Here is a 288,358-nt window from a genome sequence, read left to right on the forward strand (position 1 = left end):
GGCATACTTTCCTAATTTTGGCTACACCCTACACTTTTATTTTATATTTTCTCTTTAGGAGTATTTGCACACTTGATGTTAGTATTTTAATCATATTTATAAAACCTTGTAAGACTTTTTAGTTTAAAACCTGACTTACTTTAAAAAGCTCTTTTGGACAGTTTTATTTTTCAGCCCCTATTGAAAGCTGAGTTCCCCTTTAGTGAGTTATTTTTATCAATTTATTTATATCTGAAATCAGAAATATATATATATCTTTAAGTACTTATGTTTAAGAAGTTTTTTTAAAATTTTTGTTTTAAGCCCTGTTGTTGATAGTAATTAAGTTTTAATTGAGTTATTGCCTGACATCCTTATAATCACCATCTTAATTAATCTGCACAGTAAACCTGTGAGGTAGATAGTGTTAGGAAGAAGCACAGATAAGTAGATTGCCAAAGTCACAAAGACAGAAGATGGCAGAGTTCAGTTTCATATCTCAGTTTTAAACCTTGAAAGCCCATGTTCTTAACCACACGACTATTATACTGTACACGATTGACTATGGATGTCTCTGTTCTGTTGTCACACAGGCAGGCTACTTTGCTAGGTGAGTGTGAGCATTGGGGGAAAGGTGTAACTTTTACAGATTGACATATTTCACTAAGTAATATGAATTTAAGATTCTTCCATGTTGTGTTATGGCTTGCAATTTCTTTTTAGGGCAAATAATATTCCAGCATCTGGATGTACCACAGTTTACTTATCCATTCACTTACTGAGGGACATCTTGGTTCCTTCCAATTTTTGGCAATCACGCAAACACCTGCTATATTTGGGTAGCAGGCGCACATTTGTGTGCAAGTTTTTGTGTGAACATAACTTTTCATCTCCTCTAGGTAAATATCAAGGAACACAATTGCTGGGTCATATGGTAAGAGTCTGTTTAGCTTTATAAGTAACTGCAGAACTCTGTTTCAAAGTGGCTACACCATTTTGTGCTTTTACCAGCAATGGAACTAAAGTTCCTGTTGCTCTACATCCTTGGCAGTATTTGGTGTTCTCAGTGTTCTGAATCAGATTGTTTTTCACATTACGAGATTTAACTTCTCTTTCTAAATGTATGTGAAGGTGTTAATCAATTATCCTTTATTTACATGGATGTAATTATTCCTCAGATCCCCGTATCTCTTTATTTTTCCTTTGTTTTATATTTTCTATCCAATGTCCAAGAATATTTTGCTTATAATTTTGCTTAATTTATTCATCTTTGAACAAAATAGTATTGATCTAGAACACAGGGATTTTATTTTATAAGGTCATTAAAAATGCAATAGTATTTTACTGACTTAATATACAAATCCATGAGAAAGGGAGAGATATTAATCTCCTAACTGTTAATATCCTGAGGTCCCTAAGTCAAAAGACAAATGGTGAAGTGGATCGTCTTGTTTAAAAAGCCCACTGGAAGTATTAAAATCTTTAAAAAGTTTTCTTTTTAATCTGACTGGGTGTACATTAAATTTATTATTAATTCTATCCAGATTTTAACTTTCTCATAGTTTTGTGGATACTTATGAGATCTGTTTTCTATTTTTTATGTATTTATGATTATTTTTTGTGAGCCTCTGAAAGACTGCTTTGAAGGTTCCTAATCTCACAGAGTTTTGTAGTGTGGGGTATTTTTTAAATTTTACATATACTAATATGTTTAGCACTGGCTGAGAACTTTGCCATTCATTTTCTGTTGTATTTTTTCCTTAAGACTCTCCTAAAACCAAAAACTCACAACAAATTCCTCAATTTTTTTTTGAAGACTCTGGTAATTTTTATGACAATATCAACAACTTTTGAAACAAATAGAAAAATGACAATATTATTTTCCATAAATAATAATAGACAAACAATATAACTAAGTTTTTATCTTACATCCTGGTGTTCCTATAATCATATTGGCAAAGTTTAATTTTTTAAACAAATACATATCTATTATTGACTAATAAGTATGTGCAATTTTATGAGATATTTGATATTGATTTGCTTTATTTGAATTTTGAAATGTTGTTTTATGAAATGATATATTCCTACATAACATGGGATTTGAACCAATATTTTGTCTTGTTTTCACTTAACCTTAAGAACTCACAGTAGTCATCATTCTGTGACTTAAACTTTTGAGGAGTCATAAATTTGGATTTTTTGCATTTCAAAAGATCGTTGATTGATTAAGCCATTTAACTCCTAGGTGATGCAAGTCGCTTTGACACAACATAAAATAACTAATTGAAAATAAAAACTCACTGTAATCACACTATCTTTTCCTAAATCCAACCTGTTTTCAGTAGTAAAGAGCCTCATGAAAATTCAGAGTATAATATGTGAACTTAGGTAAACATTTCCATGACATGCATAAAAGCATAAGAGTTATTCTTAAATGTTTGAATTTCAATAATTTTTTAATGGGATTACAAAAGATTATCTATGTTTTATCCAAACATGTTATTCAGTCTTTTTTTTTTAGGTACGCCTAATTTATCTTTTTATAAAAGGTCTAGATCCAACATATAGAATGGGATCTCCCAGCCTATGTAGAGACATATTTTTGGCAAACAATGCCTTCTACGAGAATAAGCAGATGTTTTAGCTCACAGAATCTGTGTTTTCAAATGAACTTGTGAAGTTTCTATCTTAGAGTTCAGCAACGATGCATATATAAACATGTCTTTTTATTACTTTGTCTTTCTAAATATCAATGCCCTGATGTTTAAATGCTGATAACACTTATGGGAGCCCATAAATTTATTTTCAATTAAATTGTCTCAATCAAAAATATTAATGTGGTTACTTTTTCAATTTTTTTTTTTGATAGAGTTGTCAACTCTTTTTCATATTAATTTTAAAGAACTGATAGTCAAAGACATTTCAAATTATTTTAATTGATCTTTAATACACATGGTTGTTTAATTTTTTTTTTCTATGTGGGAAGACTGTCTTTACTAGGCTAAAGAATTTTAAGTCAGTGTTGATAGCTAGAGGAAAGGAAGATGGAAATAGTCCACCTGATGAGTGCTGCCTAATCAGGACTGAAATAATAATGTGAAGATGTTTGCAGCCATGTAACCCTCCTGTCTTGCTGATGTAAGTTCATATCTTTAGTTTACCAAACAAATGATAAGCTGTATAATATAGGTTGATTGAGAGAATCATCTTTACATAGATAGTATGAGGTTTAATAATGTACCAAATGGTTTTGAAATAGTCAGTAGAAATGTCAAGTCGAATGTAGTGTAATGTTAACATTTCACTATTTCCTCATTTATTTCAGATATACATGCTATCACATATTTAATATAATCACTATTCTCAGCTTATATTCTATCGTTTTGATTTGTATTTGGAATTCAATCTCTTCTGTGTTCTCTCCATGGTTCTTAAATTCACTAAGATTCAGTAATAGATATGAAATTAAACACTACATGTTTTTTCTCTTTTGACATGTGAAAATTAATCTGTGTAAGATTCTTCTATATTCCCACTTGAAAAAAATGACTCAGGCTATTTGATTTCTTTGTCATTTTTTTTACAGAATCAAAGTTATCAATGTCTTGGTCTAAAAGATAAATCGAACAGTAGACTCTCTTCATCTTTTCAAACAGTGACAAAATTGCCCATTCATCAACTACCAGAATATTTTTTCAAGTTATTGTTCTATGGGAGAAAATAAAGAAAGCAAATTATTATTCTTATTATTTTTACCAAATTTTGATGAGAACCAGTTGTAAATAAAAGAAAAACTAGCAAAACATTTATCTAGATATTTTTTGTCTTAGAAAGTGACTTCAGCTTCAGATATCCTTACACTAGTTTTAAAGCATAAAATGTGCAGTATTGGTCTCTGATTATTAGGAATAAAAGGTAAGGCAAGCAATAAATTATAATTATCAGTAGTTATTAAATGGATGTATAATTTAATATATAATGTATCAACTTCAGTAAAATCCTTAGCTCAAGTTGTAGATAAAACATTTGTTTATCTAATATTTGTGATATGACAGCAAAATAAATTGATAATAGAATGTCTGAAGTCAGAAATGAATCTGGCTTCTTCAATTTTTCAATTGGTAATTGGGCTCTGGAGGATTTACTGCACAGAGTTATTCTCCTTACCTGGGGTATCTGTCTCTTACATCTTTTTCTCTTAGCTATTTCATAGTCAGGATTTTTGACAGGAGCCCTGAGGACAAACACCTAAAAAAAGAAAATAAAGCTAGCTTTTGGGGTCAAATTAAAATGATCTGGCTTCATTCAGTTAAGCGATCCTCTCAGGAATTGAATCATGGTATGAAATAAATTTCCATTTTTGTTTGAAGGAATTTCAATTTGAACTATAGTCACTCATCCTCTATAACCACCATTTTGTTTTTGTTCCTCTCTAGAAAATATTTTAATACTTTCTCTTAATATTCTGCTGAAATTCTACCATGATCAATAACCTGACTATCTTCATGAATTTATTGTGATTTAAAATCTGTTCACAGAAATCAGAATGGTTCTGAACACCATATATAATAAGCACATAGAATCCTGTGGTTAAGAGCTGTATGTCAGAAAATGAGGATACTCCTTCAGACCCCTGAGAATGGCTAAAATTAAAAAAGACTGAAAACACCAAAAGTTGAAGGGATGTGGAATGGGCTGACCTGGTGGCTCAGGTGGTTGGAGCGCTTTGTGCCTAAAGCCAAGGTCACCAGTTTGATTCCCACATGGGCCAGTGAGCTGCCCCCTCTACAGCTAACATTGTAAACAACAGCTCTCCCTGGAGCTGGGCTGCCATGAACAGGGAAAGGTTGGCTTAAGCTGCTATGGGCTACTGTGTACTGTCATGAGTGGTGGTGAGACGCTGTGAGCAGCCAATTGATGACTGGCGACCGACTGCCTCAGCCAAGGGGGAGCACAAGGCTCATAATACCAGCATGGGACAGGGAGCTGTGTCCTACACAACTAGACTGAGAAACAATGGGTTCAAACTGGAGTGGAGGGGGAGGAGGAAGAAAAGGGTGGGGGGAAGAAACATATTGCTAATGGGAATGTAAATGGGATAAATACTTAGTAGAACTGTTTGGCAGAACTTGAAATTTAGCATCTACTTTCTGACTCAGCAATTCTGCTCTGTGCTATTTATCTTAGAGAAAGGAAAAAATAAGTCCACAAAAATTTTTGTATAAGAATGTTCACAGTAGCCTTATTTATAACAGGGCCCTCTCCCCCCTACCTTCCACCACAAAACAACTTGGAAACCACCCACGTGTCCATTAATGCAAGAATAGATAAATAATCTGTGGTATATTGTAGAGTGGAATTCTTGTTACAAATAAATAATAATGATTATAATAATAATAAATTGAATGGCAACAACACAAATGAAACTTAAATACATTACGTTGAGTTAAAGAAGCCAGGAAAAAATAATAAATATGACATTTTCATTGATATAAAGATCATGAACATGAAAAATTAAGTAATTACAGTGGTTAGTTCCTTAAAAATAGAAATTTACTGTAGAGTCATGAGGCACTGCTGAGATATTAGAGGTGTTCTGAAATGTGTCTTCACTAGTGTATACAACTGTCAATACTTATTAAATAGAACACTTAAGATCTGTGCATTTTAGTGCATGTAACTTACATCTCTACATTAAAAGTTTAGGAGAAAAAAAGCTACAGTTATGAAGTCCACTTGTCTGGAACAGAACACATTCTCCACACTTTACTAGTTGTATGCCCATGATCAGGCTCTTTCATTTATGTGTGTCTCTATCAGGGAGGTGTAAGGATAATAGTACTTATCTTAGAGGGTTATTGGAAAAAGTTAGTGTCCTGAAATACAGTAAATTCAACACATTTTAGCCATTGTATAAACATATACATATGGAGAGAGAGAATTTAATATATTCAGAATTAAATATACATAGCTATAGATAAAGAAACTTCACTGGAAGAGCTTAAATTACTTGGCAACAATCACAAAACTAGATTTGTTAAAGTGATTATTGTAACTTAACTCCAATCTGCATGACTCCTAAACCTAGGATCTTTGACAGCCATTCTGGAGAGGAAAAGAATGCATAAGATAGGACTTCAAAGCTTAATGACTAAATAAATGGCTGGTTGTTTCATTTGAAAACTTTGTACAATTTCTATGCTGTATAGATTACTATTCCTCTGTTTCAAGAATTAAAGAGAACTTATTCAGCACACTCTGATTACAATAATTCTGCGGAATCTTTGTTTATTTTCCATCATCCATGGTTTTAATATGGCCTCACTTTGATGCTTAAATTTGGCCTATTTTGAGGTAATTTTGTTTCTTTATACTTAACATAATCATATCTTATTATAAACTATTTGAGAAATACATCTAATTATGAAATCTGATCTACATCAATTATTTTATAATTACTAATAAGATAATTATATTAAAAGTTTTCCTATATAAATAAAGATTAATTGGACACAACTTGTTCACATTCTCTATCTCTGCCCTTGGTTCAACATTGTTGTCAAAACTTGGTTATTAGGTTCTGTGCATAAATGATTGACTTTTCCTTAGAAACCACATTTCAGATGCTCTTTTGATTATAAGGTATAAAAAGCAACAATAGTGAATAAAATCAATAGAACAATATTGTACTTTCTTTGCTTAATTTACAGATGAGCAAAAGGCTTGGGTAAAATAAGAGTAAGACAAAGACCTTCTGTGGGATGATTTCTATGCATCTTTCACAATTTAAAAAATACTTATTTCAATTATTTTTAGCCCACCTGAAATACTCAACTGAATAAATGTTTAGTAACCAGAACTAGAGGGACAGGGAATAAAATAATAATAAAAAAATATATCTCTAACTGTTTCTTGGGAATTGGGAATTAAATAAAAAGTAATAACACCATTTAGAGATCCTCCAAATTTTCTAAACTGAGCCCTAACATAAAACAAACAAACAAACAAACAAACAAAAACAAAAAACACCTGGGTTTTCCTCAGGTTGAAGGCTTTTGTTGGAGATTCTGATTCAGTCTCAAAGCATAAACCGAACATCCAAGGCTTGTTCTGCAACACCCTTATCCCATCTGGTCTTTCCCTTTTAGTGCTAATAAGTCGGGGATAATCAGTGTTGTATTGGAAAGGTGGTGCAATACAGAGATATTGAAGGTTAGCAATAACAGTTAGGGACCAGTGGAAATTAACATTTATGTTTTATTGCCTAATGTGTTCCAAAGATTCAGCCAAAGAAATGTGAGACTCATCTTTAGCTAAACTACATTGCTTTAAGAAGACAATATTTTGCAAAAATAGTTAAAAAGAAATTTTACCTGTCCACAGTATAATGATCAATACAAAAATATCCCTTATCCTTGTACATTTAAATCAAAAATATTTGAACTATGCAAACCATAAATCTGTGAGTATACCCTGTGTCTCTTTTTTATCAATGGAAAAAAAAAAAAAAAAAAGATTCACAGAGAAACATGAAAACGTTCAGGATAATGCCTCATCTATGTTTTTATTCTAGATTAAAATTTATCCAATATTATACATCACAACAAATTGTAAAGAGTAATCTCTGTAGACTCTTCAAAACATTGTGTTCCCTAATCATTTTTTTAATTGAACTTCAATTTCTCAATAGCATTTGACTATATCCATTTCTCTATTATCTCAGATTGAGAGTTACTCCAAAATATCCCAAATCCATTTAAGAATGTTAGTAAATAAAATCAACTGGCATCAGAAATAAAAATAATCATGATAAATATTACAGTTGAGTATTATACAGAAATTTTATACCAGCCCATGTAATCTTGAGAATATTATTTGACTCTCTAAAAATGACTAGCACATTCACAAATAAAATCCCTGTGCTAGAATTGCTGATGAGTTTACCCATTCTTTATTATATAGTTTATATCTGTTGAATTCATAGTCAATAATGAATTTAGACTTTCAACTGCCCCCCAAAACAACACACACACACACACACACACACACACACACATACACACACACACTCAGACACACAAAGAGTGGGTCCCAGGTGATACTAATATACACATTAAATTTCATCTCATCCTTCTAAAACTTCTCCTTGGATTTTCACCTTCCCCGTGGTATGTTTTTCTTTGCTTGTAGTTTTTTCATTTTATGACTAAATGAGGAGGGTTTAATTTTGGTTTGTGGCAATATCTTGAGAACGTTGAGGTATCGTTTTCCCATCAAGCACTTGAACTGTAGTTGAATTGAATGAATAGTGTAGAAAAAGCCAGAAACTAATAAATCTATTAATCATTTTCAAGAATAACTTGATGGAAATTCAATCAAATTGTACTCACTGGAGGTCACATCAATGTTAAAATGCGACTTTGTAACACTCCTGGGAAAAGAAAAGCTTGTTTGAAATTCAGATGATGTAGCTTGATATAGATTTTGGGAGGGGAAATTATTACTATTTATGCCAATAACACAGTAATACTCTGGCACTACTGCATTGGAAATACGGACATTCAGAAAGAACACCCTTTCTATGTCAGAGACATTTTTCTCATTGCTAGTGGCAGCAGTATAACTTGTCTGAGTGGTATTGATCATGGTAGACAGTGAATCCAATGGCAAGTTGAAGCTGGGACAATTCAGAAAGGACATGGTGACATCAATCAATTTGTATTCATAAAAGCAAATACTTACAGTTCAAGAAATGGGAAAGAAATTCATCTCTGTGAAATATTAACATATTCAATAATGTTATTATTAATATATATAAAAGAGTATGAGAAGTGCTCAAGTTCCATTCACTAATGAGCCAAATAGTATTAAAAGCGTAGAAGCAGATCCATGTATTTAAAATTGTAGTCATCAAAATGGCGGTGTGAGGTGAGCCTCTGTAAATCTCCCCAGGAATTTACAACAAATGGAACAACTATAACTCTACAAAGGACTCCCTGCACAGCAGACAGGCAAGATGAAGAGTCTCACTACTGAATTCACCTAAAGGTGAGCTACTTGCATGGTGGGGGGGGCGGGGAGGGAAGGATGGAGCTGCTCGGGAGCATGACACACACCTAGTTCAGTGCTGCGAGCTCATTGCATCCCAGAACTACCGCAGCTGCAAGAGAGGGAAGAACTCGGACTGCTAGGGCTCCATTTATGGCCCACAGGGCTGAGGGAACAGCATATAACATGGCTGGAATCAATGCTCACGGCAGAGACCTTGGAGCAAAGACTGAGGGAAGAGGCTGAAAACAGTGGTTTCAGGCCTCACTGCCTCAGAGAACAGAAGCCTTAGGCACTGAGACTACCCGCCCTCTCCCACCCTCACAGAGGTCGCCCTGCCCCACCAGCCCAGTGCTAAAAGCGGAACAGTAGCAGTGTCAGATCAAAAGAACAGAATATTTGCAGTTCTTAGAACTGTGGTCCACAGACACAGATTCACAGCCCAACTAGTTCTGACAAAAGGGAGGGAAGTAGGAAACAGGACTGGCTATGGTGGTGGTCGCCGCCATTGCTCTGGGCCACCTCTCACAACTCACCCCGCCCCTGCCCCCATATCTGAGCAGATCCCTGCAAGAGTAAACAGAACTGCTGAAACATATGGGCTCTGAATCTGGTGCACGAAGAGCTTTGTAACTTCAAAAGCTCTCCGCATACCCACACGGACACCACACCCTGTGAACCAGGAGAACTATTAACAGAGAAGAAGCCCATCTCCCAGGGAATCCCCCCATTGTGTGAGAAGCTGGAATAGTGCAGAAGAAACATAGCACTACCATGTGAGAGAGAAAAAAAAGGCTGCAGTCGGAGAGAAAATAAAACATTCTACCAACAAGTACTGGAAAACAAAAGAAAGACCTCTTCCTATCAACCTGTTGCAGAAGCCACTCCTGTAGATGTCTAGGAAGAGAAATAATAAATCAGTAATTGCCATGAATAACCAAGGCAACAAGACATCTCAGAAAGAAAATGAAAAGTCTCCAGAAAAAGAACTTAAAGATATGGAAATATGTGACTGAAATGACAGAGAATTCAAGATTGCAGTTCTGAAAAAACTCAACGAGATGCAAGAAAACACAGAAAGGCAGTTTAATGAACTCAGAAACACTATCAAAGAACAACAGGAGCATTTTATGAAAGGGACTGAAATTTTAAAAAAGAACCAAATAGAATTTCTGGAGATTAAGAACTCAATAGAAGAAATTAACAATGAAATACACAGCTTAGGTAGAAGAGTTGACTGGATGTAGGAAAGAATCAGTGACATCGAAGATAGAAACCTTGAAATGACACAGATGGAAGAAGAAAGAGACTTGAGACTTAAAAGAAATGAAAGAACTCTACAAGAACTTTCTGACTTCATCAGAAAGAGCAATATAAGAATAATGGGCATACCAGAAGGAGCAGAAAGAGAGAAGGGAACAGAGAATATATTCAAATAAATTGTTGATGAGAATTTCCAAAACCTGTGGACAGAACTGGATCCTCGAATCTAAGAAGCAAATAGAACACCTAAATACCTCAATCTCCAAGGCACATTGTATTGAAGCTGTCTAAAATCAATGACAAAGAAAGAATCCACAAGGCAGCCAGGGAAAAGAAGACGGTAACCTACAAAGGAAAGCCCATTAGATTATCATCAGATTTTTCAGCAGAAACTCTACAAGCCAGGAAGGAGTGGAACCAAATATTCAAACTATTGAAAGAGAGAAATTATGAGCCAAGAATAATATACCCAGCAAAGATATCCTTTAGATATGAAGGAGGAATAAAGACCTTTCCAGACATACAGAAGCTGAGGGAATTTTCTAATACATGACCTGCACTACAAGAAATACTAAAGGAGACTATTCGACCACCATCAACAGGGACAATTTGTGGCAACCAAAACATAAAAAGGGGGAGAGTAAAGGCCTGAACCAGAATATGGAAATGGAGAAAGTAAGCATGCTGAAGAAAATGGAATACTCTAAATATCAAACTTTCTTTTACATAAACTTAAGGGTAACCACTCAAAAAAACAAAAAAACAAACAAACAAAAAAAAACAAACTGAAATATATACTGTAATAGAAGAAGAAACAGAGGGAAACATCATAGAATACCACCACACAGAAATAATAGACAACGACAAAAAGGCAAAGAAACAATGGAGACACAGCCTTACCAGAAAACTAAAGACAGAATGAGAGGAAATTCTCACATATCAATAATCACCCTAAATGTAAATGGACTGAACTCACCAATAAAAAGGCACAGAGTAGCACAGTGGATCAAAAACCTAAAACCAACCATATGCTGTATCCAAAAGACACATCTCAGCTACAAGGACAAGCATAGACTCAAAGTGAAAGGGTTGAAATTGACATTCCAAGCAAATGGTATCCAGAGAAAATCAGGTGTATCCATAGTAATATCAGATGAAAGAGACTTCAGGGTGAAAAGGTTAACAAGAGACAAAGATGTACATTTCATAATGGTAAAGGGGACTATACAACAAGGAGACATAACAGTCATCAATATTTATGCCCCCAATCAGGGAGCACTGAAATATACCAAGCAACTACTAACAGAACTAAAGGGAGAAATTGACCAAAACACAATTATGCTAGGGACTTAAATACATATTGTCAGCTATGGATAGATAATTCAAACAGAAAATAAATAACAAAATAGCAGCCATAAATGACACATTAGACAAAATGGACATAATTGACATTTATAGAGCACTTCATCCTAAAACATCAGACTATACATTCTTTTCTAGTGTACATGGAACATTCTCAAGGATAAACCATATATTGGGACATAAAATCAGCCTCAGCAAATTTAAGAAGATTGAAATCACACCAAGCATATTCTCTGATCACAAGGTTTTGAAATTGGATGTCAACTGCAAAAAGAAGGCAGGAAAAAACACAAATACATGAAGATTAAACAACACACTTTTAAAGAACGACCGGCTCAAAGAAGAAATTAGAGTAGAGATCAAAAGATACATAGAAACAAATGACAATGAAAATACATCTACAAAAAGTTTTGGGATGCAGCGAAAGCAGTTTTAAGAGTGAGATTTATATCATTACAGGCCTACCTCAAGAAACAAGAACAATTTCAAATAAATAACCTCATGTTACACCTTAAAGAACTAAAAAAAAAAGAACAAATGAAACCCAAGGTCAGCAGAAGAAAGGAAATAAGAAAAATCAGAGCAGAACTAAATGAAATAGAGAACAAAAAGACTATAGAAAAAATGAATGTGACAAAGAGCTGGTTCTTTGAAAAGATTAACAAAATTGACAAACCCTTGGCTAGACACACTAAGATAAAAAGAGAGAAAACACTAATTAACAAAATCAGAAATAAAAAAGGGGAAGTTATCACGGATGCCACAGAAATACAAAGGATCCTCCAAGAATACTATGAAGGACTACATGCCACTAAATTTAATAACCTAGAAGAAATGGACAAGTTCTTAGAAACATATTGCCTTCCTAGGCTGAACCATGAAGAACCGGAAAATCTAAACAGACCGATCACCAGTAATGAAATTGAATCAGTCATCGAAAACCTTCCCAAAAGCAAAAGTCCGGGACCAGATGTCTTCACTAGTGAATTCTACCAAACCTTCAAAGAGGATCTAATACCAATCCTGCTCAAACTCTTCCAAAAAATTGAAGAAGAGACAGTACTCCCTAACTCATTTTATGAGGCCAACATTACCCTGATACCAAAACCTGGTAAGGACGACACATAAAAAGAAAACTACAGACCAATATCTCTGATGAATACAGATGCAAAAATCCTAAACAAAATTTTAGCAAATTGAATACAACAATGCATTAAAAAGATTATTCATCACGACCAAGTGGGGTTCATCCCCGGGACACAAGGATGGTTCAACATCAGCAAATCCATCAATGTGATACATCACATAAACAAAATAAAGGACAAAAATCATATGATTATATCAATTGATGCAGAAAAAGCATTTGACAAGATACAACATCCATTTATGATTAAAACACTTAATAAAATAGGTAAAGAAGGAGAATACCTTAACATAATAAAGGCCATATATGACAAACCCTCAGCTAATCTCATAATTAATGGTGAAAAACTGAAGCCCTTTGCTCTACGTTCAGGAACACGACAGGGATGTCCCCTATCACCTCTGCTTTTCAACATAGTGTTGGAAGCCCTCGCCAGAGCATTCAGGCAAGAGAAAGAAATAAAAGGCATCCAAATTGGGAATGAAGAAGTTAAATTATCACTCTTTGAGATGACACGATGCTATATATAGAAAACCCTGAAGACTACACCAAAAAGCTATTAGAAACAATCAACGAATACAATAAAGTTGCTGGCTACAAAATCAACGTACAAAAGTCCATTGCTTTCCTATATACTAACAATGAAATCCCAGAAAAAGAAATACAAAAAGCAATTCCTTTTGCAATTGCAGCAAAAAGAATAAAATACCTAGGAATAAACTTAACCAAGGATGTGAAAGACCTATATGCTGAAAACTATAAGACATTTTTGAAGAAATTGAAGAAGACACAAAGAAATGGAAAGACATTCCGTGCTCATGGATTGGAAGAATCAACATAGTTAAAATGGCCATATTACCCAAAGCAATATACAGATTCAATGCAATCCCCATCAAAATCCCAATGGCATTTTTTAAAGAAGTAGAACAAAAAAATCATCAGATTTGTTTGGAACCACAAAAGACCCCGAATAGCCAAAGCAATCTTAAGAAAAAAGAACAATACTGGAGGTATCACACTCCCTAACTTTAGCTTGTGCTACAGGGCTACAATAATCAAAACAGCATGGTATTGGCAGAAAAACAGACACATAGACCAATGGAATAGAATTGAGAACCCAGTGATAAAACCACATAAATATGGACAGATAATTTTTGACAAAGAAGCAAAAAACATACAAAGGAGAAAAGACAGCCTCTTCAATAAACGGTGCTGGCAGAATTGGATAGCCACATGCAAAAGAATGAAACTGGACTCCTATCTGTCACCATGTACCAAAATTACTTCAAAATGGATCAAAGACTTAAGCATAAGACATGAAACAATAAACTGCATAGAAGAAAACATAGGTACTAAACTTATGGACCTTGGGTTCAAAGAGCATTATATGAATTTGACTCCAAAGGCAAGGGAAGTAAAAGCTAAAATAAATGAATGGGACTATATGAAACTTAAAAGCTTCTGCACAGCAAAAGAAACCATCAACAAAATAAAGAGACAACCAACTGAATGGGAGAAGATTTTTGCAAACAGTGCCTCTGATAAGGGGCTAATATCCAAAATATACAAGGAACTCATGCAACTCAACAACAAAAAAACAAACAACCCAATTGAAAAATGGGCAGAGGACCTGAAGAGACATTTCTCCAAAGAGGACATACAAATGGCAAATAGACATATGAAAAAATGCTCAACATCACTAATCATCAGAGAAATGCAAATAAAAACCACAATGAGATATCACCTCACCCCAGTCAGAATGGCTGTCATCAACAAGACAAATAGTAACAAGTGTTGGAGAGGCTGTGGAGAAAAAGTAACCCTCATACACTATTGGTGGGAATGCAGACTGGTGCAGCTGCTATGGAAGGCAGTGTGGAGGTTCCTGAAAAAATTACGAATAGAATTTCCATATGACCCAGCAATCCTTCTTCTGGGTACCTACCCAAAAAATCTGAAAACATTTATACATAAAGACACGTGTGCTCCAATGTTCATTGCAGCTTTATTTACAGTGGCCAAGACATGGGAACAACCAAAATGTCCTTCTATAGATGAATGGATAAAGAAGTTGTGGTATACATACACCATGGAATACTATTCAGTGGTAAGAAAAGATGAAATAGGACCATTTGTGACAACATGGATGGATCTTGAGAGTAAAATGCTAAGCGAAATAAGTCAGACAGAAAAAGCAGAGAGCCATATTATTTCGCTGATATGTGGTATATAAACAAAAACAACAAAAGAACAAGACAAACAAATGAGAAACAAAAACTCAGAGACACAGACAATAGTTTAGTGGTTATCAGAGGAGAAGGGGGAAGGGATATGGGAGATGAGGGTAAGGGGAATCAAATATATGGTGATGGAAGGAGAACTGACTCTGGGTGGTGAACACAGAATGGGATATATAGATGATGTAATACAGAATTGTACACCTGAAATCTATGTAATTTTACTAACAATTGTCACCACAATAAACTTAAAAAGAAAAATTGTACTCCCTTTGCTTAATTTAGGAATGAGCAAGAAGCTTATGTAAAATAAGAGTGAGACTAAGACCATTTGTAGGATGATTTTGGTTCATCTTTTGCTATTTAAATATTAAATATTTATATCTTTTTAGCCCACTTGGAATAGTCAATCCAGTGATGTTCGGTAATCAGAACAGAAGGAATGGGAAGAATAGAAAAAAAAAAAAAAAAAAAAAACCCAGTTACTGTTTTTTCGGGAAGGGAGATTAAAGAAAAATTTAATCACTTGATAAGTATGGCAGTTAAAATCTGCCACAAACAAAAATTATTCAACAATAATCCAATTTTGTGACAACAGGTATTAAATAATAATAATAATAATAAAATTACTTTCTATCACTGTAATTGTAAAATATATTTTAGCAGGTTTATACAAGATTTGTAAAAACAATAAAACCATAGAAGTAAAAGCATACACAAATATTTATCTAAATTTATGATAAAGGTCCATTAATTAATTTATATATATTATACAGTAATGCATCCAAATATTCCTATAAAATGTATAAATATGTTAATATACATTGGGTAAAATATAAATATTTTCATTTGTGTTAATCACAGAACTAATCATTGTCAAAACTTTGGTTGCAAATATCCATCACTTTTTTTATGTTTATATATCTGTATCTATACTTACATATAGATACAGTTATAAACACACACAAATACACATAAATATATATACATGTTTTTACCTTTTGTACATAAAGTGGATTGTACTTTTGGTATTTTAAAATATTTTCTTAATAAGCATTCTAAGCTTCAATGCAGTTATAAACTATATTGGAAAATATTTACATTTGCATAAAATATAAAAATTTATATGAAAAATAATAAACATCATGTGAGAGTGCACTTACAGACACCTGGATAGTACAGCATATTACAGGAATTGTATGTGCTCTACTTTTATACAACTGTCAATGCAGTACGTGTGTTACACCAGAATCACCATAAACATGTAAGTAATGCATTGTACTACAGCATTGTGATGGCTACAACATCACTAGGTGATAGGAATTTTTCAGCTTCATTATAACCTTATGGGGCGACTGTCTTACATGCAATCCATTATTGACCTCAATGTAATTATGTAGTGTATGACTGTACATGAAGGCTGAGATAAATGGGAATTGTGATGGATTTACGTAGACATAAAAATTTTATACTGAGTCTGTTTGCTTGGGTATTTTTTAGGTCCTAAAGTCATGATGAATTTCCAGCTTACAAAGAACAGTTTCTGTCAATGATGAAATAACATCTTGTGAGTCCACATAGCCTCACTTGATCTATCACTGATGTGCTTGATCTGTCATTGATAACTCTGTTGCATGGAAGAAATCCACACTTCAACAATAACAAAGCAAAACAAAACTGGGTAAGCAAGTTAACTATTAGTTTTCTGAAAATATTAGTTATTAAAATATAGCTAACATACAATATTATATTAGTTTCAGGAGTATAATTAGTCTTGATTAAAATAACATTCTTTGATGGAATTGCCTCAGGATTCTCATTTTTAAACGAAAAAATTTGTTGAGGACTAAATGTGTTTTTCATACCTATTTTAATATTTCATTTTTTACAAGGTGATTGATGATCACTATGGTAAGTTGAATATTCCCATCTGTAATGCGTTTTTTTAAAAAAATAAATCAATTAATCAATGTAGTGTTTATTAGATTTTCTTATACTCTTAGCTCCACAACAAGAGGTATAAATCTAGTATAAATGAAGAAAATGTCTTTATCTGTAAGGAGGGGAAATGAAATGGAAACGATAAGATCATTATATTATAAATGTATATGTCATATATACCATGATGCTTATAGTATATATGTAGCAGAAAATATATGATATAAATATGTGATTTCAACAAGAATGAGTTAGTTCAGTAGTATTTTAAGAAATATGGAATTTGATATATATTCAGTAGGAATAAAAGAATCGCTGAAGAGACATAAGGGGAATATTGGGTAAATTTTGGTTAAGCAAATAGGGCAAAGAGATAATTTCAACAACACAAATAATATACATGAAGGTAGGGGGAAGAATAATATGTTCATGAATATGTGAGAAGACTTGGTGAACTAATGAGCTTCTTGATCATAATGAGTCAACCTGAAGAATAACGAGTGAGCAGAATAGGCGTCATATCCCCAAACATCTTGCATACGTTGTCATTTATAAGATATAGGTGTTAATTATTTACATATCCAGAAAGAATAATTTTGAAAGAATGCAAAAGTTGACTCATGTATATTAGCTAAATCAGTAGGGTTCCCAAATAAATATAATTCCATAGTCATTTTTAGACTTAGACTCCAAAAAATAAGATGACATGATACCATCATAACATTTAGTGAACTGAATAACACTAAAAATGATAAACTTCAGATATTGTAATAATGTTCTAAAAATCTGTTACATTGATTTAAAAAATCCAGCATCTAAAGCATTATAAATGATAAGAATAATTTCATCACACAGTTGGTTTTACAAGTATACTTTTGTCACCTATGATTACAGAAAACAATTGTCTATTTTGATAAGATTAGCAGGAAATGTAGTATGTGACCAAAAAACAAAACAGCTTGTCCACTTATGACATATTTCTGGTAAGCAGAAAGTTTACAGGTACAATAGCATACAAGAATGAAGTTGAAACTTTTACTTTATAGATGGGAATACCTACTAGTGCATGTTAAGATTGTTCTAAGTTCTGGAATGGAATGATATAAACCTACACAATATTGAATGATAAAACCCCTGAAATAGGAGGAGAGATCCAAGATGGCGATGTAGATAAACACTGTGTCTGCATTCTTCTCTGAATACATTAAAATTACAATGATGTAATATAACAATCAACTTGGAGAACCATCTGAAATCTAGCCATACAGAAGTCCTATAACTAAAACTATAAAGAAGCCACATCAAGACTGGTAGGAGGGACAGAGGAGCAGAACCGGCCCCACACTTGCGTGTGGTAATTGAGAATCAGGAGGGATATCTCAGCTGCATTGATTCCCGCTGGAGGAACAAGAGAACCCAGCCCCCTACACCAGGCTCCCCAGCCCAAAGTACTGGTGCTGAGAAGAGGGGCCCCCACAACATCTGATTATGAGAAACAGTGGGAATTCTTATAGTTCGGGTTGCTGGAAACCCAGACGTCTTATTAAACAGAGTCCTATTAAACAGCTCGCGCACAGACTCACTCGCTCCCAGGCACTCACCTTGGGCTCCAGCGAAGGAATGGTGACTCAGGGGGACTAGGAGACACGCAGTGGAGCAGACTGAGGTGTGTTGCTGCTGGGGAGGACTGGAGAACAGCTGGCATTTTCCTAGTGAAGCGTCCACCTTGTATGCAGCTGGCAGGCAGGCGCCATTTTTCCCATGTTGAACCCACCCCCTCCGCCCAACTCTGAATCTGATTGGCTTGTTGAGCTCCCCTGCTCTGCTCTGCTGACTCACTGGGATCCTGCCCACCCAACTCATGAACCAAGGGAGGCACTTTCTCTGCTCATTTTGCACTCATTCTTGGGAGTCTATTGGAGTCCATCAGGCTTCAGACAGGCAGCAACAGATCTTGTTGTGCTCTGAGACTTTTGCTGACTGCTCCAGGCTCAGCACTGGCACCAAACCAGAATTTACATTAACCTGGTGACCATAATTCTTCCCACTATAGTGACTCCCTGAGACCCTGCCTCACCTAACTTGCATATCATGTAAGGCTCTATCAGTGGCTGAACCTTGAGGGAGCTGGAAGGTGGCAGCAGGTCTTGGGGTGTCCTAACATTTTGCAGAGCTACCCGAGGCCTGGTACTGGTGGTAGATGTCCTCGGTTTGCAGCGTGGCTTCTCCAACGCGCATCCAGGTTTAGCACAGGCAGCAGACAATTGTGGATTTCTTTGTAGCTCTTACCTAGTAGTCCCTGGCCAGTCACAGTAAGTGGGTAATCTGGGCCTACATTGAAACCCCTCCCAAGAGGCCCTAGAACCAACATACTTGGAGGTTGGCCTCAATCCACAACAGAGCACTGGCTCAATTAGCCCTACAAGTGGCACACACAAAGAAAACAAAACCTACATATGCTGCCTTAAAGAGGCTCACTTCATATCGAAAGACACAAACAGACAGAAAGTAAAGGAATGGAAAAAGCTATTTCATGAAAATGGAAATTAAAAAAAAAAAAAGAGAGAAAAAAAGCTGAGGTAGCAATACTTACACCAGACAAAATAGACTTTAAAACAAAGACTATAGGAAGAGACAATGAAGGACCCAGTCATTCCACTTCAGGGTATTTATCCAAAGAAACCCAAAATACTACGTAGAGGGGATATGTGCATCCATATGCTAATTTCAGCATATTTACAATGGCCAAGATGTGAAGGTAGCCTGGGTGTCTGTCAATGGATATATGGATAAAGAGGAGGTGGCACATACTGGTATATACAATGGAATATTGCTCGGCCATAGAAGAGAATGGGTTCTTGCCATCTACAGCAGCATGGATGGACCTGGAGGATTTTCTGCTTAGTGGAGTATATCAGACAGAGAAACACAGATGCAATGTGATTTCACTTACATATGGAATCTAAGAACAAAATTAACAAACAAAACAGAAACAAATACATAGATATAGAGAACATTTTGATGTTTGTCAGATGACAAGGAGGTTGGGAGTGTGCTTGAGAAAAGGGGAAGGGATTAAGAAGTATACATTGGTTGTTACAAAATAGTTATGGGGATGTAGGGTATAGCTAAGGAACATGGCCAATAATATTGCAATAACTATGTGTGGTGTTGGATCGGTACTAGATTTGTTGGGGTGATAAACGGGGGGGGGGGAATTTGGGAGCAGGGTGAAAAAGGTGAAGGTATTAAGAAGTATAAATTGGTAGTTACAAAATAGTCATGATGAGGTAAAGCATAGGGGACTATACATGGTAATGACTATGTATTGTGCCAAGTGGGTACTAGACTAGTCAGGCAATCATTTCTTAAATTATACAAGTGTCTAACCACTATGCAATACACCTGAAAGTAATGTAAAATAATATTGAATGTCAACTGTAAGGGGAAGGGGAAGGAGATAAGAGGTTCAAATTTCCAGGTGTAAAACAAATCAGGCATGGGGATATAATGTAGAGCATAGGGAATATAATCAATAATATTGTAATAGTATAGTACAGTGTCAGATGGTTACGGACTTATCATGGTGATCACCTCTTAAGGTACATAAACGTTGAATAACTATGGTGTACCCCTGAAAGTAATATAATATTGTATGCTAGATATATTTTTAATAAAAATCTTTTTAAAAAACCCTGAAATAAAACACGTGTGACTGAATTTTGAATAGAAGTTTCCTCATAAAATAGAGAATGTGGAAAGGAGCTTGAGAGAAAAGAGAGAGAATAGAGGCTATTCTGGGAAGTGTCAATGGGCCAGGATTGGAAGGAAGAGAGATTATGTGGAGGAATGCATGAAAACTATTATTATGGTCCAGATGTCCATCACTTTATAATATTGGCATACTAGTGTCTAAAATACGAAGATGCCTGGAAAATATAGTCCAGCATTTTGACCAGGAGGAACAGAGACTGGGTTTGGTAATGTGCAGCAGTTTTCGTCCCTCTTCTTATGACCAGAAGTACCTGGGAAGTTGTCAAAAAATGAATTACAGAGTATGTCTCATGCCAGTTTGCTTTGGGTAAAATCTCAAAGTTATGTGTCCTAATAGTCACTGCATTAAAAATATCCAAGTTTGAGAATGATTCAATATGAAGAACAACTCTTTAATATACAAATATAAGTTAATGTAGGAAACAGACCTTTGGCATAAATTAACCATATGTTTCTAGTGATTATAGTCATACACCAAATCTTCAGAAGTAGTCATTTGGTTTCCCTTGACATGGACTCTTTTAAATTAAGGTATAAATTATTATTAACTTTAAACTACCTGACAGATACTTCTTTCAGAAGGTTGCATATAAATATAAAATTAAAAGAAAGATACAAACTTAAATATCCAATTGTGTAGACTAGGTAAATCCAGGAGCAGTTGTTTACATTGCAACAGATTTATAGTAGACATCTGCTCTCCATGACTCTTTTCATCCAAATGTATTAAATGTGATTTGTTTATAACACACAATTTTAATAGTTCGAACTTCTGCACCCCCTTATGAAAAAAATGAGATTCAGTACCACAAGTTTAATTCTCGAAGTGTCAATTATCTCAGCTTTACTATCATACAAATAACAACAAAGTGAAACCAGGTAAACACAGTAAAGAATGTTAAACTATAGGCAAAATTGACTTGCACAAATGATTTTTGAAATTCTAAACAAAATATTAACACACTGAATCATATATATATAAATATATAATAATAAATATATAATATATAATAATAAATATATAATAATATTGGATTATTCCAAGAATGCAAGGTACTTTGCCTATATAAAATAAATCAATATAGTACAGCACATTAATAGATGACAAAACTACAGGAGAAGTAAATGATCATTTCAGAAGACACAGAGAATGCATGTGATAAAATTAGATACTATTCCTGATAAAAGCTCTTAAGAGATAATGAATAGAAAACAACTTCTCTATCCTGATAAAGGATATCTAAAAAAAAAAATTCCCAAATAAATGTTATTGTGATCAATACAGAAATATAAAAATATTACCTTTAAAATCAGAAACCAGATAAGGATATTCACCATGACCTCTTCAATTCTTCATTGTAAAAGGGCCTAAGGAGCTTAGCAAGAAAGAAAATCAAATGTGATATCGATGAGAACAGAAAATAAATAAACTGTTAGTTAATAAGATAAAAAGAAAGGGATAAAAAAAAGCAGTGTCCGCATATTCAAATATCAGTTGTATTTCTATGCTTAGAAACAAAGTGCTAGAAAAGGAAAAGGCAATAAAAATTTAAAAATTTAACCACACATAAATAAGAAAACAAGAAATTCTCCAAATAAATCATTGTGTACTTGTATTTTATTGGAAAAATTATATAAATTAATTATAGAAGACAAATGAATGGAGAAATATAACTTCTTCGTGGATATGGAAAGACAATATTCTAACAATGCAAAATCTCATCAAAATGATCCACTGATTTAATACTCTGTTATTAGGGTATAGATGAGGATAAATGGGGTGGCATTCAGCAGAGAACCTCGCAGAACACTCACACAAATATGGAACTACAGAAATCACAGATAATATGGGAGGACACAAGAAGAAAATAAATGACTATTTAATATAATTATGATATAATTTGTTTTTCATATGGAAATAATGTAAAAAAAAAGATTTATGCCCCTCATCATACACAAAAAACTTCCAAACAGATAAATAATACTTGTTTACAGGAAAATGTAGAACACTATTAGTTAATTGAGGATATAAAATATATTTTTTAATTAGACACAAAATAGGATAAACAAAATGAAAACTACATTTGATAACAATATAATAAAAACTTCAAGTTTATTGAAAGATACCATAAGGAAACACAGAAGTTATGACACAAGGAGTGGATAACTGCCACACCAGTAATCATCAATGTGTTATTACTTAAAAAATACAAACATGTCCCTACATGCATACATACATATAATCTTCTGCAAAAACAAAACATAATACAATCTAAGAGAAATGTAGGCAGAAATACAAAAATAGTCATTTAAGAAAATAGGAACTACCCATGATGAGTAAACACATCAAATGATAATCAACATTAGTGAAAGTTTATCTGACAACGTTGATAATCAGGTAAACATAAATCACAAATAATGTTATTTTGCATTATTAAAATAACAAAAAATTAAATCTAGAATTCTAAATAATTGAATACTATAAAAGTAAAAACTCTTCTTGCTTGGAGTATAAATGGAAAGGATTAACTTGGAAAAAAATTATCACATTCTCAAAAATTAAAGGTGAACAAACACAGAACACTAGCAATTTCTCCCCTAGGGTATCTTTGGCTTTCTCATTTCAGCATTCTGCGTTCACCAGATCCATATACAAGTATATTTATAACATCATTATTTGTAATAATCAAGAATTGTAAATAACTCAAATATACATTCTTTGGAAAACAAGTAAATGAGGTGTTTTTTTAAATTGCATACTAATATAATTTTTTATACAAAATAATAATAATTCTTAAAATCAAAAGATTGTAATAAAAAGAAATTTTCAGAGAAAATTGTACTGAAAGATAATATTTATACATATAAGTAACAACTAAAAGTAAACAATATAGTTTTATTGATACGTGCATGTACTGAAGACATTATAAGGAACAGCAAAGGAATAAATTTTAAATTTTAAGATACTTCTCTACTGAGGAGGAAGAGGTGAATAGGATCAGAATTAAAGAATATTATGGGCCTTGATAATAATTGAAATGTTATGTTTACGTTTTAAAAAGAATGTTCCTAAATTTCAATTAGCTCAGGAATTGGCCATATTTGTTGTTTATTTTTAATCTTAATGAGGATGTTACAATTTCTACATCATAAAATGTGTTGAGATTGTTTTTGTGATTTACTACACAGTTAATGTTTGTAACTGTTATATGTGTATTTAAAAATGTATGTTCTGTGAGGGGTACACATTGTTAGACAAAGGTTGCAAATTCAGTTAGAAAATCCTTTGTGTAATATCTTATTTTTCGTCTAATCCACCTGAAAAGTTTTTGTTTGTTGAATCCTCTCATGTGCATGGTGAGGCTTTCAATCTCCAAATATTCATTTTTGTATCAGTCTTTTATATATATGGTGCCAAAAAATGTATACACATTTTAAGAAAGGAAAACTGCATCAAAATTATAATACTCAATATATACCAAGAACAAAAGATGATTACAAGTCAGGTTTGACTTCTGCAATTATAAGAGGTGCTCAAAGTGGTTATCATCAACATCCAGATACTTCTGATTACGGCGAACTATTGCTTGAGTAACGTAGACCAAAAGTCCACTTGTATACATTTTTTGGCACCCCTGGTATGTGTGTATACACACACACACACACACACACACACACACACACGTATGTTCACCTTTTAGCAACACTATAAATTGTTGTCTCAGCATTTAGATAATTCCAAGCACGCTTAGATTGAGAGGCTAAATTTGGTGTTTACTCATAACTACGGTCTCATCATACTGGTTTTTGATATTTTGGTTGTTAACCGTGAAATTGAAAAAAAGAGGAAAAATATCCTAGAATCTAATCTCTAGTGGTATAGCAAATCTGCATAATTTTATTGTTAGGTGATATACAGTGATTGAGGGGAGAAAAGGCACTACTGGATTTAGGATGATATCCTAACTCAGGAGGGCAAGAGAAATATAATCATTTTGAAATATTTTTTGAATGTGTCAGGAATTCACATGTGTAACTTCTTCCTCCCCATTCATTGCTCCATTTACCCTTGCCATATTCTTGGAAATCAATCATGCATATATATACAGAGAAGCAAAAAATAAATAAATAAATAAATAAAATAAAATAAATAAGAAGAAGACAGTGAGAACAATTTTGAGAAACAGAACAATTATGCATTTAGGGTTTAGACAGTTGAAAGGTTAGTTATGTTACAAAAATATTCATTTCAAGACTGGAAAGTTTCGTAGCCTGGAAAAATTCCCTGTTGAAATGAATAGCCATATTCTTCAGAACAGCAGCCTGTCAAAAGAGAAGGACAATTTACAACTGTATGCCATACAAGCTTTGGGAGGAGGGAACACTCCTTGACAACTTGTAACTGAAAAATGAACCAAAGGAATTCAAATTGGTTTTGGGTGTCCACTTCTTTTAAAGACACTTGGGGAATTGATATATATTTGTTATTCTGAAACAAATTTTTAAACATCTTGGGAACAAATGTCCAAATAATAAATAGGCTGGCAATTCAGAGACAACAGAAACCTATGGACACACTATCTATAGAATTATTATTTTGTTTATGTTTAAAACTGTCAGTAAAAGTTTAATGACTTTCCTGCTTTCCTCTATATTAATCCAAATTCAGACTATGAAAAGGAAACAACTGTTCTATTCATACATCTTACTGAATTCATCAGAGCATTTTGGATGAATATATATATCACAATCCAAACACAGCTTTAAACTTAATGTTGTTTACATGCTTTACACAAAGAACTATTCATTTTTAATATTCATAATTGATTAAATGGAATAAAATGAAATGTAAACCCATCAATACCCTTGACATGCCAGTAACTATTATTTGTCTACTGTGAACTAATAAAATCAGAATAAGTAGGAACATAGATTTGACTTTTACTTTTTTGAATAATTTAACAGAAAAGTTTCTAAGTTTAATGATTGTTATACATTTTTAAAATCAAATACCAGTATAGATAAAAATTATAATATCTTTTTTTACAGTTCTTTTTAGTTGAAATATATTTTTTACTGAGTATGCTTACATTCGTTTCTTAATAGAGATCTTTTTTTTAAATTTTCCATATCTTAAATATATATTAATGCTAGATATTGGTGTCTCTTTCTTTTGTAATTCAATGACTCCTCTAAATTATTCATAAAAGACTAGGAATGTTTTATATCTAAGTATACTTACTTTTTAATTTCCTTTTGAATTTGTAATCAATATAATATTAAAGATTATGCAATTACGTAAATCACCAGTGTTTCAGTTTTCCAGCTTATGACACCTGTCCAGAAGCATCAATATTCAGGAGTGATAGGCAAGGCACTTTACTCAAGAGTCCCGAATTTCGACAGTGATTCTCCTTAGCATCACCCAGAGTAAATAAAAGCAGATGGAAGACGTGTTCTAGAGCTTTCATGCCACAATATCACTGAACATATTTTCCCAAATAATCCTTTGAGTTCAATACAATTCTGGTCTGACTCATAAATTATTCTTTTTTCCCTCACTCATCACTTCTGTAAATCCATTTGTTTTAATGACTTTTTTTGGTACTTAAATGAAGAGAAATTGCCTGAAAAAAATCCTAACATTACACAAGAGATATGAATACTTCTGCTTTCCCTAGTACTACAGAATGCTTCATCTTACTCTTAAGTAAGTGATTTTCAAATAGCTCAAGAAACACTTATAAAATTAACAAATTAAGTGCCTGATTATTGAACATGTTTGAATTTTGTTAATAAGGTCACATAACATATAGTTGGTATTTTTGTAATAAAAACCAGTGTGTTGTCCCCCAGAGGATTTGAAGTTGCTCAACTATGGCACATTTAAAGTGGTATAGAAGCTTATTAATTTTCTGTTCATTTTTGAGATAGATTATAGTTTGTGATGATTAACAAACGACCTATATTTTTAGAATTTTGTAAATATCTTGTTAAATCGTTCTCCACAAGAATCATTTGCTCTAAATTGCCAAAGAAAGTGAAACTAAGGGTGTGAAATTTGAGTTGTGTTATGCATAATTCACCTACTATCCATGAATATAAAGCATGTCATACATGATACAGCTTGAATTATGATAAAACTTGGATCCTGAGAGTTTCCGTCCTTGTTCTACTTCAGTAGATTCATGGCTGTAGTCAGCTGCGGTATCATAAACATTCCCTAATCTCCACAATCATGTACGCTAGGTGAGGATAAACACTTACATTCTTTTGGAGCTACACTGTTCAAAAGGCAGGAGAGGGATACCTGGCCTGATTAAGAAAACAAATAATAAGGAAGGCAGAACTCTGCATTGGGGGTGCGGAGTTAAAGGTCACTGAAGGCACCGGATATGTTTATGACCACAGCCTTAAATCAAAGTTTAGAGACTGGGTAATGGCAAATGCAGATGGGAGTTATCCAATAGATACAGCCATGCAAAGAGACACTCCACTGATAAAACTGTAACTTCGAAGTATTTCATTATTTTTTATTGTATAACTTCGGTATGATGGCAAAAATGTTATGAAACTTTTTGAAAAGGTAAAGAAAATTACACGTTAGTCATCGTCCAAATAAAATTATTATTTCATATTTTCCGATCTCCTTTTATATCTTTCCATCCCCTTTTTTGCAACATTAATTACAGAAAATCTCTCAGTATGTGTTTTACATTTTCAATGAGCAAGACATAATGGCCACTTTCATGCTTCTACAGGTTTTTTATTTATAATGTTAATACCACAAAATATGTTTAGTTAGGCTACCCCAGCATTTATCTATTACATTATGATTTACATTTTATTGATATAAATGCTGTTCTTAAATTTAGTTATTTCAAAATACTATCCGCCAGCCCTTATTTTAATGTGTAATAAATGTGCATATCATTAGCAAAACAAATTCAAATAGCAAATAATTAATAAATACTGTTCTTAGCATGTATAATTATATTATGCTAGTATTACTGTTATATCTTATTTAAAAAAAAAAGAAATTTTACCCTGTTTCTAAATTGAGTGGTCCTATTTGATGAGCCATTTGTCCTGGCTTATTATACACAACAGAAAAGTCTGAGAAGAAGGAAAAAGGTTATATAACGAGAAAATCTGGATTCCATTGTTCAGCGGTTACTCACTAACTTGGCAATTTTGGATAATTGTGGAGACCATTTTCTCAATTGTACTGCAAAATTTTAAGGAGAAAGGAATTAGTAAAGGCTTTGTGAGGTAAGGAAATCTAAGTCATTCATAATTGACATATAGATATTTTGTTTAAAATCCATGTAGAAGTATTAGCTATTATTTTCATTATGCATCTATTTTGACTTTTTTTTTTTATTTTGCTGCTCATACACGCTTTTAGAAATTTGTGCCTTAACTTGAAGAGAATACTTCCTGATTACATCCCCTGTGACTTCTTTGACACTCTCCCTGCTTTATATACTCATCTGCATTCGGGTTTGCAATCTCCTAGTCTAATTTGGTTCCTCTCTCCTCTCCAACCGAACATCGCTTCCAGTGTACCTCTAGCACACATTTTCAGTCATCAGTACAATCTCTTATATTTTCAAGTTCTTCTCCGAAAGTGCTCTATAGTGAAATTTGTTTTCTGTGTTTGCTTTTGGTTTACATTATTTCCAATAGTTTGTTTTTAATATTTGTAATATTCCATAAACCTGGAGGTACAGTATTCTCCTTACTCTTCATTGATACTTGCATTTTCAACTCTCTATTTTTATATCCTAAATGTCCCATTCATTCAAAGCTCATGCTTCTCCTTTCCATTTTAGTATTTTTTCAGGCATTTGGGTGTTTTCAACCTCATTTCTTGAAGGTTTTATCTCTTACCTCACTTTTTCTTCTCCAGAAATATGCTAATAACACATATTCTTTAACCAATTTCAACTATTTGTGTCTGCATTCTACATTTAGCACTTTTTTTTCTTTTTGGAAACAATTATTTGCACATCTCTAGTACAACCACTCTGCCCACACTTTCAGTGAAGCATTAAAGAAAAACAAAGTTCCGATTGTAATATTTTATCCATTGATAATTCAGAGGCAGAAAGGAAAAGATGATGAATAAAAATATTATAATCACTATAATCAATACAAATTTGGTGGCTTGCTAAGCTTGGCAAAAAAAGGAAAAATAAATTATAGTCATCTATGTCCAGTTAAATATGGAATCCTTTTACTATACTTCATATGGAAGGGAAGTTCCTGGAATTTTATAATTGAATTCAAAATTCTTTAAAGTTAAGCTTTAAAGAATTAATGAACTGAACTAATTTGAGTTAAAACTGTTATTATAATAGGAAAGAATACGCTGCTAGAGTAGTATTCTTTATGCCAGTAATAGATATACCTTCATCTTTTAAGCCAGGCGGATGCTCCTTCTTTTAATTTGCTCATTCAATAGAATGTTTTACCCATTTTACAATATGAGCAAGTAACATTACTCAGAAAACTCCTTATAACAATATAGCCATAAAGTGAGGGAAACTAGTCATGATTCATTTCTGTGTGATACAAAATAAAATATAGAGAATGAATGGATACTAATCTTTTAATCTGATACTTTGTATTTTATTTAATACATATTAATTCCAATATCCATTTGCTAATTCAAAATAAATACACTAAGATTTAAATATATATTTACACAATATAGTACACATATATGCACATTGGAGAAAAGGAGATACATAGAGGCAGAGAGAGACACACTGAAGTAAAAGTAATGTACAGTTTAATAAACGCTTAAGGTGTTAAGTATCCGTTAAAGTCACCAAAGTGTCAGTATTAGAACACAGAATTGAGGCCATGTTTTTGGTTTCATCACTGGAGGTCTATACAGTATATCACAGTCTGTCAATCTAGAATATTTTGCTATTTTTTTACAATTTTCTTTTCTCTGCATATGAGTCAGCTGATTGGCCCCAAGATAGCTTTAATTCTGCAACAGTAAGTGTAAACTTATAACATTCTCAGGAGAAATAATGAGTCAGATTCACCATCATATTTGTGTCTACATTTAATAAAGTCCACTAAGCTGAGTTTATAACTGGAATGGCAGAGATAAATCCTGAGGCTCTCAATGGCCTTCAAGCAATCAGACACTTTTAATTACTAACTCTCTTAACAGGACTTCTCTTCCAGAATTGATTTTAGCATCTGCATCACTACTTAAATATTTTAATAAGATTGAGTTGGAACTTTGTTCTAGCATTTTTAGAGTAATAAAAAGGAAGCAAATTTCATGATCGTCATATTTCTTTTTCTCTCTCATGAAAAAACATATATAGCCATCACCACCAAGTCTAAAATAAAAGGAACAAATATTACACAATTATTAATATTCAGAGTTATCCCTCCATAAATCACTACTATGATGAAACTACTCCTAAAACGTCATTGCTATTCTAGGCTGCAAACTTTAAAATATGTTGTTCAGAATGATAGGTGTGTTATTTTCTGATATGACAAAATACAACCTAGTTTGATTTCTTCAAATGTGGAAGATAACACACTTTGAAAGTAGAATTAAGACTACCACTGATAAAGAAAAACAAATCTATAAAATAAATTAGTCTATAGAAGGGGAGTTCTGTTCAGATGCATGACAATTTTTTTTCATTATTATTTTATTTTATTTTTCTAATTAAAATTTATTGGAGTGAAAGTGGTTAGTAAATTTACACAGGCTTCAAGTGTACAATTCTATAATATATCATGTATATATCACATTGTGTGTTCACCACCCAGAGTCAGTTTTTCCATCACTATATATTTGACCCCATTTACCCTCTTCTACCACTCCCATTCCCCTTTACCCTCTGGTAACCACTAAACTATTGTTTATGTCTATGAGTTTTTGTTTCTTTATTTTTTTATCTGTTCCTTTGTTGCTTTCAGTTTTATATCCCACATACCAGTGACATCATATGGTTCTCGACATTTTCTATCTGACTTGTTTCGCTTAGCATAATAATCTCAACAGCCAACCATGTTGTCACAAATGGCACTACTTCATCTTTTCTTAGAATAGTATTCATTGTGTATATATAACACAACTTATTTATTCAGTCATCTATCGAAGGACACTATGCTTGTTTCCATGTCTTGGCCACTGTAAATAAAGCTGCAAAGAACAACGGAGCGCATATATCTTTACAGATAAATGTTTTCAGATTTTTGGGGTATATAACCTGGAGTGGGATTGCTGGGTCTTATGGTAATTCTATTCTTAATTTTTTGAGGAACCCCCACACTGCCTTCCATGGAAGCTGCACTAATCTGCATTCCCACCAACAGATGCATTTTTAATCTTCAACAATCAATCATTATTTCATAGAAGTATAAGGATTTTTGCACTGATTATTACAGAAAAATAAATGTATAAATCCACATTGCATGTACATTTTAGACTTGATGCAGAAAACAATGAAAAAAATACATGTCCTCACACATAAGGCCTACATGTATACATGCCTTCTACACATAAGTCACCACCCTACGCCATCTCTCACAGTAAACAGGGTTTATATTCTGGGTGATGAGGTAATAAGTTAAATTTTTATTATTATTTTCCAGGTTTTCTATAGAGATTGGTCCTTTTCACTTAGCAGTACATTGTGAACATGTCAATGTTCATAATTTCCTCCATGACACAAATTTTAATGCGTTATTGCTTTGCATATTACATCATAAACTAAATAGGAGTATTTTGTTTAAAAGATTATAAATGAAAAACAGATCAGTGTAGACTGCTATTCAAACAATTCTGTTCACATTTATGATTTTTATCTTAAACACACATATTCAGTAGTGAAATGGTTATATGATGAAACATGTACACACATTCACACACACACACACACACGCACACACTTATACACATATGCATATATTGATATAGTTTTATAGAAACATATGTAAATGTAGATACTATCTTACATTTCTACCAGATGTGAATAGTGAAATGGCTCACTACTCTGAGCACCAAGAACATTGTATTTTTAAAACAACCAAAGTATGAGTATTTTCATCTGAGTTATGGACCAAAACCTAACTCATTAGGGTGTAATTAGCCTTCGCATTCATCACTCTTAGTGTTGTTTTGTTAGTTTTTTGTTTTTTGTTTTCAACACATCTATTGACGTTTAATTTTTTTTTTCTGTGCATGTTAACTTACATATTATTTTCTTACCTAATTTTTTCTTGGGAAATTTTTCTATATCTTAGTGATTTGGGAATATTCTTAATTTTTTACCTTTTACTTATATATTTATAAGATTCACAGATATGTTTGCTGTTTTTGTAGCATTTTAAATTTTTAAAATTATTTCTTAAATGATTTATTTAATTTAAATCATAGTTTATATAAAGAATTATTCAAATATTTTAATTTTTTAAATGATTTTATACATGTAAATCTTTGATCCAGTTGGAGTTTATGTTAGTGTGAATAAGTTTCCAAACATATGGTTTTTCTAGATGCTACAAAATTATTCCATCTCTGTTTATTAAAACATATCTTTTCACCACAGAATTGAAATGGCACATCCTTGTATATTAATTTTCTTTTCCGGATTTTCTTTATTATTCACATTGGGTTTCTACTTATCTACCACACCATTTTTAAAGTATTGTAACTTTTGATCGCCAATAAGACAAGTTAGCCCACATCAATCTTCTCTTAAGTGCTTTCTTACTGCCTTTATGTGGTCTTTTTCTGTTGAATTATGTCCAGGCTGTCCATCTCTACTATCGACAAAAAACAAACATACAGACAAACAAAAAACAGTTGCTATTTTTATTAGTGATCCCTAAATATGCTATGCTAACTGAATTGTCTACGCTTTTACCATAAATTCTAACTGGTTGTTTGTATAAAAATAAATTTCATAATAATTTATTAGTCCATGTTATTATTGTAAATGGAATTTTACTCTTGTGGTTGTTGGGGTTAGCTATAAATGCATACTAGTTATTTCTGGTAGCAATAGTTGTAATTTTAGTGTCATCAATTGTCTTATTTTTTAAATATATGATATGCATCAGATTATATAACATGAACATTATCTGTTTAAAAATATCTGAAATGATTGTCCTTAAAATATTCTGGGCTTATTGCCTTTTTGTAATTTTCATAGGCCCTCCAGTATCTTCTTAGTTTATCAATATGGTTACATTTTTCTTTCTTTTGAGATAATGTTGTTATTGAATATTGTTGTACCAATCATCCATATGGTATTTTTTCCAATGGATTTTCGTTATGCTATATTTCATTTTGCTATGAATTTTCTCTCTTTTTTGTATAATATCCCCAGTTATGGTGTATGTGCAATGAAACTGGCTTAATTCTTGCATTTCAAAGGAACTGTTGTTTCTACATACCACTTTATTAAAGCTGTTCACCAGTAAGCATCTGAAACCATAAACACATTTCATATTATTTGAAAAAATAATACCATTTCTGGGAAGTGATCCCAAAGTAATAAACCAATGTTGATTCAACAACCTTAGAAGTGGAGATGTTCATTTCTCCATTATATATTATAGTATTAATAAAATGTTAGAAACAATATAAAGCATCACTGACAGTCATGAAATATGCAACATTTTTTTTATCAATTAAATGCTATAGCTATAGTAAAATAAATCATTCCAGAAAGAGTAACTAGACAAAACACCCTATCCCCAGGAAGTGCCATAGTCATTAGATGAGAGATGTGAGCTTGATTAGAGCAAAGTATTTGTTTTTTGTCGATATCTCTCAGCTGAGTCACTATTGGACACCAACCTAAGTCACTACACTAAAAGATATTCATTAGAAACTCTTTTCAACTTTGCATGGAAGACAGGTCCTTTTAAGTATGTTTTCTTTTTCTTAATTTAAAAAAATATATATTTTTTCAATTTCCATTGACATACAATATTATATTAGTTTCAGGTGTACAAAACAACATAGTGAGTGGACATTTATATACCTCACAAAGTGATCACCCAAATGCCTTTAATACCCTCTGACACTGTACATAGTTATTATAGTATTATTAACTATATTCCCTATGCTGTACTTTACATCCCCATGACTTTTTTCTTTTTTTTTTCAATTTTAGGTACATTTTCAATGGAATGTACACAAAGACCATGTTGTATTTCATTTGCTAAACTTCACCAAACAACTTAATCAGCTTTGGGTTTCCACTGCCTCATTTAAAGCAGGATGGATGGAGTTCAGTGGAAAGTGTTACCAAGGTATGCATAGAAGGTGTCAATAGGACCATCTTATTAGCATCTAAGCTATATGGTGTGGGCACTCCTTCAGTTCCCTTTATAGGATAATTGTGGGACCTAATTAAGTGCAATATCAAGCTAATACTGTAAAATATATTGAAAGCTAGAGAAACATATTTTCATAGTTAAAATAACTCGCCCAATGTCACAGACCAAGAAAAAGTTAAAAAAAAATATTTGAATCCATGTTCTCTGCTTAGGTGATAGCTGTTTATACATCACTCTGAAGTTTCTCCAAACAAGCCAGGATGATTTCTCTGCTCACTGAAGCCCCACAGTGGCTATGGTGTGGGGGTGCAGAAAGCTAACAGAGCTAGTGAGCTTGCATTTGTATATTTACATCCTATTTGAGAGTGGGGAAATATTAGAGAAAGACACGTACCTTTACCTTAATAATTTTCTTAGTACTCATAGACATTCAATAAATTCATGTTAACAGTTGATTGACTCTTTGTCACTGAATTTCAAAGTTTTATCTCCTTGGGTAGCAAAGGAAAGGTTACATTTCCTGTTATACTCATCTTGGTTCCATATATATATATATCTTCTTTTCCATTTCATTTGATGTCTTTTTCAAATTACATCTGATTTTATGTTGTTATTTTCTTGATTTTGCACCTGCAAGACCAAGCAATATCCTTAGATTACTTGACGGTTCGAATTTCTGTTTTGTTTGGCATAGTCGTTTCTCTTTCAACTACATGAGCATTTCTCTCTGTAGCCAGATGAATTTCTCCTTTTCTATGAATATTTCTATCAAACTCATTTTCAAACAACATTGACTTTATCAATATGTTGAGATTTGTAATGTATCTTTAACATACACATATGTGTGTATTTGTGTGTATATGTGTGTATGTTTGTGTGTGTATGAGAGATTGGTAACTAGTGATTGTAGTCATATTACACTCACTAAAAATAGTTTAACTATATTCAAACTGCAGTAAATTTATTAATATATAAATATAAAACTTAGGAAACAATAAGCTTTCCAATTAATAATTATGTATGTTGTAATGATGGAAAACTTAAGATCGAAGCTTTCTGATGGCATTTACATTTTGTCTGTATTAAAAACCTCTTATCTTGATATAATATCTCCTCTGGATATAGAGTCTCCTCTATTATTTTCAGGAAATAACTTATTGACTGCTCAAATGCTTTTTGAATTCTTAAGCATTTAGTAAGTACTGTGCCTTGTACTTTATATCACATATCATATAGTCTACATACACAGAGCATAGGTGATAAATGAATATTTATTTTTATAGTATATAATTAATCAGAAAACTGCATTTACCAACCATGTTGAACACTTGGGATAATATTTTATGTAATACTATCTTCCACTTGAGTTGGTTATAACTTCTACCTTTGTTGAAAGTATATTCTCATTTATAACATCATTATAATAAAGCATATTATTTAGGTATGTTTAAGAAATGTAAGATGTGCAGTGAGCATGTTACCTCTAATTCAGCATTGTTTAATGAAAGATTATAATTAAGTAGCTTATCTAGTATTTTGCATTAGGTAGTACTCAACATTTCATCTATAGAATATATTATTTGAATAATAATGAGGATACATACAGTGGGATATGCATTACATCACTTTTTCACATTTACTTACTTTTTCTACAGCTTCCTTCATAAATATGTATTTTTTTATGGTGAAGAATAGGAAATATTTATGCATTTTAATCTATTTCAATAATAATTTAATGCCTTCTCGATATTAAGTAATAGATTATTTTACCTTTTAAATAATCAAGATGGGATGATTTCTAAAACATTTACTGATGAAAACAATTTGCAAAGTATCTGAAAACAAAGGAATGCAAAAGCAATCTGGAAAATTATCTACTGGGGAGCATGGAAATAATACAAATAATTCTAATGGAAATGAAAACTCCTAAAATAAATTCTTAGTGATATGCAGCTTGAAAGTGAGGAGTCCTAAACAATCAGTTGGAGTAATCAAGTTACATGTGGCTTAAGAAAGTAGATAAAACTGTAAAGAGGTTAAAGTTTTTAGACTAGGTGGTAAGTACATAGAATGAGCTGCTGTCTGTGTTGTCAAAAATAAGCTGAGGAAAATTACAGAAATTATAGGAGATATTGGATGTGAGAAATGACATAAATTTTTTGAAAATGCCTAGACAGAATAATGACTCTTACAGTGTTTTCCCCAAAATAATACCAGGTCTTACATTAATTTTTGCTAAAAAAAATGCATTAGGGCTTATGTTCAGGGATGTCATCCTGAAAAAAAACATGCTAGGGCATATTTTCCAATTAGGTCGTATTTTCCAGGAAACATGGTATAAAGTCATGGAGGAAAGGTGATATTGCCTTGGGAGGAGAATACATTGAGGGGGATATTTAAGTTCTACTGTCATCACACCCTTAAATCATTTGGGGAAACCTTTCAGTGACGAGCACAACAGAAATGACCAGCATCAGCCCAGGCTGTTCAGTGTGAATGGGATAGTAATGCAGGGTTGGCACAAAACTCTGTTGGGATGAGAAGCTGTAAAAAAGAGGTGTGACTGACCATTTGATGTGAGGCATTGACAGCTCCCTCTGCTCTTGCTCTGCATCCCTTGCAGTGGTACATCAAGCTATGGAGATTAGAGAGATGTTTTCCAACTCGTGTTCCTTTGTGTTTAAAGGTGCACTCATTAGCAGAATGGTGGCCTGGTGAAGTAGTAAGAACTAGAGGTGATCATCAGCAGTTTCATGTTACTCTTCCTAAAACCATTGAAAGGCCCCAAACTTTCATATAACATTTAGCTTTTCCATTACACATTAACAGACATGTAAGCTGATACTGTCAGCAATTCAGCTTGTTTGCAAAAATTACTACTGCCCTTATAATTTCAACTACTATAAAAGAAAGACACCAAGTAAGTTACAGGTATAACATGAACCATAATTATTAAACAGAGAAATCTGGAAATTAAAATAATTACAATAAATACATTCCAAAAAAAAGAAATGTATAACATTAATAATATGAAGCAGCAACAGAAAGTATTAAAAATAACAATACAGAAGAATACAGAATGAAGATTACAAATAAGATAAAGAATACAACAACAAAAAAAATAACAGAAGAGATAAAGAACAACTTAGTGAGACAGAAGTTCACTCTAGACAAAACAGAAAAATCTATGAAAACAGCGAGGCAGGACAATGTGATAGAAAATAGAAAAGGGCAGAGCTAATAGATGGAGGATAGAAATAGAAGAGCTGACATCAGAAACAGGTAGCATTCTCTTATGGACTTATTAGGCACACTGTGTATTACACAGCTTGCATGACTGTCATTTACATCTATACTCATCACAATTTGTATATTTATTATAACTATGTCCTTGTAGCTAGAAGTATATTGTTTTGCAGTAAAGATTTTTTTCTTTCTAATTTTTAAAAATGCACCATTTATTTTCCTGTGCCATCCAAGATGGAATAGGCCCACTAAAGGCAATTACCTCACAGATTACAGATAAAATTCTGGAGAGACTACAAAATGGAATTACCTTAGGACTCTGGAAAATAATCAACGTCAGACAGATTGGGCAGAAATAAAAACTTGTAGAGCTACCAGTACAACAGTGATTTTCCTATTTTGTTTGCTGCTTTATCCTTTATCTACATTTTTTACCTGAATGTGCCCATTTGAAGGACTGCACTGCAGGCATGGACAACAAAAACTCATAAGAAACTACTTCTTTCTGGCGAGAGGATTCAAAAAACAGAGTTTCTATGAGGTAGAAAATGGTAAGAAATTCACTTTTCTTTTTTTCCTTTTATGTTCTTCCTTTTCTCCTGACTGTCCTAGAAGATAAAACCCAGTTGTGAAGATGTACTACTATTGAAGAAGCAACATATGCACCCAAAATCCCAAGAAAGTTCTATCCCACTAGTCAAAAAAGCCAAGAATAAGAACTATTGCAGTTCTAGAGTTTGACAAGAATCCTTATTAATTGTTTTTTTCTCCCCTTTCCCATAATTTGCCTAGAGGCCCAAATTACAATGAATTGTACAAAAATAAAGATTTTAAGAATGAAACTACTATATAAATTGTTATCCAAGTGTAAACCACTGAGTTGCACAAGTGTATGGCAAACCTAAAATATATAGGAAAGGCTTTGAAAACTATACTGGATACCCTGGACAAAAAAAAAAGCAACAAAAACTAACGTTTTCTGAACCTAACTGGGTCAATATTTTGCTTAAGCAAAACAAAGAATATTTTCCAAAGGATTTTAACAGGAACCAGATTCTCACAACAGTTAAAAAATACTTGACATACAAAAGAAATGGAAAGAAAAAAACAAAAAGAGCCATAAAAATATGACCTATTTTCAAAGAAAAAGAAATTCAACAGGTATGAAATGTGAGATGACACAGATGCTGGAATTATCAGACAGAAACTTTAAATCAACTATTATAACCATGCCCCACGAATTAATAATGAACATTCTTGAAATTAATGGAAAGACTAGAAATTATTTGAAGAGAAATAAGAACTATAAAACAGATGAAATTTATATTTTAGAAATGAAAAATAAATACCGGAATAAAAAATTCAATAGATGGGTTAATAAAGAATGGAGATAAAAAAGGAAAGGGTCAGTGAACTTGAGGATAGATAAATAGTAATCACTCAATTTTAGAAGATCAAAAGATTGACAGAAAATTAACAGAGCTGTATGGTCTTGTGGGACAATATCTAAGTATTTCTGTCACTGGAGTTAGAGAAGATGTGAAAGAGTTTAGTGCTTAGAAAATATGTGAAGAAATAATGGCTAGAAAATTCTCCAATTTGATGAAGGCATGAACTTGTAGAATCAAGAAACCTAGCAAACTCCTAACAGAATATATTTAATAAAGAATACCACACAGAGAAAGATTATAATAAAATTGCTATAAAACAAAGATAAATGAAACAAATCTTGAACACAGCAAGAAAACATTGACAGGTTACATGGGGAGAACAATTCAAATAACTGAAGATTTTTCATCAGAAATTATGGAAGTCAGAGGACAGTGCAAGAATATCTTTTAAAGTGATGAAATAAAGGAAGCATCAAGTCAGTATTGTATATCCAGTGAAAATATAACAACAAAATTTAGACATTCTTATATATATAGAAAACTAAAAGAATTCATCACTAGCAGACGTGCTCTAAATGAAATAACGAAGAGATTTCTACAGGTTGAAGGAAATGACCCAGGAGGAAAGTTGAAACTTCAGGAATAAATGAAGAGGAACAGAAATGGTAAAAATTTGGGACAATAGGAATAGATTATTTCCTCTTAACTTCATGGTATATGTATGACTATTGAAAGCAAAAATTTTAACAATATTTTATGAGGTTTTCAATGTATGTAGATATAAAATATACAATGACTACAACATGAAGGGGGGAAGGAAAAGAGAGCTGTATGTGACTAATGTTTCTAAATGTTATCTGAAGTGGTAGACTGTTAACTTTATGTAGATTATGAGAGGTTAGGTATGTATACTTAAGCCCCTAGAACTATTAAACATATTTAATGATATATAATACAAATATCCAATAAAGAAACTAAAATGAAATACTAAAAAAAAAAAATTAAAAAAAAATCTAAAAAATTGGAGGAAATTTGGAATAGACAAAATAAAAAGTAGAAAATTTAAAATAAATAACAAAAATTTAGGTCTAAACCTAGCCATGTCAATAATTGCATAAATGTCAATGGTCTAAACAAATGAATTAAAAACTTAGATTATCAGATTGACTATAAGGACCCCAAATCTATAATACTAATAAAAATCCATTTTAAATATTATTATATTGACAGGAGTAAAAGCAAAAGGATAGAAAGACATACTATGCATATACTTTTAAAAAACGATGTTAATATTAAAAATAAGTAATTTTTGGAACAAGGAAAATTATCAGTGAAAAGAAGTATTTATGATAAAAACGGTCAATAAACCAAGAAAATTAATGATTGTAAATAACTGCACTTAACAAAATAACTTTGATATAAATGAATAAATGACAGTGTGAAATAAAACAATAAAAATACAAGTCAAAATACACTTGATCATTTGACTTCCCTCACTTTAACTGATAGAATGAGTAGATAGAAAATCAACAAGGATGTAAAAATACATACACAATATGATTGACCCACTTAATCTAATTGCCATTTGTAGAACATCTTATCCAACAGTAGCAGAATATACATTAGTAGGTTTTTATTTCTCATTTTTATAGAAAGTCCTATTGGGGCTACATTGGGGCTAATGACAGATCATCCACAAAGAGATTTTTCAAAATTAAAGCAGGGATATAGTTGCCAAAATAACGATAAATTCCCCATTCTTAAAGAAAAATGAAAAATAGAATTAAATTCTAAATAAAATGAAAACATGATATCCCCAGACATGTTATAGCATTACTTATGAAAAGGTGGAATATGACAGAAAGAGAAAATCATACACATAGGAAGAGGAATAATATTACTTATAATTCTTAACAGCAAAATTGAATATAAAACATGTGAGACCAATGCAAGAATCTTTCTCTTTAATATTCTTGAGTATTGCTGGAAGAAAAATATTTAAACATGGATTTGTAAGTCCAACCACAATTTTGTAATAATAAAATATACATAGGTATAGAACGCTGTGGAATGCAATGTCCAACACAGGTTATGCAGTTGTCTGTCTGAGATGTCTTGTAAAGTAAACCAGAGGAAGTGATTGAAAGTAGCCATTATGTAAGTGGGTGTCAGTAATTATATTAGCTACATTTCTTAAATGATAGAAAATAAACTATAGAACTGTGTGCTTTGGAGACCTGGGAAAGCTGAGTGCTCCTGGACCCCAAATAGCAAGTAATTTGACTTTAAAAAAAAATAGGCAAATTCCCTTCAGTATTTCTCAAATAATGACATAAATTTAGCCCATCAATAAAAATCAGGTTAAGGGTTTGTCTTCCCACACAAGCCAATTGTTTCAACTAGCGATCATTAAGTTGAGGACTATGGGCAAAGAAGAAATAAGTCAGGTTTAACAATAGCTTGGAAGTATTTAGCTAGTTACTGACTCATAAGCAAATCGTTCAGCAATCTATTTCATTTTTGAGGGACTATGCTGATAAATCAATAATTAACCTGATCTGAAGATATTTTAAATATTTAAATATCAAAAAGATATCCAGGCCCTCTAAATTTCCCTAGCAGGATTGAATTAACAATGCAAGCCCTCAAGAAGAACACATTTCTCAGTGTTTATTTCCTATGTGGTCCTGAAAGACAATGAACAAAGAATACTATCTCAAAAGTAGGAGCCAGACAATATGGAGGACAGGGCCTGTTTCAAGGGTGTTCAAGCTGTGCAGTTACCTGAGGTCCTATGATTGGTTTAATGCTCTTCTTTCACAATTTTGAAATTTATAATTTTATCTTCATACCTGTGTTTTATAATGATGTCTGATGGGACATGCACATAAGCAGAGTAGTTATGCATGATATGTGGTCTGCATTCCCTAGGATATAGTATTTGAAATGCTCCATGAACACAGAATTCCAGTGGACTCACAATTTGTGGGACTTCTGTGAAACCAAAAAAGGCCAATTATACAATTTGCTGGACCCAGTGCAAAATGAAAGGCTAAGCTCTTTATTCAAAATAAGCATTTTAACATTTATTACTGAGTTAACAGGGACACTTATAGTCCCAAGTCTTGATTTCCATTTAAACCAGAGTTTGTTTTCAAATACAGAAATAAAGCAAAAGCATTTTAAGAAACACGAATGACTAAGGGATCCCCTGGTCTTCTTCCTGGCTCTTGTTAATTCTATTAGCCAAGTATGTACACGGCAAACAATGACATGAAAAGAAGAGAAACAAAGGAAAATGATATTTTATTATACTACATTATGAAAAATACTCCACTGTATCCCAAGTACTGTTTTATTTAATAAAATAGAAACATGTTCTATAACCGAGATCCTTCCAATAAAGCCATATTCCACTATGGCTATATCAAACAAATATGCTGAATTTTTCTATTGTTCTTTCTGAAAAGTTATATTTTTAAAGTTATACTAAATTTTGTGCTATTTATAATAACCTCTTATTATCTGGGAGAGAAAACTGAGGCCCAAGAGGTTACCTTAATAAAAAAATGATCAGAGCAAATTTGTAGACAAAATCAAGTCCTGCGATTATCACTTCAGCCTTTTTCCATACAAGATAAGTTTTCATATCATATCATAAAGAATTTATTTGGAAATTATTGTGCATTCCTAGGATATGGTAGTCTTTGTCAGGTGAGTATATAGAGTAGGTCTCAGAGAGACAATGACAGCAAAGAGACAATGACAAGAGAGAAGAAAGAGAACCAATTGATTATACTATATTTATCAGTATTATTAAAATATTTGGCAATGTGTATACAAAATTAAAATAAAGGAAAATCATTTTCCTCTGTCATATTACTTAAGTGGATAATGAAATTCATTCAAATACTATGTGAAAAATAACATTTCAATTTAAGGAAATAAAAGATAGACCTGACTTGACATGTTTATATACTGTCCAGGAATAGTTCATGAAGAAAAAGATAAAATGCATAATTTTACTTACACACTAAGACATGATTCTAATTTTAGCTAATTATTTTCAGTGGACTACAATTCTTCTGGGTAAATAATGTCTTGAAATGATATGATTTGATTTCTTTTAACTTTAGTAAGAAGACTGGTTTGCAACTGAAAATGTGATACATAGTTTTGTGTATTTGTGCATCATTTGTACTTACTCCTTTTTTCAAACTAAATTTTGATTGTATAAATATAGATGAAAATAGTATCTTTTACAGTAAAACAAAATACTCAGATATTGCTAAAGTACACTTTAGCTAACACTCTCAGTCTCCTTGACCCAACTCTTCTTCCCAAGTTACTCATTGTTGTTACCTGTGTCATATATGTATAGGTAATTTTCTACCTTTAAAACAAATCTGTGAAGACCTCTTATCTTCTACTTTGATGATTAATTGAAATATTTCATTAATTCTTGGAATTACAATATGAATCATGCATACCTTAATTATTTTACAATAACTCACGTTGAACCACATAATATACACATTTTTATATCACGAGTATTGTTACCTGACTGGAGTCCTTCATTTTTCCATGAGACCATTTATAATTGTTTCTAGTTTTCATGTCTTTAAAGTGGATGAAAAATCTTAAATAATTATGAAGCAATTTGAAAACTCCAAAGTTTTTACAAAGTTTGTCCTCAGGCTTTTCTTTTCTTTTCCTTTTTTTTGGGGGGGGGGTATTTAAATTGTGTTTATAGAAACATTTTCTTTTGCACTCATATTTCATTGATCTGTAAATTTTTATTAAATTACATAAATCCAGTAAAAAGTAAAACTTAACCAACTAAAATGATTTTGTACAAACAGGCTGGGAAACCATAAGCAAAACTCAAGTGGTAAGAAAAGAAGTACACATTCATATGAGAAACTACCTTTCTCATAGTGAGTTTTTAATAAGCCATGAATGACTGTCAGTTGTTTAAAGAAGGAATGGAGAGCACACTTTTATTTGTTTATTGGCTCCCTGGATCATATGAAGGAGCTTTTAAAGTATGTTACAAAATAATTTCTGATGTAAGTTACAGAATTGAATGTTTTATATATATTATAAATGTATGTACATATATGTAAACATACTGAGTGGATGTGAATAAATATGTAAGTGTTCATGTGGGTATGGGAGGGTTATACGTACAGGAAAGTTCTGAGAGTAGCAATGCGTTATAGACATTAGTAGTAAATTATAGTATACATCATATGATTCTTCTTAAACAATGTATTTGGGATATTTTTCATATTGGTGTGTATAGATCTAACATATACCGTCTAACAACTGCTTTGTATATCACAATATAAAATGCTATTTTTGTGGAACCATTCCTTTATAGATGGATATTTAACTTGTTACTTATTTCTGACTACTAAAGGAAGCATTTAAATTAGCTTATTGCCTGACCCTTGTGAACATAACGAGTGTCCTTTTTTATAACTGCACAATTTGATGTCTGAAAATATAATTAATTATCTTAATTGGGATTTATTTCTTTCAAGAAAAGAGGATATTTCAACATTTATTTGAGTAGATATTAAAAGCGATCCATCATTTCCAAGTGTTTAATAATACTTGTTTGCACTACTAAAATCTATTTCTTCTTGTGCTAATTTTGGAAATATGTGAATATGTCTAGTAATATATCAATTTTACCTAGGTTTTTATTATTGGCTTATTTTATAACTTGATTCATTACTTTTATCTAGGTTTTATAATTATATTTTGTTTTTTATTTTTATTTTGTTTGATTTTTAATCATTATACTACAGTAGTATTTCTGAACAATATACTTGTTAGCTTTGTAAGATTTGAACTTTATATAAAAGAAAACATACAGTATCTACTCTATAATTATGTGTTTGCTTAGTATGTTAACTACTTATGTTGATGAATGGAGCTATCGTTCATTCTTTTTTACTACAATAGATTTTTTTTTTTTTAACTACAGTAGATATATCACACTTTGCTTCTTAATTCCCTTGGTAACACATATTTCTGTTAGGCCCTGGTTTTGTTAGTACTGAAAAATATTATCATGAGCATCTTTCCTATTGAGTAATTAGAGTGCATATCCAGAAGTGGGATTTCTACATTGTTTTATCTATGTAACGTCAATTTATTCATGTAAATCAAATTGTTTTCAAGTGTAGTTATAAAAATTCCTATTCCACCAGCAAATATACAAGACCTGTGACTACATATATCTTTGAAAGCATATGTATTTATTTTTTTCATTTTGATGTATGTCTAAACTAATGTTGCAAACTTGTTTTAGTGTACACTTCCTGATACTTTTTAATTTTAATAATTTTTGATGTTAATTAACCATTTTTGCTTGTTTTTCTTCTAAAATGGCAGTTCAAGAGTTGTGCAAATTTTCTGTTGGCTTACATGTCATTTTATTATTGATTTATCAATGTATATAGAACACTCTTTGATATAATAACAGATAAAAAACTTACGACATAATTCTGTATGCTTTTCTCATATTTCTACATATCCTCTGATCAGATGTACTAACAATCTTTTTCCTTACTATATTTCCAAGAATTTCCTTTTTATAGAAAATAGCCTTAAGAGACAGATATATATATAGTGTGATCCACCGCCAAGGAAGATGAAAGTTTTTTTGTTGTTGCTGTTGTTAACGCCTCCCTCACAGGGATCGAAAGTTGGACACGTTAGCTAGCAACCAACCCCCTTTAAAAGCCTAAGGTTCCTCAGCCATGACAAAGATTATTGAGTGTGCAGCATCCTACATGGGCTCTCCCATGTCACTCTGGTGAAATTTGTCAGTAAGGGGCACAGATATAATCCTTAATCTCATGTTGTCTATTGTGCCTTGAGTAAAAAGTATTTTGTCTTTGACCCAGAAGTCTCATATCTTCTGCTAGTATCTGTGAAACTGTGACAGCCTAAATTATTAGTTTGCCCATAAGATAAAATGCCAGATCTTTCACACAGTTCTTGTGACTAAGTACTTATCAGAAAACAGATGATAATTAGAAAAGAATATACTTCTATCACCCTTTTCAAGCTAAACAAATTTAAAAGGCCAAAGAACAAAAACATTAAATTAGCAGGAAGCTCATATATCTTGATACAAAATGTTCGATGGTAATTGTGTACAACATCTTAATCTCTAATCAATATGTCATGAAAATTACACACTAATCCAAATCATGGAATCATCTGATTGGGTTACCAATGCTACCTACACAAATATCAACATTTCAAAATAGTGACTTGACCAGTAAATTATTCTCACCCCCCATATAGATTTATTCTCTCAAATTTACAACCACAAAATGATTATATACATGTTTTGCATGTGCTGTTCTACTTCACCTCTTATTTTCCTTCTCAGACATATGCCTTTTCAGTTTGTGTATTAACAAGAAGATATTGAAACCCAATAAACTGCACAGTGCCAAAGTGGTTGGAGAAGAGTCTACAAGAATAGATGTACATAAAAACAAAAAAGAGGTTGAAAAATAAGTACATAGGCATGACACAGTATAGAAACACAATGAATTTTAAAGGTAAATATAAAACCGACTAACAAAAATGACCAACAAAATATGACAATTAACTATCATCTTCTAAAAGGACATATTTTGCATGTGTAGATTAAAAAAAAAAACTCATTCCTTTATAATCAGAATACTTCTGACACAAATTGTGGGTTTTTTTCCTATACCATGCAATTCTCCAACTCTCCAGACATGAACCTGATATCCTATAATTCAATCATGATGTTAATTACCCAGAATTAACACAGACCCTACAGGTTAAGAGCTTAGTCCTGCAAGACTACCTCCCACCCCCACTTTAGACACCAGTCACAAGTACAAGGTTGTCACCTGTACTTCTACAACCAGGTATAAATTGGGGATTCTCAAAACCCCTTCAGGTTCAACATTTGCTGTAGCAACACACAGAACTCAGGGAAACATTTATTTACATTTACCAGTTCATTACAAAAAGATTTGATAAAGGATACAAATGAATGATGAAAAGAGACATAGGACAAGGTCTGAAAGTGCCCTGTGCAGGTGGGGTGAATCATTCTCCCATGTGCACTAACCCGGAAGTTCTCAAACACTGTTGGTCAAGGACTTGTATGGAGGTTTCATCACATAGTCACGATAGATTATTAACTTGATTTCTGGCTGCTCTCCCCTCCTTGGATGATGGAGGTGGGGCAGAAATTTCCAAGCTTCTAGTCATGGCTTGGTCTTTCTGGTGACCAGCTGCCATCCAGGATCTCATCAAGAGTTGCTTCATGAGAGCAAAAGACATTACTATAATATTACCAGGAATTTGCAAGGGATTTAGACACTCTGTATCAGAAATGGGCTTCAATGACAAATATTAGAGTAAAAGATGCCCCTAGCTCCCCTATCACTTAGGAAATTACAAGTTTTTTTGAAGCTGTGTCAGGTACTAGGGGCAGAGATTAAGTAGATAGATAGATAGATAGATAGATAGATAGATAGATAGATAGATAGATAGATATTCAAGATAAGGAAATACGTCTTTTATGTAATAATTTAAATGATATGACTTTAATGAGTATTTTACCTATATTATAGTATTCAATTACTATAATCACTCATTTGGAAGGTACTATTATTATTCTTACATTTACAAATAAGGAAATTAAGACATAAAGGCTTTAAGCTGCTTGTTCATATCTAGAAAGTGCCTGAGCCAGAATTCCAGTCCATGCAATTCAACTCTAGATTTGACAGTTCTTAACATTATATGAACATTAATGTAGTGATAACTGCAATGTTTTAGATAAAAATAATTCTGGAATATTTTATATGTAACACATTGATTCTATAGCCAAGTGGGTTTTCATGGTTCTACTCCACATCATCATATAGAGATGGCCGAGTTTACCCACTTGAACAAAGAGAATGATAATTTTTAATAGGAAGTTTGTTGGAAGTATTAATAATTCCTGTAAGTGATATAAAACTTGACTCTAAAGAAATTGTTTTGATCTATGTGTTGTGTTTATTACTTTACAAAGAACAAGCCCTTCTGAGAACATCAGGGAACATTAATTTAATTTGCATATACTACAAAGATATAAATGAGTTTGTATATTGAAACAAATTTATATCTGGAAGACTCATTAAAAGTAATTTGTTATTTTTTCCTCTTAATGAATTGTATTAATACCAATAATTATATATCCTACAGTACTGTGATCAATGATAATTCATTTTTCTATCTAATTTAAGAGAAAGTAGCAGATCAAAATGTTCATATTGATAACAAATGTGTTTTTAATACATTAATGTTTATATGCATATAAATATAAAGGCTTACCTGATATCAAGTAAGGAGTAAAAATGTTAGAGTATATTTTTCCACCCACTGGCTTAGTCTTTCTAATTTCAAATGAAATCATCAAGAAATATAAGTAAAAATCTCTAACAGCAAAATAAACTAAATTCCACCTACAAATTTAACATTAAAAAAAATCACTCCAACTTATAAAACAGGCAAAACCAACTTGAAAAATTAACCAACTGAAAATGTGTGAAGCAGAATTGCATACATACCATAGGCTCTAAGAATGACCACACCTGTTACCTCTAGTATTACACTAGATGAAAGGGCTGACTAGTCAGACTTAATCAGACAAAAATCCCAGTCTTGTAGGAATCCCTGCCAGGTACATGAAGAAATAGTGCATTCAGGACATGAATCTCATTGAATTGATGTCTAGTCTTCCATTTGCTTATGTGACTGCATAGGGCACAATGGGAGCATTTTCATGGGTTTTTGATAATTTGAGCAACTGTGCTGTGAAATCCACCTGGTGTGGCTTTGCTCTAGCTAACTTCAACAGCTTTGTCCTTTGGGGAAAGAAACTCTTAATGCAGAATAAATTCACTTGCCATGGCTACATCAGTATGCAGTGCTTGCCTTGCTATCCACGGCCATTAGCCTCATCTGAGGGAAAGACAAATAAAACACATTCAGAAAGGCAGAGAAGAAAGATGAAAAGAACTGGGGCTTTGTTGACATTATTGGGTGTCAACAAATACCTTTTCAGTTAAAAACTAAACTTTCTAAATTTGGTGATGTCCTGTCTTTAAATACCTTATATGCAATTATTATATACATACTGTTTAATGCAAATTATGTTGGGCTTTTCTGTTATTTCAATTCAGAACATCTGACTATATGTACTGGCCTCTCATGCTTGCTTCTCTAGAAAATTTCCTGATGACCTGATTACATTGACAATATTATTTCTGGGATGTTTCTTCTATATTACTGTCATCCCAGTATTATTTCCCAGCTGTGTCTTTGATTGAGCAATAATATTACCTTCAATATACTGATCCAGAACTTTTAATTTTGGGCAAAATATGGGAGACTTATTGGATCAAGGCATTTAGGAAAAGGGTTGTCTACTTATTAGTTAACCACTAAACTAAACAAGAGACTTCAGTGGCAACACATGACCCAGAATACAGACTTTACAGATTAGTTCAGAAAATTTACAAAAAAAGTAATAAGGTAACAAGAACAAAAAAACAGCAAACCCTGTAAAGAGGGGGAGTCTTATTTCCACGTTTGTCACATTATATTATTTTCAATGTCCACTTTTTTTTCTTTTTTTTTTAATTAAAGTTTATCGGGGTGACAGTTAGTAAAGTTACATAGATATCAAGTGTAAAATTCTGTATTACATCATGTATAAATCCCATTGTGTGCTCACCACCCAGAGTCAGTTCTCCTTCTATCACCATATATTTGATCCCCTTTAACCTCATCTGCCACCCCCCTCTCCCCTTACCTTCTGGTAACCACTAAACTATTGTCTGTGTTTATGAGTTTTGGTTTCTTATTTGTGTATCTTGTTTTTTTGTTGTTTTTGGTTTATATACTACATATCAATGAAATCATACAGTCCTCTGCTTTTTCTGTCTGACTTATTTAACTTAGCATTATAAACTCAAGATCCATCCATGTTGTCACAAATGGCCCTGTATGGATAAGTATTATCGATTGCTGTGCACAGACTTAATTTCAAGGCCCGAGACGCAAGACACACCACCACAAGCCGGGAGGGATGAAGGGGTTAAAGAGTTTTCTTACAAAGTGAAAGTAAGTAAGACAAGACAGTATTAGGGGAATATATCATCATACCACTAACAAGCAAGGAGTCAATTCATCATACTACCAGGGCCCAGTCTATTAGCGTCTTAGAAACAGCAACAGCCTTTCATCAGCACGGGCAAAACATGCGCAGAAAACAGCAACGGCCCTTCATCAGCATAGGCAAAATCCCAGTCAAGTAAAGTCATCAGCACAGACGGAATATCTTGCAGCAGCCAAGGCGGCCAGGGAACAACAACAACTACTGCTGTGCCTCCCTCGGCTTTCTGGGGTTTTGAGGACTTCACTAACAACAGCGGCAAGGAGCCAATAAGCATACGTGTTAACAACACAAGGAACTAGACTTGGATCTGGCTAGGAGCCTGGGCCAGTCCTTGGTACGAGATTAGATGTATTGGAGCTCGGCCCAACTGCGCCAAGGCAAAGACCAGGCTCCACATCCTGTAAATATTTTCTTGGTCCTTGGGAGGGTAGCCAATCCTTCCAAGGCCAATCACGTACCCCAGCCACTGTGAGTTTACATCCCCAAATGTTCCCAGGCAGGCCTTCATATTTTCTATTCCTTACAGGTCCTATTTCATCTTTTCTTACCGCCGAATAGTATTCCATTGTGTATATATACCACAACTTCTTTATCCATTCATCTATCGAAGGACATTTGGTTGTTTCCATGTCTTGGCCACCGTAAATAAAGCTACAATGAACATTGGAGCACATGTGTCTTTATCTCTAAATGTTTTCAGATTTTTTGGGTAGATACCCAGGAGAGGGATTGCTGGGTCATCTGGTAATTCTATTCATAATTTTCTGAGGAACCTCCACACTGCCTTCCATAGCGGCTGCACCAATCTGCATTCCGACCAACGGTGTATGAGGGTTCCTTTTTCTCTACAGCCTCTTCAACACTTGTTACTATTTGTCTTGTTGATGAAAGCCATTCAAACTGGGGTCAGGTAATATCTCATTGTGGTTTTTATTTGCATTTCTCTGATGATTAGTGATGTCGAGCATTTTTTCATATGTTTGCTTGCCATTTGTATGCCCTCTTTGGAAAAAATGTCTCTTCAGGTCGTCTGTCCATTTTTCAGTTGGGTTGTTTGTTTTTTGTTGTTGAATTGCATGAGTTCCTTGTATATTTTGGATATTTGCCTTTTATCTGAGGCATTGTTTGCAAAAATCTTCCCCATTCAGTTGGTTGTCTCTTTATTTTGTCGATGGTTTCATTTGCTGTGCAAAAGCTTTTAAGTTTGATATAGTATCATTCATTTATTTTAGTTTTTACTTCCCTTGCCTTTGGAGTCAAATTCATAAACTGCTCTTTGAATCCAAAGTCCATAATGTTAGTACGTATGTTTTCTTCTATGCAATTTATTGTTTCAGGTCTTATGCTTAAGTCTTTGATCCATTTTGAATTAATTTTGGTACATGGTGACACATAGCAGTCCAGTTTCATTCTTTTGTATGTGGCTATCCAATTCTCCCAGCACCATTTATTGAAGAGGCTGTCTTTCCTCCATTGTATGTTTTTAGCTTCTTTGTCAAAAATTATCTGTGCATATTTATGGGGTTTTATTTCTGGGTTCTCAATTCTATTCCATTGGTATATGTGTCTGTTTTTCTGCCAATACCATGCTGTTTTGATTACTGTTGCCCTGTAGTACAAGCTAAAGTGAGGGAGTGTGATACCACCAGCATTGTTCTATTTTCTTAAGATTGCTTTGGCTATTCGGGGTCTTTTATGGTTCAAAACAAATCCAATGACTTTTTGTTCTATTTCTTTAAAAAATGCCATTGGGATTTTGATGGGGATTGCATTGAATCTGTATATTGCTTTGGGTAACATGGTCATTTTAACTATGTTGATTCTTCCAATCCATGGGCACGGAATATCTTTCCATTTCTTTGTGTCTTCTTCAGTTTCTTTTAAAAATATCTTATAGTTTTCAGCATATAGGTCTTTCACATACTTGGTTAAGTTTATTCCTACGTATTTTATTCTTTTTGCTGCAATTGCAAAAGGAATTGTATTTTGTACTTTTTTTTTTTTTTTTCTGAGATTTCATAGTTAATATATAGGAATGCAATGGACTTTTGTACGTTGATTTTGTAGCCGGCAACTTTACTGTAATTTGTTGATTGTTTCTAACAGCTTTTTGGTGGAGTCCAGGGTTTTCTATATATAGCATCATGTCATCTGCAAAGAGTGACAATTTAACTTCTTCATTCCCAATTTGGATGCCTTTTATTTCTTTCTCTTGCCTGATTTCTCTGGCAAGGACTTCCAACACGATGTTGAAAAGCAGAGGTGATAGGGGACAGCCTGTCGTGTTCCTGAATGTAGAGCAAAGGGCTTCAGTTTTTCACTGTTAATTATGAGATTAGCTGAGGGTTTGTCATATATGGCCTTTATTGTGTTAAGGTATTTTCCTTCTATACCTATTTTATTAAGTGTTTTAATCATAAATGGATGTTGTATCTTGTCAAATGCTTTTTCTGCATCAATTGATATAATCATATGATTTTTGTCCTTTATTTTGTTTATGTGATGTATCACATTGATGGATTTGCGGATGTTGAACCATCCTTGTGCCCCTGGGATGAACCCCACTTGGTCGTGATGAGTAATCTTTTTAATGCATTGTTGCATTTGATTTGCTAGAATTTTGTTTAGGATTTTTGCATCTGTATTCATCAGAGATATTGGTCTGTAGTTCTCTTTTTTTGTGTTGTCCTTACCAGGTTTTGGTATCAGGGTAATGTTGGCCTCATAAAATGAGTTAAGGAGTACTGTCTCTTCTTCAATTTTTTGGAAGAGTTTGAGCAGGATTGGTATTAGATCCTCTTTGAAGGTTTGGTAGAATTCACTAGTGAAGCCATCTGGTCCCAGACTTTTGCTTTTGGGAAGGTTTTGGATGACTGATTCAATTTTGTTACTGGTGATCGGTCTGTTTAGATTTTCCAGTTCTTCATGGTTCAGCCTAGGAAGGCTATATGTTTCTAAGAACTTGTCCATTTCTTCTAGGTTATTGAATTTGGTGGCATATAGTCCTTCATAGTATTCTTGGATGATCCTTTGTATTTCTGTGGCATCCGTGATAACTTCCCTTTTTCATTTCTGATTTTGTTAATTAGTGTCTTCTCTCTTTTTATCTTAGTGAGTCTAGCCAAGGGTTTGTCAATTTTGTTAATCTTTTCAAAGAACCAGCTCTTTGTCACATTAATTTTTTCTATTGTCTTTTTGTTCTCTATTTCATTTAGTTCTGCTCTGATTTTTATTATTTCCTTTCTTCTGCTGACCTTGGGTTTCATTTGTTCTTCTTTTTCTAGTTCTTGAGGTGTAACGTGAGGTTATTTATTTGAGATTTTTCTTGTTTCTTGAGATAGGCCTGTAATGATATAAATTTCCCTCTTAAAACTGCTTTCGCTGCATCCCAGAAATTTTTGTAGGATGTATTTTCATTGTCATTTGTTTCTATGTATCTTTTAATCTCTCCTCTAATTTCTTCTTTGACCCAGTCGTTCTTTAAAAGTATGTTGTTTAATCTCCATGTATTTGTGGTTTTCCCCGCTTTCTTTTTGCAGTTGATATCCAATTTCAAAGCCGTGTGATCAGAGAATATGCTTGGTATGATTTCAATCTTCTCAAATTTGCTGAGATTAGTTTTATGTCCCAATATATGGTCTATCCTTGAGAATGTTCCATGAACACTAGAAAAAAACACACGTATAATCTGATGTTTTAGGATGAAGTGCTCTGTAAATGTCAATTACGTCCATTTCATCTAATGTGTCATTTAGGGCTGCTATGTCATTATTTATTTTCTGTTTGGATGATCTATCTCTAGCTGTCAATGATGTGTTTAGGTCCCCTAGTATAATTGTGTTTTGGTCAATCTCTCCCTTTAGTTCTGTTAGTAGTTGGTTGGTATATTTTGGTGCTACCTGATTGGGGGCATAAATATTGATTACTGTTATGTCTTCTTGTTGTATAGTCCCCTTTACCATTATGAAATGTCCATCTTTGTCTCTTGTTATCTTTTTCACCCTGAAGTCTGTTTCATCTGATATCATTTTGGCTACACCTGATTTTCTCTAGATACCATTTGCTTGTAGTGTCAATTTCCATGCTTTCACTTTGAGTCTATGCTTGTCCTTGTAGCTGAGATGTGTCTCTTGGAGACAGCATATGGTTGGGTTAGTTTTTTGATCCAATCTGCTACTCTGTGCCTTTTTATTGGTGATTTCAGTCTATTTACATTTAGGGTGATTATTGATATGTGAGGATTTCCTATCATTCTATCTTTAGTTTGCTGGTAAGATTGTATCTCCATGGTTCCTTTGCCTTTTTGTTGATGTCTGTTATTTCTGTGTGGTGGTATTCTATGATGTTTCCCTCTGTTTCTTCTTTTATTACAGTATATATTTCAGCACTAGATTTATTTTTTTCTTCTTTTTTTGAGTGGTTACCGTCAAGTTTATGTAAAAGAAAGTTTGATATTTAGAGTATTCAATTTTCTTCAGCATGCCTACTTTCTCCATTCCCATATTTCGGTTCAGGCCTTTACTCTCCCCCTTTTTATGTTTTGGTTGCCACAGATTGTCCCTGTTGATGGTGGTTGAATAGCCCCCTTTAGTATTTCTTGTAGTGAGGGATGTGTATTAGAAAATTCCCTCAGCTTCTGTATGGCTGGAAAGGTCTTTATTCCTCCTTCATATTCTAAAGGATATCTTTGCTGGGTATATTATTCTTTGCTCATAATTTCTTAATTTCTCTCTTTCAATAGTTTGAATATTTGGTTCCACTCTCTCCTGGCTTGCAGAGTCTGCTGAAAAAATCTGATGATAATCTAATGCTCTTTCCTTTGTAGGTTACCGTCTTCTTTTCCCTGGCTGCCTTGAGGATTCTTTCTTTGTTGCTGATTTTTGACAGCTTCAATACAATGTGCTTTGGAGAAAGCTTGTTTGGATTGAGGTAATTAGGTGTTCTATTTGTTTCTTGGGTTCGAGGATCCAGTTCTGTCCACAAGTTTGGGAAGTTCTCATCGACAATTTGTTTGAATATACTCTCTGTTCCCTTCTCTCTTTCTTCTCCTTCTGGTATGCCCATTATTCTTATATTGCTCTTTCTGATGGAGTCAGAAAGTTCTTGTAGAGTTCTTTCATTTCTTTTAAGTCTCAAGTCTCTTTCTTCTTCCATCCGTGTCATTTCCAGGTTTCTATCTTCGATGTCACTGATTCTTTCCTCCATCTGGTCAACTCTACTACCTAAGCTGGCTATTTCATTCTTAATTTCTTCTATTGAGTTCTTAATCTCCAGAAATTCTATTTGGTTCTCTTTTAAAATTTCAATCTCTTTCGTAAAATGTTTATGTTGTTCTTTAATTGTGTTTCTGAGTTCATTAAACTGCTTTTCTGTGTTTTCTTGCATCTCATTAATTTTTTTCAGAACTGCAATCTTGAATTCTGTGTCATGTAAGTCACATATTTCCATATCTTTAAGTTCCTTTTCTGGAGACTTTTCATTTTCTTTCTGATCTGTCTTGTTGCCTTGGTTATTCATGGCAATTACTGATTTATTATTTCTCTTCCTAGACATCTACAGGAGTGGCTTCTGCAACAGGTTGATAGGAAGAGGTCTTTCTTTTGTTTTCCAGTACTTGTTGGTAGAATGTTTTATTTTCTCTCTGACTGTAGCTTTTTTTCTCTCTCTCTCACTGTAGTGTTATGTTTTCTTTGCACTATCCCAGCTTCTCACACAATGGGGGGATTCCCTGGAAGGCATTCTTCTCCTCTGTTAACAGTTCACCTGGGTCATAGGGCACCACATCCCTGTGGGCATGTGGAGAACTTTTGAAGTTCCAAAACTCTTTCTGCACCAGATTCAGAGCCTGGTATTTCATCAGCTCTGTTTTCTCCTGCAGGGATCCGCCCAGATAGGTAGGGACAGGGACTCGGTGAGTTGTGAGAATTGGCCTAGATCAATGGCAGTGACCACCACCGTAGCCTGTCCTGCTTTCACAGCTCCCCCCCCCCCTTCGCCAGAACTAGTTATGCTGGAAATCTGTGTCTACAGACCACAGTTCTCAGAACTGCAAATATTCTGTTCTTTTGATCTGACACTGCTACTGTTCCACTTCTAGCACTGGGCAGGGGGGGCAGGGTGAGCTCTGGGAGGGTAGGAAGGGAGCAGCTGGTCTCTGTGCCTAAGGCTTCCTTTTTTCTGCGGCAATGAGGGCTTAAACCACCGTTTTCAGCCTTCTTCCCTCAGTCTTTGCTCCGAGGTCTCTGCCATGAGCATTGGGTTCAACCATGTTATATGCTGTTCCCTCAGGCCTGTGGGCCATAGACGGAGCACTAGCAGTCCAAGTTCTTCCCTCTCCCGCAGCTGCGGTAGTTCCAGGATACAGCGAGCTCGGAGCACTGAGCTAGGTCTGCATCCTGCGCCTGCACGGCTCCGTCTCCACACTTGTCCCTTCCCTCCTCCCCTGCTTGTGCAATTTGCCCACCTGTAGGTGAATTCAGTAGTGGGCGCTTCGTCTTGCCTGTCTGCTGTTCAGGGAGTCCTTTGTGGAGTTATAGGGGTTCAATTTGTTGTAAATTCCAGGGGAGATTTCCAGAGGCTCACCTCACGCTGCCATTTTGATGACATCTCTCCCCAATGTCCGGTTTTCAATAAAAATTATGAGACTTGTAAAGAATCACAAAAGTATAGTACATACATAGGAGAAAAATGGAATGATGAAACCATCCCTCAGAAAACCCGGATGTTAAATTGACTTGACAATGATTTATATGAGCTTCTATCAATAACTTTCGAGAACTAAAGTAAAGCATGTCTAATAAAGGAAAAATATGAGAATTATGTCTTGCCAAATATAAAAAAAAAATACTTATATTTACAAGTGACATGCTATTGTATACAGGAATTCCTAATGATTTCACACGAGCACACACACACACACAGACACACACAACTATTAGAAGTAATAAAAGACTTTAGCAAGATTATAGGATACAAAATCAATATAAAATACCAATTTTCTATACAGTAGCAATGAACAATCAAAAAATAAGATTAAGAAAACAACTCTATTTACAAGAGCATATGAAAGAAAATAATGTTCAAGAATAAATTTCGTAAAAGTAGTCCAACACTTGTATGCTGAAAACTCTAAAACATCTTTGAGATTAAGAAAGACTTAACATAAATGGAAAGGTATCCTATATTTGTGTATTGGGAATTTAATATTAAGATATCAATAGTCCCCAGATTGATTTTCAGATTCAACTCATTCCCTACAGAAATTCTACCTGGACTTTTTTTCTTTTTCCCCACAGAAATTTATAACCTGAACCTATGAAAATTTAAGGGACCCAGAATAGCAACAATAATGAAAAAGAAAAATAAAGTTGGAAAACTCTCATTTCCCAATGTCAAAACCTACTACAAATTACATTATTCCAGTCAAGGTGGTACTGTCACAAGGACAGAGATATAGTTAACATATCCCATCTCTTCATAAACAATGTTGGAAAGATTACAATTTAAATAATATTAAAAGAAAACAAAAATCAAACAAACAAAAAACATGGTTACAACTTGTAACCCATGGAAGTATAATGCAGAATCAAATACATTGAACAATATAAAAAAGAGTTAAAGGAAGATATTAATTCCGAAAATAATCCATCCCATGGATGGATTAGGAAATAGTTCCTAATGTTTAGGAAATAATTTTAAGTTCTCAGAAGATTACACTATTGATTAGGTGATATGGGGAACACTGTAAACAGCTTTCCCAAAATTCACAGGACAAGATAAAAATTAGCAAATAAAAGATACAAGGTTGTAAATTGGTGATATAAAATGCAGATTACTGATAGACCAAAACAAATAGGGTGTAAGTGGTAGCCAAAATTACAGGGTAGATATGTTTTTTACACCAAAAAACAAAAACAACAACAACAACAAAAAACATGCATTGCATGTACAATGAAAGGATTCATGATGGTTCATGTAACATCATTCTTTAAACACCTACATGTAAGCACACAGGAGCTGGGGAGAAATCTCATCCCATAAAATATACAAAGGCAAATTTAAAAAAAGCAATTAACTTTATAATAACAATAACAAATATACTGTTTCTCACATTTTCTGTTTAACCTCAAAATGATGGAAAAAATGTAAAGTAACAGCATCATCAGTAATTTAATGTTAAAAAAATAAAAACTTATGACCAGCTAATTTCTGTGCAGTCATATTATCTTTGAAGATAAAAGCCACTCAAAGTAAGTTGGGCTCAAGAAAAATATGAACCTGTTTACTTTCCTTAAAATTAACTTACAAGAGCATTTACACCAATTGATAGAGAAAAATTAATACTCATACATGGAAAGACTGGTAAAAAATGTGTAATAACAAGCCTTAGTTATAATTTAGAGTTGATATAGTTATTAATTTCATTGTAACTATAGCAGCAAATTATAATCAATAAATGACAACTAAAATATAGCCCCAAATTTAAATTAGGTTGTAATTACTAGCTAGATATCCTTTTCCCATACGCTGGTAACAAACACAAACACATCGTTTTCGTTACCTTTCTACTATCTGGTAGAAATTTCTATCAAATTGTGTCATTTACCCTTCAAAGTTCTGAACATTGAGGTTGTTTTAAATATCAAATTCTTTGTCTCCTTTCACAAAATATGTGAGTCCTTGGAATATGGACTAGCTTATCAACTCATTTCTAATGACTAGACTGTGTCAGAAGTGACATTGTGTAAATTCTAAGTTAGAAAAAGGCAACACAACTTCCATCCTGCACTCTCTTTTTTTCTGGAACTCTGAACTGACATGAAAAAGACTGGCTACTCTAAAGTTTTCATACTGAGGGTTCAGTGGACAAGACCACATCGAGTAAGAGACAGATGCCTGTCTTGTCTATTCTATTCCTGAGTAGTTCAACTCCATGGACCACCAAACCTTCAGACATCTGAATAAGGAAGGCTCCAGAAGAGTCCAGACTCCTGCTTCTGAGATGCCCTAGCAGACACCAAGTGAAGCAGACAAGGCTTTCCCACCACGCCTGTCTGAATTACTGGCCTACAAAATTCATGAGCAAAATGATTATTTTTCACAACTAAGTTTTTGGGTAATTTGTTAAGAAACAGTCACTGCATTACACACAAGCCAACTTTTCAATTAGAATACTTCCTCCACTTAGACAGTATAATTGCTTTTAGGCTGGTCACATGGTTCAAGCTGAGCCAGTCAGAATTATGATTGCTTGTTTGCTTGATTGATTTGATTTGACTTGATGTGTTCTTTTGTCAGGGTGATGGGAAGAGGTAGGTGGAGGTATTGACAGGGAAGCTGGGAAAGAGCATCTCTCTGCACGTAGGATCCTGAAAAACAAGTTCTTTGTTAAACTGGAGCTCCACAGGCTGCATTTATAATGGTGAAGAAAGGATGTCTAAGAAAGAAATCAGAAACAAGAGCTGCAGAAAATGACACAGGTTGCTAGTGACATATTTGAACCCTGGAATCTATTCTCACCTGAAATAGGCATAACTATATACCATTCCCAGTATGGGGATAAATGAGTACTCTTTTGTGGCTTAATCTTGTTTGAATCAAGGTCACTTTTAACTATAAGACTATTGAAAAATGCAGCAGTACAATGTGTTTTGTTGTTCACTTACAAATCTGATTTTTATAGATTTCTTCTAAACAGAAAACATTCAATTTTCATCAACATCGTTCCTAAGCAAGTCTCCAAAGGGACATGGAACCCTCTAAGGGCTTTCTTCCATCAAGAAAAAACAAAACCATACCAAAAAAAAAAAACAAAAAAAAAAAAGCAGAAAAAAAGAAAACAAAACGTTTAATTTATTTGGTTGGAGGTTATTTTAGTGAACCAAAATTTAGGGACAGTTATTTTTTTAAAGGATGCTTCTGTGATCAGCTGAAATTATGAGCTATTGCAAGTCAAATTATCACAAACTGAAAATGTCAAAAGTTTGAGCTACTGACAGTGGATTTCTGACCTGACTAAAATAATTGAAAGGAGATACTTGACATCATTTCATTTACATATACATAAAAGACAGCAAGTAGAACTGCAGATACACATTCATATTTATTGGTATTATGCTATCTGTGAGATCCTAATAATATCAGTCTGATATTGTATAAAATTTCAGATGCATTTGAAAACTGTTTTTAAGACATAAAACATTAATTGCCGTAAGTTTATTGGAATAGCAAACTAATATTTGTTTTTATTTTTTAAATATTAAAAACTATTTGAGAATTAATATTTTAAGAGACTAGTTTTATTTTCCATTGCAAACTAAGGGATTATAAATTAATGGAATAAATTAAGGAATTCAGAATTTTAGAGAGAAAAATAGATAACTGTACAGTTGTGCTATTCTCTTTTCTAACTTTATTTTTTAAAACTGTAGCAGCCAATCATGTTTTCCCATAGGACATGCAATCTTCTGATTTCACTCTTTTTATATCCAGTTTTTCCCTTGGTAAAAAGTATAAACTTTATATTTTTATAAACTGACATCATCTTTTTTCCTCCCTCTTTCCCCTTTTTCTAACCACTCAATCTTTATGAAACATAGATTCATGACAAATTCACAGAAATCAGAGATAGTTTCAAGAGGAGTAAAGCATGACAAGAGACACAGGATCCACTTTCCTGCTGTGTGTGTGTGTGTCTGTGTGTGTGTGTGCTCTCCATTTCCATGTTACAGTGTCATTTTACACTATCTAACAGAGCAGTCTGCCTGTGAGTTGACAAACTATACTTTACAGCAGAAAAGCAAAGAGCAAAAAAATAAAAATTTTAAAAATGGGAAAGAAAGAGAAGGGAAAAGGATGGGGGGAAAGGAAGGAAATAGAAGGGAAGGGAAGGGAAAAAAAAAAAGGAAGACCACAAGAGAGAATGCTGCCAAAACCTGCTACCATAAACATTAATCACATAGGTAGCAGAGGCAGGTAGCAGGTAAGACTCAAGAGAGAGAATTAATTGGCTTAAACTACAGGAGAAATTTAAGGCCTGGGAGGATATCAAAACATAGAGAACAGGTTTTACTGTCACATATTTGAAAGGATTGTTTAATGGATGGTAATTTTTGTTTTATTTTTGCAACTGTATCCTAAACACCAAAGAATGAGAAGCATCTGTTATCCTTGTCCTCCAAATCAGATAAGTATTGTGTCCTGGGGATTGTGGCTTGTCTGGATTTGAGGAGAAAAATGTGAAAACAATCTTTTTATTATTATTATTCAAATTTAAGAAGTTGAATAATCCAAAGTGTGTAAAGGAAAGAAAAAGGCATAACTAAAAGACAGATCTATGCCCCCAAATGATGGAGTTTTCTAGAGTATTTTCCTAAGGATTGTCTCTATGTCCCAGTTCTACCTCACAATTTTCATCAGTGTACCTCCCCTGAGTCTTGTCAAGAGATGAGCTGATTAAAGAGAGGTGAACTGCCAGATGTTGAAGTAGTTGATTAAGACAACAAGACAAATGGACACAATGGCCGAGCCATTAATCACTTGTTGAGACAGTACAGTAAGAGGCTAAACAGGAGAAAGTGCCAGCTCACCGCGTGGTCCACTTTCCCCCATGGAATGACACTAGGAGGTGATGAGGTCTATCAAGGCAGATATTTGCCTTGCTGTTGAGGGAGCCCCCAAACAAAAGGCTCCTGTCATTTTGGGCCCCGGGAGCTGAGAGGAGGTAACAGGGAAGGACTATGAATAGAGTGGAAAAAAAATGTTTTTAAGGATCCCTGTTAAGGTGATCTGAGCAGAGGTGCCTGAGAAACCTCTTCAATTGGCCTCTGTTAGAGAGGCCTCAAATGGAGGGTCTGGGCTAGGGATTCAGATATGTGTAAGGAGCCTGAGTTCTTAACTTCCACCCCCTTTGAAGACTGCAATGCACTGGCTATGCACCAAGTCTGGTGTGGGCAGGGCAGGTTTCCCATGTGAGGCTTGTCAGGAAAGCCTCTGCAGTTGCTTCTGTTTGGACCTGAAAAGCCAGACATAGGATTTTGGCTTGGAGCAAGACAAGTTAGTTCTGTTTATGTGAATAATAATAGAGACAAGACATTGGCCAACTAAGTTGGAAGCTTTCAAAGTGAGCATAGGCCTTAGTTTGACATGTTGAATAGATCATGGCAGGAAGCAGGTCTGTGTGTAGGGGAGTGCTTTATCCCAATTTTGTGGTCAGTGACAGTCCCCTGGAGCAAAAGTAAAATCCAGCTGATGATGAAACAGCTCCCCATTGAGTCACTATGGCTGAATAGGGTACATATTTATCACCACACAAGAAGAAGTGTTCAAAGTAGGTGTTTAAATCAAATGTAATTTGATTTAAGAAAATTAAAGCAATGTAATTTTTCTTAACCTGAAAGATGTTGAACAAAAATATACCCATTTCCCAACTCCAAAAATATACCAGTTAAAATTGTATTTAACAAAACCTTAATGACTGGATTACACACACAAGGACATTATATTATTATTATTAATTATTATTATTATTATTATTATATAACAACATGTCAGGGATTCCAGCTTTTGTGTAATGGCTCAGCTATATTCTCAAGACTCCAGGCTCCATTTCATTACCCCTACAATGTAGGTTATTCATTTTTATGCTAAATGCTTCCTGATCAGTGGATCAAAGTCTGTGCTCTAACACTACATCCACAATCAAGTCAGGAAAAGGGTAAGGCAGAGTAAGCAGGTTGTTCTCATGCTTGATCTTTTAAAAAGAAACAAGAATTTTCCCGAAAGTTCCCTCAGATGACCTGTGCTTATATGTTTTTGGTCTAAACTCAGTTACATAACCACTCTCAGATGAAAAGGAGGCTGATAAACCAAGTATCTCTTTCAAGCCTAAACAAGGCAAAACTCCAAGAAAGAAGAAACCTGGATTACTTGCTCAGTTAGCTGGATGAGATTATCATTCATTACCATTGTAAAAGAAATGCGTACCTAAATTGTAGTATATTAAAAACTCTTTGAAAATCTGCAGTTCTGTTTTACTCCTTTAGTACTTATGGCAGATGTCTGAGTGATTCATCAGTTTTAACACATATTTAGCTTTGAAAAAAATCACTATTACAATAAGTTTAAAGTCAATGACTAAAAATGACATTTTGGTATTATAGTGTGTCTCTTTTAGGTAGGCAAACAGGGTGTTAAAGAAAAATCTCAAGAAACATCAGCTGTTAACAAATAATAATTATTCAGTACATTTTTCTAAATATAGTTAAAGGAATAAATTTTCTCTGATTCAGAAAATAAACCTTTTTTTAAATAATTTATTCTTATAAGATAGGTTATTGCAGAGATGCTGGCAAAAGGTTGTGTTCATATACCCATAAAATAAGCAAATTTTTAATCCATAACTTACAATATATGTATTTATTTGTGTTTTCTGATGACAGTAAATATAGAAAAGACATTGTTTGATGTATATTGGTCCACACACTTGAAGGTAAAAAAAAAATTAACTTTTGAACATGTAAGATTTTTATTTCAAATCGGAATCAAGTATAACACCTTCACCGAAGGCTAGAACTTGGATCTTTATGAATATCAATATTTCTGATTGAAAAAAAAAAGTAATCTCCTTAAGCAACTTTTCTGCCCATATGGTATAATCCAAGCATAGAAATCATCAGATAAAATTTAGGAGGAATGGACAACTAAAGATAATACAGATAGTCAGCATTTTTAGTAGATTATTTTCTAGTGATTAATTTAATACTGTAATCTTCAAATATAAAGTACTTTGTCAGAATAATTTTATTAATATGTATACAGAGTCATCCAGTTCAAGCTCTTTTGTATAGTATGTCAGTATCCTTATTGATAAGTGAAGGATACTTTCATTGTCTCTTTTGCAGTCAACCAAAATTGTTCCTCAACTTCAAATACCCTATATATTATCCACATCAAAATACGTACTCTTGTTCATAACTGTTAGTACTGTAGGTGGAACAACTACTTGGCCATATGTACCATATGTACTAAAGCTGAAAAACACATACCTGATTACCCTGCAATTCTACTTCTAGCTATATACTCATAACAAAAGTGCATAAATGTTCATCAGATACATGCACGAGAAGAATGTTCACAGGGCCTTCATTCTCAGTAGACTGAAATACTACTGAAATGCCTAGCTGCATAAATGAATAAATAAATAATCACACATACATATTAAAATACATACAGTGAGGAGAATGAGCAAACCATTACTACATGTAAAAACAGAAATGAATGTCGCAAAATTGTGAGCAAAATAAATCAGACAGGATAGTGCACTTAGCAGTATGATTCCATCCATATGAAGTTCAAATTCTATTTTGAGAGAAGACGAGATCATAGTTACTCTTGAAGCAGAGAGCTGAAGGTGGTACAAGTGCTACTTGGGGACTCTAGAGTGCTGACAAAGTTCCATTTATCAATGTAAGTGCTGGTTACATGAGAATGTCCTCTTTGCAAATTAATGAGTTGAATACTTACGATTTGTGCATATTCTACATATATGCTACAGGATGAAACTGTTTACTAAAAAAAAGTGTGTTGCTTTTATAAAATTAGCATGATGGAAAAATTGAAAGATGAAAAAAAACAAAATTCCATAAAGATTACAATAGGAAAACCATCATTGTTTCTATGTGTGAAACAAAGTCCCTTCCTAATTTTCCAGCAACAAAATTAGGATATGGATTTGGACGTATGAATTTCAGAGCACTGAGGTGAAATATCAGGACGCCATTCCGTCTAATTGGCTTGAGAAAGATTTTTCTCTTTCATGAAACTACAATGCCAAAATCAGGAGCCAGTAACCAGTATGCAGTCTGAAAGTCAGACTCTAAAGCATACTATATGAATTAAAGTCCTATTTTTTAGAAATTATTATAATTCTGAGCATATCAGTATTTTCATTCATTTTTCTACATTGAATAACAGTTGACACTAGGTCTATAATTGCAGAGTTCCAAAAAAGTTATGGTGACTTAACTACTTTGGGGACTGTTATTGTGTCACCGTCAAAACTGCATCAGCATTGCCTGTGGATAGCAGATCACGTAGCCAACTGACAAAACTTTTCAAGAAAAATCAGACTCTTTATGATAAGTATAGTTCCTAAGATCCTTGGTTTTCACATTCACATTGCATCTCCCAGGGTTTCTTATCAGAAAAAAGTACAGAAAGTAATCATGGTGATTAATTCCTAAACAAGGGTATTACATCCAATTTATCTTGAGCTTGTCTTACAAGAAATTTATCTTAACGTTGATATCCCTGGTATAATTTAGGAGCGAAATGGTGAAAGCTGTTTGCCCTAATACAAAATGTCGTCAAGATAGAGAAATTCCTTTGTTCTTATTTATTTTTCATTTTTGTGAAAATAGTGTCTCTTTGGAATGTAAATATTATAGCCATTTTCTATAGGGTTAGGAGTGAGTCTTGAAAAATACCCAAATGAATTGCCAAAAGGATATATTATGTAAGAAATTTAAAGTATTATGAGATATTATGCCACTACTTAAAAGAATGATGTAGAGGTGTAAATGTTGATTGGAAAGATGCTCATTATGCATTCTATATTAGGAAAATTAATCAAATGACAAAAACATTTATGTTATGTGATCAAATATTTATAAAGAAGTATATGTATGTATTTGTTCATTTCAAAAAAGTATATGGAAAAATACAGACGAGTGTTAAAAGTTTGTTGAAACAAACCTTATAAATTTGTTTTGGCTACTTGTGTATTATTCAAAATGTAAAAATGACATTAACTTAAATGACTGAAATAAAATTTATTGTGTAGATATAAATATTCCTGAAAGGCAGTTAAGTCTTCATTTGTGAATCACTGAAGTATATAATTGTGCAATATTTATTGTTAGTGTAGTGATTATTTGTTTTTAAACTAGAAAAACATAAAGTAGGACATATTCTTTATTCTTTAAAAAACATGAAATGGGGAGAGATTGCTAGAAGTAATGAAAGAAATATAAATAGTAAAAGGAGCCAAGTCTACTTCTCTGAATTCATTGTTACCTATTACAATAAAATTAATCAAAGTTTGAATGTATCTTTTAATTCTCATTACATTTCTATAAGGATACTTTTATAGGCTGAAGTATGTCCCTGCCAAAATTCATATGTTAAAGCTCTGACCTTCAGTCCCTCAAAATTTGACTGTCTTTGGAAATAAGGCCACTACAGAGGTGATGAACGCTCTCTCCCACTACCCCATCCTCCTTGAGGTCCTCTCCTTTCCTCCCCGTGTGTCGGAGCCTTGTGTCGCTGCCTATGCAAAGCACTGCTGCTGTCTGGAGCTACGCCCTCCCTCCTGCGGGCCGCTGCTGGGCTGGCGGTAAGCAGCTACCTCAGCCCTGCAGCCGCCACTGCCCCTCACTCCGGCTTGTGCTGTTCTCAATTTTACAGACTGCAAACAAAAACAAAAGTTGTTTCTTTTTATGCATTGTATTTTTTTAGAACAAAATAAGTACATGCTGCTGTAATAAAATTGCCTTTAATCACTTAATAAGCTTAACCTTGACTCAAGTAGTGAATGCCTATAAACATAATAAATGAAAAAATAGCTAGTATTTTTTTAATAACAAAACAGTATCATTCATAGATTATCAATAGTATAATGTTGTCCTGCAAAACAAAAAACCCAATGGAGAGTTATCTTCAGGCATATGATTCAATAGCAAATGATGGAGATTATTTTTGTTAAGACTGTCAGGAATTTACTAACCACAATTATGACATGTAGTCCAAAGAATGCTGTAACCTACTTACAATGTTTATTAATTGGTCTTCTCTTTTGAAAATCTATTGTGTCGACTGCTTGAACAATCATTCAAATATAGTGTCCCAGAATAAAAACATGTGGGCTCCCTCTTTTGGAGTCTGGCTGGAGGCTCTGAGCATTGCCAATGGCCCCAGCCCACCCTGACTTTGTGTGCTCTTTCAGAGGCCTCATGTTCTATATGCAGTTTCATTAACAGCGGCCTGAAAATAACCAGGGTTGAGTGTTTTGTTTGGGAGTTATTTTGCCAGGGCCTTTTAAGTAGTAATCCAATGAAGTGTTCCGTATTATTTATGTAAGAATGAGCTATTTTACTTATTTATTTTTGTTTTTTTAACAATAATATCCTGTCTGAAATTTCTAACTACTTTGTTACCATATGACTTAAATGAAGATCTTGACAGTATGTGTTAAGGATAAAATAAGTTCACCAAAAGCTGTTCCAATTGTCTAGGTACTGCCATCGAGTAGCTGACATTTGATAATGGCGGTGTCTCCTAGAGGATAATGCCCTCACAGTCAGTGAGCACAATTGATCCTCTTATCTGTCTGTCTCTCTCAGCTCTCTGAGGATTTCCACATGTATTTTTATGGTCTACCTTAGTAATTGATTTATAGTGGCATCATAGGATAGATTACATCTTTTTAAAATGACCAGGCAAGGAAAGTCACTCAACATAGCCTGTGAGCAATTGACAAAAATTGTTTTTCCAGCATCAGTGAACATGAGGCAAACCCTGGACAGGATTCTGAAATGTGTAATATTGGCTGTGGGCATCACCCATTCATCTCTTTTTTTCAACCCTCCCTGTTAATAACCTCCTTCTCCCCATTTCCCTTTTGCTCTATTAAAATATTTTATTAGTAAATAATAGGATACAGTGTCTGAGTGGCAAGGGGAAAATAAATTCTCAACATATAAGGACTTTTGGCTTCTGGATGATGTTCGTCTATAGATCGATCTCATTTTCAGAAAGAACAAAAAACATGTTAATAGACGGCAGGTTTTACTTCTAGTTCTTTCCCTGATTAAATAAGTGACTTTGAAATTGTTGACACATCCTTGTTTATGTCAGTTTCTCAATTAGAAAATAAGTTGAACTCCATCAGAAGTGTTGAAAGCAGCTTTAGGGAGCCCTGGGGCTCTCTGAAGCCTCGTAGGGCCACTATTGAATGAACTGTCAGGGGCTTCCCATTAAATATAATTTCAGAACAAAGAACTATCCACCTCAAAATTGAAAGTGGTTCTCTATATCTCACAGTACTTTTAAACTCTGCCATATTGAAAACTGCATTTTACCCCAGGATTTCAATGATTCCCAGACTAAATTTTAGGCAAGGTTAAGATACTTTTTGGACCTCTAGATTTCCCAGAAGAAACTTCAAGCTGATTACTTACCCAGAAGATGACTAAGAATGGGGGAGTTCCTCCATAAGACAAGAAAGTAGATGTTTTGCTTTGTTTTGTTTGTTTTTTTTGGGTTTTTTTTCGGGGTCACAAACCTCAACCTTTTAATGTAAACCATCTTAACATGTGATTCTACTCCATGAGGATATATCTATCCACACGGTAATTTTCCTTTTTGAAAGCAATAAAACAAGGGTGACTGCTTTTTTAATAGTTCAATAAAAGGTAAGAAAAGTTAAAAATGACAAGAAAAAGATAACAGGTTAATGTTTTAAGCTCACATTACATGGGTCTGGTGAAAAAGCAGAGGAGAGTGCATTTAAGATTTTTCAAATGGAAGAGATGATTTGGAAATAAGAAAGATCAGTTTGAACATGAAACTTTCCGTAATAGTGGGTTTTTGAAAGCAAGTACTAGCGCATTTCTGCCATGAAGAGACATCACGTTACTCTCCTCACTCTTGCATCTTAACATCTCATAAGCAGAGGCATAGCAAACTATCTTTAATGTGGTCATGCAGTATGTTTGTAAAACATTGAAGGGTTTAATTTGCATAACTTCATTTGCATTCTTGTAGCTATACTGACAATATTGACATCATTTCTTGGTAATGGAACTTCATTTTCTAGCATGTAAAATTAGTATGTAAGTTTAGGGAAATGCTTGCATAATTTCACTTTAATTTTGTCACTTAAAGTGTAACATACTTTTATTAGGAAACTCTAATGCGCTATGATAAAACTGGAAATAATTTTCAGTGTGGGAATTTCATTTGGATATATTTCAGGAGCACACAAACAAGTCCAAAGCTCATGTTCACTCCCTATCCTTCTGTCTTCCTTTATTTCCTTTGTGCTAGAAATAGAAATAATCAAAATGGCTAGGTCTCTCCAGCTAATAGAAGGATAGTAGAAAGCTCTTATCCAAAATACAAAAGCTAAATCCTGGCCTTGACTTTAACAACTTTTGTCAGGTGCAGTGAGTCCAACTGGAGACTATGACAGTTTATGTACAACCATTTAGTGGGTAAAAAGCATGTGATCCAGTCTTTTGAAAGTAACAGAATCTGGGTTAGCACACCATCAGTTGATTGTCACTCATTTTACTTCTCTGAATAGGAATAAGATTAAAAATGCTTTGCCCACTTTGTGGTCTATGATTTAGAAATTAAAAAGCATGATAAGAAAATTTTCTAGTAAAAAGAAAAATGTACTTCATGTGTCCTCTGTCTTCATTTCAGAAAGTAATTACTATTCTAAAGTGAAATAGCACCTGGCTGTCAGCTTAAATGATTTATCTCCTAAATTCTTACTAACAAGAAATCAATACTACTTGTTTTTTTCTTGTGTTGCTATGTATAATTGAAATAAACCCCCATTAACAGAGGTAAAGTGCACATGCCTTTTCCTGAAATCTTGTACCTAGAGAAATCTATGATGATACGGTGTTTACTCGTAAATCTCAAAAGATTAACTAAAAAGAACTATTGGTTCTTTGACAATAAGTAGAGTTGTCATTTTAAAAATCAGTACTTTTTAGAAGGTATTTCTTATCTATGAGATCAACACACTTAAATGTCAAGGTGGTCAAAAAAGAGGCAATGTCAATCATTAGAGGAATTAGACAACTTCTAAGTAAACTATGTGTGCACTTATTCTTTGGCTCAGAAATCTAAGCTAGCAGTTTGCTTCGACATATATCAAACAACATGCAGAATTTTACCTATTGTCTTATCTGCAACTGCAAATATGTAGAAGACTAACTGAGTAGATAAAGATATATCTATTTAGTGGAGTATTCTACAGACGTAGAAATAAAGAAAATTATGTATGCACATAAGTTGATTTATAAGATACACTATTGACTATGAAAGCAAGGTACCAAAGGCTGTGTGTGTGTTAATTTTTAAAAATAAAGGCACAAATGGCACCATAAATGGTTAGGTATGAGAGAGAAAGACTTCTTTAAGAAGATTGTTTTATTGTTTTGAATTTGGCACATGTATATATTCTATTCACTCAGAAAATAAATTTAACAAAGTTAACAAAAATCAACCTAAAATTGAAACAAACAGAAACAAAGGAAGCTAACTATATAATAAATTGTTAATTAAGCCATATCCCCCAAAATAGTTAATTCAAGTGACTTGTCTTTGACTTTATATCTTTAGTGGGATATAGTCTAAGAACAAAAAGAACTATAAGGAAATCTTAAACATTACTTCGTAAGACTAATCTTGGTAGAGATATTAGTATAATAATTATGAAATGATTACGTATGTATTTTAGGATAGAGAAAATAAATAAAAACGTTGATCTTTCCGGGACCCAGTTTTCTCACTGTAGGAGAAGAGAGACATAAATATGGAATGGGAAAAGGTGAAAAAGATGGTGGGTTTGAATTGGAGGGGTCAGTGTGAACACATGATTTTTCTAATGTTTTATTTCCTACCTCTGTTAACTGAAAAGACCAAGAGCCTTTGGTGACACAGAAGCAATGAGCACATCCCACCTGTCCAGATCTTACATTCTAAATTCTAGTCCCCATTTAAAAAGATATGGGTTATCTTAAAGAAATGCCTGATACTAGAGCTGAGACAGAGAATAATATCACCCTCGCACATATTTTTTTGTCAACAAAAAAGAAAGTGCCTGGAAAATAATGGAGGTATACCTAAAGAAACAAGGTGGCTTGATGGGGCTTCTTCTGGATAAAATCTGACTATCAAAAAGAATCATGCTGATAATGGATTATCACATATCCAAGGAAAACAACAAAATAATCTCTAGCTCCTAGTGATTCTCAAATTATAAAATAGGCTTAAGTGAGAGGAAAAAGTTCTTTTTCCCACAGAAATCAGCTATTAAATATAAAAGATTATTTAAGTTAGAAAAATTAGTATTTTGCAGTTACCAATGTAATAATTGATACAGACAAATTACTAGCAGATGCAAAAAAATTGTGAAAAGACTGTTGGGTAAGAAGATATTCCAAGAGTTTCAAAGTATCACCCCACAGATTACCTGTTAATTAAAAGAAGAAAATATATTTTTACAATAGAAATATCTGATGAACACCAAGGTAAACGAGTGACCAAGCTTATCATCACCAAAAATGGGTCAAATAGAGATTATATACTTTCTAATATGTAATGAAAAGACTTGTATATCAACTATGATAGTGATAATTCAATCATAAAATTACAGATTGTGGAAAATTTTATAATTTTTAGAGGTAATTGGCCTATATATGTATTTTTAATTGAATAAACTATTCAAGAAAGAAAAGATATTAAAGGATACTAAAGAGATAAAAAAACAAGTGCATTACATTATTCTTGACTGCATATAAATAATTTTTAGAAGAGTGTTTTAGACAATTAAAAATTGTAATATGGTCTATACATGGAAGTAATGATAAATATTGGGTTACAGTGATAGGGAGTAATGTATATGTATATGTTTGCTTTAGCAATATATTCTAAATATAACAAATACTTTAAAGCTGAAAACTCACATCACTGTTAAAAAAATAAGTTGGCAATGAGAATATGTAATTAAAATATTTACATAATAAATAAAAATAAAATGTCATGATATAAATCAAAAGAAAAATTACAAGAACTACATGAAGAAAACTTAAACATCTCTAGTGGAAGAAACAAGAGTCTCTATCTTGGCTATATACCAGGATATAAAACTGAGAGTCTTAGTGTTATTCAAATGTCACATATTCCCCAATTAAGATTAGCTTATATTATGCCATACAATTTACAACCCTAATAAGATTGTTGTTTTGCATACATATGCAAATGTATACACACACACACACACACACACACACACACACACACACACAGAGTCAAACATTTATTTGAAAATTAGGCTAAATAAGGTTTAATATAGGTATTCAATTTTAATAATTCTCTGAGAGAAAGAAAACAAAGTGGTCATGGGTACCTTAAGCAAAGTAAAGTAATTTATTTGCAGGATATTGCAATTCAAGTTTTGAACAGTCATATTTTGGAACAGCCAGGAAATAGGGGCGCTCCAGGCTACCCAAGAACCAGGAGCTCATGTACTTTTTTTTCTAAAGGCTAAAATAAAAATGATACAAAGCTTCAGGCATGATAATGTTTGTGAAGTTAGCATCTTTTCCCTTTTGGAAATCTAACTAAAGAAGCAAAGATACATTTTTAGACAAAGAAAAATTGAATTCTCACTGAAAATGGCAACAGAAATAATCCATAGACAGAAATTAGATAGGGATTGCCAAATCTCCTGAGATTGTCTAAAGCTTCACCTAGGTCACATAAAAGAAGTGCAGAAAGTCCTGAGTGAGCAGCAACAAATATCTAAAAATCTCACTTTCGTAAGAGAAAGAGATCACACTGTAGAATATAATCGATCTCCCACATATGCAAGATGGCTGTAAGAATTGGTGTGAGCAACAACTCAGAATAAATTAGAAATGCCCATAGCATCCCACTGGCAAACAATATTTGCAGGAAGCAACTGTCTTCCAGTCAAAAAGGAAAAACCTTTGTGAAATGTGTTCTAGAAATACCCTACACCCACTCAGGAAGAAATATTTCATGTATCAAACATGTTCAGGAAATCCACTAACATAGTATCAGCACTAAAAAATTCTAATGGGAAACTAGAAAAATAAAAGCATAACATAACAATATATATAAATCAATATACAGAAAAAATGATATCAACGGTCTAATACTTTTTGACCATCTATTTCATAATTAAGTAAAACCAATAATAATAAAGTAACTGCTCCCCTGTCAGAACTCTGCATCTCAGTCATGAAAGAAAACACGGTAAGACATGAAGTTCGCAAAGTTCAGTGAAGGAATGAAACAATCAAGGAAATAATATGGAAGTAAAAAGACATAAGATACTGTGGAAGAAATAGTTAAGATGCATAGAGTTTAGAAATTAGCGGAGCAAACAAAGTAAAACATTTCAAAAAGACCAAAGAAAAAAAAATAGATATAACAGATGTATAAAGTAGATCAGATAGATACGTAGATATACCTAGCTAAATAGAATAGTACATATGCTTATTTAGAGTATATGAATAAGAAGGTCTAAACAAGAAAACATAAAAAAATAGGTATATAGTTTCAGAATGCTTTCAATAAATGGAAAAAAAAAACTATACATATGTGGACACCATATGCAAAGGATAATAGACAAGGCAGAGTCAACACCACAATAAAATCTAGCAAAATGTTTAATCTTCAAAAATAAAGATAACGTCTACGTTCAGGATAAAAATGTCAAGTAACTTATAAAAGGAAAAGCAAAGCTTGCCTCAGATTTATTTGTAGAAAAATTCAATGTTACAGCAGTGTAGCAATACCTAAAAACACGCAAAAGAAGACATTGTAACTTTTTTTTTTTTTTTTAAAGTTTTATTTATTTTTTTAAGCCAATCTGTCCTTCAAATATAAAAGCTAGAAAAACGATTTTGAATGTGTAAGAATTTTAGGAATATTTTTTCCTTAAGGTCATCTTAAGCATGCCCAGAGTTCACTTGGAGAAATATGACAAAGGAGCTAGCAACAAACTAAAACTTTAACCTTAGTCTAAACCAAATGCTGTTATTAGGGTGACAAAATAGAAAAGCCCCAATAACAGAAGTAATAGAATTCTGAAAAATGCGGAGTAAAGAAATGGGAGGTAAATTTAATTTACTTTTGCCTCATCTGTTATATCTGTGAATTGAAGGACATATTTTTATTCTTACAAATCAAATAATAAAGCAGATAGTTCTTACAAATACTCCTGGTATTCTGAAAAGGAATGAGCATTTTGGAGTTGTTCAATAAAGTGTTCTATGTATATGCAGTAGAAAAAGTTTGCTAATTATGTTGTTCAACATTTACAAATCTTTACTGAGTTTATTATTGTTGTGTTCCTGTTTATTTGATAGGTTTCTAGACAAGGTATGTCAAACTCTTCCACTTCAATCATTTGCATGTGGAAATCCAGTTGTCCTAGCACCATTTGTTGAAGAGATTATTATTTTCCTATGCATGGTAATGGCACCCTTGTTGAAAATCAGTTAGTGATAGATATTTGTGTTTATTTCTGGACTCTCAATTGTATTCCAATTGGAAAGTCTAAGTTTAGCAATTTTGTTTTCACTATTGCTTTGGATGTTCAGGCTGCTTATAATTCTGTATAAATTTGAGGATTGCCTTTTACATTTCAGCAAATAAAGGGTACTGAAATTTTGTTAAGGATTGCATTGAATATGAAGACAATTTTTGGTAATATTGATATCTTAATGTTAAGTTTCCCAATCCATGGATTTTTGATGTGTTTCCATCTATTTAGGTCTTATTTATTTCAGCGAGGTTTTGTAGTTTTTAGTATACAAATCTTTCACCTCCTTGGTTAAATCTATTCATAGGGTTTTATACTTTTGGATGCTAATATATATATATACATATATATATATATATATATATTTGTGTATATATATATATATATATAGATATATATAATTATTATATGATAATACATATATATATAAATGTATATATATATAATTATTAACTTAAGTTCCTTTTGAAATTGTTAATTATTATTATATAGAAACAAAATGATTTTTTGGGTTAAAATTTTATATATTTCCATTATCCCTTCTTTATTTTGTAATTTAGATGTTAAAATTTTAGTAGTTATTTGAGAGATAATATGAAATCTTAAATGCTGATATTTAATGTTAGGTAATATTTTTAATTTCTTCCTAAATCATTTGGATACATTAAAATATTTAATTTTGCTTACCTCTACCTACATTATATCCTGTACTCTTTTATATATATTTCCTTAAGACTTAGTTATGCTTTTTAGTATTTCCTTTAGTGTGATAAATTATCACCTTTTTAAATTTATTTGAAAGTGTTTTTGTTTAACCTTCAGTCCTGGAGAATATTTTCATTAAGTATAGTATTGTACATTGGCACTTATACTCTTTAAATACATAAAACATATTACACATTATCATATTTTCTTCCAACATTCATTAATTCTATTGAGAAATTAGTTCTGTTAAACTGTTTTTGTTGTTGTTGTTGTTATTGTGGTTATTATTCTATCCTTTAAAATTTCTTTTTTAGCTTTATTGAGGTATGATTGACAAAAACTGTATGTGATGCTTTAAGGTGTACAATGTGATGATTTACTATATGTACACATTGTGAAATGATTACCACAATCAAGCTAATTAATACATCTATTACCTCACATAGTTACCTTTTTGTTGCTGTTATATATATATATATATATTTTTTTTTTTTTGGAAGCATCTCTCTCTCTCTCTCTCTCTCTCTCTGTGCCTTTCTCTCTTATTTCTTTAAATTTTCTTTTTTCAATTGCAGTTGACATTCAATATTATTTTATATTAGTTTCCAATGAACAGCATAGTAGTTGGACATTTATATGATTTACAAAGTGATCTCCCCGATTAGTTTAATACCAACCTGGCACTCTACATAGTTATTACAATATTATTGACTAATATTCCCTATGCTGTACTTTACATCCCCATGACTAATGTATAACTACCAATTTGTAGTTCTTCTTTTTTTTTTGAACTTCACAACCTTATCTATAACGTTTATTTCACTTTTTAAAAATCTGAAGCAAATATACAAAAGGTTAACAATGGTTAATACCACCAATTTGTACTTCTCAATCCCTTCAACATTTTCACTCAGCCTGCCAACCCCCCTCCCATCTGGTAACCATCAGTTTGTTCCCTGTATCTATGAGGCTGTTTCTGTTTTGTTTGTTCATTCATTTTGTTCTTTAGATTCCACATATAAGTGAGATCATATGGTATTTGTCTTTCTTTATCTGACTTATTTTGCTTAGCACAATGCCATCTAGGTCCATCTATGTTGTTGCAAATGGTAAGATTTCATTCTTCTTTATGGCCAAGTAATACTCCATTGAATAAATGTACCGCCATTTCTTTATCCAATCGTCTATCAATGGGCACTTAGGTTGCTTCCACATCATGGCTATTGTTAATAGCACTGCAATAAACATAGCAGTGCATATATCTTTCGAATTAATGTTTTGGATTTCTTGGGATAAATATCCAGAGGTGGAATTGATGGGTCATAAGTTAGTTCTATTTTTAATTTTTGTGGAACCTCCAAATTGTTTTCCATAGAGGCTGCACCAATTTACCCCACCAACAGTTCTCTCGCTTATTTCTTTGGCTATCTTCCAATTTTAATTTGTTTTCACTTTGTTTGTCTATGTTGTATTAAGACATAAATACATATATATATATATATATATATATATATATATATACATATATTTAAAATATTCTGCTAGTAGTTTCTTAGAATGCTTGAAAAATTCCTAATTATATAATTTATAACAATAATCTGTTTTTTTCACAATATAATGTTCATTGCTGATATATGTAATATCTTTTATCTTCTTGAACATCATAAACCTAACTATTTTAAAATATATAATGTTAAAATACATAAATATTTGTACTCTACCTGAATCTTATTATTTTTTCATAATTGTTTTTCTTTCTGTATATTTCAGTGTATAAATTTTCTTGTCTCGCATATCTTTGTTTTCAAACATTGTGTTAAAAATATTGTCAAAATTATTTGAGATTTAGAATAACACATTGTCTTTCTTAAGAGATAATTTTATTTTGCTCCCTGTAGGCACCTAGGGACACTAATAATCTATAATTATATATATCCAAATCATGCATTGAGTGGTTTTTGTGTCACCTGGAAGAGTAGATGGTAGGCACAGTTCATATGAAAGATGTTTATTTTGGGTCACATGTACTCCTAGTGTGCAGCCTTTCAGTGTTTACTCAGATCCCAACTGTTGGTGAGTCCTGGGGTTCAACTTTGTTTCCTAGGCTGTTTAAACCACTGTTATACATCTCCTCTAAGCTTTTCAAATGAATAAATATCCCCAGGCCAGATGTTGGACTCTTGATTTATTATTATTATGTGAGCTTGTCAGTTTTATAAAGAGGTGAAATTAATATTTTGTCATGTTGCCCTCAGTTGGTGATTTCTGAAATGCCTGGTGTGTTCTTACTAAAGAGGAACTATTCAATCATTTGGCTATTATGATTGGGACAGCTGGAGATAAAATGAAGTTTCTCACCTTAAGCGTATTAATGTCTATGTTTTTCCATTTACCAAGTAAAGTTCCTGGATCAGAATACATTTTTGCTAAACATTTATTAAATAAAAAATTTGGAATCTTTTTAAACTATTTTTTTTTTATTTTAAATAACTTTTGTGGCATTGATTGTGTATCTTGAGTATATAACTTCATTGCTCATTTATAGTATAAGTTCATTAGTAGTAAAATATAATTCCTACCTGACGATGTATACTTTTGTTTTACTACTGAGTGAATTGTTACATAATTAAATGAGTATTGTTACATTATTTATATATATATGCTGTATATAAATTGTTGTATATGCTGTTAATAGTCTTTTACTTATATTTTGCAAACTAGGTAAAGCTGAGAAGGCATTATTATTTTTTCTATTTAAAATAATTGAGTATGGTTTTCTGTTGTATTAAAATTTGCTATCAAGCCTACTTTCAGCAGTGGACTAGATTCAGAAAATAAAAAAAGTCTCCATACACACACACACACACACATACACACACACACACTTAAATAATAACGCAGGGTCTCATAGAATTTAAGGATAAATTGACCTAAGCATTTTTAAGGACTAGTAACAGGACCACTCTGTGGAACAAAATACTGGGTTTAAAGTATATATCATAAAATTAATAAAAGGTTCAATATAAGAAGGCAGTTTTTATGTCCCTCGGGGGAGTCAATGTGTGCATCCCCTCTTGATTCAGGGTCCCACTCAGATATTAATGAACTATGGCACAATTAGCCACATATATGCATGCTATATAAGTATTGACCTTGTACATAGAGAGCAATTATTGATGAAAGGTTAAATAATATTGGCTAGAGGAACTTATCTAGCCCCTTTAATTTCTTTATAATCAGCATGTTTTCCTTAAGGTAAACTCAACTGAAATAAGAGAAAATGAGGCAGAAACATATCCACTGGAAAAAGAATATGGTTTAAATATTAGTTATGCACTAGCTGTTGGACAATTAGCAAGTTATTTAATGTCATTGTTCTTTGGTTTCCTCATTTCTAAATAAGAATAATTAGCTTTATTGTAAGGGCTAGATGATTAAATGAAAATCCTCGATATTGTGTCTGATATACATAATCGTAGTATCTTAAAGTTATTATTACTATTATTGCCATTATTATTATTATTATTATTATTATTTTCTCTCTGACATTGGTCAGTCTTGTGGTAGACAGAATGTGAATTTCATTCTGGATTACAATGGAATCTGCTTTGATCTGTCACTAAGATAGTTTGGGCTTATTATTAGATGATTCATTTACCCCCAAACAATTTAAAGGTTTAAGTATTAGCCATTATTGATTAACTACTTTATTTTGATAGAGATAACAAAGTAGCCAATATGCACAAATCTAAATAATTACCTGACAATAACAATTGACTAGTTCAAAAGACAATTGTAAATACAACATGAAGAAAACTGTTGTAGGAAAAGTGTTCTAGAAAATTTTAGGAAAAAATGTGTGGGCATTTATATTATATAAAATATGTTCCAACAACCTAATAGTTATTACACAAATATAACATGTGCTTGTCTTTGTAACCAGGCAGATAAATGGAAACAAATGCAATGTTAAAATATTACAAAATGTAAAACAACTTAATGTTGGTTAAAGAGTGCCTCCATTTAATAGGAAAATACGAGTTCTTCAATAAATGGAATCAGAAAATCTGACTTAACTTTTAACATACACACCTTTAGATGGATTAATGATTTTTACTATAAAACAAGAAACTATAAAATAACAAAACTGTATAGAATTAGTGACCAAAAACAGACAGCCACTTTCTGTCTTCATACTCACATGGCCTCTTCTTAGTGTGTGCACATGCAGGGAGGAAATAAAGCTCTCTTTTCTCCTCTTTTTATAAAGTCAACACTAATCCTTTGGGATCAGGGCTCTATTCTTATGCCCTCATTTAAATTTAATTACCTCCCAAAAGCCTAGAGTTAAATGATCCTGATATAATTCTTAGCACATTATGTAACTACAGTTACATTGGAGTTTGGGGCTTCAACATGTGCAATTGGAGGGCTAACAATTCACTTGCTAACACACGGTAAGCACTAGAGAGCAGGTAGAAGCAGATGTGTCCAGGGATGCCACCCAGTGGCCTTTCATCTAGACTCACAGCATGCCAAGGGCATTAGTTTTAAAGATTTTATAGGAGATGAGAACAGTCATTACTCTTGTAAGTAGGTTAGGTGAGTACCAGTTAAAAGCTCTCCTGTAGGTGTTCAATTATGAAAGTGGAAATAAATGTAGGAGGCATTAAATTAAAAGTGTTAAGAGCATTTCTATAAGGTATGGTTACATTAAATTACAAAACATATTTGTAAAAGCTTTTAAATAGGACATTCCTGTGCCCTGATAATGGTCCTGGTCCTAAAAACCTACCTTCCTACTCATTTCCATTTCTGCTGCCAAATGAGTCTGTGATTCCCTGATTCCATTCCAGTAATTCTGTTTTTCTCTAACGATTGCTAAAGTTACTTTGGTCAGGAAACTTGACTGATACAAAACTGTTATCACTTGTGCGTCAAAGCAAATGAATCTTGAAGGCAAAGTGGAGATGGTGATGAAAGCAGAAAAAATAGTTCACTGTTGTGGTTCTGTCACCTAATAGGTAATTTTGTGTCTGTGCATTGAAGGCAGATTAATATAGGAGTGGAGCTAAATATTATTTTCACTCACCAGAATTTTCTTTTCACTTTTCAATGGGTATAAATAAATTTTTTGTTGAATGACAAAATATTTTTATACACAATATTTTTTCTCTCTTCACAGAGCATTGATATGCTAATTACCAAACACCATTTTATTTAATAAATTTGTTTCTCAACAGGACATTTTTTGCACTCAGTTTAAAAATACCTCAGAGCAATTGAAACTATTATCAATACATTTCTGTAAAATGTCTATAATACACATTTTTCAGTAATTACTTCCAAATACGAGTATATATCTTATCAAACTATAACGCGTAATTTGCTAAGAATTATATCAGGATCATTCAACTTCCTCAGTCTTAAAAATCAGTTTATAAAAATATTATAATTTAATTTTAAAGGGAAAAAAACATCTGGGAAAATGACTTACAATTAAATTTGCAAGGAAAATTATTGTAACACTTCAAATATTTGTATCTGTATAACCATAGATCACACATGCAAATTCAAAATTTTGATCTTGAGATAATTTTTTTAATCACTAACAAAACATACATTTTCTAACAATAGACTTTGTAAGGAAAAGACACGCTACTAATCTGAGAAATGTCCTCTCTGCTGAACAAAAAATACAATAGAAAAATAATTATGCCTCAGCATAATTAATTTTAGCCTTCAAAATCTATGAATTATCAATTATGCTTCAAATGAAAGTAATTATGCAAAAATAATATTGACAGTATAAAATATTTAAGCTCTTTATAAGGAAATAACTATCCGTTGTCATGTCCAAAGGGATAGCACTGCAGGTATGGTTTATCATTTATGGATGGTTGTAAGTTACAAAATATCAGTGCATCTAAAAATATATGGGCAATATTACATTGTATGATTATAAATAAATATAGTTTTATAATTTGTTTCCCTCTAAGTAATAATCTATATTTTGATAACTTCAATAATTACACTCAAATAATATATATTTAGGGAAATTTTAATTAAGGAAAGTTAGCAGTACTCTGATTTGCATGTGTTTGTGCATAGTGAGAGTTAAATCTATTGGATAAATTATGGAGGGTCATGAGAAACTTTTTGAAATTAGTATTATGATGGAAATAGAGTGATATATTTTCTTGATGATTTAAAAATAAAGGAAACAGAGTGATTGTAAATGTAATATTAGTCCAATATAACAGCAAATCGCTTAATTACATAAAACAAAGTCCATCCTACTTTATGTATATTTAATTTTCTGGTATTAGAGACACTACAGTAATCATTTCACCTGGTGTACAACAATAAATATTCTGCCTCTAGCCAAGGGTAATTCTGAAACCATTAAGATGTTGAATGTCATATACATTGTGCCCCCCCAAAACTCTGTCCAAACTAACTAATTTAAGATCTATAACTCTATTTATAAGCCTAGGATTATTTTGTAAAATTTCTTTCATGCCTCGGTGACTTTAAAATGTCCTGTAACTCAGAAATACTTATGTGAAAGAAAGTCGTATAGAGCTCGAAAACTGTAACAAAGAAAAATAAAATTGCTTCTGGTGAATGTTGCTAGGAAGATTATTCTCAATATTTTAATGGACCTTTCCTTTAAGAAGATATAAGATGTTAAGACTGATTCCCAGGCCATCGGCTAAGGTTAAAAAGAATCTATTTGAACAATGTGATAATTTATAAAAATTTAAGGTCCACCCATTTTGTTTGCAGTATGGAAGAAAAACATAACTGGAAAAGAAGATTGAAAAAGAGAAAGAAGAAAAATATATTTAAGAGGGCTTTCTGAAATTGTATTAAAATAGTTTATGAAATTATTTTGTAAAATTATATCAAAATAATTTATGGCAAGTTGGATAGGAAGTAAATAGTGTTTTCAAAAAAATTTTTTGAGTTGATGCTCTTAATTACACAAGCCAACAGATACATATGCACACACAGTATCATGATAAATCATGATTCAATAGAAAATAGGTTTATACAGAAGAACCTAAAGTTGATTTGCTTCCAAATACTTACTAATAAATAATATTAATAATAATATAAAGATGTGATATTAAACTTATAAAATAGAATGGGAGATAAACTAAGAAAAATTCAAATATTTTGCATTTTAATAAAAGGTCTGACAATTAAGTTCGCAAACTTGTTGCAGTGATATTGCTAACCTTTTTTTGATATCGGAAGGATTATTCATTATGGATTTATACCAACTGGACAAACAGTTAACAAAGTTTACTATGTGGAAGTGCTGAAAAGGCTGCATGAAAAAGTAGATGACCTGAACTTTTCATCAACAATTCATGGCTCTTGCATCACGACAATGCACCAGCTCACATGGCACTGTCTGGGAGGGAGTTTTTAGCCAGTAAACAAACGACTGTATTGGAACACCCTCCCTACTCACCTGATCTGGCCCCCAATGACTTCTTCCTTTACCCGAAGATAAAGGAAATACTGAGAGGAAGACATCTGGATGACATTCAGGACATCAAGGGTAATACGATGACAGCTCTGATGTCCATTCCAGAAAAAGAGTACCAAAATTGCTTTGAAGGGTGAACTAGGCACTGGCATTGGTGCATAGTTTCCCAAGCAGACTACTTCTAAGGTGACTGTAGTGATATTCAGCACTGACGTATGTAGCACTTTTTCTGGGATGAGTTCCCGAACCTAATTGGCAGAACTTGTGTAGTCCAAGATCTGTGTAATGGACTTGTTTTCTTCATTTCTGTTTTGGATAATTTTAGTATTGAAATCCACAAATAATTGTTCAGGAATCATTTCCAGGGCCTAATTTAAAATATATATATATATATATATATATATATATATATATATATATATATATATATATGTATATGTATATGTATATGTATATATATATGTATATGTATATATATATATATATATATATATATATATATACCAATGTAGTACTGCATCTACACCCTAGTCAGGATTTCTAGTGATGACTATTCTTCCTTTATTACATACTGTATTCTAGAATAACAAAGCTATATGTTAGAAAACACAAATATATGAGAGGTCTAAAAATTGGTAAAAATTATATAAAATTATCGTTATTTGAAGATATGATTGTAAACCTTAACAAAATGAAGGTAATCATAATCAATGGAAAATTATTAAAAACTTATGGGAAAATTGATAGATGTATTGTTGAAATTAGTCATTGATAAAAGTATGCCCTACGTGAATATTCTAATTTTGTATCCTTGACTCTGATCCTTCCTTTTTTAAAGCAATTGTTATTTTTATTGCAAACAATATATTTACTGCCACACTGATTAGTTTACTTCAATTATATTTTTTAAGGATCAGAGGACATTCTGATCATTCTCATAAGTGGGCAACTGGCACTTTAGTTTTCTTCTACATTAGAAGCATATTCCTTCTTAAAAGTTGATTTGTGGTAAGGTCATTTTTCCCCATTTTCCCCCAGGTGAAGTTTTTGTGATACATTCCCATAATATGTTAGATATAGATGCTCAATATTTTATATTATATACATATATCTCAGAAATATCTGCTTACCAGACATAAAGTATCATGTTTACATTTATTAAAATATGTTTTTAAATCCATGTTAAGATTTTATTTCTCACTTAGAATGAAATTGAATATTATGCCATTTCATTAAAAATCTCTTTTTAAAAGATTCTAGGCTTTTATTACAGCAATTCATAATGCAATTAAGTTTAATAAAACAGGCACTAAATTGCTTTACTCTCTAAAAATGAGTGTTACACATCATAATGATTTTTTTCACTTTCTAACAAAACTGAGGTACTTATAAGAAAGCTGTTTTTTTGAGGAGAAAAATGCAGTAACTGAGCCAAAAATTTAAACTTTGAAATACATCAAACACAATGAGAAGTAAGGAATAAATTGAAAGGGGCTAATACATAATTTAAAATAAAATGTTGTTAGAGTGCAAATATTTATAAAGCATCTCAATGAACTAGATGTAAGGAAAAATATATAAATGTGGTATTTTTCTGGCTTTTTTTTGCCTTCATGGTGAGAAATTAACCAACGAAAATTCAGTACTTCACTGCGTTAGCTCTAATGGGCTCAGGGCTGTATACCGTGTTTGAAAGGGAATTAAAGGGAATGGTTTTGGTGAACCAAATTTCCTTTTAGGGTATTATATTTGAAAATATAACTCTGCTTTGTCTCCATTATCTTCTTCCTTCATTATGGGGGAAAAAGTGATAGTGTGTCCTAGTGCATCATTATCCTATCATCTAACACCTATTAAATTTATTTTTAATAAAAAAAATAAATTTCCCATCTTTAAGCAACAGTATCCTTGGCAGTAGTGTCTGAAGCACCAGCAGCAAGTCAAAGATGGTTGAGCTTGTTTTTTATAATTCTATGAGAACACTTTTGCTTGTGGGTGACCACTCAATCTGATCTAATTTAAGCAAAAAGAATTCTTTAGCTCAGGGAGAAAACCTCTGAAGAGCGAGAGTTCAGTTGGCCACTAAGGACAGAGACTAACGGGAACAATGCCAGCATTATTCATGTCTAAATATCAACCGATCTCTGCATGCTGGCTTTAGTTGGTCCATCTAGCCCACATCTTCATAGCCTCACCACCAAATAGAAGGACTTGCTTTTGTTGGTTGCAATTTTAAAATTCTCGGGGAAGGAATTGCATTCATCTGGAAGTGGGCGAGGTAACATTTCCACTTATGGTGACATGGAAGCTGAATGCAGTCAGTCACTGTCTCCTCTGGAACCCTATGATGTGGAGGCAGACCAAGAGTTCTCCTGAAAGAATGGAAGGCAGCTGGGCAAAAATAATTAATTACTTTAAAAATAACACATTTGTATCAAATATAATATTGTACAAAGTGACTTCACATTCCATATCTCTAAAAGAGCTTAATCATTTGTAACAAAATATTTTGGAAACGGTAAGCTATAAAAGGCTTATGTGATTTCTAAAGTTAACACACAGTAATGCCAGAGCTTAGACGAGAACTCAAAGTTTAAACATTGATACCCAGACTCGTCTGTATTTCCGATTTGGTGCTCACATCACATATTCAGACATTCATGACTATTCAAAGCCACGGATGCACAAATCTTTTAATATTAAGGGCTTAATTCTAATCATACAACGGAATATTGTTCAAAGAAAATAGAGTAACTTGAGCTTAATGACAGAAGTTTTAAAACTCTCGCTCTATTGCCTATAACCTCCACCTCCCTCTAACCACCAAGTATTTCCTTTGCATTTCAAATAGTATCTTCTAATACTTAGTACTTTGGTTTTTCAGAGTGGATTTCCTCTCTTACACAATTTATAATAGAGAACATTCGTCTAGATGTAAACATTCTGAAAGTATTGTTTCCTGGTATTAGGTAACAACATTGTTTTTAAGTGAGTAAACATAAAGATTGCATATTTCCTTTCTATAGCTAATACAATCACACCCTTTATGAGTATTGATGTCTAGAATGATCAGAAAGGAGTTGGACTACAGAAGATTAGGTGGGGTGGGCATCAATGGTCATGAGTTCTGGAATCCGTCAAACACTGGCAAACTTCCTGTTTACTTATTTACTAATATAACCTTTGATAAGTTCCAATGTCAAAAAATGTTCAGTTTGAACCCTGACCTAAATGCAAAATATGGTTCGTCAGTCAAAACTATACAGACAGTGTACACCATTGATGATGTAAAACCTACTGGAATTTGGCTTTCTTCTTGCTGAATTCCCCCTCTATTATTTCTTTCTTCTTCACACTGGCCTTGTCCCTCTCTTTATCCTTGAGGATTTTCCACACTTTTTCCTTCACTCCTACCAGAAGTACTATTTAGATTTCTTATCTGCCCGTTATTTGCAAGTTCAGATTTCCTGATTACTTTCTAATACTAATTATCAGAAATAACTACTCTCTCTTATCATGTAATTTTGATATATGTGCATTGATCATATCGCTTTTGCTTTATTCCATGTCCACATTACTCCTTCTCCACTGGGGAAAAGAGTGAAAATCATTCCATGCTTGTTCAGTTATATAATATTAAGGAATGTGTGTTGTCTGTTTCCGCTAAGTTTCCAGGTGAAGCTATAGTTGAACAGAACAGAAATATATACCAGTAACACTTGTGTTGTGTTGTTCATTCAAGGTGGTATGTTTTCAGGCACATTGCTATTTAAGCTACAATGCTATAAAGAATCAGGCCCTCACAGGCCCATTCCTTTTTCTATATATGCCTTGTATTTTCTAAAATTCCACCCCCTCTACTTGTGGAAGAAATGAAAATTCAACCATCAGTGAAATACATATTACCCTTCATACTGGCAATAACTAAAAGTGAGTATGCCCAGTGAGTGCTGGGTAGTTTGACCCCTCATACCTTTCACTCATATCGCTACTATCTTCCCAGTAGGAAATTCTATATCCTCCAATCCTTCAATTTCCCTTCTGTATATTTATCGTAGGGGAATTATTAGATGGATGAATCACCGTGGCTGAACAATGATGCATATGCCTAACATAGTGATTAATTTATAAAGCATGTGTCACTGCAACTTGGTTGAGTAAGGGTAATATATTCATGGAAAATAATTCTAAAAAGAGCTTTAGAAAAACATGACTTAGAATAATTTTTTTCACATAAACAATTGTTCATAGTGTATAGCTCAATGAAAATGCAGGCTTCTATATATTACATATAATATGGCACCATTTACCCATAATTTATGAATAAAAGTAGTTATACCAATGGTTGTTAAGTATCCATCATGTCAGGCTCTGTGGTACTTGGAACTACAATTATAAACAATATTCTTCATGTTCTACTGGAAGAGAAATGCACAAAAGCTAAAAGGCAGTAGATATACCTGAGAATATTTGTTTAATTTAGATTTAGACACAGTCAAGCATTTTTATTGAAACACTTAAATCTGTCTCATAATCAAAATTACACTGACATTTTTAGGATTGGCGATGATAAGTTTAATTTCAGGTAAGAAAAAACATTTTTTGTGTTTATTGTAAATTTAGCTATTTTTAAAGTGGTTAGCAAAGGTATAATTAGCGAGTTATAAGTCTTGCCAGTGTAAACGTGTATTAGCTATTTACTGATGCTATAACAAATTACCACAAGCTCAGTGACTGAAAACAACACAAATTTATTATCTGGAGATCAGAAGGCCAGAATGGGTCTGACTCATAATTATTTGCCTTCTTCTGCTTGTTTTGGGTTTATTTTGCTCTGTTTTTAAATTACGTTTCATTTTATTTTTGTTGGCTCTTAATTTAGAAGCTGAAATCACTAACTTGAGACCTTTATTTTCTTCTAATGCAAGCATTTGGTATTACAAATTTACTTCTAAACACTGCCTTACTGCATTCCACACATTTTGATGTTGTGTTTACATTTGTTTTTAATTAAAATATTTTAAAATTCTCCTTGAGAGCTCTTTTTTTATCCATGAGTTATTTATAAGGGTTTTAATGTCTAACTACTTGGGTATTTTCTACATATCATTCTCATGCTGATTTCTGGTTTAATTGCATTATGGTCTGAGAACACATTTTGGATAATTTATTTTAAATTGTTAATGGTAATATTATGGCTCAGAGTATGGACTACATTGGAGAATTTTCCATGTGTATGTGAAAGAAAGTGTATTTTGCTCTTGTGTAGATTGTTCTATACATGATAGTTGTGATTAATTATTTGACAGTGGTATTGAAGTCTTCTATAGTATTACTGATTTTTGATCCACTTGTACTGTTAATGACTGAAAGAGGAATTTTGAAGTCTACTATTATTTATAGTCATGATTTGTCTACTTCTTTGCTTCAGTTCTATCAATTTCACCTCAGGTATTTTGACTCTGTTAGATTCATATACAATTAATATTGTTATGTCTTACAGACATTATACAATATTCATCTTTATATCTGAAAATCTCCTGGGTTCTGAATTTGTATTAACTTCCATTACTGCTGTAACAAAACCACAAACTTAATGATTCAAAATCATGCAAATTTGTTATCTTACATTTCTGTAGGACCGAATTCTGAAATCAGTTTCACTGGGCTAAAGTCGAGGTGTCACCAGAGCTGTATTCCTTCTGGAGGCTGCAGGAGAGAGTTCATCTCCCTGCTTTTTCCAGCTTCCAGAGGCTGCCAGCATTTCTTGCCTCAGCCTTTCCTCTACCTTCAAAGGCAGCGGTTTAGCATCTTTAAATCTCCTTCTCTGTGACCTTTGCTTTCATCATCCCATTTCCTTCTTTTACTCTTGTGTCTCCTTCTTCCATCTTTTAAGGCTTTTGGTGTGTGCACTGGATTCCCCTGGATAACTCAGAATAATTTCCCTCTGTTAATAGTCTTAATTTAATAACATCTGCAAAAGTTCCTTTTGCCAAGTAATACATATTCACAAATTTGGGGGATTAGAACATGATTATCTTTGGAGGGGTCATTCCATGAATTGCAGAAATCTGCTTTATCTGATATTAATAATAATTCTATCAACCTATTTTAATCTATATCCTCATATTTAAAGTGAAATTCTTATAGACAGCTGGCCCTTGCCTCTTTATTTAGTCTAATAATCTATTCACTATTGTGTTTAGACAGTTCCCATGTAATGTGATTATTAATATGATCAATTAAATTCAACCATCTTAGCTTTATTCAACTTGTTCCATTTTTTTCTTTGATTTTGTTCTTTCTTCTTAACTGCCTTCTGTTGGCTTAATTCAGAATTTTTTATGTTCTCTTTTCTCTCTACTGGCATATTATTTATACCTTCAAAAAATAAGAATTACAAATTTTTATGAAATGTAATCTGTATTACAATAATACCACTTAACATGAAGTTTAAGAACCTTTTAACAATGTTTTCCCAAAACCTTCACCCCATAATTTGGACTATGTTGTCACATTCTTTACTTTTACATATGATATAAACACACCATGACGTGTCTATATTTTTGCTTTAGATAACCAGTTATCTTTTACAGTAATTAATCATAGGAAAAATGAATTTATTTTAATTCTGTTTATTTCATTTCTAATATTTTTTAAAACTTTCTTTGTGTAGAGTCAGGTTATGGTCTGATAGCATATGATTTTTTTGTCTAAAGAACTTCCTTTAATATTTCTTGTAGAGAAGTTCTGGGAGCAATTAATTCCCTCATTTTGTTTGTCTGGAAAATATTTATTTCTCCTTCAATTATAAGAATGACAGTATTTATCCTACTCTGTCTTTTCTGGAAGTTTTGAATTTTTTTTTAAATCAAATTATCATTAATTTCAGAGAATTCTTAGCCATTATTTCTTCAAATATTCCTTCTGCTCCTTTTCTCTCTTTTGCTTCTGGGATTTTTGTTATTGTATGTTAGACTGGTATACTGTTTTGTAGGTACTGGATACTTTCCTTTTGTTTTGTTTTGTTCTCTCTCTCTCTCTTTCTCTCTCTCTCTCTGGCTCTCTTTCTCTCTCTCTTTCCCTCCACCCCCCATTTCAATTTAGTATCGTCTCTTGAGCTATCTTCAAGTTCTTTGACTCTTTTTCTCATCTGTGTCAAGTCTATTGACAAGGTCAATAGAGGCATTCTTTATCTCTGATAGTAAATGATAGTAATCTTTTTCATTTTTAGCATTTTTATTTGATTCTTTCTTACAGTTTACAGTTTTTACTCTGATGATATTACTCATATGCTTTTGCATGTTGCCCAGGTTTTCTTTGGAGGCTTTCACACATTGATCCTAATTATTTTAAATTCCATGTTAGATAGTTCTAGTATCTATTTATATTTGAGTGTTCTGATGATCATTTTCCCTGTTCATAACCTTTTTAATTTAAAAGCCAGATATTTTGTGTAGGACAATATAGACTGAGGTAAATAAGCTTAAAGCCTGGAAATGGGTACAACAATCCTTAGGTTCTTTGAAGATTGTTTGATATAATCTAGTTAAAATTTGACTGATTTTGAAGTTTTCTATCACAATGGTTATTTCAGTGCACCACATACTTCAGATACTATAGCAATATTTTGTTTATAGGGTGGGGTAGATTTGTACGTCTGTTAGATTCTGAGCTTAAATCTTTTCTTTATATTATACATCAAACAGGGCCATCCTGGTGCTCTTGTTCTGCTCCTTCCTCTCTCCCAGTAATGTAATGCTGTGATTTGTCTTTTAAGGCTTATTAGCTGAGAATAAGAGGTCTCTTGTTCTGATGAATGTAAGCTTTTGGCAAGCAGTGTCTGGGGAACTCTTGGGTATGAACCTCTTACTTCTTCTACCCTTTCTTTAGCCAATTATGAGTCTAATGTATAAACTGGCTTCTCTGCCAGAAATAGAATTGTTTTCACTTTTTGCCCTTTCCAAGCTGACATGAATTGATACTGATACCCAAGATTCCTTGTTTACATTTTCCCCTAAGTTCAGACATTTCCCCCCCACCAAAAAAAAAAGATATAGGGGAGATGGATCTGGGCACACTTTCTAATCCTTTACATACCAGTCTTCCCCTCCCCCATGTCACTACACTGGATAATTCTTAGTACTCTGGAATTTTCAATGAGAATCCTGTGATTCAGAGAGAAAGAACAAGCAAAAGCCTTTGAGATTCCCATTCATTCAGCAGCCACTGGGGTCTCATGCTGTCTCACCAGGTTGATTTTCATGTTCAGCAAGGTCATCAACAAGTCTAGCTGAACTCTGCATACCTACTGTTCAGTAGCATCATTCTACCAGAGGTGAGCAAATACTCCCGTTTCCTCTCTCCCTGTAGGCCTCTGTCTCTATTTGACTTGGGGTTAGTTGTTGTTCTGTGACCTTAGATCTCAATGAATTAAAAAAAAAAAAAAAAAAGAAGTGAATTTGAAGTTAGTGTTTTCTATTGTAATGTGAAAGCAACATTCTTTTCAGCTGTCTGTATTATGCAGTGCAAGGCAGATGTACTCATCATTTATTTTTAACATAATAATACAGATTCTATAAATAATTTGGAATTTAGGCTGTTTTGAAGAAACTTCCAGGTTTCTTAGCCAAGTATATAATTCTTTAACCCTATGATCTCAGCTTCCATGAATTTAAATATACTCTAGTCCAGGAAACTCTCCTATGTGTACATTTTGTCTTCCTACTAAATCCTTGAATTGTTTTTCATGGATTTACACCACATATGAAAACTTAAAACGTGCATACCAAATGTCTTGACTCTTCTGTCTGACCTGAGGCACCTCACAGAATTGTCACTCCTGTTTCAGTAAGCATAAAATAAAACAAACATTGTTACAACTAAACATAAATACATCTAATGGGAGAGTTACATTAACTGAACCTTAATGCAAATTAACAGATAGTTCTAAACTTTGTTGGGTGGTTTTAAGGAAAGTTACAGAGGTGAAATTAGGAGAGTGTCATGGAGTGCCTTGCTTGAGAAGCAAGACATGTCCCACAAACTCAGAGAAGTCCCACGGAGTCTGTTTCAGAGAACAATATGGCAACTGAGTGAAGGAGTGTGGGGATAATAGGTAAAGTTAGATTACTGAAATATATACATCACTTGATATTTTAAAATGAAAGGCCTCGAGTGATGGTCTGATATGTGGTATTTGTGTAACTTGTACAACTGCAAGTCAAATGATACCATGTTTATAATTTACTATTCCATTATTACAAACAAGTCTTCTTTCTTGTGGGTTTCATTTTAATATAATGAACTTTTAGATAACTAAGCCATTATTAATAGGACTTAAACATTTTACCATGATTTAAAAAATTTCCCCACCAGCTAAAATGCAAGCATTTCAAACATAAACATAGTGATTTATTATGACAACTGTTTATTTTTGGCACCATCATCTTTGACTTTAAAATACCTTTTGCAATTACAGAATGTGTTGCTGCATTTGATTTTACTATGTTATAAAGACAAGAGAATGGTAAATTGAAGAGCTGATACATTATAAGAATTTTAGTTATTAAAAATGGAATGAAGAGGCATCTTAGATACCAAAATTATCATATCATTACTCTCAAACCAATATTTATTCTTAGGCTACATGTGTTTCATTATAAAGAAAAAAAAGAAACTGGCAAATTTTACAAACTAATTTGTGTAAACAAATCTAAATGGAGTAATTAGACAAACAAAAACTCTTATTTTATGCACTAGAAGAAGCTAAGCTATTTTCACACTGCAAAATTAAAATTGCATGGATTGTTTTTGAGCAAGAGAGTTGGAAGGTAAGCAGTGAAATCCAAATATTTTTTAATATGAGTTTGGGCCTCCCTGCAGTCTCAGGAGATTTAATAATCTGTGAAGGATTGAGGGTTGTAGATTAAATTGGTTTCACTCTAGATGTTAAGGAGAATTCCCCCTTTCCTTCCTTGATATATATATATATACATATATATATATATATATATATATATATATATACACACACATACATATATATGTATATATATATACATATATATATAATCTACTCTCTCTCTCTATATATATATATATATGAGAGAGAGTAGAAGATACATATATATGTATACATATATACACATATGTATATATATGTATATATATACATATATATATAATCTACTCTATATATATATATATGAGAGAGAGTAGAAGATACATATATATGTATACATATATACACATATGTATATGTATATATATATATATATATATATATAGAGAGAGAGAGAGAGAGAGAGAGAGAGAGAGAGAGTTTCTCTCCTTTTGTAGTTTGCCTAACCATTAGAATGCTAAAAGCTAAAGTATGGTACTTCAGCCATCAATCCAAGAAATTTTCATGATGGTCTTGAGCTAAATCATGGGTTTGTTTGTTTGTTTGTTTTTTAAGCAATACGAATGACTTTGATACCCAATGAAGAGTCATCATTTTAGACTGTCCAGAACAGAATGGAAACTCAGTAAAAAGTGCAAAGAAAGTAGACCATGACCCTTTTGCCTATTACTAATTTAAATAAAGTTTCTATAGTTTACCAGGAGATTAACTAATTTGGGTTCAAAACCCAGCTAATAATAAAGGAAATGCCATTCCTGTCTTTATTCTAGGCACAGGATTGAGCCAAGACAAGATTCTGAGATGCTAGTTTTTCAATCTAAATATAAATGATGTGACTCCGCAGGACTTGGTCCTTCCACAAAACATAATAAAATGTGTTCACTTGAGGAGGGGAGTTCTATATCTTTTGAACTAACATGGCATTTTTAATTTATGAATCAATAAACTGTAAAATCTGTTAAAAACAGCTCTAAACTCCAAGTTTGAAAGAGAAATGAATTTTAGCTATCTAACCTGATTTCAGACCAAGGAAGAGACTGTTTCCACACATAACACAAACACCAGACAATCAGCTAATCTCTAATTGAAAAGTGATGAGTTTGATCTCATTCTCTCTCTCTCTCTCTCTCTCTCTCTCTCTCTTCTATTCTGCAGTTAATGAGATCTTTCATTATGGCTGGTTAACAAGAGCTTTTATGTTTGATCAAAGCATCTAATGTAATTCTGAAGTTATTCCACTTAGCAGTCGGCTGATTGGTAACTGCCTTCAGGGACCTCTGACTCTACCCCCATTTAAAACTTGGTTTATGAAATGTGTTCTGCAGACTTCATGTTAACAGAGGCTGTGTTTTCTGTAATTATAATAGGGATATTGGGAATTCTTAATTAAACATCCAAGAGGTTTTATAACTTCTTGCAACATGAGAAATTACGAGAAGTCTTCTTAAATCAGAATGACCAAAAGATCATTGGATTGTATTTCATTTTACCAATGCAATATAATAATGTCATTAATAATTATGGATTAATATTTAAAATCTATATATTAATCATAGTTTCCATTTTTAGAACTTTCTTTGGGCCGTAAGAGTATTAGATTTTATACCTTTAGTCATATAACGTTTATATGAGTATTAGTTTATATGACCTTTAGTCATATAACGTTTATAGAAATCCAACAATATAGATACTAATGCTATTTTACAAACAAGAAAATAGAAGCTTAGACATGATTTTAAGATTTACAGCTAGTAAATGGTAGCACTAGAAATTTATTCCTAACGATAGGACTCTTAAGCTAATATTTTGAACTAAGTACAAATTTCTTGTTATTTTTCAACACATTGTCTTTCTTTTGTGCCCAGGGACTCATTTGTTTTGGAGTTATCTTGCCTTTCTGCTAGTATTCAGGCTCAGAATTTTTTATTATTTGAACTTGTTGGCTTATAAACATTTCCTTGCTACTCTGAAGTTAAGCAATGGCAGTCAAATTAATGAGCTGTTTTAAATTTTAAAAATATTTTTTGTGTTTTAAATAATATTAGTCTGTTGTTGCTTTTTCTTTTAGAAACTCATAAGCGTATGTATGCTTTTTCATGTAAAATTATTTCCACAGTAAAAATTTCATTATTATAACAGGCATATACATAAAAGTCAATTTTATTGTAGAATAGTTTGAAACTGCAGCTAAGTATAAAATTATACACAATAAACCCTGCATTATTCCATAATGGAGAAAAAGCTCACTGTTGGTAGACAGCACACATCTTTTAGAGCTTGGGCTATCACCCACACAGCAGCCATTGACCTGCTCGGGAGCTGCAATTTCTCCTTCATACCACTTGGGGACCTGCTGTCAGAGGTGCTCTGTTCCAGGGCAACAACTCGTTTTCTATTCATGCCATATTCTTTTTTCTTTTTTTTACTTAAATTTATTGGGATGATATGGTTCATAAAATTACATAGGTTTCAAGTGTACAATTCTATAATCATCTATACAGCACATTGTGTGCTTACCACCCAGAGTCAGTTTATTCTTTTAAGACATCAACTCCACTGTGCTACAAAATGGTGCTTATTCTTCACCATAAAATAAGGAGGGAAATGTGTTTCTCTTGATTTCAACACTTTCAAAAGGATTTCATAGCTGAATTACTTGGGTCTCAGTGTTGACTTTTTCATATTTCACCTATAGATTTTGTCTTCCTAGCTTGGGTGAGTTCTATTAATGGGTCTGTATTTGAAATATACATTAACAACCACCACCAAATTGTACCTGAACATACCACCTGATTGTTATTCTCAAGTTAATTGCTGAGGTTAGCTAAACATGTTAGATTATTTCTTTTCTCAGGGTAGAGCCATTCCGACAGAGCATGGCGTCAGCTAATCTGTGATCAATTCCATTGGTTTCCATGCCCTAATTACCCAAATATGCCATATGGATTTCTGAATTCTAAACAGCTCACTTATAAACAATAACACAAAACCATTTTATGAAACATATCTTTTAGAAAGGTCAATGAAATAGTTAAATTCTCGTAATACTGATTAAATAAAAAGGAAAACTACACAATATACACTGATAGAGCTAAAAAGACTGTGGACTAAGATCTATGTTTCATAGAAAAGTCTTAAGTTATTTTTATTTTTTCCAGCACATAAATTAATAGTTTGATGTATTCACTTCAAATTGTTCGTTAGTTTAAATATATATGTTTTCTGAAAGCTAATATAATATTTTCAATCATTTAACCTTCCATTCATTTTAGGAATATGAAATAATTTAAACAGTACTTTTTAAGTATTCTCCTGTTTTTTTGATATTCTAATAATGCTTAGCAGAAAATTTACTATAAGTACTTTGGCTCATCTATATAATTGGTTGTATCCATAGAATACAATTTCAGAATCCAGGAATCACCACTTTATACTCTCAAACACATATCATGAAAAGCATATGCATCAGGAGTTTCAACAATCTTGTTCTTACATTTTTATGTTTTAGTTATTCATTCTGTATATGACATATTCCTGTTCTTCCCTACTATTGCACTTATTATTTGTAAAATGAACTTCTTATATTTGAGTTAACTTGAATAAGACTGTTTCCTGCCAAAAAATTTTCCTAAATTAAAAAAAAAAAATCTGCAAAAAGAGAGTGTAATGGGTTGAAAAATTTCAGAATGTGATCTTATATGGAAATTGTGTGTGTGTGCCTGCATGTATATGTAACTAGTTAGGAATCTTCAGAAAAATATCATCATAGATTTAAAGTGGACCCTATATTCAGTGACCGATGTCCTTATCAAAAAGAGGAGAGGACACAGAGAGACCCACAAAGAATGTCATGTCAATACAGAAGCAGAGATTTCACTGGTGATGCCACAAGCCATGGAAGTGCTCAGGCCAAAAGAAGCAGAAATATAAAAGGAAAGATCTGTACTTAGAATCTTCACAGGTAGTATGGCCCACTGAAAACTTGATTTCAGATTTCTAGCCTCCAGTACTCTAAAAGAATAAATTTCTGTTATTTTTCAAAAAGTCCGTGGTAACTTTTTATGGTGGCCCTACGAAACTACTACATTTGGTATAAATTTGTTTTCTTACTTTCCCCTAAATTGTTACTAAGTTTCCCATAGAGCATAATGGAATAAATGATCCTATTCTCCTTTGTTTGAAATGCTAATCACCATCTTTAAGATACTTGAATTAGCATCTGGAATTTCTAGTAAAAACACTATTTTAAACATGCCGAATAATTCAATTTCTTCTAATAAATGATTGAAGATCTTCACAATTATGTTAGACCTTCCTTAAAACTTTTAAGATCTATTTTCAGAACTTTCTTTTCCCCAATGAACTTTAGAATTGTAATTTTCGTTAAGTTACCATTAGCTTTGCATTGAGAGTATATTCAATATACGGAAAATTTTATGGAAATGAAACATTTTACATGACATAATTCCTACCAAGAAGGTTTTATATTTGCCGTGAATCAAGTCTCATTTACATTTTTCAGTAAAGTTATATTCATATATTTTATATGAGTCATGTATATTTACTATTATCTTTTTTATGAATTCAATTGATAAGCCTTTAGTGTTCTATCCTTTAGTAGGAAGTTTTATGTTAAATCTTGACATATATTCTTTATTATGTAAATAATTCCTATTTATCTAAGAGGTTTGAACAGAAATCTTTGTAGATTTTATGAAATGTCTTCTTAGCATCTATCAAATTAATTATTGAACATTACGCCATTGACTTATGTTGTGGAAAAATGTAAAAAAGTAAGGATTTTTCACTACTCAACTCTGATTACAAAGATAAAACAATTGGACAGAATTCAATAATGAAGTGTATCTAGAGAGGGGTCAATTATTCATTGACTGAAATATTAAGAACTAAATTCCACTTTCTGTGTTGATTGAGAAATAGGCAATGAAATTAACCTCCTTCCGTAAACAATTAGAAACTTGAACTAATTAAACGTGTGTTCCCCTTGTCTGGAAAGTATGTAATAATTTAGGAAATCTAGATTTCAGCACTAATCTTATGAGCATACTCCAGAAAAGATTCATTTGGTAGCTTTCCTTCCTCATGTATCCATAATTGCTGCTTTAATTCCGTCTGGAAACAGTCAATGTCTCTTTCCTTTCCTAAGGCTTTTACAAGAACCTTGATTTTAAGTTTTGTTCTCATGCTGCCCTCAAGCATACTGGAAACATTCTGCTTCTTCAATATGACACAAATAATGAAGTCAATAAGATTTCGACAGATAAAATTATGAAACAAAAAAATTACAAAGATTTTGTGGCTCCTTCCTTGAAGGCAGTCTTACTACCTTCCTGAGATTTTTCCCAGATTAGAACCATAGCCAACTCTGCTCTCGGATTCCCATAACTAACTGTGGTTATCTATCACAGTTTTGGCTAATGTAGGACACAGAGCCCATTCTTAGGGCCACAACTGTGTCTGAAGTCTATTTCCTCTTATAAATTATTTTTCTCTAGAACATGTAAAATATATGTTTTAGTTAGATATAGTTTGGGGAAACCTTTGTCTTACTGGTTATGCATTGTATCATTAATCTTGCTTTTACCAGATCTTGAGTTTGGGAAATAAAAAAAAGAAAAAAAAAAGAAAAAAACCAAAACAATATCAGGCGTTTCTTCCCTTCTGCCTGTACTCTGATTATTTTTCTCTTTCTTGAGGCAATAATCATAAAATACCTTAGTTATATTAATGGTTAAATTATTATACAAAGCTTCAAAACCTAAACGAAACAACAGAAAATGATATATGTTGATACATGAAAATATTAATTCTTAGATTTATATGTGTGACCTTGAAATGGTGAGATGGTCTGGAATAACCCTTGATTGCAAATAATTGGGCAAACAGTGGAGGAATGTGATTCCCGAGAAAAGGGAAACAAATTAGATGAGCCTTACCATAACCTAGTTTTTCTGCCTAGAGGAAATATTTAAGCTGTGTTGTACTAAGAGGGATAGAAAATAGTTTGGCAATTTGAGAAGCTGAGAATTCATTTATATGACATACAAAGAACCTAGAGTAGTCAAATTAATTTTGAAAAATAACAAAGTTGGTAGAATATCTCTAAAAACATAATACTGAATGGAAACATCAAGTTGTAGTATGAAAAAACGTATTCAAATTTTGGAAACACTAAATTTCCCTAAAATTAAAACAAAAACTAGAGGTAGGTCTAAAAGCCAAAAAAGACAAAGAATGACAATTTCTCTTTGTTTTGAATTATTAAAATGGTATGTGATTGTGAATTTCTGTTCACCCACTCCAGAGTGCAAACATCACTTGTTTTATTTTGTGAAAACAAAGCTAAAAGTAATATTTGAGGCTCCATTATACTATGTAGAATAAATTTAACTGTTAAATTTAAATGAGTAATCCTGTGGATTAGGGCTATAGCTATGTTAAACACCTGTATTTTTTTCTTCTTGCATCTCATGATTAAATTGGTTTTTCCATTTACTTAGTTCCTGTGAAAACTTTTATCTACCATCTTTAGAATTCAGCAAAATTTCTGAAATTGGTAAGTGGTTAAAGATTATGGTGTTGCTTTACTTTTTTGTTTTTTTTTGTTTTGTTTTGTTTTGTTTTTTACATATTGCAAGGATTAACAGATATGTTCACATGTAATTGTCTTTCCAAATACTATGTATATGCCTTCTCATAAAAGTAAGTGACAGAGGATAAATTTCTGGTAAAGGAAGAAAGCAAATAAAAGATAAACTCTTTAACAAAGGATAAATGTGGTTGTAATATAATGCAAAATTCCATAATGGAGATGTAAAAAAAGACAAGTATATCTTGCTGCTTTCATGATACAAAATACTGATTTTTGCTCATCCTAACACACACTTCCAGACAAATCTAGGTTTGTTCCATTTAAACACATAGACATATGTAAATAATAGTGTCTGTGACAGAGTAATAGCTTCATTATTTAAAATTTAGTTCTCTCATCCTCCTTTAAAAATTACAAAGAAAAGCATTTTCTTTCATAATTGTGGTGCTATGGTAAGCTTTCTAAACACAGTGGGTCTCCATATTTTATTGAATGATGTGAAATTATATATCTATATATTCATGTATTCACATTTTGATTGAAGTTTCCTGAATTGTAACAAGGCAATTTTCGCAAATTTTAAAATTTATAAACCCTCATATTCTAGGTTGAAGTTTTTTCATCTTCTGACTTAAGAAATGCTACTTCAAATAGGTTTTCCTCTTTCTTAAACAAATGTATTCTTAGCAGATTCCATTCTTTTTGCCTCTGTTAATGTTATATTAATATTCAAAAGAATAATCCCTTTAATAAATTTAAAATGTTTTAAATTTTATAAGTGTATGAGGTGTTGCTTCTGGGATTACATAGAATTTTATTCTCATAAAATTGAACTCACTTCAACATATTAACTCTGTTACTATCTATGAAATTTATTTTTATAAAAAATTTCAGTATAAACTTAAAAAAATGCACACTTTTTTAAATTAATAATAATCCTATCATCTTATTTTTTTCTTCAAGTTTATTGTACAGGTAATATACAATTGAGTTGTTCTTTTTTAAATTTTTCTAATGCAAATGTTAACATTTCCAGAAACAGCTAAGTTTTCCTCACTTATTATGCTATTACCAACTATTACCATCTTCCTTAATCTTTGTTATTTTATTTCTAATATTTACATAATTTGGCACATTTTACATATTATTTAGTGCTTTCCTTAATGATTTAATATATGAATTCTAATACTAATAGATTATATACTTATCATTTTATATAAATTTAATCTGTGTATTTACACTTAAACTAAATATCAAATTACATTTATATAACTGTTTTTGTAGTTTAAAATGAGAAGTCATTACATATGTATTATATATTTGTGTATATATATATATACACTATACTACATATATATGATAGTGTGTGTATATATATACACACAGATATAAACAATACAGATGATAGTGTATATGTATAGGTATATATACTATATATATATATATATATATATATATATATACACACACACACACACACACACACACACACACACAGACACATATATAAATACAAAAGCAAAGCATTTAATCTTATCTCCTATGGTAAATGAAGATGAAGTAGAGGAAGTCAGTCTGAATATTTATAAGATAAATGCAAGAAACAACAATAGAGGATGCTTTTTAAATTTCTTGAATATTAATATAGAGATCTTTAGGCATTAAAAAGCATGAAGTACATTTTTGTGTTACAGAATGCTTCTGGAGATTTAAGTTCCATTGCTTTTTGTCAGGATATATTTGCTTCTTCTGTAGTTTACATGTCTAGCCTTTTGAGATAACAATAGAATATTTATTTTAAATAATACATCACTGCAAGATAATTTATGCAACAGATATGAGTATATATTAGAAAGGGAGGGACATTGCATTACTACTTAAAAGCATGGATTTAGAAATTATTCCCAAACTTAGAGGAAATAAACAAATGGTAATGTAGTTATAATATATTGCAATGGTTAATATAAACATAGTAATAGAAAAATCAACAGAAAATAATTTTACAGAGAATTATTTAAGACAAAAAAGAATTATGAAATGAGTACAAAATAATACAGGAATCAAGGAAAGACCTGCATCTTCAAGTTGAAATGGTCCATTACAAACAACCACAATCATTTATTTTCAAAAAATCTCAGTCATTTCAATGTTGCAGCTGCTTAATTTATTAATTCTTCTCTTCCAAAGACCTCCACTCCATATCAGCCACTTACTCCCCAGGGACTTGCTCATACTCCTCAAATATTACCACTGCAAGTACTGCTTTTTCTGTACACCACTCCCATCTTTTTGTATCATTCCTTTTATTACTCCAAAACTCACAATTCTCTGAGCTTATAAGAAGCCACAAATTACTGATCCAACAACTTTTCACCAAAACCATTTTTATATCTTTGCTTTTCACCTAACTAGTTTACATTCATTGTTCTAGTATTTGAATATTTCATTGTATACTAATTCAACTTCCTTGCTCCTTATTTAATTGTCCATACTTTCTTGAGAATCATCAATATTCTGTCTACACTGTGACTAGACCTATGTTACTGCACTTGACTAGAGAAAACACTTTTAAAATCATGATAGACTTATCAGCCATAAGTTTATTTTCTGTCCATACAAATCTGATCCTGGGTACCTTACATCCAACCTACAACTCAGCATAAAGACTTAGTCCACTGTTTGACATCACCATTTCAACAGGTGGCTTCCATTGTACTTCAGAAGATACATATGCATTTTCTATGTATAATCAATTGTCAGAAAGCATCACATGGACTGACCTAATTACAAAGTAATATGGAGGAGTAATCTTCCTTTTACTCAGTAAGAGGAGAGTTGACCATAGGTTCGCAAAGACATAGTGTACTCATACTATATGTCTTAAGTCCAAACATTCTCTCCACGATAGTATTTTATACTCTCTTCTCTCTCTTCAAATGTCCAACCAATATATTCCAATCCTTACTCTCAACCACATTTTTCTTTCTAAACAAAATAAAATCAACTTAGAAACTCCACAACTCCTTACAATCACATCTTCTTCTGTTCATTCTGGCATACATTACATTTGTTTCTGTTACCATGATTAAAACCTCCATATATAATTTTATAAAGGATCAGCTATAATATTTAAACACTAGAACCCTTCTTCTCTTGCTACCTCAAGGAACTCAGTTCAGGAATTTCTCCCTGTATCTTGTATCTTCATTTTTCTTTCTTTCTTTGTTTCTTTTGGATTATACCTAGCAGCATACACACATTCCATAATATCTCCGATCAAGAAAATATCTTCTTGAGCCCACACTATAATCCAGCTATCAGACTACCTCTCTTCACTTTTAATTAAAATGTTTTCAACATAATTTCTAATCTCCCTTTTCCAATTCCTTTTTTTCCCCATTTTTTCTATTGATCTCATTCTAGGTGTATTTAAGTAAAAATTCTTAAAAATCTCTTTGAAAACTATTCCTGAAATATATAACTAGCTAGTTGAGCATATCTATTCACTCTGCCAAGTAATTCTCTCTATCCTAAGGAAATTATTCAAAATACATAAAAAATAAGCAACAAAAGCATTGTGAAGATTTTTGTGCTATTCTGTAGGCATAAATGTGCAGAGCTTAGATAAATTTTCAATAGCAAAACTATAGAGAAAATGTAAAATTTTAAATGTCTTTTTAACAGAATGATTTAGCAGTTAAGTAAAGGTTCCATATCTTTTGGTGGTAGAAACATTAATGCAATCAAATCAAAATAAATACAGCGACTTCCATTACAGCAACTTCCATCTAATTTACATTTATTTTGGGGTATTAAATAACTCAGGATTTTCCCTCTTATGTTCTTCAGTTTTCCTCAGGGCAATATATAGTTTCATGGGGTTTGATAAAATATTATCTATCTTCCTGGCTGTGGAGAGACTCTTGGTTCACAATCACTGCCATCCATCCATATTAGCTCATAAGCTAAAATAGCCAACAAACAGAATAAGCATCACTTTGTAACACTGTCTGCAAGCCCACTTACTTAGACACCTTGTTCAGCCTTTAAAAATGCAGACACGTAAGTATTTCAGACATATAAGACGTGATGCTTTGTTTCAAGACTTTAGATATATTTTCTTGAGAAACAAGTCTCCATGAATCACACATATTTCTGAACATCTTCAAAGGCATTCACGGCTTATTTTCTTCAGAGTGCCTTTTCAAAGATGTTTGCATAGCAGGTAGCCTTGGGAATATAGACATGTCTCTTCAAGAAACATATATACTTATATTTTGGGATAATAAAGTTAGAGGTGCCTCATTCCCTGAATCAGATTTATTTACATTCTAGAATAATAAAGATAGAGATGTCACTTCGCTGGAGCAGATTTGTATGACATTTCAGGGTAATAAAGATAATGTGTCTCTCTGTTGTACAAGAAGAATAGAATTGGCAATACACACTATGTCATGGTTTCCTAATATCAATTTTCTTTCTTTCTTTCTTTCTTTCTTTCTTTCTTTCTTTCTTTCTTTCTTTCTTTCTTTCCTTCTTTCCTTCCTTCCTTCCTTCCTTCCTTCCTTCCTTCCTTCCTTCCTTCCTTCCTTCCTTCCTTCCTTCCTTCCTTCCTTTCCACTTAACACTCTCTTCTGTGTATTTAGGCAATAATTGGTCTTTATTGTGTCATCCTTTGGGTATTAAGGCAATGATTAGAGTAGCACAAAATAAGAAAAAAGATTTCTTAATCAATCTACATTTTCATCTAACAAATTAAAACTGAACAATTTTATTTAACCAATTAAATATCACTAGCACATTAAAAATTGGATATGGAGTATGTCTAGATAGTGAATGTAAGTAATTAAAGCTATTTATAAAAGCCATATGTTAAAGCCATGCAATCAAGATATACAGACCAAATTAAAAAAATAATTTAATTAAAAATTTTGAAATGAAATTTTTCCATATGAGGTTTGAAGTAAAAAATAATTATAAGGAGCTCTATGATAACAACAACAAATCTGGGAAATTTTTGAATTCTAGAGTTACCACATTATATTATTTAAAAGATCCAGTTTTCAAGGACAAGACACACACACACACACACACACACACACACACACACACACAAAAGTAGGGTCAATACACAGCAAAATAAGCAATCAATGAAAAACTCCTTCTAAAGTAAGCCTATATAGAACATGTAAGACACACCTTGAATAAGCTCTTTAAATATGTTTAAAGAACTAAAGAAATCAAGCCTAAAGAATTAAAAGAAAGTATAAAAACAATGTCTCACCAAATAGAGAATGTCTATAAGGAGATCAGAAATTATAAATACAAATAAGCCAAAAAGAAACTCTGGTGGTGAAAAATATAGTAACTTAAAAGAAAAAAAAAATACTAAAGGGGCTAAACAGATATCTTCTGGCAGAAGGAAGACGCAAAGAGAGTGAGACAAATTCATTGAGATTATTCAGTTTTAGGAACAGAAGAAAGAGAATGAAGAAGAATAAACATACCCTCAGAAATGTGAGGGATATCAGGAATACCAACATACGAATAGTGAGAGTTACAGAATGATAAGAGGTGGAGAATAGGACAGAAAAAGAATTATGAAGAAATGAAAGTTGATAAAATTTGATAGAGAAAAAATCTTTAGTCTACACATCTAAGTTCAATGAATTCATACAAGATAAAATAAAAAATCAACACCTAGACATGTTAGGGCAAACCAGTGGAAGTCCAAAGATAAAGATACTCAAAGCAACGAAAGAGAAGCAATTCATCACAAACAAGAAATCCTCAATTGCTTTAATACTTCTCATCAGAATCCATGGAGGACAGAAGGCATTGGGATGAAACATCAAAGTGCTGGGAAACAATAGTGTCATCCTAAAATTCTATACTCAGCAAAAACTATCTTTCAAAATGAAGATAATTTAAGAATAAACAATTCAAAATGAAACTAAGTAAACTGTTCCATATATTAATCTGTATAAATTATACATAGATATAATATAGATATAGAGATATAGATGATATAGATATAGATGATATAGATATAGATGATTTAGATAGATATAAATGATATATAGATATAGATAGAGATATAGGTACAAATACAGATACATATATAGGTATAGATACAGATAGATGGATATAGATATTCTATTAGTTCTGTTTCTCTCGCAAACTCTAACAAACACAGATTTTGGTAGTGAAAGTCATTCTCGAGAAACAGAATTTTAAGAATAAGTTTTCTTCATTGTCTCTGGGATTTGTGGAATTGACTAATCTGATACTAATGACCCTATTTTCAGTTGTGCTGAGAGTCCATGGTACAATCTGTCAATAGAGATATGCAAAAATATCACTATTGGATACTGTTAGTCAACCACTTATAAGAAGCAAGGAGCTAAGTGACTGTTTATATGATACTTTTAAACACTTTTGTTCAATTATTGAATATAATTATTTGACTGTTCCCAATGTCACTGAACAAAGTGGGGAAGGAAAATGATGAGATCTGGGAGTAGAATTCCCAGCTCAAATTGTTCATAAATAACATTAAAGCTACTATGTGTGACCTGAAGGAGACACTTATTTCTTATAGCTGCAGGGCTGATTGCTGAAAATCAAAATCAGAATCTTATACTGTGACCAACTAAATTACAACAAAACTTGAACTTCCAGCCTTATAGTGTATGTACTGTGAAATTAAGGGCTTTGATTGAGATGGAATGGAATTCTGAAAGTTGGAATAAGAACATTTGGGAAGACACTGATAAAGCTGGGATATTGAGCCCCTAAATTCTGATGAGTCTTCTTTGCCAGTAGAATGGGACTGTTCACCTCCACTGTTACTGGCTTCTGTACCTCTGTTGAGGGTATCACGCTGCACTTCCTGAGGAAAGTGTAATTACCTCTCCTCAGGCAGATGTCCTGAAAGACAATGCTGAGTCTCAGACCACCCCCCACTACCCCTCTTTGCTTCCAGACCTATAGCTAGACTCAAGTACCAGCAGACTCCTAAAGTGTGGTACAGGGTATGACCCATGAGGAGGTACACTTCATTACAAAAGAACTACTTAAGTTTTGTAACTTACAGGACAGAAATCTGAGAAACATGTATGGGAATGGTTATTAAAGGTGTGGGACAAGAATGGAAGGAACATAAAGTTGGATAAGGCTGAATCTAATGACATGAACTCACTAAGCCACAATTCTGCTTTTAATATTACAGCTCAAGGAGTTAGCTGGTTGAAACATAGACCAAAAGGAGGCCACAGTGAGCATGTTACAAATGTCAGAAACTTGCCTTGGTTTTATGTAGAGGAAGAAATTCAAAAGCTTAGAGAGTTTTGAATGTTAGAGTGGATTTGTCATTTAAGACCTACTCACCCACCCTAGGAGGATTCAAGAGATATATTTTACACCATGACAGTGAGAAATAACTTTGTGAGGAGAGCCCCAACATCTTTGAAGAACTCTGTGATCATTCTTCTCTATGGGCCAGACCTTAAGTAGGAAGTGCAGTCACTGACTTGGGTAATCTTTTTTTTTTTTTTTTTTTTTTTTTTTTTTAACCTAGAAAAATATGGAACGCTTCACGAATTTGCGTGTCATCCTTGCGCAGGGGCCATGTTAATCTTCTCTGTATCGTTCCAATTTTAGTATATGTGATGCCGAAGCGAGCACGGGTAATCTAAACAAAGTGGAAGTAATTCAATCCCAATTGGCAGGAGCCAAGTGGCAGTACTCAACTATCAAAGACAAGATTAGTGTGGGTACTGTAATAGACAGGAGTCAAAGTAGCAATTAGAATTGTCTGGCTCATGGTGTTGGCTATTTGATCATGGTGTTCCTAGAAGTGAAATAGATGGGAAACCTACCAAATTATGACTTGACGTGTATAAGCAGAAAAGTTCTAGGTCAAATGAATAGAAGTCTAATCTGAATCATAAAAAAGAAAGTCACAGCCCCTCTATCATTTCTCAGACTTGAGCTAGTTAACAGCCCCAGAACCCCTTGAATGAAGAGAAGGGGGGCCTGCTTAAGAAAGGACCCTGGTACACTGTGAAAGTATATATTGTTACTTTTTCTCCCAGCCTTCCGCAAAGAGACCTATGGCTTTTTACCAGGGTAACTTCATTGGAGATAAGGAAATAATCAGACATTTCAGGGACTAATGATACTTTTTCTGAACTGACACTAATTCCAGGAGTCCCAAAACATCATTGTGGTTTACCAGTGAAAGTAGGGGCTTATGGAGTAAGATGACCAATGGAGGTTTAGCTCATATCCATGTTATAGTGGGACCTGTGGGCACTTGAACCCATCGTGTGGTTGCTTCCCTGCTTTCAGATTGTGTAATTGAAATAAGCATACTGAACAGTTGGCAGAATCCCCATGCTAGTTTCTTGACCTGTAGTGTAAGAGCTATTATAGCAGGAAAGGCCAAATGGAAGCCACTAGAACAACTTCTATTAGGAAAATAGTAAACCAAGAGCAATACTGCATTTCTGAAGGGATTGTTTCTACAATTAGTGCCACCATCAAAAACTTGAAAGATGCAGGATGTTTCTTCCTACCAAATCCAATTCAACTTGCCTATTTGGCCTGTGCAGAAAGCAGATAGATCTTGGAGAATGACAGCAGATTATCATAAATTTAACTAGGTGATGACTCCAATTATAGCTGCTGTACCAGATGTGGTTTCAATACTTGAGTAAATTAACACCTATCCTTGTACCTTGTAAATAGCTATTGATGTGGCAAATGGCTTTTTCTGTATCCCTATTAATAAAGTCCACCAGACCTTATTGATAGCTGCCAAGGACAGCAATACACTTACACTGACCTATCTCCGGGGTAGATCAACTGTCTAGTCATATGTCATAATTTAGTTCACAAGGGTCTTGAGCTCCTTCTAATTCCACAAGATATCACACAGGTTCATTTCATTGATGTTATGCTGATTGGACCTAGTGAACAAAAGGTAATAACTACTCTAGATTAATTTGTAAGACATTTGTATGCCAGAGGGTAGAAAATAAATCTGACAAAAATTCAGGGGGTTTGTACCTCAGTTAAGTTTCTAGGAGTGCTGTGTTGTGACCTTGTCAAGATTTTTCTTCAAAGTGAGGGATAAATTGTTGTATCTGGCCCTTGCTACAAACATGAAACAGGAACAATACCTAGTGAACTTTGAATTTTGAAGACAATATAATCCTCATCTGGGTGTGTCATTCTGTCCCATTTACCAAGTGACCAAAAAAAACTTCTACCTTTGAGTGAGCCCAGAATAAGAGAACACTCTGTTAACAGACCCAGGCTGCTATGCAAGCTGCTCTGCCAGTTGGGTCACATGACTGAGCAGATCTAATAAAGTGCCAGTTGCAGGTAGGGATGGTGTTTGGAGTCTTTGCCAGACCCTACAGGTTCACCACGACAAAGGCCCTTATGATTTGGGGGCAAATATTTGCTAACCTCTATGGACAACCACTCCCTTTTCCAGAAACAGATCTTGGCCTGCTACTGGGCCTTAGTAGAGACTGACTGCTTAGCCATGGGCCACCAAGTTACCATGTGACCTGAAATGCCCATCATGAGTTGGGTGTTGTGGGACCCACGAAGCTGTAATTTGGCATACACAGCAGCATTCCATTATCAAATGAAAGTGGCATCTATGTGATCAGGCCTGAGCAGACCCAGAAAACACAAACAAGTTTCATGAAGAAGTAGCCCAAGTGCACATGGTCTCTACTCCTGCTACACTGCTTTCTCTTTCCCAGCTTGCATCGATGGCTACCTGGTGGCAGGTGGATTACATTGTGTCACTTCCATTATGAAAGGGACAATGATTGTTTTTATTGGAGTTGACAGTTGCTCTTCATATAGATTTGTCTTCACTATAGGCAATTATACTAATAGAATGCCTTATCCATCATCATGGTATTCCACACAGCATTACTCTGATCAAGAAACTCACTTTTGAGCAAATGAAATATGGAAATGGACCCAGTCTCAAGGAATTCACTGGTCTTACCAAGTTCCTCGCCATCCTGAAGCAGTTAGTTTGATAAAATAATGAAATTGTCTATTTGATAAAGGCCGGTTAGTTGGTAATACCTTGCCAGCTAGATGGCCATACCTTGCAGGGCTGGGGCAAGATTCTCCAGAAGGTTATGTATGCTGTGAATCAGGATCCAATATATTGTGCTCTTTTTACCTTATGTAGGACTTACAGGTCCAAAAATGTGGTTTCATTCAAGGGGTAGAAATCAGAGTGCCACCACTAATTATTACTCCTAGTGAGCCATTAGCAAAATATTTGCTTCCTGTTCCCATGAACTTATGCTCCTCAGGCCTAGAAGTCTTAGTTCCAGAGGGAAGAATATCTCTACCAGAGACACAACAACGATTCCATTGACTTGGAAGTTAGGACTGCCACCTGGCAACTCTGAATCAACAGGTAAAGAAGGGAATTACTGTGCTGGCTACGGTGATTGATCATAAACACCAAGGGGAAATTAGACTACTACTTGTCCATACAGCTGAGGAAGAATATGTCTGGAATATAGGGCATCCTTTAGAGTATCTCTTAGTATTACCGTGTCCTGTGATTAAGGTCAATGGAAAACTACAATAACCCAATTCAGGCAGGGCTAGTGATGTCCCAGACCTTTCAGGAATGAAAATTTGGGTCACCCACCAAGTAATAAACCATGACCAAGATCCGATATATTGTGATCTTTTTCCCTTACTTAGGACTTACAGATCCTGAGGTGCATGCTAAAGTTAAAGAAAATACAGAGCAATTGTGGAAGATGGTAGTTTGAAATACCAGCTGTGACCGTGTGACCAGTTACAGAAACAAATGAGTATTTCCTCTTTTTGTTATGAATGTTTGTGTGTGTATATATGTTTATATATCTATTATAGATTAACATGATGTCAACAACTATAATATAACATTTATCTTACATCATTAGAGCCAATTAATTCTAAATCTGATTTACATTTTCCAAAGCAAAGTCTTCAGACTATTTTTGTTGTAACTAAAACCCAAATGTCACTGTAAGATTTGACTACACAGCTTATTCGCAACCAATTTCAACTGATAAGAAATACAATTTTCAAGTAAACTAATAAACACTTTTTTTTTTACTTTAAAAAGCAGCAGTTTATGAATCTCTAATAAGTTCATATCGTCATTGATATTGAAATAAAGGTGGAAAGGGAGTTTCACCATTAATTAATTTGATCAGACTATAGGTGATAGGTTCAAAAACGAACCTCACTATGTTTACCTTTTTATATTACTAATGTTTCCGCAATTGTTTTATTCAAGTTGACTTTTTACTAACTGCTCCAATATACCCTGTCCCAACTTTCTTTGAAAACAAAAGGGAAAAAAAAAAGATCTCATACCACAAACATTTAGAAATTATTAACCATATATTTCTAGTCAACATGGAATAATGAATAAATATTTTAAGATCTTCAGCCCCCAATAAAGAACAATGATAGATTAAATGTTGAAGTAAAATGAATTACGTGTATCTGCCCTCCACAACAGAGTAAATATGTCCAAGAACAGAAAATGGAACATAAACCCATGTGTTCCCAGAACTGAAGCTGATTGCCCACAACCCCTGATTCTGTAATCATACAGAAGAGGCTCCTGATCCAAAACAAAAACAACAACAACAACAAAAAGCTCATTCAAACATTCAAAGCATTAAACTGAAGTCACCTTCATCGCTTAAAATCTGGGAACATCTTAAAAGAATCTGAGAAATAACAATCTACCTCTGCCTGCATTTGTGGATCATATAAAGGGGCTTATAAAAGGAGGTTGGAGTGAACAAGCAGAAACTTGCAGCCAAGAAGGAGCAAACCATGTACCAGATTTAGAATATCTACTATATCACTGTCATGGGATCTCTGAACAAGTACAAAACTTGGTTCTGTATTGGGAATTCAGGAGAAAGCAGCATACAACTGCCATCTGTATGGTGTGACAATCACAGTGTATGGCATAACAATCATATTATAATCCACCATATCATATCAACTTTTTCCAGATTTACATGTGACTTTCAAGCAATTTCAATAAAAAATCTCAACACATTTTCCTTTCCTATAAAATGAGAAGATGATCCCACAGTTAAAATATATGTAAGAGTAAAGAAGCAGGAATAGCTAGATTATTTTCTAAGAAGAAACTTGAGGAAAATCAGACTTTTCTTACCAGTTGCTAAGACTCATTGAAGTTACGGTAACAAAAAATGATGTGAAATTGGCAGAGTGGAAATCACATAAATTAATGATACATACACTAGAGAACCAATAAATTGATCCGTACAGTTAAGGAGACTGGAAGTATGACAGAGAATGGAGCATTACAAATTAGTGGGAACAAATTCAAGTATTCAATAAATAGTGCTGAGGCATAAGGCTCTTCATGTGAAAGTGAAAATTATACTGTCAACTAATATCATACTCAAAAAACTAGGAAAACTGGATAGATTATCAGACTATTTGTAAAATGAAAACTTTGAAATTTTATATTTATATACAGGAGCACGTTTTCATATCTTCTGGGAGTAGAAACGTTTCCAATGACGCAAAAGCCCAAATAAAGCTTGATTATAGTAAATTATAAAACTTCTTATTGGTATGACAAAATACTCTATAAGTGAGGTTGGAAAAAAAAAGAATTTGGGGAAATATATTTCCAGTGTATGTAACCAACAAAAGATGAATATTCAGAATTTGCAGACATGCCAGGTTCATTATATTAAAAAATATACAAAAGCCTGAAGTGAAAATTGTATAAAGGATACAAACAGATAATTAAAATAGGAGGAAACCACAATACCTAATGTGAATGTGGAAATTTTTCCTGATTATCACTAACGAAAACATAAATTTAACAAATTTATATCTAGCACATTGGCAAAATCATAAAGTTTAACGTTACTACCTTATATCTAAGGATTTAAAACGTGGAGTTCTCTCATAGTGAAATAGGATATATAGACCAAAGTACTTTTGAGAAAAATTTGATGTCCTTTTAAATTTCAAGGTGAACATCACCACTTATACATCAATCGGAAATTCTAGAAATGTCTCAGGTAAATTTGTACATATGCACAAAATGATGCATGCACAGAATAATGAAGAAATAATTGATTATTCAAATTTGGGAAACAACATGATGCCTACCAGTTGAAGAAAATATAGCATATTCGTTCAAAGAAATTAGTATAGTAGCTACAGTTTATAAACTATATTTCTTTCTCTATATTTCAAAACAAACATGTCTGAAATATGTTTCTCAAATAAAAGCAAATCACAGATGGCCCAGAGAGTCATCAAGATAGTGCAGTAAGTAGGTAACTGCTGTGCTTGCTTTCTCTCACAATGGCATCAAACTTACAACTAATCTACAAAACAACCATTATTGGGAATTGCCTAAAATCAAACTGAACTGAAGCCCTTCAACTACGGACTTGCAGACTGCCACTTACAGACTGCTAGGAAGGGCAGAGACACAGAATGGGCTGGTCCCATACTCCGTGTGATCATTAAACATTGGGTGGTACATTTCAGCTATGGGGGTCCCCCACTCACCCCTCAGAGGAGTGAGAGGTCCCAGACCAACCTCAGCCCAGGGTTCCAGTGTTGGGGAAAGAAGTCCCTGTAATTTCTGCTTGTGAAAAACAGCAGAGATTGTGACTGAGTGAAACTGAGTGCAGTTGCACTCCCAGACGCTCCTCTTAAAGTGACTGCACAGACTTACCCACCAGCAGAATCACTCGCTCTGAGCTCCAGCTGGACAAATGGTGGGGAATTGAGTTGTCTGGTTTGGGACGGGCACTAGAAAGGCAGCTTTCTCCTGGACAGTGGAACTGGTGGAGGCCATTGTTTCTTTGTTGAACTCTCCCCCTGCTAGTGAGCAGAGACAGGTGGCTGCAATTTCTGAGTCTCCACTGTTAGTCACGCCCTGGCAATTTAAGACCTGGCTCCGCCCAATTGTCAGCCACACCCAGGCTGCTTCCAATAGCTTTTTCATACAAACCACCTGCTTTAGCTCAAGCTGCAGACTTTCCTAGGGTCTCTCAAAGGTTCATGGAACCCAGACAAGCAGCATCTGGCTTGAGCATGTTCTGTATCTCTGGCTGAGCAGCCCTCAGCAGGCACTAGCAGCAGCTGGCCTTGGAATGTGGCTTAGCCTCTCAGAGAGCTTCCAAGAATAGCACAGGTGGCAGCTATCTGCGGATTTTGTGGTTCCTGCTGGGTGGCCCCAGGTGGGGCACAGACTGTGCCTGAACTTGACCTGCAGCAGATCCCCTCCAAGGTGGTCCTGGGGTTGGTGCCCCCAGTGGTCAGCTTCAAAACAATCTGGAGCATTACCCAGCCACCTCCTAGAATGATACACCCAAGGGACAAATTGGGCAAACACCAGAGTCCTGCTGAGACAGATCCTGCTCTGTAGGATCAGCCCCTGCACCACAACTCTTCCAATGTAGTCAAGGCCACTCCTCACAACCAGTGAGCTCAAGGGTCAGTCCTTCCTATTGATGTGCAATTATCAACCAAGGCTCAACCACAAGAGGAGGGCACACATAACCCACACAAGGGACATAACTGGATTGTGTGACTCAGGTGACCAGAAAGACTGTGCCACTGAACCCAAAGCATACCTACTACATAAGGCCATTCTACTAAGACTGGAAGACACAGCAGTTCTACCTAATGCATAGAAACAAACACAGGAAGTCCCCCAAAATGGAGAGAGAAAGAAACATGTACCAAATAAAAGAACATAACAAAGCTCCAGAAAAAGAACAAAACAGAATGGAGATAAGCAATCTACCAGATGCAAAGTTCAAAACACTGGTTATAAGAATGCTTAATGATCTCAAGGAGAACTTTAACAGAGAGACAGGAAACATAAAAGTGGAGGTGGAAAACATGAAAAAGAACAAGTCAGAAATAAAGAGTACAATAATGGAAATGAAGAATATATTACAGGGAATCAACAGTGGACTAAATGAAGCAAAGGATCCAACCAGCAGAAGATAAGGTAGCAGAAAACACCCAACCAGAACAGAAAAAGAAAAAAGAATCTAAAAGATTGAGGAGAGTTTAAGGGGCCTCCAGGATACTATCAAGCGTGCCAGCATTTGCATTATAGGGGTATCAGAAGGAGAAGAGAGAGAGCAAGGAATTAAAAACCTGTTTGAAGAACTAATGACAGAAAACTTCCCTAACCTAAAAATAGACATATAAGCCTAGAAATAGACATATAAGCCTAGAAATAGACATATAAGTAAATAGACATATAAGCCTAGAAAACACAGAAAGTCCAAACAAAATGAAGCCAAAGTGGCCCACACCAAGACACATCATAATTAAAATGCCAATGGTTAAAGACAAAGAGAGAATATTAGAAGCAGTAAGCGAAAAACAGTTACCTACACGGGAGCCCCCCATAAGACTGTCAGTTGATTTTTAAACAGAAACTTTGCAGGCAAAAATGGAGTGGCAGGAAATATTCCAAGTGATGGAAAGCAACGACCTACAACAAGGATTATTCTACACAGCAAAGCTATCATTTTGAATTGAAGGACAGATGGGGAGCTTCCCAGATAAGAAAAAGCTGAAGAAGTTCATCACCACCAAAACAGTATTAAAAGGAATCTTAGAGGGACTTCTTTAAGATGGGAGGGGGGTTAAGGATGGGTGAAAGGTGAAGGGATTAAGAAGTACAAATTGGCTGTTATACAGTAATTATGGGGATGTAGGGTATAGCATAAGGAATATAGTCAATAATATTGTAATAACTTGGTATGGTGCCAGATAGGTACTAGATCAATCAGGGTGATGGATGGGAATGGGGTTGGGGACAGGATGAAAAAGGTGAAGGTATTAAGAAATACAAATTGGTAGTTAATACAGTATGGGAAATATAATCAACAATGTTGCAAAGACCATGTAAGATGCCAGATGGACACTGGACTTATCAGGGAGATCACTTCATACTGTGTAGATGCCTGACCAATGCACTATACACCTGAAGCTGAAGTAGAATAATACTGAATGTCAACTATAACTAAATATATATACATATATATGTGTATATATATATATATATATATATATATATATATATATATGTTTGTATATACACACACATATATATACATATATATGTATATATAGTCACAGGATGTGAAGTACAATATAGGGAAGATAGTCAATGGTATTGTAATAGCTATATAAGATGTCAGACAGTAGAGCTTAGTAGTCAGAGGGGTTATCACTTGATGAGGGGTTTAAATGTCTAACTATTAATTTGCTTTGTACTCGTGAAACTAATAAAAATAATATTTTTTAAAAAAGCAAATAAAAAACCATTATGAATACTATGATAAATTAATGTAAATAAAAGAAACATGAATAATATTACATTTAAGGATAAATACATTCATATAAATATATAGATGCTTAAAATGCACAGAGATTTCAAGAAATCAGTTCCCTTTAGAGAGGGAGGAATGAATGTGAATGACTTCAAAACATGTTACAAATGGGGCTATAAATATGTTTGTGCCATTAACTAATTAAAAATTTAAAGCAAATAAACATCATTCTAAAACTGGATGTTGAATATTCATTATGTTGTTTCAATTCTTTATAATTTTAAATATATAACATTTTTGTTAAAAAATCGCTAGCCAATACTTATTCAGAAGTTTAAACTACATAGAGTACACTATTAAAGAGACAGAAGTTGATAGTGGGGAAGGGGTGAAGAAAACAAAGAAGAAATCTTATCAGGATTCAGTGAAAGACATATTTTTTTTATTCCCCCTGTCCTTTCAATCAGAGAAACAACTCTACCAATCAGATAAATAGGTAAATTGCTAATTCTATGTGCTCTCCTACATACTTACTTGTTTTTTGCTAACCACAGTATTTTCTATGTTCAGGAAGAGGATGGTATTTTAAGAAAATAAGTTAGACAATGGTGTGGAGAATAACTGGCAACGATGTGTGCAATATTTAACAGCTTCAGTCATTTGCATATTACCTTGGCTCTTTGGTTGTGTCTGCATACTAATATTATTATTATTGATTTAAATCAACTCTATTCTTAAATATAAATAACATGTTTAAGAATTTCATTTTATTCAGTTTTCTTTAAAGGGAACTCATTCATATCACTTGCCAAAATAGAAACACCATAACAAATTAATGCAATAAAAAAGCAAATTATGTAATTAAATGGCTTTAAAAAATAAAGTGATACTAATTACAAAAAGAAAGACTTGACCCAATTTACAAAAATATATACCTGAAAATAATTTTAAAGAAAAGAATGAGGCTGATTCTGATCAATCAATAAAATTGATATTCTGCTTTATGTCACTTAGTTAAAAAAAAATTGTAACATAAGAATTCAATTCTGTTTCATAATTAATGAAGCTATTTTTTCTTGACATCTCCAACTCATAGATATACAATCATAAAAGCTGCTTACTGTGTTTTATGACTTGATATTTTATTGTATATTAATTTCTGAAGAAAATTACAGAAATGTTGTTCAACCAACTCATCTCAAAATGTCTTTTGAACAATCTCTAGATTCTACTTTTTTTCTGATTAGTTCAAATTATCCGTAATGCTCACAAAGTAATGGTCAAGTTTCTCATGGTCAATTAGTGTTCACATACCAACACTAATTCATTTGGGACAGTAAAGATAAGACATTAAAAATACCTTCATAACATTCAAGCTATTGTAGTGAGTCCTTTAGATAATAATGTAAAACCATTAATATAAATCTAGGCATGTTTCTACAGTTTTTTGCAATCAAGTTAAATTTTCTGATATAACAGTACCTCTAAAGATAAGTGAAATAATTAAATCTGCATAAGGAATAGAGTCAGTGGAACTGTAACAGCTATATATGATGCCAGAGGGGTAATAGATTGGGGGAGGAGGGTTATCACTTTGTGAGGGGTGTAAATGTCTAACTGTTACATTGTTTTGTACACCTGAAACTAATTTAAAAAAAACCCTGCTGACACACACAAAGCTAAATAAAGCATGTATGCATTGTCTCTGAAGTCAAGTCTTACTTGGAAGAACATCTATTTTTCTTTTTTTTTCAATGCAGAGTACTTTCATACATGAAAGTTCAGCAAGCAAGCATCATTAAAGAACAAATAATTGTTTAGAGAGAGAGAGAGAGAGAGAGAGAGAGAGAGAGAGAGAGAATAAAAATCTGGCAGCCTGCCCTTAATATGAACAACACATTTCTTCATGCAGTGTATCTGGTGGTGGGGGAGAGCACCTTTGTTATATGAGTCTATTCTTCACCCAAAGGACCAAAACTGAAATAACATCCAACTTGGATTAGGGGAACATTGTTCATGATGGACCAATTATGGCTTTAGCATCCTCTGCATTTTTCAAAACAATGTTTCTAGGCTGTATTTTGTTTGTCTTCACATCAATAAGTTGCCAATTATTTTGAAAATTACCTTTTTCAGTTATAAGTGTGGGGAAAAATGAACAGACTTTCTTATATACAAATTGGAATTTCTTATGCAACTATTATCCGATAATTTGTTGAGTTCATAGTATTAGTAGTATCAACAGAGCTTTTTATTCTAGTTAAAATTATTGATAAATCAAGGTTCTAGTCATATCTATAATTCTATAATGCATCATGTTTCACAGTGAAAACCAATCAAAACTGTTCATGCTTTGCTACTGATTATGTCTTTATATATATATATATATATGTATCTATATATGTATATATATATACATATATACACACATATATACATATATATGAATATATATGTATATATATATATATATATATATATATATATATATATATGACACCTCTGTTATTTCACAATCATTATTCCCTGTCACACTTCACATTTTTTTTATGATCCTCTAATATTTGATTATTAAAAACAAAACAAAGTTTTCCACAGTGTTATGTTTTTTTTGTGGGGAAAGATTCAAAATACCATTGCAAATGGAAATATTTAATATCAGAGTTTGTGAATGGTTCTTCATATATGAAAGAAAATTAAATCAAGCTATTCTCTTTGCCAACATCCCAAAATCAAATTTATAAATTTTGCATGATTCTTTTTGCATTTGGTAATTTAGCAATACCAAAATACAGTTTAATTGATTCATTAAATTGATTTTTAAATGTATACAAGGACAATATGAATATTTTATTATAACATCATGAATATTTAAAACCAGCACCTTTATGCTTTAAAAATTCCCATTTTAAGTACAGCTTAATGATACCTCAAAACTATCACTATCATCAGAACAACAAAATAAAGTGCAGTCTCAATTACTTTTAGTTGTAATAGATGCTTATAAAAACCTGATTTGTTAAATAATTGTTCCCCTCTAAAGGTGATTTTAGATTTATCACTGCAAAAGAATACAGAAAGCTTTTTGAAATTCAGTTTTCAAAAATCCACATGCGATCCATATCATCTATGTAAGTCCATACTTCCAATAATCTAAAAATATATAGAAAAAGCTGGTTTAGAATCTTCACGGGTAGGACTCCATGCCATCTGTAAATTATGTGGTCTGTACAATGGAGATAATTGTAATCATTTCCTCATTTTAAGCAAATAAATTAGTAAAAATCTTATATTTTTCTACGATACCTGGGTTTCTATTACATATTAAAATACATTAAAATTATTAGAATAAAACATATGTATCTTGTGCTACCTAAATGATTATACCTATCATAAATGAGTTCATGTACTACATTTTGAAAAACGTTGATCAAATGTATTTCAGGCATCACATCAACTCCTAGTAAGAATTGGATCGATGATAATTAATCACATTACTTTTACTTTTCCAGGTTTTGAACAAATTGAGAAATATAATATATTATTATATGATTTTTATTTCTATCTGTCCACCTAGATACCTACCTAGCTACACACACACACACACACACACACACACCACACACAAACACACTATCAGAGGGTAGTGCTTTCCAATGGTCTTACGTTTCTGATGAAGAGACTTCCACTAGAGTGTTGACTAATACTTTGTGCACATGAAAATCACCTGAGGAGTTTAAAAATCTGTCTCCTACAGAGATTCTGATTGGCTGGTGTAAGAAAACTTCCCAGGTGATTCTATTATATTATGCCCTCAAGATTGAGGACCACTGCACCAGAACAATCCTTCAAGCTTCTCAGGCTGCTCTTTCTACCCTCCTCTCGTGGAAGAAAACATCCAGAGAAGACTTTTTTTTTTTTTATGCCCTTTTTCGGGCATGTTATTGTTCTTGCTTAAATATATTAAATTCAAAAATGTTAAAGATAAATGATAAAGTTCTATATAATAATATCACACCAGAATAGTGTTCAGGAGGAATGGTTGATAGCTAAAGAGACGATACATATATCAGGTTATTTCTACTATCCTAAGTTAAACGATTTTTAACATAAATGTGGAACATAAGGCAGATACCCAAACAAAATGGGATTGGGTCACTTGCCAAACAGAGAGAGAGAGAGAGAGAGAGAAGGAAGAGGAAGAAGAAGAAGGAGAAGAAGGAGAGAGGGAGGGAGGAAGAGAGTGAATGAATAGGAGAGAGAGGTAATGAATGAGACAGAGAAGGTAAAGAAAAAGCTTCTATACCAAAAAATGTATTTACAGTGCAATAAATATATAGCTATATATAAATATATAGCAACCTGTGGATCTTTCCTGGGGACTTTGGCACTGAAGTAGTAATTCAAGCTTTAAGAGAGCCATGAAATCCTAAATAACTTCAATTTTGTGCCTGTATTTTATGAGATCATCAAAACACTTCAAGTAAATTACAACTTCAAAATCAATTTCTCTCTTCAGCAGATCATCTATTATCCTATATGATTGAAGTTTGCATCTCTTAACCCATGTATTATCCAAAGCAAAGTCAAACCTAAAGTTCTTTTTTAATAACAGCAATTCAGCACCTTGAAGAAATAGAAAATAAAAATGCTAATCTATATACATCACTTTATGCTGTAGTGCTGGGCTTTTTATTTATGTGGAGAAAGTAATTGGAAATGAAAGCAAATAATGAGTTTGAGGTAGGGGAAATGGCCTAGGTGCAGAATTTGGGAAGTTCCTCTGCCACATACTCGCTACATTATGTGGACTAGTCAATTAACCTTTCTGAACCCATTTCTTCTCCTGTACAAAATGGAAATAAAATATAATGTGTATGGATGTACTTAACTATAGATAGATATAGACAGGCAAGTATTATATTACTAAGTTGGTTCATTCTATCTATAGAGAATGGACTCTATTCAATATCAAGGGCAGAGGTGATAAAGAGACAACAGCAAAATTTATTAGCTTAGGATATACATACGAAAGTATTTGGTCAAATTCTAAGTTAGAATGCTATCACTTGTGACTATGAATGTTAGTTGCAGAGAGATCGAGAAGAGTTAAGAAAAATGAAGAATCAGAGTGAAGTAAGAATTTTCTGTGATTAGAATTTGCTAGCCATGGAACATCTAGAAAAGAGGGAATATAAAGTTTAGAATGATCATGGCATAACATCCGGGAGGGTTAACAGATGCAGAGCACTTCAATTTATGTTTCCAGAATGATAGAAAGTGCCTTGCAAACAGAAGATTAATATTGAAAGCTTTAGAATAAATAATCTTCATTGTTCATAGGATGGAATTGGATAAAAAAGGCTATAATAAAATAGCCTCTTAGCATCGGTGGCTGATTTTTTTTTTTTTTTTCAGGTCTGGTGGGGTAAAGAAAAGGCATACAGTTTCAGCAATAAAAATGACAGTAAATAATAATTGTAAAAGATGATTAAAGAACCAACATTTTTGTTTCCACATTGAGATGAGAGATGTGGAATTGGAGCTATTGTTGGGAAATAAGATCCAAACAATAGTAATTTGAATAAGATGTCAAGAGATAAATATGAATGTGTTTATTTTTAGATTCAACATTTGTAGCAAAGAATGCAAGTTAAACAAATGAGAAGCAAATACTATAAATATTTATTAATATGAATATAGCATAGATAATATTTAAGGTATTTTAAGATTGGGTTTTACCATTGTTAGTTTTTCCTTTTTTCTTTCTTGTCCTGTTCACAATATGACAATCAAGACCAATTTTGATTAAGATCATTGATACTGTAGGTACAGTTAGCTCAAAATTCTAATCTTCTCTCATAGATACCTAACTTTTGAAAGAATTATCTATATTTGCTTAGCACAATTTTCTCTACTTTATATAATTCCCCATTAATATTGTTTAGCAAAGCATCCCTCATCTGTTAACCAAAGCTTTCAATTATAAAAATGTTTCTTACAAATTATTTATACTATTATGTTTTGACAACTCCACATTTAACAAGAACATTTTTGTCTATGAAATTTCTCATGCAAAAATTTCCTTTTCCCCTTTTTCTAAAAGCTCCACCTTTTCTTCTTCATATGCCCAATGAAAAATAGGAGTTCCTCACATTTCCATTGTGAGTATTAACTGGAAACTACTGCTGAGGGAATTATGCATTATATTGAGCACATAAGCAACATAAGTTCCAAAAAAATTGATTTCAGTGAACTCAGAGGACAATGTTTGATTGCATTTTTGAATGTTTGCAAGAATGTCAATATAACACTGGAATGAGTCAAGAACAGTTTGCTCCAAAGGAGCAGAGGGTAAAACTGCAGAGGCAGAGGGCTGCATGTTCTAATGCTGTTACACACATAAGAGTGCAATGGGAAACAATAAAGTAAATAATAGGTTCAAAAGTCTTATATAGACCAGCTCCACCTTTAGGGATAATCTAGAGATAAAATTATGAAGGGGTTGTAATAGATAAAGCATGAAATCATGAGAGGAAGACCGAACTTGTCTATTGAAAAATTCCTGGGTTAGGCACCAATGTATTATTTCATCACTCAGTGTAGATGATAGATCATGTAGCTGTTCACATGATTACCTCTCTACCTTCTGCCTAGTTTCTTTTCTTTTCTCATCTTTTCTTTTTTTCTTTTCTTTTTTTTAATTAAAGTTTACTGGGGTGGCAATGGTTAGTAAAGTTACATAGGTATCAGGTGTACAATTCTGTATTACATCATCTATATCTCACATTGTGTATTCACCACCCAGAGTCAGTTTTTCCATCACCCTATATTTGATCCCATTTACCCTCATCTACCACTCCCCACCCACTTTACCCTCTGGTTTCTTATAAGCAAACTTGAACTGGAAATGAGCAGATATGTGATATCTTACTTATCTATATGATGTATGTATACTAAGGTTTGGAGCAATTTCTTGTAGAAATCTACAATTTAGATCACTTTCTCTACCTGACCCAGTTTGATTAGAAATGTCTAGAAAAGTTATTTTCTATCTCAAATCTCTCTTCTTTAAGGTTTAACTTCTCCAACGTTGTAATCTGACAGTCAATGTAAATGGCTCCAAAATAATCTGTTTATAGCCCTGAACTCTCTCTTCAGGTCCATCTTGGATTTTAACTGCCTTTGTTTCCTTAAACGGTATGTCCCACTGACTTGTCAAGCTTATTATGTAACAATCAAAGAGTGCCACATTTCCCACAGAACTAATTTCTTCAATTCTTGCTTCCCAGTTTTTATTTATAGTTCCCCCTTGACGTCCAGTTGTTGAGAGCAGTCCCAGTTAACTCAGCTCAGCCTCCTTATTTTCTCCAGTCTACCCAGAGCCATTAGAGGCAGCTCCTTCTTTGGTAATCCTCCTAGAATACTTCTTTCCACTACTGTAGCTACTATTCTCATAAAGGATATTATTCCCTTTGCAATGACAACTTTAATAGGCTTCGAACTGGCCCTCCTGCCTCCTTTTCCATTGAAGTCCATGACTAATCTTGTCAAAGAACAGGCCTAATTATATCACTTCCATGCTCAATTATCTTCTGTGACTCATTTTGGTATGCCAAATTAATTAAAATGTATTAACCTGGCACTTAAGTCCCTCCATAAATCCCCAATCTACTTTTCCAGCATTGTCACCCTGTAACTAATCTCCAAATGAACCATATGCTCAAATCAAAATTAACTTTTATTGTCTCTCCAAAATGCTCATGCTGTTGTTGCTAGGTCTTTGCTTATATTTGTTTGACTGTTATTGTGCCTCCCCAACTAAGCTGTAATAATTACAATTATTATTGTAACAATATTAATAAGAATGAGTCTTTTTTTGTTTTTTGTTTTTTTAGATTTATTTTATTATATGTGCACATTCAAACACAGAAGTCTTAATAACTTTCATAAATATCTTTCATAAACATTTCAGTACTTATTCATCTGCATATTTTCCATGCTGTTTGGTCTGTCAGTATTCATAACAGACTTTATAGTCATTTGAGGGAAGCTGGCTATGGAATCAGTCATTTATTTTTACCTGTAAAATGGCTAGTAAAGGATTTTCGTCCTGCAGTCACAGTGAATCTTGAAAAATATTATGGAGGCACATTGATCTGTAATGCTAAACAATCCTAAAATAATATAAGCATATTTGTCTTAAGCTTTTCAAAATATATTCTGCCCTTCTTTGTATTCTCCTGAGTGTCAAACCAAACTCTGTTTCTTGATTGCTGCAGTTGAAGCCCACGAAAGTAAATGAGGAAGTGGGACTTTCTACTCACTCCCAAGGACAAGGCCATGGAACTGGAAGTGTGAGGTCACAAGGCAACAGCATTACTCTGTATGATAGCAGCAAATTCTGGAGACTATTAAAATATCCTGATTAACTTGAGGAAGGGTATTTGTGTTTTGCCTGTAATTCTATTTATGACCCTTTCTTCCTTGTAGGTCCCTATACACACCCTATTCTCATCTCAGATATTGTTGGAGTTGGACAGCAGAGGGGAGAATATTCTTCACTGTCTAAAGGGACAGATACTAAAGAAGGAGGAGATATCACCTTGCCTTGGTATTTTTGGAGGGCGGAAGTAGCAACCCAGTTAGTTCTAGCCTATGAAAGAGGCTCTAATTAGATGCCCCAAATCACAGATTCCCTTCCCCCCCCCCCAGTATTGCCATGCCCAATTGTGCCTTTTGACACTATAGTTCGCAGTGCCTTGTCCCAATGTACTCAACAGCCCAGTTTCCGTTTTTGGAAAAATCAAATAACTTATCTAATAGAATTATATACTAAGCAGCAAATACTGAAAAGTAAAAGTAAAATGTTTTGCTGTATCTAGGATTTGAACTGCTTAAATTGAATCTGAGTAGTATAAATCTGTACCCACTATCATGGATGATACATATTTATTCCAATTTCACTCAAAAGTTAATTTCAGAAGAAGCAACCTCTTGGCTGAGTCTAATTTTTTATACATGGGAAATAGGTATCTGTTTTAATTTTCCTCTGAATAAGATAAATATCATTAAGCATTATAGCTTAAGAAATGATCTGGTATTACCAATACAGTATTTATCATATGTAATAATTTTTAGTCATATGTTCAATATTTTGAACATTACAAAAATGTTATCTTGAACCTTTTTTCTAATCTTCCCCTACTATGTTTTTTTCCTTTTTTTTAATAGTTGTTCCTTCAAACTCCAGGTACCAGTATTCCTGAGAATACATCGTATGACAATCTTATGCACATATATGTAGATACTTTATGGATTACACATAAACAACCAACACATTACATTCAACACATTTAAGGGAACCTTAAATGGAACAGATCCATATATCTGCAAAATCTCAATAGTCCCAGTATGAAAACATTCCCACTCTAAAAGACCCTGCTTCTCAGAGTGGGGGGTATTTTGCAAGGTACTTAGCTTATTGAAAAAGTTTCCAGCAGATTTCCATAACACTAGAGTGAAGGAGTCAGGCTAAAAGGCAGACAGGTCAGCATAATCATGTTCAAAACAGCTCAGTACTTTTTAAATATATATATATATATATATATATATATATATATATATATATATAGGTATTTTGTATTCTTGTCAGATACTTGACAATCTTCTTTGACACCTTTACTTTTTAAATATTTGATACAATTATACATAGAGAATTTGAAACGAGATTCAAGACACTGGAACAAAGCACACATATATAGAAAGACTCATATAGCCCAGACACTTATAATTACCAAACATAAGGCCTCTAACACTAATTTAGCAGCATAATTTTTAACAGTATAATTTTTAACAGGCAAAATACATCAGCTTAGAAAGAATCATAAAACCACTTATATGTATTTTTCTGCACTTGAGAATAAACTCGGCATTAAGTGTTAATATTCCGAAAATATTGCAAAATGTAACAGAAGCTTCTATTTTCTGAAACTTTAGATTTGAAATTTTTAGTTTTGTCCATTGTCTTAAACTCACAGACAACATTCATTCTCTTAGTAAATGGGACCGAAACCCCAAATTATATTTGAAAGCATAAATCACAGTATAAACAACATCTATCTAATAAACAATGCTAACAAAAAAATAATTTTCCTTTGTGATTTGGGTAGGTTTACCAGGTCTCCTCTATAGATACATATACTTTCCAAAGCCAACAAAGTCCAAGTTTAAGCACACAGAATGTTTTTTAAATTCATTGCAATGTAATCTAAATCTGTGTTTGACTTCAACAGGAGAACTAGAAAACACACACACACTCACAAACACCCTGTCATACTAATTTAGGTATATATATGAGTTTTATATGCTTAACAGTTATGTAATAGTCTTCTAATGTAAACCATTACAATTTTGAATTTCAATTTTGAACTATATGACAACAAGCCCTACTATAACATCAATCATACACTAGATATGGCTTCTCAAGCCTTCCAAGTTTTATACTTTTCTTGAAGTGAACTTTAGGTTAAAGTAAATAAGAATCAGTCTTTTTTTTTCCTTTCCTTTTTTTTTTTTCTTTTCTTTTTTTAAATTAGTTTTAGGTGTACATAACAAAGTAATACTTAGACGTTTATCTTTTATATCCCTCACATTGTGTGAAACCCCCTCCCCCATCCACTATCCCTCTGACATCGCAAAGAGCCATTACATTTCCACTGTCTCTATTCCTAATGCGTACTCTGCTTCTTGTAAGTACATACATATACATATACATATATATATAATGTATATATATATACATATATACATATATATGTGTGTACATATATATACATATATGTATATATACATACAAACTTGTAGTTGACATTCATTATTGTTCAGCTTCAGCTTCAGGTGTACAGTGCAGTGATCAGGCATCTACATCATCCCTGAGGTGGTCTCCCTAATGAGACAAGTGTCCATTGGATACCCTACAAAATCTTTACAACATTATTGATTACATTCCCCAAATTAATTTTTAAAACCCCGTGGCCATCTTGTGGTTACTGACTGCTTTCTAAACCCCTCACCTTCCCCCTTATCCCCACGCCCCTCCCATCTAGCAACCCTCAGTTTTTCCTGTATGTCTCCAAAACTGTTTCTGATTAGTTCATTCACTTATTCTTTTCTTTAAATTCCACATATAAGTGAGATAATATGGTATTTGTCTTTCTCTGTCTGACGTATACAATGGAGTATTACGTGGCCGTAAAGAAGAAAGAAACCTTACCATTTGCAACAACATGGATGGACCTAGAGAACACTATGTTAAGTGAAATAAATCAGACAAAGAATGAATCTTAATTGAATATGTACTCTAATGCAAGGGGCTGTGCTACATGCTTTATAAATTTTTTCTCATTTTAGCTTCACAGAATTTCTGTGTTGACATACTATTATCTCCCTCATATACATCATATGATGGAGGCTTAGAAAGATAATATTACTTGCTCAAGTTCATTACACCAATGGTGGACTTCATGATTCATTTAGGAATGTAAGACAACTTTATTTTGTTCTCTCAATACAAATATAGAGGGAGGCTGGGATTCAAAGTGCTCATTTCAAGTGTCACCTATTTAGTGTAGACTTCCTGTTTTGTTTGTTTGTTTGTTAGTTTGTTTGTTTGTTTCAGGCTGTGAACAGTCCTTTTTTTAAGTGACCAAACCCATACTCCAACAAAGTATTTTTAATGTTCTTCTTATATAAAAAAATACCTTACTGCACTTTATTTTATAAAAAAAAACATATTCATTGTCCAACACCCAAGATAAATATTAGCTGTTAAACAAAAGGACTGTTTCTGACTCTTTCTGTCTTCTAAGGCACACTGTTGGGGAGGAAAAAAAATAGAACATGTTGTAGGGGAGGGAAAAAAATCCGTTTACCATTCTAAGCTCTTCTGGCTGGTCAAATAATCAAGTTGATATGAAATAGATCAGTAGGAAACATAACCAAATTTATTACGTGTGTACAAGGACTGACAATTAAGTTTGCAAACTCATTCTAGAAAAATTGCTACATACTTCATTGGTGAATATCACGATGGTCACCTTCGAAATACTCCCCTTGAGAAGCTATGCATCAATGCCAGTGCCTAGTCCACCCTTCAGAGCAATTTTGGAACTCTTTTTCTGGAATGGCCATCAGAGCTGTCATCATATTACTCTTGGTGTTCCAGAATGCCATCAAAATGTCTTCCTTTCGATATTTCCTTTATCTTTGGGTAAAGAACAAAGTCACTGGGAGCCAGATCAGGTGAGCAGGGAGGGTGTTCCAATGCAGTTACTTGTTTACTGGCTAAAAACTCCCTCACAGACAGTGCTGTGTGAGCTGGTGCATTGTTGTGATGCAAGAGCTGTGAGCTGCTGGTGAAAAGTTCAGGTTGTCTAACTTTTTCACGCAGCCTTTTCAGCACTTGCAAATAGTAAACTTGGTTAACTGTTTGTCCAGTTGGTACAAATTCATAATGATATCCCTCTGATATCAAAAAAAGGTTAGCAACATCATTGTGACAAGTTTGCGAACATAATTGTCAGACCTCGCATTCCAGTATAGTTGCTGGTCTTCATATCAAGCCTCTGATTCATTTTCAAAGTGTGGAGAATATTGGGTTCACTGGAGCTTATGCAAGGTTCAGTTAATTGTAGAATGTATTTATGTTATGTTTCCAGCCACAAAATATTGGCAAATAGTTTGCCAATATTTTCACAAATAATGAAAAGAAAAATAATTAGCATTCCTTTTGCTAATTAAAAAAACACAATGATGACTAAATATAAAGAAATCTGAAGCATTTATGATAGCTACTTCTGAATTAAAATTTTTTGATCAAATCATAATTAACCATCTCATAAATATATCCCAATTAAAGCAAATGAAAAACTAGCTTATTAACCCACCTCTCACACACATACACATCACACTCTATTGAAGTATATTATATTACAAATTGTATTTCACATGTATTTCTCCTACTTTTCTTCAGTAAACTTACTTGATTTTGTTGCAGAGATTTGTTTATTATTTAAATTAGTGTAACAAATTTGTTTTCAAAGAAGCAGGTTTAGATTAATTTCTCATTCTTCTTTTTTGTTGTACTTTTGTTTTCAGATTCCTAAATATTTGTTTTCTGTTTTATAAATTCATTTATTCTGTGTATCTCTCTTAACCTTCTTACATTGAATGCTTAATTTCTTTATTTGTATTCTTTCTGGTCTGAAAAGAAAAAATATGTTAGTCGTTGTATTTTTCTCCAACCACTACTTTGTTCATCTCACAAAGGTTTAAATATATACTGTCCAGTGCCACTCTGTTTTTTAAAACCAATTTTTGGCTTGGAATTTACAAAACTCATGCTTTAACAATATAGCTTTCCCATTATTTATATTTCTAAAACGATTATTTCTTTTCTCTTTTAAATCTTTCTTTTAAGTTACAAAATTGGTTTTAAGGTTTGATTTTTTTTTTCCCTCACTAACTGCCATAAATAACAACTAGACATTTTTTTATTCTCCTGAAAGCCCCCATGGGCAACCTCTCCTTGATACAAATCACTTGCATTTTAAGCTACAGGTCTGTTTGATGTAAATTTATGTCACTAGTTGAGCAATCAATTTGTTTAATTGGGAAAAATGTCAGAGCCATTGGCAGTCCAAGATGAATTCATCTGTACGTTTTTTTCCTACTGTTTAATGAAGCTGCTACTTTCTGTACCTTAGGCTACTCACTTTGCCAACCACTGGCTGAATTAAATATGAAAAAATGCTCAACATCACTAATCATCAGAGAAATGCAAATCAAAACCACAATGAGATATCACCTCACCCCAGTCAGAATGGCTATCATCAACAAGACAAATAGTAACAAATGTTGGCGAGGCTGTGGAGAAAAAGGAACCCTCATACACTGTTGGTGGGAATGCAGACTGGTGCAGCCGTTATGGAAGGCAGTGTGGAGGTTCCTCAAAAAATTACGAATAGAATTGCCATATGACCCAGCAATCCCTCTCCTGGGTATCTACCCAAAAAATCTGAAAACATTTAGAGATAAAGACATGTGTGCTCCAATGTTCATTGCAGCTTTGTTTACGGTGGCCAAGACATGGAAACAACCAAAATGTCCTTCGATAGATGAATGGATAAAGAAGTTGTGGTATATATACACAATGGAATACTATTCGGCAGTAAGAAAAGATGATATAGGAACATTTGTGACAACATGGATGGATCTTGAGAGAGTAATGCTGAGCGAAATAAGTCAGACAGAAAAAGCAGAGAACCATGTGATTTCACTGATATGTGGTATATAAACCAAAAACAACAAAAGAACAAGACAAACAAATGAGAAACAGAAACTCATAGACACAGATAATAGTTTAGTGGTTGCCAGAGGGTAAGGGGGGTGGGGGGTGCGGGGTGGGAGATGAGGGTAAGGGAGATCGAATATATGGTGATGGAAGGAGAACTGACTCTGGGTGGTGAACACACAATGGGATTTATAGATGATGTAATACAGAATTGTACACCTGAAATCTATGTAATTTTACTAACAATTGTCACCCCAAGAAATTTAATAAAAAAAAAAGAAAGAAAGAAAAAAAAAACAAAAAAAACTCCTCTCGCTTCCTGATGTCTTGCTCTCTCTGGACAGTCCTCACATCCTTAGTTTTCCTGTCTGCTATGTCACTGCTGTCCTTATGACCTAAAGCTACTCTGTTAAAATATGGATGGCATTGAAAGGGAAGTGTGTGTGTGGCCTGCTGCTCCTGTGAACCATGGCTGATGTTTGTCCCCTGTGCTCACCTACAGATCTGGAGATGCTGGAGGGATCCCTAAACATGTCTCCCCTTAGGGTCCAAGGATGCTGTTGTTTCTCAGGCAAGACAATTGTGTGGAGGCCATTCACACAGTCTGTAATCTGACCCATGTTCATCACGATAGCTTTTTTTTTTTTCATTACATTTTCTTGGAAATGAATAACTACATTCTCTGGTTTTCAGCATTGAACCAGGCATTGCTTTATTTCTATGTCTTATAAATAGAAATTGTTTACTTTGGGTCATGGAACACATGTGATAATAAGTATGTATGCATGCATTATCCATACCCCTGAAACACAAAACACATTCTGTAAAGTAGTTGTCACTATTCTTTTAGTATTATTAAAATAACGAAGGTATGTGAAGAGACGTAAAGACTGTGTAAGAGTAGAAAATGAAAATAAAAATTCTACCTGATGATCTTAGTTCTATTACCCAAAACATATTACTGAAAAATCTATGCACATTAGGTATTAGGTATAAAACATTTCAGATTTCTTCGTTCACATTGATAACCTTATATACAGAAATATATTCCACTTTTCTCAGACAATAATATATCATCAGGATAATTCCACATTATACAAACAACTCGTTCTAACTTTCTCAAATGGCTGCAAACATTTTATCTTGGTGATATTTCCTTATTAGCAGCTAGAGGTTGGTATCATTCTTGTCAAATAGCTACAGGATGGGGGGCAAGCATCAGCCATGGTTCACAGAAGCAGCAAGCCACACTCCCTAAGTTTTATTTTCAGAGAATGATTTAATTTTATGAAAGCATGAATTATTTGTGCACTTTTCAAAACTTTATCTAACCCATGACTGATCCTAATTTGCATATGTCATCGATCATATCTGGCCAGTTTATAGAAAGTCTCCTCATTTGATGGCTCTGTTTACTTGAGAGTTTAAAAGCACTGTGCCATTTTAGGAAACTCCTGGCAATTTCTAACCCCAGTTTCAGAAGGGTTACTGCAATTGACTGTTCACATGGATGTATCATTTACAACATTGTTTACAACTTTATGGATATAGGCATAATAGCTAATGGAAAGTGATGGGCTTTTGCATTTTTATGAACACTAATACATTTAAACACCGACATAAAATTTACTTTTACTTTTGCAAACAGCAACCTCAGGAAAAAAAGAAGAAAAATTACCAGTCCTCATTTAGTACCTCTCTACCCTATAAATGTTCTTGAAATCTTAAGGGCTCTCTTGATTTTGTTATTTCAATTAAATTTTTAATGATACATGCTATCTGAATTTACAAGTCTGTTTGTCTTGCTGCATAAAATAAATCAATTCACAGAGGAATAGAAAGAGAACATAGATTTGTTAATATTGGGATACATGATATGTAGAAACACACAGCAGAGGAACGGAGAGATTCCAGAGCAGAAAATTCATATAATATACAATAATATATAATAGGAAAAGTCAATTACTCTATTGAATGGCTTGGTACCAGTGTAAAACACAGCAGCTATGCATTTTCTTCCCCTCAACTATGGTATGGAGTCATATCTGAATCATAAAAAGGAACAACTAACCATTTATAAAATAAATGAAGTCCAACAGAATCACAAATAGCTAATATTTGCAAGTTGAGGGCATTGTTAATATAATACATTATAATAAGTTATCAATGATACATTTTAGAATCTGTAAATCTCCATATGAATTAGAGGCTACCAGTTATACACAAACCTTTTTTTCCTTTTTAATCTATTTTAAGTATCATATGCTTATAACAAATCCTAGAAACAAGATTCATATAAGAAACATAGTGCTGTAAGTGTGAAGAACTTCTATGAAATTCTCTCCGACATGGCATAGAAGCTCATATCAGACAGTCTATAAAACACTGTGTGGAAATAACAAACTTCAGAGCTGTGGAGGAATATCCATCTTAAAGTAGTAGTTTTCAAACCCAGATGCAAAGTAGAATATACTGGAAATCTCTAAAAGAGGGTGGACCCATTACATCCCAATCTCTAGGGCAGAGAATGGAGACCAGTGGTAAGTTTTTTCTTCATACCCTAAATTACCTTTGGTTCTATTGAGATCGGTTTTAATAATTCATTTATGTATATTCATCTTAATATATTATTTTCATGTGATGTTTACCCATGTATGCTGGAAGAAACTTAATTGTCTATTTATATTTAAGAATAAAAGATTAAAACGATTACTTATTTGGAATATTTTTCCTCAGTTGTTGATAGATAGGAGTATTTGTTTACACTATAGTGAACTATTCTAGAAATAGAAAGGTTGACTCAGAGGTTCAGTTATATGGCTTGAGTTTGCCAAATGGGTAGATTTATGTGGTTGTGGAAAGTCAGACAGTTGCCAAATATTCCACCCAAAATCAAGGACTATAAAAAAGGGTAAATACTAACTGCAGATACAAGTGCTGTCCTGAAAGTAAAAGTTAGTCATATGGGAAAACAGATTAAAACCCCTAACTGATGCTTTGTTTTTATTTTTTTCAGGTTTATTGAAGTATAATTAATGTGTAACATTGTGTTGGTTTAACGTGAATTATGTTATGATTTGATACACGCATTTGTAAAATGATTACCATGATAAGGTTGGTTAACACGTCCATCACATCATATAAACCCATTTTTTGTGAGGTGAGACTAGTTAAGATTTCCTCTCTTCTAATATTTCAAGTATACAGTACACTATGATTAACTATAATCAACATGCTAAGCATCAGATCCCCATGACTTATTTGTCTTTTAACTGGAAGTTTATACCATTTGCCAACATCTTCTAAATGTTCCCACTCCCCCACTCTTGATAACCACCATTCCATGTTTCCATGAGTTCAGCTGTTTTAGAATACACACATAAGTGGGATCATGCAGTATTTGTCTTTCTCTGTCTGATTTATTTCATTTAGTATAAGACTGGTAAAGTCCATCTATGTTATCTCAAATGGCAGTATTTGGTTAAATTTAAAAAAAAATGTATACAAGTGAACACTTTGGTCAATGTTGCTCAAGCAGTAGTTCGCCATAATCAGAAGTGTCTGGATGCTGATGGCAACAGCTTTGAACACCTTCTGTAATTGCAGAAGTCAAACATGACTTGTATTCATGTGTTTTTGTCAGTTTATATTATTACAATTTTAATAGCTTTTTCTTTTCTTTTTTTTTTAAATTAAATTTATTGGGGTGACAATTGTTAGCAAAATTACATAGATTTCAGGTGTACAATTCTGTATTACATCATCTATAAATCCCATTGTGTGTTCACCACCCAGAGTCAGTTCCCCTTCCATCACCATATATTTGAGCTTTTTCTTTTCTTAAAATGTATATATTCCATTGTGTGTGTGTGTGTGTGTGTGTGTGTGTGTGCGTGTGTATCACACCTTCTTTATCTAATCATCTATCGAAGGACACTATGGTAGTTTCCATGTCTTGGCCACCATAAATAAAGCTGCAATGAACATTGGAGCACATATATCTCTATGGATAAATGTTTTCAGATTTTTTGTGTAGATACCCAGGAGAGGGATTGCTAGGTCATATGGTAATTCAATAATTTTTTTGAAGAACCTCCACACTGCCTTCCATAGTGGCTGCGCCAATCTGCATTTCCACTAACAGTGTATGAGGGTTCCTTTTTCTCCACAGCCTCTCCAACACTTGTTACTATTTGTCTTGTTGATGACAGCCATTCTGACTGGTGTGAGGTGATAAGATGAAATAGTGCCATTTGCAACAACATGGATGGATCTTGACACTATTATGCTAAGTGAAATAAGTCAGACAGAAAAAGTCAAGAACCATATGATTTCACTGATATGTGGTATATAAAACTGAAAACAACAAAAGAACAAGACAAACAAATGAAGAAACAAAAAGTCATAGACACAGATAATAGTTTAGTGGTTACCAGAGGGTAAGGGTAAAGGGAGGTGGTAGATGAGGGTAAAGGGGATCAAATACATGGCAATTGAAAGAGAACTGACTGGATGATGAACACAGAATGTGATATATAGATGATGTATTACAGACTTGTACACCTGAAACTTATGTGACTTTGCTAACAATTGTCACCCCAATAAACTTTAATAAAAAGAAATGTGTACACGTGTGTGTGTGTGTGTCTGTCACATTTTTAAGCCTTTCATTTGTCAATGGACACTTAAATATTTTCCATGTCATAGCTATTGTGAATAATGCTGTAATAAACGTGAGGTTATACGTATCTCTTCAAGATAGTAGTTTCATTTCCTTTGGATATATAACCAGAAGTAGGATTCCTGGATCACATAGTAGTTCCATTTTTAATTTTTTATAGGAACTTCCACACTGTTTTCCATAGTGACTGCACCAATTTATATTCCCACCAATGGTGCACAAGGGTTCCTTTTTCTCCACATTCTTGCCAGCACTATTGTTTCTCTGCTTTTTGATAATAGTCATTCTGATAAATGTGACGTGATGTCTCATTATAGTTTTGATTTACATTTCCCTCGTGATTAGAGATGTTGTACATGACTATGGTCCACCTCCTCATCTGTTCTCTCCAGACAGTTATAAAAACCTTTGACGCAGTCTTTAATACTTCCATTTTGGGGCCACTACAATCCATGATTTACACAGGAGAGAGATTGTTTCAATTAAATAAATTGTTTCCTCTTAATACAAAATAAGTTCATATTACTATTATTCACTACACATGGCTCATTCCTTCTCATAATTTAATTTTCAGTACAAAAATCTACTTGGAGAGAACTTGCATGCCCTTACATGATCATTGTCCTAATGTTCCATTTATATCTATCCTACTCCTGGATTATTTATTTGTTATACATACAATTTATGTAATTTATAGTTATTTTTCCCATTAAGTTTTTCCTAGTCATATTTCCAAATACTCAATTTCTTGCAATTAAAAGACACCATTTCCAATTCCCTATTTCTGTTAAAACATTACCTTTGTAATCACCTAAGTTTAAAATTTGAAGTCCTTTTTCCATTTATCTTCTTTGACTCTCATATGCACTCATGTGTCACATTTTCTTGATTGTATTTCTGACTTGTTTCTTACAGCTTCCTTCTTCTTTTAATCCTGCTGTCATATCCTTAGTGCAGGTCCTTATTATAGCTGTCCCAAATCATGATGCGTTCTCGGAAAAAGAAACTATTTCTAAGAAACTCTAAAAATGTCTAAATTGTTATTAAATGTTTATTTCACGGATATAGAGAGACACCAGTTTCCTAACACTTGATTATCATCATGTATATTTTAATTGCAAGAAATTGAATATGATAAGGAATGAGCCAGGTGAAGTGAATAAAGAAGAGATTTCCCTTGGGAGTTTAGCAGGAGCAATATGCTCAGGTTGGGAAAGAGCGTGTGATGTTCAAAGTAATGTTCAAGCACCAACCAAACTGGGTGATGTATTTTTCTTTAAGTATTTTCAAGGTCATTGAATGAATACATCTCTCTAACAGGCTAGAAACTTTTGGGAAAGTATGTTAAGTAACTGCATAACTATGATTTCTACAGAGGTATCATATTATAAAATGTATTTTCAATAGTAAATTTCAGGTAGTCCTTAAGGCATTTCTTTTTTGTTTGTTGTGTTTCAGGTGTACAAAATAATGTAATAGCTAGACATTTACACCCTTCACAAAGGGATAAACCCCCACCCCCAATCAACTACTCCTGTGACATCATATACAGCTGTTACAATTCCATTGCCACAGGAATATGAAACACAGTTTGGGGAATATAATCAATAATGTTGTAAAGATTTTGTAGGGCATCTGATGGACACTTATCTTATTAGGGAGACCTCTTCATGGATAGTGTAGATGCCTGAACACTGTACTGTATACTGTACTGTATACCTGAAGATGAAGCTGAGTAATATTCAATGTCAACAATAATTTAATGCATGTAGCATTGTTTCTTATATAACACAATGATATTACATAGTATTCCACATGTTTATATCTATTAATTCTTCTACTGATATTCGTCCTAAAAGGGTCCATGACAACTTACTATATCTTTACCTTTCTTCATATTAGGGGATTAAAGAGAAGGGGAATTATCTGAGGACAATGATTTTAGGATTGTTCTGGTTAGCTTCCTGCCTTCCAGGGACTCATACTCTACTTAGCTCTACTTCTACTGCCAGCTCCTTTTGCTTGAGTTGCTTGTGAATATTTTATAGAATTCAATCCCAAAACAGTAAAGATTTTGTACATAATAGTAATACAATTTGGTAATACTTAATTATTCTTCTAATAACAGTAAATAAGACAAAAATCCCTTAGTTATATGCCACATGAGTAATAAAAAATCTTTCATAACAAATTTATACAAGAGCATATGGCCAAAGATTTGCATTTGGAACCAAAGTTCATGTCCTTCTTACTATTAACTTTTCAGTTGTGTTTAGCAAAGTTTAGGTGTGAATGACTAAGCTTCAGGGTCCACCATGAGACTAAATTAGAGAGTCAAAACTGATGAATCCCTTCAACGTTTTCTTATCTTCAGTGAAGCAAGCCTCATTTTTATGTATATTCAATGTTGGGATTTCACTTCATATGAAACTTACATAAAGAATTATGTTACCTAAAATTCTCAAAGCCATTATCCTTTTCCGTATTTTATCTAATGTTTGTACATTTAAGCATAAACATACTGGTTATCTTTTCTAGAATGTCCATCCTGAATATCCATTCTCCATCCTTGTGCTTAGAAGGTTGACTTTGCAAGTTTAACTTGGCTAACTCTGGTTCCCTTGCCTTCTTATTTCTAGTTGCATTCCACCAATGGAGGCTACTGGTGGGAGAGCAGAATAGAGAGGGTAATAAACCAGTTCTTTCCAATTGGCCTCAGTAAGACTCCAGTAGTAGCTATGACTCATTGCTATATGCACTCAGAAAGGGGGATAACACAGTGGGTAAGAGCATGGACTCTATAATCATATCTTTCCTGAGTTTGAATCAGCTCTACTCCATTTATATGCTACGTAACCTTTGGAAAGTTACTTGACATCTGTGATTCTCAGTTGTTCTCATCTGTAAAATGGGGATAAGAAAGTTGCCATATAAGCAAGGAAGCAAAAAAAAATACAACCCATAATAATGAGAAAACAAAACAAAAATCACGCTCAATTGGAACTCACCCCAAACCAATACAAATGTTGGAATTAACATATAGGGTATGAAAATATATGTATAAATATATTTAATATGTTTAATAAGTTAAATAGAGATAGAAACTATATTTAATAGATTCAAATTAAGATTTTTTTCAATTAAAAACAATAATGTATAGGTAGTGGTTGGAATTAATAGCATATTAGACACAAGAGGAAACAAACAAAAAAATCTGTGACCTTGAACATATAATAACAAAAACTGTCTAATTTGAAACACAAAGAGAAATAATTTTTAAAATAAAATGGCCAGTGAGTTGGGAGATAACTTGGAGTTGCCTAATATATGTGGAAGTACTATGCCCAAAGAAGAGTAGGAATAGCATAACAGAAAAAAAAAGCATGTTTAAAGAAATGATGGCTAAAATATTTGAAGAAATAAGATCTGACAATTTTCAAAACTTCATGAAAATTATAACCCATAGATCAATAACCCAATATACCTCAAGAAGTAGAAAACACAAGAATAATATCAAAACCAGTGATAAAGAGAAAATATTAAAAGGAAAGAGAGCAAGGGGCAGTGTTACACACAGATAACCAGATTTCTCATAGAAAATATGCAAAATGAACACAGTGGAGAAACATTTTTTAAGGCAATAAAAGAAAAGAAAAACTACCACACTATAATTCTAAGCCTTGTACATATGTTTTTTCTAACATGACGATAAAACATACACTTTTTCAAACATACCTAATCTGAAATACTTATGACTAGCTGACCTGTACTGCAAGAAAAACAAATGAACTATTTCAGGCCAAACGAAAATGATGCCAGATGAGATTATGATCAAAACAAAGGAATGGAGAGAATCTGAAATAACAACTAAATGGGTAAATATGTGAGATTGTTTTATTATATTGAAATATTTAAATAGATAATTGACTTTACACAAAAATTTTTAAAAAATGTTTTGGTATTATAACATGTGTATTACTAAAATGCATGTCAATAATATTGTAAGGATGAGAAGGAAGGAAAGCAAGAATTTTAAGTTTATTAAACTATACATGAAATGTGATAAATCAAATGCCTGTGGTAAGATAAAGATATGTAATATACTGTAAATTCTAAAGTAACCACTAAAAAAACAAAACAAACTATAGCTAATCAGCTAGCAAGGGAGATAAAATGAAATCATAAAACCACTTATCTGAAACAAGTCGGAGTAAAAAGAAAACTAAAAGAAAAAATGAGGTACATGGAATAAGTATTGAGATGATAAATTGTTACTTAACCATGGTACTAATCACATATAAATGATTTAAGCATCCCAATGAAATACCAGAGAATGTTATATTAGATTAATATGTAAGATCCTATTATATGCTGCCTATAAGAAACACACATTCACTATAAAGATACACATAAGTTAAAATTAAAAGAATGGACAAAGAAACACTGCAAATACTAAATAAAGAGTGCTGAGATCCCCAAGTGGTAAAGAAGAAAAAAGGGATGGGTAAAACTTAATTTGCTGACCAAGAAGTTACTAGGTGTAGGACATTAATTGTTTAACTTTCACACAATGACCTCATCTGAACACTGAAGCTAGAATGCTTAGTCCGCAGAATTGTCACAAGCCTTAAATTATATATGTGAAGATATTTTAAAAGTTATGAAGTGCCATACAAGTGCAATACTAGATGGGTGTTCTTGGCAACACTTCTCTACCAGTTTAGAGGCTACTTACTGGCCCAGGGAAAGAGAAGGCCAGAATTGATGATAGTAATATTAGAGTTGTTTTGATTAATGTAAGCATCATTTCAGGGGTAGTATGGATCAAATTGGAGGGCTAATTAGATAAATAAAAGTCATAGGAGAAGGAAGAGGTAGACATGACTAAACTTTGAACCCATATGGCTAAGCAAGTATTGATGATAGCAGAGCAGGAAATACTGTAATGATCTCTATTTTGAATACTAATGCAGCATTCATAGGATATGTCTAGGAGAAAAGACAAGGTTGGAGTTTAGGAGGGTATGATAGGCAGACTCATAAAGTGCCCCTAACCTTACCCCCGATTCCCAGCCTTAATCCCTGGGAATAGACTATGATGAGACACTATGCTCTAGTTCTGTTATGTTACACGGCAAAAGGATATTAAAGATTTAATTAAGGTCCCCATCAATCAATTTTACGGTTATCAGAAGAAGACTGGGTAGTGATCTTAAGCTAATCACATAAGCCCATAAAAGCAGAGTTTTATCTGGCTAATTGCAGAATGGAAAGTCATAGAGATTCAAAGTCTGAGAAGAACTAGATGCACCAGTGCTGGCTTGTTGATCGAATAGTCCAAACATAGGAAATAGAGGGAGATTTCTATGAACTGTGACCAATCCCCATGCAAAAGCTAACAAGAACATAGGGAACTTCATTTTAAAACCACAAGGAACTGGATTCTTTCATCCACCTGAATGAGCTAGAAGATAATTCTTCCCAGGAGCCTTCAGATGACATCCCAGTCCAGCCAACATCTTGATTTCTGCCTTTTAGACCTTAAGCAGAGAAACTAGGTAAGCCTACCAAGATTCCTGACTTACACAACCATGAGATGAGAAAAAAAACAAAAAACAAAAGGAAAAACACACACAAAAAAACGATTGTTGTTGGAAAAAGAAGGAAGAGAAAGGAGGAAGAGAAGAAGGAGAAGAAAGAAGAAAACATTAGTCACTATAATAATCTCAGACAAAGAAGTTTTTAAAGCAAAGAATATTACTAAGAATATGAAAAGCCATTTGATAATGTTGAAAGGTTAATACATTGAGTGGACATAACAACCCTAAATGTTTATTTCCCTAATAACAGAGCTGCAAAACGCACAAAGCAATAATGGATAGAACTGCAAGGGGAACAAGACAAATTAATAATTATAGTTGAAGATTTTAATGCCACTCTCAATAACTGAGAGAATAAGTAGACAGAAAATCAGTAAGGATATGGAAAGACATTATCATTCAATTTTATTTAATTGCCATTAACAGACCTCTCAACCCATAGCCAGCAGAATACAAGCTCTTTTCAAGTACACAAGGAACATTTACCAAGATAGAAACAAATTTCAATACATTTTAAAGGAGTCAAGTCATACAAAATATATTCTCTGTTCATGATGAATTAAATTAATACTCAAAACCTAAAATATCTCTAAAAAATTTCCAATTATTTGGAAACTAAATAAAAAACTTCCCCATAACTGATGGGTCAAAGAAGCTAAAAAAGTGAAATAAACAATGTATTTTGAAGTAAGCAAAAATGAAAATTCAATATATAAAAATTGTCAAATTCTACTAGAGCAGAATTAAGGGGAAAATTTTAATACCAAATGCCAATATTAGAGAAAAAACATCTCATGCTAATAACTTCATTTCTAACATCAATAACTAGAAAAAAAATAAATAAAATAGAAAAGGACAGAGAAAAATCAATGAATTCAAAAGTTAGTTCTTTGGTGAGAAAAATGGTAAACTTCTAATCAGACTGATCACAGAAAAAAAAGAGAGTGAAGACACAAATATTTCAGTGTCATAAAAGAGAGAAGTAACATTACTACAAATTTTACAGATATTAACAAAATAATATGGCTATGTTATGAAGAACTATAAACCATTAAATGTGACAAACTACATACAGAGGGTGCCAAAAATGTATGCACATTTTAAAAAGGATAAAAGTGTATTAAAATTGTTATTCAGTATATACAGATAACAAAAGATGAGTATACAAGTCATGTGTATACATTTTTTGACACCCCCAGTATAATGGACGGATTCATTGAAAGACACAAATTGCCTACCAAAGAATACTTAAGAAGAAATATAGAACCTGGATAATCCAGTATTAAAGCAATATAATTTGTGGTTAAAATTGTTCTCCAAAAGAATATTCCAGGGACAAATGGGTTCTAGATTGAATTCCACAATGTTTTAAGAAAGAAATATTATTAATTCAAAACAAAATGGAATATTTCTTAATTTATTCTATGAACCTAAAATCATGCTTATAACAAAACCAGGCAAAATCATTGCAAGGAAAAAGAAAAACCTAGAAACAGATATCCTTCACAAACATAGATGGAAAAGTTCTAAACAAAATTTTGGTAAATAAAATCCAACAATATATAAAAAAGTTTAACTCATCATAATAAAGTGAGGTTTATTTCATTTAGATTTATCCCAAATTTGATTTGACATTAAAATCTCAATCAGTGTAATTCATCATATTAACCAACTATAAAAAAACCACGAAACAATCATTGAAGTAGAGATAGAAAACAGATTTTGACCAGAGCTAACATCCATTCTTGATAAAAACATTTAGCAAACTAAGAAGAAAGGGAAACATCCTCCACATGAAGAAGGGCATCGATAGCTGACATAGCTAATGTTGGAAAAATGAAAGATTTCTTTCTAATATCAGGAATAAGAGAAGAATGTCCTCTTTCACCTCCATTCACATTTTAGTGGAGATTCTAGCAAGGTGAGAAAGATAGAAGTCATTCCAATTGGAAAGGGAAAAATTAAAACTGCCTTCTTTTACAGAGAGAGGATCATCAATTTATAGAATCTACACAAACATTTACTAGAATTAATGAGCGAGTTTAGCAAAACCATAGAACAATATCAATATGCTAAATCCATAATATTACTATATACTAGCAATAAGCATCTGGAAATTGAAATTAAAAATACACTTTACAATAGCATCAAAAAGATATAAACTACTTAGGGATAAATTTTACAAAATATGTGCAAGATCTTTACACTGAAAACTGTAAAATATTGCTGAAAGAAATTAGACAAATTAATGAAAAATATGCTTTGATCCGGGGTCAGAAGACTCAATATTGGTAATATCCTCCTCAAAGTCAACTATAGATTCAACGAAATCCCAGTCAAAATGCTAGCAGTATCTTATGTGGAAATTGATAAGCTGATTGTAAAGTTCATATGGAAATGCAAAATCCTCAAGAACAACAAAATAATAGCTTCCAAAAAATATTTGACAAAAAAAGAACTAATGTGGAATACTAATATTACCTGATTTCAATAATTATTATAAAATTACAGTAATCGGGAAATAAGGTATTGGCATCAAGATAGACAAATGGATTGATGAAACAGAATAGAAAGTCTAAATATAGGCCTATACATATATGGACACCTGCCTTTTTATAAAAATCCCGAAGTATTTCAGTGGAGAAATTATAAACTTTTCAACAAATAAAGCAAGTTACATGCGATAGTTACATGCAGAACAAAATAAAAATAACAGTAATGGCAATAACACATAAACATTAATGCATACCTTACCTTACATCATATGAAAATATTAAATCTCATTGGATTAAACCTAAATGTAAAATCTAATGTACAAATTCTAGAGAAAAACATTGGAGAAAATTGTGATCTTGTGTTAGAGATTTCTTAGCTATTGTGTCAAAAACACAATCCATAAAAAAAAATTGGCAAATTTGACTTCATCAAAACTAAAAACTGCTTTTCAAAAGACACTGTTAAAAAAATTGAAAAATAAAAAAAGCAAGCCACAGGGTAGCAGGAAATATTTTCAAATAATATAGCTAATAAAGGACTTCTACCAGAAAATGTAAATAATTCTCATAACTCAATGTTAAGAAAACAAACAATCTAATACCAAAAGTTGGGCAAATGTTTGAAAAGATTATTTACCCAAAATGGTTCAGATGGTAAATAAGAACATGAAAAGATACTCCTAACACCATTAGTCATTAGGGAAATACAAATCAAAACCACAAGGATATACTACAATCCTATGAGAATGGCTAAAATTAAAAGGCTGAACATACCAAATCTTGAAAAGGAAAGGAAGAAACTGGACCTCTGCAACTCGTACACTCAAATAGGAATGTGAAATGATTTGGAAAATAGTTTGCCAGTTTATTGCAAAGTTAAACACTTATGATATAATCCAGCCATTCTACTCCTAAGAATTTGCTGAGGAGAATGTGTATGTCAGTACAAAGACTTGCACACAAAACTATATAGCAGCTTTATTTGTTATATCCCTAAACTCAAAATAACCCAGTTGTGCACCTACAGGTAAATGAATGAACAAATAGCGGTAGATCCTTACAGTGGGATACTTCTCAGAATTAACTTCAAAAACATTACACTAAGTGAAGAACTCAAACAAAAAAGAATGCATTCACTATGATTGTGTGTATAACAAATTAGATTAATGGAAACCAATCTAAAAGTACAGGTATCAGATTAGTAGTTCCCTAGGGATGAGGATAGAGGGGGGAGGCATGAAAAAGAAGCTGTAAACTACACAAGGAAACTTTTGGAGGTAAAGGATATGTTCACTGTATTGATGGTGGTGATGTTTTCATAGGTCTACATATCTGCAAACTTACCTAATAGTATATTATAAACAAGTGCAGTTGATTTTATGCCACTTATGCCTTTATAAAAAAGAATAAAATAAACAATACAACTCTACTATTCCCTTACAAATAGTTCTATTTGAATAAGTGAAACAAATGTTGAAATTGAAAAACATTAGTAATTTTGATGTTCAATGTATCTTTCATATTTTGTTTTGAGTTTTTCACATGTAGAAACTTGTGGACGTATAAGAGCATATTCATACCACATCATTTTCCAGTGGGAAATCTCTCCCTTTCCTGTTAGTTCTATGGGGAAATAAGAGATCAGTACATCCAAGGTATTTATACTATAGCCTTATTTTGGACCAGAATCTTGCAACAAATTACAGCTAAGAAAAATATTAATTTGTCTGCATCAGACAGCTAAATTAGTCCACATGTGCTTCCTTCAAATCTCCATAGCCTTGCAGACATCATGAGGAGATAATTTTTCTGCACATCCTCAATTAATTTCACATCAAGACTTTGGGTTGACAACTGGACTCTTCCAACAGGGCATCTAACTGGGATAGCATTTCCTGAGCATTATTGGATATAACTACTGTATCATTTTGATCAAAACTGTGACATCAGTTTGAATCTCTCCTCCAAAGGAAGCTGATTCTTCTCCCTCTGAAGTGAGGGAGCACAGGAAAGAGTGGAGAAGCCCAGCAGGGGGAGCCATATGCAGTTGACATTTCCACCAATGAGCTCATGAGGCCTTTGGCTGTAGCCAACATAGTGTTTAGCAATGCTACTGGTACTTTTAATACACTAACTTGGTAAATTTAAAAATATTTAGGAGACTTAATACTCTCATTTTGTTGTTTGGAATTTAATTTTCTAAAGTATTGTTCGAGTCAAATTTATCAATAAGTACATTTCTACCTTTGTACCTACCAATTTTATTTATATTTTATTTATGCTGATTATCCTAATACAAATGTTTAAAACATTGTAAGTACATGGAACCTATCTAGCATTATCATCATTTGTATTTATTTAAAAATATTGTGAGCCTACACTGTGTCAAGGCACCCAACTCAGCATATTATTAAAGTGTCCCAAAAAATGATTGTTGAATGGAAAAGTGAAAGACTGAAGTCTCATTCCCTTATATATTCAATGACATGTGTGTTTTAGAAACTGCTTTTACTATCTTTCATTGGGGATTATTTTATAATGATGTACATATTTTTTAAGTGAATTAAATTTCTATTGTTTTTAACTTCATTTACCCAGTGATTTCTCGAATGTGAACCGACCTTGAAAAAGAGATTCAGGTGACATTTTTCTAAGGAAAGTGTTTATTTCTTCTGTATGTACTATGATGGTGCGCAATTAAATTATTAAGATTAATTATATTCAGTGATAAGTAATTTAAGTATGATAGGTCTTTTTATTCCATAATGATGTTTTTTGTTTGCTCAGTTGACCATGAAATGTCAGGGAGACATTATAACCCAAGCATTTCATCTTTCAATTCTTTTAATTATTTAGACTGAATTTTCTGTAAATTGTTCCTGACTTTCTCGGTGCTTATAGTTCAGATAAAGAAGATTATAATTTCATTTGTATTTAATAGTAAGTCTTCCACTCACTAGTCTGAACATATTGACCTCAATTATTCTTACAAATCAGATTAGCCTTGTTGGCTTCAATCATTTCAGTTATTATGAAACATAAAAAAGACTATATTCTAAGCAGCTGCTTTCAAAGTGGCAATAATCAGCAGGGCTAGTGTGTTTGGAGAGAGAAATGTATTTTATCCTAGTGAGATTTAAGGTATGGATTATAGAATTAAGCTCATCTACCTTACCAGCCTGGTGAAGGGGAAGGAGCGTGGCCTGTGTTTTCACCCTAGAGTACAATAGCTCTCTTCAGGACAAATCAAAGTGGTAAAATAAGAACTTAAGCACTCCCCCAAATCTTCATATCTGTGCTCCATTGGAACGTTGTGATAAGTAACTAATGCAAAGATCAAATTGCATTAATCAGACTACCACAGCACAGCAGATATACTTTCTCCATCTACTCTAAACATTTGAAGAATATTTCTTGCCTGCTGGAAGTTTAATGACCCAAACTTTTTAGAACAAGTACTTACATTTCATGAGACAGACTGCATCTAACTTAATATTCAACATATCTCTCTGATTTGCTTTGTAAACTTTATCATACATCTTAAAATAAATATGAAGTAAATATGTAAAGATTTTTTATTTTATCTACATCTTCAGCTTAGATCCCCCCTCTGTAACAAGGAATCGTAATTTACTATCTAATTGAATTATCTGTAGATATTCTTAGTGACCAAACAAAAGGCAAGTTTTGGGGTCAATTACTTGAGAGTCATTTGTTAATTTAACTAAGTCTGGCATAACAAGAGTCATCAAAAATATAAGCTATTTCAATGGTAGAATGAATACATGAGTGAGGGTCCTTTGCCTTTTTCATTTTGATGGGTATTTACATTTATTAGCAAGTCCTTTTTTAAAGAAGCTGTTTTCAATATGTTTCTTTGGGTGGGATTCTGCAGTTATGTACATATCTTCATATGATGTGAGAATTAGGGCATTATTTATGATTGCTTATTGAGGCAACATTTTCCAAATTCTCTCTCCTATTACCTTTTTGATGAACCCATATGTTTGTCATCTCTGATCTTCTGTGATCTTGTAATAAAATACTTCAACTAATAGTTCTTTCTGTGTGACAATTCATTTAGGCTGGCTGTAACGTTTGATCAAATCCATACTGGTTTGAGTTTCACAGGGACCCACTGTTTCCAGATCCCCACTCTTAGTTCTACAACAGTATTTCTTGGTATGAGAGATGGACATAGTGGGCCACAATGCCTGGGCAGAGAGCATGGCCACACCTAAGGCTTTCTAACTTCTAAAATCACTTCATCATGTTTGAAATCCCAAATGTACAATTGTTGTTCTCTGAGGACAGGCATGGGATGTCTAGCTCACTCACTTTCAATAGTTCGGTTTAATTTTTCATACTTAATCTGAACCCATGATCTATCATTTCATGATAATCTTACCTCAGCTGTCCATTCCTTATATTCCCTTTGTTCCCTTAATTTTCCACTAATATCTTTCTGAGGTGTATTATTCTTATCTTTATCTACCAACTCAATGCTGATTATACATAATCTCTTATTTTGTTATATGTGGGAAAACCACAAGGGGCAAAGGGTGATGGTGCCCATACAGCACTGTCCAGGTAAACGAGAGCTGGGATTCAAGGATGACTAAACAGCCTGAGGCAGCCTGTAGTGAAATAAACTTTACCTTGAAGAGACGTCACTTGAAATTCAAATCATATATCTTATACCTCTTATTATGAAATTATCATCACAAGAAAATGATTATAATTTGGCTTCCTAAATAATATGTCCACAAGAAGAGAATGTGCTTCCTGAAGAACATGCCTGCTTGCTTTGGACGTTTTCTCCTCAGAGTAAAAGAATAAGCTGCCCCTCCCATTACAATTATGTTTTTATGCAGCAGTTCTGCCTAGTCGAGCATTTTGGTCCGTTTCGCAGTTGTATTTCTCATAACGAATTAATCAGTTAGTATTATGGAGTTTTTTCTTCCCACTATTTCTTCTACAGACAAGCCTAGATTAGAGAGGGAGGGAGGGAGAGACTGGAAGTTGGGAGAAAGGGAAAATTGGGAAGAAAAATGTTGCAAACCTGAGCCAACTCATAGATGATTTTCAGCAAAGGATTGAGACTATTCTTTACTGTGAACTTCTAAGGCTGGACTAGGGTAGAGACTCTGGAAAGGCTTTTTGAAGCTACCAACTGTAGCTTAAAGGGAGCTGTGATTAACCACTACCCAGCCCAGTTTCTTCAGCCACTGGTAGAGAAGCAAAGGGAGCAGCGAGGTAAGCTGGCAGATGATAAAGACCATTCGGTAAAGAGAGTTAATTTAATGTTGGGCCAAGCTAGAGAGAGAGAAGTCTAGGTACAAATAGTTAGGGGATTCAAGTTATGGATTCTGTTCAGTGGGGCCGCAGGAGGAATCCTGCTAAACCTGGTCATAATGGGGGAATAACGCCCAAGAAGGCCCAGTAGAATGACTTTATACTGTAGTTGCCACATCTATTGTATGCCTGGGTCACATGGGAATGGACCTAGGCCCGAACCACGATCCACAGCGCCAGACAGTTGTATTGTTTACTACTTCATAACTCTGCAAACCAAAGAAATAAAAGCCAACACTCACTCATCAAATGATTCCTAAGTTTCTGTCACTTTTTTTTCTTCCCCTCCATCACGGTTATGAGAACGGAAATGTTTAATGTAAACAGTGAAAGAATATCAATTTTAAAAGCAAATTAATTGCAAGTTACAACTATGCTGACATACCACTTATAATGTTTCAAACTGGTAAATTTAAACATTTTAAAATATGTTTTCAATAGAGTAGAGAAATTATAGTCTCATATACTCCTGATAAAAGTAAAAAAAAAAAAATAGTAAGCATCTTAGAGAACAATTTGACAGCGTTAACTTTTAAGTGTATGGATACTATGACTATCAATTCTGTTACTTGATATCTAACCAGGAGAAATACATGAATAACTCAAAAAAGGGGCATGAAATGGTGTTCATTGAAAAATGAATTGTAATAACCAAAAATTGGAAAAGACCTAATTGGGTAAAAAAAGTCATAATGAATTCATATTTCCTTATTATATTGAATATAAAGTGAAACAAACAGTAATATGAATTGTTCTTTTGTGTGCAACACAAACATAAAAAAATGATAATTACTACGTGAAAGAATACCTATAATATAGTTATTTTATGGCCTGTGAATATATCATATCCTTGAATATATCAAATCAATCACATTCTATTTACTATAAAATTTATTTCAATAATTATATGGAATATTTATCTTACCATCTATCTGAAGTTGCACTGTGTGGCCTATGAAAGTCAAACTTTCATGCATTTCTCAACAGTTGGTATTATCTACTTGTGGGTATCTTCCTTGCTTAGTGCCAAAAATGCATTATTCTGTTCTTTTTTAAAAGAACAGGAATTATATTTTTATCTACAATGATGTAGAGTTATTCATTTTAAATTTGCACTTCAGTCTCTGTTTCTGTGCCTTTATATATAGAAAATAACATTTAATCTCAATGCTGAATTAGAGCATAAGCTTTTTGAAGTCTATTAAATGTCAGTTAAACTCAGCACAGGTAGTAGCAATTATGACAGAACTCAGATGAAGTGATGACAATATGAACAGCTTTCACCAAATATACACAGGCATAGGCAATGACAAATATGATGCAATTCCTCGGGCCTATAGTGAGTTTAAGATACCATCAATTTCAAGACATCTCTGTTTCAAAAATTTTACTATGTCAAAAAATATGCATCTTAGAATCAGTAAAATCTGGTACTAAGCAAAATGCAACCCTAAAATGAAAGGGAAATCTAGATAACTGACATGGAAAAAATGTCTCATCTATGATTAATAAAAAGCAAAGTTGCACAGAAATAACATTCATGTAAAACACAGACACACTTAAGATATATAAAACTTTCCATGCATTTATAAATAAATGATTGACTGAATAAACACAGGAGGGAGAACAGAGAGTAGTCCAGTGCTGAAGAAGTCTGTATAGTAAATGGAAATACCCCCCACCCAGGAGGGTTGAGCACAGCTTCCCCCTTCCTAAAATATGGGCTGTGCATTCTGATTTTCCTCTGAAGAGCACAGTAGGTAGAGGAATGGTGAAGAGGGACTTGACAGTGCAGAAAGCTGACAAACACTGCATCAACCATATCATCAAGGTGAACAACGATAACTGATATCCTCTAGAAGTGATGCGATGAAAATGGTGCTGTACATCTGTGGGCTTCTTCCCAAAACTCACAACCCAAGTCTACTCACAAAGAAAACATCAGACAAACCCCAACTGAGGGACACAATATCTGACCAGTACTCCTCACAACTGTCATAAGCATCACAAACAAGGACAGGCTGAGAAACAGTCACAGCCAAGAGAAGCTTAAGGAGACATGAGGACTAAATATAATGTGGCATCCTAGATAGGTGAATAAAACATGGACTTTAGTTAATAATAATGTTTCAATATTAGTTCACTAATTGTGACAAATGAATCACATTACTATAAGGTGTTAAGAACAGGGAAACTGGATGGAGGGTATGTGGGAACTATATATGTACTGTCTTCACAACCTTTCTATAAATCTAAAGCCAATATAAAATAAAAGTTTATTAAGAACATATACATGTGAAACTATACTATACATTAGAAAGGAAATACAAGTAAGAAAATTAATTTAAAGAAATGTAAAAAATGTAAAATAAAATGTAAGTGTAGTGAAATAGGACTATAAAGAAATCAGCAATGCAATAATAAAATTCATGTTACATTTGAAGCAGAAATATACAGAACAGAAACTTGAGGAAAACCATCCAGGCAATCGAGAAGACAAAGGTACTATGTTTGCCTCCCACCCCTACCCCCCAAAAAAATGGAAATAAAATTGATTAAAAGATGGAGGGTGATTGAAAAATTTTAGAGAACATTTTTAGAAAGAAAAGCCCCTCATATCTTCAGCAAAGACTAAAAACAAAATGAGATATACCTGCTGTACAGGCAACACTTATGCTAATAATGGCTGGGTTGACTTTATGCCAATCTCAAGTAAAATGAGAAAGAAGATTCTTACTGAAATGCACATTATTATCAACAATTAGAAGCTATAATTGTGTTAAAGTATTAGGTGGTTAAATAATTTACATCTGCTCAAATATATACTTTGCTGTTATTAAAAAGCACAGTTATGAAAACTTTGTAGTAACATGAAATAATTGATATAATGATCTACCAAAAGCAAAAGGTAAACTATGTTTCTGAAATTATTGTAACTCTAAAATTACATAATTATGATTTAAAGGTTGAAGAGGAAACATTTTTGCTAACATTTCATGTGTAGTGTTTCTTGTTTTAAATACAGCTTAGATAAGAAGACAGTATGTGGGTTAAAAAATGATTTTTTTTTTTAATTAAAGTTTATTGGTGTGAGAATTGTTAGTAAAGTTACACAGGTTTCAGGTGAACAATTCTGTATTGTATCATCTATAAATCCCACTGTGTGTGTTCACCACCCAGAGTCAGTTCTCCTTCCATCACCATATAGATAAAAGGAAATTTTAATAGCTGAATAATGCACAACAAATAATATATAGGTTCCTTTGCCTCTCAAGACACTTGCTTCTCACTTCTCTCACTATAGGAGAAGTTTTGAAAATGAATTTCAGGATATATCATGGCAAAGTTATAAAGGAAATCATAGCCCAAATCTAATTGAGTAATACAGACTAGAAAGACTCAACAATACATTTATCTTTCTTTAATGTTACAATACATATACATCAGTAAGACAGAATACAACTGATTTTCTATTAAGAAAATTTGTGAGGACTTGTGATGCTGCATGATATATATGTATATAGTTAGATATATAGATAGATAGATGATAAATAGATAGATATAGATACATATATATGTACATAGATGTAGATATAGATATAGATATATAGATATATAGATATATATAGAGAGATATAGATATTTGTTTTATAAAATTAGGGCTTTTATTACCATAAGTAATTAAACAATAGGATAACCCTAGTTTCCAAAAGGCAAAAATATCCAAACATGGAAATCAGAATGACTAATAATCCCCTTTTTTCCTGAATCATCTCAGTTTCAAATTTCAGCTAGTTGTATGAGAATATGCTATATTAATATGCCGAGCATATGAATCCATTAGTACCTCCGTTGTTTTAGACATAACGGTGAGCTTAGTGATGCTTACCACTGAAAGCAATAGAGTTCAGTAATTTAATTTAAATAAGATGATTCAACTATTTTCTTCGCTTAATACTTGAAAAATAACATTTCAGTAAATCGTGTTTTCATTTATATAAGAGAATTGCCATTTCACGCAACTTATATTATAGAAGTTAGGCAATTTAAAGAAACAAATTTTCAGAATAAAATAGCGTACAATGCATCAACTTCTATTTGCTGAGGTTTTTTTTTTTTTCTTTTTTCAGATATTTAAGCCAAACTTTCATATCTCTTAGAGATTAACGAACGGAACCACTTTGATAATACAACTGTCAGTTTGACAATTTGTATGATTTTAGTTTTAAACTTGTAGATTTCAAGGCTGCAAAGAATTTGTTATTATATTTTGTTATTGTTTCATCCTTTTACCTAGTGTCCTGGCATTTTTTTAAAGTTTGGTGAAATACATATAACATATAATTTACCATATTAACCTTTTTAAAGTATACAGTTCTGTGGTGCTAAGTATATTCATATTCGTGTGCAACCAGTCTTAGAATTTTTCATTTTGCAAAACTGAAACTGTCTCTTAATACTCTCAAAACACTTCACTTCCGATACGAGATATGTAGACTTTTCTCAGACTAAGCTACGCTCCAATTCTCTACAGACATAAATGGGTGTCCCACAGTTCATTCAATTCTGATATTGCCGGAATTAGCGTCAAATCCCACAGGTTAAGGGCTCAGGTTCCCATGATTCCCCTTTCCACTTCAGATGCTGATCACATATCCAGGAGATCACCTGTGTTACTGTCCAACTGGCTAGAAATCAGAGGTTCCCACGACCCTCTTCTTAGGCTCAGTAATTTGCTAAAGCATCTCACAGTACTTAGGAAAACAGTTTATAAGAATGCAGCTCATGAAAGCAAGATGGAAGAAATGCATGGGGGAAGGTACATGGGAAGGACATGGAGCTCTCAAGTCCTCAACTGGGATGCCGATCTCCCACCACTTATACATGTTCACCAACCTGGAAGCTTACAAACTGCTTACTTTAGGGATTATTATGGAGGCTTTATTACAAAGGCAGTATTGATTAAGTCATTCACCATTGGTGATTAAACTCAATCCCCAGCCTCTCTCCTCTACCTGGAGGTCAGACATGGGGCTGAAAGTTCCAATCCTCTAATCATATGTTTAGTTCCCCTGGCTACCAACTCCTCATCCCATAGTCACCTCATTACCATAAACTCCTGTGTGGTCGAAAAGGGGCCTGCTATGAATAACAAAAGACAGTCTTTTAATTTTTATGACTCAGAAATGCATGACAAAAAAAAATTACAATTTTAAAAAGTGTTTCATTGCTCTTACCACCTAGGAAATGACAAGGGTTTTAGAAGCTGTGTTACAGGAATGGAACAAAGATATAATATGCATTATTGTTTAAAATCACAATTTCACAACATGAAACAACTCTTTATTTTCTTTCCCCTCTGGCCCCTGGCAACCACCATTCTGCTTTGCTTTTTATGACTTTGACTACTTTAGGTATTTCAAGGTAGTGGAATCATGCAGTATTTGTCTTTTTCTTACTGGCTTATTTTACTTAGCATAGTGTCCTCAAGTGTAATATGTGTCAAAATTCTTTCCCTTTTTAAGTCTGAATAACATTCCAATGTATGTATAAACCACATTTTATTTACCCATTCCTCTATCGATGGACAATTAGGTTGCTTCCACCATTTGGCTATTGTAAATAATGCTGCTATAACGTGGGTATGCAAATATCTCTTTGACATTCTGCTTTCAATAATTTTGGATGTATACCAGAAATAGAATTACTGGATCAAATGGTAGTTCTATTTAGAAAGACATGCCATCTACATTTCGCACATGCATAAAATGAGTTAACATTCCAAAACAAAATACCAATCATTTTTGTAATGTATGTAAGTTTCAACCAATTAGATCACACAGACAGAAAAACGCAGAACCAGTATATGAACCCAGGAATCCTGACTTCAGTATTGTTTTTTGCCGATTTGTTTTCATGTTCTCATTGTTGCTGTAGTTATTCTTTTCATTGTTGGTTTATCTCTTCAAGGGGAGAGTGAACCAGCACATTGACATATTGGAAAATATGTTTTATGATAACTTTCTCAGCTATTTTCTGAAGTCACTGCATTCATCCATAGATTCTTAAAGATCTGTTAGGTCAATTGAATCACTGTACCTAGAGTCTATTACATCACCTTAAATAAACAGCACAGCAGTTGAAAGGCATTCTCAAGATTTTTTTTTTTTGAGGGGAGGGGTGGTTGAGTAGGGAGGGAAAAGGGTATTTTTCCACATATAGTACCACTTTAAATAATTGTGTGGCCTCTTTTAATTTAGTAGTAAAATCAATTTGATTTTCTTTTTTAAAAGAGTTATTTACATCAGCCCCATCATCCAAATTATTCCTGGAAGCATAATAACATTATGCTTTAGAAATCACTGAATACATTTAGACTTTTTTCTGTTTTTGCAATAATTTTGATTTTTTGCATTCATTGCCTGATACAGTTAATCACAGAAAACATTAAATTGAAGTAATTCCTGAGTACTCTTTTTCCAATGTTTCTGACATCCATTCCCTTGTAATTTCATAAGCAAAAAGCACTTTGTGAAGCACTGTTGTAAGTACTTGGCATAAACTGACATTATTTTTTAAATAAATGTATGAGAATTTAGGTACCATTATTTATATTATTTAAATATTTTAGGCCCATTTTTTGTACATAAGAAATGGAATCATGGGACATTCTAAAACCCTAAGCAAGATCACAAAACTAGAAAATGGCAGAACCAGAGTATGGATTCAGAACATCTAGCTACACAGCCCGAACTCAAAATGACTACACAATTATTTATCTCAGGTGACTTAAATTCAAATTTAATTTATATAATGTTCTCAATGAATGATAAGTCTAATGGTTGAAATGTATATACATTAAAATTATATTTTTTTGGAAAATTAACTTCTTTTTAAGCACGTACAAAATGGCAATGATACTTCTTTCTAAAGCACTATGACTATAGTCATGCACCACTTACTGACAGGTATACATTCTGAGAAATGCATTGTTAGGTGATTTTGTTATGGTGTGAACACCACAGAGTGAAGTTACACAAACCTGGATGTTATTATAGCCTACTATCCAGTTAAGCTACACGGTGTAACCTCTTGCTTCTAGACAATACACCCATATAACATGTAATATAGTTATTATATGAATATTTAAGTTTTTCAATAAAAATGTTTTCTTAAAGTTGTTAAATACATTTATCACTACATTATGTCAATTTTGTTCTCATATAATTGATTTATTTTAAGGTTGCTGTGGAGAAGAAAGGATAAAAGGACTTAATGGATTTTCTCAGAAAAAAATCACTAAGTACATATCATAAAGATATGAAGGAAATCACTAAAATAACATTAGTATAAACCAAAATTTCAAAACCATAAGAGAGTAAAACAACCAAAAAAAGGAATACCTGAAAAAAAAAAAAAAAAAGTATCAATAGTATACTTGTGGGGTTGCATTGTGGAGAAAAGACAATGAAACCATAAGAACCTTCCAGTTTTGACTTTGGGACATATTAAATAGTATCAAATTTGCTCTCCCTCCATAAACAACTAGAAAACTGATGCAATATTTGATTTTGTCAACAAGAGATTTCAAATATTAAACAGAGGGCTAAGATCTTTGGAGGAAAAAAAAGAAAACTATTACTTTTTTTTTTTTTTTTTTCTTTTGAAGCATTTATCTGACTCCAAAAATAGGGAGGTGTGGTCTAACCAAAGAATGACCTTGCTGCTGAACTTAAAAGTCAGATACTGGAGTTTGTGGTGGCTAAAGGAGCTGAAATGTGCAGGGCATACTACTCAAAAAGAGGCATCTACATACAGAGAGCAACACTAATCCTCCTGAGTCCCTGTGAATTCTTGGTTGAATATTAAACTATAGTATTAATACCTAGGTTGAAAGTGCCCAACACCAAGCGAGAAAGAGCTTCTGCAGTATCTTCATTTACTATTCCTGCATAATAAAGTACTATACACTTAGCAACTGAAAGAAAAAAGTCTCACAATTTTTGTGCATCAGGTATCTGGGCTGGTAAGATTGGCTTCTCCTTTCAGGGTCTCACAAGGCTGAAAGCCAAGGTTGTAACCAACTCCCTTGGTTCTTGTGATCTCCCAGGATGCAAATCAAGAGAGATCACCACAAGATAGTGCAGGCAAGAGGCAAAAGTTTATTAAGCTTGTGCACAAGGGAACAAACACCGAGAAAGGAAAGGTTCCAGTGGCTCCCTGAGAGAAGTTGGGGCCGGGTTTTAAAAGGAGCTAGGAGACAGAAAAGCTGTGTGTAGGTAGGTAAAGGCATAGGTTTCTTGGCACCTGCAGTGTGACTACATGCTTCTTCATGCGTGGCATGTCTCATTAGCACATTAAATCTCCACCCCTGAAAGTGATTTTTAGTATTTAAGTTAGAGAAAGGTCACTTTAGGGACACTCTTGGGCCTTACCGCGCATGTGCAGTAGTAATAGGGACAGTCCCTTGTTACTATTAGGTTGGTGCAAAAGTAATTACGGTTTTTGCAACTATTTTTAACTTTTTAAACCGCAATTACTTTTGCACCAACCTAATAGTAGGCGGATTGTTGTGTTGGGTCTCCCAAGGCTTCTTGATGCTGATTGGTGGTCCCTAGGGTGTATATTCTTGTGAAACTTATCAAGCTCCAGCAGCTGACCTTTCTGACCAACTCAACAGCAGGACGTTGCCCTCCTGTCTCCAGGTGAGAGCCAGGGCCTCATTTTTTATCTGGGATCAAGGCCTTTGAAACTCACTGTTGTTAGAATTAATTTATTTATGTTTGTGTGATAGAAGTCCCCATTTTCCTTTTTGCTGTTAGCCGTGGACCCTTCTCAGCTACTCCACATGCATATTTTTTTTTGAGCACTAATACGTTTTAGCTTTGTAAGAAACTGCCTTGCTATCTTCCACAGTGTCTGCACCATTTGACATTCTCACCAGCAATGAATAAGACTGTTGCTCCATATCCTTTACAACATTTGACATTGTTAGTGTTTGGATTTTAGCCATTCTAATGTGTGTGTTGTGATCTCTTGCTTAATTTGAAAATACCTAAAAACAAGTAATTTGAGCATTTTTTACATACGTATTTGCCATATGTTACATCTTCCTGGATGAGGCCTCTATTCAAAACTATTGCCATTTATTAAATTGGGTTGTTTTTGTTTGTTTGTTTGTTTGTTTTTGTATTGTATTTTAGATATCAGTCTTTTATCAGATATGTGTTTCTATACATTTTGTCCTAGGCTCTGGCTTGTCTTTTCATTCTCTTCATAGAGCATAAAGTTTTAATTTTCATAAAGCTTAACATTTTTTTCTTTCAAGGACTGTGCTTTTAGATTTGTATCTAAAATTCATTGCCAGACACACAGTCACACAGATTTCATTCTTGTAAAAGTTTCATAATGCATTTTTATCTAGGCATATTACCTATTTTCAGTTATTTTTGGTGAAAGGTGTAACATCTGTATTTACATTAAAATTTTTAGCATACTGATATCTAATTTTTCCAGTACCATTTGTTGAAATTTAATTTGCTCCTTTATCAAATATCGGTTGACTATACTTATGCGGGTACATTTTTGGGCTCTCTACTTTGTTCCCTTGATAAATGTTTCTTTTATTTCATTATATGCACATTGTTCATTGCTGTATGTGCAGTAAGTCTTAAACTTAGGTCATGTCATTCCTTCAGTTTTGTTCTGCAGTATCATGTTGACTATTCTGAGTCTTTTCCCTTTGCATAGAAATGATAAAATCAATTTATCTATATGCACAAAATATTTTGCTGGGATTTTGATTAAGAATGCATTTAATCTGTAGACCAATTCAAGAATAATTAACATCTTAATATTGAGCCTTACAATCCCTGAATGCAGAATATCTCTAAACTTATTTAGATCTTTTATTTCTTTCATCTAAGTTTTGTAGTTTTCTGCATAAAGATCTTCTACTTGTTTTGTTAGATTTATATTTTATATCTAAGTGATTTATTTTGGTGTCATTTTCTTTTCTTTTTTTTAATTTATTGGGGTGACAATTGTTAGTAAAATTACATAGATTTCAGGTGTACAATGCTGTATTACATCATCTATAAATCCCATATAAATGTGGGTGTTCACCACCCAGAGTCAGTTCTCCTTCCATCACCATATATTTGATCCCCATTACCCTCATTTCCCACCCCCCACCCCCCTTACCCTCTGGTAACCACTAAACTATTATCTGTGTCTATGAGTTTTTGTTTCTCATTTGTTGGTTTTGTTCTTTTGATGTTTTTGGTAACATTTTCAATTCAATTGTATTTTTACTTCAAATTATGTTATAAATATCTGGTACATAGAAAAACAAGTAACTTCTGTATATGACCGTTGTATTCTGTGGCCTTGCTATAATTGCCTGCTATTTGAAAGCTTTTTTATTTATTTATTTATTTTTGTCAATTCTTGGAATTCTTTACACATAAAATCATACCATGTGGGAAGTTTGAATAGTTTTATTTCCTCTTTCCAATTTAACAATTTTTATTTGTTTTATTGTCTTTTTTACGCTAATGAAAACTTCTGGTACAGTGTTGAATAGGAATAATAAAAGGGGACATCCTTGGCTTTTCCCGTTTTTGGTAGATACCATCTAGTTTCTCAACACTAAATGTGATCATAGCTATAGGTTTTCTTTTTATTTTTTATCTTTTCCTTTTAAATAGACTTTGTTTTTTGAGCCTCTCTAAATTTACAGCAAAATTGAGCAGAAAATATATACACACAGACTCCTCAATATCAACAACCAACACAAGTGGAACGTTTGTTACAATTGATGAACCTACACTGACACACCACATCATTATCACCTGAAGTCCATAGTTTGCATCAGGGTTCAATCATGGTGTTTGTTCTATGAGTTGTGATAAATATACCTACCACTATAGCATAGTGGCATTCTATAGAGCCATAGAATAGTTTCACTGATCTAAACATCCTCATATACTATAGTAGGTGTCCTTCACCTACTATTCCCTCCTTCTCCTCTTACTACTGACAACCTCTGATCTTTTTACTGTCTCCATATTCTTACCTTTTCCAGAGTATCATAAAGTTGGAATCATACAGCATGTAGGCCCTTGCAGATTAGCTGACTTCACTTACTATTACACATTTAAGTTTCCTCTTTGCCTTTTCATGGCTTGATAGCTCACTTCTTTTTAGCTCTAAATAATATTCCATGGTCTGAATACACCACAGTGTATTTATTTATTCATCAACTGAAGGGGATTTTCGTTGCTTCCAAATTTTGGCAATTATGAATAAAGCTGTTATAAACATCTGCAAGCAGGTTTTTCTGTGAACATAAGCTTTCAGCTCCTTTGAGCAGTAAACACTAATTCCTGGATCGTATGGTTAGAGTACGTGTAGTTTTGTAAGAAACTGCCTGTCTCCCAAAGCAGCTATATCATTTTGCATTCACAAGGAGAGTTCCTGTTGTTCTACATCCTCATCAGCCTTTAGTGTTGCCAGTGTTCTGGATTTGGGGCATCGTAAGATGCATGTAGTGTTATCTCGCCATTGCTTTAGTGTAGTTTTTTTGTACATGTTCTTTACCAAGTTGAGGAAGTTCCCTCTATTTCTACTTTGCTGAAAGTTATTATAATGAATAGATGTTGGATTTTTCAAAAGCTTTTCCTGTATCTATTGATATGATCCTGTATTTTTTTTTCTTTAGCCTGCTTGCATAACAGATTAATTTAATTGATTTTTGAATGTTGAATCAGCTTTGCATCTCTAAAATATATCTCTCTTAATTGTGGTGTAGAATTCTTTCTATAAGTTTTTGTACTCGATTTGTTAATTTTTGTCTTGTTATAGCTCTATATATTTTTTAAATAATTTGTCCTTATGAAATGAATCAATGTGTGTTCCCTCTGCTTTTATTATCTGGGGGCTGGGGGGCAGGGAACGCATAGAGACTTGATATCATTTCATTTCTCCCTCAAATGTTTGGTAGAATTTACCACTGAAAGCATTTGGGAGTAGATGAGAAAGAAGGAAATGAGATTAGGTAAAAGAACATTGGGACCTCAACTACCTTTATCATATTTTAAATCTTAGCAGTCCTGAAATAAATATGGCATAGTAATTAGTACGGGGAGAACCAGCAGTGTAGAGGAGTGTTTATGTTATTTTCTAATCTTTTCTATATTTTTGAAATATGTCAAAGTTTCTTTTTTCAATAAAAAAGGTTTATTTGTATAAATGTTTTGCTATTTTTACTGGGTCGAAAAATGTAAGATGTTTTCTGGAAAATAATACTTGTAAACATTTACATTGACAGATTGCTATTTGGGAACAATCTTATCAGGATATCTACAACAATGCCAAAAACATCAATAGCAGATGTATCTGCCACTGAAGCAAGATAGCCACACATGTGATGCAGTCACCCTTGGCAATGAGAATGAACTTCAGCGTCTGCCTTGGCTTCCTTTTTTTCCCTTCCCTTCCCTTCCCTTCCCTTCCTTCCTTCCTTCCTTCCCTCCCTCCCTCCCTCCCTCCCTCCCTCCCCCCCTCCCTCCCTCCCTCCCTCCCTCCCTCCCTCCCTCCCTCCCTCCCTCCCTTCTCTCTCTTTCTTTTTCTGTTTAGTTTAGAGAGAAAAGCCTACCAATGCAGAGCATGTACAGAGAAAAGAAGCAATGGGAATGAGGAGGCAAAAGATGGTCTCTGGATATTCCTTCAACTCATGGTAACTTAAAAATTGTCACCATATAACTTGGAGCTCATTCTATTAGCTAATAATGAATAATGCTTGCTATAGAAAATATCAATGACAACGTCTGTTTTAAGCCATCATTTTTCAAGAAATCCCAGGATTGATGGGGGGGAATCACAAATATGAAACATATTTAAAATTACAATATCAGTCTTAAAGAAGAAATTGGAAATATTTTGTTTTCAAGAGATGGATACCATATTTAGAAACACGAAGAACCCAATAATCAGGAAATTTCAATTTAAAATTAAAAGAAGGAAAACTAAACAATACTAGCCCTAATTTTAAAGGTGAACTGTGTCAGCCTACAAAAGCATGTATTTATTTTGCACTTCATGCTGCTCCATGACAAAAAATTTGAAATCTTTTAAATTTGTTTATTTAAGTTAGTCTAGCTTTAAGTAAAAACAAGTCAAAGAAAAGCATGTGTACACATACACATTAAGAAACAAAAAGCAACACAAATTCTTATGAATTTAGTAAAACTCCAAAATAAAATATTTGAAAAGTAATGAGCAATATGTAAAATTAATAACTATTTGCTATCAGCAGGTCATTTTATTTGTTCCATGAATGCTAGAATATTTCCTGTTTCGCTCAGAAAATATAACATTTAAAAAAATATTTCACATTAACATGTAAAAATAAAATAATTATAACACTAAAATGAAATATGTAATACTATAAATAAAATTTTACAAGACTTTACTGAAGAAAATAATACTGAGACATAGAAAGGTTAAGAGAAATTGTCTGAGGACACAGTAAGGGGAGGAGCTGAGGTCTAAATTTAGACAGTGTAAAATCTGATCTAAAATTACTACACTTTATTGCCTCATGACATTCTTATCACAGTTATATACTTAGAGAATAAAATAAACAGAGAACAAATTCTGCTATAAAACAAAAGTTCCTAAGAAGCCGCAGCAGTACACAATGTCTAATTATGCACAGTAATTTAAACACTGTTGATTAGACCTCCCACTCATACCCAATTATGATATGACCTTTTGGAGATGAGGCCAGGAAAGATATTGAGAGTGCTGTTGGGATAACAAAGGTGGTTGGGAGATAGTTAATTATATTCTTGCTTCTCCTTTTCATGACTGGAAGTCAAAAGAAGGTATCTAAATTTGATAAATCCAAGAAGTGGTGTGAAAGAAAATTATTTGTAAACATATTGGTCAATACCAAAGGTCGATAAAAGATGTACAGATTACCTCTGTGAAGTGAATTGGGAATAGTGAAAGGCTATCAGTTTTGTGTAACATTTTGTTAATATCCGGTGCTTTTTTTTCCTGCTTCCAAATTATTTTACTTTTGAAACTATGAAAAAAGTAGATGATTTGTGGAAAGGTTATCAATATGGTTATTATAAAGAGGTGACTCTCAGAGAGGTCAGAAAACACTTCAAGCTCATCTTACCCTATTCTAAGAATATTGAAGACTAAGTCATGTTTCGGGAAAAGGAAATACTTTAAGTTGTGGGAACAAGTCACACTGTCAATGGCACACTAACAGCTACAGTGATTTGGTATTTAGGTCAGAATTATAAATTTTCAAACTCTTTTATTTTCTATTTTCTATTTCTTTCACCCCCAAAATTAGCAATTCTACTAGAAATTGAAGTAGGGCTTAATTTACACATGGGGAATCAATTAACCTCATTTGGAGGAAGAAGAAAAACACAGTAACACCTAATAAGAAAAATTGATTGATAAGTAAAATAGTGTCTCAGGATACTTCAGGGATACGTTATTTAAGAATCATGCAGTGACATACTCCAACACAGGTACCCACAAAATATTCCCACCATTTACTGAGGGGACTTTAGGTTTCAAAGACCTAAATACCTATGTCAAGAAGGGGACTCTGAGAAGCATTCTTTAATTTATTTAGGTATAGTTTGCCTACTCTCTAACCTGTAATCCCCACGTAATTTTATGTGGTTGTACTTATGGCCCATATAACCCTTTTGCTTCCTTACAAGCCAGAATTAAGAATGATCACTTAAAACAAACAAAGATTTGTTATCCATGAAACAAAGATTTTTATCTATTTCTACAGATGATTCCAACTGCCAAAACAGATCCTCGCTAAGCAAGTGTTCAGTAAATATTTACCTCTCAAAATAGGGTGAGATAAAAGTGACACCTAAAATGAAGTCACAGATAAGGTAATCCTTGGTTCTTGAACCACGGGTATCCTCAGATAGGTTTTCATGGAGTAGGGTATTTTGTCCTTCATAGAGAAACATTTCTTTATGGGTTACTTGATTTGGCTGTTCTCTTTTAGGTTGATTTCTAGTATAATTTTTCATAGAGCAATCCATACCCCACTAGTGTGAGGTAATCATTAGGATTACCTCACATACAGTTCTTGAGTAAGATTCTTTCAAAGTAGTTTTCTCTCTCCCCACTACCTTCCATGGTGCATGCTTCCCCTAATCGACCATTTTCACTATAGATATGCATACAACCCTCTGATTTAATTTCTCTGGACTAGAGGATAAACCTGTAATCTAACACAACTTTAGGGAAACACAGTTGTGCAGTTGTGTAGATGGGGAAAAAGATCTATATAGCCTAATATAGACATTCATTTTTTTTTCCGCCCCACTGATATCCTTACTTTTAGAATTATTTATGTTTCTAGTCCTAAAATTGTCTAGAATTGTGAGCCTGCCCATGCAGTTATGAGGTTCAGATTTCTCCAATATTCTAAATAAGAAAACTATAGTCTACTTAAATTTTAGCTTCCAAAAATTTTATTGCAAAATTTTCTTTTTATGTGTTCTTTGCCCTTGTGGGTTTAGCCAATGTTTTTTGCTAAGTTTTCACTCTACTACTATTTTAGCAGAGTTTCTGAGATACAAGGTGACAACAGTATGTGTTCAGTACACCATTTTTAAACTTAAGTCTTATCACTTCAAGGAAACTTAAAAAAAAAGTCTTAAAAATAAATGATAATTTATTGAGTAGCGATAATATTGTATGCGCTATCTAACATAGACCTCAAATGCATTATTTAATTTGACCTTCTTCAACCATGAAAATCATAGTTCTGGTACCATTTGGCACCAAAAAAAAAAAAAAAAAAAAAAAAAGGATGATGTAGAATTGAAACACAAGGCTATCTGACTCAAGTGTTTTATAGTATTAACTGATTCTTCCCAAGAAGTTTACAATCCCTAATCTAAAATTCTTTACAAACTAGAATAAGATGTATCTCATATTAAAATATATGTGTGTTTTTTTAAGCTGGAGATCTATATTTCTATGGGAAATCACAGGCAAAATAGATTAAACTTAAACACAAAAATAATTGGGGAGTTTTACCTAAACATGATATTGAAAGTGCCATGGAGAGAATAAGACTACCCTCCAATTAAGGATAAGCCTAAATTAGCCTTCAAAATCTACATTAAATGTCATTTCTATGAACTTACTTCCCAAATCGCTTTCTTACCTTCTGAACATTCACACCACCTTACATTTTCCTATCAACCTGTTTGTATTTTGTATTCAAAATAATACATTATATAGTGTATTCCTAATCGATGGCCAAATGTTTAAATAGCAACATCTTAAGCTGTTATATTTGGGGGTCCTCATTATAAAAAGGAAGTTGACATAGAGCTATAGAGAACTTTATCATGCAGACCTCCACTAGTATTTATTATCAGTACAATTGTCCGTCACCTTATGTTAACTGATGGTCACTGGCGCCAACCCAATGCCGATAGGAACCTCCAATTTGCAGCATGGTGAAAAAGGAAACTTTACTCAGTGCAAACAACTCAGTTGTGATACAGCATGGCTATGAGAAGAGCACAGCTGTGGAATAACTCAATAGTTTTACAGCTCAATTATCAAATAGCACTGGCTGTGAGAGAGCCCCAGGGCCAGATAGCCCAGAAGCCAGGCCCCTTTCCAGCTAGGCAGCTCTGCTCTGCCTACTCTGTTCTGCTTCGCTTTGCACCAATCTGCTCCATTCTGATGCAACAAGTCGGCTTTGGTGTTTCAGCTTCAGCTGGGGAAACACAGCCTTCAGTCTTCAGTGGAAAGGGAAAGTTGGCTCTATGAACCAGAGGGAGCCTAATTATCTAGACTGAAGTCCCTACTCCTGGTCTCTGAGTGTCCCGTCTTTGTTCAAATAAGAACCCCAAATCCTTGAAGTTTTATTGGCCCAACTGGCAATGTCCTAATTGGTCAGAATGGAGCCACTGATTGGTCAGTGATGTGGGTATAGCTTCACAGCTCCAGTTGGACAGGGAAATCCTCAGTCCTATTGGTAGAAATAGTTCCTACTCCAGGAACTCCTTTATAAGGGCTGGCTCAGATGTCAGAAACACAGGTTAGACAGACAGTTCAGTGCAGGAGGCAGGCAACTTAATGCAGCTTTCTCTCTGACATGTGGTTTGCATGAGAAGCCCCTGCGAAATGACTGCTAGGTTCTGTTTTTCATTGTCAGTTTGTTTGTTTGTTCTAATTTGAGCCCAGTTAGCTACCAGGAGCCCTTCTTATTTTCTTGTCTCACAAGGTCCACACTTACAACACTGTTAAAGATGTTAATATCTCCAAAGGTTAGACATTTAGAAAAAAGGTTTTTGTGTGTTTTGCTTATTTGTTTTTCAGAGCACTCTTGGAAACAATAAATGTTCTGAGTGTTTCTAAGTGCATAAATCTGTAAGGTAGATAATAACAATATTCGAAACTGAGGATATAAAATTAAATGGCAACTGTTTATTTACCTCTTGAACTTCAAGTAACTGCAGAATGACAGACTACAATTAATTTATCAATTCAGGTGCAGAAGGTTAAGCATCTGACATAGACCAGTGTGAACTTTCCAAGGTTAGTGAATTATCTAAAGTAAGAAAAATAAGAGGATTCTAACCAGAATCAGATACAGAATATTTTCTTTATCTTGTGCTGACATTGTTGCAATTAGAGTTATATATAAATTGTACTTTGTTATATTTGAAATGTATATTCTAAATATGTATATGTGTTATGTAAGTAGTATTACAATGTAGAATATATTTTAGACATCTTTATATAAAATTACAGGGTTGTATTTATAAAGCGCTGATTAAAGAGATCACTATCAGTTGAAGAGAAATACTTAAATAAGCTCCATGCAAGATATAATTACATTAAAATTCTTGTGTGCAGGTGAAGGTAGATGTCACCACCTGTAGAATATTGCCTTAGCAATGTCAGTCCTTTTATCATTGTTTCCCAAATTATAGTTACAAAAAATGTATGCAATGGTACCTATCAAAGGTAAGAAAATGTATAAACCCACATATACATCTTATATATGCACATACAATAAGAGAATGTAAGAAAAAAATCAGAGAATGTTCACTACAGAAGACTCACTACATGTACCACTCTATCTAACAAGAAATGACCGCACTAACATTCCAGATTAAATCAGATGGATATCAGACTTTTATAGATCATCATGTTCACAAATGAGTCTTATATAAGTGAAAACCAAGTCAATCTAATTAGGTATACAAAAGCAATATGTCTAAAGAACTGTCTGCATGAAGGAAATTCATGGCAGCAAGATATAAAAAGTAGTATTTGTTTACAAGTCTGTAAAACTGGGAGAAAGTCTGACATAGCAAAAAATTTGAAATCAAATAGAAATCTGTTTTTACACATGTTAAGTCTGAAGTAATATAAAGACATCTTTGTGGAAATGAATTAGAATGAGAATGGCACTAGTTAAAATAATAGAGATGATGTTAGGCTTTAGGGAATACATGACATGCTCTATGTAGAGCAGAAAGAAAGACAATGTTATTTAAACAAATATTGATGAATTCACTTCTGCAATATAGAGAGGGGCTAGGGCAGATGAGTTCATTTCAGTATTTATTGGTTCTTTTACTTAGAGGATTTAAAGTAGTTGTGTTTACAAATCTGCAAGTTTATTTGTATGGAAGATATTTCAATGAAATTTAAATGTAACTTCAATAAGGTAACAGAAATTTTTGTACTAGCTTCTGTGAATTAAGACTAGATGTTGGTGGAAGGGTGCCTCTGAATTTGCGGAAAAGAAGAATAAGAAATAACATTAAAGTGGACTGGGCAAAATTTTGGCAGTTAGCATCCCAAAATGAATGAAGGCAAGACGAAAATGTATTGCGATTCAGAGATCCAAAGAACTTTAAGAATGCTGGTGTCATGGGACCACTTTGAAGTTCTATCATCTTCTGTGCTGTACTGTATTTCTCCTCCAATATATTTGAAGATCAAATTAAAGTGTGTTTCCTGTAAGAACCTTTTATAATGGTGCTTGGTGGTTTTAAAGAAGACTATACTCAAGTACAGTTAACAAAGTCTGAAGACAAGACATCAGCTTGAAGATAAAAAACTACAAAGCATTTTTTTGGGATCGTAAATTGTCTCAACCCAGGAATTCACTGTAAGATTCTCCTTCATAAAATCCTTAGAAGATTTGTGGAGGGGGTTTGACTTTCTTTTTATGGAGTGACTAAGAATGCTACTAATTATTGTGCTGTAAATGGGGGAGTAAGTCCCCCTTGGGGGTTCCTTAAAGATCCCCAATATAGCTGTGAAAATCATACCAGAAGGGACATATGAAAGAATTTATTATACTCACAGGTACTACAGAGTGGGGCCCAGCATGCCCAGAGAACCTCCCAAGTCACTCAAATGCCCAAAGTTTGATCACACCAGACAGAGAGAGAGCAAAGCAAGGATCTGTTGACAGTGCCTTTATTGGGGTTCATGGGTGCTGTAGCTTGTGGCATGGGGCAAGCATTCTTTTTGGGTAACTTGAATATAGCTGGATAAACATGGAAAGGAAGGTGGAAAATGAAGGAATCATCATGAGATGTATTGCTTAATCGCAGACATTGGGGATGGGTACACAGAAATAGGAAATAATTAGGTAAAAGTTCAAAACCAGCAGGGAGGGTGTTGGAACTCAGGGAGCCATTGAGATAACAAACAAGAGCTTTACGTTATAATTAGAAGAGTAAGTATTTATTGAACATTTACCAAGTGCCAGCCACTGTTCTAAGTGTTTTACCTGTATTAGCTCACTTAATCCTCATAGCACTCCGCTGAGGTAATGCTCTATTATGTATTTCCATTTTATCAATTAGGAGACTAGGCAGGCAGAGGTTCTCTTATGTACATCCTGTATTGTTAAACTGATGAGGTAAAGATTTGGGTAACATAAATTATTACCCCCATAATCTTTAAGACATAAGGATACAGGATTGCTATTAAGCAATATATAATAAAATAATAAAAATAATGTACATAGTTCCATTTTAGATATCAGATACAGCTGATTTGGGAAAAAAAATGGGGGTTTCTCAGCATACATTCTCAAGGACCAAAACAGTGCTCAGAGAAGGAAATCCAGATAAAAAGTTTTAGTAAAGTGCTGAAGGCTGACTGTTAAATTAGCTGTGAATGAGGTTATACAAAAGAGGAAGCACAAGATTGGACACATTTTAGAATTTGGACCATGAAAAAAAATAAAGGTAACTATAAGGTGAAGTAAAGGGTTACTTCTTGTTGTTGCTTGTTGATTGCTTGTTTGGTTGGCTGGTTTGAATTGTTTTCAACTATGGAAGAAACACATTTTGAAAGCCGAAAGGAAGAAGTAAAATGAAAGGCAAATGATTGAAAAGTCTTGAAAAAGAATATGTAATTGATGGAGCAAGTTTCTTGAGGAGGTAATAAAACATGGGGTCAAGAGAATAGGCAGAAAGTTTAGCCTTAGAGAGAGAAATGTTTTATTAACTACTGGATATGTTGGAGTAGAGAGGGAAATGGTTGCTGTGGTAAATAAGGAAAATTCAGGATTCATCTTGCTTCAGTAAGAATGTATTGAACACATAACCTTGTTGTTAGCACTGTTGTTGTTGAACAAGTTGCAAGGAGGACTTCAGAGAAATTGACGATGCTTTTTAAGTCCTTAAAGTGTTGTCCAGTTATCATTTTCAATCTATTGGATATGTTAAATAGAAAACCATAGGCCCAAAATGGAGTCACTTGTGCTAAAACCCATAACACCAAACCTAGAATTAATACCTAAGCTAATTACAGTTTCAACCTTCTCCCAAAATGTAATCTGAATCAGTCAGTCTGGAATTTTCCGGTAAGTCCCAGTGAAGTAAACTGTCACTTGGGCCCTTACCAAAGGAAGCTGAGAAAATCCACTTGAAACAATCCTTTTTCTTTCTTTTGCTAATAACTTTCTTACCCCTCCCCCAAGTTTCTTCCTATAAAAGCCTTCCATATTGTTCAACTTGTTGGGGTTCCTCTCTACTTGCTGGATGGGGTGCTGCCCAATTCATGAATTTGACAATAAAGCCAATTGTATCTTCAAATTTAATAGATTGAATTTTTGTTCTTTAACAGATTGGTGGCAATGATGGGATCTGAAACAAACTTCTGAGGGCATCTGGGGCAAGAAGAAACCTAGGCATGGTATCTGCAAACCCTTTTGTGTGACTGTCTTTCATGCCTTTTCTGAGGCCCATTGGTGAATTCTTCTCAGTTTGAGCTCTACTCTCTTCTAGTTGAGCTCCCAATCTAATGGGCTTTCCAGTCCAGAGCTTAGTGAGTCAGCTTGGAGTTGGTGGATGTTTCCATCTGGAACCTGAGTCCCTCGCCCTCCATTCAGCCTGAAATTCACCAGTGTTTAGAAGTCCTTTTCTCCATTCCAGTCCATGGTCTCCACTTACTGGAGTCTTCTGATTTAGTCCACACTGGGAAGTGCTGACAGTGAGCACAGGGCCTTCTATTAGCCAGTTCAGAGTAATATCTAAACTCCGGCCCTTAGTTCTAGCCTCGTATTCTACTTTGGAAGCTGCTGGTGGCAACAGCAGTTCTCCATTTGTTTGGAATCAGTTCACAGTCCCCACTCTTTGAGGTCTGCTGGTTCAATCCTTCCCCGGTCCCTAATTATTTGGTTACTATTAATATCCACAGTTCTATTTCCTTGGTTATTGTTGGTTTCTGTTAATGTGCATATGAGGTAAAGGCTGTTGCTAAATAGAAATTTCAGAAATCGAAAAAGCTTAATTATTAGTTTGGCTACTAGAAACCCAAAGGCCTAGCTAAAAGTAATGGGATCCTTTATATCCAAGGAGTTGAGTGTGTTGCCTTCTGGCACACCTGCCCTTTTTATGGTTAAGAGCTATGGTCCCAGAAGCTGGAGATATCTAACAAAATGGCATCGTTTTATTAGAAGTAACCTAGAATTATAATGGCTATGCTGGGGAACATTCCAATTAGACAAAGTCATTCACTTACAAAGTGCACTAGAGGGCAAGGGATCTCAAGTTGAACTAACAGAATGGGATGACTATCTTAATTGATATTCAGAAGCTTCCAACTGACTTCAAGTTTGCAAAATAGCTTCATTAAAGAGTCATTATAAAAGGCAAATGAAAAAATAAAGGTACCAGAGGTACCTAAAACAAAAGATGATAGGACTGACATGACCCCTAATGAGGTAGATGAAAGGCAGGCTATGGAGGCACGGCTGCCTGCGGGACAAGAAATCTCCACCTTTCTGAAACTTATCACCAGACCCCAAGACAGGATGGATGGTTGATTACCAACTAAAACCAACATGGCAACAGATTTCACCAAGCAGTGACCCTAAGACTCATTATATCCTCATGACAATGTATTACTATACTAAAAGACACACCCTGCACCTCCATGGTTGGAAACAGAAAGACCATAAAAGGACAGAAAATGAGCCCTTCCGATACATCTCCATCATGTCCCAGAAAATCCCTGACTATTCCTCCTACAGATTTAAATGTACAGCCCCTAATTATAATGGACACTGAAATAGGCTTAAATCCCGGCAGGAGCAGGACTACTCTATGGAATAGCCTGCTTCTTTCTTCTCCTCTGCTTGAATCAACTGATTCTCACTTTAATTTTATTTTGGTTCATGCTTGAATTCTTCCCTGTGTGCTACCAAGAACCCAGTGGTCAAAGCCCCTTCTCCAGGCCTCCGGGGGTGGAGGCATCCTCTAGCCTCTTACACTACCGCTCTCCCCATCCTTTTACACCTAAGCACTCATATTTCACTCATTCTCTGTCTCAACTGCCTTTCACTCTGAAGAGACTATTCGTTTCCTTTTCAAATAACACTACCTGAGGTTGTAGACAGACCTCCGCAGGTAACCTTCACACCTTGCTCAAAGACTGAACTAAGGGTCATCATTTAAAAATGCCCTACACTAAGAGAGGACCTCAAAAGTCTTTTGAAGATTTAGAGGGTTTTTTTAGGGCGTATGACTCTGGGCTGTTAGATCTTTATTAGTTTGGGCACATGTTGGTAGGACCTGGGGAAGCTCAAAAAAGGATGCGGAAAGCAAAATGGCAAAACCCCAAGGATGATATTTTCGATTTTCAACCAAAAAGAGCTCTCAAAGTAGCAACTGATCCTTTACAAGCCATTCCTAGAGTCTTCCCTGCCTGTAAATGCCAAAAGGGTGAATCCCCCCCGAGTGGGGACTCAAGCTCTGGGCTAAGAAGGAAAGAATTCAAATGTGAGCCAATACTGAGTTTAAAGTGAAAGTAAGTTTATTTAGCAGAGAATAAGGAAAGGAAAGGCCACTCCACAGGCAGAGTGGTGGTCTCTGATCACTAGTGGAAAATTGCCGCCCTCCATTCCCCGGGCTAGGGTTTATATATGTTTTCTGTTTCCATGGAAGATTTCTTTGTATGGGGGAAAGTAGAAAAGTGGAACAATAATAAGTTTATCTTTACCTTCTGTAATATGCAAGAAGAATAGGAGGAAGGGTATCTTACCTTTTGTAAGGCACAACCTGATGCTTTTTTGCAGTAGGCTTAACTGCGGGAGTGGTATAATAGAATCGTTTTGCTTAATAGCCTTTGTGTAGTTTATTCTGTGTAATTGATTAATGTCTGCCTGAGTTCTGTGCCTTGCAGTATGTAGGCAGCAGACTTTGAATCCAACCTTCTAGTTTCTTCTTTCTGTAAAAATAGTCCTTATGCCCCTTCTTTGTATTACCTGTACTGATTGTTCTATTATTCAAATATGCAAACAAAAGAGAGGTGAGTCTGTGGCTGACTTTAAAGCCAGCTTGGAAGCCCTTTTACTATGTCATTCCAGGTCTCATACAATAAATAGAATCACCCAACCTGCTTTAGTTGCTGTCTTTGAACTGGATTATCTCCTGAGATTACTGGACTGATAAAAAAGCAGAAAATAGGATGGGAGACCATAGGCCTGACTGAACTTTAGTGTATAGCTGAGCATTTTGAAAGGACCCTAGAGCAAGATCCGGAACAAAAATCATCCATGCTATTAGCTTCACAGCTATAAGAGCTCCAAGGCCAGAGACTCAAAATAATACCTGGACCTCCAGCATTGCACCCCCAGGAGTCCATTATCAAAACATTGGCCCAGAAATTGGTGTCTCAATTGTAATCATCTGGTACACTGGGAAAAGAATTGTCCTCAAAGACCTTATGCAAATTTTTCATCATTAATTTGAATGTTCCGTATCTACTTTCAAAAGGGAGCCCCAGTACGACCCCTCCCAAAGTCCAGGGATTCTGAGGGATTCTCCAGTAAACTATTACCAATAATCCCTTAAATAGCCAAGAGGAAGCTAAAATGAAAATGAATGGGAAGCCTTGCCAAATTCTAGTTGATACTAGAGCTGCGCTTTCTACTTGAAAACTCACCCTCATAGGATAGCACATACTTCAGAGTAAAAAGGTTTTCATAGTGGGGGTATCTAATAAAGTTCAGAGAGAATTTTATCTCAATCAGTCTTAATGACTCTGAGATCCTTTACCATAAGACATTCATTTTTACTGTGGTACAGCACCAGTCAATTTATTAGGTAGCGATTTTCTTTCTGAATTAAAATGTCTCATATATTTGCCTCTAATGGAGACCTCACCTTAAAATTTCCTGACCAACCTGAACCTAATCTTTTATATTCCTTGCAGTCTGTTCTTGACATGGAAGAGAAAGAATTCCAACAAAGGTCCCCAAATTTAATTGAGGTGCCTGAGAATCGGTGGGCTACCTTTTGGTACTCAATTAGAAGAATAAAAAGAGTGTCATCTATAAAGATTTGGGTAGCTATAGCGACACCTCTCCCTAAATTACCTCAATATCCATTAAAGTCTGAGGCCATCCAAGGCCTCACACCCATAGCAGAAGACGTAATTTTCCAGGGGCTAATCATTCCCTGTACTAATCCTTGCAATACTCCAATCTTGCCAGTTGAGAAACCAATGGGCAGGAATGATGATTTGTCCAGGATTTGAGAGCTATTAATAAAAGAGTTATTAATCATTTCCTAGTTGTTCTAAATCTGAACACCTTTTTGTCACAAGTTCTGTCAGAGGCAAAATGGTTCACTGTTGTAGACCTCGGTCCAGCTTTTTTCAGCATTCCTGTAGACCACAACAGCCAATATCTATTTGCCTTTACTTGCAACAATTGACAACATACCTGGTCAGTTATGCCTCAAGGGTTCACTGTGGCCCGTTCTATTTCTCCCAAGTGCTTCATCAAGATTTAAATACCTTCCAGCTCCCCAGTAAATCGACCCTTTTACAATATGTGGATAACATCTTTCTGTGCTCAGTTACCAAAGAGGAGTCCATATAAGATTTCATTTATTTGCTGCAATAGTTAGCTGAAACAGGACACAAAGACTCTAAGGAAAAATTACAATTATCTTTAGATACTGTTCATTACCTAGGTCATAATCTAAGTGCTAAAGGAATTCAGCTGTCTCCAAAAAGAATTAAACTAATACACAAATTTCCTAAACCCACTACTAAGTGACAGCTTTGTGGATTTTAAGGCTTGGCTGGTTATCGCATGTTATGGGTTCCTAATTTTCTCTATTAACTTCCCCATTCTATGAATTCCCTAAAATTTCACTAAACCTAGGCCTGTTTCCTATGATAGCACAGAATTTGATTCTGTTGTTTGTGCCTGTCCCAGCTATCTCAAGGCTGTCACTGCAGCTGCAAAGATAGTGGAAACATCAGCAGAGTTAACACTGGGGAATGACGTTTATTTGCAAACTCCACACACTGTCCAAAGTCTTCTTAATTCTGAGTTGATTCAACATTTCTCTGCAAGCAGACTAACATTTCTCTGCAAGCAGATCCCTTTGCTTTCACCACCCAATATACATCTTAGATGCTGCAATGTCTCTAATCCTTCTATTACTACCTCCAGCTGATGAAGTTGAGCCCGATGACTGGGAGGCATGAAGCTCCATTCTGTGACCCTGCATCCTGATTTATGAGACACCACGTTAACTAATTCTGAACCTATCTTGTTTGTTGATGGGTCATACTCTAGGAAAGGAAAAGGGAATTTTCAAGCTGTTTATGCTATTACTACCCAATATGTCTGACCTACTCCAAAGGGGAAACTTCCCACAAGGTGAATCCACCCAACAAATAGAGCTTCATACCCTAACACAGAGCTTCATGTCAATTATCAAAAGCATAAACTGTAACTATTTATAGATAGCTGGTATGCCTTTAGGGTCACCATGATTTGGGCATGTTATGGAAACAAAGAGGTTTTCTGAAATCCTGTGGAGCCCCAGTTGAAAATAGGCAAAAATAAATGATCTTCTTTATGCTATTCTCTTATCTTCTGAAATTGCTGCCATCAAAATGAGCCTGACATTAAAAGGACTGATTCTGAGTATCAGGAAAATTCTCTAGAGATGTTTATGCAAAGGCAGCAGCAATAGAATCTATAAAGACTGTGGCACATATGGAGGAAGTACAATCTGCTTCCGTAAAAAAATGAGTCCTTATTGCCGGATTTTGCCATCCTGACATCCTAGTAACATGGCAACAGTCTGTTCCTGAATCAGAAAAATTAAGATGGGTAAACAATGGCTGTAAATTAAATGAACAGTTAAGACTATAGGAAATCCAAGATGGCTGCTTTGTTCTTTTCAGCTCCCTGAGAAACCCAATTTTTCCACTGTTGTATTCTTTTACCCATCATAGTGCATTTAAGGTGGCTCAAATTATGAATAGACATTGGTGTGGAGACCTATAAAGTTGTGAAAAGAGTCTACTGGCAATGTCTGATCTGCCAGATCCATAATCCTGGAAAAATTATTTTTGTCCCCAGAGGCCTCAGATTTCCTCTCTCTGGGTCTTTTGAACACCTTAAGTTAAATTTCATTCAACGGACACTTGTAGGGGTCATCCATATGTTCTTACTATTATATGTATGTTTTCCAGATGGGTTGAAGCCTTCTCCTGCCACAAGACTGATACCCTCAGATGGCAAATAAATTATTGGAAAACACATTTCCCACTTGGGGTATACCTTCCACAACCTCCAGTGATTGAGGCACTCACTTCACTGTAAAATTATACAAGCCTTAACAAAATCTTAAGGAACTATCACTGTCTCTATCACTCTGAATCATCAGGCGATGTCCAGAGAATCAATAGGATCCTTACATTTAAAATCTCTAAACTTGTTGAAACTATTAGACTCCCTGACCAAATGTATTACCTTTGATATTGCTGTTTGTAGTACCCTCTTTGGGAAACAACTCACTCCACACAAGTCTGTCACCAGAAGACAAATGTCTATTGATATACAACTTTCTGCTGATCTCTTGTTGTCTCATGACAATATGACCAGCTACTGTTAGTCTTTAATGTCTTATGCTTAAACCCATCATCAACAGATTAAAGAAGCTTTCCCAGATCGCAATTCAAGGGATCCTGTTGGTCATAATCTAGAGCCTGGTGACTGGGCATTTTGAAAGCATCATCAGAGGAAGAAAGTCTTTGAGCCCCATTGGAAGGGGAGCTTACCAAGTATTCCTGACCACTGTCACTGCTACAAAAATAGATAGCATTGAGCCTTGAATACACATCTGATAGCTAAAGAAGGATCTATCTGACGTCTGGTCCTGCACAGACTCTGGAGACCTACAAATCAAGTTGACAAGGAAGAGAAGTAGCTGACATCAATGTAGACTGCTTTTGCCCAAGAGGCTGAATTAAGACTTTATATTTGAACTAAACATGAAATCCTTCCTTCTTCTTCTTCTTTTTTTTCTTTTCTTTTATTTCCTTTGCTTTGGCAATAACCTGGGAAGATAATCCCATCATCCTTATCTCCCAGACCATTGCTTGGGCAGGGAGTGGGAGGGAAATAATATTTCAGACTCAGAATTTGTCATCAAAAATTCCGATCTGTCCATTAACAATGCTACCTTAGTGGAAGTGGTTTATGCTCCATAGGACTTATAATTGTGGTGGTTATCATTCTCCTAGGGATTATGACTGTCTAAATAATTGACGTATAACCAGGCAATGCCTCTTAGGTTACCTAAATGAGCCCCTAACTGTTCAAAAATAAACTGAGATACCTCATCGGCCAACTTCCCTGAATTTTCATTGTCAAGTTAGAGAAGACCTACCAGAAAAATTTCCATGATTCAAATTTTGCTTCTTTTGGCAGGTCCCTACTTCCCTGGTTAGGAGTAAATACAAATGAGAAATGAGGCGATAATCAGGGACTTCTACTTAGCTCTTGAAAATAGTGCAGAATCAGCTGTTAAAGCAACAGCTGCTCAACAAGGTCCTTAGACTCTTGCCAAAGTTGTTCTTGACAATGGAGTAACCCCTGATTATCTTTTAGCTAAGTAAAGAAGTATCTGTGCTGTGGACAACACCACTTACTACACCTGGATTAACACTTCTGGGAAGTTGAAACTCAGTTACATAACATCACTGAGCAATCCACTTGGTTTAAAAAGGTGGTCTCCTCACTGGGGTCTTTCTTTGACTTATTTGATTTTGATTGGTTTGGGTCTTGGAAATCATTGATCCAAAGTACATGCCAAACTTTGGGAATTATCCTGTATATAGTTATCATAATAATATCTCTGGCCCATTTTATTCTCTCTCTCAAAAGCTTCAAATGTGTGTTTGCAGACACTAACCACCAAACAAATGATCTCCCTGTGATTGAAACATCAAAAGAAGAACAAAGAGAATGACTGACTTAAAGATTGTGAACCTGAAGTCATGACCTGTGAGTATCACAGGGATTAAACAAAAATATCATGACCTGGAATATCACACAGAGGATGAATGAAAGCTGTAAGAACTATAGAGTGGTAGCTTAGAGTGGTTCTAATGCCTTAAATTTTTATCATGTTTCTCAGTCAAGCTGAGAGTCTGGTCTAAAGTAGGGAATTTTTAAAGAGAAAAGCACAGACCCAAAATGGAGTCATTTGTCCTAAAGCCTATGACACTGAACCTAGGCTTAACACCTAACCAAATTACAGTTTCAGCCTTCTCCAGGAATGTAATCTTAATTGCTCAGTCTGGAATTTTCTGGGCAGTACCAATGAGACAATCTGTCATGAGACTTCTACATCCCCAAACGGAGTCTGAGGCAGTCTGCCTGATAAGACCTCCACCTTACTCTAAGGGCAGGTAACTTTTCCTGAAACAATTCTTTCTTTGTATTTTTTTTTTCTTTTTCTAATAACATTCTTGTCCTTCCCAGTTTCTGCCTATGGAAGCCTTCCATATTGTACAGATTCTTGGGACTCCTCTCTAGTTGCTAAATGGAATGCTGCCGAATTCATGAATTGGCCTATAAAGCCAATTAGGTCTTCATATTTACCCAATTGAGTTTTTGTACTTTAACAGAATGTTGGAATGGTAGATATGAGAGAAGTTATAGTCATTCAAATGAGTTCATAATTCTGCTTCAGTTATTTGATTTTGTAGATGCAAGAAAATGAAAATAGTTCCAAAAGTAAATGTCTTCATAAAAAAATAGCCTTAAAAAAGTCAAACAGGGAGAAATAGATTTGCTTTTCTTATTACTTATAGCTTATTTCTCATAAAATCCGGGAATATAATAGGAATTTTGAATATAAATAGCTTTTTTTCCTTTCAAATCAAAATTGTCTCTTTAGGAATAGATAATATAAAAAGGAAATCTTATAAAATTTATGGTAATGTATGAATTACCCCATTCATAGAGTATGACAAAAATTAATACTAGATCAAGGCTTTTTGTTTGTATTTTAATAGATTTATATTGTAATTATGAAAGATAAAAACCACATATATGTACAAATGTTAGCATTTTTCTAGAGTGAAAGTAACATTTCTTAATAATAATACAACATATTGTATTAAAAATAATATATAATATTTCTAAAAGAAAGAACTTCATGCATATTTGTCAAATGTTATCATGGGCCTTTGACTTACCTTTCGGTTTAAAATTTAAATATAGTAACTGCAACACTCACATGAAGCCACCAGATGTCACTGTTTTAGATATAACTTCACTACTGATATGACAGGTATGAAGAAATAATTAAACATTCTAGTAAATTTATTTTCTATCAAAATTATGACAAAGATGATTGTATTAGATTCTCATCAAAGGACACCCAAACAACTGTAAGTAATATTCACACACAGAAAAAATCCTCTTAGAAATTATGTTTATATGTTAATCTCAATTTTAATAGCTTTATAATCAGGGACCCCATCTTATTTGGCTTTTAGCTTAAGGACAATATATAATAATTATCTCACAGTAAATAATGTAAAAACACTTAAAAGCCAATAATGTTGGAGCCGGGAAGCAATCTGAAAGGCTACCTAATGCAACACAGTCTACGGTAAAAAGAAAAAAAAAAGGAAAGAAAAATAAGAGAGAGGAGAGAGAAAGGGAGAGAGAGAAAGAAGAATTTTCTAAAGGTAAAGATATATGGTAATATCTCTAATAAAACTATTTGGCCAGTTATTTAATGATCTTGACTACATATTCAGTGTTTCTCACATAATATCATAATATTCGTTATTGACAGATGGCTTTTTTTGTGAGCCCCATAACATGTTAGACCACATGAAAATGAGACAAAGACAAATTATATATATATATATATATATATATATAGTCATTAATGTTTTTTCTAATGTAATAGTCTTTAATTTATCTATTTCTTACTCTTTTATCACAGAGAATAACAATCATAGAAAAATGTACAAAACAGAAAACACAAAGATGTTAAACAGTCTTAACATTTTGTCCTTCACAATTCTGGCAACTTTTTACTATTTGATATATGTGTACATTTTATTTACTTGTGTGTTTATAAAATTTGCATTATAATATATATTCTTTAAGATATCTACCTTTTGCCAAATAACAATATAAATGACTATTTCTTCACATCATGAGTGTGGTCAAACAATTAACATCCTCACCTTTTACTACTGACTTTATGAGCTAGCTAATTGTCTTTCGAATGCTGCCAGTGATCATTCTGGGGAATTCAGTGCCTGTGAGGATACCTAAGCCAGTGTTTTAACTTGGATTATTCTATTCTATTCATTCTACATTTTGGGTCACTAAATCACCTTAAACTGTGTGGGTCAGAAATGTTAAATGCAAAATTTCACTTTCTATGTACATCTTCTCACACTTCCATGTTCAGTTTCTCTGAAGCAACTAGATTTTCCACACAATGGTGTCCTTCTCCTTGTCAAGACTCTTCTGTTTTCATCCCATGCCTATCTAGAAAATGTTGCTTGTCCAATGCCAAACAACACTTGTGTGAATATCCAAACTTTTACTTCATTTCTCTTTTTCTTTGAATCCACCAGCAAATTTCCTTCTCTGGATCAATCCATCTGCCAGACATTCTGTCTATTTCTGAGCTACTCAAGGATCTGCAGAAAATCAAGCTAACATTCAGGCTAGGCCACAACAAATCTGTGTCCTAATATTAGAGCTATACTGTCCAAGTAATGTGGCAATATTTCTATGGTCTTTGGGTAATTTTCATCCCCCTCTATCACAAAGGAAAATTAAAACTGCCTGTGTGGGTGAACCTCTCTGGGTTCTCTCTCTCTCTCTCTCTTTCTTTCTCTCTCTCTCTCTGTTTCTCTCTCTCTCTCTCTCTCAAAAAAAAAAAAGGTAGGCTAAATAAGATTACTCCCTGAAACTGTGCCATGTTGATTACCTATGTAAACAGCAGGAAATGGAAATTTTCAGGCAAATAAAATCTTGATAGAGCATTATGACAACTAATAAAAACTTTGGCAATATCTATAATATCACCATTACACAAGTCCTCAGTTAAAATATACAATCTTCTTCTCAATAAAATTGAGGTGGAAGAATAAAGCAGCTGCAGAAAATGGTAGTAACACTAGACAAAATGGCTAAGCTTAGAAAAAGAGAAAATAAAAATAAATAAACTCAAGGTAAATCTGAAAATAAAATCTCAAAACATGAATAAAATTTAGATAAAGAGAAAGCCAATCAACTTTTCAAATATTTCAGTTATTCTAAATAATGTAAATAATAGATAAATCCCAAAATAACTATAAAATGAGCTCTAAAATTAAGAGTTTAAAAAATAAATAGCATTTACATAGAGAACTAAGTAATTTTGGAACAAATACAGACAAGTATGGACAAAGGTCATATGTTATTAGTTACTCTGTCTGTGTTAAACATAACCCTAAAACTCAGTAGCATGAAAACAAATATCATGCTCATGAACTCTGTGAATCAGGAATCTGAGCAAAGCATAGAGGGAAACTTCATTTCTATTCCACTCAGTGGCAGCTGAGGCAACTCAAAGCGGAGGGACTAGAAATGTCTAGAATCCTTGCTCATTCACTTGCTTTGACACTGCACTGGGAAGATTGAAATAGCTGGGGTTCCTCAAGTGTCTTTATCTCTGTGTGTTCTTTCCAGATGGTCTTGCCAACAACATAAGCATCCAAACCTGTAGAGAATTGTATGTCTTCATTTGAGCCAAAACTAACAACTATTGTTGAGAAGAAAGATCTCAAATGCTATGAAGAATGACAGTTTAGCAGTTTCTTTTTATACATTTGGAATGTAAGAGGAAACATAAAGAAAATTACAAGAAGGTAAAAGAAAGCCAGGTACAGAATAGTTAACAAGATTATATGCTTCCTTGAGGGTAGTTATACCTCAGAGGGGTCTGGGAAAGAGAATTACTTCTGGCATTTCAAAGGTGTGTTAACCTGGATGCACAAGAACAATGAACAAGGATTGCTTTAAAATGTTGTACTAAAGATGTTATAGGCCTAGAGCACAACTACCCATTAGGACCTGCACACTTAGGAATTCATGATCAGATCACACTGTGAGGTTACTTTCAGTCTCTGAACGTGTACATACCCCTTTGTTCATCCACACTGCTCTAGAAACTTCTGATCCAAAAGGGGGAAAATAAGTTGCATATAGGAGTCACTGGTCCATAGCATTTCTGAAATTCAGCCAAGCTTGTGCATATGTCTAGTTTCTCAATTAGGGCTCAGTCCAACTGCCTGAGAATGATTCTACATGGCTTTTGTCTCATTCATATTAGTCTAGGTTCTTGGTTCTGCATCCTAAATTATCCATTATTTTCCATTAAAAATAATAATAAATTGTGTTTTCAGGTAGCATGTTTCCTCAGCCAGCTTCATGCCTGTAAAAGTTTGGCAGTTGAATGCTCTCTTTTCATTTTATACTGTATCTGCCCCTTAAGTTTTACTGACAGTATTATTTTTAAACTGTGTATGTTCCTTATAAATTAATTTATAATCCCTATTGCTAGACAGAAAGACAGAAAGATATCTTTGAGATTAAACACTTCTTGACTTTGGGCTTGCTATAAAGTTGTTGAGAGACAAATACTCATACGATCCTCCTAAAGTCTATTGTTTAATGAAGAGGATCTATGAGGCACCTTTAAAATCCTCCCAAGTAATTTTATCTGACTGTGCAGTTTACTGAAGCATCACCTTATATCTTTCTCACGTTTTAACAATGGATCTTATAATCTGATTTCATATTTGCTCTGACGCCCTTTCTTAATGTGGGAATCTTGGGGAGGCTAGAAATGAGAAGGGAGCACCTGGCTTCTTTGCATTTGGCAATTCTTTAGCTTATCTCCTCTAAAATTTTACTGTAAGATTCCATAAACTAGATAGTACTTTTAACATTCTGCCTATGAATTTCCTTAGCTAAACCATGTAGTTTTCTGATTCTATGGAAATAAAGATGTTTCTAAATAGCCCACCACTAAATACTGAGAATACTTTTCTTCAAGCCTCTGAACCATTTTTTTTTTTTTTCCATATCCCTTTTAGCTTTCACTGACACTCTCCTCAGGGGCATCAAGTTTCTATTAACAGTCCCTTAATTTCCACACCCCTACCCCCAACTTCCACCTGCCACCTAGTCCTATAACCACTGTCATATTAGGATTTTGTTAGAACAATACCCAAATTTTCTTGTGGAAACTCTTGCAACAGAATTCCAATCCAGTTACTATGGCTGCATAACAATTTACCCCAAAAACTATTGCATAAAAACAACCAATGTTTATTATCTTACAGATTTGGGGGTAAGGAATTTGGATAGGACATAGAAGAAGTTGATTTGTTTGATTCCACTCAACATCAGGTAGGATGATTCAAAAGTTGGGAGCCAGAATTATCTGAAGTCTTGCTAAATCACATAGCTTGTGCCTGAGCTGTGAAGGTTTAGATATCTGAAGTCTGGAGCAGCTGGAATCTCCTTAAGCATTATTTTTTTTTATTTATGTGGTCTCTACATATGGCTTTCCCAGGAGGGTGGTCTTAGGATAGCCAGACATCATACATGGGGGGGGGGGGAGAGAGAGAGAGAGAGAGAGAGAGAGAGAGAGAGAGACAAAAGCAGTATCTCCTTGTATGACATAGCCTAATAAGTCATGCATTATTTCTTCACAGGCTATGTTTTACAAGTGAATAACCAAGCCTGAAAGTAACCAATTTTGAAAGTAAACAAATAAGACTCCACCTTTTGTAAGAGGAGTGTCATAGAATTTGTAGATGTGTTTCAAAGAGCATTTCACGGAGATAAGCAAATAAATTATCAGAAAACTTTAAAATGTTTTGAAAATCTAGAGAAAACTTGGCCAAAGCGAAAATACATTATGTGGATGCTACTAACAAGGCATTGACCCAGATAGCAGTGCACAGAAATAAAGCAATAAAAAAATATGGCAGAATTTAAAAGAAAGAAGAAATAAGCATAATTTCAATACATGCTTGATAGGAGTTTCAGGAAGAGATAATAGAGGTAATGGAAGAGCAATTATTCAAATATATAATAACTAAGAATTTGTCTCAACTGCTGAAAAATATGTCTCTGGATGGAAAACTCACAAGTGACAACAAAGACAACAACAAATATAAATTCATACTTAGATAAAGAGGAGTGAAACTTCAGAGTATCAACAATAAAGAGAAACTATTAAAATTACCTGGAAGAAACAAAATGATATTCAAAGAAATTAAATTAGACTAATTATAGAATTATCATAGAGTACTAGTAGAATAAGCAATTCTAGATATAAGAAGACAATGGAGTAATGTCTTCAAAGTGTCGAGGGGAATTGTCACTGTGAATTCTATTTCAGCCAAGCATATTAATCAAGGCATATATTTTCATGTACAAAAAAAAGCTACCAAAGTGTTAGCTCATAAAACCTTGATGAAGTATTGAGTGTAGAGTATATTTATAGTCAAGAAAAATAAAAGAAGAAAGAAAAAGTAAGAAGCAAGAAACTATGCATGACAATGCATTGATTATAAGATAGTATATCTGCTTAATGAATATAGAAATGTGTTTGATGTTTTAAAAGTTGAAATTATAATTTTATGCAATAACAAGACTACAGAATGAGAACTTTGCTGAATAAGTTGAATTAAAGTACATGAATAGCTTTGTGTAAAAAAGTGAAGAAAAATCAGAGTAAAGATGAAGATATGTGAATAAAATCTCTGAAAGCAAAAAGAAACAAAAGAGAAGCAATAAAAATGAATGATGAAAGGAAAATAAAAATGACAAAGTAGAGTTAACAAATTTAGTAGTGATCATAATGCACCAAATTTATTACTTTATGTATTAAAAATAGAGATTAGTAAATCATGTTGAAAAAGATGAAAGACCCAGCTATCTCTGGCTTACCTTAAGCATAATTAACAAACATGACATATGACATTTGAAAATAAAGCAGTAGAATTAATAAATCAGAAAAATACTGTGGTAGGAAGAATATTGGCTCCCTGAAGATGGCTTATGTACCTTTCTCTATTTTTATTAGTGTCTCTATTCAGCCATTTGTCCTTCTAATACTACCTCCATATGCTCAAATGTCATCTCTTGATACTGTCTCACCATTTCCTGCATGAGATCTTGAATTCCTACTCCCCCTGCTCCTTGCTTTTTTAAGAGAATAGTTCAACTTCAGTTAAAAAAAAAAAAGTCAAAATGTTTGGTCACAACTTATTGTCCAGGTGGGCCCAATATATAACTATTAGAATCCTTAAATGGGGAACAGAGTAGCAGAAGTGTCCCAGCCAACATGATGCAATTTGAGAAGGATTCAACTGGCTGTCGATGACTTTGAAGATGGAGAAATGGGTCCACAAGAAAAGGGATGTGGATAACCTCTAATGTCAGGAGAAAGCATGAAAATAAATTCTCTTCGATGGCCTCCAGAAAGGAACACAGCCTTGCCAATACCTTGATTTGAATCCAGTGAGAGGCATTTCAACGATATTTTCAGAACTGTAGGATAGTATATTTGTATTGTTTTAAGCCATTCATTTTGTGGTAATTTGATACAATAGTAGGTAACTAATATAAATACTAATAAAAATGCATAATGTAGTAGTAATAATATAGAATTTCATAATGCAATGAGAGGTATAATAGAAAGGAGAAATTAACAAAAAACGAATGCAAGCATACCATTCACTTCAAGTAAACACTTATAAAGCAATTTGAAATAAATCCATTAGAATGTAGAAAATTAATTATTTGCATGTATGTGTACAAGTGTATGTATATATGAATGTATGTTGAGGGAATGCGAGAGAGGGCCCTGCAGCAAATAAATAAAAAGCATATATTCTATTCAAGCCTCAAATATCTACAAAATCTTAACTGCATACTCAATCACAAAATCAGTCATAATGCATTTCAAATAAATGATTATTTATAGATAACCCTTTATAACCTCAATGCAATTTAGTTGAGAGACCACAATAAAAAGAAATTTAAGAATATGTGTTTGAATTTTATAAATACTTTTTCAAATCTTAAAATCAAAGAGAAATCAAAATATTTCAAATTGAGAGACAATAAAATAATACACTACCCTCTATGGGGTACAAAAAGTATACGAGTCTGTGCTCAAAGTCCATTTTATATTAATTTATTAACTTATAAGGATTAAAAGTGATATGTTAAGCATTCAATTCAAAGATGTGATAGCTGTAAGACTGAAAAACATTTATTCAAAACATTTACATAAACCCAATAAATGACTGATTTAAAAATCACAGCAAAAATATGTTGTGATAGAGCAGTTTAAATTGTGACCAGACAGTTTGACTTTAAAAAAAATTTAAGTGAACTATTCTCTTAAAAAAGCAAGGCAGGGGAGGGAGGGTAGGATTAAAGAGCTTATGCAGGAAATGGTGAGGCAATATCAAGAGATTACACATGAGTACATGGACAGATGGCTGAATGGACACTAATAAAGAGAGAAAAAGGTACACAAGCCGTAAATGAGAACAATGAGCAATATCTAATGAAACAATTGGGCAGAAATGAAAGTAAATTGAGATAGGCAAGGGAAATTGAGGATTTCCACTGGAGTCCACTCCCCCCCCACCACAAAAAACAAAACAAAACAAAACAAAACAAAACAAAACAAAACAAAACAAAACAAACAAAAAAAAAACAGGGCATAAATCCAGAGGACATTCTCAGAGAAATAGAAGTTAAAATCAACATACTAAAATCAATAGTTCTATTTAGAATTGTCCACTTTCAGATATAGCCCAGTAAAATTATTAAATTTCAAAATGAGGAAAATCATATGGACAATCAGCCAAAATGAGCAAGTTACTCAAAGGGCAAAGTGTAAGGTGAGATTCAGACTTCATCACAGTGACATTGTACTCTAACCTGAGACTATTATATGCTATTGTCCAAGAATAAAGGCAAGAGAAAAACAGTTTTGAAATGCAAGATTCCAAAAAAATATTTTAGTGGAATCTTCTCTTTAAAAAAGGTAAGACAAAAGATTGCAGCTTAGCATTGAATTATTTTCACTATAGGAAAAAAGTGCAAACAAATATAGTGTTACAAAGCAGAATGTAAAATGATATGCTATATTCATGGAAAACTCCAGGAAGACAATGAAAATGCAGTAACATATGATAAGATAATTCACTAAGTTAAGTAACCTGGATATACATAAAATCAGTACATATAATATTAGGCTGGTGCAAAAGTAACTGCGGTTAAAATGTTAAAAATAAATGCGGAAACTGGAATTACTTTTGTACCAACCTAATAGTTAACATTTTATATATATACATTATATATACATTATATATATATATAATGTATATAGAGAGAATATATATATGTATATATAGAATATATATACATATATATATTCTATAAGATGAAGGAAATAATAAAGTTCAAAAATTTAAACAAGAAAGTCTCAAGCTTTTAAGTACATGTAAAGCAAAATATTCATATCTAGCAGAATAAATCAGTTAAAAAGTCCAGGTTATACTTCAGTAACCACCACTTGCTTCCCCCGGATCTTACTAATGCATCATTTTTTTTCATAGACAATTAGGATACCACCTCTTTCACATCTGAGTACGTAACAGACTTACCCAGACACATAAGCTAACCAAAGTCCACCATCAGAAGCAATGGAATATCCTACAATGATAGGAGTGTTCTCTGTTTGTGTTAACCCATACAGTAGCCACTAGCCATGGGCAGCTATTGAGCACTTGAAATGTGGCTAGTGAGAATGAGAAATGGCATTATAATTTTATTTAATTTAAATTAATTTAAATGTAAATAGCCACACATAGCTAGTGGCAACCACACTGGGTGGGTGGTACAGATGTGGGACATTGTCATTTATCAAGGAAGAGGAAAAGACAACATGGCAAATCAGAGAACAGTTTCCAAAACCCACATCAGACAAATGCAATGTCTCTTCCATACACATTCATTAAGAAATTTAAAATTCTCTGTATTTTTTATTTCTTTTTATAACTCTGAATCAAGAATGAAAAAATGCTAACATCTGTTCATTTTTGGTAGCAGATGTTTGTTTGCATTATCATATACTATAAATTTAAGGGCTTTTAATTTTAATTATATTTTAATTAATAATATCACTGATTGAGATGACACTGTTGCCAAATTCTTTTTATATATGAATTCTCTTGACTTCCATAGCACCATCACCTCCTTCTCTTAATCTTTCCTCACCAGGGATCCAGTTTAATCCTTCTTTACACATGGGTTTTTTCCATTACACTGTAATGATCTTCGGGTTTCTGCTCTTGCACATATTTTCTTCTTAATTTAGTTTAAACTTGACTCTTTTGTTATTATCCATATGGTTCCCAAATTGATGAACAAAGTCTGCCAGATGTATGATATTCCATGCAGCTCTCATAGATTTTAGTTGATTTTTTTCTCCCGCTGTACTTTGAACACCTTAGAGCAGGAACTCTTTCTTTGCCCCTGAAGCTTGGCAGAAGACATTGTGTATGATGGTTATTTAATCAAAAGTTTATGGAATAAGGGGGATCATTGAGTAGAAGAAGAAGTTTATTTCTATAAGCTGAATTTGAATACTATGATAGTCAGGAAAATGTACCTAAAGAATTCTATAGAACCAATTATGCAGTTACAAATGCAGATTCAATTTCCTTTACATGTTATTTCCTCTCTCCCCCTTCTCTCAATCTGAGAAATGTTTATTTTTATTATTATGGGAGGGTTTTTTGGTTCTTTGTTTGTTTGTAGTCACAGATGTGATCACTTTTGAAATGACAAGCACGTCAGAGTTCCAATCAGCTGCTTGTGGTCCATTCTTAAATGGAACTACCACCTTTATTAACATTTTAACTCTCTCATTTTCAGTCTTTCTTGACTTCAGTATATATCCATTATGACAATGTGGTGGTGATTCTTAAATGCACACAATGGCATTTTCACTTTTTAAACAATTAATAGACATAGACATGTGTGCCTTTTGTAAAGGGTTTGGGCAAGGCACTCTTTCCTGATAATAAGTCAACCTACGTAGATGCCACCCGAAGGCTCCTTCCAGCTCTTTGAAGCTGAGGTTGGAAACTGACTCAGCAAAAGGCTAATGTTGTTTACATACACATCAACAACTTCTTCCAACATTGATTATAGTTTACTGAGCTCTTGTGAATCTATTTTCTATACCTCTTCTGCTTCATTTTTAACTTTATCTCCAACTACAAAATTTGGTTTCACATAAATAATATTTGCAATCATATGCTTCCATATTGTTGTTTCAGACTCCACAGGCAGGATAAATAATTCAAACACAACCTAACTAAAGGACATCCATTCCACCTCAAATTCTGAATGAATAAAAAGAGAATAAATATGTTTTTGTCTTGGGAGCCCTGATATTGAAGCGAATGAATTCTGAGCCTGCACAGGTTCAGAGAGATGCACAAAGAGATTCACATGATTTAGTAAAGCTCAGATGATCCTCCTGCTTTCAGAACACCTCTTTTTATCAACACAATGTAATGTACAAAATAAGTATACTGGAAAGAGTTATTATCTGACTCCAATAGATGGACCAAGCTATCAGAGCAATATATTTTATTTTCTTACAAATATGACTGAATTGGAGGTGCCTATATATCAGTTAAGAACAGAAAGCAGCAGGGACTTTATAAATCTCTAGCAGTTACAGAGTGGAAAGAGAACTGGGCTTGGGAGCATGAGACAGAACTCACCTCCACTCTGACACTTAGTACCTGTGCACATTGACTAAATCCCTCTGAACCTTTGTTTCCTCACCTAAGTAATGGGATACGTGGAGTACTTACTTTGGATTTTGCACAGAGTTGCTGAGAAGACCAAGTAATAGAACACTCATGAAAATGTTTTAACAAGCAGACAAAGTAGCACAGTAGGAAAGAATACATGCTGGGGACTCAAGCTCCCTGGTTTCACAAACTGGGTCAACCACTGTGATTGGGGTGATCTGGACAAGTGACACAATCTTTCTAGGATCCAAGTTCATCATGTGTAAATGCACCTACCTCAAAAAGTTATTGATGAATTAACTATGGTGTACACCTGAAACTCATATACTATTGTACATTAGCTATGTTTTAATAAAAATCTTTTTAAGAAGTTATTGATGCTATCAAATGAAATCCTCCATATCAAGTATTAGGTCTAAAGTATGGTAAAGTACTGTGTGGCTAGACATCCGTGTGAAGACAGTGTGTGCATGACACTGTCTTGCACTATCCCTGCCCCTTCCCTGCCCTACTTGGGCAGTGGGCCAAGCGCAGTAATTCTTCCACCTGATGTACCCCTTTTCCTCTGATGTTAGCAGGTGGGTGTGTTGATCTATTTTTCATATTTACTTGCCTTAGAGTGGTTTGACCTGAGACTCATGTTTGGGAATTAACGTATAGGAAGATGGTTAGAGCTTTTTCATGTTTGGTTCAAGGCTCCTTAGTTGCTTAGCATATGAAGGAGCCCCAAAGAGGATCCAACCTAGCTTAATCTCTGGAGTTCTATCCCAAGCTTTGAAACCCAAAGCCCCAGTTATTAATAAGAGGTTATTTTGTCTTGCTTATTTTGTGTATTGACCATCATCAAATACCCTTCAGGAGGAGGGTGTTTTGAAATGGAACTCGGATAGTCCTAAATTCTTTAGATAAAGGCACTATTAATATTTTCCTTTAAAATAACTCATAATTTGGGGTTCTAGCATCTCTATTTCCTGTGTGCATTTCTCTTTCTGACACGTTTTTCTGCTCCCAAACTAATTGTTCACTGGCCAATTACTATTTAACCTTCAATACTCAGATTGAATGAAACTTCACATATGAAACAGTTTTTAACACAATACTTCTAATATTGCTTTTGGATTAGGTCTCAGGGATAAAACTGCCAATTACCACCCAATACATTCCCCTCATCATTCCTTAATTATCGAATCCAGTATATTTTTAGAAATGCAATAAGCCTGTCTAAAAGATGGCATTCAGAGCCCTGCTTGCAGAATGTAGCCTGTGACTACATTCTGACAAAGGAGATCTAAGCAGAAATGTATGGGATTTGGGGAAAAGCCACATCAAGGACATTAAGTTGGGAAATGTGTGATCATGCTTTTCTACTCTCTCTCCTGCCCATGTATATCACAGATGCAAACATTACAGAGCTTCCTCAGTTATCTGTGAACATGAAGGGACCTCCAAAAACGGTAGTCAGCACTCATGTGGTGAAACAGGAAAGCAGAAGGGGTTTGATTTTCAGAGAGCTGTTAGTCACCCTCTTCTTCAGGTTGCTTTATGTGAGAGAGAAATAAACTATATAAATATATGTAAATATATAATGTTATATTTGTTACAATGTTAACAACAGCTCAATTAAAACAGTTCTTTTTCATTCTATCTACACATCCTATTATTTCCAGACTTTGAGTTTTAAAGGGTCATTCTTATATGGATTTATGAAATCCATCACAATTAATTTCATATGTATATGATTCAATGTTCTGAAATTTAGTTTAAGATGTAATTATTGAGGGTAGGTGCTAGAGGGAGACGGTAAAGTGGGAAGAGCTGGAGGAAGGACTTATCCCTTCCTGCTTGCATTGTGTTACTGTCAATATCCCAGAAATGACTCTTCTTCATTCTGTGAAACTGGTTCTTATCTCCAGCATTTCATTGATACTCTCAGAACAAGCTTCATATGCCCGAGGTAGGCAAACCTCTTGGACGTGTGTGTGTGTGTGTGTGTGTGTTTCTGGCATGGGAGATAACAATCTAGCAATCTGTGGTTTAATAAACCTATCAGGTGATTGTGATGTACACACAAGATTGTACACTCACGTGTCCTACCTACATAGCAATTACTTCGTATTTCTCTCTATATACTCCTGCTTAATATTCTGTACACTGTTCTTTAATTCTACTCAGTGTTATAAAACTACAGCATTGGCCATCTCTCAGGAGGCTCTGCAATCCTGGTCAAATATCATCTGGCTGTTTACTGTTAGGATCTCTGGGCGAATATGATTCTGAGATTTCCCTTCATGTCTTTCTTTATTCTTCAAATTTCTTTCACTTCTCTCCTGTGATGATCTTTTTATTTCATTTCCTCATTTCATTGGAGCACAAAATCAAGTAACTTCCTGAAAATGATACATGGGTGGTGATTTTTTGAGACCTTGAATAGTTGAAAAGGTCTAATTCCACCTTACATTTTTATGATTATTTATCCAACTATAAAATTCTAACTTAGAAATATCTCCTAGCAGAATTTTGAAAATGCTGTGCTCTATTTTCTGCTGAAAAGGACTGCTGCTTTTGAAAAGTCCAAGGTTATTCTCACCCTGATATTGTGTATGTAACCTTTCTCTTTTCACACATTTTTGATAATTTTCTTTTTCATTTTCTCTCCCCACTTCAAGAATATTATTAATACTTTGAATTTGGACTTCATTGATTGGATTTTTTGAGTTTTTTTGCTCATATTGTCCACGTTTGTCATTAGAATTTTTTCTACCTTCTACGAGATTAAGATTGCTTAAACTCCCATCACTTTTACTAATTTTTGAGTAGATACTCAGATGTTTCCACTAATGTTTGCATACATTCACTCTTGTTCTTGAGTATTCCAAATTATAATGACCCCAATTTGGGGAGATCTTCCCAGATCTCTTTGTGGAGAATAATGTGTGTTTAGGTATTCTGATGTTCCATCATTTTTCTCTATTTTGTGTATATATTTTCTTAATAGTTAGTTTAAGACGTTATTTTTCATGTTCGATGCCTCCTAAAAATGTGACTTATTATTACCATCAGGGATACTTGCTACAGCTTGTTTATTTATTTTTTAGTAAAGGAAAACTATTTATATACTTTATATGATGTTTTCAAATCCAACATAATGGGGCAATAATTTCTAGTATCAAAAATATTCATTTCAATCTATCAGAGGTACCACGCTTAGGGGAAAAATGATTGATTTTTAATTAAATTTTAAAGAAGAGGATTTTCTATAGGAAGAAAAGCAACAACAAACTCTTCAGTGCAACTTTTCATCCTTTCTGGGATCTATATTATAAAAAAATTAACTTCTTGGTTGTCTTAAAAACTCGATGGAAACCATATTTAGAATTAATAAAGCTTGTCCCATGTGTTAGATTGTCATTTCAAATAAGCCATTACCACCTAAACAGAAATTCTTGCAAATTTTCATCATATTTTTCATCCTTTTATGAAAATTTTGAAATTATTCAGATTTGTATGCTATCACATATGTTTCAAAAGCGAGATATAATAGCTAGATACATCATCATTTTTGAAAGTAAATAAAAAGGATTGGAAAACAATAAACGACATATACAGAGAAACAATGCATCTTCTAACATTCTAAATTACTTTGAGAACTCAGGAGAATTCGCATTATAGAGTTGATTACTCAATTTCAAATTCATCTTTCCATACATTATTAAAATAATAATAAAAAAGAAAGGGAAGTCACCTCTGTACTGAGGACAAAATGAAAAGGAAAAAAAAGTTGTTTAAGCAACTCATTTAATTAAATGATTCATACAGTATTTTATTTGGTTGAGTATTCATTAAATGACCTTCCCAATGCTCCAGTGAAATCAATGTGCAAGAATGTCACTGGAAAAAGCAAATTAATTAAGAGATTTTAATGAGCATAACAGCCTGTTTTTTTTTCTCTAAGAAACTTTATGGTCTTTGAATACAATGTTACAGCCAGGAAATTTATTTCAAAAATCATAAAGATGCATTTTACTCTATTTCATTGTTTCTTTACATTTATTTCTGATATTAGTGACTAAAACGTCACTAATGCTGAGGAAACATTTTCAAACTTAATGAAAAAAATGTATTCAAACATGACATAAACCAGCATCAAGCACTTATATCAATTGAGGGAAAACACTATTAAAAGTTGAAATTGGTAATTAAGGTGATGCTGACAAAATGGCAGAATAGGGTTCTCGCTTAGCAACAATAAATTGACAGCCATCCACAATCAAAAGTTCCTTTGATTACAGGTAGGAGACTATGAAATTCCAGTGGTCCAAGACCAAGGAGGGCTATTTTGAAGACCCCTTCAAAGCAAGCAGTGCTCAGGGGTCTGACTCGCTGATCACGGTCCTAGCTATAGACCAAGAAATTGCTTTGTACCTTCCTAAACTCCAGTACAGTCCTGTTTGGCCTTGATCCTACCACCAGCAACACACATCCAACAGCCTAGGAGGAAGCATGCCCACCTATGCCTCAGGTAACAGGACTAACTTTGTTCCCAGCTGTAGAAGGTACTTGTGTCCCAGCTGCAATCCCTCTCAGCCATAGTATAGGAGACCCTGGAGATGAGACAGTGGAACTTGGTCTGAAAGTACACTCTGAAATAGCCTGTAAGTAGGTCCCAAACCCTTCCAGCGGCAGTCTATAAACAGTCCTGCTGGCCCAGGGACCTAGCAGGAAACACTTATGTCTGCATCCCAGAGATCCTAAAATAGCCCTTTACTTGGCTCCAGCCCCTCCCAGGACAATTCATGAGCAGTCTTGTTGGCCCAGGATCCTGCAGGGAGACAGGCCTGTCAGTACCTCTAGAAGGAGGCCAGCCAACCTCAGTCTGACAGCAGATCCTGGAAAGGTCATGTGACTTGATTCTAACTTGTCTTAGCCATGATCTACAAGCAGTTTTTCCTATGCAGAGATCCACCAGAATACCTGCCTGTCGATGCCCCTGAAGGTAAACTTGACAATTAAGTTCACAAACTTATCCTAGAAAAAGTGCTATATAGCTCATTGCTGAATATCACTATGGTCACCTTCCAAGTACTCCCCTTGGGAAGCTGTGCATTGAAGCCAGCACCTGGTCCACCCTTCAAAGCAATTTTGGAACTTTCTGGAATGGCCATCAGAGCTGTCATCATATTACCCTTGATGTCCTGAATGTCATCCAAATGGCTTACTTTAAATATTTCATTTATCTTCAGGTAAAGAAAGAAGTCATTGGGGCCCAGATAAGGTGAGTAGGGAGGGTGTTCCAATATAGTTATTTGTTTACTGGCTAAAAACTCTCTTAAAGACAGTGCCCTGTGAGCTGGTGCATTGTTGTGATGCAAGAGCTATGAATTGTTGGTGAAAAATTCAGGTTGCTTTCATCTAACTTTTTCACCCAGGCTTTTCAGCACTTCCAAGTAATAAACTGGTTAACTTTTTGTGCAGTTGGCACAAATTCATAATGAATAATCCCTCTGATATCAAAAAAGTTTAGCAATATCATTTTGACTCTTGATTTGTAATGACGGAAATTTTTTGGTCATGGAAAATTGACTGACTTCCATTGTGCACTTTGATGCTTTGTTTCAGGGTCGTATTGGTACACCCATGTCTCATCACTGGGGGTGACATGGCCAAAAACATCGTCTTGCCTCTCCTAAAGGTCTTGGCAAACTTCAACTTTCCTTTGCTTTTGTTCATTGGTAAGCTCCTTCAGGAGCATTTTTTCACACACCTTTGTCATGCCAAGATTTTCAGTTAAGATTTTCCTGTTTCTCTATCAATGGTTATTTGGTGTGCTATGTTTCTTACAGTCACCTGATGATTTTGATGCACAATTTGATGAATTTTTGCAATGTTTTCATCAGTTCTGCTTATTACTGGCTGCTCTGAACGCTTTTAATCAGTGATGCTTTCTCTCCCCCCAGAAAAGCGTTTAACCCATTTGTACACTGCCGTTTTCTTCATGGCATTATCCCCATAAACTTGGACTAACATGTCCCTGATTTCACTTCCACTTTGCCAAGTTTAACAGGAAATTTAATGTTTGTTTGTTGCTCTAATTCAAGCTCAGACATTCTTACAACAGCACAAAAAATCACACAACAACAATAATGAATGCCATTCAGCAAGACACCGCTACACGTCGACATGAACACAGCTGTGAGACACTCATATACCAAGGTTATGAAACCTTACTGAGCTGTTTGTACAGTGCTGTCAATGTAAGCGCATGTTGGCAAATTACGAACTTAATTATCATAGATTGAAAGTGAAGAGACGGAAAAAGATATTCCATGCAATAATAATCAAAAGAGAGCATGAGAGATTATACTTTATCAGATAGATTTACAGTCAAAAGTGGTCACGAGATCAAAAGGGTCATTATTTAGTAATATAGAGGTGAATTTATCAAGAGGATATAAGAGTTGTAAATATATATGTGACCAGTATTGGAGCATCTATTCATTTAAAGCAAATATTAATAGAATTAAATGAAGAGGTAGACATAACTAGTAGGGAAATAAATATCTCACTTTCAACAATGAATAGATCATTTAAACAAAAAAAAAAAATAATAATAATGAGGAAACACTGTACTTGAAAAACACTGTAGACAAAAAGACCTGACAAACATATATATAACATTCCACCCAATAACACCAGAAACACATATTCTTCTCAAGCACACAGTGAACATTCCCCAGGATACATCCTATTTTGGGACACAAAACAAGTCTTAAGAAATTTAAGAAGGTGGAAATCATATAAAGTACCTTTTCTGACCACAACTTTATGAAACTAGAAATCAATAATAACAGGAGAGAAATTATACTTACAAATACATAGAAATTACACGACACACTTCAAACAACCACTGAGTACTACCACGTGATACTTATAAAACTGAAACAAAAAATATATCATGAGACGAAGAAAATGGAAACACAATATACCAAAATGCATAGGATGCAACAAAAGCAATTCTTAGAGAAAAATTTATAGAGATAAATGCCTTCATTAAGAGAAAGATCTCAAATAGGCAACCTAACTTTCCACCTCTAAGAACTACAAAAAAAAAAAAAAAAAGAAAAAAAAAAAGAAAGAGAAAGCAAAATGAGTCCAAAGTTTGCAAAAGAAAGGAAATAAAAACAAATTAGAACTGAAATAAATGAAATAGCAACAGGAAAGACAGTAGAAAGAAATCAACAAATCTGAGCTGGTTTTTTTGAAAAGATAAACAAAATTGGTAAACCTTTAGCTGTACAACTCAGAAAAGAGAGATGACAAACAAAATTATAAATTAAATCAGAGACATTACAACTGATACCACAGAAATACAAAAGATCATTAGAGACCACAATGAAACATTGTATACCAACAAATTGGATAGCCTATAAGAAATGAAAAAAAGTCCTAGAAACATACAACCTGCTGGGACTGAATCATGAAGCAAACAAAAAATCTGAACAGACCAGTAACAACTAAGGAGACTGAAGCAGTAATAGAAAAACAAAAAATAAACAATTTCCCAACAAAGAAAAGTTCAGGACCAGATGGCTTTCCTGGTGAATTCTACCTAATATTTAAAAAATAATTAATATCAATTCTTCTCAAATGCTTCCAAAGAAAATTGAAGAGGACGGAACACTTTAGAACTTATTTTATGAGGCCAGCATTACCCACATACCAGAGGCTAATATTGGCACTATAAGAAAGAAAATTACAGGACAATAACCATGATGAACACAGATACAAAAATCCTCAACAAATATTAGCAAACTGAATTCAACAGCACATTAAAAGGATCATGCCCCATGATCAAGTGGGATTTATCCTTGGACTGCATGGATGCTTTAACATACACACATCAATAAATATGATATAACCGCATTAATAGAATGAAAGACAAAAATCCCATGATCATTTCAATGGATGCAAAAAAAAGTATTTGACAATATCAACCCCCTTTCATAATAAAAACTCTAAACAAATTGGTTATATAAGGAACATACCTCAAAATAATAAAGGCCATATGTGGCAAGCCCATAGATAACATCATACTTATTGGCAAAAAGCTGAAAGTTTGTCCTTTAAGATCAAGATCTTATAAATAAAACCACACATATATGTTGAACTAACCTATGCCAAGCTCCTAAAAATACACAATGGGGAAAAGATAGTCTCTCCAATAAAAGGTGTAAGGAAAACTGGATATCCACATGAAAAAAATAATGAAATTGGAACCTTATCTTACACCATGCACAAAAACCACATCAAAATGGATTAAAGACTTACACTTAAATGAATCCATAAAGTCCTGGAAGAAAACACAATCTCAATAGATGGAGAAAAAGAACTGAACAAAATTCAACCCAATTTCATGTTAAAAATTCTAAAAAAAATGTGTATAGAGAGAACATACCTCAATATAATAATTGGCACTGCGAGGGCTGAGATTTGTAGAGCAAAATAGGCTGGAAATTCAGACAGCATTTCCATCTTAAAATCAACCTAGAGGCAGAAATCCTTAGTCTTTAGGAAACTCAACCTGCTCTTAAGACTTCCGAGTGTTGGAGTCCCACCAATATTAGCAAGGGTCATTTCCTGTACTTAAAGTAAATAAATGTTAATCATATTTATAAAATACCATCACAAAAATACCTAGACTAGTGTTTAACCAAACAAGTAGGCACCCTAACTTAGCCAAGTTTATACATGAAATTAAACATCAGGAGTTCTTTGCTTTGTTTGATCTTTCCCTTCCTGCATTGTGGCCTGGGAATTGCTTCTCAAGAGTAATCTGATGAAATTGTTAGGCCCACTTTCTTTTTACCCTTCTCTCAGGTATTAGATTCTGTGTTGCCTATTGTCTAATGTCAGAAAGGTATTATTTCGTAATTTAGTTTTGTTTTCTAGCTGTTTAAGATGGATAAATAGATCTTTGTCTTTGTTCATTTAAGTTTGTATTTTCATTGTTACTCCTGTGCATTTTTCCTTTTTTTTTAAAGTTGATCAATAAGGAGGAAACTAGAGAAGTAATTATTAATATAAGCATTACAATTTAGAATACCTTGATAAATAGAGGTATTAAAATGATGCTATGAATCTGTTTGGGCTTGGAGAATTGAATCTGTGAGATTGTTTTAATTAAATAATCTTCTCCAATAAAAAGGGGGGATGGAAAGACTGAAATTTTTCCATCTTTACAAAAAACATCTCTCTGGTAATACAATTTAACTTTACATAATATTCATAACCTACCTTCTGTATGAAACTTGAGTATTTTCCAAAGGAAATTAAGGGACATATAATTACATAATTCATGCTTTTTTGAGATGCTTGAACACTGATTACAAAATTGATAAAAGATATTGTGCTTTTTGTTTAGAAATAGAACACGTTTTATTAGAACAAAAATCTCTTCATCCAATGGCATTGTTTTACATTCCATAATTTCACTGGCACACAATTTGTAAAAGCAGTTATTGATGGATGCATAGTAAATATTTTGCTTTACAGTCAGATTACACCTCTGTTATGCAAATTACAAAACAGTTCCTGGCATAGGAATGGTAAACAAATGAGGTCAGTTGTTTGATGGATGTTTTTGTAATCTTTACCTGTGGAATTCCATTACAATCGGGGAAATTTCCATTTAATTGAAGATTGTTATGAACTATTATGTTTATTTTAATAGATGACTGAAGTTAGTGGTGCTGAAAAGTAGAAAGAGAGCTACCATGCAATTAAAAATACAAACACTACTGAACAATATTTATTCACAGAGAACAGTTAGTTATCATCACTTCTCCATTTTGCAGCTTCACTGTTGACTGAAATCTCAGATAATTTTTATGTGAACAAATTGTCTCTCATGTTTTGTGCAAAGAAAGAAGAAATATATAAATATTTTAAATTCACATGGATGCACAGTTGATTTTCAGAGAAGAGGTACTCACACTTTTAAAATTGAGGAGAAGATAAAAAAAAAAGTTCATCACAAATAAACTTTTCATTATCTGATAGTTCTTTTAAAGATCATTTCTATTATTTTAGGTGGCTTGCTCACAAGGCATATCTTTAAAATATACTCAATGTCTTGAATATGCTGAAATTATTGCTTTAGCCCAAATATCATGCTTTTAGTATTGAAGATTTCTTTTTACAGTAAACTTCGCTGAAGGCCATTTGATGGCTGAATTTGTATTTTTTCCTGACACATGAAGATTTCTTTGCTGGCTGAGAAAGACACCAAATATATATTTCCCAAATTTTAAGAAACACTCATATTCCATAACAAAACACGAATAAATGGCCTTCCATACTGAATACAATGAGGGAATAATAGGAATAGAATCATGCTACTTCCCAAATTGAAACAGTCAATCTCCTTGATGTACCTTCACTTTCATGTCAGATATTAAATATGATTTAGTAACGGACTCATCTTTGAAAGAGCAGAAATTTCTCTTCATTTAGAAATATTATTTACTTTCTGGTTTTGTATTCATTCTGAAAATCAAGAACAATCAGACTTTTTTTTTTTTTTTTTTTTTTTTTTTTTATGATGACTCTAGGGTTGTGTGATTATAAAAAAAGGAATAAGAAAGTAACTGGATGTCAAAGTTGGTCAGCAACTCAAGCACTCCATAGTTATAAACTTGTATCCCTTTCACTATATAGAATATTTTTCCTAATTAGTTTGCACATATTGTCTTACTAAAACTTATGAACAAGAATATAGAAGTAGATTTCCAATGTACTTATCAACAATTTATGAAATATAAGGAGGCAGAATGCTGCTACTTAAAAAATCCCACAGGATAGGTCAGGCGGGAAAGGGGGGAGACTCAAAGACATATTTGTATATAATCGAAGAGAGCTGTCTATGAAGCCTTACAAACTTTCAATATAAAATATAAATAAAAAATCAACATAAACTACTCTTTATAAATAAGTACCCTATGTTCGCTGAATATCATTTCAATTCTAACTGGATGTTTATAATACAACAATATAAGCAATCGTGTGAATTAATTCGAGATAAATTCGGTTTAAAAATGACAATAACAATGACAAAAGAGAGGTCAGAAGTTTTAAAATTGCTGCTTATGATAACATCTTCTAAGTAAACAATTAATTTTTGGTTAATTTGTATATATGTTATAGGAGTTTTTGTTTGTCTTTTTTTTCCTTCAAAATGTCTTCATTGTTAGTGTGCTTAATTATTTTTTAATGTTTTAATATAGTCGTACTTCTCCCTTTGTATGTGTGAGAACTGTAAGCTTCGACAAATCTTTCAGCGGGAAACAAAGGAATAAGCTTCCTATAATAATTCCAACTGTCATTTAAGATGGTTTTTAGCAATGATGATGCCCTATGTTCCTATTTTTCCAAGGTTACATGTATGATTTAAGTTCTTATGGGTTGTGTTGTTGATAATTCACATGGACACCTAATGAAATTCTTTAAATAAAACAAAATCTTTCGAAATTTGTTAATAGTTGCTATGAAGAAATGGATTTAGGTCATAATCCTTGATTAGTTTAGAATGCAAGTAGAATTTTTAGTTTAGGGTTTCCTGTTTGTTTAAAAACAAACTAGTATTCAGCCAATGATACTGTGCCACAGAATCTTTGTACCAATGCAAGGTAAATAAATCAAATCAAAAATAGGATGAAGAAAAATTATTAGCAGAGATACAACAGTAATATTTCAAATTTATGCCATAATGTTTACAAAATGGTATGCTGAAGATAGAAAAAAGAATGAATTCAGAGCAGTTATAAATACCACCCCAACCCTAATACCTGCTCTCAGAAACAGTAATGAGAAAATAATTTGAGTAGACAATTATGTTTTATTTTTAATAGCTACTAGTTTATGGAGCAGCAGAATAAAAGGATGAGGATGACTAAAGCCAAATCCTAGCCAGAAGACATGCAAAAATGAAAAGGGGGCGGAGGTGGGAGCTAATCTGCATAGGTGAATCAGTGAAATGGTTCTGGGTTTTATAGATATGGATGTGACATGGTGGAGGTTGTAAGCAGAAGGAATCGGAAGCTTACAACAACTTTAAACTATCAATTAAAAGTAAGGAAACAATAATAATATGGCTTCCTATATGTTATGATCCATGTACCTTTTCTGTTCCTTTTTTTAAACTTATTTGCGGAAATTAAAAAAAGTAAATGTATGATACAAAGGAGTGACTTCATCTAATGTAATTATAAAGATAAAATCAGAAAATTAGTTAAAAGTTCTTTGAAAATATTATGATAGCTTCAATTTGTAAAATATATATATATATATATATATATATATATATATATATATATATATATATATGTTTTGAAAGCGAAATCTCTCAGAAATTAAAACTAAGAAACACAGAGGAAGCAAGAACATACATGAAAATTGGAGTTCAATATAGTTGTCCAAATAAAAGGAGTCCCAGAAAGAGACAACAGAAAAAACAGATGGGCAGAATTGAAAAACGAAAAAATATATATATAATAAACACCAAAAAATGTATCAGGACTGATAATTATTAGTATTCAGATTCGAAAAGTCTCCCTAACAATTGACTTAATGAGGATGTAAGATCTACACTAAGGTTATCAATGAAATTTTAGAACAATGGGGATAGACTCTAACACTTCGAGTTAAAAGTAAAAACACACATAAAGAATATTAAACAGTGTTGTAACGGTCTTCTATTATAATTAGCATTACTGGAAAAAGCTGATTCGTGTTTTTTAAGGGACTGATTTCAACATTTTCTTCTCTAACTCTACAACCACATGCTAAAAGCTAAAGCTTCTATACCCATCCTGAATACCTACTGGGTTTTATCATTCTCCTCTCATCTACTTACAAAAATAATGTAGTCATTTAAGGTATTCATTTTTGGGGAATCCTTTACCTCGGTGTCTCAGAAAAAGTGGTGAAATATCAGTTATTCTCTATTAGATTTTATATTTAATTGTTTCAAGTGCCCCTGGCAGAAGTAAGCATATGGTTCAGCATGTTTTGGTCTTGAGCACACTGCCAGTATCATGCTTGCCCAAGTGCTGTTTGGATGGGTATCACCACCTTCTCCAAACTAAGAAAAAAAAAAAAAATAAGCTACATTTTTTGGGGAAAAAGGATGAGGTCTGATCCCTCTTTTCCAATTTAGAACTTTCTTCAATGCATAAGTTCCAGGTACACATGTGTTGTCATGTTTCTCTTCTACTTCTTAACTGAGAACATGGAAAGTTAGAATTGTATGCCCTACTGATGGCCTGGCACTTCTCTGAGAATATAGCAATCACTTAACAGCATCAATCATTATATTAAATCATCTGTCACATGATAGGTGGTGAACTTCAGCATAGGTACATTTGACAGGCAGCTGACCATGGATTTCCAGTTCCTTTCTATACAGTTTAAATGAGATTACACACCCATGTGCAAAGTTAAAAGATCAGAGCAAAACATAGTAGTGAATGAGGCTAAAATCCTTGTGTGTCATGCTCTCCCAATTTTACTGCAATTAAACATGTGGGTAGTGGTCTATATTTAAATCAATTAACTAATGCAGACCATTCTCCTTTCATCCTGATGAATTCAAAGTGGCACTGGATAGCATGCAACTACATGTCTACACCTGTTTTTCATATGTACATTCAGAATGAGTGTATACACAAGCCTGAGCCTGTATTTGTATCAAAGAAGTTGCCTCATTAAATACAAAACAAAAACCAGCTTTTAGAGGAATTAGTAAAGGGGCTATGTGGCACTTCCTCCTTTCTGTCTCATGGATGGAAGCCTACTTCCTTGGAAAATCCATATCTTCATTTTATGTTACCTTTTTTTTTAATTGAAAAGCCATTGTTATTGAAGAATATGGATGGAAAGTCTCTTATTATAATAGTAAAAATACTAACGTTGAATGTAATAAAACTCCATGGTGCAGTGCAGTGTCTAGCCAGGAGGCAGGGAGGATGCAGGGACAGCCCTTCGGAGAGTGAGGCTTCTATAAAGACTGAGTGCTACCAGGGCAAGCCATGGAGGGAAAGACATCCTGAAGGGAAAGAAGGGACAGGAGAGAGAAATGCTTCCATCTTACTAAGGTCTAGTCCAATATGTGAAGAAACCCTGGGTTCAACTTTGAAAAAGTAATCTGGGATAAACTACCAACTTTTAACACAAACACATACTCTACATACTGATATCACAAATTACCGGACTGGTACGTGGGACCCTTCATTTTGCAGTTTAGTCAGTGAAATTGTTTCATAACATAAAATAAGTCTCTAGATATCAAGTTAAACATATTCTATTAAACTCTACTTTCCATCTTAATACTTCAAAATTTATGTAGACTTACCCAAGACTAATAGGAAACAAAAATCTCTACAATCCAAATAAATGGTCAGAAGGCCGAAGTTGTCCATCAGAAATGTTAAAGTATGTTACGGATTTCAGTTGAGTACACAAGAGAAAAGTTGAGTATGCCAAGCTGTGTGGAATTTAAATGATATGAGTATATTTTTCATGCTTAATTACCCAATACATGATACAAAGGACAGTTACGCAAACCATACCCTAAACCAATAAAAAATTGCTTGCACTATTTTCAAGGAATCCCTTCAGATTTATTTCTTCTTATTCTACTCTATACTTTTCTGAAGACTCCATCTCTCTTTTATGCCATATCTGTTTGCCGGTGTATCTTGAATCCATGTATTTGCATGCTGCAATCTGGATATGGCAAAAGGGCTTATACATCCAGTGGTCTTTGCTAGAAAAGTGATTTCTAACAAGAAGTTCCATAATCCTGACACAGCCAAGGCCAATGGTACTATATTAACCATACCTAGAAAACTCTGGCAAGAACCTGAAAGGACATCAGGTCCCCCAACCTTATCCATCCTATAACTGAAAGTTTGTCTCTGTGGCAAAAACTTCCCCACTTTCCCCACCTCCCAGCCCCTGGCAACCACCATTCTACTCCACTGCATCTATGTTTGACTTTTTTTTATTCCATATGTAAGTGAGATCATACAGTATTTGCTTTTTTCTGTCTGGCTTATTTCACTTGGCATAGTGTCTTCCAGGTTCATTGAGAAACATAGCTTAATGAAAGAAGGAATTCTGAAAGCTTGTTCGGTACCATAATTCCATGTTTCCTAAACATTTTCTTTTCCCGTTGTTCCCCTTCTCATTCATACACCTTTACTAGCTGATAAATTAAAAAAGCTGATAACCATCCATAGCCAGTAAATCAGAAAATATTGTCTCTTGTTCTCTCAAAACACATCTGGAATAATTTTGTTTCCTTCAAACTGAAATTTCTGGAAGGTGTTGTGCTCAAATTTGCTACCAGTATCTCTTTCATTTGCTAAAAAGTTACATGGATCTCCTTCTTGTTTCTTAAGCATGCTTAACTTTACAAGAAACTGTCAAAATATATTTGAAAGTAGCTGTCCCATTTTGCGTTCCCACCAACAATATGAGAATTCCAATTGTTTTTCAACCCTGCTAGCACTTGATATTGCCAGGTTTTTACTTGTGTGTTTGGTTTAATTATTCTAATATATGTGTAGTGATAACTTATTGTGGTTTAATTACATTTCCCTACTGATTAGTGATGGTGAGCACCCTAAATATGTTAAATTGCCATCTATATATGTTTTGTTCAAATCTTTAGCTTATTTAATGACTTTTTGTTGTTGTGATTGTTTGTTTTGTTATGGAGTTGTGATTGTTCGTCATGCATTCGGGACACAGGTCTTTTCATCAGACTTCTGTTTCATAAATAGTTTCCCCAGTGTTTAGCTTATCTTTTCAATTTCTTGACAGTGTCTTTTAAATAGCAGAAATTTTAACATTGATGACATTACATTCATCTAAATATGTATTTTTATGTTTATGGATAGTGTCTCTAATTTTGCTTTGAGGCAATGGGATGACCTTCCTTCATTTTCCAAGAATAAAAGACTGTCTCAGAAAGTTTTTATTGATATGTTGACCAGGGTTAAACAGTAATAATGTTTGGCACAGTAATCAGTAACAGGGTCATATGGTTCACATACCAGATCCCTACCAATTTGTTTATGGGAATCAGACTGACACCCCTTTGGGTTAGCAAAAGCCCCTTGCATTTTTCAGGAAATGAAAGGTAAAATCAAGGATTCCACACGGAATTCTTCATAATCTAGCCTTTGGCTACTTGAGCCAGATTTAGTTAACTCAAACATTTAATGACTGTATTCTAGGACTTATACTGTGAGCATTGTGGTACTGCTTACATACAGTTATTGCATCCATGATGAACAAGAGTTGGAAAAGGATGAAATAGCCAATGTACATGAAAATATACATCAATGTAATCATTGCTAAGGTACCTCTATTTATTATGGCAAGGGGCTTCTTTGTTCCAGGTTGCTTTGGAATGAATAAATCTGTGAAATCAAGCTTGTACACTGGACATTTTAGAATTGTTACTCTGATATTTTCATCACTGATCAAAATCATAATGTCTACCTCACGCATCTTATTTTAAACTCCCATTTTCACAATGAGACATAGACCAGTGAAATTTACAGAACACCGAAATCAGAATAAGGTGTGACTGACTCACATATCTACATTAACTTTCTCAAACATGTTTTCATTTAAAACACTGATTCTTGCTATACTATGCTCCTAAATCATTACTGTCTAGAATTTCAGTCAAAAAAAAAAAAAAAATCCCAGGTATTTAAAAGAATAATTCTATATCAGCAACTGCAATTTTTTTCCCCTTGCTTGAGACAAACTCTTTGTTCTGTAAATCTAAACAAGTATCACATTTCAGTTGAGTATTTGGTAAAGAACTGTAGAGAGACTCAAATACTTAACAAATGTAGGGATCATTAAACCTCATGTAAGCAATGAATTTTGCTATGCTTGGTAGTCTCAGACCTTTACTTCTTACTCACCCTCACTGTAGTTCTCTATATTACAGATGAAAAAGAATAACAAAAGATAAAACTATGACATTACAGGAAAATTCTCAATGAAGTGTGTCTTTATTACAGAAGTTTAAGGCTTATTTTCAATCAAGTTCTTTTACTGTCTTTCACGCCTGTTCATGGACAATAAACGGAACATTTCAGAACATTGCATTAATATTTATGAACTTTTCACATGGCTGGTTACTATCCTAAGTATTTCAATTTGTAAAATAAGAAAAGATCCAGCTGAGAATTATGTACTGGTCATTCAATTTTAACAAAATGGAATAAATCAATGTCTTAGAATTGAATAATATAGTCAAACTATAGTCTCTCTGCTTACTCAGTTGCAGCACTACAAAGATCATTCCCATCTCATAGATACATAGCTACTTACATATTCCATCCACATTCATATATTGACCCATTCCCCATTCTTCACCTCCAAACTTCTATACTTTGGTATGCTGTTGCCTTAAAGCTGCTCTCTACTTTCAGATAATTTATCAGTTCTTCCTATTCCTGGGAAACTCCTCATGACTCTCTTGTTACTGTCATAAGTTACTCTTCACTGATTATGATTGGAAATTATTGATCATCCACATGAGTATTATCTATGCTGTGAATGATCTCAGTAAAATTTAAATCTGAGAATATGTTGCATTTGATGCTATAGCTTAGTTTTTGCACAGAGATTGCAAATTTATTTTAAAAGTGAAAGAATACATCTGTAAAGTAGAATAAACATTAAACCTATTAAAATAAAGTTAACTTCAAAAATGAATGCTTCTATGGGATGGAATTTTGTTAGTGATAGGCTTAAATAAGGTTTAATATAAAAGTTTTAAATTTTATTATGACATCATTGTGAATGATATAGATGCTATCCTAACATTTTATCCTTTATTAATGAATAGCAGCATATCCAAAGGCATTTTCAGTTTATTAAAACCGAATCTCCTTTGTGTAATAACCAGTGTAAAAACTGTACCAATCAGTTTCACCAATGGATGCTAACACTAATGGACAAACATTGGAAATCAATATTCACAGCATCTTAAAGCATCACGGCACAGATTACAACTTAATTATAAAAAAGAAATGGGTATTTACAATGGAGAGATTTGGTGGAACAGTCTTAACTAAGAGGTCAAATTTAGCATGGCCTTTGTGATGCAATGCAGTGGAAGGAGCACATCACTCAGTGCTCTCGCTGGAAATTATTCCCCTCATCTTATCCAGTGGGAGAAGTCTATTTAATCCAGAATTGCATATTCTGAAGAAAAATGGCCTGAACTTCTCAAAAGTAGTAAAACAATAAGTTTTTTCTCGATTTTGAGAGATAGGAGCTAACACTAAATGCAGTATGTAAATATTAAATAGATTCTGGATTGGAAAAAGAAAACGATGAAGTATACTTTGAAGTTATTTGTCAAAATTTGAATATGGGCCTTCAGTTAGATGATGGTATTGAAATAACACTGATATTCTCAGATGATGCATGGTGATACGGTTTTGTAGGAGAATGTCATTGGGGGAACATTTGGGAAAGATTGTCATGATATCTCCAGACTACCTTTGTATAAATTTAACAACAGGGAACTGTCTGTATGTAGATGATAGAGAGATGATAGATAGATAGATAGATAGATAGATAGATAGATAGATAGATAGATAGATAGATAGATAGATGATACATCGATACATAGACACATAAATACATAGATAATCATCAATGTAAATATAGATATAGACATATGTATAGATATGGAGAGGATGTGCCAAAATGTTAAAAGTTAGTGAATCTGGAAGACAGGTGTTTGGATATTTAGTGTACTGTTCCTTCAGCTTCACTGTGGGTTTGAACACTTCAAAATAATTCAATTACTGAGAAAACTATATTAATTATTACACTAAATTACTCTTTTTAAAAACAATTCACCAGTGTTCTTTAACTTAGCAATTTTATAGATGATGTTTATCAAATAAAATATTAATTATAATGTTTTGAGAATGATTAAGACAAGATTACTACTTAATGAGTAGAGATTCTGGGGAAGTAGAAATTATGTACTGGAGAACATTCTAGCTAAAGAAGCAACCATTTTTTGGTCTAAGATTGGGGCACAAAAGAAAAAGTACGCATGATAAAATAGAATAAATAACCATCAAAAGAAAATATAGAGAAAACTATAAAATATTTGCAGCTATTATTTAATTTTAACAATTTGAGCAAAGAAGAGAAAAAAAAATAACTAGCCCTTTCACATGTGAAAATATGCTTAAACATACTTAAAATACGAACTGAAGACTAGCATACACCAAAATAGTCTTTCTCTCTCAGATTAGCAGAAATCAAATGTCTTAATACACTAAAAGAATGAAGACAAACACTATTATTATTGGGGTTATAAAATAGTTAAACCTTTATGAAGAACAATTTGGCAAGCAATATCCACCAGTGTTCTTCAACTTAGCAATTCCCCTTCTAGGAACTGGTATATAGATAAATTCACAAATGTATCCCATCAAGTCACTCGTAAATATGCAAACCATCTTATGTACACAGATCTTATCACAGCATTGTTTGTAATATCAAAAGACTGAAAATGATTTCAGTATGTCCCAGTAGGAGACTAGTTAAATAAGTTCTGGTCTATTCGTTTAAAGCAACACTATGCTGTTCTTAAAATGTATCGATTTGTTGATATGGAACAAATCTGATAAGTATAAAAGAACTTTAAACAAACAAACAAACGCAGGAGTATGCCTTAACTTGTGCTACAATAATAAAAAAATATATATAGATATAGACATAGATATTCATATATGTGTGTGTATACATACAAACACACACACACACACACACACACACATTTTATTAAATAAACATATTATGTACCTTTCAATATGCTTAAGAATTTGGCCACAGTGTTTGCTCTGAAAAGAGGAACTGAATCACTAGGAAGCAGAGATAGAAGATAAATATTTCCACTGGATCTATTTTTTGACATAAATAAAATTAATACATTTAAAAGGCAAATATAAACATCAGAAAAACATTATGACAAGGAATGTCCAAACACTTAAAATAATACATCAAAAGAGCAATTAGAAATCACAAAGGATAAAAGGAACACCCAATTCAAAGACAGACTAAAGAGAAGAGACAACTCTGATGCTAAGAAAATAAAATGACCACTAAATAAATAAAAAGAGATCATTCTACTTAATAATAAAAAAAATCTACATACTTATAATTTCTCTTTCTTTTCTTTGATTATCAAATTATGTTTCACATTTGAAAGATGATCATTTCATCACAATATAAAATTCTGTGATCCTGTGCTACATCTTCATGTCACTTTTTTAAAAATCTGAGTTTTTTTCTTCCTGTAAATCACTGCCTAGTTTAATAAATAAAGGAACTTTAAAATCTTAAAAAACAGAAAGTGTGTACTTTCCAAAAATTCTCTCCTAATTATTTTTATAGCAGTAAAAGATGATTATTCCTCGTGATTCTTCAGCAGAATTTTATTCTTTGAGTTGTAATATTTTTCTCCCCAGTTTTCTAATTTAGAAGAATCTCCAAACCTGTTTTGTTTGTTATGCCTGCTTTCAGGTTGAGGGACCCAATAAAGACGTGGCTGCTTGTATAAGGAGCACCATTCTGTGGCATTTCATCAGGTTCTATCTGCCACCTAAGGTGCCGATAGTATTTGAAGTTTTGCTGTTGTTTATGTCTGGCAAACATTCCTAAATCCCAGCACTCATAATTAAGGATGCGTTTCCATGAGATGCACTGAAGACAAGGAGTGTTACATGGGTATACTCAGAGCCTTGTCCAGCACCTATGGATTCTGTATCAGAGAGGATGTTAAATGGTCTGGCTTCTATAGAAGTAATTTTCAGAAGTCTCACAAGAAGTTTCTTAGCAGTTTTTACCATAGTGCTTTTTTTTGGTTCTGCAGTATTTTACTTTACAAGCCTGTGCTATATATTTATTAACTTAAGTAGCACCAATGCTCAAATGTGTCAGAAAGAGAGAATCCTTTTACTTTGTATTTTTCATTGGTATACTTTTTTAAAAAATATATCTTACTTTCTACAAAATGGAAGGATGTGTACATCTTCTCAGATCTAAGGATTTCTGGTCAAGATATTAGAGAGGGTAAATGCTGTGCTCACCTCCTCTCAGGACCACATCAATTACAACTGAACAACAGAATAACCATTACTGAGAATCACCTGAAGTCTAGGTGAACTGAAGCCCTACAACTACGGACATACAGAAGAAACTACCTTGAGGCTGGTAGGAGGGGCAGAGACAGGAAACAGGTTGGTGCCACACCCATGTGTGACCGTTAAAAATTGGGAGGGACATCTCAGCTGAGGAGGTAAACCCCAGGATAGCAAGGGGTCCCAGCCCCATGCTAGGCTCCCCAGCCCAGGTTTCCAGAGCCAGGGAGAGAAGTCTCCAAAACTACTAATTGTGAAAAACAGTCAAGATTGTGCCTGAGTAAGATGGAGGGTGGCTAGAGTCTCAAGTGCTCCTCTTAAAGGAGGACCAGACATGAACTTACTCGCAGAAGAGACTAACTCACTCTGAGCTCCAGCACTGAGGCAGTGGCTTGAAAAGTGCCAGGGACATACAGAGAGGAACTGAATTATCTGACTTCAGGGAAAGGGCTAAAGGGGAAGCTTTCTCCTGAATGAAGCAGATGGTGGGAGTCATTGTTTCTTTTTTGAGCCCTCGCTGCTCCCTGTGTGCCGACCCAGGCAGATGCCATATGTGAGTCACCTTCAAACTGGCTATCCCTTTCATCTGTCCCACCCTAGTTATTCCAAGAGACCCTGCCTCACCCAACTTTTGGGCAGAACCAAGCTGCTCCCAGTGGCTTTTCCATTCAAACAAGCTGTTTTAACTCATGCTGTGGACTTTCATAAAATCTCTCAAAGTTTCACAAAAGCCAAACAAACAACATCTGGGTTCAGCATGTCCCATACCTCTGGCTGAGCTGACCCAAGCCTAGAACTATCATAGCTGACCTAGGTTTGTAGATTGGTCTCCCAAGGCACCTATAACACCAGTACAGGCAGCAGCCATCTTCAGATTGCTTTGTGGGTCATAGCAGGTGGCCCCTGGGAGAGCACAGGCTGCAGCTAGATTTGGCCTACAGTGGGTCCCCTCCCAGGAGTTCCCAGGGCTAGCACACCTAGTGGCCAGCTTTCGAGCAAGCTGGAGCATCATATGACTACCTCCAAGAATGACACACACAAAGGGCAGACTGGGCAGGTACCAGAGCCCTGGTAAAGTGAACCTTCCTCTGTAGAGTCAGTCCCTGAACCAGAGTTCCTCCACCATAGTCAGAGCCAGTCCTCACAAGCAATCAGCTCAAGGGTCAGTCCCTCCCATTGACATGCAAATATAACCAAGGCTCAACTGCAACACAAGGACACACACAATCCACACAAGGGACACATCTGGAGCACCTGGCTCTGGTGACTGGGGAGACTGCACCACTGGTTCACACAGGACACCTACTACATAAAGCCACTCTACGAAAACTGGGAGGCATAGCAACCCTACCTAATACATAGAAACAAACACAGGGAGGCAGCCAAAATGGGGAGACAAAGACATATGTTCCAAATAAAAGAACAGAACAAAGTTCCAGAAAAAGAACTAAAAAAAATAGAGACAAACAATCTACCAGACATAGAGTTCAAAACACTGGTTACAAATATGCTGAATGATCTCAGGGAGAACATCAACAAAGACAAACATAAGAAAGTCAGAAATAAAGAAATGAAGAATACATTAGAGGGAATCAACAGTAGATTAGAAGAAGCAGAGTATTGAATCAATGATTTAGAAGATTAGATAGCATAAAACACCCAATCAGAACAACAAAAAGAAAAACGAATTTAAAAAAAAAATTAAGATATTTTCAGGAAGCTTTGGGACAATAACGAGCATAACAACATTTGTGTCATAGGGGGTACCAGAAGGAGAAGAGAGGGAGCAAGGGATTGAGAACCTATTTGAAGAAATGATGACTGAATACTTTCCTGACCTGACAAAGGAAATAGACATACAAGACCAGGAAGCACAGAGAGTCCCAAACAAGATAAGCCCAAAGAGGCCCAAAGCAAGACACGTCATAATTAAAATGTCAAAGTTTAGAAATGAAGAAAGAATCTTAAAAGCAGCAAGAGAAAAGCAGTTAGACAGCTACAGGGTTGCTCCCATAAGACTGTAAACTATTTTCTCAACAGAAACTTTGCTGGCCAGAGGGATTGGCAGGTAGTATTCAAAGTGATGTAAAGCAAGAACCTATAACCAAGATTACTCTACCCAGCAAAGCTATCACTTAGAATCAAAGGACAGATAAAGAGCTTCCCAGACAAGGAAAAGCTAAAGAAATTCACTACCACCAGATCAGTATTACAAGAAATGTTAGAGGTAATTCTTTAAGAAGAAGAAGAAAACAAAGATCAAAAATATGAATAATAAAATGAGAATAGCTACATATCTATTAACAATGACTTTAAGTGTAAATAGATTAAATGCTCCAATCAGGGTGGTTGAATGGATAAGAAAACAAGACGCTTGTATATGCTGCCTAGAAGAGACTCATTTCAGATTCAAAGGCACACACAGACTGAAAGTAAAGGGATGGAAAAAGATATTTCATGAAAATGGAAAAAACAACAAAAAAGCTGAGGTAGCAATACTAATAACAGACAAAATAGACTTTAAAACAAAGGCTATACCAAGAGACAAAGAAAGACCCAGTAATCCCACTTCTGGGTATTTATCTGAAGAAACCCAAAATACTACTTCAAGGGGACATGTGCATCCATATGTTCATTGTAGCATTGTTTACAATGGCCGAAATGTGGAGGCAGCCTAGGTGTACATGATGGATGAATGGATAAAGAGAAGTGGTACATATACACAAAGGAATATTGCTTGGCCATGGAAGGGAATGGGTTTTGCCATCTGCAGTGGCATGATGGATCTGGAGGGTATTGTGCTGAGTGGAATGTCAGAGAAAGACAGATGCAATGTGATTTTGCTTATATGCGGAATCTAAAAACAAAATAAATAAAACTAAACAAAAACTCATAGATACAAAGAACATTTTTATGGTTGTCAGCTGGGAGGGGGGTTGGAAGTTAGTAAGAAAGTGGAAGGGATTAAGAAGTACAAATTGGTTGTTACACAGTAGTCATGGGGATGTAGGTAATAGCAGAAGGAATATGGTCAACAATATTTTAATAATTATGTATGCTATCAGACAGGAACTAGATTTATCAGGGTGATAGATGGGAGGAGGATTGGGAGGAGGGTAAAAAAAATGAAGGGATTAAGAAGTAAAAATTGGTACTTACAAAACAGTCATTGGAATGTAAAGTAAACATAGAGAATACAGTCAATAATATTTAATAAATGTGCATAGTGCTGGGGGATCACTTCTTTAATTTTATGTGTCTAACCACTAAGCTGTATACCTGAAATTAATATAAAATAATCTGAATGTCTAAATAAATAAATAAAGTATAACATTTTTTTTTTTTTTTAATCTCAAATTTGCTGCTGAGTGGCAGTGTGATATATATGACTCTTGTTATCCTATGACTTTCATCCAGTGAAGACCACTGGGCCAAAATAGATTCTTATCTGAGCCCCACTGTCTGACTCTCTGACACTTCTGGCAGAGAAATAAATGAAAAAGCACTGTCACTAGAATGTGTGGTTGTTGTGTCTCTCTCTCTGCCTCCATCTATGGTCTTTTTCTTTCAGTATTCAAGCATCCCACTTACCCTATCCCCTCCGGATGTTTTCTGGAATGCAGAGAAAGCAAGACAACAATGGGAGAGAAAAACAGCACTCACAAAGCAGAATCCCCAGAGCAGAGTGGTTGTTCCCAGACATGACTGCACATTGATATCACCATGCTGGTTGGTTAAATGAGTGTTCTTTCCACATATTTAATTTTGTATGCTGGGAGAGCATCCAGGTAGTTTGCATTTTTAACAAAGACCTTGGGAGATTCAGAATGAAACTGGCTATTGACCACAATTTGAAAATCATTGCATTTGAGTGGTAGCTGCCAATTTATGAACCTTGAGGTAAACAATAAAGACTCATAGATGGTAATATGTTGATATTTAAACCTTTTGATTTTATGTTTTTGGTGAAAACACACAGGGAGGCCATAACTTGAGTTTTAAACTCATGACATGAATTATATAATTATTTTTTTTTTCCTTTCAGTAATATCATGTTTGGTCTAAACTTTATTTTAAAACAGAGAGTTTTATTTGGCAAAAAAGGGGGTTTGTCCTATGAATTTTAATCTTGTTCTGGATCTTTACAGTATATTAGGAGGAAATGGTGAGAGTCTGATTTAAGATTGGTATGCATACTGTGTTTATGGAATAATTAAAGACCCACACCATGTGCTACTAGCTGTTCTAGAAAAGGAAAATGTTTGCATCTCATTTGACATTAATAGATGAAAATTTGTTTTTCCCAAATTATGTCAGCATCAGGGAAAAGGGGAATGACTTGTAAGCTTCTACAGATATATGAGAAACTTCAATCCACAGACTAACACACCACAGAGTGAAAAATCATTACAACTAATACACATTGTGCAAGAAATTACTGATCCCACACAGAATATAGTATAGCAAACAATGTGTTCCTGAGACAGGAGGGGGATGTAACAACTATCTTTCAACCTTACCAATAAGTGACAACGCAAAATACCTGTTTATGTTTTTTAGCTCTGACTGGGTGGCTTAGATGACAAAACAGTATCTTGCAGGCAAACTGAGCTCAGTAAGAACATGCAGAAAGTAAGTAGGATGGATTATCCATTATTTATTTTGTAAGAATAGGCTGTTTTGAAGAAAAGTCAAGGACTTAAAGAGTTTTACTATAATGAGGTGGCAATAAGTATGTGCACAAGATAAAGACATTTATTAAATATCACGTGCCAATGGAGGTTGCGAATAGCTTCCATCGAAGTAGCATGAGACTGCTCTTATTAAATGTAATGAGCTGTAGTCATTTGAAAATATGTCCTACTTCTAAATGCCTATAAAATGCAAACTAGACTAACTGCTGAGTTACGATAATAACTAGTGAAAAGCATCTTATTCTGAAGTACTTCAAAAACAAATTATTTAAAGTGTCTACCAGGTGTTGTAAAAAGTAAGAATAGAGGAAGTTCGGTTTCGAGTTTTTTTCCAAGTCACCTTTAGAAGTACTCCAGAGCTTCTGAAAGTAGCTTATCAGTACACATTTGAATACTTTAATTACACACTTCAAAAAGTACTTCAGAGTCATTTGACTAAAAGTGCAATTTGTGTATTACATTTTAGTACTTAAATCAACTATGAAATAGCATTTTAAATTAAAATCCAATACACTCTGCATTCACTCTGTTCAAGAATATTGAGCTAATTATAACTCTCAAATTAAGCCAGACTGGGGGAACTAACAATGCAATTTTTAGAATATTACACATTATTAGACATGGAAATAACTATACTCATACTTAAGAAAAAAAAAAACCTGCGAGATATGCAAAAAAAAAAAAAAAAAAAAAAAGGTGGGTAAAGAATGGTGTTAGAAATACATTTTTGAATGTTTTATGGAATAAACCTCCAAGGATTATATATGTAAATGTAACCCAATTGTTTAATTTCTCTCTTCTCAAAAGTCACTGTTCTGTAATATATCTGAGAAAATGGAGATTGATACTCAGTGTGGTTCCTCCCTGAGGCCACGACTCAGAGCGCCTGTCCGACAGGTCAATCTAGGCTCCCAGTTAGTGTTGCTGCTGGTCAATTCCTGGAATTTGGGAATTTTACCCTCATTGAAATCATGCTGCATTCGTCATTTTAACCCCACTACTCAAGTGATGCAAGGAGACTACATTTCCCTTTATTAACTTGTCCTTTGAATTCACTGAACTCCACTATTGAATAACCATGGTTTGTAACAGACATTGTAGATATTGTTGCTTGGTCAACTTCATTAGATAATACCAAATGGTTTTCCAAAAGAACCATACAAATTTATAGTCCACTTGGAACTGTTTAATATATTTTCTCTTCTTTCTAACACTTTATATTATCAACATTTTAATTTTTGTGAAGGTAGTGGGAATATGGTATATTTCACTATATTATTGTTTAATGCCCCCTAATATTGTTGATGCACAGTTTATTACTCATGCCAATTATTTACATTTTATTATCATTTTTTTCATTAGATCTCTCATAGTTTGGATACAGATCCTTCTATTCTTTGTCCTTTGACATGTTACACACACACACACACACACACACACACACACACACACGCACACACACGCACACACATCTTGTCCCAGTTAGTTTTACTGTTTCTAATCTCTATTTTAAAGCCCACTTTATTGAAGTATGATTAACATGTAAAAAGCTTTACTTGTTTAATGTACAGTAGTCCCCTCTTACTCATGGTTTTACTTTCCTTAGTTTCAGTTACCCTTGGTCAATTGCTGTATAGAAATATTAAATGGAAAATTCAAGACATAAATAATTTGTTATCTTTAATTGCCTGCTGTTCTGAGTAGCATGATGAAATCTCCCACTGTCCCACTGTGTCCCACTTGGAATGTGAATTATCCCTTTGTCCAGTTACCCACAGTGTATACGTTACCCATCTGTTAGTCACTTAGAAAGTGCGTAGGTTATCGGATGGCCTGTCATGGTATCGCAGTGCTTGTGTGCAAGTAACTATTATTTTACTTCACAGTCACCTCAAAGTGCAAAATTAGTGATTCTGGCAATTCAGATATGCCAAAAAGAAGCCATAAAGTGCTTTCGTTAAGTGAAAAGGTGAAAGCTCTCAACTTAAAACAAAACTAAAAACAAAAAAAAACTTGTGTGCTACGGTTGCAAAAATCTATAGTAAAAATGTATTTTCTATCTGCGAAATTGCCTATTTTATAAAGTAAACTTTAGCATGGGTATGTATACATAGAAAAAAGCAGTATTATATGATTTGTTGCTATTTGCAGTTTTAGGCATCCACTAAGGGTCTTAGATTGTATCCCTGGTAGATAAGGGGAAATTGATGTGTGAGGTCAGACAATTAAGTTCTTGAATTCATCCTAGAAAAAGTGCTATATACCTCATTGCTGAATATCACTATGGTCACCTTTGAAGTACTTCCCTTGGGAAGCTATGCACAGATGCCAGCACTGACTCCACCCTTCAGAGCAATTTTGGAACTCTTTTTCTGGAATGGCCATCAGACCTGTAGTCATATTACACTTGATGTCCTGAATGTCATCAAAATGTCTTCCTTTCAGTATTTCCTTTATCCTTGGGTAAAGGAAGAAGTCATTGGGGGCCAGATCAGGTGAGTCCAGAGGGTGTTCCAATACAGTTATTTGTTTAGTGGCTAAAAACTCCCTACAGACAGTGCCATGTGAGCTGGTGCATTGTCGTGATGCAAGAGCCATGAATTGATGGCAAAAAGTTCAGGACATTTTTATCTAAATTTTCAACGCAGACTTTTCAGCACTTCCGATAGTAAACTTGGTTAACTGCTTGTCAAGCAGGTACAAATGCATGATGAATAATCCCTCTGATATCAAAAAAGATTAGCAACATCATTGCAACAAGTTCACGAACTTAATTGTCAGATCTTGTATACAACTCGATGAGTTTGAGGATATTTATACAAACTATTTCCACTATCAAGACCATAGGCATATCCATCACCTCAAAGTTTTCTCCTACCCTCTTTATTATTTTTGTATGTGTTTGGTAAGGGCACTTAAATGAGATATACCCCCTTAGCAAATTTTAAGTATACAACACAGTATTAGTTATCTATCCTCACTATGCTGTGTAGGAAGAATCTCACACTGGGTATTTATCCAAAGGAATTAAAAGTATGATCTTGATGAGATACCTTCACTCCCATGTTCACTGCAGCATTTTTTACAATAGCCAAGACATGGAAACAAGCTAAGCATCCATCAACAGATGAATGAATAAAGAAAAATGTGATACACCTTTGTATACATAACACACACACACACACACACACACACACACACACACACACACAATGGGTTATGGCTCAGATTTAAAAAGGAAGGGAATTCTGCACTTTGCAACAACATAGATAGACCTTAAGACATTGGTCCTAAGTGGCATAAGCCAGACACCGAAACACAAATACTGTATGATTCACTTACATGTGGAATCTAAATGTGTCAAACTCATAGAATCTGAGAGTAGGTTGATTATTGCCAGGAGCTGGGGGAAAGGGAGAATGGGAAGGTGATTGTCAAAGGATATGACGTTTCTGTTATGTAGGATAAATAAAGTCTGGAGATGTGCTATACAGCTTTTAATCTCTTAAGGGTTTCTTTCAAAGCACAAAGTCCTTATTAATTTCATAGTCATCAGGTTCATCGATTTGCTACATCTTTGTTTTGTTTGTCTGCTTATGCTTTATTTTTAAAACGTTTATCTCTTGGTTACTTATGCATTTCCAATACATTGTTCTAAAGGATTTTAAATTGTGTCATTCATATTTAAATTTAGCCTGCTAGAATTGCCTTCTGTGTATGGTGCCATAATGTCAATTTAGAGACAGACTACTTATTTCCCATTGTTCTGCAATGACATTGCTGGCTCATACCACATTTCAACATCTGTTTTTGAGCTCTATATTCTGTATTTATCTGTCTATTATTCAATACCATTCTATCTTAATTAGCATAGTTTTATAATTGTTTTTCCTAACATCTGATAATCTTTTCCATTTATAGCTGATATAATGCATCAAAACTCCCAAGTAATTTCCTTTCAGATTTTTATGTACAGTTCAACAAATCTATAGCAAAAATTGTAGAGTATAAGTATATTTATTATGCCAACTCTAACTTTTTATAACCATAACTTTCCATACTTAGATATTACTGAAAGTTGTTCAATAAACTTTTAAATAATTTTCTTCATTACTTTAGCTTGTAACATTTTATTACTTAAAAATGTTTTCTAAAAATTTGTTTTCTATTATGAATTATAATCTAATAATCATATATCGAAACATATATACCAATGTAAAGAAATTAATTTGATATCTGTCAACTATGTTAGACTTTATTAATTAATATTTTCCCAAGCAAGGATTTTGGATTGTTTCATAGAAAATCATGTTATCTTTTCCTAGAAAGAGTTCAGTATACTCTTTTCACATTTTTATACCTTTTGTTTAATTTTCTTACTCTAAATTGCTAACTATAACTTTTAGTAAAATGTTAAATAAACATGATTATAACAATTACTCTTGATTTGTCTTGATTTTAAAGAAAATGCTTAAAGATTAAATCATGATGCTACAGATATTTTAAAGATGACTTATTTCTTGTTAAAGATGTTCCTATCTTTATAAATCTCATAAAAATTTCCTCAATTAAATAATTTTTGAAAGATCTATCTTCTTTTTATTCTTTATTATATTATAGAATTGTTATATTTTACTTCATTTTTATTATCCTATGCCTTCTACATTTTTTATTTTACTCTGTTTTCTGTGACAGAAGTTTTAAAATTCATCTATTAATTTTCAACATTTTACATTTATTATCATAAATATATTTTTAGGTTCCATGTTAGCTATACCATACTAATTAAGATATAATTAGCACTTGAGTGGTATTTTCTAAATAAGTTCTATTATGATTCTTCTATGACACTCTATTTTCAAGTAATTTATTTTAAATCCAACATCACTCTTTCCCTTTATGCCTATTAAATTTAAAACTTACTATAACATCAACTTTCTTTCAGTCATTATTTAAGTAAAAATAAACAATTACTATGTTTTTCTTTAAATTTGGTATCTTAGGAGACACTGGTCCCTCATCCTGTTTTTGTTTTTCAAGATGCTTTTTGGCTATTTTGAAGTATTTACTTTTGCACGTGTATTTTGGGAATTCTTTATACTGTTGATAAGATTTGTGTTACAGTTATAGTTTAATTTGGGGAAAAGTATACCTGGGCATCCATTATCGATGCCTTTTTGTTTCATTCCCTATGTTCCCTTGTCTTGTCATTTATAGTATTAAAAAGTTATAACATTTTTTTTTTCCTTTGGGGGCCTCTATATTTTTAGAAATTAATTTTTCTATAATTCTTACTCTCAGTGACCATGATATACCATTCCATGAATTCAGGTATTTAATTCATGTTCTTCATGGAGATCCTTATTCCTCTCTTGAATGCCAGTGCACATAGGTGTAGATTCCCGGGTTGGCAGTTATTGTCTCTCCGCACTTTGAAAGTGGTACTTGATTAAGACCTGACATTTGTGGTTATATTAACAATTTATTTTTCTTTAGATGATTTTAAGCTTTTTTCTTTTTATCCTTTAAATTTTACAACATTACTACCATGTTTCTGGTTGCATTTATTTATATTTAAACTACTTCGCTTTATGTGTGCCCTCCCACTGAGTGTATATCTTTCTTCAATTGAGCAAATTTTGCAGAAATTTACCTTAAAAAATCCTCTCTACTATTTATTCTATTTGTTACTCTGAATATTTCACTCTATTTTTCATGCTGTTTTAGCTTTCTTTAATATTTACCATCTCCTTCTTTCTCTTTGCTCTGTCTCAAAGCACAAATATTAAATTTTATGTTACTAATTTTCTTTTCACATTTGTTTTTCATAATAACTTACTGATATTGTTTTGTAACTGCAATTTTGTTATTTATTTCTTGAAGGAATACAAAATATGAAATATTTCTTAACTATTATCAGATCCTTTTCAGTTTCTTTTATTTCCACTTTTTTGTGTATAAAATGTCTAACTTACGGAGATTTTTTATTTATTTATTTTTTTTTTACTATTTTTATGATGTAAATTTTTCACATGTGCTTTGAAAGTTGTTTCCTCACTTATCTTGGTTCTTTCTATTGTCACTATATTTTTAAGTGCCTCTCATTTGATACTTCATCCTTACCAGTTCATAAACAGAACTCATATTAGTGGTTCAGGGTTTCGATCTTCAAAAGATACCTGAGCCCACAGCCTTAATAAGCCAGGTCCTCATTGAATGGCTATCTGCTTCCTGCTATTTGACAAGAGTTCAGCCACAGCTATGATACACGGCAGAAAGAGCATTATTTTTCTCCTTTATCTTCTGTCCTATATGCAGTTTAGTTCATGTCCTCTCCAAATGAGACCCAAGAGAAACTGAATTGCCTCTACATAACTCTAATTCAATGTTTCCTATAGCTTCTAACTTAATTGTTATTTTTTGTTTCTTTGTTTTTTTGAGGGCACAGGAGGTTCATGGAGTTGTCTACATGTTTTTAATCGTTGGTACTGCAACCCATCCATGATAGCTATATCCTTGGAGTGAAGGCAAAGGTGATTGTTATGCCAACAACCCAGAAGTAGTTCTTATTTTCATTACTTCCCTTGATACCTCTTACCTACTATGTTCCTTCCATAATTACTTTTGCTGAATCACCAAAATAACCATTTGAACTATAATAAAATTACTGATAGTAAACTGTTTTTAAGTTTTAAAATGACAATTTCATTTAATTAAACCTAATATCTCAAATCCATCCAATTTTGTGTCCTCAACTACCATCATTATCTTTCATCTGGACAATTACAGTGACCTCCTAACTGACCTCTCTGCGTTCACAGTTTTTCAGTTATGCTCTCTTCTCTGGAAAGTCTCAAATTAACTGTTTAATGTAAACCACTCATATCACTGTTTTAGTTTAAAACCTCCAATATTTGTTTGTTTTTTCCTATTGTGAGAACAAAATCTCAATTTTTTATCATGAATTCCAAGTATTTACATGAACTTTTCTCACTTCAACCTCTTCTCTTACAAGTCTTCTCTGCTTCCTTATACTCCAGGCCCATTGATCTTCAATCCATTTCTGGAACAGTCAAGTTGGATTTGCACTTTATTTATATATCTGTCCTGTTACTATGTCTCATAGTACATGCACTTGCCTCTTTTCTCATGCTTGGCTTCCAGCTCTTTACATTTCAACTTGTCATTCAAGTCTCACATGAGTTATCATTTCTTCGAAAGACCCTTCTTGCCCTCTGTACTAAAACTGTGTATCTGTCACTATCCCTATCACCACCTTCTTTCATTTTTTTCATAGAATCCATCTCTTCCTGAGATTATATTCTTCAGTGATTCATTTATACATTTGTGTGTCTAATGTACTCCTCCACCAAAAAAGAAGCTCCATAGTGCAAAGCTTTGTCTGTTCTGTTCACTGTGCTATCTCTGGTACCTAGTATGGTACCCAGACCATGAATGTACTCAATAGTTATTTGTTAAAAATTTAAGTGATTTTAATCATACGATTCATTACAGTGTTTCATGACTATAATGCCTCTATTGTAAATTGTAGAATTATGTATTTGACTCCTCTGTAGTTCTTTATGTACTTACAATATGACTTTCTTTACCATGGGTAGTTTTCTTTCAGCATTGGGAAAGAGGACTTTAAAAAATTTTTACTATTCTAAACATGTATATGAATAATAAATTTAAAATGTGTACAAATCCTGAAATTACTCAGTATAACATGAACAGTAATAATGAGAAAGACATACTGTCAAATAGAAATTATATGAAAAAATACAATCACATATAACTCACTCTCTCTGCATCTCATTACTCTCCCGAAATGGTAACCACTGTTAACAGGTTCATGTTACTCTTCTCAGTCTTTTCTTATGAAATACTAGCCTACCTATACTTCTCTCTATATATGTATATATCTCTGTATATCTATCTATAAAGTCTCAGAGAGTATAATCTAGCGTAGAGAAGGACACTAACAAATAAAAATATCTAGAGGAAACCAATAGATTTATTATGTTCTAGAATAAATGAAGCATTTGTTAAATTGACTAGTACAATTCCTGGCACAAGGTTTTAAAGAAAGCAAATTGAAAAGTGGATCATACAATATAGTTGAAATCACACTGCTCTTATTTCTTAGAATTGAGAATAAATAGAAGTCCTTTTCTTCAAGTACAATTGAATGAAGTTGACAATTTCCTTGTGTGTCAGTGTGTTAGCATAAGCAAAACTGACCTGAATACATAAGCATTTTTTTCTCCAAAATGTCTTGCCATTTTCAGAAGACAGATTAATTAACCTTAAAAATATTTCCTTAGTTCACATAAAATACATAAAATGCTGTTTATTTAAAAATAGGTAATTATTTTTTTCAGGAGCTGAAATCATTTCCCCTATAGCAAAATCTTTCTAACATTATCAAATATCACAATGTGGTTAAAGAACAATTATAAAGTAATTTACAGAATAAATCTCATCACTTTCTAGGAGCCTTTTGAGTTAAGTGAATGAAAATGTAACCATATTTGACTTGCAGTCTTGTTTCCTGGAACAGTTGAACATGCCAAAAAAATAGCAACACTTTTATAGTGATAAACAATGAGAAACTAAATGATCTTTAAAATTACCTTTCAAAAAGTCACTGGGCACATTTTTTTCTCTAAAATTTTTAAAATGTGTATATTTGAAAAGGAGTTAAAAATTAACTTAAAACCCAAAATACTGGATTTAATAATGCAGTATTAATCTCAATAGTGTTAAGATTTGGTTGTCATCTATTAGCTCCCAGGTAAATTTATAACATCAGCTATTCAATTGTTCATTTATTAATTTGTTCTTTCCTTCAACACTTTTTGTGAATGCAACTCTGAACAGTCCTTTACAAGGAACTGTATATCAATCAAAGAAATAAACAGTATATCTCCAACTAATTATCGTTACCAGAAATCTTAAAATAGTGTAGGTTTCACAAATTTTAAATTTCAAAACAAAGCAACATGGATTATAAATTAATAAGCAGGATATTATTGAGTTGAAAAGGAAAGGACAAATTAATAAGAATTATGAAGATATGTAGACAAATTCTTAAAGTTCTCTATTCATCATTTCCTTTATAGTCTCATTTTTGTAATAATCTTCAATGCTTATTTCTTATCATCTAAACTTCTGTAATAAACTTATAACATTTTTCTAGACCCTTTGCTGTAATATTTAGCCACACAAAAGTAAAATATTTAAAATTTCAATAACACAAATAATCATTCTGCTCTCTTGCTAAAAATTCCATTTTGTCATATAAATAAATTAACAATGAAGGTCTTGCATAATGTGATAAAACATTACTTTTTTCATTTCTTACCACATCTTTGGATTATAATAATACTGTCTAGTTTTTCTAAAGTGCTTGTAAAATTGCTTTGCTAAGTTACACTATTTCATTTAATCTTTATAAATATTCTATGATTAGTTCTAATTTACAGATAAAGTTGCATAAATAATGATCCATCAATACCACCATGTGTCAGGGCTTGAACTGGCATCTTTGGATCCCAGCCTAATAATATTTCCCATATGCCATGACTGCCTCTACGTTTTTCAAACTAGGCAACCTAGAATTGTTTCAAAAATTATTTACTAGTTTCCTTACTTGTTCAAGACACTATAATAGGAACTTGGAATAGAAAGTAAAATAGAAAGACAATATTATGTTAAGGCCCCAGAAATACGTCTACTGATGCTCATGTACTTTCCCCCTGGAAATCTCTGTCAAGAGATTTTGCCTACCAGATGGTAGGTACAATTCTAAACTCTCTTCTAGTGAGCACTTACTGTAATTGTCCAAGCACTTTGTTAGGGAATAGAAATAAAAAGGAAAACAAAAACAGTATTTTGTGAGCTGCCCATAAAAGTGTTCAAGTCCAGACAAAAACAACAAATAAAATATATATTTAATGCAGTTTGATTTTTCCAAAGTGGAAAGAGAATGAGAGACTGTGCAGAATTCAGGCATGCACCACTGACAGCGCTCCAATGTGTCTTCCTAGAATCCGTGTTTTTGCATGTGAATAAAATGTAGTGTTTTTCTTCTCCTTTACTCTACATATTCAAAATAATCTGAGCACTCCTACTTATCTACTTATATCACTGTACTTACCTCAGTCTGATCACCTTTATTTAGCACAGGGAAGAGGCTCTTTTCCACCTAAGAGATTATGTTCTTTAATGGCTCCTTAATTACCACAATTAGTCATAAATAACTTGAATATGAGACTGATGGGCCATGAAAAAATTGTGGAAAGGAACAAACTGTGATGCTATGATCAATTTCATTATGTTTACCAGCTATTTTGGTCAATGACTTAACCATCAGTTTAAAATTGGTGTGGAATGCAAACTCTTGAATGCTATGACAAATGCTACTCGTATGCAGGCATTAGAAACAGACTCAAACATGACATAGATGTTACAATGATATAATATGAAATTTAAAGCACCTATGATAATATGTTACAGATGTTAATGGAAAACAGAGACAACATGCAAGAACAGATTGATAATATAAGCAGAGAGATGGGAATTCTAGAAAATAATCTAAAGTAAATGCTGCAAAACAGAAAAAAATGTATAACAGAAATGAAGAATTTCTTTGATGGGCTCATCAGTAGACTCAACATGACCAAGGAAAAAAATCAGTGAGCTTGAAGACAGGTCAAAAGTACTAAAAATGAAATGGTTCATTTATATGACACTGATTTGAACAATCAATTTACCTAATTACACTTATAGAATTCTCCATCCAACACCAGGAAAAGATATATTCTCAAGTTCACATGGAACATTCACGAGATAGACCGCATTCTGGGCCATAAAAGTTCTTGAAGAAAATATTGGAGAAAAATCTATGTAATGATAGATTTGGTGTGAACCTCAAAGACACGTTGATAAGTGAAAGAAGGCAATCTGAAAAAGCTACATAGTGTACTATTCCAATGATACAACAACTTAGGAAAGACAAAACCATACAGGCAGCAAACAGATAAGTGGTTTCCAAGGGTCTGGCGATGGGATGGTGTTGAATAGGTGAAACATAGGTAAGGGACTTTTTTAGGGCCCTGAAACTATGCACTGTAATGGTGAATAGGAGACTTTAAGATCCCTAGAACTTTACAGCATGGAGTGAATCTTAATGTATGCAGTTTAAAAAATCATTTAGGAGCTTGGGGATTCCAGAATGAATTTCAGATGCAATAAAAGAACATAATTATTACACGTATATAAAACAAACTCACTACAAGGGTTGGGGCAAAATGTACTGTCTTAAGTAACTTTTTAAATTAGTGGAATATGTGGACTATAGGCAAAATAACCAGTACATAAGATTTTATGCCAGTTGATAAAGTAGTTTTCCATGGAGGTATGGGATATTAGTTCTGAAACTACTATACATGTACACTGAAATTTAAATATTCAGTAAATGGTCGGTGTATAGTAGGAACTATATTTCTTACCATTGGAATGGAAAGTTACATACAAGCAAGGGGGAAAAGCTAGAATGACACATGTAGTAATGGATTAGAGTTGGTGATATTAGTATGAACACACATTTTGCTTAAAAGAGATATAGATGGTTACATGTACAAATGCTTGCAACCAGTTATCATATATACATAGTTCATGGATACATTTATTTGCTCTATTAGTTGACAGGACCTAATACTGAGAAGAAACTAGGAGTAATGAAACCAAATAGTAACTAAACAGTGGTTTCTGATACTACTATCCAGTGAAAGGAACCAAGACTCCTTGCAGAAATTACCAATTTTAAGACTTTACCAGATATATATATATATATATATATATATATACACACACACACACACACACACACACACACACACAGAGGGTGACAAAAAAATGTATACACATTTTAAGAAAGGAAAAAAACTTTTAAAATTACGTTGATGGTAACCACTTTGAGCACCTCTTGTAATTGCAGAAGTCAAATGTGTCTTGTATTTATCATCTTTTGTTATTGGTATATATTGAGTATTACAATTTTAATAGCTTTTTTCCTTTCTTAAAATGTGCATATATATATTTTGTTACCCTCTGAATATATAGTGAGCTTGGTACCACACACACACACACACACACACACACACACACACACGGCATATTAAAAGGGATATCAGAGTTAACTGAATGGGCCCACACTGGCCAAAGCTGAAACAATTTGAACAAAAAATAAATTAAACAGTGTTGGATTATAAGCCAAAATATAAAATAAATATCCATGAGTCCATACTGATATTAATAAATGATTGAATAAATAACCAAATGGAGTAAAATAGAGAAATCACCCATGTAGAAGAATTCCAACTAATTTGTGTAAATACTATTCCCTCCAAGTTTGGGAGCATGAACCCTCATTTCTTAAGTAGAGCCTGTGCATATTAATTCCTTTCAATGCGAATGATATGGAAAGGAAGGAATTAAAAAATGGAAGGATGTTAACTTACAATACAGAAACCTGGCAAACACTACCTCAGCCAGGCAATCCAGTTTAACATCAACAGCCATTAGTCGTGGTAATTGTACATATCTATGATATTAATGATAAGAATGTCACTTTACCTTTATGATGTTTCTTCCTAAACATTATATTCCTAGTGTACTAGGCTAATGATGAAAAAGGTCATCAGAAAATACTAAGGGACATTCTAGAAAATATTTGACCAGTAATCCTAAAACCTCTCAAGACCATCAAAATGAGACAAGCCTAAAAAACTGTTTCAGCCAAGAATTGCCTAAGGAGATACGAATACCAAGTGTAATGTGGTATGACCTAGCTATTTCAATCATTGCTATATATTTAGGAAAAATGAGAGCTTATGTATCTCCCAAAACTTTAAAATAATCTTTATGGAAACTTTATTAACAATAGTATAAACTGGAAGCAATGCAAAAGTCAACAAAAGAATGATGGGAAACTATGGTTTATACTTAAAATAGAATACTCCATGGTAATAAGAAAGAATGAATTAGATATTATACAAGTAAAAACACAAATAAGTCTCAAAAATCTTATGTCAAGTGAAAGAAGCCTGATACAAAAGAATGCATGTGGTATAAATTACATTTACTTGAAATTTTATAACATGAAGAACAAATCCATTTCAACTCAGAATCTATTTCAGTTTATAAAAATACAACTTGAATAGTTACTTCTCTGGTGTGGCAGGTTGTGTTGATAAGAAAGGGCACAAGGGCTCTCTCTGTCTTCTGTCATGATGTGGATGCTTGATCCATGAATACATAAGTGTACTTATTATGCTGAGTAAAATAAGTCAGAAAAAGTCGAGAACTATATGATTTCACTGATATGTGGGATATAAAACTGAAAACAACAAAGGAACAAGACAAACAAATACAGAAACAAAAACTCATAGACATAGACAATAATTTAGTGGTTACCAGAGGTTAAGTGGGGAGGAGAGAGGTAGAAGAGGTTAATGAGATCAAATATACAGTGATGGGAGGATATGAAAGTTGCCTTTTATGATGCAAAGTGCTATATTCACAGATTCCAGGAATTAGCATGAGGACATCTTTTTGGGTCAGGGGAAAGATGTCATACTGTCCTCCACATTGATACTAATAATATTACTAATAATATATATGTAAATTCCACAAGAACACAGATTTTACATGCTATGTCTATCTCCACATACCCTTACTCTTTCCTCATCTCTTACCCAAAAGTCTGACATATAGTAGGTACTCAATATAAAAGCAATAGAAAGCAATCAGTTTTTGAAAACTCACCTCCTGAAAGTAAGCTCTTAATACTAATTCCTATGAACTCAAGTAACTAAGGAGATTAAGGATGGATTGTAGTCTATCAACACACACTTAAACTTGTCCTTACCCTGAAAGGAAGCAGGCATATGATAATAAAGATAAATGAGAAACACTAGACCAGACTATCCTATAATATGCTACAATTTACTGACATAGATTTTACGCAGGATGCAATGTGCTATGTTGCCCTCTCTATTATGCCTCCTGATAGTGAAGCAAGAACTCAGATTATTCCCATTTCAGAGATGACATGTCATCTCAAATCTCATTATCAAAAGGCAAATTAGAAGTTTTAAAAATTATTACCTAGCTTTTTGGACCTCTTACTTATACCTCTTTGTAAACATTTTTATTTCTTCAAGTGTTGAGAGAAAAAAAAATCTTTATATGATTATATTTTAATTTATTGTTGTTGGCAAAGACCAGGAATGCAGATTTTTCTCCATAGTTCATTATATATATGAAGTAGAACTTTCTAAAGAAAATTTTGCCAAAACAATGATGGATTTTTTTTTTCCATTTTTTATTTATTCCACAGTTAACTAGGAAGTAGTCAGCTTCTGAGATTAGCAAATACACAATGATAAGATCACTAGGGACTAAAAACATCATTGGTGCATTTAGTCCAGTTTCTTTTTTTTTTTTTATCTGCATTTTTTGTTTGAAAATTCCCTAAAGAGAAGTAGAGAACTCAATTAACACACTCAAAAGTATCAAGTAGAACATTAAGGGTAAATTCCATAAAATATTGGATTGAACTGAGACTTACCATCTTCAGTTGTGGGCCATTAACTACTCATTAAAGACATAAAACTCAGTTCCCTCAACTAAAACTCTAAATATCCAGAGCCATGGATTAACCCCTCAAGCATGACAATATTTAAATTGTCAATTAGGCCTAATGCTTATTTATTTATTTTTTTTTAATTTCAGTTTCCTTCTTCTGGCAATTTTCTTCCCACAGATACCATAATATTAGTCATTCACTGTAAAAGTTACTCATATTGAAATGTAAATAGATACTAATATATGATGTCACTTTTCATAGTTTCCTACCATACTATTAAAAAAGTCAACATTGACTTAGACTAACCAATTTAACTAAACTTATTGCTACTGAAGGGGCTTAAAATTAATATCCCTGTACCATTAATAACACCCATTTTGTATGACAGTCCTATAATGGATACCAAGAATTATCTCTTGGAATTTGTTTTAAAAATCGAGTCAAAATATTATACTGGAAAGATCCAAGAATCAATCAAAACAATTTCAGTTGTTTGCAATATTTGCAAAATATCCTTTTCTGAGCAATATATGTATTAACATTTAGTACATGTTGCCATCTGACCCATATTTTGTCTGCTAGTCACATACCTTCATGTTATTTAGAAAAAAATGGGATATACAATGAAGAAGAAGGAGATGGAGGTGGAGGAAGAAACAGAGGAGGAGGAGGAGAAGGAGAAGAAAAAGGGGAAGGGGGAGAGGATGAGGAGAAGAATGAGGAGAAGGAAGGCAAAGAGTTCTTAATAGATTTAGATTCTCTTATGTACACAATTATTTTTGTACTTAAAAACCCAGTTTGGAGTAATTTATCATAAAATATCTGCAAATGTGACACTAAGCTTTCCATATCAAGTGAGAAATTTACCATTGACATAGTCTTCCTTTGAAAGAATGTAGAAGTTTGTGAAGATGAGGTCAATTCCCAACACTTCCCTTGGTATTATACTAAGTATGAAAACTGCTTAATTTCCCTTTCCATGCATACTTTAATTTGTGTGTTTCTTTTACTTTCAAGATTAAATTGAATATAGTTTCTTCCCGGGGATGATTCAATGTCTCCCCCCACCCACCTCCCTCTCGCTCTCTCTCTGACTCACATTTTAAATAATTTACTCTCCAAAGTCCAGAAGCCTACATTTCTTGTAGTAGTAACCTCCAGTTTATTTTACCAATTTTCTCTTTTAATTGTTAGCAGAAATGTGACTTTCTTTTTTTCATTTGCTACTACTTTGGCAATAATGCTGTCTCTGGTTATAAATTCCTTCCGTCTTTAATTCTGATCTATTAGAAGAATTTTAACACTTTTACTCCCCAATTTCCCCTAGCCGGAACTCACAACAATACATTACTGAACTGAGGATGCTATTGCTGTGCAACTCAAACTGTAAGGAGCAGCATATCTCGCACAGGCTTCCATACACAATTGTGAACATGGGTATCCAAGACCTCGATAAAAATCTTTTCATACTGAAAGCAGCATAAACACTCCTATTCCCGTTCTCTTCTCATGTACTAGAAAAAACTCTGTTACGTTTTATTTCTGAGTGGTATATATCTTCTTTCTTTATGAAAGTTTATATGTTTTAAAATTTTTACCTCTTTTTCAACTTAGTCCCTTTCTTCTTCTACCACATATAGGTTAAAAGAATTTGTTGGATACTCTTTTCTTTCTATCCCAGAATTTTTGTCTTGACCACAAGATCAAAATTTGTTTTTAACTTGATCCTATATCTTCCTGAGTTTCTGATGTTCTTATTTCAAAGTCTGAACTTCACTTTTTGTTCACATACCAAATTCTGAAGATTTTTTTTTTTAAACTTGCTAACTGTGATTTTCCTTTTGCCTCTTGACAAATATAATTCTTTGAGGTAAAGCATTCCAAAAACAGATCTTCAAACTTCTTCCATAATGCTTAGCTTTGTGAAAATTTTGTTTTTTTCTACTTCTCAATGTAAAGGGGTACACATATTACTTTCCCACACTTATCATTTACTTATTAGATATGTCACTTTCTCAAATGCATTATGTTTGTATTTATATTTTGATTCATCAACATATGTGAGCATATTGAAGGCTTGGTACCATTCCAGTTTCTTATTTGTCACTATGTAAAACAATAAAAAACCAAAGATAGCCTGACTAGTGAACAATGGATCACCCATCAATTCAAATGCTTGTACATGCAAATTGTACATCCTATAATTGAAACTGCCTTGGTCATCAATATTAGTTCAATTCCATGTCAAATACGTTCCTGCTAGTGGGGAAAAAATGTGCTAAATATGCAGATGTGTTTTCAATATGAGATCCTGTGGTTAGAATCAGCTCATGGCAGGGATTCTAACTGATTCTAACCACATGATCTCAATTTTGAAATCTGAAATTTTTGAAAATTTTGAAAAACAAATTTTATTTGAAAATTTCTGGTATGATGTTGCTAAAAATAATCTCACTCCCGTAAATTATAATGTTCTGTGCATTCACTGGCCTCAAATTGATGATGTGCAGCAAATGTTAATTATATTTCTGATAGAAAGACAGAGATGGCCAGGATGCAAGACTGATGACTAACCCAACCAGGTCGTGAGGTTGTGGTGGACAGATTCTTTGGTAACCCCATGTTCACACCCTGTATAATCGCTTCCCTTAAGTGTGGGTGGGAACTGTAAACTTGCTTCTCACCAACTGAATATTGCACAGGTGATGAAATGTCATCTTGATGATTAGGTTATATTATATGACAAAGGTCCTTGTATTTCATTGGCTTAATTACCTTGTTATATAAGACTCAGTCTAAACTAACTGAAAAGAGAGATTCTCCTTCCTGGCTTAATGAAATATGTGTTATACTTAAGAAGCCCTCATGACAAGGAACTGATGAAAGTCACTAGGGACTGGGGTGGCCTCTTGGACCTGAGTGTGCTCTTAGCCAGTGAGGAAAATGTTGGACCCCTCAGTCATATAGCTGCAAAAAAGGATTCTGCCAACAACTTGAATAAGCTTGAAAGTGAATACTTCCCTTGTCAAATCTGTAGAGGAGAAAGCAGTCGAAACAAAACTTTTTTTATAGTCAGTGATATCCTGAGCAGAGGACCCAGTAGAGATGTGCCCAGACTCATTACTCATGTATACTGTGAGATAATAAAAACGTGTTATTTTAAGCTGTTTAATAGGTAGTAATTTGTTACATCGGCCAATAACAAAATTGGCTTTACTACATATTCCTAAAAGCAGTCTGTTGTTGAGAGACCACTAACACGTCAGTTATTTGGTCTTAACCCCTGAATGGCCTCCTTCTGGAGAACTGGTTTGGGAGATGTAGGTTCTAGAAGTCTCCTTTTATCAAAACTAGATGCCCACTGTATCTAAAAGTAAGCCAATGTTTTTACAATTACTGCAGTCATAAGGCAATAAGTTCCAAGAGATGGAAACCACTATGGAAGCAAGGCCAAAATAAAAAACAAAACAATACACAAAATCATAAAAGCTTTCCCTATGTATGTAAGAAAGTTTATCCTTTTTAGTGCTTTAACCAATGTCTTAGCCTATTTGAACTATGACTCAATTTTCTGTCCTTTTCTCATATTAAAAGTGTGTGTGTGTGTGTGTGTGTGTGTGTGTGTGTGTGTAATTGGACTTTTCTTAGAGACTGACCTGTATACACAAGACATTTAAAAATTATTTCTTCACTTTTTTTGATGATCATAGGAATATGATACATTTATTTTTATTTAATGTTTCTGATAACGTTAAAAGAGAGAAGCATACTTATACAGAATTATGTTTGTACTCCTGAAATCACAGAAAAGGCCTTAACTAAGATAAATTATTTACTTACACAAAAGTACTTAACTTTTCATGTTCTAGATCTGAGCATAATATTGTGGCTTGTGATGTCACTCAACCTTGTCCCCTTACACATAGTGAGATCATTAAGCTAAAAAGAGGGACCCTAAAAGGTGTCCAACAGGGACATCAGATGTGTTTAGATGATGCCTAAAAAACATTCACACTTCTATAATTTTGATTATAAGGATACGTACATGAAAATAGCAGTCAACAATTTGGGGTCCAACAGAAATCACAATCATTACATTCTTTACCAAGTACATTGGCCTATGTAATGGCAGAACAGGTAATGCAGCAGCCATCTTTTTCTTGACACTAGAGGTAGTAGTATGGGGGGGGATTATGGGAGGAAGAGCATTATGGTTGCAGAAAAACTGATATCAGAAGAATACCAACTTTAAGAATTAGAGTCACTTCTTTTTTTGTATACTGCATATAATAATCTTAGTTTAGAAAATCTTGTGTTAAAATCTTAATACGATCAGGCCACATGAGTGTACATTTAAATAGACTGTTTTCAATTATTCGTTTTTGCTCATAGCATTTGGAAATATCTATTGTAGTAGAATTATTTTAAATATTAAAGCCTTTACTTGCCATTTTGTGGCTTGCAAATATGAAGAGCATGTAATCCATACCTCAAGAATTTGTAATCTAGGAAGAAAGGTAATATGCCCATGCCCAAATTACTATCATGTATTATTCAAATAGAGGAAACTAAATGTGTATTAATAAAAGTAATTTAATAGGAGCTAGAATATATAATTTAAGATGAGAAATATATTATAGAGTCAATGCGCCAACAAATGCCATTATGTTCTTCCAAATCCAGCTTTGGGATCAGGTGATTTTGGTTGTGACCATATAACATGACTTATTACAAGATATAGAACGGCTAAAGAACATCACTTATATTACTGTTGATAATCACAAGAATGTTCTTACATAAGACATAAAGTCCTTTGCATCTATTCAACTTGACTCTCTTCATAATATGACAAGAAAAAAATTAAAATGTGGGCAAATACTTAAAAGCAAAGGAAATGAAGTGGCGTAGAAATGGGAATAAAGGATTTGGGGACATCTTTAGGCAGAGTTGCAAGATCAGATGAAAAAGATAAGCATTTCCAAATGTTGGAAAAGAGACAGAAACTTGTTAATAGTTGATTCAGACCAGAATTTACTTTAAAGTCCGGATTACTAGTAGAAGTGGAAAAATATGGAAATGGAGAAACTCAGAGAGATTGGATTGAATATATAAAAGTATGAAGTGGAATAATTATGAAAATTATTCCATTAATTGAAAGTCTGTCAATAGAACTTTATTATAGTGTCATTTATTACCTAGACAAATACCAAAATTATTTTCTTTAAATAAATAAAATTACCTTCACAAATAATACTACTGGTATAGTATTGATACCACTAGAAAAATTAATTATCTTTCATTCCAGCACTTGAGGGAATTCTGTGTAAGACCAGCCTTCTCATTTCATGGAAACTCATGAGCCACCAAGGCACTGACTCCTTTCCTGAAGCCCTAGAGAAGTATTCTAATTCATGGAGAAAACTTTTTAGGGAAGAAAACCTACACATACAATAGCAGAGAAAACGCATACAAATAAAGTACATAATCAACACAGTCATTCTTTCTTAAATAAAGTTGATGTATAAATATTACAATACCACATAGAAAAAAAAAAACTTGCCATAAAAGACAGCACTAAAATAAACTGGGGAAACAAACTCTTAAAGAAACAAAAGAGATTTTATAAATTATCTGTTTACAAATAATGTACTCACTACGATTTCAGCTTGAATAACTAAAAATCCCACAACATTTAAAAAGTTTACTTCCAACTTACATCTTTTCTGCCTTGTGAGAAATGTTAATTTTTTGATCATCAGGAAATGATATAATTTAGAAATGTAGATCTCAATAAAGAAAGGAAGTATGTAGGAGAGGAAATGAAGGAGAGTAAAATAAAATTGTTTATTATTTTAAAATAGCCTAAAGATAATTACTTGTTTGAGGTAATAATAATATCAATCTATTGAGCGATTATAACATCTGAATAAGTAAAGTAAATGATACCTGTGACTAAAGAGAAGGTGAGAGAAATTGGGAATTATCTGTATTAGGTAATTACACTACTTGTAAAGTGGTATAGTGTTATTTGAAGATGAACTTAGTTAAACATGTTTATTGCAAAAGATAAATTATCAAATACGTTTTAAAAAAAATAAATATAATTGATATGCTAAGGGGGGAGATGAAATGGATTCATATAAAATGCTCAATTAAAAGCAGAGAAGGCATTAAGAAAGGGAGAAAAAATTTAAGAAAAATTAACTTGGTAGTTATTAGTTTAACTATATATCAAAAAGTACTTTAAATTTAAATAATCTAAATACACCAGTTGAAAAAATAGAGATTATCAGAGTAGGTAAACAAAACAAAATAAGATCCAACTCTTGTTTTCTACAAAACTCATTTTAAATATTAATAGTCATAAAGGTGAAAGGAGTTGAGAAAGATATACGATGATATCACTATTGTAAAAAACTGTATTACCTATAATAATTTTAGACAAGACAGACTTCAGATCAGAAGATTATCAAGGATACTGGTATTGCATAATTATAAAATGTAATAATTCTAAACATGTATGCACCTAAAAATAATTTCATAACAGGTGAGGTAAAAACTGATAAAACTGAAAAGAGACATACACAATCTACCATTTCAGTTGGAATTTCAATGATCCTCTTTCAGTAATTGACAAACCAATAGAATACAGTTTACACGAAGAACAGTATTAATCTATAGGATCTGATGGCTATCTGTAGACTACTAAATCTAAAAACAGTAGAAAATGTATTCTTCTGAAGCTCATATGGAGTATTTAAAAAGGTAGACCACATTCTGGATCATAATACTCATTTTACCAAATTTAAAGAACAGAAATTATACAAAATATTTTCTCAGACCACAATAGAATTTCAGAAATTAATAGCAGACATACAGCTAGAAAACACCGAAATACCTGGAGATTCAGCAACAGGTTTCTAAATAACACATGGGTCAAAGAAAAGTCTCAAGAGAAATTTTAAAGTAGCTTCAAATGAATGAAAATAAAAATATAACTTATTAAAAAAATTTTTGGGGGCAGAGAACAAAATACAGGGAAATTTTAGCATTAAAACCATATGTTTTAAAAGAAGAATCTTGTGTAAGATATAATCTAAGCTTCCAATTTATTCTACTGGAGATAAATTCAGCATGACTTCAGTTCTTATAAAGGAAGAAAGGACAGCCCCCCACCCCCAATAAAAGGTATGTTACTATGGAAACAGAGATTGGAGTATTGCATCTACCAGCAAAAGAGTGCCAAGGATTGCCTGCGGCACCCAAAACAAAGAGAAAGGCATGGAACACATTCTATCTGCGAGCCCTTCGAGAAATCATGGCTCTGCCAACATCTTAATTTCAGACTTCTAGCCTCCAGAACTGTGAGAGAAGAAAATTTCTGTTGTTTTTAAGCTACTCAGTTTGTGGTCATTTGTTATAGTGGTCCTAGCAAACAAATATAGAGAGAGAAGCATAAGGGGACGTGAGTACTAAATTTAATTTGGCATCTTGTATGGAATTTTAGAAAAGAAAAAGGATATGAGAAAAATATTGAGGATATGGGGATACTATATGGACATTAGTTAATAATAAAGTATCAATATAGATTCATTAATTATAATAAATGCACCACATTAATGTAAGATGTCAATAATAGGAAAACCATCTGAGGGATATATGAAAACTATCTTTGCAATAATACTGTAAATTTAAAATTGCATGCTTTTAAAAAAAGTTACTTAGATGTATTTAAAACTGAGATACAAGTATGAACATAAAATTTTGTTTAGAAGACTGATCATAAAAAGTAATGCACTCTGAGATATCTGGTATTACTGCCTGCATGAAACAGCTTGCAATGAAAAATTAAACAACAGAGAAAAGAAATAGCATTGCAAATTTTAAAAATGATTGATAAAAAAAAAAAAAAGTTGGATGACTTTTTTGAGAATACTTCCCATTATTTAGAGCCAAATGTCTGTGTCCCAAAAACTTCAGATCCAATGTGATGGTGTTAAGAGGTGAGACTTTGAGAGATGCTTAGGGTATGAAGTTAGAGTCCTTATGAATCAAATTAGTGTCCTCCTCGTAAAGGAGACCACAGGGAGTGAGCTATCTATCCCCTTCCACTAAGTGAGAAGACGACTCTGGCTTTGAAGCAGGACCAGGGCTCTCACTAGAACCCCACCATGCTGACTTTTTGATCTTGAACTCCCTAGTCTCCACAACTGTTAGAAATAAATTTTTGTTGTTTGTAAACTACCCAATCTGTTGGTTTTTTTGTTATAGCAGCCTGAACACACTAAGAGAGTGATCTAGGAAACAAAGAAAATCAAAGAAAGGAAAATATCAAAAAGTTATATAAGGGAATTTCCTAGTGCGGAAGAAACTGCAGGTGACTGCTCTCAGTTTTCACTCTCTCATTACCTCATAGGCAGGTTGTAGAAAGGTTTCAAACCTTTGAATCTCACATTCTGCAAAAACTCCTCTTAGAACAGTAAATGATTCAGAATTAACTGAGCAAGTATGTTGATGATCAGGCATCTGTAGAAAAGCTTTCATTGGCTATGTATAATCTTATAAAATAATATATAATAATGTCCAAGCTAACTCACAATAGTAAAAGAAAGTTAAGATGCACATAAAATTGGTGCTTAGTTACAAATAAGAAGATGGAACAATGAGTTGAGGTTTTAAAAGTGACTTCAGATTGTTGGAATTAGGCTACATGGTAATATTTTAAGAACATTAATGTAGGTAAATCAACAAATATCTCAGGAGACATGATAAAGTGAAGTCTAGAATTCTTCCCATTATGACACAAATTTGGAAATACTTTACTCTGCATATCAACTATATAGGTCAGCTAAAACCCTGCTGGGACAAACTTTAGACAAATGCCTTGATATATTTTTGTTGTCTCTGACTGTTATACTGTCTTTACTCAAATTTAATACTTAGGTGAAGATATTGAATCTGTGAATGGTAACCTATTTCAAGATGCTAATTATGATTTCAAAAACACAACAGAGAAATTCTCTGCATGAATAAGATAAGTTTGACAATGTGCCAGAAATTTCAGATTTTCATAAAGAATGATGGAAATTACCATAAAGTACATGAGTAAATATTCCAAAAAATAATTTCTATTAGCTATGCAGAAAAATGGTACCTGCTGATGAACCAAATATAATACTTGTTTGTTTGATGCTTTCAGTGTTTTTTTTAACTCAAGAAAAGGAGGAAAAAGGAAAGTATTTGGATTGGAACAGCAAACAATTTTGAGAAAAATAAAAGGGCTGTAGCTACTGTAAATTTTGTCACTTGAAGAGAAAATAAAAAAAAACATTGAAGAAAATGACTATTATGACAGATAGAAGACAGAGGTCTTGAAATGTTTAGAATATTTACCTGATGTGATTCCTTTACATGGCCAGAAACTAACATCAGATCATGTCATATCATATATCACATGACATTATATTCCTCAGTGGCAGACCTTATTCAGCATATCAGTTTGACCTGAATTGAATTTAAAACAGACAAGAATTTGCAGGCTACCTGTCTGGATTTGCACAAGAAGGAAAACACCATGAAAAAGAACTTTGGTCCGCAACACAAGAGCTATCTCTAGAACCAATGTTGGAATTCCCTATTAAGATGTTGTATGTGTAAACACTGACAAAGGAAAAGTAAGACAGAAAAAGAAGTCAAGATAAATCCACACTCAGTTGAAAGAGTGCTCTGAAGAGGCGAATGATTTTGGAATTAAAGAGAAATAATGGCACTGCTTAGCAGATGCAGTGAACAAACATCATCAGAATTCAGCTTGTGTATAAAGCTTTCTCCTCTTTTGTTCCAGGTTATAATTGTCTTTGCACTTTGCAATAAAAGATTTTTGGAACTATCATGGGTATCACAAGTGGCCAGAAGCCTTGAGAATAAAAATCAGATTGTCAACTTTTTGTCACATCATACTTATCTATGCAAAGTATTAGAGTTAGCCCTGGACGATATTACATTTATTTGATTAAAACAATTTAGGCCTAAGATATTTCTGAAATAAATGGTTGGGATGACTGTCAAAATTAAAAGTTGAAAATTTCAGTTTTCTGGCTAAGCCCTTCAGGTTTCCCTGGGCCTTATCTATTACTTGCACTTTCTGTTCTGGATGGAAATTTAAAATGCTTTCACAGAAAATTATCAGAGAAAGGAATACTGAAATATTTGCATCACTATGGTGGACATTCAACAAATCCTTCACAGCTTTAGTGTTGAAGAACAACTTTAGAAATACATTCTCCTTTAAGTTTTTCTATATGTTTAAATTAATGATAATAGCAAATTTCTCATTAACTGGATGAGGACAAGCAGTTTTTCTTTAAGATGGCATTTCACATCATTCCTTCAATATTCTACACTTAAAATATCCACATGCAACATTAAAACAAAGATATCACTTACCTGTGCTGAGAAGTAAAACTGAAGGACACATGAAAAATTGTAAATAAGTCATATTTTAATTAAGTTAAGGACAATTCTGAATTTATCATTAGTTTTACTATCATTTAATGAATTTGGGGCTTTAAATTTGTCTTCTGGTGGAAATAATTCCATTTGAACTTGGCGAAAGGAACAGAATTATTAAAAAGGAAAAATTCTGAAATTGGAATGTTTGAAATATGGCTAGAAAACTATGTGAACATGGGTGATTTTCTTAAACTCTCTGAAAAACACTTTATGCAAAACGTGAATAATAATATCTACTTGTGGAATAATTTATGTAAAATGTTTAGCCTAATCCCTAGCATATTAAATGCTAGATATTTCATTATTCTAAAAGAAATAGATTTCTATAGCTTAAAAAAACAACACTAATCTTGAATTCTTGGAGATTTGATTTAATATACAAAAATTAATGATGATTATTTCTCTAGCACTGGATAATGAATCACTTGTTTACCTGCTTCTCTTGAATTTAAACAATCATTTGAAAATTCAAAGTTCATTTATGTTGCAGCATGTGTCAGAATTTTCTTCCTTTTTAAGATTGAATAATATTCCATTGTATGTATTTACCACATTTTGCTTATCCATTTATTCACTGATGAACACTTGGGTTGCATCTATTTTTTGGCTATTGTGAGAATAATGCTGCTCTGAACATGGTGTACAAATATCTCTTTAAGACCCTGCTTTAATTTTGGGGGGATATATATCCAGAAGTGAAATTGCTGGATCAAATAAAAACTCTATGTTTAGTTTTTTTTTGTTTGTTAGTTTGTTTTTGTGGCATCACCATATTATCTATAGTGGCTTCACCATTTTACATTCCCAACAATACACAAATGTTCAAACTTCTTTACTTTCTTGCCAACACTTGTTATTATCTATTTTTACAGTAGTCATCCTTGAATACAATCCTAATGACTTTAAATCCATGATATTTCAGATGTGATTAAAAGTCATAATATTTGGTTTGTCTGAATATTGTCATATATGTATATATCTGTTTACTACTGTAAATGCATAAGTAATACATACATACATGTATATATATATATATATATATATATATATAACGTTTATGTATACATAGATATAGGTATATGAATATATTGTAATATAACTTAGTTATATGTCATGTATATAAATATGTAATACACATGATGGATGGATAGATAGGTAAATAGATTTAGCCTATAAAATCTATATTGTGAACATTTAGTTGTAATTGACCACTTGCATTTATAAATAGCATGATGAAATAAACAAATAATTACACCAAACTGTATTTCTAAAGATTGTGACACAGCCAAAAAACAAAACAGAAAAACCGAAACTGAACTCTTTCTTAGCTCTAATTCTTGTCTTTCATTTAGCACCATCATATAATATTTCAAACTCAACAAAAACTCAATTACTATTAGTAGGTTAAATCTGAAATATAAAGGACTAAGAACATACAAGGCATTCTTGAAGATAAAATACAAACTTGGAGACTTATAAAGTTAAAATTATTGAAAAATTGTGGAAAGGTTAAAAGCTTAGATAAAAATCAAATGAACGGAAAAGAGAATCTAGAAACAAACCCATACATACAGACATATTTATCAATAAAAAAAGATGGCATTGAAACAGTGGAGAAAGGACAATTCTTTCAACAAAGTATAGTTGGATTGTTGATGTACACATGAAAAAGAATAAGAGTATTGAAGTCCCTTACTGTTTTTGTATAGATGGCTTTCTCCCTGGAAGTGTGTTAATATGTGCTTTATATACTTAGGTACTCCTATTTTGGGATTATAAATATTTACAAATGGTATGTCCTTTTGTTGAATTGCCCTTTTTGTCACTATGTAATGACTATTTTTGTCTCTTATTACAATCTGTGGCTTAAAGTCTAATTTATCGAATACAAGTTTATATAGTTTTGTTGTTTTGTTTTCATTTGTATAAAATATATTTTTCTATCTCTTCAGTTTTAGTCTGTGTGTCCTTAAAGCTAAAGTGTGTCCTTAAAGTTTTTGTGACAGCATTTCGTTGAACCTTGTTTTCTTAACCATTCAGCCACTCAATGTCTTTTCCTTGGATAACTAAGGCCATATACATTTAAAGTAGTTATTGATAGGTATTGACTTACTATTGCTTTTTTGTTCATTCTTTTCAGGCTGTTTGTAATTCCTTTGTTCTATTTTTCTTCTCTCTCTTTCCTCTCTTCTGATTTGATATTTTTTGTTGTGGTGGTGGTGTGCTTAGTTCCTTTCTGTTTATCCTTAGTCTATATACTGTAGGTTTTTGCTTGATCATTATGAGGCTTATATAACACATTTCATATTTCAAAGTTTATTTTAAACTGATAAGAACTTAATTGGGAACATACACTAACGCTATACAGTTTTACTATCCTCCCCCACTTTTTTGATGTAACAATTGGCATTTTTTTTTACCTTGTGTTTCCATTACCAAGTTATAGTAGTTATAGTTATTTGTAATACTTTTATCTTTTAACTTTTATACTAGATTTATAAGTTGCCCACCATCACTACAACCTTAGAGTATTATGAAACAGATACACAGTTAACCCTCGAGCAACATGTGGTTTAGGAATGCCAACAACCCACGTATAACTTAAGTCAGTCCTCCATATACACAGATGAAAAATACAGTTTCTTCCAAAGAGAATTGCTCTGTGGATAGTTTTGATGTGTCATGGGAGGAGGTGAGTTCAGGATGCTTTTATGACATTATCTTGGATCAGAACATATCTGTGGTATTTTGTTATAGTAGCCCAGATAGGCCAAAACAATTACCTTAAAATATTTAGTATTGTCGACAAGTTTGCTTACCACCCGATTATTTTGTGGGTGATGGAGGGTAGGAATAAAGAGGTTAGATAACCTGCTTTATTGCTTTTAATGCCTTATAGTTTACATTATTTTTTACTCTGTGGAAGAATATTTAAGATTTTTATCAGTATGTGTCTATTTCTGTAACATTTAAAAAATATGTATATGGGTATGAAAATCCCCCCAGACACCACAATGTTTTAGTTTGGGATCAGTTACTTCTCTTATTTTTTTTTTATTTTTTTTATTTTCCCTTCATTTACTTGTTCTCTTCATTCTTTAGTTCTTCTTAATTTAAAAATGTTATAATTAACTATTAGAATCTATAACTATAGTTATGGTCCCTTCTTAGTTTCAGCTCTGCCTTTGATTATTCTCAGATTTAGTTTCAACATTTGTATTATTTTTTATAATTTCTTGGAAAAAATTTAACATGTTTTCAAATTTTGTGAGATGGTATTTTATAGTTTATAATCTGATAATCACTTTTGCTAAATCATACTTGTTTTAAATATGCTTCATATGTAATACAAATACTCTCAAGAGTCCAATTGGAAACAGAACTTAAGTATATTCAAAAGATTTATACTTTGCAAAATGGTTTAAGGAGATATATTTGTTCTAATGTTTCAAGTTATTCCATTTATATTTAACTGCTTAGTATATTCATATTCCTATTGTTATTTTTTCTTTGCTTATTTTTCTAAGGGACATGAATATAATTGCCAACATTGTGAGTTATTATGCATTCTTTAGAGTATTTGACCATCCCTTTTCAAATCTTTCAGTTTAGATGAAAGAAGAATAGAGATTTTATATTATAGTTACTTTAGTTTAATAAGTTACAGATTGTGGTTTAAAAACAACAACTTCTACCTAATAAAGAGGACTTCAAAGTAGGAAATATGAGTTACAGTCCTAAGTTATCAAACTTTAAAGAATCTACTTGAAAGGTGTAGTGATAACTATATTGAAAAGGTCAACTATGCATTTCAGAAGAGGTCAAATTTATATGTGAAAACAAAGGAAGTTGCAGTATTTGTTCTTAAGAACAAAGAAGACATTGAAGATCTATAAAGTTATCATGAAGCTTGTTCAAGGGAATAAAACATCAAAAATATCGTTCTCATTTGATAATAACTTTTAGTGACGATGTCATGCTTTCCTTTTGAGTAGCAGAGTCTCATCTTTTGTACCTGAAGTTCAGAAAGCTTCTTCATTCCTGCTAACCATCAGGAAAAATCTTGAAGAAGGCCTTGGTATACTTTGATATAAATTCAAACCTGCCATGTGTTAGGATAAAGAATTGTGGTGTGCCGGCCTGAGTCCCTGGCTGGTGACCACTTTCCTCCTTCTTTCCTGAGATGCATTTCCTTTAACCAGCAACTTCATGACTTGTAGTTATGCAGTTACCTGGACAACACTAGGAGCTTTTGTAGTGTGCCTCCTCACAACTTTTCAACTTTGATAAAAGAGCATGATATTTATGAGTGTAAATCCTTGTTTCCCAATGGAATCACTGTTGTCATGAGCATCCAGCTGAAAAGCCAGGGTGCTCATTTGAATTTCAAACTTTGTGTGTATTCCATATATGCTTGTGGCTTCCTGGTCCATCAGTCATCTGAGTCTACAACCTCTGTATTTCATTGGATTTTCCTTCCACTTGACCACATATGTTATTCTTTCCTTTAAATGTCAACCATAGTAGGTGTGTTGCTTCTTACTTTTAACCCAGCATTCCTGCATAATATATTGTAGAAAAGCCTTGATATTTATTAATATCAGTCGTCCATACTGGTTTCAGCCATGTATGCCATTTTATTTTTCAATATATTCCTTTTGGCCTAAAGGGGGAATTTTATCAAGAGGAAATAAGCTCACATTTCAAGTTTTACTAAGAATCATCATCATAATAATAATAGCTATTATTACTATAAATTACATAAAAGTAATTATTATTACTATTTGCTTCTTATGCCTCCAATATTTTGTGCAATATATGTTTTATGGTATTATTTTATCAATAAATACAAAGCATCAGTGTTACTTCAAACATCAAACAGATGTTATGATAGCATGTTTTCAGGTAGGTATTATGTTTACTATATAAAATAAATATTCTCAGTTTTATAGAATTCAGTGGTCTCAAGATAAGTGATAAAATATAAAGGATGTATTTCTTCCTAATACATTTTTAGAATATCAACTAAAAATAGTATTCCAAGGACATTTCAGTGCTGCGAGTTATTAATTTAGAAAATAATTAAGTCTAGAGTTTTCATTTTGTTTTTAGGTTAAATAAACAGTTATAAAGGAAAAAGAATTATGCAAGTCTCATCACCACATTTTGTTAGGGACAAATTTGTGTATCACCTTAAAACAGTAGCCCTGAATTTATCTCCAATACCAAAAATTAGAAAAAGATAGAATATTGCTCCCAATTAAAATGTTCTTTACTTTTATTATATAGAGCAACTTTTCCAAACTTTTAAATATTCTAGCAAAGGTAACACCAAATATAAAAATTCCATAGTTTAATTCCACAGAGAGATCTGAAATGTTGACTTGAAAGTGACACTGCAGAGATTCTCAGAGTAGTGGGTAAAATATTCTTACCACTTTCTACATTTCAGACAGTTATAAAACTTTTTCAAGACTTCTTGTCTCCTGGGTAATGTGTGAGCATAACATTTTCTTACATCTCCTATTCATTTTATGCCTCCCCTTCCATTTTACATTATATATTTTTGGACAGAAATTTTTTGACAGTTGTTGACTCAGCTGAGATTCCTCAAAATAGAACTACTTTCATCCATAATTAGCCATTACAATGCCACTGTACATTTTATTGGGTTTTCCAATCACAAGACAATCTTCAGAAGCAAGTTAATATACAAGGAATCCGTAAGCTCAATGAAAGCCTAACTCCAAAGATCCCCTGTGAGAAATTTCCTGACAGGATTACTTTGAAATTCTGCCCTTGCCTCTTAAAATTCTGATACAGTGTGCCTGATCTAAGATTGAGTGCACTGGTTTGTAAAAATAACATACAGGAAAAAAAGATGAATCTCTATTATCTGTTTATGGAGAAGAGCAATTAAAGTGATATAAATGTGCCTTTGAAGGAGTCAAATCTTGGAGTATGGTAAATTTCCATGCCAAAATTTGGCCTCTTTTTTTTTTTTGCAAAGGGCTGGCAATGAAGAAAAAATATGCTTTTTCATTCTTACCCATAATATTTAAGTAGCTAAAATGTTCCTTCTGTTCTAAGGTTCTGATTAATATCTATTAGTATCAGTCTTGCTTTCTAAATAATGTTGAACATTATTTTCCATTTCCATTTTCACTAGCGTAGTCAACATTTTTGATTAAACAGAAGAGTCTCTAGCTGCTCTTACCAGGTGCAAAGCATAAATTAATTCATCCTCATCAGGAGACACTCTTTAACCATATGCTCACAATAAAGTTAGCCAATTTATTATGTGTGTGGCTGAAGACTTGCAGGAGACTTGATGAACAAATAACAATGAAAAATTCTCACTATTCAGTTTCTTAAGAAGAGTAGCTGCTGATGATCTACTTGTGCAAACTCTGCCTAATGTCTGCAGAATGTGTATGTGTGTAAATATATACACTCCCTTCTGTCCCTTCTGTGGACTACTATGTTGTCAAGACAATACACAACAAATAGAGAATACACGTGAGTTGTTATTTTGCTTTGCAATTGCAGCTGTTTTAGTTCAGTTAGTCTTCCTGTCTTTATCAAGATGCTTTTTAAAATCACATTTCCTTAGGGATATCTGAGTCTGCCATCCTTGGTTATCGATTTTTCATCCTATCTGTTACAGTTCTTATTATAGTTGCAGTAAAATACCACAAACAGGCTGGATTGAAATGTATAGAAGTGAAAATATTTTGCTTTGTGACCAAGCATTTAAACCTTACTTAATTCCAAAGTGTAAAGAGGCACAATTGATTTCCTGTAGTTGATTTTCAATGCCAGACTACTTTGCCACTCTTCGACCTCAGCTGTGATCTCGGTGGTACAAAGTTGTTTGATGTACAGTGAAATAAAACTTGTTCTGGGAATGAAAAAGCACCTATTTTACTCTCACCTGCCCTTTTTAAAAAGCACTTTGGACAAGTTATTTACCTTTCTTGAGCATTTATTACAAAATTAGATAAATCGAGGTGTAATATAACCAGCACTAATCTTGGGATCATAGACTATGGTTTCAGGTGAAATTCTCCACTTCACGTGTTTGCACTATAATTCTTTGGGTAAAATGGTGAAATACTCAAACTACTGTTTTTTTCCTTTGTTACATGGGTAATAAAAATCTACCTGAAAAGATTAAGGGAAAGTAACATATGCTAGCCTGTAACTCATGCAGCACAGCACAAAGGTTTGTATTAGTAGGATGTTCAGTTAAAGTTAGTAAAATGAGATTTGGTAGGAAGCTTGGAAAATAAGCAGCATTTAGCTTGAAAATCATACATAGCTCCAGGATTTTCTTGTATGTACTTGGCAGAACACGTAAAGACTGCAACCTTTTTTTCACTTTTTCCCACTTAGAGATTCATTTAGTAATATAATGTACTATATCCTTTACATAGAATACAAGAAAAAAATGATAAAATAATTTTATACAGAGCTGGAGAAAAAATATTTTATAAAAATTAACTAAAGATAGTATATAGAAGGAAATGAATTTAAGCCCTCCCCACTTTTAAATATCTCCAGATGATCTGAACAAAATTTATGAAACCTATGTATAGTGGAATTAACTATAAAGTAAAATGTAACATTCCTTTTAAAATAATTTCATTTTTAATTTTTTTCTTTAATATTGAAAAGAGATGTTCTTAATACATGCTTCCATTTTCTTCATTTTAAAATACTTCATACTAGAATTTGAAGGAATGCTCTTTTGATTTGAAATCTCAGATAATTTTTGTTTAAAAATGGGTTCATTCTTTTTGTTTTAGTCATGCCTACATTTAAAAGGGCTGTGCTATACAACTAAGCCGAGGTATAACACGGAACAATAAATATAGGCGATCAGTCTCACTTAATTATTTTTTCTCATTAAAATAGAATATATACCACGCAGGAAAATATCAAAAGGTAAATATTGAATATTACTTTAAATCCTATGCTCAGAGGTTTTTATGCATCTATAGGTTATAAATGTAAATAAGAATATAGCAAACACTCATTTACTTACTACAAAAATGGGTAAATTTTTTAAAAATCACATTTGCTTCAAGTTTTAAAATTGTAAACCATTATATTGCAATACATAAACTATTTAATCATAGCAAAAACTTCATGAAGAAGGTGATGTTATTATTTCTTTCTAAATGAATTGAAAACCTTAGACTAGAGTATTTAAATGAGTGCTTAGTTTCAAGCATCCTGTTCTTCCCCACATGAAACACCCAGCCTGAAAAACAACTTTTCAGACAGTTGGTGTGGTTGGTAATAGTAAAAACATAAAGGGCTAAAATCTAGAAAAAATCAGGGAAAACTTTATTTTTTTCCCCATGAGGGTAAAAGTCCTTTTTTTCCCCTCCCTCAATAGCGAGCCAAAGAAAGGAATAAAGAAAGAAAAAATAAAGAGATAAGAACAAAGATATTAGAAGCAGAAATAATGTAATAATCCAGAGATAATAACTTTGATAACAAATGAGTTAATAGAGCTAAATGCAAAAAAAATGCACAAAATAGCTAAGATTTACAAAAATATTGATCTATGTATAAAAAAGGCAAAGGTAGAACCCAAAAGGAAATTCTTCCCTTACTTGTTTTAATGCCATTTACACCTTCCCATTAATGATGTCAGCGTGAACCCCCTCTTCTGCCAAAAAATAGAAAACTCCTTATTTTTTTCTCTAATACAGGCACAAATGGGACCTCATTTCAAGTAAATCCAGTAAAAGTGTGAAAAACAAACACATTTTTTTTCTGAGAATAGTTAATAGAAAGTTTGTATCCCTCAGAATATGTCCCACCAAGGTAGAATGAACTCTTATAGGAGTTTCATTAAAAATCTAACAGGAAGAGCATAGTTCATGTCCGTCACTCACAGCTGAACTTTTCCCACTCACTAGCTATACAAACTCAGACAATGGAAACGTAGATTCTACAATGTCCAGTAACTATAGTGACCTCAAATGGAGGCAAATAAATAGAACTTGCTTACTCTATAACAGAATTAAAACAAGTTTCTGATATTATTATATACACAACAACCAGAGTGAGATGGCAAGAAAACATATGATAGCTTATGCAACATACAAGAGCCAAGTGTTTTCTTTTGCCAGAGGCACAGAGAGATAGAGAGATACAGAGAGAAGCAGAGGAAAAGAGCAAGGAACCTAGAATCCATGTTAGATGGAAATAATACAAAAAACAGTTTTAAAACACGATACACAGCAGATGAAAATATAGACTTTCAGACAGACAAGAAAATGGGATTTTTGCCACTATAAATTAAAATTCTAGATAAAATATAAGAAAGATCTTCTCTGTCACATTTTAAAAAATGAATGGAAAACTATGGATCATTATATATTTCTGAAAAGCCTGAATCATGGCAAAGAAATAGCTAGATAAAAAGAGAGAAGAACTAGCTACAGGTAGAAAAGATAAGACTAAGCTTTCTCATTGATAATTAAAGGGCTACTAAAGATATTAGTACACCTCTTGAGCATGACCTAAATTATATCGAAAATAAATAAAAACTAAGATGTGGTATTATTATAAATTAAAAATATGATTTACATTATTTAAATCAATAAATGGTTGACAAATTTAAAAAGTCTCAAAATAAAGAACAGAAGACCAAGAGATAAAAATCCTAAATAAAAAATAAAAGATTTAAAGAAACACTGTAGCAAATCTAATATTGGACTATTAGTAGTTCTACAATAGACCACAGAGAACACAAAGGAGAGATTATTAAAGAAATAACTTGAACAAATGTGCTGGAGATGATGGGGGATACACATATTTACAAGACATAAAAAATTAAGAGCAGCTCTGAAAGGGACAAAGATAGCAAAGTTAAAGAGATCATAAAAACATATAAAGGAAAAAGTCAGATAAAAGGGGAATGTAATTGATATCAGACTTTTCATTAACCATATTGGATCTAAGAAGAAAGAGCAAGGCTTTTGAGTTTCTGAGTGAAAGGGAGTTTTTGTTGTTGTTGTTGTTTTGTTTTGTGTGTTTTTTTTCTAGTTCATTAATGGAAGTGGGGCTCCATAAAGTAGAAATAGAAAAGGATATTTAGAAATTTAAATATAAATGAAGAAAGGGTTCTCAAGAAAGATAAGCAAACTATTGCTGATATTTTACAAATTTCTAAATTGTGTGAGGTTTGATTGCAGAGAGAAAACAATGTATAATTATTACAAAATTTGCCCAGTAGAAGGAAATTTTAGTGTCACAATTAACATCTTGAAGAATATGCTCATTAGGGGAACTTCGGAGAATTTGCATATATTGCCTGAAAATATAAACCTTATCTTTCTCTTCTCTTTTTCTCCTCAGATGACACCATGTTTAGGCTATGTTCATTGACTAGTAGAAGCATTATAGGTCTTAATATTATGATAATTTTTTATTCTCAGGGCATGGCTTTGCTTTGGAGATGATACTTTTGTATAAGGTAGCTTAGTATCAACTGCTATGATATTCACCTTCACAGCCAAGAATTTGCTTGTGTTTTCTAAATTGAGGGCCTGTGTGACAAGCAATGTGACTTTTTTTAGGCATTACCTTGATATTCTAGAACATTGGAAAATCATGATACATAAGGTAACTTGGTTTGGAGAAAGAAATATACTAAAGAAGTTCCATTAATTCCCATCAATGAAAGACACAAATAAGGACGTCTGTCTAGAAATATAATGAAGACAAGAGAGAGAAACAGAAGAGAGAAAAGGAAGAGAATCAAGGGAATTTTCCTTTTTCTTTGTTTTTTTCTTCTTTTACAAAATAATTTCTCTTTGAGAAAATGAATGACAGATTTACTTTGAGAAAAGGGCTAATTTTTTTTGTGTGTGGGATCAAGGGACTTGTTTTATAAAAGAATTTTAGTCACTGATCTTGATGTAAGTGCACATATAACACATTATATTAATGTGCATTATAAGCATAGTTGGAAATTTAACAAAAAAGAAAAAGGCGAATGTTTTATTAATCTAATGTACAGTATGACTTTGGGTTAAAGTAATAGCTAAAATACATTTCATAGGTTTTCAAAGGGAAAAATCATCCAGACTCCAAATGGCTTTGAGAGAGAGAGAGAGAATTTCCCACTTAATTGAAACCAGGTGAATGCATGGGAAGGCACCCCATGAAACTACTGGCAGGAAGAAGAGATTACAGAAATATCAGTAGTAAAGCCTGGGCCTGTAACAAAATTATGGTATTTGTTAGAAAAAGAAGAAAAATAAATCAATCCATGTCCTCCTCTTCTCTATGCTCACCTTTATAAAAAGAGTGCAATGCCTAACTTTGTCTCTGTGTTATATCTCAGTGACATCACAGAAATCAACGGCTACAAGGGGTGTGATTTAGGATTCTGTATTACAGTTTTCTCACAAATTCTTTCTAAGACAAAAGCATGAGTTACAAAGAGTTTTTTTGTGGTGTTTTTTTTTTATAATTTAGTCCTAAAACTATTAATTCATAACTGAACCCTCATTAAGAATTAACCATGGCAGGACTTCTCCCCCTTCACAACAATGAATGCTTTCATTGGTGATACATCATTCAGGGTCTACCAGAATCAGCTCCTTTCAAACTGCTTCTTTGTATCCTAGTCTTGTCTCAACTGTTGCATGTCTTGCTGAAATTACCCCAAGGTTTGAGAGTGTATAGGTCATCTTTCCCTAGTCTACAGGCAGGCTCAAATTTTTAAGAGCAGAGTCTTTCAAATTTTGTTTCATGTGTTATCCTAACTTGGATACCAAAGCTAACTTTTATTAAACTCATTATTGGCCAATACTGGAATATTCTGAAGCACTCTGAAATTAACTTCTAAAACTGAGTACTGTACTGGAAAGAAAATCTCTGACCTGGAACATTAATATGAATTCCTTATTCTACCATTAAGTAAATTTAGGCAAATTTAGAGAAGAATTTTCTGGGCCTCAATTTTCTCATCTATAACATAAGTGTGTTCAGCCAGGTAATTTGTAAGGATACTTACAACTATAATATAATATAAGTCTATGTTGAAATTTTCCAAAATTGTTCGATGAAGTATGTCATTAAAAATGGTTCATTGTCAAATAGTCTGAGACACACAGAATTCCAACTGTTCCTCTTGGAGTTTCAAATTACCCCTTAGCATATTAAAAATTTTGAGAATTATGACAGGAAAGAAACTGCCTTTAATTTCTCATCTCCCAAGACTATTTAATTATGTGTAATTCCCATTATCATCAAGAAAACACACTTTAGAAACTATAAATCACATATGACAAATCTTCCCCAGGTATTTTCCATTGCTTAACTTTGCGAAAGAACTGACATGCATTTTTATTAAGTATCTACAAAAGTTCCCTTGATAAATGAAAAATTCCCTTCAATAGTCATAACAAAGCATCACATGCTATGAGTGGAATGGAGAATATCACTTTGTTTCTCTAAGCAGCAGGTGTTGATCAAAGACTTCACCATAAAGCAAAAGTAATGGATAAGGTTATGACAAGGGTTGGCTTTGACAGAAATAGCATTTTAACTGCTTATATTGGATGAAACATATATTGTTCACACTAACATTATTAAGTATCCAATTATTCACAATTTTAATAACAAGTATAAGAATATAGGATTTACTTTCTAATTAGTTTTCTTAAAACAGGATCTGAATTGGAGAATACACTAAAGAAAGAACTATACTTTGCAACACATTCATATCAAACTAATATTTTGCTTGATGACTTAACTTCTTATCTGGCTACACTTTAGGATCTGACCCCTGACCTATTAAAGGTGGAATTTATGGTTTTGAATTTGTGGAATTCTAAAATTAGACTAGGTTCGTAATTATTTGTTCAGAAATGTCAAACCAAGGTATAACCTCCAAAATCTAATATCAAGTCTTAACACGAATAATTATTAAAGATTTGTTTTACAAAATAATTATAAGAAATAGAATAATTTGAAATTTCTCAGGTACTTATTTTAAAAATTAGCTTACTATCTTAAAATAGTCCTTTCAAAAATAAAGCTCTCAAGAAATAAAGCTCTCAGAAACACCAGTAGTGAGTAAAGTTAGTGAAAGTTCTCGAAAAATTAGAAATTTCTCACTTCTCATTTCTCAAAGTAATCTGCATAGAGATCCAGCTACCTACAATTTGGGAATACTGGGAAATTGTCGTCAAAAATATCTAAATTTGCACTGCATTTAAGAAAAATATTAACAGAAACTACATTTGGGGGATAAACTCTGTGATTAGAAGACAAATCGGTAAGGAGTTTGTTTGTTTTTTTGTTTGTTTGGAAGGCAAAGAACATTTCATATCTCCATAGTCACCAATAGGGGTCTTTTTTCCTACAACAAGGCCTCCCCCCATCACTTACTCCAATATCTTGGCATTCTGTACATCCCATTCCTAGTAAGGGAAGGGAGGCAATTGGACTCTGGTGAGATTTTATAAACCATTTCGAGGTGAAGGAGGCTTTACATTAAAATTAAGTTGATTCATGTAAAATAAAGGAGTTTGATATTTTCTGGCACACCTAAGTTTATAAATTAAAATAAACTCTTACCAAAGGGTATGCTCCTCTCTTTACTAAATACTTTTTACGTCTAATATCTAAATAGTTAAAAATATTTTTTACTCTGTTCATTGCATTGGATGTGTTAGGATTGATGATATTTATCTTTTAGCGATTGTTGTCAAGCAAGACTGACAAGAGCTGACGTCCTAGATTTGACAACCAGACAGACTCAATTTGAAACTAAGTTGAGTAACTTGAAAAACTTGAGGATAGGTACTTTTGATGGAGGTACATAGTATTATAGTATACAAGAAGGGAAATTGTTAGTATATATGTGTATATATAAAAAGCAGCGTGTATTGATGCTTGGCAGTTACGACGGTAATATGGGGTACATATAATTAAAATACCAAAGGTTAAAGTAAAAGAATCTTAAAAGCAGCAAGAGAAAAGCAGTTACCTACAAGGGATCTCCCATAAGATTGTCAGCTGATTTCTCAACAGAAACTTTGCAGGACAGTAGGGATCAGAAGGAAATGTTCAAAGTGATGAAAAACAAGGACCTACAACCAAGATTATTCTACCCAGCAAGGCTATCATTTATAATCAAAGAATAGATAAAGGACAGACAAGAAAAGGCTAAAATAAATCACCACCACCAGACCAGTATTACAAAAAAGGTTAGAGGGACTTCTTTAAGATGCAAACAAAAAAAGAGAAAAGAAAAAGAAAAAAAAAAAAAAAAGAAGAAAAATCTGAATAATAAATAGCAATAACAACACATCTTTCAACAATTGCTTTCAATGTAAATAGATTAAACACTCCAATGAAAAGATAAGATCGCTGAATGGATAAGAAAGCAATCCCCTGACATATGCTGCCTACAAGAGACACACTTCAGATTGAAAGACGCACACAGACTGAAAGTAAATAAATGGAAAAACTTATCTCATGAAAATGGGAACTTAAAAAAAAAAAAGAGGAGCTTGGGTAGCAATATTTAAACCAGACAAAATAGACTTTAAAACAAAGCCTATAACAAGAGACAAAGAAGGACTCAGTAATTCCATTTCAGGATATATATGTGAAGACACCCAAAATGTTAATTCGAGGGTCATGTCCATCCATGTTCACTGCAGCATTGTTTACAATGGCTGAGATATGGAGGCAGCCTGAGTGTCCATTAATGGATGAATGGATAAAGAGAAGCTGGTACACATTTACAATGAAATATCGCTCAGGTATGGAATGAAATGAGTTCTTGACATCTGCAGCAGCATGGATAGACCTGGAGGATGTCGTGCTGAGAGGAGTATGTCAGACAGCAAAAGACAGATGAATGTAATTTTGCTTATATGTGGAATCTAAAGAACAAAATAAACAAACAAACAAAACAGAAACCAACACATAGATACAGAGAACATTTTGATGGTTGTCAGATGGGAGGGGTGTTTGAGGGTGAGTGATAAAGGGGAAGGGATTAAGAAGTACAAATTGGTAGTTTACAAAATAGAGATGGGGATCTAAAGTAAAGCACAGGAAATGTAGTCAATAATATGTTAATAACTATGTATAGTGCCAGGTGGGTACTAGACTAGTCAGGGGAATCACTTCTTAAATTATATAAATGTCTAACCACTATGCTATACACCTGAAATTAATGTAAAACAATATTCAATGTCACCTGTAATTGAAAAATTTTAGGTGAAGAGGAATGAAAGGTTCAAATTTTCAGGTATGAAACAAATAAGTCATGGGGATGTGATGTTCAGCATAGGGAATACAGTCAATAATATGATAGCCAGGTATGGTGTGAGATGGGTCCTGGACTCATCATGGTGATCACTTCTTTAGGTATATAAATATTGAATAACTATGGAGTACATCTGAAACTAATATAATATTGTATGTTAGCTGTATTTTAATAAAAATCTTTAAAAAATATATGGCATGTCAGTTATAGTTGAAATTTTTTTATTATTTAAAAATGATCATACTCAAAATAAATAAATACATAAATACATAAATTCAAATGAAGTAAAATTTAGATTATAGGTTAAAAGGAATTAATGATAAACAATTTGGTCTCAGAATTATTGAGCTCCAATTTGACTGTATTTTTTGCAATTATATTGTTAAACAAATTACTAATTAATTATCTAATTTGTTTTCTCTATTAATACCTTATTAATTCTGTTCACCTATCGTCCCATAAAGAATGATGATCATATTCCAACTAACATGGTCCCTGGGATGACCAAATCAATAAATGCTTATAAAAATATTTTTAAATTGTACAGGATCACACATATAACAAATGTACCATTTAGTTGTTTTTAAAATTATTATTTGACAGATTATTGGTGGAAGTGATCCAGTTTTTAAAATTTTAATGGGGAGATTTTTTAAAAGACTTTTCTTGTGCTGGCAATGACTTTCAGTAAACATATTGTCAAGACACTTTATACTGTCAAAAAAAGAGAATTATATAACACATAATAAAATGGTAGCTTAATTATCTGACAGTTTGGGTGATATTTGAAGTGAATTTTTAATACTCTCTGGGTGGGTACACTGAATTATATCTTGAATTGTGATTTCAAATATTATCCACGTGTGCAAATCCTTTAACTCTCATGTTCTTTGACTAAATGTGGGATGAGTTCTAATTGTACTACAAATCATGCTTATTTATGTGCATATATATTTTCACCTGGAAGGAATTATGATTTAGTTTGGTCTAATGAAAAAAGTAATTTGAGCACAATCAGAATAGAGGGGGAAAAATAAAACAACTTGATCTTACAGGATGACTTAAGGAAAAAGGCAAACAGCTTGTTTTTGTTTGTTTGTTTGTTTGTTTGTTTTAAATGTAAACAATGTTGTCCCCATGCTAAATGTTAAGACATATAATGGTACCTATAATATAGTATTAATTTTCATTATTTTCAAATATATATATGAATATAAGTATAAATATGAATATGAATATAAATATAAAAATAGTGCTATTCATAATGGTGAATTAATGAAAACATATGTGTTTGTGTGTTTAACTTTTCTATGTTCTAAATCTTATTGTTTCATCTGACTTTAAATGAATGGTTATACATTTGCTCCCATTTCTTCAATATTTACTATTTATATGTTTTCTGAACTATTATAAAATTAAGAAATAGACTTCAAATTATGTATACTGTTGAACCATCTGCCAAATAATGTTCCACAAAATACTACTTAAGAGAATAATCTTTATAGTTGCTCCTTCCAAACTTTATAAAACGTTGGGGCATCCCCTATTAATCAAATCTTCACCATGCTAATGTGTTTAAAACATACTACATAAATTAGAAATATACTAAAAAATATTTTTAAATCAACCTCAATAAAATACAACTTATTGTTGTAATCCCAAAGGTTTTGTGTGTGTGGTGTGTGTGTGTGTGCTTAATATAAGAAAACAAGGTTTCCTTTGAGTGCAATGTGAATAAAAATCATTTGAAATCAATGGAAACCCCATTCTGACTTTAAAATGTGTTCAATGAATGGGTAATCCTTGCAACATATATCTAGTTTAGAGAAGATGATCAGGAAGTAAAAAGGTAAAAGTAAGTTTAAAGAGTTTATTGCACCAATACTAAATAATTTTACTTCAAATGCTACTAGTACAGTTATTACTAGCCACCTTTTACACGGGCAAACAAATTTCATCCTCAAAATGCCACTATGGAGTGTGTTAATGTATGTGCTTTTTGTGTATGAGGAAATGGAGACAGAGATAGAGCTCACATAGAGCAAAATAGCCCCAGCATTCACATTTTCATCCACTGTTCTCTATCTCTTCTGCTCACTGCTCATGAGGCCAGGGAAGGTGTCTCTTAGTGAGTGCATCAAGAGAAATCTGAATGAAAGAAAACATAAAAAAAAGTAAGAATGAGGAAACCAACTTCAACTGGAAAGATACTAACATTCTAGTTCTGGAGGAGAAGAAAAAACTTCAAGCAATAGCCAGAATAAGAACTGCAACATCAGAGAAATATTCACATATGTTTTCAAATTCTATTAGTGTAAAAATGAGAGGGGGGAAAAAAATCCTTTGAAGGACCCTGCAAACACATAACAAGGAGCAAAGAGTGACATAAGATATGAATACTTCTCTTATGTGACCGAATATGTGACATACAAGGTCAAAGAGGACTAGATAGAGCCAGAGCCATGAGTCTTTTTTCCTGATTAAATAAAACTTCAGGTATTTCCTGAATTTTTAATGCTGAAAACTAAATACTAAACTGAATATTAAATATTTTTTCTAATTTCTGGAATTCATGATGATGACATATTTCTAAATTCACCAGAGAGAAGATTTATCTGTTTAAACCTAATATTCATACCAGTTTCATTAATATATCTGCCATTATATCTTTTGCAAATTGTTTATTCATGTTTTTTTTCCATTCATTCTGGCAGGTTCATAAATCAATTATGTACTTTATAGTGTTTTAAGATAACTATTCCTTTTGTAGATTCGAATATTTGTACCACATGGAAGTATTACAAATTCAAAAAATAAGTGAACAGAATTTAAACAAAATAAGTTATAAACAAAAAGCAAAATAAAATAAATTCACAAGTATTAACCAATTTTCCTTATAGGGCACAAAGACTACCCTGGTTTTCCTTTATTTTTTAATTGAAATGAAAATTATTTTTAAAATTACTTATGTAAAGTATTATTTTTTACTTAATGTGTTTTGATGTTTTTAGAGCGTCACCACACTCTAAAAGTTTTTTAACATGTAGATTTTTATGTAAAATTTAAATTATTAAAAGATATTCCATATATGCAAAAGATTTCAAAGAATCTAATAAAAACAGCATGCGCATTCTACATGGATTAAGAAATAAAATATTGCCAACACATTTACAGTTGCATTGCTCTCTCATTTGTCCAAAGATGGATACTTCTGAGTTTGATTACTTCCATTCAGTGGCTACAGTTTTATTATATATGTATGAATAGATATGTACATATGAGAATTACTACCCGGAGGTGGCTTAAGAGAAATATCTTGATTTAAAGCTTTTCAGACATTGGGGATAATTCAAATTTAAACCCTAAATCTATGTTGCATGTCTCACAAAACGTGTCTCCCATCGCCTTAATGGTCATTAAAATTTAAGAATCCTGGGTTCTGGGCAAGATGGTAGAGGAGATAAATGCTGTGATAGACTCCTTTTCTGACCACATTAAAATTACAACTAAATTATAGAACCATCAACCTGGATAAACATCTGAAGACTAGCTGAACAGAAGCTCCATAACTAAGGATATAAAGAAGAAGGCACATTGAGATTTGTAGGAGAGGCAGACAAGTGAAACAACCTGGCTCCCCACCCACATGTGGTGGTTGAGAATCAAGAGGGATCTCTTGGATGCAGAGGTCCCCCTGAGGAGCAGGGGACCCAGCCCCACACTGGTCTCCCCAGCTCCAAGCACCAGTCGGGAAGAAGAGCCACCCAACATGTGGCTGTGAAAAATAGTGAGGATTCCAGCTGTCTGGGTGAGATGGAGGGATGCTGGAAACCCAAACTTCCTCTTAAATGGCCCACATACGGACTCACTCGCTCACAGTCACTCACTCTGGGCTCCAGTAGAGGGGTAGTAGCTTATGAGGTGCCAGAGACATACAAGGAAAGACTGAGTTGTGCAGCATCAAGGAGAGGTCTGGAGGGATAGCTGCCATTGTATCTGTGTTGAGCCCTTCTTTCCTGTGTTGAGCTCTTCCCCACACTGCCAAAACTGAATATGCATTGTCCTGGGGAACTCCGCCAGCTACATCCAGGTGACTCTCTTGGACCCCACCCCTCCAAACTCACACACCACTGGAGGCATTATAGGTGACCTGCAGCCAGCCCCAGTCCATGCACTGCATGAGGCTATTTCGGCAGCAAACAGGTGGCCTGGGTTTGCACTGCCTGAGGCACTTTTGGTGGTGAGCAGTCAGCCATGACCACTCTGCAGCCTTTCTTGGACAACTCTCAGGATCCACAGGCCTCAGGTGGACAGTGGCATGACTCAGCGTGCTGTGAGCCTTCAGCTGAATAACTCTAGGCTCACCACTTGCACCAAACCAGAATCTACATTAACCTGGCGAACACCACTTGCCCCAACACTGGTGACTCCCTGAGAACCTGCCTCACCCAATTTGCATACCACCAGAAGCTCTTTCAGACGCTGAGCCTTACGGCAGGCCTCAGGGTGGCCTGGACATTTTGCTGAGCTGCCCCAGGCATGGTACTTATGACAACCCACATGGATATACAATGTGACGTTTCCCATGTGCTTCCAGGTCCATCACAGGAAACCACTAATGATGGATCATTTTGTAGCTCCTACCAGGTAGCTCTGTAGTGGGCACAGGAATCAGCTGGCCTTGGTGTACATGGGAGCCCCTCCAAAGAAGCCCCAGAATAAACACACCCTGAGGCTGGCTTCAGACCATACCAGAGCACCACCTGATAAGCCCAACTAATGCCACACCAAAAAGATGGTCTCAGAAACCACCAAAGCCCACTGAGGTAAATCCTGCTCTGTGGGGACTGCCACTTATCAGCAGCACTTATTCAGTGTGTGGCCAATCCCCACAGCCAGTCAGCCTGAGGGTCAATACCAACCACCATAATGCCAGTAGCAATCAAGGCTCAACTACAACAGGAGGGCACATACAACCCACCAAGGGACACTCCTGGAGCACCTGGTACAGATGATAAGGGAGACTGTGCCATTGGGCCCCACAGGCTACCTACTACATAAAGCCACCCTGCCAAGAGTAGGAGATGTAACAGATCAACTTAATGCATAGAAAGAAACACAGAGAGGCAGCCAAAATGAGAAAACAAAGAAACATGTCCCAAATGAAAGAATAGGAGACAACTCCAGAAAAAAATTAAATGAAATGGAGGCAAGCAACCTACCAGAAACAGAGTTTAAAACACTGGTTATAAAGATGCTCAAGGAACTTAGAACTTCAACAAAGAGATAGTAAGCATAAAAAAGGACATAGAAACCATAAAAAAGAACCAGTCATAAATGAAGAATCTAAGAACTGAAATGTAGAATACACTAGAAGGAATCAACAGTAGATTAGAAGAAGCAGAGGATTGAACTGGTGATTTGGAAGACAGAGTAGAAGAAAACACCCAAGTGGAACAGAAAAAAGAAAAAAGAATCCAAAACAATGAGGATGGTTTAAGGGACCTCTGGGACAACATCAAGTGTAACAACATTCACATCACAGGGTTAACAGAAGGAAAAGAAAGAGAGCAAGGGATTGAGAAACTATTTGAAGAAATAATGGCTGAAAACTTCCCTCACCTAACAGCCAGGTCATGATAAGAATGTCCAAAAGCAAAAAATACACCAAAAATGTAAAATAAATATCAATTATTCACTCCACAAAGGAAAATAATAGGATTTGGTGGACTGAAATCTGAGGTAGCAGTGGAAAGAGAGGATGAATAAGCTTGCAGTGATCTGGGGTCTGAGTGAAATAAATGGTCATTGAAAAAATTATCTGTGGAAGGAAATTGCTAATGACTTTTCAACCAGTGGTTTCTAATACTCCGTTTTAAATTGTTTTCTATAATGCATTCACTTTCTGTTATCTGAAAACCACTAGTAAATATACAATACCCTTCCTCCCTTCAACATGTAATTATTGATCCCCACCAGATCCCCAACCTGTGTTGGCTAAAAGTGGTGAGCAAAACATGAAAACCCCAACTTCATAAAGTGTGCATTCTAGTGCAAAAGACAGACATTAATCAAACAATTATGCAAACAAAATAACTCTCAGCAATGCTGCAAAGGAACAATACAATATGCTCTGAGACCACATGACAGACAAATCTGCTCCCTAGTAAGTAAGCTTTGAGGGAGAAGAAGGAAGAAGTCCTGTGTTCCCAACAAAGGTGATGTGATATAGGGAAATTACAGGACACAGGGCCATGTAGGGGAGGGGTATAACAAGCAGTGAGCAGATTTCTGGGATGCCCACTTGCCAGGGACAGTGGAGTAGGTTGGGAGTTCTGACAATGTTAAGATCTGCTTTTCCTCACTGAGCACACTGCAGCTTACCCACCTCTGTTGTTCCTGCTCTGATAGAATACAGGGGGATAGTGGAGCTCTGAGAAAAGATGGGAACCTTTCACTCAATATCCCAGTAGACTTCCCTTTGATTTCCAATAAAATGTATTTGGTCTGTCCTCCATTTCTCCCATTTCACTCTGCATCTTTTCTTTTGAAAACCATTCCTTTAAATTTTGGGCAGCTAAAAGAACATTTTTTAATATTGATTGAGTCATTTCAAAATGAAATTTAGTTATACAATGAAGTCAAGTGTCTTGTCCCAGAAGCACCTCTCTTTACATTTGATTTTCTTAAAGCAGTTAAAATGAAAATATTTATAAAGAGTTCTTGAGCTCAGGGAATGGGAGCAATAATAAAAACAGGAGAACAGGGAAATAAATCGATTTTGAGAACAAATTAAAAGTTGAAGATTGTCCTTATCTAAATTTAGAGGACATTCTAAATAGGAAACTCAAAAAGAGAAAAATGTCTTCAAAATAATTGGTTGATTATTTCCCTTGTCGGGGGAAAAATGATACTGTCAAAGGAGAGGAAGCTATTAACATCCTGTAACTAGTTTGAAAAGAGAAGATAATAACCTATTAGTGTCTTTGATAGTGATTTTGTTAAAAATTTAAAAAGGAAAATTTGGTATGAAGAAACATAATCACCTTCATGGAATACAAGGCTTCAGTTATAAATATCTAAAGATATAAAAAGTTTTCAAGGCACCAATGATAAATTAAGAAGAGTGATTATTAATATAACCATCTACAGTTAATTAAAATGTCAACATTTTAGTTAGGGTGCACCATGTGTAGCTCTGATATCATAAAATCTTTTGAAAGAGGGCAAATTATCTGTGCAGATATGTTGAAATACATTTAAAATATATAGACTGACTGCAGAACAACTGAAATTTCTTCCTTTTACACTTGAAAATTCCTAAGTAACATATCATGAATATAATACATATTTTTTAAAATATTTAATTGCTTTGAGTCAAATTATTTTACCTGGGGTGGGGGGTGGGGGAAGACCCTCTCACAACACCATAACTCAATAGAATTCACTTTACTTAGGCCATTCTATCTCCGCATGCTCCTCTATATTCTTTCTTGGTGAGAGGGCTTATAAAGCAAGGCCAAGAATGCTTTAACCCTGGGAAATTGCAATAATCCCCTCTTCCACTGAATGCTTCAACACCGATGCCCACATATAGAGATAACTGCATTTGCCTCTGATCCTCTTTTCTGTGCTATTCCTAAAGACCCATCACATCACCCCTCAATGAAAGACCAACATAACAAATAAGGAGGCATTAAAATTCTATAAATTCTTAATTTATGATTTGTGTATAAATTCCTTGACTCCAACTAGATTTTTGTTTCTGCATGTCTTACTTTTTTTCACTTCTAACTCTAAGGTTAAATTCAATCCAGATAATGTAATGACTTGGGAATTTATTCACAACAATAAAGACCAATTAGGTATCATTATACTCTTAAAATCTTCAGTTTCTAGTCATTTTCTATGAGAAGTTTTGATTGACATTATGAGAGAGATCTAAACTATTAAACAAAGAATTATTCCTAGTAAAGTATAACTTGTCATTTTATCTTGAGTCTGGTTACACTGTATTTCCAATATCTATTTTTAAAATGTCTTTCTTTACTTTAGACTCAATGATTTGTTCCAAATTCCTGGCTAATTATTTAGCACACCAGAATATCACACCATTATAAATATAAAAATTATGCCAGCAGCACCGAGTGTTATGACAAGTCCTTAAATCATCTATATTTTGGTATTGCCATAGTTCCATGCATTGTGAATCCACTAATTGTGCATATATTACACTATAAGAAGATATCCTCAGTATATAAGCTTGAGCCTTTCATTAACTTATTCATTTTTACCAATATTTCTTGAGCACAGGTATTTACCGAACAGTATTCTAGAGGCTAGAGGGCAGCATTGACAGACGAACGTCCCAACACCAGGATGCTTAGTCTGAGCCTTGCACAAAGGAATTACATGTTTATAATTACTTGCATTATTTTTCTATGAGTGATTATAAACAAAGTGATGTAAAAAAAATTTTTCTTGAGAACTATAATCTTTCTAATATCAAATAAACAAAAATCTGAGCAAATATCATGAAATAGTAGCAGACAAGTTATACCAAATTCTAGGAACCTGAAGTTGATAAGGCAGGCATTTTAATAATAAATGTGAAGTCTTTGATACATTCTAATTTGGTATTTCAATATTTTAGTGTTTAATTTTCAAACATAGTTTAAAATAATTATTTTAAATTTAAATCTTTTTAATTTTAAAATATTTATGAATCCTGAAGCGCTTTTGAGAAACCTCGTCCTACTCCACATGAAGTAGAGACAGAGCTCTTCTTCAGTCTGGTCCAACTGATCTCCAGCCCACAGGCCTCCAAAGGAGGTTCATTATGAAGTATTTCAAAATTCTCTCCACTACAGGCTGCACTAGTCTCTCCCGAAATGGCATGTTTTTGTCCATCGTATGCACATCTGTGATCACTTACTCTTTTTTTTTAAACAACAACTTATTGATTATTATTTTCCAGTCTTAGATATTTCTGAGTGATTCTAAACAATATTTATATTACTGAATTCCCTTCTTCCATTTAGTGTAAAGATCTTCAGTTATTTTAAATCTTTCAAAAAAATACTTGCTGTTGACTTCAAACAATATCTATTATTTCTGTGCTGATTAATTCAATTTCCATTTGTTTTGTCAGAAGTATCCATTCAAATTTATCAAATGCCTACAGAATCAAAATAAGCATATCGTTTCAATTTCAATCTATTAACATAAGAAGGAAAAATATCAGAAGTAACCATCTACAAGTTAAAAGGTAACAAAAACTGTTGTAATTAATATATAAAAGATACATAAAACACAAAATATAATGTATCACAATTTTGTAAGTGGATTAAATATCCTAGACTTACTAAACTCAGATATTGAGTTAAGAAAAGTTGCACAAATACATTTTTGTGTGCTTATGTTTATAATATTTTGTGCTGAAAATATATATTTAAAACAAAATTATTTAGAAAAATAAAAATACATATACCTGTGAAAAAACGTTTCCACCTAGAATGAAAGATTACCTCTGATTTATCCCCACATCCAAACATGTAAGTTATGGGCTTCTGGTGAACATTATGGATATTGAGAATAATATCACACAAAAAATTATGGTTCCTTTAAAACCATACCGGGTAATACTTTTTAAAAAATCGATTGAAACATCATAAGTTACAAAATAGATGTGCTTTGCTTCCATTATTGACCCAATACAGTTATCTCTCCATCATTAGGTGAACAAGGTTATTGAGTGATTTTTAAGTGATGTATTATTAATATCCCACTAACCTGATGATCTCAGCTTGAGTGAGGAATATATATTTTTAATATAAATATTTACTATTACAAATGAATGTCCCTTTCACTAAGACAAATACTATTTAAAACAATCTGTTTCATACATAATGGTTGAGCCACAATGTTAAAATGAAAGTCAACATACATTTCATAGGAAAGTTTTCTTTTCTGATAAACTATAAATGTTCTCAAATTGGTAAGAAAGTTACTATCTAATTAAGGAACAGCTTCTAAAGATACAGAAACAGTAACAGATATCTAAGACTTCTATCAGTGTTATCCTATTTCTTCATTTGCCTAAAACTAACCCATTTATGTGTTAATATTCCGTGTAGTTTATTATTTGTGTTACATTTTACATGTTAAACAAGTATTATTGCTGGATACATTAAGTTACTGGATACATTAAGTTACTGGATACCTTGGTTGGTAAACCTCCACTGGGTGCCTCACACTTCTCTGGTATTATTTGTGTTCATGTAAAACACATGATCAGTGAACTAAATTATCTCTTTAATGCATAATTAATTCAGAAAGATGATCAGAAATAAGTTTTTAATTACTTTTCTGATACTTTCTAGACAGGAATGTCACTGAACACTCCTTTTTCAAGACTAATCTACAGGGTACTTGGTAAAACAGAGTGAGCAAAATCAATTCTTTCAGGTATCAGTTATGATGGAGATAGTAATAGAACCTATTTCCTCTCAGCCCCTTAATGCATATTTTTTGGGGAAATATATTTTTTTGAAAAAAAATGTAATAAGTATTTTATTGGTCCACAAATATAGTAACACATTTTCCATCAGTAAATAAAGAAAAAATATATATATATGCACATATATAAATTTTATAAAACACACCTACATATGTCTAAACTCAATCTTTATTGGATTTGTTGGGGTGATATTGGTTTCAAGAGGGCAATTCAATAATACATCACCTGTATATTATTGTCCCCTTTCACTTTAAAAACTATCTGGTTTTGAAAATTAAATAATGAGGTAATCTTATTTACAATTGGAAATGGAATTGTGTTCTGTGAGAAGTATATTTCACTATTTTTTCCTATATCTAAATAAAAAACTAAAGAATCCTGAACAAGTCAATAAATAGCAATGGATTACCTTGTATAGTTTACTATGGAACCAAAAGAAAGTATACCTTCTTCAGTCTGATTGCAGAATTTTTGAGCTCCAAATAATTCATAATTGCTTTACTTTTCCATATTTTATTATTTGAAATGATTTTTTTTATTCTCAGTCATTCTCACTAGTAGCAACATTAATTTATTGAATTACTCACAATAAGAACTGTAAATTATTAGATTGGAGACTTTGGTTGTAACAATAGAGCAAGCTAAAGTAACTTAAAACTCTCCTTATTACAAATTTTATACTATGCTGAAGTGGTGGGGGAAATATTAAAAAGAGTACATGTGTTATTAAACCAAATAAAGGTAAATTTAGAAATGAAATAATAAGAGGGACATTAAAGCCAGGGCAATTGGTATGAGGAGCCAATTTAGTGGTTCTAGGAAGTAAGACTAGAGATGAAAGTAAGAAATCATAGTTGCTAAATCTGTATGAGAAAATGAAAATTGACATTCTTACCCATGCAGGTTTAAGTCCGTATTTGCACTATATTATAAGACTCTCCATTTAAAGAAATTATTTTACCCCAGGTTTTTGATACTGACAGAGCACTTAGCATATGTAAATTCAAAACAATTTTGAAGTGAAAGGAAAAAATTTGATGCATGCACGTGGACAAACATTTCAATACGATCACTATGAATATACCCTATTATGGTGATAAGGCAGAAAAAAAGAAGTCAAACTACAAATTGAATTTTGAAATAATTGGGAGAATGGGTTCAAGAGTGGAAAAAAGAAAAGAAAAAAGTGTTGTGGTGGATAAATTATAAAATTATTCCCCCAAACAATGAGCATGCCCATTGCCCAGATTTTAGTTTCTACCATCTTCCAAATAAAGGGAACTAGGACACCTGGGAGAAATAACCACTTCTAAGTTTGGTACAGGAAATAGCATCTTGTATTGCCAGATTAATAAAAAAGAGAAAGTTCAAAATGTACAAACAACCAAAAACAAAACAAACGCCACACACACACACACACACACACACACACACACAACAGGGTGTGTTAAAGAAGCATGAGTCAACTGAAAGCGTTCTTAATATCCAAAGCTGGGAAAATTTGAGCATGATAATAATAATAATAATAATAATAATAATAATAATAAATCAATGTTTGATTGCAACCTAAATTATAAAATAAATACCCAAGAATCCATCCTGATAAAATAAATGATTGCATAAATAAATAAATAAATAAATAAATAAATAAATAAATAGGGGAAATAAAATTCTCATTCAGAAGCACTCTGTATAATTTATGAAGATTACCTGTCCTAGAGTAGATGGAAAAAATCCCCAGTTAAGGAGTTTGAGCTTCACACTGACTTCCTTCCAAAGAGTACAGTGTGGAAGGAGAAAGGGAGGGCACTTTTACTATGTTACAGAGAAATATTAAAAAGAATACCCCAGCCAGGTAATCAATGTCAACATCAACAGTGAAGAGTCATGTTGACAATATGTACCCAGAATATGATATATGAATGATAATTGCACTTCACTTCTGTGGTCTTCCTTTTAAAAACACATAACCTCAGTCTAGTCACAAAAAGAAAAGAAAAAAAGAAAATCAGACAAACCCAAATTATGGGACCTTCTACAAAATACCTGACTAGTATTCCTCAAAACTGTCAAAGTCATCAAAACAAGGAAAGTCTAAGAAAAGCCTGAGGATACATGAAAACTAGATGAAACTGTGGTACACTGAATGGAATTCTGGAAAAACAATAACAACAACACAACAATAAAAAGGACTTTTGGTAAAATCTTAGAAAATATGATTTAAAAGTGGAGTTGGGTTAATAATAACGTTATCAATGTTGGTTTCATTTATAATCTTACTTATGGCAGATGTACTATACTGATGTGAGATATCGACAATAAAACATACTGGGTGTGGGATATATGAAAAATCTTCCCAACGTTTCTGTAAGTCAGAAACTATTCATATATATACATGAGTACACACACACACACACACACACACACACACACACACACACATACACACACACCAGGTCGGAGAAGTAAGTTCTCGAACTCATCTTAGAAAAAGGCAATATACCACATTGCTGAATATCACTACGGTAACCTTTCAAGTATTCCCCTTGGGAAGTTATGCACCAATGCCAGTGCCTAGCCTACCCTTCAAAGCAATTTTGGAACTATTTTTATGGAATGGCCACCAGAGCTGTCATTGTATTACACTTGATGTCCTGAATGTCATCAAAATGTCTTCCTTTCAATATTTCCTTTATCTTTAGGTAAAGAAAGAAGCCATTGGGGGCAGATAAGGTAAGTAGGGAGGGTGTTCCAATACAGTTATTTACTGGCTAAAAACTCCCTCACAGACAGTGCCATGTGAGTGGGTACATTGTCATGATGCAAGAGCCATGAACCATTGGCAAAATGTTCAGGTCGTCTAACTTTTTCACGCAACCTTTTCAGCACTTCCAAATAGTAAACTTGACTGTTTGGTCAGTTGGTACAAATTCATAATGAATAATCCCTCTGATATCAAAAAAGTTTAGCAACATTGCTGCAACAAGTTCGCAAACTTAATTTTCAGAACTTGTATTCAATACTTGTTGGTGGCTTGTCAACAACCACACATATTTTGAGATTCGTAGACATATTTTGTTAATTACTTTTGTTGAATATGTGATCCATGTGTTCTTTCATTGTCTTTCCTAATTGTTCTCTCTGCTTAAAAAATATGATGAAACTCAAGACTGCACTAGTGCCAGAAACCTGCTAAATCTAAGCTCATTCCATTATTCAAATGCATAGTTTCAAATATGTACAAAAGGCATTAGTATAGTACAAAGAACTCCCACATGCCCTTTACCCAGATTCACCCATTGGTAACCTTATGCCACAGTTGGTTTACAATTATATATCAATTATCTATTTGTCTGTCTATCTATCTATCTATCTATCTATCTATCTATCTATCTATCTATGAATCTATCTATCCATCTATTTTTCTTGAGCCATCTGATAGTATATCACATACATTATATCCTATAAGCAAGGTCATTCAATTGCTTTGGAGAAAATGCCAGAGACAACAAAGGAACATTTCTATTTTTTTTTTTTTTCAGTGAAATGCTCTTCACCAACTTTCATAATAGCACAGAGGTTGCTATCTTCACAAATTATGACTCCAAGTTAAAAAGTTACTCCATAGATCAGGCTATAAATGGGAAATAGTTTTGACCATATCTTAAATTAAATTTCCACTTATTTTCCATTTATATACGTACAAAAAGTATATATAAATCAAGGTCCATAAAAAGATCTCTTTCATCAAGTATAAAATAAATTTCTGAGTGGAAAAAATATTTTGTTAGCATTTACTTTGCAGCAGTTTTTCTGTCTTACTGCGTTAGAAAAGTTATGGTCTATCCTTTAATAGATAACATCTTAGGTTTGATTTTTTTTAAAGGGCTTGTAGTATTCAACACTGTTTTTATCATTGTCTGAGACACATAGCTTTCTTCAAGTTCTTCCCCTATTACCGATGGTGGCATGTACAGTTAACTGGCCAGTGTCTGCCCTCTCCAGTTCCCTACAGATACAGAAAATTGCTCCAAGTTGTTTTTGCTTGTGGTTGTTTCTTTCTATTTTCTTGCTTGGCTTGTGCCTATCTCATCTGATCGCAGAAATGCTACTTTAATCATGTAGTGTTCATCAGGGATTTATCATGCAATGCCCAAAAGCAAACAGACTACTTCATTGGCGTTCATCACCCTATATTTTTACTTTACATTTATTTCACATCACAAACATTTTTTTTAATGGAAGTTTTGTTTGTATTCTTATGACATTAACCTTTCTGTGCAAGGGAAATTTCATTCATTCTCCCCACCTCTGCTACTACCTGTGTGATAATATCCATTAAAATCTGCATACCACATTTTCCACATTTCTAAATTTCAGGAAGTCTCACTGCTATCCTCAATGGACCCAAAATTCATATAGTTAGGGAACATTCAACTAGTGAAACAAGACAGTAGTTAGACTCAAACATATTACTTTTAATCATCTATCTTTATGGTGTCATTCATCCAAAATTTTAATTAACTAAGCTTAATTTTTTTTCAAGAAAAAGAAGATATTAATACTTGATTTCCTTAGTTTGCTGAATCAATTAGAGTTTAAATGAGATTTCATATGTGGGACTTCATTTGATCTGCAAAGTATGAAACACCTGGCATTGACGGTGGTAACACCTCCTTTTGTCAAGACTGAAAGCTGGATTACATCATAAAAATGGTGGCATGAGGTGAGCCTCTTGAAATCTCCCCTGGAACTTACAACAAATTGAACAGCTATAACTCCACAAAGGACTCCCTGAACAACAGACAGGCAACTAAGAGATGCACAACTGAAATTATCTAAAGGTGGGCAAATTGGATGAGCAGGGGAGGAGGAAAGGGGGAAGTGAGGAGACTTGGGTCACGTGGGTGCAAGATGCAGACTGCAGCTCAGAACTACCACAGTCACAGGAGAGAGAAGAATTTGGATGCTAGCCGTCCCTTTATGGCCCACAGTTCCACCTGAGGGATCAGCATATAACATGGCTGAACCCAACGCTCACAGCAGAGACCTTGGAAGAGAGATTGAAGGAAAAAGGGTGAAAACAGCAATTTAAGCCCTCACTGACAAGCAGAGGATGGAAGGCTTAGCCGTGGAGCTTAGCCAACCCCTTCCACCCTCGCAGAGCTCGCCCTACCCCTATCCTTCCTGTGTTAGAAGTGGAACAGTAGCAGTGTCAGATCAAAAGAACAGAATATTTGCAGTTCTGAGAATTGTGGCCCACAGCTAGTAAATTGCAGCCCAGAGTTTCGGCAAAGGGGAGGGAGCCTTGGGTGCTGGACTGGCTGTGCTGGTGGTCCCTGCCATTGCTCTGGGCCATCACTCACAACCCACCCCGCCCCTGTCCTCACCTCTCTGGGCAGATCCCTGCAGGAGTAAACAGACCCACTGAAATACACAGGCTCTGAAACTGGTGCAGGAAGCGCTTTGGAACTTCAGAAGCTCTCCACATCCCCCCATGGAGAAGTGCCCTGTGACCCAGGTGACCTGTTCACAGAGGAGTAGCCCTCCTGCCAGGGAATCCTCCTATTGTGTGAGAAGACGGAACAGTGCAGAGAAAATATAACACTATAGCATGAGAGAGAATAAAAGGCTGCAGTCAGAGAGAAAATAAGACATTCGACCAACACCTACTGGAAAACAAAATAAAGACCTCTTCCTATCAACCCATTGCAGAACCCACTCCTGTAGATGTGTAGGAAGATAAATAATAATTCATTAATTGCCTTGAATAACCAAAGTAACAAGACAGCTCAGAAAGAAAATGAAAAGTCTCCAGAAAATGAACTTAAAGACATGGAAATATGTGACTTAAATGACAGAGAATTCAAGATTACAGTTTTAAAGAAACTAACGAGATGCAAGAAAACACAGACAGAAAGTTTCAGAAACACAATCAAAGAATAAAATGAACATTTTACCAAAGAGATTGAAATTACAGAAAAGAACCAAATAGAATTTCTGGAGATTAGGAACTCAATAAAAGAAATGAAGAATGGAATAGCCAACTTAGGTAACAGAGTTGACCAGATGGACGAAAGAATCTGTGACATTGAAGATAAAAATCTGGAAATGACACAGATGGAAGAAGAGAGAGACTTGAGACTTAAAAGACATGAAAGAACTCTGCAAGAACTTTCTGACTCCATCAGAAAGAGCAATATGAGAATAATGGGCATACCAGAAGGAGAAGAAAGGGAGAAGGAAGTAGAGAGTATATTCAAACAAAGAGTTGACGAGAATTTCCCAAACTTGTGGAAAAAACTGGATCTTCAATTCCAAGAAGCAAATAGAACATCTAATTACCTCAATCCCAACAGGCCTTCTCCGAAGCGCATTTTATTGAATGTCAAAAATTAACAACAAAGAAAGAATCCTCAAGACAGCTAGGGAAAAGAAAAACAGTAACCTACAAAGGAAAGCCTATTAGATTATTATCAGATTTTTCAGCAGAAACTCTATAATCTAGGAGGGAGTGGAATCAAATATTCAAACTATTGAAAGAGATAAATTATGAGTCAAGAATAGTATATCCAACAAAGATGTCCTTCAGATATGATGCAGGAATAAAGGCCTTTCCAGACATACAGAAGCTGAGGGAATTTTCTAATACACGACCTGCACTACAGGAAATACTGAAGGAGGCTATTCGACCTAGGGGGGCAAAAACAAGCAAAATAATACAAAGTCATGAGTAGTATTACAAACACACAGAAGCAGGAAATGGCAACCCCTACACCAAACAGGACAGTATACACTTAAACATAACATACAGGGTAAAGAAGGGGGGAAAAGAAAACAACACTTAAAAAAAGAGGAAAAAGACAACTTGCTACTGCAGTGTATAAATCAACTCACAGACTAAATAGGGATAATTTGTGACAACAAAAACATAAAGGGAGAGAGAGCAAAGGTCTGAACTGGCACAAGGGAATGGAGAAAGTAAGCATACTGAAGAAAATGGAATATTCTAAATATCAACCTTTCTTTTACACAAACTTAATGGTAAATACTCAAAAAAACAAAAATCCAGAACTGAAATATATAACATACAAAAAGAAGAAGTACAGGGAAAAATCATAGAATACCAGCACAATGAAATAATAGACAGCAACAAAAAGGCAAAGAAACAAGGGAGACACCCTCCTAACAGAAAACCAGAGATAGAATGACAGGAAATCCTCACATATCAATAATCACCCTAAATGTAAATGGACTGAACTCACCAATAAAAAGGCACAGAGTAGCAGATTGGATCAAAACCTAAACCCAACCATATGCTGCCTCCAAGAGACACAATGCACCCACAAGGACAAATATAGACTCAAAGTGAAAGGGTGGAAACTGACACTCCAAGCAAATGGTATTCAGAGAGAAAAGCAGGTATAGTCATACTGGTATCAGATGAAACAGACTTCAGGATAAAAAAGGTAATAACAGACAAAGATGGACATTTCATAATGATAAAGAGGACTATACAACAAGAAGACATAACAGTCATCAATACTTATGACCCCAATCAGGGAACACTGAAATATATTAAGCAACTACTAACAGAACTGAAGAGGGAAATTAACCAAAACACAATGCTAGTAGGGGAACTAAATATTAGGTTGGTGCAAAAGTAATTGTAGTTTAAAAGTTTAAAAATAATTCCAAAACCGCAGTTACTTTTGCACCAGCATAATACATCTTTGACAGCTATGGATAGATCATCCAAACAGAAAATAAATAATGAAATAGCACTCCTAAATGACTCATTAGATGAAATGGAAATAATTGACATATATAGAGCACTTCATCCTAAAACATCAGACTATACATTCTTTTCTAGTCTACATGGAACATTATCAAGGAAAGAACATATATTCGGACATAAAACTAGCCTCGGCAAATTTAAAAAGACTGTAATCACCCAAGCGTATTCTCTGATCACAAGGCTTTGAAATTGGATATCAACTGCAGAAAGAAAGCAAGAAAACCCAAAAATATGTGGAGATTAGACAACATACTTTGAAAGAATGACTGGATCAAAGAAGAAATAAGAGGACAGATCAAAAGCTACATGGAAACAAATGACAATGAAAATACATCCTACCCAAATTATTGGTATGCAGCGAAAGCAGTTTTAAGAGGGAAATTTATATCATTAGAGGCCTATTGCAAGTAACAAGAAAAATCCCAGATAAATAACCTCAGGTTGCACCGTAAAGAACTAGAAAAAGAACAAATGAAACTCAGTCAGCAGAAGGAAGGAAATAATAAAAATCAGAGCAGAACAAAATAAAATACAGAACAACAACAACAAAATAGAAAAAATTAATGCAACAAAGAGTTGGTTCTTTGAAAAGATTAATAAAATTGACAAACCCTTGGCTAGACTCACTAACATAAAAAGAGAAAAGACACAAAATAAACAAAATCAGAACTGAAAGGTGAGAAATTACCACGGATGACACAGAAATACAAAGGATCATCCAAGAATACTATGAAGCATTATATGCCACCAAATTCAATAACCTAGAAGAAATGGACATGTTCTTAGAAACATCTAGCCTTCCTAGGCTGAATCACAAAGAATTGGAAAATTTAAATAGACTGATCACCAGTAACAAAATTGAATCAGTCACCCGAAACCTTACCAAAAGCAAAAGTCTGGGTCCAGATGGCTTCATTAGTGAATTCTACCACAGCTTCAAAGAGGATCTAATCCCAATCCTGTTCAAACTCTTCCAAAAAATTGAAGAAGAGACAGTACTCCCTAACTCATTTAATGAGGCCAACATTACCCTGATACCAAAATCTGGTAAGGATAACACAAAAAAAGAAAATTACACACCAATATCTCTGATGAATACAGATGCAGAAATCCTAAACAAAATTCTAGCAAATCGAATGCAACAATGTATTACAAAGATTATACATGAAGACAAAGTAGGGTTCATCCCAGGGGCACAAGGATGGTTCGACATATGCAAATCAATCAATGTGATACATCACATAAATAAAATAAAGGACAAAAATCATATGATTATATCAATAGATGCAGAAAAAGTATTTGCCAAGATACAACATCCATTTATGATTAAAACACTTAATAAAATGGGTATAGAAGGAAAATACCTCAACATAATAAAGGCCATATATGACAAGCCCTCAGTTAATCTCATAATTAATGCTGAAAAATTGAAGCCCTTTGCTCTACGTTCAGGAATATGACAGGGATGTCCCCTATCACCACCTGCTTTTCAACATAATATTGGAAGCCCTCGCCAGAGAAATCAGGCAAGAGAAAGAAATACAAGGCATCCAAATTGAGAATGAAGACGTTAAACTGTCACTTTTTGCAGATGACAGGATGCTATATGTAGAAAACTCTAAAGACTCCACCGAAAGCTATTAGAAACAATCAACAAAAACAGTAAAGTTGCTGGCTACAAAATCAATGTACAAAAGTCCATTGCATTCCTATATATTAACAATGAAATCTTAGAAAAAAAGAAATAAAAAAAATTCCTTTTGCACTTGCAACAAATATAATAAAATACCTAGCAATGAACTTAACCAAGGATGTGACAGTCTTATACACTGGAAACTGTAAGACATTTTTAAAAGAAATTAAAGAAGACACAAAGAAATGGAAGATATTCTGTGTTCATGGATTGGAAGACCCAACATAGTTAAAATGGTCATATTACCTAAAGCAATATACAAATTTAATGCAATCCCCATCAAAATCCCAATGGCATTTTTCAAAGAAATAGAACAAAAAAAAATCATCAAATTTGTATAGAAAAACAAAAGACCCCAAATAGCCAAAGCAATCGTAAGAAAAAAGAACAATGCTGGTGGTATCACATTCCCTGATTTCAGCTTATATTACAGGGCAATAATAATCAAAACATTATGATATTGGCAGAAAAACAGACACACAGACCAATAAAATAAAATTGAGAACCCAGAAATAAACCCACATAAATATGGACAATTTTAAACAAAGAAGCCAAAACATACAATGGAGAAAAGACAGCCTAGCCTCTTCAATAGATGGTGCTGGGAGAATTGGAAAGCCATGTGCAAAAGAATGAAACTAGACTGTCACCATGTACCAAAATTAACTCAATGGATCAAAGTCCTAAACATAAGACTTGAAAAAATAAAATACATAGAAGAAAACATAGGTATTAAACTTATGGACCTTGGGTTCAAAAAGCATTTTATGAATTTTACTTCAAAGGTAAGGCAAGTAAAAGCTAAAATAAATGAATGGGACTACATCAAACTAAAATGCTTCTGCACAGCAAAAGAAACCATCAATAAAATAAAGAGGCAACCAACTGAATGGGAGAAGAGTTTTGCAAACAACACCTCCGATAAAGGGCTAGTATCCAAAATATATAAGGAATTCATACAACTCAACAACAACAACAACAACAAAAAATCCAATTAAAAAATTGGCAAAGGACCTAAATAGACATTTCTCCAAAAAAGACATATAAATGGCCAATAGACATATGAAAAAATGTTCAGTGTCACTAATCATCAGAGAAATAAATGCAAATAAAAATCAGAATGAGATATCACCTCACGCCATGGTTATCATCTACAAGACAAATAATAAGTGTTGGAGAGGCTGTGGAGAAAAAGTAACCCTCATACACTTTGGGTGGGAATGCAGATTGGTATAGCCATTATGGAAGGCAGTGTGGAGGTTTCTCAAAAATTAAGAATAGAATTACCGTATGACCCAGCGATCCTTCTTCAGGACATCTACCCAAGAACTCTGAAAACATTTATCCATAAAGTTATATGTGCTCCAATCTTCAGTGCAGCTTTATTTACGGTGGCCAAGACATGGAAACAACCGAAGTGTCCTTCGATTGATTGGATTAAGAAGTCATGGTATATATACATAATGGAATACTATTCTATTATATGAAAAGATGTAATAGTACCATTTGTGACAACATGGATGGATCTTGAGATTATTGTGCTGAGCAAAATAAGTCAGACAGGAAAATGTCGAGAACCATATGATTTCACTGATATGTGGTATATAAAACTGAAAACAAAAAAAAAAAAAAACAAGACAAACAAATGAAGAAACAAAAACTCATAGACACAGACAATAGTTTAGTGGTTGGTTACCAGAGGGTAAGGGGGGAGAGGGGTGCTGGATGAGGATAAAGAGGATCCAATATATGGTGACGGAAAGAGAACTGACTGGGTGGTAAACACACAATGTGATATATAGATGATGTATTACAGAATTGTACACTTGAAATCTATATAACTTTACTAACAATTGTCACCCCAATAAACTTTGATTAAAAAAAAGAGATAGACTGAAAGCTGATTTTGTCTCAACTTCTTTCTCTTCCACATATCTCAATGGCGTAAACAATATCTCTAAAACATTTCTTTAAACTGATCCATCCATTTCTCCTGACATCGTCCTAGTATAAGCATTTATTTCTTGCTAACATTGAATTAGTATTTTTCTAATTGGTGACTTTTTAAAAAATATCATATTACTTCCAATTTATTTTTCAGGCATCCACCAATTATCTACGTCTATATCTAATTTTTCATTTATAAATGTCAATGGCTTCTCATTGTGGATTACTTTATATGGCCTAGTCTTCAATTTCCATGTAAGCCTCTAAGCAACACTCACTTTTATTCAATATGTAATTTACATATATTTCAACTATTTCAATTCTTGTTTCTCTTATTCCATCTGCTTAAAATACCTTTTTACTGTGAAATTCTACACATTCGTTAAAATCCACATAACATGCTACATTCTCTATAAAACATAGCATAATATAGTCAATAAAATACATAATTTGTCTTTCTTATATTTGAAAATAATTTTTATATGTTTTATGATGTGCATCACATTTGTTTCTGTGTTAATATTTATTGCTGATTTTCAATCAACAAATTGCAAAATACATGATGGGATTTTATCTTATATTTTTCACCCATAGTGTGTATCAATAAATGTTTCACAAATAAGCATTCTTCTATGTGACATATATTGTACCACAATACCTAGTTGACGTGTCCTGCGCAATGAGGGTTGTGGGGAGCTAGGAGAGCAGTGCAGGGTTAAGAAAAGATAGTAGCTGGCAGCCTCAAAGATTGGGCTGGGGTGCCTAATCAGGCCAACACATTAGCTTTTATTAGTTAGGTGGGGATAAACCTTGTCAATCTCAAGATCTGTGAATTCCATACACCATAATAGGAAAGTGATTCAAGCCAATCACCCTTGCCTGCAGGCAGCTGGACCATAAGTCTCAGGATGTTTGTACTTCCCCAAGGGACAAAACCTATATACATATGAATAGATGGAGAGCACATCATTGAATCTCTTACCCTGCAGGTTTTGGGAAGGAATGCAGCCACAGAAGCAGAGGCTTTTCTAGCCTGGGGAAGGTGGGGGGCTGTGCCAACCTCTAGGAACCCCTTGGGTTCTCTTGTTGGTCCCCACTCTACGCCTGGTTTGAGTTGCCCCCCGCCCCGGGAATCTTACTCGTCATTGGCTGACTAACCATCTTTTGGGGACCAAACAGGGAGACATAAGGAGCAAACACAAAGGTGTAGCAAAGTCCCTGAAAGGATCTGTCTCACAGACTCTCCTTTCTTTGGGGGCAAGTACAAGGAGACAAACGGGTAAGCTGCTGCATGGCCACACATATTATATCTATTAGATATACATCTTAAATCTAAAACATAAATTACTTACAAAGATTATGTTATATGTCTGTTACAAATCTATCTTTTGGGCTAATACCCAAATTTTACATATTTAGGCTTATTTAAATGTTGTATTTGTATGGTCTATGAGCTAAAAATGATGTTTTCATTTTTAAATAATGGAAAAAATAAAAAGGAGAATATTTTTCCATGACAGTAGAAAATTATGTGAAATTAAATCTCAGTGTTGATGATAAAAGTTGTATAGGAACACAGTTATGTCCATTTATTTATGTATTTTTCTATGTCTGCTTTCATGCCACAATGCAGAGAGGTTGCTACAGAGATTGTTATGGCTGACAGGTCTAAAATACTATCTGGACTTTTATGGAATGTTGTCTGGCCACTATCCTAGATGATCACATTGCTCAATCAAATTAAATACTCTCACTGAACACCATAAAAGGCCCATTTATTGATGCACACCAAAAAGAGGATACAGCTACTGTGCTTCCCCCAAAATAAGACCTACCTGGAAAATAAGCCCCAGTCAAGATCATCAGCCAGATGGACGCATTTAGTACATTATGACAATGTTCCAGAAGATGACATGACTGTATTTGAATAAATGTACATTGTTGTACATGAAAAAATAAGACATCCCTTGAAAATTAGCCCTAATGCGTCTTTTGGAGCAAAAATTAATATAAGACCCCCATCTTATTTTCGGGGAAACACGGTACTGCACACGTCTGGCAGTCTTTTCCCTGACCGTACACTCCTCTCTACGTGCATACTTGGTGTCAGCATGTAATGTTTTCCCAGATATGACTATTTTCCTCTTTAATTGATAAGGCTGATGCCAGGCATGTTGTTAATGGCTCCCTCTGAACCCTGGAATAGATCTGGGGGTTTCACATACTGAACTGCAGGGAGAGCTGCAGGAATAGGTATGAAAATTTATGATAATACCAACATAGATATTTTAAAGTGCCTTATTTGCAAATGTTATCCATTTTGTGCATATAAACACTTTCTCATTAGTCTTTCTCTTCCAGTGATTGTACATTGGAAGTAGAGGTTTATCTTTCATTTACTAACTTAATAGCAAAGGAAAAGGGTTTAGTTACAATTTACTGACCCGACGTAGCATAGAGAGACAGATAAAAGTTATAACATCTTCTAACTAGTCATGCTGACTAATTCAAATACATCTTTCAATTCATGACACATTTTTCATTAAATTCTTCACACTGTGTAAAATCTAAACACTTAAGCATAGGCCTCATTTTGAATTTTTCAAAGTGGAGAAAAACTACAGCACCATGGAATTTTAAAAGAGAAAAAAATACAAGTGCACAGACCAATACCGATACTTCTTTTAATCTCAACCTCTACAGTTAGATAATGAGAAGCAAAAATTAAAACATAACCTCTGCTTTTTTCTATAGAAATATGTATATCGATATAATTCAATCAGAACAGAGATTTTTACAAACTGGGGTCAGATATATGTATTAGTATAGAAATAGTCAAAGGCTGGACACTGTGGAACCTGACTTTTTTTTTCTTGACTGGCTATTTAACTTTGATATCTGGAAGTAAACAGAGAACTTGGCACTTAACTTTGATATAAGAAATCTTTGGCACTACAAGCATTATATTCTGAAGGACTTTCTGTAGACCATCACTCAGCAAAATAGCAATGAGTTAATGTTTCAGCATAATTAAAACTTGATAATAGTAATTTGTGGACTGGCTCAACTTAAATGGAATACAAATAAGTGGACTAGTGTGTTGGAGGTATTTGATGATCATGAATTGAGAAATGTTAGAGAGAGGCACCAGAGCATACTCTTTATTTTTTTTTTTCTTTATTTTTCTTTATTTTTTTTTTCTTTTTAGTTTTAGGTGTACAAAGCAATGTAATAGTTAGACATACCCATCACAAAATGATACCCCCCCCAATTTACTTCCCCTCTGACATCGTGTATAGCTGTTACAATACCATTGACTACTTTTCCCATGCTGTACTCCACATCCTGTGACCATATGTGTATATATATATATATATATATATATATATATATATATATATATATAGTCATTCAGCTTCAGGTCTATAGCACATTGATTGGTCAGACATCTACACAGTCTCATGCATATGCTGTTTACAAGAGACCCACCAGATCAAAAAATACACACCAACTGACAGTAGAGGGATGGAAGAAGATATTTCATGCAAATGGAAATGAGAAAAGTCTGGGGTAGTTAATACTTATATCAGACAAAATAGACTTTAAAATGAAGACTATAATAAAAGACAAAGAAGGGCACTACATAATAATACAGGATTGATACAACAAGAGGACATAACCCTAGTAAACATCTATGCACCCAACATAGGAGCACCTAAGTATATAAAACAGATATTGACTGACATAAAGACAGAGATCAACAGTAATACTATCATAGTAGGGGACTTCTACACACCACTCACTGACACCAAGGGACAGATCCTCCAGACAGAAAATCAATACGGAGACAGTGGCCTTAAATGATACATGCGACCAGTTGGATTTAATAGATATTTTTAGAGCATTTCACCCCAAAGCAGCACATACTCTTTGGAAGACAGAATGTTAAATCTGTCAATACTGGAGAGTAAATATATTTAAACAGAATTTCTAAAGACTATTGTACTTTAAATTTATTAAAAAGAATAGGAGTTGTATGATGGAAAAATAGAACCAAACTATTCAGGGAACTACAAATTTAATCCAGCAGTTAATTAAAAGAAGAAGGAATGGTTCATGTTATACTAAATTGCCAAGTTTGTAATGGTTTCAAATTGCAATACCTTATTTTCTGTGTATCTACCTAGAGAGAGTCTTTAATAAATCATAATCAGCCTCCCAAATTTACTGGCAATCCAGCGTCACTAAATTGAAGCCACTGTTTGACCTGCAATCATTTATAGCAAATTCTCAGTAATCTGCTGTTAAGGACTTCTGGATCCCATATGAACAAATGAAATTTCAATGTATCACACTGAAAATATGACCATAGCTGAAAGGAAATTCATGAACATGAAGAGAGGTATTACACTGCAAGTGCTGCAAATGGAATTACATTTCACATGCAGCCAAACATTAAACATTCACTACTTAACAGAAAAGTTAAAGACACAATTAATCCTTGAACTAATGGGCTAATGAGAGATGGGAAACCACATCAGTTGATATGAGAATCATACTTAATTTCCCATCCCAACTTTGGCTTAAGTGGATTCAGGATATTTCTCCTTAAATGACAATCATTTAAAAGATATAATTTTCTATGCTTAATAATATAAAAATGCATTGGACTTCCCTTGCATAATAAAGTAAGTTATTCAAGCAGCACTTTTTTTCCCCTCTTTAGAAACATCAATGAATAATAGAATACCATAGGAAATATTTCTAGTCTTCCTTGGTCTGTTGTGTCTTCATATTGTTTCATAGGACAGAAAATTTTATATATGCTAGAAAGAACACAAAGAAGGCTTGGAGGTTATTCTTCTTATATTTTAGTATAATGGAGGGTGTACATAGGCTGAGAGGAAAATCAGCATAGTTTCAGATTTAAGGATCTCAAAGTTTAGTGTACACAAGGATCACCTGGAGAGCTTGTTAAAGTATACAATTTTTCAGCCGCATCCCACAGATTTGAAATCAAGATGGTAGGGTTGAGGCCTGCAATTTTTCATTTCTAACGATCTCCCAGATGACATTGCTGCTGGCCCGTGAGCCCTACTGGGAGTAGTTCTGGAGATCATCGTTCTTCTGTAACTCTGAGGAATTTGTTGAACATCTTAGGGTTGCAATTCTGACATAGTTGCTTGTATATGTGTGTATGTGAGGGTGGGTGAATGGGTTTATATATTTGTGATCATTTACTGGGTGTTTGAAACAGTTATATTTTAAATACGTAGTTTTTTGAGAAAAGGATACTTCTTTGCTGATGTTATTATCATTATTAAGTGTGCTTATCTAGATTTTAATCTATATATAACACATTACATCTAGATAACAAATGTTAACTCTTTCTTTTTTATACATTTTGCAGGTATGTTTCCAGTGTGTGTGTGTGTGTGTGTGTGTGTGTGTGTGTGTGTGTGTGTGTGTATATTAAAAAATTGTGGCTTAGTGTGCTAAAAATATTTTGCTGATTGAAGTATAGATTCAAATTAAATTTGCCTGAAGCCTGCATCTTATTGATATTTCAAAATGTCATTTAATATTGGTAGAACATACATAAAATAGATTGAGTAGCGAAGATTTCATGCAGGAAAAAGTTACTTTAAATGAAACTGACATTCTAAACATCAACCCAAATATTAATATAAGATTGTTTTGAGAGAAAGGAAAGTGGGAAAGCTCTATAAATATTTTGAAAATCTATCCTGAGTTTTCTTAGAGAGTCTATATATTTTATTTTACTGTCCCCATAAAATGCTTGAGTTACCAAAATTCCAAATGGCTCTTTCCAAAAATGTACCTCCAAAATGATTTATCATTTTTTGTTTCAAATCAAAATTATTTCTGGTGTTTTATATCCTAATTCCAGAAGCAGACAATATTGTTGCCTTGCCATAATCTATACATATCTACATAAATCATGGAGATTTTGGTAGTGCACTTTCTTTCCCTTTTCCCTGAGCATAAGGTAAGAAAAATATGTTAATAGTAGGGTAAATGTCAATAGAATTTCAGATACCCATGACATCTTGTGAGTTAGTCAACAAAACTTTAAAACTATCACACAAATTGATATTGCAAAGAACAGAAATTTTAAATAATTTGTGCATTTAACTTTTTCTATGACTTAAAAATTAAACAATGAAAAGCTTAGTCACCTACTGTGATAAAGTAACAAATGGAAACTATCGAATTAAGTAAAATTTAATTTTTAATTAAAAACAAAATATTTGAAGGAAATTAATTTATACTTTATGTACATTAAAAACACTCATCTTTTTCTATTGGAGAAAGAAAAATAAATAAGAACTAATGTCTTCAAGAAGCTTAAATTCAGTTGGTGACATGTGAGTGTGAAATGGAATAACTAACAATATGAGAAAGCTCTAGAGAGGCATATCAAAGAACAGATTTTGTAGAGAATTCTTGGAGAAAATACAATACCAGTGATGATCTCTTTAGCGTAGTCTAAATAAATTTGCTGCTTTTTGTAAAATGAAAAGGATTAGATTAAGATAAATGTGAAGTTAGTGTGTTCCTGTAGAGATGGCATATATGAACATGGTCAAGTGAGATTACACTGGCTATAATTAAGAAAAAAGTGATTTGAATAACATTGATATAGATACAGATATAGATATATCTATAGAGCTATATATCTATATCTGTATCTATATCTATATCTATATAATTTTATTTATTATTTATTTATTTATTTATTTATTTATTTATTTTCCGAATGCTTCATTTTAAGGGAGAAGTGGAAAGCTTGCCTGGAAAGGCAGCTTGGGACCTGAATGTAGAGAGCCTTGAGGTGGAATGAAATTTTAAATTCTATCACACAGATAATGAAGAAACAATGACAATCTTTATAGAGTTCACTAACATGATGAAACCATATTATGATAGCATGCAAAACAATAATATACAGAGGGTGTCAAAAAATGTATATACATTTTAAGAAAGGAAAAAACTGTATTAAAATTGCAATACTCAATATATACTGATAACAAAAGATGAATACAAGTCACGTTTGACGTTTGCAATTATGAGAGGTGCTCAAAGTGGTTACCATCAGTGTAATTTTAATACAGATTTTTCCTTTCTTAAAATGTGTATACATTTTTTGGCATCCTCTGTATATTACAAATATTAACTACAATATACACTACATGGAGGTAAGTGTTTTGGTCTACTATATCTCTTAAAATAATAATATCTGGCCATGGTAGTTGCTCTTAAATCTTTGGAGAGGGCATGAATCAAGTTTTGGTTCATGGACATGTGATTTAATAATCCAGATTCTGCAATGCAAATGGTTTACCACTAAATGTAAACTCACTGTTATTCTAAGAGCTAAGTGTGAAAAAACTTGTAGAAAGGCAGCGTGAAGAGTTCCATGGAATCATCCCACAACAAAATAAGTGAAACTGGCAAAAACTAAAAATACAGTCATTTAGAGTCTCTGGAAATTGTTCTTAGAGCATACATTAATAAAGAAACATTTATTCAAGCAAATCTACCATATTCCATAGAAAAGCTAGAATCTGTGGAATTTGAGTCAAAACCCACTTACTCCCATCCATCCTCACAGATCAGCTTGATAGATGCTCAAATCTCGATGGGTCTGATAAGAAATGTTAGACTCTCTCTCCCTTCAGCTTCCAACCAAGTGATGTCATATGTCACCCTGAGGGACACACCAACATGAGCGCATTGAAGTATGAGGCAGAGAGTAGAGAAAGAAACAGAAAAAGTTTCAAAGACCTAATGGCTAAAAACTTTCCTAATTTAATGAAAAACATTAATCTACATATCCAAGAAGCTCAATAAGCTCCAACTAAGACAAAGGAAAAAAGACCCACATCTTGACACATCATAGTAAAAAGTTGAAAAGCAACGAAAAAGAATATCTTGAGAGAAACAAGTATTAAGCAACTGTCACAAGTAATAAACAACTGTTGAGGGAACCAAGATAAGATCAACAGTTGACTTCTCATCAGAGACAATGGAAGCTATAGATAAAAATATCTTTCAAATATGAGAGATAAAAAATAAATAAATGAATTCCCAAATAAAGAAAACTAAGACAATTTAATGCTAGCAGACCTACCTTACAAGAAATACTCAAGGAGATTCTTCAGGCTGAAAGCAAATAAAACTACATACAAAAACAGGGGGCATCACTAAAGGTAATTATAAAAGCATACATGGGAGGAAATTTTCACAAACTATATATCTAATTAGGGACTATATTTCGCAATTCCTTGTACCTAGAATATACAAAAAAATATTACAACTGCATTATAAAAAGACAACAAAATTAAATAATGGACAAAGTATCTGAACACACAGTTCTCCAAAGAAGATATGTAGATAGCTAATAAGCACTTGAAAACATATTCAACATCATCAGCCATCAAGAATATGCATATTAAAACTACAATGAGGTAGCATTCTATACTTATTAGGATGGCTATAATGAAAATAGACAATAACAATTGTTGGCAAAGATATAGAGAAATCAGACCCTCCATACACTGTTGGTGGGAATGTAAAGTGGTAAAGTTGCTTTGCAGTACAGCTGGCAATTCTTCAAACAGTTAAACATAGAGTTACCATATGACTCAGCAATTTCATCCTTAGGTATACACCTAAGAGAAATGAGAACATATGTCTATACAAAATCTTGTACACAGATGTTCATAGCAGCATAATTTAAAAAGTGAAAACAACCCAAATGTCCACCAACTATTGAATGGATAAATGAAATGTGATTGATTGAAAGAAGCAATTGAATACCCATGCAATGGAATATTATTGAACAATATAGAAAATAAAGTACCGACATATGCTACGACATAGATTCACCTTGAAAACAGTTCACAATGCTAAGTCAAATAAGCCAATTACAAAAGACCACATATTGTACGGTTTCATTTATATAAAATATCCAAAATGGGCAAGTCTATAAAAACAACAACAACAACAGCAAATTGATTAGTGTTTGCCTATAGTTTAGAGAAAAGGTAGATTTGAGGGGCGCCAGCTATGGATATGAGGTTTCTTTTTGCCATATTGTAAAATATCTAAACTTCATTGTGGTTATGAATGCACAAGTTTTTGAAAAGCCATTGAAATGTAAGTTTTAAATATTTGGATTGTATGGTAAATTAATTATATTTCAATAAAGCTCTTAACAAATTATTTTTAAAAGTCAGAGTTGAATCCAGATTTATTGACTTAGATTTTTTGTGGTTGGGAATTCAACACTGGAGACAATGTGGAGTCATTTAATCAAAGCTAGAAGAGGATCAATGGAAACCAACTTATTCTCACGTAAGTTTCCTCTGTGGCTTTGCCTCTTCTTGTTCATTGATAAAGCCAAGCAAACAAAATAAATAGGAAACTGAGATATATTAAATAACAAAGATATGAAATAAAGTTAAAATAAAATAATCAAGGTACAAAAAGCTAGAGTAAAACTAATGCACCCACACGATTAAAAATTAAATCATAAAATTGTAAGAAACCAGTATTAAATAAAAAGACATAACTCAGAATATCAGACAGACGAGATAAAACATAGGTCAAAATATGTTAAAATTAATGATATATGAGGTATATTAGAACTTGAATAAAAGAAGTAGATGAACATGATAAAATCAGTTAAGTCATCTTATAGATAACAGGTAAAGCAACAGGAAATGAAAAACCTGGATGTTAAAAAAAAAAAATATATATATATATATATATATATATATATATATATATATATATATATATATGTTACATATGGCAGCTGTACAAATTCCAGGGTATAATAGAAAGTTATACCCTGAGACACAATCTAACTGAGTCAATAATAAAGATACACAGTAGATGGTTTCTCAAAACATGAACTCCTTGGGCACATAGTCTCCAGACCAATGGGGAAATCACCCATTTCTTGCCTTCCTACCATTTGTTTAGTAGCTATATTTTGTAGTCTATAGAACAAAAGAGGAAGGCCAAAATTAAACATGCCATACTTATTCCAACACTGACAACACTCTAAACCCCTCCCCATCAGAAATCAGAAAGCATATAGACATATTCCTAGCCACATGCTACCAAGTGGAACAATTTAATCTCAGATGTCAGGGTAGTAGTGCTCAGATTCTGGTTGTCTTATTATGCTTTGTGACCTTTTATATGACCCTAATTTCAAAAGGTCTTGTTTTTCATCCCTAACATGCAAAGATTAGACTAGATCACTGGATTTAAACCTTTTTTTTTTCTTGACATAGTCCTTTATTATAGTGAAATTTAATGTGGAAATTCTCTCTCTCTCTCTCTCTCTCTCTCTCTCTCTCTATATATATATATATATATATATATATATATATATCCACTTAGCAGAAATTTTTAAGTGTTAAGGTAAATTACATGCATCAGATGGCTGTGGTATGTGTGAAAAGTTTCAGCATTCACTACTTAGTGGTAATATAAATTGGTATAATCATTCTGTATGCGTCAAATATGTATGAAACATAAGTTATCAATATGTATCAAAGGTTTTAAAGAGCACATATTATTTAACCCATAAAATAAATTTACAGGGATATTTATTAAAGAAGTATTTAGATTACTTCACAAAAATATTCACACACAAAAATATTCATTGAAGCATTGCTTTAAAAAATAAATTTGTGGTAAAAGGACACATGTCAAAAAAAGATTAACTAAAGCATAATGGGAAGGTATTAAAATGATTGTGTAAATATTGCTCTGAAATTATCAATATAAAAGAGGAGTCAGCTTGTTTTCTAAAGCTAAAAAAGCATCATGGTGAACACTTGTATAGTGTGAGCTAATATAATTTAAAAATAGAATAACTTAAGAAATTTAACTACAAAATAAAATAATAATTTAAAAGATTTAAAGAGCAAAACAAAAAATATTGCAAAGAATCATAGAATCACATAATTTAAGAAACAGCAAAGAGACATAAAAATGAAAACCAAGGAGTTCCAGTCAAGATGGCCAGGTAGGTAACCACTGCGCTTACCTTCTCTCATGACCACATCGAAATTACAACTAAACTACAAAACAATCATCATTGAGAATTGCCTAAAATCTTGCTGAACTGAAGCCCTACAACTAAGGACATGCAGAAGAAGCCATCTCGAGACTGATAGGTGGGCCAGTGTCATGTGGG

At 33.4% G+C, this 288,358-nt stretch overlaps 1 long non-coding RNA gene and 1 other non-coding gene across 2 annotated transcripts; both read right to left on the minus strand.

Moving 5' to 3' along the window:
- Nucleotides 1-33,713: 33,713 nt before the first annotated feature.
- On the minus strand, nt 33,714-197,305 carry LOC141571839 (uncharacterized). The gene is made up of 3 exons (XR_012496896.1): nt 197,180-197,305; nt 36,652-36,794; nt 33,714-34,713 (listed from the first exon to the last, which is right to left on the minus strand). It is a non-coding gene; the product is annotated as an uncharacterized LOC141571839 (long non-coding RNA).
- Nucleotides 106,632-106,738, minus strand: LOC141572030 (U6 spliceosomal RNA). The gene has a single exon (XR_012497041.1). It is a non-coding gene; the product is annotated as a U6 spliceosomal RNA (small nuclear RNA).
- Nucleotides 197,306-288,358: the final 91,053 nt, after the last annotated feature.

This window comes from Rhinolophus sinicus, linkage group LG05, assembly GCF_036562045.2.
Source record: "Rhinolophus sinicus isolate RSC01 linkage group LG05, ASM3656204v1, whole genome shotgun sequence".
NCBI classification, from domain to species: domain Eukaryota; kingdom Metazoa; phylum Chordata; class Mammalia; order Chiroptera; family Rhinolophidae; genus Rhinolophus; species Rhinolophus sinicus.